General features: G+C 42.5%; 2 protein-coding genes, 1 long non-coding RNA gene and 1 other non-coding gene across 13 annotated transcripts; 1 reads left to right on the top strand and 3 right to left on the bottom strand.

Moving 5' to 3' along the window:
• Positions 1-555: 555 nt before the first annotated feature.
• On the bottom strand, positions 556-628 carry TRNAT-UGU (transfer RNA threonine (anticodon UGU)). The gene has a single exon. It is a non-coding gene; the product is annotated as a tRNA-Thr (tRNA).
• A 49,572-nt stretch (positions 629-50,200) lies between these two features.
• LOC112058885 (uncharacterized) lies at positions 50,201-60,924 on the bottom strand. The gene is made up of 3 exons (XR_002888061.3): positions 60,762-60,924; positions 51,096-51,138; positions 50,201-50,340 (listed from the first exon to the last, which is right to left on the bottom strand). It is a non-coding gene; the product is annotated as an uncharacterized LOC112058885 (long non-coding RNA).
• Positions 60,925-61,066: 142 nt separating this feature from the next.
• PITRM1 (pitrilysin metallopeptidase 1) lies at positions 61,067-107,481 on the top strand. 3 transcript variants are annotated; one of them, XM_065582838.1, is made up of 28 exons: positions 61,068-61,249; positions 62,929-63,031; positions 63,601-63,626; positions 64,403-64,509; positions 65,315-65,466; positions 66,359-66,473; positions 66,546-66,642; positions 67,141-67,301; positions 68,488-68,614; positions 69,226-69,314; positions 69,902-70,030; positions 72,993-73,106; positions 73,560-73,656; positions 80,368-80,502; positions 84,201-84,339; positions 86,077-86,193; positions 88,199-88,331; positions 88,813-88,933; positions 90,349-90,425; positions 90,812-90,977; positions 91,094-91,194; positions 92,291-92,411; positions 93,602-93,673; positions 94,388-94,500; positions 101,174-101,299; positions 102,897-103,042; positions 104,975-105,077; positions 106,944-107,481. In XM_065582838.1, exons 5-28 carry the CDS (start codon positions 65,424-65,426, stop codon positions 107,035-107,037), a joined length of 2,736 nt encoding a protein of 911 aa, XP_065438910.1. In that variant the 5' UTR covers positions 61,068-61,249; positions 62,929-63,031; positions 63,601-63,626; positions 64,403-64,509; positions 65,315-65,423; the 3' UTR covers positions 107,038-107,481. The 3 variants fall into 3 exon arrangements, with proteins under 3 accessions (XP_005291080.2, XP_065438910.1, XP_065438911.1); XM_005291023.4 differs by lacking the exon at positions 63,601-63,626 and having other exon boundaries at positions 61,067-61,249; XM_065582839.1 differs by lacking the exon at positions 63,601-63,626 and having other exon boundaries at positions 61,117-61,249; positions 62,929-63,041; positions 64,386-64,509.
• A 1,896-nt stretch (positions 107,482-109,377) lies between these two features.
• On the bottom strand, positions 109,378-190,753 carry PFKP (phosphofructokinase, platelet). Of its 8 annotated transcripts, XM_008162934.4 has the most exons (24): positions 190,220-190,642; positions 176,834-176,907; positions 163,052-163,129; positions 159,182-159,371; positions 154,692-154,857; positions 152,950-152,994; positions 152,730-152,838; positions 151,254-151,349; positions 149,362-149,454; positions 146,864-146,989; positions 146,172-146,236; positions 142,634-142,703; positions 139,616-139,633; positions 136,015-136,161; positions 134,137-134,207; positions 132,378-132,465; positions 130,863-131,015; positions 123,346-123,498; positions 118,148-118,312; positions 116,967-117,028; positions 114,059-114,170; positions 111,716-111,815; positions 110,923-111,028; positions 109,378-109,923 (listed from the first exon to the last, which is right to left on the bottom strand). In XM_008162934.4, exons 1-24 carry the CDS (start codon positions 190,311-190,313, stop codon positions 109,770-109,772), a joined length of 2,535 nt encoding a protein of 844 aa, XP_008161156.2. In that variant the 5' UTR covers positions 190,314-190,642; the 3' UTR covers positions 109,378-109,769. The 8 variants fall into 8 exon arrangements, with proteins under 8 accessions (XP_008161156.2, XP_008161161.2, XP_008161162.2 ...); XM_008162939.4 differs by lacking the exon at positions 123,346-123,498; XM_008162940.4 differs by lacking the exon at positions 130,863-131,015.
• Positions 190,754-288,358: the final 97,605 nt, after the last annotated feature.

Below are 288,358 nucleotides of genomic sequence, written 5' to 3'. Positions count from 1 at the left end.
TTAAAACAAAACACACTGTTTTCTGTGATTATAAAATTTCAAACATAATTTCCTGCTTGTTGGACCCAAGTCCTAAATGATGGACTGCACCAAAGGTAGCTGTTCCCTCAAACACAGGAACAGCTGAGAGAAGTCCATGGAGGCTGCTTGGGAAACTGGTGTTTCTTTCCCATAGTGGTCAGTGCTGCCTATGATTGGATGACTCATCAGTTTCCTGCAACATTCCTTGAAACTGGCCTGTCAGTGGGGATATCTCACATAGGTGAGTGAGCTACAGGAAAGAGCAATGAAGTCTCTCAATATCATGTAATACATTGGGTTCCCTGTTGGCCTCAAGGTTCTCCAGACCCCAAGAAGAATCATAGAATATCAGGGTTGGAAGGGACCTCACGAGGTCATCTAGTCCAGCCTCCTGCTCAAAGCAGGACCAATCCCCAGACAAATTTTTGCCCCAGACCCTTATATGGCCCCCTCAAGGATTGAACTCACAACCCTGGGTTTAGCAGGCCAATGTTCAAACCACTGAGCTATCCCTCCCTTCCAAAACTGTTTCCCAGGCTCCAGTGAGAGTTGAACTCACCACCCCTGGTTTACAAGACCAATGCTCTAACCCCTGAGCTATGGAGCCCCTATATGAAACAGTACAGTAGCCAAGCTAACATGGTTTCACCATTTCCTTGCAGTGATGCCCTTAGCAGTGGCTGTGTACTTACAGCAGTTTATCCAGAACACATTGTTTTACTTTCTCAAGGGAACATGCCAGAAAAAGCAACATATTTCCGAGTTTTCATGAGCCAGCCCTGCCCCCAGTGCTAAATGCTCCCCCGCTTGCTATGCATTATTGGTGTAAGGGGACTGCAGCTGGCTAAGCCAGAGGGGGCAGGGAGGAGTACTACCACTTAGCAACCTTTTCCCTCTGAGTGGCCCTTATTACTTAATTTGCATGTAATATCCACTATTTTGCTTCCCTCTGCACTGGACAGTGGAGAGGAACACATGACCACAGTCACATCTTGGTTTGTCTATTATTACTTCCCATCTTTGTCAACAGCAATTGTTGTAACATGTACTAACAAACCATAATCATTTACAATATTAGCACCATGTTTGCATCCTTACCACAAAATGGCAACCATCCATGGTATTATTTTATTACATATTATTATGTATGGTGCCAATGTTTTTTCTTAAACAAAAGAAATAGGCACATTCTCTTGAATAAAAATAAGGTTCTTTAGTACAGGAAAATAAGTTCACTGATCTGTAGCCAGCAACCTTTGTGTGACAGAGGAAAGTTTTCTAAAATTACCAAGAGGCCAATTCCTGCCAGCTCTATGCAAACAAGTAGTTCTTCTAGCATTAGGCTTTGAGATCTTGAAGTCAGTAGGACTAATCACTTGGGTATAGCAAGCAGGATTTGGTCCAAAGATAGCAACATAACTGGTTGGATATTTTTCCTTTTAACAAGCTACAATGTATGCTGTAGTTAAAAATAAAGTACAAAAAGAGATGGTCTTGCAGCCATGGTGCTAAATTGCATCCAAGAGATGCAGGTTCAAATCTTGCAACTTCCATAGACTTCCTCACTGGTGGTTTCTAAGTCACCTAATCTATTTCTCTCCAGCCCTGATTCAGCAAGTGCTTACATGGTTTGCTGGATCAGGCTTTTTTGTGTTCTAGTTTCTGTGTAAAGTGAAGATAATAATGTTTCCTGACCTCACAAGGTGATGAGAAGTTTAAATCACTGAATGTTTGTGGGGTGCTGAAATACTATGTGATAAGAGCCACGGCAGTCTAGACAGATAGACTCCTCACAGTGATGAACACTTTACAGGGTTGTCCTAATATTTCAGTGCATGCACCCACCCACACAATCTTTTTTTTTCTCTCACACATATACTGTCTAACTCATTCTTTAAATTCACTGTGAGATTCGGTCATCATGTGTTACACCAATTGGAGAATGCATCAACTGACATTACAGCAGGTTAAGACCATTAATAAAATCTACTGAATAAGCAACCTTCCAATGAACATGTGCCCTGTGGTAATGATGAAACTGTCAGTAACAACTAAGCAGCAATAACAAACCTACATAAGGAAACTAATAATCATCTAACCTATGGTAACTGGCGGGTAACGATCTAACTCGATACTATAATGTATACCTTTGCTTAATGAGTATAGTGAAGCAGAGAAAGGGAAAATATGTGCATATCTCAAAGTGCTCATTCAGTAAAAAGCAAGTGAGGCACAGTTGTTAATGACTGATTATTAGCTGTTAAAAAAAGCCTTTTGTCAAATGATGCGGGGATGCATACATATATTAGTTTGTGGTCACAGTCCTTATCACTGTAGTATTAGAAAGCTGGATCCTACCAAAGCTTTACTTTCTTGAGCAGCCCAATTGAAGTCAGTGGGCCTACTTGTCTGAGTATAGGTTACATGATTCAGGTTGCATACTGTTATACAATGGTAGCAAGCAGTATAATAATAATGTATTCTTTATGGGTGTGAGAAATGGGTGACATAACAAAGCCATCTTAAGCATCTGGAGTGGTACCAACTGCGCTGCCTTAGGAAGATTCTCCAGATGGGAAAATCACCAACACCAGCGTTCTCTCTGCAGCTAACACCACCAGTGTTGAGGTGAAGATTATGAAACATCAGTGTCACTGGGCTGGCCATTGTATGCGGATGGCTAATACTCATCTTCTGAAGCAAGTTCTCTTTTTTCAACTTAGTCATGGTAAGAGGACTCACGGAGGACAGAGAAAATGCTACAGGGACACCCTGAAAGTATATCATATGAAGGGAGGCATTGACCTCATGAATTGGGAAGAGTTGGCTGGCAACAGATTGCGATGGTGTCGCATCATACATCAAGCCTCAGCCCGTTTTGAAGAGAATCACCTTGCTCAAGAGGCTGAGAAACGGCAGAGGAGAAAGGAGAGTGTACAGCATCCCATCCAGCAGTTGTGTTCTCTCCAAGCAACCACCTGTCACATATGTAGAAAAACCTGTAGAGCACAGATTGTACTGCTCAGCCATCTTAAGTCTTATCAATGATTTTTCCCCCCTGGCAGACATCATTCACGTATGGAGGGATAGCCACCGCCAAATAATGTAAGAGGAGATTTTTATCTGATGGAAAGAAAGTGTTTCCATAAAATAAGGGCAAGAGGGTCCTCACAGTAAAAGCAGAAAGGCTTATCCTACATACAGAAGCTGTGCTGATTTAACACTAATGAAGCAGTACAACTCCCCCGGCCAGTATTGTTGTGCAAGCATACTATACCTACCAGCAAAGCAGCCCTAGTGTGGATGCAACTTATACTGAAAAAACTGCACTTAAGCTTCTTCCAGGCGCCACTGAATAAGCTATGCCAGCAAAAGTGCAGTTTTGCTGGGATAACTGCATCTACGCTAGGGGATTTTTCCTGGCATGCTATGTTATTCGCAAATCACACCTCTTCATACCTCCAACCACCATAGCTATACCAGCAAAAGTTTATCGTGTAGACCTGCCCGGTGTGGATACAGGTATCCTTGTATAAAAGCACTTTATATCAGTATAGCTATTACTATACAGGAAGGGAGATAAACTATACCAGTATAAGGCTCCTTTATGCGAGTATAACTGTGTCCACACTAGGAGCTGAACCAATATAACAATGTTAATAAAAAAATCATATCAGTAACTCAAACAGCTGTATTGCTATAAAAACTATGTAGACTAGCCCATGGCATGGTTAGCAAGAGGTAGGGGGCAACAAGCTAGAGAGGAGAACTATGTGAAATAATGGCACATTCAGAGGTAGTGGGGCAATATTCTGCACCATGCAACCCCTTGATGTCACATTGGGCAGAATGTTTTTTTGCAGTCACTGAAGAAATGGCCTACCTTGGTATAAACTCTCAGGTGCCCTGAATAGTGTTTACATAGGCAGGGATGCCTGGTGTGGAGCAACACCAAAGAAACTCTTGTGGGCTATTACCTCGCAGCAGGGTGAAAGGAAGGGTGCTGGCAGGAAATCATGCTTTCAGGTCCCGATCTTCCACGATTAAGTAAATGGAAGCTTTGACACTGACTTTAATGAGCATAAGATGAAGAGCAGTGATGTTAGAAGGTATCTTCCATAAGCCAGAAGTATTCTATTACACCTCTACCCCTATATAACGCTGTCCTCGGGAGCCAAAAAATCTTACCACATTATAGGTGAAACCACGTTATATCAAACTTGCTTTGATCTGCCGGAGTGCGCAGCCCCCTCCCTGCCCCCTCCACCTGGAGCGCTGCTTTACCACGTTATATCCGAATTTGTGTTATATCAGGTCGCGTTATATCATAGATTCATAGATTCATAGACTTTAAGGTCAGAAGGGACCATTATGATCATCTGGTCTGACCCCCTGCACGCTGCAGGCCATAAAACCGTCCCCGCCCCTTCCCTGGACTCTGCTGCTGAAGTCCCCAATCCTGTTATTAGTGACCTCAATCGGCAAAGACCCTCCTGCTAGAGATCCCTGCCCCATGCTGCGGAGGAAGGCGAAAAACCTCCAGAGGCTCAGCCAATCTGCCCTGGAGGAAAATTCCTTCCCGACCCCAAATATGGCGATCAGTAAGACCCCGAGCATATAGGCAAGAGTCTCCATCCTGACCCCTTTTAGCCATTATGCTATTTACCTACCATTGCTTGGTTTTCCTTGACAACTATGTTTTACCATTAAACCATTCCCTCCATAAACTTATCTAACTTAATCTTAAAGCCAGACAAGTCCCTCGCCCCCACCGTTTCCCTCGGAAGGCCGTTCCAATATTTCACCCCTCTAACGGTCAGAAACCTTCGTCTAATTTCAAGCCTGAACTTCCCCACGGCCAGTTTATATCCATTCGTTCTCGTATCCACGTTAATACTAAGCTGGAATAATTCATCTCCCTCCCTTGTATTAATCCCTCTAATATATTTAAAGATAGCAATCATATCCCCCCTCAGCCTTCGCTTTGTCAGACTAAACAACCCAAGCTCCTCTAGTCTCCTTTCATACGACAGGTTTTCCATTCCTCTGATCATCCTAGTGGCCCTTCTCTGCACCCGTTCCAGTTTGAGTTCATCTTTTTTAAACATGGGAGACCAGAACTGCACACAGTACTCCAAATGAGGTCTCACCAGCGCCTTGTACAACGGAAGCAGGACCTCCTTATCCCTACTAGATATACCTCGCCTAATGCATCCCAAGACAGCATTGGCTTTTTTCACCGCCACGTCACACTGTCGACTCATAGTCATCCTGCGGTCTACAAGGACCCCTAGGTCCTTCTCCTCTTCCGTTACTTCTAACCAATGCGTCCCCATCTTGTAACTAAAATTGTTATTGGTCATCCCCAAATGCATCACCTTACACTTTTCACTATTAAATTTCATCCTATTTCTGACACTCCAATTCACAAGCTCATTCAAGTCTCCCTGCAGGATATCCCTATCCTCTTCCGAATTTACAACGCCTCCCACCTTCGTATCATCCGCAAACTTTACCAGCCTACTCCTGCAATCGGTTCCGAGGTCAGTTATAAATAGATTAAATAAAATGGGTCCCAAAACCGAACCTTGGGGAACTCCACTGGTAACCTCCCTCCAACCTGACAATTCACCCTTCAATACGACCCGCTGCATTCTCCCCATTAACCAATTCCTTATCCATCTCTGGATTTTCAAATCGATCCCCATGTTTTTCAGTTTAACCAATAGTTCCTCATGGGGTACAGTATCAAACGCTTTACTGAAATCCAGGTATATTAGGTCCACCGCATTTCCCTTATCTAATAAATCCGTTACTTTCTCAAAGAAGGAGATCAGATTCGTTTGGCACGATCTGCCCTTCGTAAAACCATGTTGTAAATTATCGCAATTGCCACTACCCTCCAGGTCCTCAACTAGTTTCTCCTTCAAAATTTTCTCTAACACCTTGCACACTACAGATGTTAAACTAACAGGCCTGTAATTACCCGGATCACTTTTTTTCCCTTTTTTGAAAATAGGAACCACATTAGCTATTCTCCAGTCTAACGGGACCACCCCCGAGTTTACAGATTCATTAAATATCATCGCTAACGGGCCTGCTATTTCCCGCGCCAATTCCTTCAATATTCTCGGATGAAGATCGTCCGGTCCTCCCGACTTAGCCCCATTAAGGCGTTCAAGTTTTGTTTCTACCTCGGATACGGTAATCCCCCATCCCGAACGCCCCTCTGTAATGGTGCTAGTATCCCTAATCCCTTCATTGGCCTCATTAAACACCGACGCAAAATATTCATTGAGATATTGCGCCATGCCTAGATTGTCTTTAATCTCCTCTCCGGCAATAGTCTTCAGCGGTCCCACTTCTTCTTTCTTTGCTTTCTTCCTGTTTATGTGGCTGTAAAACCTCTTACTATTGCTTTTAATTCCCCTCGCTAGGTCCAATTCTACACGGCCTTTGGCCTTTCTCACTCTATCTCTACATTCTCTGACTTCACTTTGGTACATTTCCTTACTGATCCCTCCCCTCTTCCACTCTTTGTACGCTTTCTGTTTTTTCCTAATCGCCCCTTTGAGTCGGTCGCTCATCCAGCTCGGTCTAAATCTCTTGCTTGGTAATCTTTTTCCCTTTTTGGGAATACAGGCCTCCGACAGCTCATGCATTTTTAACTTAAAGTAATCCCAGGCTTCTTCTGCCTTTAAATCCATTAATACGTTTGCCCAATCCACTTCCCTTACCAGTCCCCTTAATTTGTTAAAATTGGCCTTTTTAAAATTATAAACCCTAGTCTTTGACTTAATTCTGTTACTCCTTCCCTGTATTTTAAACCGAATTAGCTCATGATCACTGGAGCCCAAATTATCGGGGTAGAGGTGTACTTGTTATTATATATGCATGTTTATAGTGCCCATCCTTATTGTATCTGGGTCCAACATAATGAAAAAGCAGTGATAAAATGAAAATTGCCTTTATGTTGATGAAAATCTATAAACATTTTTTGTTTCTATTGATTTTCTCTGTTTCCTCGTGAGCAAGGACAGCTTTGGTTTATAAAAAGAGCTCTCTGTTTGTGGAAGACATTGACTTTATGCAACCAGCCAGACTGGGAAAAGGAGGAGAGTGATTCTCTCAAAGACAGCATAGATTACACTTTAATATGTCTTGAGAGCTCTTCTTTCTCTTTCTCTCCATCTCTTCTTTTTATCTTTTAGGATCCAGTCCACCAAAGGGTCCTGCTACAACTACTAGAGACCAGAGATTGGAGAGCAGGGGAACCCAGTTGGAATGGTTTAACTGTAAAGGAAGACTGGAGATAAGACTGTGGGTCAAATCTTGTGCTAGTGTAAATCACCCTAGCTCCATTGAAGGCAATGCCTTCTATTGTTTTAATTGGAGCAACCCTAACTTATACCAGTTAAGAATATTGCCTTATATTTCCAGGAATTAACAAACTGTGGATCAAACTAAATTCTGCTTTGTCGTTCTTATGTTGTAGCTCTATTCTGTTTTCTTAGGGGGAAGGTAATGGTGTTACTTACAGTATGTTCACTGATATATGGTTATCATTAATTATCTTTTTGTACATTATGCATATCCTATTAATAGATGCACTTCCAAGCTGTAAGGATCAAGATAAATTGATTGACCAGCTGTTACTCTGGGGACGCAGTATTTCTGCAAAGTAGCCAAAGCTGTGAGTTTTCACTTTGTTTTAACCAGTATTTATCATCACTTTGTGTGAAAAGGGAAAAGATACCTTATCAAATGTGGTTAATTCTTCTACTGTGCACAAAAAATAAAAAGCTTTGCTTTCTCTGTTTAATCTGTTATTTGTGGATCTCTCTCTCTCTCTCTCTCTCTCTCTCTCTCTCTCTCTCTCACACACACACACACACACACACACACACACACACACACACACACACACACACACACACACGTATGTACCTTTGGTTTACTTTCAAATATTTTATAAAAAATACTTTGGCTGAAACAGTAACAGCCGGGCTGCCATCTGCTGGTTGATGCTCTGCAGAATAATTATATTAGCCAAGTAAATTGCATTAACCTGAGAGAAGTGTGCTCTGTATTACACTGTATCAGACACTTCAGTAGTTAGTATTGCAAATCAAAGGACATATGGGAAAAACAAAAAAATCAAAATGACCAAAACCTGATCTGGACATCATCTATTCACAATGTGATTTGTTGTAAGGCTTATTCTAGTCTTAATGATTCTGATCATATAAACTTGGGTTTATATGCTGAAAAGCACCATGAATCTGATGCTGTGTGCTCCTAGCAGGAGTGTTTTGCAAACCTAATTTTCTGCCTTTTATTCAGAGTCTGGGGGAAGAGGGAATAGAGTGGGGGGAGAGGAGAGAGGTTGAATTTATGAAATTCTTTCTTTGGGAATCAGCAGATAGTGCTTCTGGAGATGGAAATGTTTCCTCTTGGACTGACTCCATCTCCGTTTTTGGTCTGCAAACCCTTGAGGTTAATGGCTGAGGTTGGAGAACTTGGAGCACATGCTAGTGCTTTGAATATGAAAAGGGGAATTTGTACAATATGAGCACATTAGTCATTTGCAGTTCACTAATTATCTGTTTTATTTTAATGCTAATGCTTCATTTAAGTAGAGTAATTGACATCCTAATATAAGAGAAGAAATTCATGGCATATATAGCATTTGTAGCCATAATAAATCTGATTTCATTCCGCACACATAGGAAATAGTCTACTTAGGTCTCTAAAGTAAATTAGAAGCTTGCTGAGACCTTGCTGCTCTAAGTAACACCAAGGACAGGCTAACATGACATACTATTGTTGCCATAGTAACAGGGATGTGCACCAGCAGAATCATGACTATATAGCATCAATTTAGTGCTCTACTAAACACAAAATAATACCTCTCCTAATTATGCTATGGCTTTGATTCTTAAGAATGTGGTGCCACTGTTAGCTAGAGTCAACCATATGAAATTTCTGAAGAAATGGGTGGGGGCACATTTAGCTCTCTGTACACCTACCAACATGAACAAATGACTCCACAAGTCTCCCATAATTGTCCTAAATATGCCACTTAGAGAAGCTAATTGAATGTGTGCCATTTGGCAGTCCCCTTCTATAAAACCTATCTGGGGCTTTGTGATATGAGCCACTTCCCAGAGCATGGAGGTTCAAACTTGACTCAGAACCACATCTGGTGCTTTTGGGAATCATACTCAATATCAGCAATTACATTGCACACACACAACTTCCAAAATATTTTACCCATACTCTGAATCATAATCTTTGGAGGGAAAAAAATCTATTGTGATTAAATGATTAAATGTATTGATGGTAAACCATTGACTCTGATGAATCCACAGTATTGTACAAAATGGTTATAACCAGCTTAATGAGAAATGATTCTGGAGGCAAAAAGGCTCTTTTCATCTAGCTGGGCTTTTGAGCTCACATGATGTACAGTTTCCGACGCTCTTTTAGCTCAATAATGTACATACTCCAAGTGATCTCAAACAGGATACTCCTTCTAATCCTCTCAGTCCGGAGCCCTGACATTTGTTACTAGACCTGGTTCAGCAAGGTATTTATGTATGCATGTAACTTTTAAGTACAGGTGCAGTCCCACTGAAATCAAAGGGACTACTTGTGTATTTAAAATGAGCGTGCATAAGTATCTTGCTGATTTGGAGTCTGACCACTTTATTTTGCTCTGCATTGTCCCTCAAACACATCATGCTGTTCCCTCTAAATGGGTTGGCACTTTCAGCTTATTCATTTTGAATCTGTGTTCCCTTTTGGATTTGCAACAAATGTGAACATGATTAGATAATTACGTTTTTTCCAGTGAGTGGAATGTTAGTCCCAGAACCACAAACTTGTTTGTGGAAAATCTCTGAAACCCTGAAATGGTCAATTATCCTTTCCCAGGCCACATATCTGGTTGACCCATTTTTTTAGGACAAGAGCTGAAGGCAGTTCCCCATGGAACCATCTTCTACTCAGCGATGTATTTTTATTTTCACTTGTCTTTGGTTTTCTTTCTCCTCTGCTTTGTCCATTGGGGGTATGTACAGAATTGATCATATTACCACTTTAACAAATCAAAAGGAGTCATGTTTTCTTTAAATATTCTTTTCCAATCTAAATTCAGTTCCTAGCCTTAGTTAACTGCATACAAAACCAGGCACATTTCCTATATGAGTAAAAGTTCTATTTTTAGTGCATTTTAGAATCATGAGGGGCGGGGGGAAGGGTTTCTCCTGAAAAGACAATGTGTATGCAGGTTTCCTGGTTATTCTTCTAAAGGACATTTTTCTTCTAACAATGATTTTACTTCTAACAAGGTTCAATGCAAACCATGATTTTACAGGATATAGCATCATTTCTGAGGAGCACACTGACACCTGGTGGAATACAATTGTATAAAGATTTACTCTATGAAATGCTATGAATTGTACAGTCTGCCCATTGCTTGTACTAGTAGAATACTTTGATCATTTTTGTATACCCAGCAAAACACAGAATAAATGCATCTCAACTTTCTAGACTATCTGTTCCTGTGATTATCTTTAAAACCCTGATAGCATCATCTGTGTATACTGTTTAGTAGGGGGGCATATTCTCTAGATGGTCATGTGAACTCCCAGCACTAATAATGAGCGTTTCGTGCATGCACAGATAAGAGAATATCACTAGATCTTGAAACAAAGATCCACTGCTGGTGGACACTGTATAAAGTTTAACTTGATAAAATACTGAATATTTCTACTTTTCAGACATTTTTCAATTGTATATAAGACAGCAGCAATGTAATATCTTTTGCTTTCATCCTATATTTCATTTGATTCCATTAGCTTTTACATTAGTTAAATATAGTGTGTACCTGTTTTATAATCTGATATTAAAAGGGATTATACTCCTACCAATAGTTTTCTCTAGACTTAATTTTAGCCTCTGCTTCTTACAGATAGTAGCCTTCTGACAGATCTAGGATTACAAGATGGATTTGCCTGAAATAACCTCTGCTTTAAGAAATCCTTAGCAAGAATTATGGACCAATCCTTCAGAATTAGCATAACTCCATTGAAGTCAATGGAAATAGTCTGTTATACACTAGTTGAAGATCTGACTCCATGTATCTTGGGTCTTATTCTCAGTTACTTATGGCAGGTACCGGGTGGGGTGGGGGCTTTAAGCCATATTTTTGCTCCCCATATTCTGGGGCCATACGAAAACTGGAAAAGAGATTCACCAGATGAACTCAATAACATACATTTGAGGAAATCACCCAACCACTTGCAAATATTCTGCAAATAGAAAAAGAAGTTAAATTAGTTAAATAATTTGTTCACAACAAATGATTTCCTCCGAACTAATCAAGACTATGTTGCTAAGTATGTAATAGCTGTCTGCAGTTAAAATTTGATAGTGGCAATTTGTAGAATGCTGTACTTCATCTAAGAAAATGAATTGGGCATTCACCACCTCATAGTGACTCACTGCAACAAATCCAGTTAGACGTCAGCACCTGAAGGGGGCAAACTGTAGCCAGTTGAGTCATGCGCTCATATTATACATCATTCTATGTGAAAACTAAATGTGAGAATAGCTCTTAGTCATGACATAGTTTAGATCATTGTATTTTACTTCATTCTGTCTTTAGCCTTTCCACACAGGACACCTTTTAATGTTCATTAAAAACGGAACATCATTAATTATGATGATTTGTATGTATGTATCTCTGCTCTGTGGTGGAACATGATGGAGCTCCTTGGCAATAAGCATTTCCTCTAACAGCTGCTATCCATAAGATATTCTTTTAAGGTCTGATCCAACTCCCACTGAAGTCAATGGGAGTCTTTCTTTTGACTTCAATGGGAGTTGGATCAGAACCTTAACTTATGTGATAAGGAAGCAGGTGGGATGTAAGCCTGTAGGTACTCCATCTAAATCTATAGGTGATGTAGATGGAAAGGATGATTAATAGCATGGAGTTGGAGTGAGAATAACAATTGATTAATCTCACACAACATTGCAACTGAATTCTTATAGTGAATCATTGTAATAGGAAATGTGGTTTTGTGCAATTTCACTGAGATTTCACAGAAGAGTAGCGTCCTACACGTTTCTGGGCCTAGAAAATAATACTTTGAACTCAGAGATTGTGTTTCATCCAGTGGTTTTAAAACATGTTAGATATAATAATTAAGACAGTCTTATGAGGTAACTGAGTAGTATTACAGATGTGCAAGACTCAGACAGCACAAGATCACACAATAAATCAGTGGAAGCATCAGAACTAAAACCCTGGAGTTTTTCTTTACTCCCACTCCCCTGTCTGACAGCTAGACCAAATCCAGAATAGTTGGGTTTCTCCATTTCCTTACCTGACAATACCATAAATATTTTACGAACTTGTTATTGAGGGTTTTGGACCACAAGAAAGCCAGATTCTCTGCTGGTGTAAATTGGTGCAGCTTCATTGACTTCCATGCACCATGTCACGAATAAGACCTACTTCACATTTAGCTTTCATGGAGAATGATATAAACTATGAGAACTTAATTTGGGCTTCAATGGGCCATCTTTAGGTCCTGCTGTCTAATTCAATTAACCTTGTCTCTGACTTCAGTGGAGTTATGCCAGTTTAAACCAGCTGAGGAGCTGGCCCAGAAATCTCATAAAACCCTTGAAAATACAGAAAAAAACCACCCTAAAATATGAAGTAACACAAATGACTGATTTATTATAAATCATTAAGCAAATATTTTTGCATTTTCTATATCCAACAAGCATGGGATTTCATGGTGGATGGATATTGAAACACAGTTGACTATAACAAGGAAGTGATGTAAGAATGTACAAGATTGCTCTCTTTATCAAGTTTACATTTACAAACAAACAAAAATTGAGACTCATACTAATGACAGAGAAGGCAGGAATGACACACTACTTCAAGCAATCATGGATTTCAATTAATAAATAATGTTTATAAAGTACTTTACGTGTTCAAAGCATTGTGAAAACATTAGTCAAACAATCCTCACAAGATCTTTGCAGGGTAGAATTTTTACTTATCATTATTGTCCCCATTTTACAGATGGGAAAACTGAGACATACAATTGACATGTCTTACCAAAGTGCACACAGTAGGTGAGTGATAGGGCTAGGCTGTCAACTTAGTATTTCCCGACTCCCAACTTTTTGCTCAATCTTCCAGACTTTAGAATCTTGGTTTAGGAGGGATTTATCTAATGATACATTGTCATCATTACAAGTCATCATTTGGGGGAAAAGAGGTAGTATGACTGGGCTTTACAAGTATCAGTTTTCAAATATCTCTTTGAAGATTTGTCATATTTGGGCAGACATGAGCTATGTCTGCCTTCTGGTACTGGTTTTCTCAGACGTCAAGCTTTTCAGATATGTATTATTCCATCAGTCAATGTCTGAAACTACCACAGCTTCAACAAAACTGACTTCTTAATAGCTGATTAAGCACTGAAACACCTTTCCTTTTGGTAGGAAAACATCACCTTAGATAGAAATATGACAGAATCAGTATTCATATGTATGTATGTAACCCCTGCCTGTTCCATGTGGCACTCTCTCCCCCTCTAGTGGTGGCTAGGCCAGCTAGAGATTGATGAGCCTGCTACAGCCTTGCCTGAGAGAAAGGTGCTTTTTAGCTCAGGCACTAGAGGCTTATGCTTTAAACTCTATAGGTCCCAGGTTTGATTCCTGCTGTTGACGAGTAGGGTGGTTAGCATTATATATACATATACATGTAATTCCATAACCCTTCCCTTTAGTAGCAATGTTTAAAACAGGTTGGATTTGATTTTAAACACACAAACGTGTGAGTGTGCATGCACGTGTGTATTTAAAATCAAATCAAACCCGTTTTTTACATTGCTACTAAAGGGAAGGAGTATTGCCTCTAATGTGTTATTGAGCCTTTAGATCAATGGCAAAGGCTCTCTTTAGTCCTTCTCTGGATACACTGTTTGGCCCTATTCTTAAGGTCTTTTGATTTGGTCTGAATGTCATCCAAATTTTAGCTCATCCCCTGATTATATTTAAATATTCATTAGGGCAATTCCAGTATTTATTATAGCACAGAGTTATCATTTTAGCACATCTGTCATCATTTACAACACCAATGTTGCATGTTAATGACCAAAATCAACCTCACTACTGCAGAGTGGCTAGGCAAAAGCATAGTTACTGCTGTAATGATGTAGCGTTTGAACTTGAACATTTCATTGATGACTTTCTGAGCTGAATGGCATGAATAGGAAGGATGGTTCCTATTGTATTAAAAATGTTAACTTCCTATAGATTCATATACTATTAAAGTCACCACCATCCATGTAATTTCTGGATCTGGAAAAACGGTGAATCCATCCACTGAGAGGCCCTGTGAGCAGCAATGCCACAATTGTGGCTATGTTTACACTGTGAAAAAATGTTTCACGATAGAAAATGTGCTAACTAACACCTTTTAACTAACATGCTGTTAAACCTGACTTACCACCTAGTGTAGAAAGGGACAATTTGTGTTTTAAAACATGTTAGCTGGTTTTGATTGACCGTAGGGCTCCATCTAGGGTTAACCATGACCAGCTATGACTGTCCATGTCCACTACTAAAGTGATTTTTCCTCCTGCTGATAATAGCCCACTTTAATTGAATTGTCTCATTAGAATTGTTAAGGCAACCCCCATCTTTTCATGTACTATGTAGATATATATATATATCTTCCTACTGTATTTTCCACTCCATATATTTGATGAAGTGGGTTTTAGCCCATGAAAGCTTATGCCCAAATAAATTTGTTAGTCTCTAAAGTGCCACAGGGACTCCTCGTTCTTTTTGCTCATACAGACCAACATGGCTACCACTCCGAAACATGTCCACACAATAAGGGTGAAATCATGGTTAATGTCATGTTAGTTTAAACCTGTGAACACAGTTTCTAATATGGTACATTTTTCCAGGGTTGACCAGGCCTTTCATTTAGCATTGAATTCCAGTTTTAATACTTGATCATTCAGGTTGCTGATGCTGTGGGAAAAGAAATCATGCCACAGGATGTTTCAAGCAAGGAGTCAGCACCAATGCAAACATTTTATCCAGCTACGAAGGCTGAAGTTATTTTATTTTTACAAACATTGTCAATCCCTTTTACGTGCTAAGAAGTTCAGTCCCATTGGAAGCTTCACACTCACTTTAAGGCTTCAAGGACTTTCTACATAGTCAATGGTTTGGCTTGATTGTAGGAGTCATGCTGTTGGGTTTTAGTTTTTTTCAGGACACGTGCTGAACTGGGGCTACTTTAATGTCTCTGAGCTAGATCTTCAGCTGGTATACATTGGCATGACTCCACTGAAATCATTGGAGCTATGCCAATTAGCACTGACCCCAGGTTAATTGATGGAATGAATAGAAGATATGTGGCCAAATTCCCTGCACCAATTTGAAAATCAACCAGGGATTTTGCACATATCCATTGGTCCTTTATACAACCAGCAAATATATCCTGAACAGGGATGACCATAAACTCTCCGAGTTTAGGATGCTTGGGGATTATGAAGGCATTTGTAAAAATCACAGATTTAAACTATTGAACTTGCTTGCACATAGATCTCAATGAAAGTTCAAAATCAAGCAAAATTGAAAAAAAAAATCACAAACATGGTGAATGGATTGAGGGCCTTAAAAAAATCCAGTCCATGTGCAATGCTGGACCTACAGTCATTTGCATAAAGAGTTGCCAAACAAAAGAGCAGTAAACAATATGTATGCAAAATGTTTGACTCTGAGCCATGACTATAAATAACACATATGAAGTGGGATGTAGAACATTTAAATTAATGGAAGTTATGTGGCAAACCCCCACCACACTGCTTTGAAAACCTTATCCCCTGATTGTAAATTATCATAATTTAAAAAACTAATGAGCTAACTTTCTTCAAACTTAGTTTGCTTTTTAACTCCCAAATGGGCTAGATTTTGACATGGATATAGTCTTGAAAAAAGGGGTGGTTCTTGAGCTGCATCATCCCAACACCCCAGAAATAAGCCTATTGACGTATCGTGACGTACCGTCACAATTCTTCCCTTGCTTGCAGGAAATTATGACACCTCCTGCAATCTCTCATCTGAGCTGGCACGCAAGTAGGGCTGGAGTCAAGGCTCAGCCCATCACTATCCACACCTTACCCAGCTGCTGGATGCAGGAGAAAGCAGGTGCACTCAAGATTCACGTAGCCGGTGCAGTGATCCACAAGGATTCCGTACTCCCTCCTACACCATTGCACAGGCACAGACATGTAATCCAACTCCCATTATAGCCCTGTGAACCCTACAAAACAAAACAAATTTGGTGTTTCCAACACCATTTGTTTCTGAAATATCCAAAGACAAAATCTCTAATCACAATACTTGGAGAAAAGTGTATTTTTTCCATAGGAACATGGGAATTGCCATATGGCTTTAGACCTGCAGTCCATCTAGTCCAGTCCCCTGTCTGCAGATGCTTCAGAGGAAGGTATAAGAAGTCTCCCAATCACTGCTAGTTAGACATTTTTTTAAGCCCTGAACCATGAGATTTAATATCTCTTCCAAAATTTATCCATATAAACGCCCAGTTCTTTTATTAATCTCACTAAATTTTTGGTCTCAACAGCTTCCTGCGGCAATGAGTTTCACAGTCCAATTACCCATCATGTTAAAAAGTATTTCCTTTTATCAGTTTTGAATTTATAACCTTTTAATTTCATTGAATGTCCCCTTGTTCTTGTGTTATGATACCGGGAGAAGCACTCAATCTACTTTATCTATACCATTCATTATTTTATATATATATTATCATGTCTCCTTTTATTCATCTTCTTTCTAAGGTAAACAATCTCAATCTTTTCAATCTCTCTTCATATGAAAGTTTTTCTCCATTCTCTAATCATTTTATGAAAATGAAGATGAAACTTAGAAGTTGGTCCAATAAAAAAATATTACCTCACCCACCTTGTCTCTCTCATGAAAAATGAAGTAATTTTAAAAATGGTTGAATCAGATAAAATTTCTGGAGCTTATACAAATATTACCTCTGCACTGAGACCAAGCATGAAATATTTTATTAGAAAAGTAGTTTGTTTGAGAAAGCTATGAGTAACTGGAATAACTAAATAAAATGGAAATTGCAACTCAAACTTAAATATAATAGTTGCAACCACTTTAACATATAAAGTACACCTACACACACATACACAAATGTGGTAGATTAGACTTCTTCAGGTGTATACTGTGTTCTATGTCCATAGGTCAATGAAACAGCAAGCTACCTGAATGAAACATCAAATTACATCAATTACTGGAAGTATTTTAGCTACACAGATTTGATAATTCATGCTGGTATCTCAGCTATCCTGGAATCTAAAATTACTTTGTCACACTATTTTAATGGAATGTATATTAATGTGATAGAAAACTACATTAATCATGGAATCGTAGAAACATAGGGCTGAAAGAGACCATGAAAGTTCATCTAGTCCAGCCCCCTGCGCAGAGGCAGGACCAATCATTCCAGACATGTGTTTGTCTAACATGTTCTTAAAAACCTCTGATTACAGGGATTCCACAATCTCCCTTGGAAGCCTATTCCAGGGATTAACTATCCTTATAGTTAGAAAGTTTTCCTAATATCTAACCTAATCTCCCTTGCTGCAGATTAAGCCCATTCCTTCTTGTCATACCTGCAATGTACGTGGAGAACAATTGATCACTGTCCTCTTTATAACAGTCCATAATATATTTGAAGACTGTTATTGGGTCCCCCCTCAGTCTTCTTTGCTCAAGACTAAACAGTTTTTTTAACCTTCCTCATAGGTCAGATTTTACAAACCTTTAGCCATTTTTGTTTCTTTCCTCTGGACTCTTTCTAATCTGTCCACATAGTTCTTAAAGTATGGTGCCCAGAACTGGACACAGTACTCCAGCAGAAGCCTTACCATTGCCAAGTACAGTGGGATAATTAGCTCCAGGGTCTTACATACAGCATTCTTGTTAATACGTCCCAAAATGACATTAGCTTTTTTTACAACTGTATCATATTGTTGACTCTCATTCAGTTTGCCAGCCGCTGTATCTCCCAAATCCTGTTCCGCAGTACCACTCTCTAGCCAGTTAGTCCCCATTTTGTAATTGTGGCATTTGATTTTTTTCCTTCCTTGTACTTTGTACTTGCCTTTATTGAATTTCATCTTGTTGATTTCAGACAAATTCTCCAATTTTTCAAAGTCATTTTGAATTCTAATCCTGTCCTCCAAAGTGCTTGCAACCCTTGCAAGTTTGTCATCTGCAAATGTTATATGCTTACTCTCCATTCCATTCTTCAAATCATCATTGAAAATACTGAATACCAGACCTAGGACCAAAACCTGTAGGACCCCACTAAATACATTCCCCTAGTTTGAGTGAACCCTTGATAACTACTCTTTGAATCAAGTATTAGAGGGGTAGCCATGTTAGTCTAGATCTGTAAAAAGCAACAGAGAGTCCTGTGGCACCTTTAAGACTAACAGATGTATTGGAGCATAAGCTTTCATCAGCAAGAGTCTGACGAAGTGGGTATTCACCCACGAAAGCTTATGCTCCAATACATCTGTTAGTCTTAAAGGTGCCACAGGACTCTCTGTTACTCTTTGAATATGATCTTGCAGCCAGTTTTGGACCTGCCCTATAGTAGTTTATTCTGGATCACATTTCCCTAGTTTGCGTACGAGATTGTTATGTGGGACTGTCAAAAGCCTTACTAAAATGAAAATATACCACTGTCTACATACAACTTCCCCCCTATCCATTAGGTAAAATAAGGAAATAAAGTTGGTTTGGCATGATTTGTTCTTGACAAATCCATGTTGGCTATTACTTATATCCCTATAATCCACTACAAATTGATTGTTTAATAATTTGTTCCAGTATCTTTCCAGGTATTGAAGTTAGGCTGACTGGTCTAATATTCCATGGGTCCTCTCTGTTCCCCTTTTTAAATATAGGTGTTCTGTTTGCCCTTCTCCAGTCCTCTGGGACCTCACCTGTCCTCTGGGAGTTCTCAAAGATAATCATGAACATTTCCAAGATTGCATCAGCTAGTTCCTTAAGTATCCTAGAATGAATTTTATCAGGCCCTGCCAAATTAAATACATCTAACTTATCTAAATATTGTTTAACCTGTTCTTTACTTATTTTGGGTTGCATTCCTTCCCCCTTGATATTAATATTAATTGTGTTGTGTCTTGCCTCGGTTTACCTTTTTCAGTGAAGACTGAAACAAAATAGATATTAAACATCTCAGCCTTTTTGATGTCATCTGCTATTTGTTCTCCTGCCCTGGTAAACAGAGGATCTATATTTTTCTTTCTCTTCCTCTTGCTCCTAATGTATTTATAAACTCCTTTTATTGTCTTTTATGTCCCTTGCTAGGTGTAACTTGTTTTGGGCCTTAGCCTTTCTGATTTAGTCCCTACTTGTGCTGTTCTTTTGAAATCAGCCTCAGCAATTTGCCTGTTTCCACTTTTTGTAGGACTCCTCTTTGATTTTCAGTTAATTAAACAGCTTCTGATGGAGCTATATTGGCCTATATTTCCTTTGCATCTGGATTGTTTGCTGTTGTACCTTTAATATTGTCCCTTTGAGAAACTGCCAATTTTCCGGAACTCCTTTTTCCCTTAGATTTTCTTCCTATGGGACCTTATTTACCAGTCTGATTTTTTGGAGAATTGTCCTTATTGATCTGCTCTCACTCCTTCCTTTCCTTAGAATCATGAAGTCTGTCATTTCAGCTAAATTGCGTTTAACCTTCAGATTTGCTACCAATTCCTCCCTGTTAACCAGAAGCAATACCACAATGGCTGCCCCCTGGTTACTTCCTCTACCTTCTGAAACAAAAAATTGCCACCAATACATTCCAAGAACTTATTCGGTGTATGTGTTTTAATTATGTAATATTTTGTAATATTAAAAGACTGTCAGTAGGGTGCCATAAACCAGTCCAGTTCCCAATGAAATCCAGGGAAAACCTTATAACAAACCTTGGGCCAAGCCTTGCACATACTTGTACATGTGAGTAACTTTGCAGGATTTGGTCTCTTGTCTTCTCAATTCTTTCATCAATTCTTGCTTCAGCTTGCACATTGAAGTGGTTTTCCCCTGAAGCCAGAGGCTAACGAAAAAAGCATTTCTGAGATGACAAACAGATAAATATTCTGGTTCTCCACAAGTGATGCCATTTTATCTTATTTTATTTTATTTTATTTTACTTCAAAGCTGTCCTTTTATATTATAAATGACAATACATGCAATGTAATTGAATAGTAAACCTGTAATTCAATCTTGACTCTCAGCCTCCATACAAAAGTGTGGGTTATAATATGGCTCACACTGAAAGCAAAATCCTTGACCGAATTACAGCCTCAATCTAATCACAAGCAGATCCCAGTCTCTATATACTTTATCAATGTAAACAGTAAGCGATAGCCAGATTCTAATAGGTAGTTGTATTTGCTGCTGCTTTTTAATAACATGTCCTTTATATTTTACACTGGGAACAGATGGAAGCAGAGCCAGAAGGCATAATAGCCATACTGCTATGTGAGTTAATCTCAACTTCAATTACCATTCGGCAGTGTCAGAAAATCTACTGAATTCTACCAAAATCTTGTTTGCTGAAGCGGAAATTTACTCAGGGACTAAAGTCTTTAAGAAGGATGTAAAACAAGTACAGAACATGGGCTAGAGGGTGGCATTTAGCCACCTCTCTGAAGAGGGTTTGGGAGGCACTGCCCCACAGAGATCTCAGACTGCACCATCTCTTTCCAGAGTGTCCTAATACACAGAATGAGAGCACAGGCTGCATTTAAAATGGTGCTACCTGTTCCCTCTCTGCCACAGACTGGTTCCACTAGCTAATGCAGACAAGGTAAGCCCCTGGCCCCAGGCTCCTCCCAGCCCTTTTGGAGACAATTTGAGTCCCCAGGATGTACATGGGGAAATTATCCCTCCATTCTGTTGAGCTCAGAGACTGCAATTGTCCCTTGCCCGAGGAGGAGGAGGGAAGTTTTTTTTATCCCCCATTCCACACATTGTAGTAAGGCCAGGAACAATTTGGCCACATAGTATCTATCAAACACGCTCATACAGATACATTGGCAATATCATGGCACAATATATTTGGTCAGGAAAACACAAATGTGATTTATTTAGGGCTAATGCCAGTTTCTTAGATCTAGTGGCAAAGGAAAATGCAGAACTGGCACCTCTCTGCCCCCAAATTAGAGCGGATCATCTCCACAACACGCCATTCTCTCACTAATGCCTGGTGTCATGCATTGCACTGAATTCTTGTCCATCACTACACAAGAAAATCTATGAAGTGAGCTGCTTCCTCTTATTGCTTGTAAGTTAACTATGGGGAAACATTTGAATCACAGTGTGATGTGTTTGATTTTCAAAAGTATCTTGAAACATTAGTCAGTTTTGACTGATGTGGATTCATGGTGGTTTAAGTCTAGCCAGCAATGGAATGCCACTCTTCCATTACTGTTATGGGCTAAATATTGGCTCCTGTATGAAAATCGAAGTACAAGAATTCTGTTCAGGGGAAGAGAATCTTCCCCCATTGCTGCAATAGGACCTGATGCTCCCATATAGCCAGGCTGAGGCCAACACTTCTGGTCATGAGACCTGTTGCAGGTGTGGCCCACTGCATCCTCCCATGCAGATTTGGGGCCAATGTACTCAAACTGTGTGCAGACCCACTGGCCGGGCCCCTGCCAATTTGGGAAGCAGGATGCCAGTTTGGCCATACTGTACAAATGACACAAGAACTGCTGTACTCCCAAAGGAGGGAGTTTGTCCACAATAATTTCAGGTGATTTTGCATTTTTCTTAGGAGGACAGATTGCAAGGGGCATTACAACCTGGTCCCCAGTACACAAGGGAATAAACTCAAGTTCCATTTTCCTCTTCCCTTCCACAGATGCTCAGCCAAAGGGCTATATGAATCTCTTCTGGAAGCACAGGGTCTGATCCACAGCCCACTGAAGTCCGTGGATCAGGCCTTCAGTCCCCATCTATCCTGCCTCACATTCATGTTCAGGAATTTGCTCAGTTGTCATCAGCTAATCAAGATGTGTAGCCAAATATTTATCATGCATCATTCCACTCGGGCTGGCTGCCTGGTTTAATAATATGCCTGTCCTGTCTAAAGAAAATGCTTAAGCTTGAGACATTACTCAAATGCAGGTTTCCTCTAAACCTCTCACACTCTGAGCTAAAAATATTGGTAATGGTGTTACAATAAAAACTGACAAGATGTCACCCTGACTGCACTAAAGGGAGAGAAAAGTTATGATTTTATGGATCTAAGAACTAAGAAAAATAACAATGCAAGCCCACATTTAACAGGTTGCAACACAGACTGACTTGGTAATTAAAAGAAGACACTGAATTCAACAGGTGATGTCACCATGAACGTCAGTGTCTGGTTTTAAATGCCTCAGAAGGATGTTTTTAACAGTGAATATTTTTTTAAGTGCAAGCTTCACAGCCCTGGAGACTGAAGTAAAAGTACAGTATTGGCAGCAGCAGTGCATGCTTTCTAGAATGACCCACCTATGTTCCTCACTTCTGATCACCAGAGCCAGGGCCTCCATGCCTATTCCATTCTTGGTCTCACTGTCTGCTGATGTTGCCAGAGGGTCACTTTCAAACATAGAGACAAAAAGGCATCACAAATGCATAAACATGTCAAAACTAGATTGTTTAAAACCCTGTTTTATTACATTGGAGCTTGCAGCACTGATCTGGAATGAATGATGAGTCTGGGCTTCAGTTTCAGGGTGACCAACCTTTCATTAATTTACATCACTTTTTGCCCTCGGCTATTCACGGTTATTTTTTCAACTTTTCTCTGGCACAGCTCTGCTTGGTTTCTTTCCAGCTGACCATCTCACAATAGGTTTAGCTCATTGTTTTCAAGAGAGATTTTATTAGCATTGTCTAGTGGAGGAGAGCAAAAATGTAGCTCTTAGCCAGAGGATGCAATTTCTCTATGTACAAAAAAAAGTTGTAGTGAGCCAGTAAAACTAGAAGGAAGAAAAATAAAGAATCAACAATAACAAGAAAAATAAAGTTGCCAGAAAATGTTTTAAAATAATAGGAACCAAAACCAGTGGGGAATTGTTACTGGAAAATGGACAATTCAAAGTAATTAATGAGATATAGAGCTTTTCACCTCTAGGTTACTGATTTGAATTTAGTGCAGGGTAGTAATAATTGAAAGACAGTCCATAACCTTGTCTTTCTTCCCCCTACCTCACCGATTGTTTTTCATTTTCAGTTGTTGTTTCTTGTCTTTATTTAGATGGTAAGCTCTTTGGGACATGGGTCTTACTCTATGTCCTATATGAAGTACTAGCACATTTTTAAGCACTGAATAAATAATGAAATGAAGTCATGTGATGGTAAATCAATGAGGTGAGGTTATATGGTCTCAGTCCAATTCCCAGAAAATGTGTCCATAACACAAAATTAACCACTACAATTGGTATCCTGGTTGTCAGTCTTAGACCTTGTCGACTGGGAGGATTATCGGCCATTGCTGGACAGTCACCAGTGCAAACTTCTAGTGTGGATAAGGTCAGCCAAGATTTGAAGCAACGCAGCTTACTCCAGTTTCAAGCAGAGCAAGCTGCAGTAGTACAAATCATGCCTTATAGCAGTTTGCCCTGTCTGTGCTACATTGGTTCAGCTACATCAGCGGCTGATCTGTAATGGCTGAAATCAGGGCAAGTCTATAAAACCTTGGTAGAAAGACCTAGGAATTAATTATTATTGTTATTATTTGTATTACCATAGCACCTCTGAACCCTAATCATGGACCCCGACCCCATTGTGCTCACCACTGTACAAAAGCAGAATGAAAAAGACTGTCCCTGTCCCAATCGACCTGGTGATGGAATGTTGTTCTTTCTACTAGTGTATTCTGTCTGGGAGCATGTCAAGTCTGATTCCCCACTCTGGCACTTTGAGATGAGAATTGCCACTCCAGGCTTGTATTAAACTCCCAAGGTTACAGTTTCTCTCTGACCTTGGATGGGTAGATGCTGCCACCACCCAAATGCAAAAAAAAACCCTTTGAAGCCAGAAAGGCTCACTTGGGAATTCCTTCCTGTAGGATACCCTTAAGCCCTTTCACCCCCCACTTTGGGGAACAACTCAGAAAAAAAAAAGGAAATCAGCTGTTGCCACCAGCTAATTAAACAACATATGCACAAACCTCTTAAGACACCAAAAACCCAATCCTTTTCTTAAAAGGTAAATTTTATTAAAAATAAAAGGAAAGAAAATACATCTGGAACTTAGGCTTTTGCTAGATTTAAAAAACCCACTTACAAAATTTAAACATCAAGAATAATCGTCTTGAGGTCCAGCTTAATGGTTACAAGAAGAACAAAAAGCATTTGTGTCTTTCTAGACATTCCCTAATTTACTTACATATTTGGGGTTTCAGATAAGCAATCTTTAGGTATGATCTGATGGTTTTCCATACCTGGCTTTCAGCTTCTCACAGCATAACTGCTCCCTGTTCCTCTCTTTCCCGAGAACCACAACACACAGACAAAGGGAAGTTTTTTCCCAATTTAAAAAAGTTCTAGCCCTCCCATTGGCTCTTTTGGTCAGGTGCTCACTCCTTTCCCTTTACCTGTGGGCTTGTTAACCCTTTACAGGTAAAGCAAGTAGAGAACAGCTCCTAACAGGTGTTTTATAGCTAACTGGCTAGCTGGGTGTCTATAAAAGGGAGCCACCACCACCCTTCATTTATCATTGTCTCCAATGATTTTTTTCAAAGGAAAATGGAAAATTTTGATTTTGCTGACATTTTTCAATTTTCCTGATAGAAAATCGTGATGAAATATTTCAATTTGGGTCAGTTCCACTCAATCTGAAACATTTTATGTTGTTGGCCTGAAATAATTCTTTTCAAGATTCTCTGGTGCTTCATGAGAGTTGTAGTGCAGGTGTCTCATACCCTCACTCTTCCCTGGACTACATCTCCCATGATGCACCATAGTTTTGCCTCTGATTGTGTCACATGCTGTCTCATGGGAGTCACATTTCTGTGGGTGCATCATGGGAGATGAAGTCCTGAAGAAACCCAATCATACAGGAATAATGGTGGCAAACTACTGCTCCCATGAGGCACCCACACCACAGGCAGATGTAGTTTTGTGCCAAACTAACCCAGAGCAAAACGTTTTGATTTTGTTCAACAAACAGAAGTGAAATGTTTTGATTCAGGAATGTCAACACTTCTAAATCAACATTTTTTGAAACTTCTCATTCCATGATAAATTTCAGTATTTCAACTTTTTGTCCCAACTGAGGACAAAACAAACCTTGAAATATTGGAGCATGCCACAGGGTGGAAATTCCAATTTTCAATCAGCTCTAATTACAAAACTCACAATAAAATCTCCAAGAGCTGGCAACAGTGTTATTGCAAAGGCATAATACAGAGTTATGCAGATTGTTTGTTGTTGTTGTTGTTGTTGTTTTACTCATTACCATAGCATAAAACTTCTGACACACAAATTCAAATAGATCCACAATTCAGGAAAGTACTTAAGGACACTGTTAAGTTCATGCCTCTTCAAGATGGCACTGAAGCACATACTTAACTTGTGTATAGATGTGGCCAGACGTATGCCTTCACCTCCTCCCTGCTCCCTTTGGGGAATTATGTGGCCCTGGAGGAACTGGGACGTAGCAGTCCCTCCATGCTCTGAGCTTCTTGCATCGTCGTGTCCTGCTTAACTGTAAATATTTCAATGGGACTTCAATGGGACTTAACATGAGCTTTAAGTTAAGTATGTGCTTAGATGCTGTCTTGAACAGGGATGTTTTTCCCATATCAGAGTGTTTATGAATAAATGGAAAATAATCCATTTTTTCTTACAGGTTAAAAGTAAAACACATCAAATGTGTGTGGACAATTTGAGACCAGTGAGTAATAAAACTATATTGTGAGGAATACTGTGACATCCCCCTGGTGTTAGCTGGACTGGTGATCTGTTAGGTCACTCCAATCCTTGACTCTGGGAGTCAGCCTTACCCTGCTCCGCTGTGAGAACCCCCACTCCCGGGGTTTTCACGCACAGCCTCTAGCATGTAAGCTGCTCCCAGCTACATGAGTGGGCACTTTTGGTCAGCCTCTGCTTGGATTGTGCAACTGAATAACACTAGCCAATATCTCTGGGCCCAGACACAACCCTAGGAACCTCCATCTTGCAGTGTCCAGTTATGCCCGCTGGACACTGCAAGCTTATATGAGTTCGTCAATTCAACAAAGAAATTGATATATACCAGGATTGTTATCCCAAGAGGAGTCTCTGACATGCTTCAAACCAAACACACTGCTTCAGGTAGAATAAAAAAAAACAAATTTATTAACTACAAACGATAGATTTTAAGGGATTATAAGTCAAAGCACAACAAGTCAGATTTGGTCAAATGAAATAAAAGCAAAATGCATTCTAAGCTGATCTTAACACTTTCAGTGCCCTTACAAACTTAGATGCTTCTCACCACAGGCTGGCTGGTTGCCCTTCAGCCAGGCTGTCCCCTTTGATCAGCGCTTCAGTTGCTTGGTGATGGTGTCTGTAGATGGAGGTGGAAGAGAGCAGAATGACAAACATTTCTCCCTTTTATCATGTTATTTCTTCCCTCTTGGCCTTGCCCCATGCAGCCCCTTCAGAGTCAGGTGCTCATTACCTCATCATAGTCCCAAACTGACCAAGAGAAGGGGAGTGACTCACTCAAGAGTCCAACAGATCCTTTGTTGTTGCTTAGGCCAGTGTCCTTTGTTCTTGTAAGGCTGGGCTGGGTTTGTCCTATACATGCCCTGATAAGGTGTGAACTGCCCCTCTGCTCCTGGAGAGTTTTGCCTGAGCTTCTTTTAATCCATGAGGACACATTTTCAGCCTCATAACTATATACGTGAAATTACAGCCTATAACATTACTATAACAACAATGCTCAGTGCATCATGAGCCTTCCAAAGACACTCGACATGACAAACTTTGCATTGGATACCACACAATCATATTATCAGGATGAGCATAGGTGGGCAGGGTGTTCCCCCGAGGTACAAAGCATCACAAATACCTATTAGGAAAAAAAATCTATGAATTGTTATATAAAAATAACAGATTACTCTACATTAGATTTTTCTAAATGATCTCATTTAAATATAAATGTTAACTCAGTTATGCTTCCCTTTGTGGTACTACTATTTAAACTAATTGCTGGCTGTTAGAACTCAAAATCATGTACGTACAGAGCTGCTGAATAATTAATTTCTACCATCTCACTAAAGATTACAGGGGTTTTCCCTCTTTTTGGTATCTTTTAGGTCTTTTTGGTATCCACCAGAACCACTTTTTAGTGAAGAGAAGGGGAAGAACAGATAACCTCATGAGAAATCTTGGAAATAGATTTTGGCATTTTTCAAAAGACTAGATGGAAACCTTCTGAGAGAAACATTGGTAAACTGGTAAAGTTAAACTTGAAAAAGTCAATATGAGATCATTTTTCTCTTCTCATTACAAGATGACCTCAAAGAGGGCTTTACTTCCTTGCCTTCAATTTTCCACATGAGCTTTTTCCACTCTCACACAGAAGAGCTGATTTTTCAAGGCACATTTTCAATATGCACAACATCCTACATAAGGAACAGGATCAATCCCAGGTAGTACTTACACTAAAATTCTATTACCTGAAAAGCTCAGGTTGTAGTTTTTGGCCATGTCTTTACCTTGGTTTCCTTTAACTCGTAATAGGGGAATGTTGACATGGTTACAGTCCCATTGAAAACTATTGGACTTGTGGGCCATGCATAGTCCTAGAGAGAAAAAGCTGTTGTCATTATGCCTTAGGGCCTGCCTCCTGGCATTCACAGGCATGCAGAAGTTGTTTTCTTGCCATTACATCCCTTTATAGGGTTCAGCTTATGCTCTCCTAATTGCTAGTGTCTGAGGTATAAAGGTGGACAGAGCTATGGTTTCTCTTCTTTGCTGCCCTCTTTGCAGTATTATATGGCCCTGAATCTAATGGCTGTGGCATATAATAACTTAAACTCAAGAGATCTTGGTTCAGCCACAGATTCCTGTATAACTTTCCTTGTGGCTCAATTCCTCAGGTGCAAAATGAGGACACCACTTCCCTCACAGCTCTGTTGTGAGTGTAAAATTAATTAATGGTTGAGGTGATTAGATATTATGGTCATATTAACAGAGAGCTAGTGCTTAAAAACTAGACAGGCAGAGTTTGAACCACAGTCCAGGAGACTGATGAGCTCTCAAAGGGTGAGACCAACATACTTCCAAGAAGCAAAATATTTAGCTGAAAACTGGGCACCTCTAAGACCAGATGAATGAACCAGAGCTGAGGGTATCAGCTGAGTGGAGTTTAGAACCATTATTTAAAGGCTACACTATGTAAAAACACAGCCTTCCCCAAGGGATGTCCAGCTAGGGAACTGAAATATTTTACTTTGTGCAGTTCTCATCTCTCTGCTAAGACTATAGAATAAATTAATTAATTCCTCCTACTTCCACATTTTTTTAAAAATAAGCTTTCTAAGTGTGCACTCTGCTCTGCCTCTTCTTCCAGGCCTGCCCCCCACTTGCCCCTCTCACCCCATCCCCCCATCACTCACTGCTCTTCCCCCTCACCCTTCCTCATAGCTCGATCCTCTCCACCTCCTTCCCTCCATCCCACACCAATCCTCCGGAACTGCAGCCTGCCCGCCTGCTCACAAGATACAGGTAGGAAGCAGCCCCGGCTGAGCAGGGGCTCGCGCAGATTGATGACCCAGCGCCTCCTCCGCCCCCGCACTCGCCCCCAGTAACTGGACTTTTAGTGTCCAGTCAGTACATCTGACAGGACACTGCCAGGACAGTACCAGTCAAAAACTGGGCACCTGTCAACCCTACTCATGGTGCTACGCAACGTACAAGCATATAACAAAGAGATGTCCCTGCCCTGAAGAGTTTGCAATTAAGACATAGCAGTAATATAATGGTTGCCATTGTTAATAAATCCATAGTTGCCAAGGTATCAACAGAATTTGCCAGGTTACTGGCAGCAATTGTAATAAGAGTCAGACTTCAATGGTCTGCTAAAGAAGAGACACAGTGAGTCTGTCATTTGCACTAGGGCCCCTTTATATGACCCTACCAGTGTATATGGGCCTTAAAGTGGGCATATCTTATATTTGCACTCATCTTAAGGCAGTGTAAAGGTAACTGAGTGTAAATTAAAATCAAGTCATGTGTGTCCTGATCCACAGACTACTGAAGTCAGTAGAAAAATTTCCATTGACTTCAAGGGCTATGGATCAGGCTCATGAGAGACCTTAGTTTTGTTCTCGCTTGTTGTTCTCTTGATATGAAATAAAATAATTCTGACTGAAAATATATGGTTGCACTTTGTATATGGAAAAATGTAACACTCGGTACCTTGTAGGATTGGCTCCTTCAAGCCAGATTTGTCAAAGGAGACAGTATTTGTTGTCTTGTAAAATTAGGAATAGAGTAGAAAATCCACTATGCAGCATGAAGCAGAAACTGCAGAAAACTGTCCTTCTTTTTGGAGACTTTCTTAGGCTAGGTCTACACTACCCGCCTGAATCGGCGGGTAGAAATCGACCTCTCGGGGATCGATTTATCGCGTCCCGTCGGGACGCGACAATCGATCCCCGAATCGACGCTCTTACTCCACCAGCGGAGGTGGGAGTAAGCGCCGTCGACAGGAAGCCGCAGAGGTCGATTTTGCCACCGTCCTCACAGCGGGGTAAGTCGGCTGCGATACGTCGAATTCAGCTACGCTATTCACGTAGCTGAATTTGCGTATCTTAAATCGACTCCCCCCTGTAGTGTAGGTGTAGCCTTAGATTAGTCTCCATAAACACTAGCCAGAATAGCTTTTATTTTCCTCCATGGATTGCTTTATGCATCCATGGAACATTAGTTAAATTGAACCTATATAAATTCTCATTTTGGATTACTGAATGCAATTTTCTTTAATCAGTATAATAAGAGGAAAATTACATACCTTGGTGAGGCCAACTTGTATCATCTCCCTGAACACACTGGTCTTTCCTACTGATTACAGTCAATCATCTTAAAAAGCACTATCAAACAAGCTACTGGAGTGTAGTTGTCTTAGTTTTGACTTTATTCCTTTATTTAATAAATGACATATTTTCAGCCATGATTTCTGAGAGCCGGACCACATGAAAAGATTTTTGTGACTGTTCCAAAAGTTTGTGGTCTACTTCTTCATGTATAGCCATCATGGAAATAGTTATTCCCTGATTATATATTTTTATCAGGGCGGGGGGGTCATCTTGTGAGCAAAGATGAAAGAAAAACCTAATTATTGCAGGATTAAACGTATTTATGTGAAATACGTGACTTTGAACATTGGCAATACAGATATAACAATTCTCATCTACAACACAGAGGTTGGGAAGATGCAAAGGGATTTACAACATACTTATATATACATTGTCTCCCAGTAAATAAAAGGAATAATATAGAAAGTGCTAATTAACTTTTGCAGTGTGAGCAAACATTGTTTAACCATTTTCAAATTTTAAGGAGAGAAAACATTTTCTAAATTGTAAAAAATAATTTCATGAGCCCCATAGTTTGACAAACGTTCTGATAAAAAATAAATTCACCGAATATTCTTCATTTTCACTGACATTTTTGGGGGGAGAGGGGGAGGGAATAAAACATATTTCTCAACCAGCTGTAGGGTGACCAGACAGCAAATGTGAAAAATCGGGACGGGGGTGGGGGGTAATAGGAACCTATATAAGAAAAAGACCCAAAAATTGGGGCTGTCCCCATAAAATCGGGACATCTGGTCACCCTAACCAGCTGTAATGGAAAACTCTCTTGCTGTGGGCCTGATCCATGTTCCCAACTCCCATTGAGTTCAACTGAATGCTGGAGATACTCAGAACCTTGCACAACCTTCGATGGCAAGGGACCCAACTTTGAGTGCGTTCTGGCTTTAAACATTCCTGGGGTAAGCTCCCCTAGGCCAAGTTTACACCAGTGCAAGGCATCTATATTAGGGTTTTGTATCCATGTATCCACCTTTGCCTAAATACTCCAGTGTAAATAAGCCCTAATTATTCACTAACAGCCAGATCGTACTTACCTCACAAGTAGCCTTATTAATCACAATGAAATGAGACTACAAATGGCGTAGTAAGATACTATCCTTGATGAGTAGGTAGGTATCATAATCTACCACATTTTAGGAATCACAATTAATTTTCTTCCTCTTAGCATGTGAACATCTAGACTATAGAATTTGTTCTAGTACCTAGTATCAGGGGGTAGCCGTGTTAGTCTGTATCTACAAAAACAACAAGGAGTCTGGTGGCACCTTAAAGACTAACAGATTTATTTGGGCATAAGCTTTCGTGAGTAAAAACCTCACTTCTTCTCTATGCATCCGAAGAAGTGAGGTTTTTACTCACGAAAGCTTATGCCCAAATAAATCTGTTAGTCTTTAAGGTGCCACCAGACTCCTTGTTGTTTTTCTAGTACCTGGATCAATGCAAATATATTATCACTGAGGCTTTGACATAGCAGATTGCATCCTCTGTAGTAACTCAGACCTGAGGCTGGCACACAATGGGACTGATTCGTAGCAACATTACTCCAATCTCATGCTAACATAGTGATGAATGAAATCCAATATGTATTTCTGGTGTGCAAGCAAAATAATGTGCAGATACATGCATTTTGCCTCAAAATTCTAGTTTTCACGCCTGTCTGATTCTCTGACACATTTTTCATAGTATAAATGCAAGATTTTATTATTTGAAATGAAACATTTGCTTTTATAGTAACCTTTGCCAACATCTCCCTCCTGATCCCAAGTAAAGGTTGCTTCTTAAGGGAGGAATAAGTATCCCAATCCCTTATAAGCTACCATTTCTCCTGCAATGGCTAAGGTGGGGAGGGTCAAGGGAAATCTAGGGGAAAAGGCGTGAGAGCTCTTTTTGTAGATTCCTGTAAGTTCGGTGCTAGCAAGAATGGGAACCAGAGCTGCAGTTTATCTAGAACGTTTTGAATGTGAATCAATTCTACAAACCCCTGAATCTTTGATTCTGCATTTGGATTACCTGCAATTGCCTGCAAGTGTTTGGATGCACACAAGTACCATTTCCTTACAATCCTTTCAAGATCAAAGTGTCACTGGATGTCAGATTCTATCTCAAACCTCCTGAAAAAATATTTATAAGCCTAATGCAGTACGTGCTTACATTCAAAGTCGCATATTCACAATATTAGACAGAAAGTAGGTCATTGTCACGTAGCAAATGAATGAGCATAACAGTAAAAGAAATCTATAATGCTCTCTTGAGGGTTCAACACGGGGATGGGGAAAGAAAGAGAGAGACTGGATTCATTCCACTGAAACACTGTAGTTGGTCATTGTTCTTTATGTGGATCAATATGAATTGAGTCTGGGCTATTCTAAAACATACTGTTACTTTCCAGGAGGCAATGAGATATTTTGGTAGTGCTGTTCAAACCATAATAGTTGCAGTTGTCAGGATATCCATTATAGATCACATCTCCATAAGAATGCGCAGCACTCAGATATATCATTGCAATCATGTTCGTATTTTTAGGAGGAGGTGAGATAAAACTCTTGAGCCTATTTGTGGTGGATTTTTTTTTTAATGCTAACTAAATACTGAGAGCAATTTGGTCATAATTATCCCTAGCCCCATTGTTTATTTTTAACATGCATTTACAGTCCAATCTTGCAGAGTGCTGGGTGCCCCCATTCCCTTTGAGTGTACTAGAATCTGAGAGCTCTCAGCATATGGCAGAATCAGCCCTTTAAATATTAAAATGACATATTATGACTAGTAGTAAAGCAGTTACTGCAAGTCCCTTTCCCCCCGCCTTTAGAATGGTGGGACTTTACTTATTACCACCATCATTCTTACCTAACACAAAACGCATATATTCACTGAGTGAATATACTATAGTGTTGTTGACGCCTTTAGGGCCTGATTTTGTAAGGTGCTGAGCAACTCTTGGAGGTACTGAGTACCTGCAACTCCCAAGGGTTGATCCTGAGCTGGTGTAAATTGTCATAGCTCCAGTGATGGGAATGGATTGAATTCAATGGCGCTATTATGACAAATTACATCAGCTAAGAATATCTCCCCCCACCCTGCCCCATATTGGCATCAATAGGAAATTGAGGCAACGCAGCACCGTGCAGGATTGAGTCCTTAAAAATCAAAGATAAAAATCCGGTCTCAACTTATAAGAAATACGTGCTCAGAATTAATATTCAAAAACTGTTGAGAGCTGCATAATGAATACTGCATAATGTCCTCCTTCCTTCTGACACAATCACTGCATACACTTTATGACATTGACACAATTTGTCTCAACCCTGCACAGAATTCTTCATGCTGATAGCTGACTACTTTTCAGTCTATTTATCTTTGCTGCATCCAACTATGTCAAGGTGCAACATGCATGCATCTTGCACCAAATTGTGCATCTATATGCATTCTCATAACAGCCTCAGTGAATGGCATCAGAGAGTGAACAGAGGTGCCTAGAAGCAAAGCAGAAAAGACTTTAATAAAATTATGGGTGCATTAAAAAGAAACTTTATAAATGTGAGCGGCATAAGATTTTTGTGTCTTTTTTTCTTCACTAGAATGTGAGACGAAAGACTGAAAGGTTTAAGAAATAAAAGGGGAAAAAATCTATTTGTTTTCTACTTTAGAAATATCAGAAAGGTCAAATCTATCTGTTTTTCCCTGAATTTGCTAGAAGATTTTCACACTTAACTAAAGGGCAGGGGGGACTGAATCTTTGATAAATAAATCATTTCTACTAAGTGTTCAGTAGGCTCTGGAGTTAAATAGATGTCAACAAAAACAGGCAAAAAGCAATTGAAAATGGCTAAAAATCAATTCTCTTTTCATTTACTTAGATTTCAGTCACTTTTCTCTTGCAATGGCATAATGTCATTATTTGTCCAGTCACTGTAGTCTTCCAAGGTGGACTAGATCTAAATTTCAGATGTTAAAAAAAAGGAACAAGTCCATCTTTTTTCTCTTTTCCTTTTCAAGGCCATTTCTGAAGTGCATTTCTGTTGATGCCTATTAAGAATCCATGAGAGATTAAACATAATTAATGTTAAAGTAATATTGAGACTGTGACATGCAATTCCAAATTAGGGAATTCCTATTCATTTGGTGTATCTCAACATATCATAGAAGTTTAAGAAACACGCATAGTATATTTGCATTGATCCGGGTACTAGATCAAATTCTATAGTCTGGATGTTCACATGCTAAGAGGAAGAAAATTAATTCTGATGCCTAAAATGTGGTAGATTATGATATTTACCTACTCATCAAGGATAGTATCTTACTACTCCATTTGTAGTCTCAGGGTATGTCTACACTACGAGAGTAGTTCGATTTTACTTAAAGCGAATTTGTGGAACCGATATTACAAAGTCGAACGTGTGTATCCACACTAAGGACAGTAATTCGACTTTGTGAGTCCACACTAACAGTGCAAGCGTCGACACTGTTAAGTGCTTAATACTTTAGATCCTGCAAACATGCACTTTAAAGCATGTAAGAGGTCCCACTGACTATGATGGAACTACTCACATACTTAAAGTTAAGAATGTGCATAAGCTTTTACAGGATGGGAAACATTAGGCATAATAGGTGACTCAAGATAGACAGAGAACTTTAATATGGATTTAAAAAAATATTATCTATGTAGGTTTTGTCTATAGAAGCCTTAACTTTGTTTTTGTACCTAATATATTATTACACACAAAAAAACCACATTAAAGGACATTTAGGTTGAAAAGTCAAAAGTTAAGAGGTAGCCTTTCAGATGTGCACACACCGCTCCCACTGTCAGCTAATCAGCATGCCTGAAAATCAGGCCACTTGTTTAGCTAACTAAATATAGATTTGGGGCTGGGATTTTCAAGTACACCTAAAGGAGATAGGCACCCTAGTAATATTTCCATACACATCTAAGTGACTTAATCCCATTGGCCCTCCCTCTTAATTTTTTGGAACCCTTTGAAAATTCATGACCGTGAAATCCTGGCCCCACAGAAATCAATGGCAAAACCTCCATTTAATTTTGATAACACCAGGATTTTACACTAGATGTCTAACTTTAGGCATTTGGGTCTGAAAATTGTCTAAGTAAGGGGGTTTCTCTTGCTCTCACTAATGATTTCAATAGGAACAAAATCATACCATTGGAGATAAGCATTTGACTTCAGTCCATTTAAGGCAAACCACTGCAGGCTAAGACTTTGACAATAAGAGTTGACTATGGAGACCACTGTAAAAATTGCAGGGCAATTCTATGCAATGAGTTTCACTGAAGTTTTATTATCCCTTTCCTGGACAGCAGCCAGTCTTGTTGATCTCTGCTGCCACCCTGTGTCATTCAGCTATCTGAAGGCCTGGTAATTTCAACTCTTTACAAATGGCATATTTTCTGTGAATGTTCAGGATGAGTTAATTCACTCCCCCATTAACAAGGGTCAATGGTATGGGAAAGTGCACGTGTAATAGCGGTTGTTTTCTACCTGACATCCATTCCAATGAACTGAACATACATATGACTGCACTGAGGGAATCTGGTTTCAGATACTAATATGTGTCTCAGTGTAAAAAATGTTAATGTTTTTCATCACATGAAATGCAAATGAATATTTACTTCCCACATCTACCAGGCACAATCACAAGATATTTTGTCAAATAGATATTTTCTGGAAGATTGCAATCTGATTTTATTGTAAATTCACAAATGGCAATGATGGATAAATACAGCAGTGCTGTTTATTCCTATTTACAATTAAAGATGTGTAATCATTTTAATGGAATTTTACTTAGACTGCAAACTCTTTGGAGACAAGGACTATCTTTTCATTATGTGTGTGTGCAGCACCTGGCACAATGGGGCTCTGATCCTTGATTATGACCTCTGGGCACTACTGCAATACAAATAACTAAATAACAATTTCTTCTCATAAATGATATTGTCTAATTCTGTACCTTATGCTGTCCCTCTCTATTTTTTTATTCCATGCACATCTAATTATGCAGATATAGGTATGCTTTATTGGATAAGGGAAAAAAGGTGTTGGACATTTCCCCACAGGACAAAGCTGGATTTCTGCCTTTTTTGCAATGCCTGGAAAGCCCTTATGGCAAAAGTTCTTTCCATTTCACTATTCCACTTCTCCTAGAATGAATTTGTAAACAGTAGAGTCCATTCATTGAAATAAATTGGCATCCCTACCACAGTGATGCCTTTCCACGTGGGAATGGGTTTTGTGGGTGTAATCAAGGTTTTCCTCCATGTGAAGCTGACACCAAAGCTTTCAGATTCTTCCTGGTTTGTGGCTCTCCCCATATCTGTACTGACCAGAGCATGTGGCTTTTTAATGGGTAACGCCGGCCCACACAGGGGCATCAGCAGCAGGGATCAAGCCCTCTTGAGCTTAATACATGAGCCTCTGCTGCCTGAACTAAAAGACACCTGTGTGTTAGCCAAGGCTGTAGCAGGCTCATCATTCTCTTTTGGGCCTAGACACCACTAGAGGGTGACAGAGTGTCACTCTGAGCAAGCAGGGGTTACATACTCCCCCTGGGCATGGCAAACAGCCAACAGAGGCCAGGCAAACAGAAGGAGTTCACCTGGGGGGGTCGGTTCCCACAGAGGTTTTTTTTTTTTTTTTGCCTTCCAGGCTTCTGTGAGCAATAAATATAACATCTGAAGAGGCTCTTAGAAGGAAGACATTATGGATAGTGAGCAATCAGCTGTTGTGACCTGCACAGGATGTGTCATGTTTGTCTTTCTCCCAGAGGATAGAAGCGACTTCGTTTGTACAAAGTGCAAGCTAGTCTCCATATTGGAAGAGAAGGTTAAAGAACTAGAGACCCAAGTATCAACCCTGCGTTGCATCAGGGAAAATGAAGATTTTCTGGATAGAAGTCAGCGTTTGGTACAACAGGCACAGCATGCTGAAGGAAGAGGGTTTGTCATGAGAGAGGGTGATAACAGCAGTTTTAAATGAGATGGGGAAGATACAGTATATGTGGAAGTAATATAGCTATATAGCAAGGAAAGCTGTTTCTGTGATAATTCTTTATGCCACAATATGGAACACATGCCCTCTACAGGGTTAGTGGAATAACAAACCAGCGTTGCATTTATAAATTAAAACTGATGGTTCATTGTATCTTGCAAATGTGGGTGAATTGTTCACTGTGTTGAAATACCATCAGCTGACCTCATTTTTCCTGACTTACACCCTCTGTGAAGCCGCTGAAGTTAATGGAGCATAAGTGAAAGTAGCACTGGAACTATGTAGAAATCAGAGCAGTATATGGCTAAATAGTTTTAACTCTCCCAAAGCTGCCAGAATCAAAATTATGTCTCAAGAGCTGAAAATATGATTTATAATTAAATATATTAGCAATGTGACAAGCGCAGAATGTATGGACTTTAACGAAAGAGGCATGTGCTCTATTGCAATGTACTTCCTGGAATCAATGCATGGAGATTTGAGAGTGATACATGACTGGGAGCTTTATTGATCAAGTCTGTACTAGGCATATATCCTTTCCCCATTGTCCAGCTGAGTATCTCAGATGGCAGTTTGGAACTCCACAGAGGGAAGGAGAGAGAAGAAATGCTCTTCACACAGACCTAGAGCAGAGCTTCTCTGCTGCAACACTTCAACGTAAAGGTCCCCTCCACAGGTAAAAAAGAACAGTGGCTTTGCAGTATGGAGGAGCCACACCTCCCATTCACAACTACCCAGGAATCCGCTAGGGAGCTGGGCTCTGGGACATGCAGAATTGATACACCCTGTGCCACCTCTATCAATCCAGACTCTACCATTTGTGCAGCCTCTTGAAATTTTGCCCCACTAGTATTGGTTTCTCTACAAGAGGGCACTCCACACCTGTGGAGGAGAGGGTAGAATTGGCCCTGTATGAGAATTCACACGAAAGCAACTTATCTCCCATAGTCCTGTCCCAGCATGCACTGGGCTCAGTAAAACCTAGGGATTGCTTGTCTAGGAGCAGACTCTTCTTTGATAGTTCCAAAGTTTCAGTCAGGAATCTAGAGAAGTATCCCCAGGACATTACAATGGGAACAATAAAAGAAAAAGCTTCTGGCTATCAGAAACAATGGAAAGAAAATATTTTTAATAGTGTGTTACTGCAAATGGGAGTTTGGTAATTCCCTCCCCACTTTTTATGTTTAAACTATGCCTAAATTTGGCTGAGGCTCCCTAAGGCCCAAATTTTTAAGATCAATTGAATTTTAATCTCTTACTAAACTCATTATCCAATTCTCCTATTAATCTTCTCTAAACCAGCTCTCCCATGCGAGATTATTCACAGCTTTTTTGTGCAAAATTGGTAGTTTTGATAAAACTCAAAACAAATTTAAATTATGCATTCATTTGAATTCCCAGCTGGAGTTAACCTCTTCAATTTTGAATGATGCTTTAGGTACAGTTGGAAAATCCACATTCATCAAAGGAACAAGTGTATCATTGGAGGTTTTTAAGAACTTAGACAAACATCTGTAGGGATGGTCTAGATATATTTGGTCCTGCCTCAGTGCAAGGGATGGACGGTGTGGGTCCACCACATTGCACAGATACACATGGGAATCCACAAGTGAAATCTGAATAGGTTCTTAACATTAATATAGTGAATATTGCACAGATTTCTAGTATTTGTAAGTTATTTTGTCATTTAGAATATACAATATTACTCAGTTTGTTGTAAAGCTTTTCTAATTCATTTAGAATTTTGCTTGAATTACCGCCACATATGCTTGAATAACCATAACTTATAGCTTATAGCAATAATAGAAGGAGGACTGAAAGAAGGCAATGGTTTTAGCCAATAACTGCACTTTGGGACCTTTTGCCAAGGCTAGTGATTGTTTAGTCTAAATGCAGTTGCACCCTCCAGCTAATGCTATGTTTAACAGCTGAATAAGCCAAAGTTATTATCATGTTCATTTTTATGCTCAGCTATTGCTGCAGGGACATTCTTCTGTCACTTGCATGTTATCTAGCTCTGATTTTTGTGTAATGTATCCATGTTATGGGATGAGATGGAAAATGGTATTCTGCTGTTAGAAGGCTTTCCCTTCACCCTCTCACTTCCCTGGTCCTCGTCATGCAGACAGCAAGCAGCAAAAGACCAGAAGTCTGAAGTGCAGACAATGCGATGTTTATTGGGGTTAGTTCCAAACAAGCATATCCAGGGCCGTCCTTAGCTATTCGGGGGCCCTATGCAGCCCCCCCACACTCAACAGTGGCACGGCTGGGGCCGGGTCGCTGCACTTCCCGCTGCCTGTGAGTGCAGGCCTGGCCCTGCTGCAGTCCTCAGGGGAGTGTGGGCAGGGCTGGGGCGGAGCAGGGGCGGGAGGAGGCAGGGCTGAGGCGGGGAAGGGACGGGGACCACAGAGCAGGGTGGGGGATTTGGGGAAAGGGTAGAGTGGGGGCAGGGCTGGGGCGGAGCAGGGGTGGGAGAGGTGGGGCTGGGGCAAAGCAGGGGCAAGGGCCATGGGGAAGAGGCGGGTCAAGGGCTGGAGCAGCACGCAGCTGCGTAAAATTTCCTGGTGCCCTACGCAGCTGCGTACTTTGTGTATGGGTAGGGATGGCCCTGAGCATATCCATAGCTCTACAAACCAGCAGAGTCTGTTTCCCAGTGTTCCATTCCCAGCTCTGACACCACAGAGCATTTACCCCATCTCCCCCCTTCCCAGCTCTGACGCCGCAGAGCCTTGCCTGTGTCCCTATTCCCCATTCTCATTTCCCATTCCCCATTTTCCATTTACCCTATTCCCACCTCCTCCTCCTTAGCAGGCCCAAATACTCCTGCAATGCATGCTCACAGTCCCACCCCTTACAACTTAGGGTCATGTTCCATTTTGGGTCTGGGGTCTTCCTCCCACCCCTTTTGTACCCCATGGGAGGGGTAAGGAGTGAAGTTGTGCTGCTTGGTCTTTTAGTGTTTTATACCTCCCCCAAAGCCCCTTTGCTCTTCCCAACTGGTTGCTTGACTTTGCCTTGAGATAGGGGTTGAGGCGATCTTAAAGTGTGCTCTCAGTAACACTTTAACTGCTCTTATCTGTTTCCATTCTACTAACAAATCCAGCTGACTAGGCAGAAGCAACATCACATTGTCTTTTTCCCTTGTTTACACACTGTGAAGCAAGCACATAAGAGTATCAAAAAGTCAAACCCAAAATACTATCCCAGGCTAACAAACAGACCTATATACTAACATCTGCCACACAAGAATTAGTATGCATCTTTGGGACCTTGCTAGCTACACAAGGAGAATAAAATGCACTGAAAGGGGAATGGGTGAACAATATGTATATATTCTTGACCCTAAGCCATGGATCCAACTTGAGCCTTCAAGCTTCCAACATCCATAGAGACAAGCTTCCTATGAAAGAGTCGTTCAATTTCTCTTTCATCTTCATTCCTCATAGAGCAGGGGTGGCCAAACTGTGGCTCACAAGCCACATGCAGCTTTTTTACTGTTAAAGTGTGGCTCGTGGAGCACCCCACACCATTCCACATTCTCCACCTACCAGACTGGGCTGGGGGGAGCTCAGGACCTCTGCCTTACATTGGGGTGGTGAGGTAGGGGCTTCTGCCAGCAGATCGTGGGGTCTCGGGGCTTCTGCCCTGTGGGGCAGACCTGCTGGAGCTCAGGGCTTCAGCAGGAGTGAGGTGGAAGCCCCAAGCCTTGGCAGACGTCTCCTGCGGGGTGGAAGCCCCATGTCCCGGCAAGTGCCTCCTGCGGGGTGGAAGCCCCAAGCCCTGGCAGACACGCCCCAGCTCTTAAATTTCTGAAGATAGGTGTATGTGGCTTGGAGAGTCAGTAAGTTTGACCACTCCTGTCATAGAGCCACAACCACTGAATGTACATACAATGGGACTCGTGATTTTAGAAGCTTTTCTGGTTTTATGTTTGTATATTTATGCAGCTTCGTCCTTGATACAATGTGATGCTAAATGCCACCTACTTCCATTTAAATCAAAGGGAGATAAAGACACTCCGAATCTTGCACAACTGGGCCCATACTTTTTTACATTATGCTAAACCAGTCAATTTCATAAGGATATTTTAGGTTTTTGGACTCCTTAAAATTTGAAAGACATGTCCCTTGAACAGCCAAAAAAAGTAAATGTCAGACAGATACAGATTTCCCATAAACTTAGATATGAACTTAACTGCAAAAAGACAGGGGGTTTTGTTTTTTCTACGTATTGCCAGAAACTGAAGATATAAAGTCTGTCAGAAGAATTCTCTTTACATTTTTTCTCTACAGTTTTGGTGACAATTATCAAGGAACCTTTATTCCTACTATTTAATGTAGGTCTTGTCTCTTTAGAAATGGTAATGATAGGCAGTGTGAGTGTATGGGGAGATCTTGGCAGACAAGTAAAGTGCCCGAACCACTGCTGCTTATTGCTAAAAATAGCCTTGCCAGCAGGTCATAAGTGGGCCTATGCAGCAGCCTTAGCATGACCGTGTCAGGAGGGGAGGAGGTTTGGGTGACCACAAAAGGGCAGCTTGACCCCACATCCTCCTTGATGAGATCTCTGCTGAAATTGCTGAGGTATGCATTTTAAAAAAACAGGAAGCTTATCTATATGTGCCCTCAGGGATATGTTTGTCAGGGCCTCAAGACATGCGAACTCTGAAAAAGCCACATCTGGCTAATTGATGATCAGAGGGAAACCTCTTGCTTAACCTTTGAAATTGCTTGCTTAACAAGTTTTCTTTGACTGATGTGTTATTGTAATACTAATGAATAAATAAGGAAAGAAAAATGTGGCGTAGTTGGACTCTTCAGGGACTCTCCTTCAGGACACATGGTGCGCTCCCCATTGGCAGACCAAAGATTGGCCATTGACTGCTGCTGTGCCGTTCGAGAGCCACACCCAGCTCTGGTAATGATTGAGGGTTGGGGTGTTTTACTAACCGGTTGGAGACATGTGTACGTGCTTCAGACTAAGTATAGGTTCTTGTGTTGTCCTGTTTGTGCCAGCCATCTATCGGTCGGACGGCCGTGTCTCCATTGATTTATTTCCTGACACTACCTCGCACAGAGTAAAGTTACCAAGAATTTTGGGCTGAAGAACCCTGGGTCACACGAGGAATCCAAAGGCTTTGACTTTGGTAGCAGTTTTCACTACTGGGTGAGCTTGCAAAACCACAAAACCTTCTTTTACACAAAATTTTCAGTAAAAAGGCAAAGCTTGCCGAACCACACAGCTGAGCACATTTTTCCCAAGAAGCAATCTTTGCTCAAAATCAGATGCAATTCACTCTAAAAATCCATTTATGCAAGGATTTCAGGTTTCCAAGTTCATAATGGAGGCTTCAGAAAAGAACATCTCTGAATTTCAAGTAGCTTTGTGTTTTGTTAAAAATATTAAGAATTTCTTTACAGATGGAGGCTCACATGGCCAAACTCTACAGTGACTTCAGTGGGAGTTGCAGCCACATATATCAGGGCAGGATCTGGCCCAGAGTGGCTAAGAGATTCCACTAAGAAAAATAATCTTGTTTAGTTGTTAGACCAGGAGCCACTAAGTCCAGAATCCTGGGTTCTATTTCTAGCTCTGTCATTGACTCACTGTGTGACATTGGCCAAGTCACTGTGCTTCAGTTTTCCTATCTGTAAAATGGAAGTAATAATATCAATCTTACTCTATGAGAGTTTTGTGAGGCTTAATGGTTTTAAAACCTTTTGGAATTACAGAAATTTGGATAAAATCCTGGCTCCGTGGAAATGGAGTTTTGCCATTGACTTCACTAGGACCATGATTTCACTCTAGAAGTCGGTAGCAAACCTACAAACAGATTCTTGGAATCATGAGGTCCAATCCTGTTTTAAGAACTACAAGAACTATCAGAAATAATAACTCGATTCTTTTTCGTGTGCAGGCAACCGTCCGACAGGAAATTTCTATGGTAGTTTGCCTTAAATTATTAAGCAGAGAGGTGGCAGGTCTTCATTGGGAACAAAGATGAAAAAGAATATTTTGCTTTAATATAAGATGGAAAAGACATGTTGCTGAACATAATGAACTATATTCTATGTGGAGTATATCATAATGTGCTCTTCATTTGCGTTACATGTTGAAGATGAAACAAATATGTCCAGACATTCTGGAGACATTCTTTCAAAGCTTCAATCCCTCTCATTTCATTCACTTTGGATAATATTTTACATCTGACATAGCCTATGATCATTATGAAGATCAGGTCACATTACCTATTTGAAGACTCAAATGGATTATTCAAGGGCTTAAGACCTACACCTCTTGAAAATTGGGCTAAACATTTGTAGGCTAAAATTTTGGCTCAGTTCTGAAATCCTTTCTCAGATAAATGTGCCATTAACAAATAGCTAAAAGTCACTGATACAGCTGTGGAATGTCCTTGCAAAAGTGCATAAGACGTCATTGTCTTTAACAAGGTCTGATCTTTGCATGAAATATTGCATATTTGATCCTTTCATTTCTATCAGTGCACAGTGATATTAAAAGTGCTTGTGCCCCTTCCCTTCAAGCCAGTGATCATTCAGGCTAATGATTGGTAAGATCTGGAAGTAGCAAGGCTATGAGGCAAATCTGCACTGAAATTCACTTCATGCAATCACATTTACTTTGATGGGACTACGCAAGATGTAAAATAGTGCAAAAGTTTTTGGCCTATAGTATTTAATGATTAACTGAGAACAGGTTATCCAGCAATGAAAATTCATGCACTGCCTTCAGCATCTTTATTGAAAGTCTGGTTTATAGTCTGGTTGGTGTGGGGCTGGCAGGCTCCCTACCTGGCTCTGTGTAGCTCTCCAGAAGCAGCGACATGTCCCTGCTGCTCCTAGGCGGAGGAATGGCCACAGAGAAGAAGGAATGGAGGGGTTCAGAGTGCAGAGCTTGGGGTTGGGGTGCGGGAGGGGGTGCGGGACACGGGCTCTGGGAGGGAGTTTGGGTGTGGGAGGGGGCTCAGGGCAGGGGCATGGGAAGGGATGCGGGGTGCCGGCTCAGGGCAGCGCTCACCTCGGGAAGCTCCCTGCGAGCAGCAACATGTCCCTGCTGCTCCTAGGCAGAGGAACAGCCACAAGGGGTTCAGAGTGTGGGAGGGGGTGCGGGGCTGGGGTGCGGGAGAGGGTGTGGGACATGGGCTCTGGGTGGGAGTTTGGGTTTGGGAGGGGGTTTGGGGCAGGGAGTTGGGGCACGGAAAAGGGTGCGGGGTGCCAGATCTGGGTGGTGCTCATCTCAGGTGGCACCCCACAAGTGGTGACATGTCCCTGCTGCTCCTAGGCAGAGGCGTGGCTAGGCAACTCTGTGTGCTGCCCCTGCCACGAGCGCTGGCTCCGCAGCTCCCATTGGCCTAACCGCGCCTCTGCCTAGGAGCAGCAGGGGCATGTCATCGCTTGCAGGGAGCCGCCTGAGGTGAGTGCTGCCCAGATCTGGCACCCTGCATCCCCTCCCATGCCCCAACACCTAGCCCTGAGTCCCCTCCCACACCCAAACTCCCTCCCTCTTAATTAACCAGAATTTTTTACTTGTTTCCCCAACATGCCGGATACCAAAGCTTTTACTGTATGTTGTTTCTCTTTTGTAATAAAAAATCCCACATTCACCCATATGTTCCATCCTCTTCCCTTAGATTGGTACTGTAGCCCTACAGGATCCAGCCCTCTGTTCTGGAGAGGCAGTGAGCTCATTTACATGAACTCTTCAACTCTATATATGCTCCACAACCCCTGGATGCAGACATTATCTTTCCCACCTCCACGCTGTGCAGCATTCTGTCCATTTCTCAGAGCAGACCTGCCCAATGTGCAGCTGTGTAGATGACATGTACACTCCTGAAGGCTGAGTAGACATTCTTTTTAAGAGCTCTGGAATATAAGGATTGAGGTACTTTGTCAGAGTAGTGTGAGAACTGTTTGCACAGCATTTATCTACATGATGCTTGTCTCATCCCAGCACAATTAGTCCCATTAAACTGACTTAGAAAGGTTGGAAAGAAAACAAAATGAAATGCAAAAAAGGCAAAAATATATTTAATAAGATGGGGATCACTGAGCAATATCAAGAACACAGCACATGATAACATTCTCCACTTGTTAATTCCTTTTCCAGTCCTGAAGATTCTACGGTTTTTGAAATGGTGGTATAAACCAGGGTCTGAATTAGCTTCCCCGGCTATCTATTAATGAACTACGGAAAAGACCTCAAGGGCAGATGGTATTTGCATAGCCATAACTACTTTGCCAACGTGATCAGCAGACCTACTTTTCCAGTGATCAATTTTGTCTGTTTTGGGTTGAAATGAACTTTAATCTTTAACTCAGGGTAATAAAATGTTATTCTTATTGCATGACTAAAGGACAGTAGAACTGTACTTGAAGTGACTTAATGGAGGGTGTCACCCTAACTTAACCTCACCCACTAAGCAGGGGGCGCTAGTGATGCCAAATCCAAGCTGAAGTCAGAGGGAGTAGGGACAGGTATTCTGACCCGGTGTGGGCTCTGTTTAAAGACTTCTAGATACCAGTTCACCCTCCTCCTCCTGATCAGACTCAGTTTAACGTCTATGGTTCGCCTGAGTAATTTCTAGAGCTGCCATTGCTGATGAGTAAAGTTACGATTTAGTCTGGAAGTTGTAGAAGTCACAGAATCCATGACTTCCAGAGACCTCTGTAACTTCAACTTGTGGTGGCCAGGAGATGCGGGATACCCCCGCTGCCAGAACCCCCCAGCTCCTAGCCACCGTGGGCTGCAGGGAACCCTGCAGCTCCCAGCTGCCATGGGCAGTGGAGGCACCTTACAGCTCCTAGCCACCATGGGCAGTGGGGGCACCCTGCAGCTCTTGGCTACTGCGGGCAGCGGGGGCACCCCCATTCTCCCAGCCACCATGGGCCCCCAGAGCTGTAGGCGGCAGGGATATCCCTCAGCTTCCAGCTGCTGCAGGCAGCGGGAGCCCTGCAGTTCCCAGCCGTGGGCAGCAGGGGACTCTGGAGCTCTGACACCCAACCCATGGTTGGAGCCCCTGGAGCTCCCAGCCTCCGTGCAGTTGCCCCACTGCAGGCAGTGTGGGGACCCGCAGATCCCCATATTGTCATAGATATTTTTAGTAAAAGTGATGGACAAGTCACGGCTTCCATGATTTTTTCTTTATTGCCTGTGACATGTCCGTGACTTTTACTAAAAATATCCCTGACAAAATCTTACTGATGAGCAGATCTAGAGCTGAACCTTATACCTGATGTGGGGACAGTGTTGCAGTGACAGACAACACAGAGGATGCAGCAGCAGTGAGGTTCCCCACTACCCAGTGAACTCACTAAGAGCTGAAATCACTAATAACTGGGCTAAGTGGTGGAACCTCAGAACACGGCATCGTAGCAAGAGGCAGAGGCATTCTTCAACACACACCCCCTTCAGGGGTAGGACGTGAACCCATGGGAATGCACACCTAAATTATGGGACTTCATTGACTTTGGGCAACCAACAGTGAGTGGAGTACAGCAGAGGGAAAGGAGAGTGGTGTGTTAAAGGAACATTCGTTTGTTGGACTTTCACACCAGAAGGTGGGAAACTGAAGCAAAGGACACTCCCCAAGATACTGTGGGGTGGGTGTTTACTTATGGTTTGCATCCTTTTGAATCACTGTTGAGGTGTTTTCCCAAATTAATGCAGGGATCCCTTTCTCTTTTAATAAAATTTTTCTTTTGTTATACCCAGACTCGGTGCTTGCCAGTGAGGAAGTATTGCCTCTTAGATGTGCTCAGGGGTGGTATATAGTTTTTCTAGATTTCTGGGTGGGGGCTTGAGCTGGTTCTGTTCTATATTGTTAAGTGGAACCCTAGATATAGAACCTGGTCCTTGTTGCGGCTGACATCAGCTGGCAAAAAGATTAGAGTGGTAACAAAATAGTTTATTAGTATTGAGGCTAAAGCAGTTTTCTCCTCTATTGGAAAGAACTGGATAATAGTAATACTATCTTCTCAAAGAAAATAAATACTAATGCAGAGCTAAGGTGGAGGATATAACCAAAATAAAACAGGATGAATGAAGAGGTATGTCAGAAATATTTCTGAGTGACTTAAGCGAACAACAAAGGAAGGTAATTCCTCCAGGCAAAATGCCAACTAGTGTTACAAGAAATCAAATGCATACCCTGTCTCCCACTAGTTCATTTCATGAGCAGGATAACTGTAGCCTGTGCAATAAAATGCTGTCAGTTTTCTAAATCATTTCTGCTCTGTATTGTCTGGGAGATTTGCAGTCCTTCAACTTTTGCTGTTAATACTACTTTGTGCAATATTTGAATACATTTTTAAACTGCAACCTGGATGCAGCACAGAGTAAGTTCTATATGGAGTTCTGCTGAAATACTGAGCAACTTTCCTCTCCTGCAAATGTGATACTGTAGATAAAGTTTTGAGTATTAAACCACCACTGTAAAGAATCCAGAGTACTCAGAGGAATATATATATAAAACAAAACCATCTCTCACACAAAAGCCTATATTGAAAGAATGTTCAAGTTCCAAGGTCAAGCACTTGTAAGTTAGGGAATGATAGAATTAATGGATATTTTTCTGAAATGCATTGTGACACTCAGGCCTAGTCTACACTGGGTGTTACACTAATAAAATAATACCAACAGGATCTTATAAGAGGGATCAGGCAAAATGCCAGGTTTATTGTAAATACAGAGAAAGAGCGAGAAATCAGGATATGCAATTAAATATTATTTCACTACTATTCCTTATTCATTCACACACTCATTCATACAAGTTCTGCAGAGTTGTTCTTGTTACCAGTCTAGAGGTTGCTCGTGGCAGAGTACTGGCCAGGTAGCCTGCACACGAGGGTGGAGCTGAGTCCTTGTCAGATGCGCATCCGATGCTCCTGGAGGGTGGTTGCAGAACCAGACTCAAAGTTTTCAGTCTTTAGAGTCTGTTTTTATAGGATTTTATTCCTATGCCAGTCTGTGGGAATTGCTTCATCATGCTGTTACTGCATTTGAAGTGTTAATAACTCACTGTTCTCATGTTTGAAATGATAAGTCCATCATACAAATGGCACAGCAGTGACGGCTCCATGACGGCTGTCAGGTGTTTATCTTGTTCTTTGATTCTTTCATTCTTGGGATCGTTGGTTGGATTTCGGTTTGCCCTCCGGGGGTCATCCGGTTATCTCCACTCTGAGCATTCTTCGGCTAATCGAGACTGAAGTTGTAATTCTTAGGCTGGCACTTCCCTGACTATTCATCCTTTATCTAAATCAAGCATCCATCCACATACATCCTCTATTTTAACATACATTTATCACTTATTACTTCACTATCTCTTAACTTCTAAACAACTCTCAGAATGTTGCAAATCTACTTAAACTTTAACATACATAGCAAACAAGTTAAAAGTTACCAAGAGTGGGAAGCGGTGTTCTGTTTTGAAGAACAATTACAGTTGTTTTTGCAAAGCCTTATCACTCTTTGAGAACAGACTTTCTGTCTTAGGATGTGTTAACACAATTAGCAGTTTGGCCTTGCATGTTTCTCAGAGAGAGAGAGAGAGAGAGAGAGGGAAATGAGAAAGCAAGAGGCCTATTCTATTACCAATATCTTGGAGTTTAAGCTGTGGGGAATTCAATCTTACCCCTTCTCTCTCTTGGCCTTAGACTTGTTATACACATACACTTTATGGTTCTAATACAGAAATTCCCTGATATGGTCCAACATGGGGGGCGGGGAGTATCGATCTAAGTTATGCAACTTCAACTACGTAAATAACGTAGCTGAAGTTGACGTACTTGGATCTACTTACCGCTGTGTCTTCACTGTGGTGAGTCGACAGCAGATGCTCCCCCGTCGACTCTGCCTGCGCCTCTTGCTCCAGTGGAGTACTGGAGTTGACGGAAGAGCGCTCGGCGGTCGATTTATCACGTCTAGACTAAACACGATACATCGACCCCCGCTGGTAATGTAGACATGCCCTCAGATGTGCAAACCCAGAAAGTAAGGGGTGATGTCACTACTGTTACCTCACTATTTGGACTTAAGGTATCTCAATACTGGCCTGCCTATCCAACTGGGGCGAAAAGTGATGATCCTCCCTAAGCAATTGCCAGGGTATTGCCAGGGGGTTTGTCTCTGATCTGGAGAGAACTCCCCGGAGCAGGCTAGTCCAGCTAACCCTTGAAAGGACACAGATACAGCCTTCTGATCAAAAATAGGCACACAATCAGTAATACTTCCAAAACAAAGTCTTATTTATTTAAAGAAAAATAGGTGATTACAATATATTTAGTAAAGAAAGAACGGAAATGAAAAAGGTTGCAATATATACTATTCGGTAAAATAAGCAAGGAAAGGAAAAAAATTACCATGTGTCATGGCTAATAAGGCACACTTGGATTACTTTTAAAGATTATACATTCAATTGACTCAGAAGACTAAACAGACTAGGAGACAAATACAATGTTGTGAGTTGGTACACACTGAACTTTTCATACCTATGCATAAGGCCTCAAATATAATAGCTTTGGACTTATTACAATGTAACATACAAGTACCCGATGCATAAAACAGTGCTACAACATAGCATTAAAGAAACACTGAACAATTAACATTTACCATTCTGTGAGCAGCGGCCGGCCGCTCAGAGGATGGGGTGGGGCAGATCACATTCAGAAGCAGACATCCAGCTTTATTGACAGACACACACAAGCAGTCTCTTTAAAATAAATAAAAAATCAGATTTACACTCCTTTGCCAATTCCTCTGATCGCCAGCTTTCCTTCTGCTCTGTCAATCTCTGCTCTGATCTTTCCCTTCAATCTCAGCTCTCAACTCCGTGCTACTGTCTGGTTGCCTTCTCTTGATCTTCTGCTCTCCTCTCGATCTTCTCCACTCTCTCTCCCTCTCTCATCCACCACACACTCTAACTTGCCAGCTGACTTCTTATATTCAGTTTCTGGTCTCCTCTGATTGGTTGACCTTTACAGCACTGAAACTTGCATCACGCAGGGGTGTGTTTTTTCAGCGCTGTAAGTAGCAGTGTAGACAAGGTCTAAAACTATTGTCCCCTACAAACTAAAGCATTCTAATGCTATCACTACCTTTGTAATGTTAATTGGGAGAGGTGAATTGTTCATGGTGTTTCTCACTCCCCTCCCCACTCTCGAGTGTCAGTATCTCTATCCAGGGTGCTGCAATCTATACAGGATAGAAACAAGTGAAAACCTCTGGTAACGCTACCTACCCTGTAACCTTGGGCACCTCACAAAGCTTTGCTGCTGTAGCTCCCAACCTGGGCCACTCCCAACCAGTCTACCAGCATGCAGGTCACACCCTGAGTATCTGTGTGCTAAACAGCCCTGGTTCAGCAGCTCTGACCCCAGCAGCCTGTCTACAGCCACACAGCAGCTTCCAACAGCCTTGATTACTACTTGCAAGGTGAACAAACATGCTCCCACTCGTGAATTTCCACAAAACCATGTGCTCTATAAGTCTAGCCCTCTCCTGAACAATTCAGATAAATAATATGGTTTGTTTGTTCCTCTAAAGACACAAAGACACAACACAGCTTATTAAGTTTACTGGGCTAAATATACCCTTTTCTTTAAACACAGCACTAAGTTGGTTTGTAGTAAAATAAAATAAATGTATTAACAACAGAATATACGTTATGTGAATAAAGTTAGAAAGGGTTACAAGCAAATACAAGTAAAAACACACATCTAAAAATCTAAAACTCAATCTAACAAGATACTGGCTTTGTTCAAGATGGTTTCTCTCACCAGTCATTCTTCTTCCCAGCCATGGTTGACTTTCAGTCAGGACCTTTAAAGAAAGCACAAGCGGCTGGTTTCCCTTGTCTTCCTAACTGAAAGATCTTTGCTTACACAGGCTTCTGACCTATATTCAATTCCAGATATTTCAAGTCTCTCTATCCCCTTGGGTAAAGGACCCATTGTTCTCAGCTTGCAAGAGCTCTGGCCTCTTGTGTCTGTCTAGTGATGAATGCCAAAGATAGCTTCTGTCCTTGTTTATATCTTCCAAAGTTCAATGAATGACAGGATAACCTCATGCTGTCCTTCCCCTCCTGTGGGCTTCCCACCCCCCTGTATTATTTCTATGAAAATGGGGCTTCCATTGGTTCTAATTCCACAATGCTTAATTTACATAGGAGACTGGTAGATAGCTGTATGGGCAGACTGTACAGCCTAATATCAATGAGAATCCATAATTCCTTACATAATGTTAATACATACATTTTACAGTGATGTTAATCACCAATGTCTCATTAGCTTTCAGAAAAAGCCTTACGCTATACATCTGTATAATACGGTAGTATTGTATGCAATGGATTGATTCAATGCTTATCACTTGAGGTTCTTTATAGACCAGCAAACTTTTTAAATGGATTCTTCTGAGGGTTAACCTTCAAAGTTTATTCAAGCTGTGAGGAAGACAACATGGAGTCTGGTTGTGAAGGAAGCCCTATGCTTTTTCTTCTGAAATGCAAATTGTTCTGTTTCCTGCCATCTCCTCACCCTGATGTCTTGATGGTCCTGTTTCTGCTGATATGTAAATATGGACCTTCATTGTCTTTGCCCAAATACTGGGCTTGTCAGGGTTCCCTCCCCACTCTGAACTCTGGGGTAGAGATGAATGCCAAAAATAGTTTCTGTCCTTATTTATATCTTCCAAAGTTCAATGAACTCTGAACTCTGGGGTACAGATGTGGGGACCCACATGAAAGACCCCCTATTCTTATTTCTACCACTTTAGGTTAAAAACTTCCCCAAGGCACAAATTCTTCCTTGTCCTTGGAAAGTATGCTGCTGCCACCACCAAGTGAGTTAGACAAAGATTCAGGAAAAGGACCACTTGGAGTTCCTGTTTCCCCAAAATATCCCCCCCCCAAACCTCATCACCCCCTTTCCTGGGGAGGCTTGAGAGTAACCAAGGTGAGCACAGACCAGACCCTTGGGTTTTTAGGACACTAAAAACCCCAATCAGACTCTTAAAAACAGAACTTTATTATAAAGAAAAAGTCAAAGAAGCACCTCTGCAAAATCAGGATGGAAGGTAATTTACAGGGTAATCAGATTCAAAACACAGAGGCTTTCCCCTCTAGGCAAAATTTTAAAGTTACAAAAACAGGGATAAACCTCCCTCTTAGCACAGGGAAAATTCACAAAGCTAAAACAAAAGATAATCTAACGCATTTCCTTCTTATTACTTACAATTTGTAATCTTAGATGCTTAGTTCAGGTATGGCTTTAGGAGATGTATTTTCCCAGCCCTGATTCCTCGCTGACTGGACTGAACAAAGGAACACAAAACAAAAACCTTCCCCCACAGATTTGAAAGTATCTTCTCCCCTTATTGGTCCTTTTGGTCAGGTGCCAACCAGGTTATCTGAGCTTCTTAACCCTTTACAGATAAAGGAGGGATTTTATGCTACCCTTAGCTGTATGTTTATGACAGGGCTGGTCAGATAATCAAATAAATATTCCTTTTTCTCAGATAGATCTGTTTAGCAACTATCCAACATACCTGGTTTACATATACTTGAGTCATAATTTCAGAATATATTAATAACTCTTAATACATGTAACATACATACATCATGCAACAATATAAATGATCAGTGAGTTATTAGTTTTCAAATGGTACCTCACAAAGCATATTTTGTACAAAGATTATTACAATAGCATGTAGGGTATGAATACAGGGCGCTTAGTGTCACCAGTATGCTTTAGGAATTATTTTAGTGTTATACAGGAGGTCAAACTACATTACCACAATAGTCCCTTCTGGCCCTGGAATCTATGAATCTATAATTTCTCTTAAATAAAGGCTCAATAAAACACCGAGGACCAAATTCCACTCTTACTCTTCATCAATGAAAAAGTCTACTGAAGTCAGTGCAGTTAATCTGAATTCACATTAAAATAACTGAGAGTAGACTTTGGCCAAGACAACTCAAAATTCTTTATATGATGTTGTGCAGAACTAAGACTATGCTCATTTTAGACCAATTATACATTTTTTTTAATTTGGTGGAGAGATTCCTCTGAATTCTCCTTTTTGTCTTAAATTCATCACTCCATTTCAAAGAAATTTTAAACAATACGTATCCACAAACAAACTATATTTTCACTCTTATGTTACTTTTGCAGGAGGAAACTAGCACAATTAGGAAATGAAGCAAAATAGCCACATGAATTTCAGTTCCATTTCAGAAAGAGAAAAAATATTAATGTATGAGATATAGTCAAGGGTAAGATCAATAGAGAAAAACGATTTAAAGCTATCTAAAAGGGTGTTATAAGGAAAAAAAATGGTAATCAATCCCTACATTTAGGAATAAAAAACTGCTGCACTTTGAAACTCTGCCCCAGCAGACTGTCTGAGTTTGCAAATACATGCTGCTTGCCAAATGCACTGGTATGAATACAGACAGTCAATGGGCCTTCATACCAATAAAAGCACCCCAAATGAAAAATAAAAGATGGCAATAGAAAACTCTTCCATAATTACAGTCACAAATTACAACAGACAAATAAAGGAACAATGACAAAGAAATATGTAATAAGATAAGGTAGTTCATAGTCAAATTAAGGAAATGCTTCATACTAAACCTTAGAAAATAAGTAACATAACTAAATAGGAAAGAAGGTCAACATAATGTTCTTAAAGTAAAAATTGCTCCCTGGTGTCAAACGCTAACATTGTGGTGTTAGTGTGAGAAAATAAGTAGCAAATATTTCAAAATGTAATTTTAATAACACTATGAAGAGTAAACTCATTTCTTTGGAGTTCCAGAAACTACCCCTTTTTATACATGTATTGTTTCAAGAACATAATGTATTATATTTTTAAAATTATGAGGCAACCTAATTAATTCCTGGTGTAATTATGGTATTATATTACTTATTGTTATTACTACTACTATTACTGTGGTAGTACCCAGAAGCTAGGTCCTGTACAAACACAGTAAAAACAGCCCTTGCCCCCATGAACTTACAATCTAAATTGAACCAAGATTCAACAAATCAAATAAGAAACAAAAGAAGTGAAATGGGGGAAAGGAAGGAGAGGGGAGGAAAGGCAGGTAGGTGAGTTAATGCTAGAGTGACCAGATAGCAAGTGTGAAAATTGGGACGGGGGTGGGAGATAATACCCTATATAAAATAAAGCCCCGAATATCAGGAATGTCCCCCTATAAAATCGGGCCACCTGGCCACCTAGTTAGTGCACATCTTCCAAAACCTTCTTTAACTACATCAGAGTTACACCAGAAATGAATTTGGCTCCTGATGTTAAATTTAAAAGTAAAACAAACTATAACAGAAAACTCAAGTGAAAAACACGTAAACTGAGAGGGAAAGTGGGAGAGGCAGAAAGAAGCTAAGGATAAGATGCAATTGTAGCTGGTGAACAGAGATAAGGGAGTAATATCTACAGTGTGTTTTGGTGGAGCTGCACCCTGTAGTAGAGGAAGAGAGAGGAGACAGATGAGGGAGCTGAATCATGAAACGAAGATGAAAGGAATAAAGGGGGTTCACAATGTAGTGGGAGAGGAGAGTTGTGCCATACAGTGATGAAAAGGGAAGTAAAGATCAGAGGATGATGTGCTGTGTAGAGGGAGGAACTAAAGTGGCTGAACTGTTGGTAGACAGTATGTCTTTTTTTAAAACCTGTCTATGTTGTCGTGCTTGGAGTCGGAAAGATGTAGAATATGTTGATGAAATTTCTAGACCACATAAGATTTCAAAACTTTCAGAAAATGCCATAGCCGAAATGTTGGTGTCTAAAGTGTTGGTACCTAGCAGGGCCGCCCAGAGGGGGGGGGACAAGTGGGGCAATTTGCTTTAGGCCCTGGGCCCCACAGGGGCCCCCACGAGAATATAGTATTCTATAGTATTGCAACTTTTTTTATGGAAGGGGCCCCCGAAATTGCTTTGCCCCAGGCCCCCTGAATCCTCTGGGCAGCCCTGGTACCTAGATAAAAATGGTCAGATTTTCAAAGGACCTGAGCACTTGCTGCTCCTGTTGAGTTAAAATGAATTCACAAGTTTCTCAGCACTTCTGAAAATCCGGCCACTTATATCTAGGTGTCTAAATATGAATTTAGGAACCTACATTTAGAAACAGGGGTTTGAAAATTTTGGAGACATACTTAATTTCCCAGATTCTTGGTCTCTTTTGGTATATGTATTAAAGCCCGTACAATGAAGATAAAATAATAATAAAATAAAAATAAATTAATCGAGATATCCTATCTCCTAGAACTGGAAGGGACCTTGAAAGGTCATTGAGTCCAGCCCCGTCTTCACTAGCAAGACCAAGTACTGATTTTGCCCCAGATCCCTAAGTGGCCCCCTCAAGGACTGAACTCACAACCCTGGGATTAGCAGGCCAATGCTCAAACCACTGAGCTCTCTGTCCCCATATTAGTACCTAAAAGTGTATTATTTCAATTTATAAACTAAAGCAAATATCAAGCCATCTGCCAGTAAAGACCAGAACAAGAATATAAGATTGACGTGCAATAGATCCTTCAGTGGGCACACAGAGTTAAACTGATCACTAGTGAATCTCCACTGAGGTCAACCAAATGACTTCAGAGATGCACTTGCCCAGTCTACATACACTTCTATCAGGTCTCTATTTAAAATATGTTACTTCTGTATCTATAGGGCTGTGCTTTGGTACAAGCATCTGCACACATGAATCCAATTGATGGCCTTGATTAGTTTTCCCTGTTGTTTGTGTCTGTCTTTCATGCAACAGGAAATAGAAAAAAACATTTAAAAACTAAGGAGATGTGATTGTAAAACCGTAAGTTAGGAGGCTGTGGGAGCCATAGATTCAAGGACTGGAAGGGACCTCGAGAGGTCATCGAGTCCAGTCCCCTGTCCACATGGCAGGACCAAATACTGTCTAGACCAGTGGTTCCCAAACTGGGGTTCGTGAACCCCTGGGGGTTCACGAAATGTTACAGGGGGTTCTCAGGAAAACATTCCCTAATGGCGGACAGAACTGTCCCTAGGGACCCCGGACAGCACGGGGCCAGCAGCCTGGCGCCCCTGGACTTCCAAGAACTAAGCAGATCAAAGCAAGCATATCTATCACACTGAGGAGATTTAAACTTCAAGACTCCTTATAAGAAATGGAAAGGGAGGTGGATATTTTTTGCTGTTTTTAAAATTAAATAGGCAAGTAGTATTGTTTTTAAAATTATAATGAAGAACAAGTTTAAGCTTTGTTGTAACGCGTGTTGTTTGCCTGGACTGCTCAAGACCTGAATGCATATGTAGGAGGAACTCTTTGAGTTGGCTTCTTAAATACCTTCATGCTGTTTCAAATCTGATACTCCTTGATGAAACACAGGAGCCTTGTCTTATAACAGGCTTATTCAAAGTGATAGAAGCTACGGAAGTGAGATCTTGGAAGAGTGTTGCCATTTTCATAATGTAATAAAAATAATGTAATTATAAATAATAATTAATAATAGTGAGTAATAAGCATGTCATAAAAACAAATTTTATATTTCCAAGATCACTGCTTTTATAATTTATACTCAGGTAAAGGAGAAAATCCCTGGAAATATTCATTTTTAGGAGGGGGTTCGCGAGACTTGACATTTTAGTGAAAGGGGTTCACAGGTTGTTAAAGTTTGGGAACCACTGGTCTAGACCATCCCTGATAGACATTTATCTAACCTACTCTTAAATATCTCCAGAGATGGAGATTCCACAACCTCCCTAGGCAATTTATTCCAGTGTTTAACCACCCTGACAGTTAGGAACATTTTCCCTAATGTCCAACCTAGGCCTCCCTTGCTGCAGTTTAAGCCCATTGCTTCTTGTTCTATCCTTAGAGGCTAAGGTGAACAAGTTTTCTCCCTCCTCCTTATGACACCCTTTTAGATACCTGAAAACTGCTATCATGTCCCCACTCAGTCTTCTCTTTTCCAAACTAAACAAACCCAATTCTTTCAGCCTTCCTTCATAGGTCATGTTCTCAAGACCTTTAATCATTCTTGTTGCTCTTCTCTGGACCCTTTCCAATTTCTCCACATCTTTCTTGAAATGCGGTGCCCAGAACTGGACACAATACTCCAGCTGAGGCCTAACCAGAGCAGAGTAGAGCGGAAGAATGACTTCTCGTGTCTTGCTCACAACACACCTGTTAATACATCCCAGAATCATGTTTGCTTTTTTTGCAACAGCATCACACTGTTGACTCATATTTAGCTTGTGGTCCACTATAACCCCTAGATCCCTTTCTGCCGTACTCCTTCCTAGACAGTCTCTTCCCATTCTGTATGTGTGAAACTGATTTTTTTTTCCTAAGTGGAGCACTTTGCATTTGTCTTTGTTAAACTTCATCCTGTTTAACTCAGACCATTTCTCCAATTTGTCCAGATCATTTTGAATTATGACCCTGTCCTCCAAAGCAGTTGCAATCCCTCCCAGTTTGGTATCATCCGCAAACTTAATAAGCATACTTTCTATGCCAATATCTAAGTCTTTGATGAAGATATTGAACAGAGCCGGTCCCAAAACAGACCCCTGCGGAACCCCCCTCGTTATGCCTTTCCAGCAGGATTGGGAACCATTAATAACAACTCTCTGAGTACGGTTATCCAGCCAGTTATGCACCCACCTTATAGTAGCCCCATCTAAATTGTATTTGCCTAGTTTATCGATAAGAATATCATGCGAGACCGTATCAAATGCCTTACTAAAGTCTAGGTATACCACATCCACAGCTTCTCCCTTATCCACAAGACTTGTTATCGTATCGAAGAAAGCTATCAGATTGGTTTGACATGATTTGTTCTTTACAAATCCATGCTGGCTGTTCCCTATCACCTTACCACCTTCCAAGTGTTTGCAGATGATTTCCTTAATTACTTGCTCCATTATCTTCCCTGGCACAGAAGTTAAACTAACTGGTCTGTAGTTTCCTGGGTTGTTTTTATTTCCCTTTTTATAGATGGGCACTATATTTGCCCTTTTCCAGTCTTCTGGAATCTCTCCCGTCTCCCTTGATTTTCCAAAGATAATAGCTAGAGGCTCAGATACCTCCTCTATTAGCTCCTTGAGTATTCTAGGATGCATTTCATCAGGCCCTGGTGACTTGCAACATCTAACTTTTCTAAGTGATTTTTAACTTGTTCTTTTTTTATTTTATCTGCTAAACCTACCCCCTTCCCATTAGCATTCACTATGTTAGGCATTCCTTCAGACTTCTCGGTGAAGACCGAAACAAAGAAGTCATTAAGCATCTCTGCCATTTCCAAGTTTCCTGTTACTGTTTCTCCCTCTTCACTAAGCAGTGGGCCAACCCTGTCTTTGGTCTTCCTCTTGCTTCTAATGTATTGATAAAAAGTCTTCTTGTTTCCCTTTATTCCCGTAGCTAGTTTGAGCTCACTTTGTGCCTTTGCCTTTCTAATCTTGCCCCTGCATTCCTGTGTTGTTTGCCTATATTCATCCTTTGTAATCTGTCCTAGTTTCCATTTTTTATATGACTCCTTTCTATTTTTTAGATCATGCAAGATCTCGTGGTTAAGCCAAGGTGGTCTTTTGCCACATTTTCTATCTTTCCTAACCAGCGGAATAGCTTGCTTTTGGGCCCTTAATAGTGTCCCTTTGAAAAACTGCCAACTCTCCTCAGTTGTTTTTCCCCTCAGTCTTGATTCCCATGGGACCTTACCTATCAGCTCTCTGAGCTTACCAAAATCTGCCTTCCTGAAATCCATTGTCTCTATTTTGCTGTTCTCCCTTCTACCCTTCCTTAGAATTGCAAACTCTATGATTTCATGATCACTTTCACCCAAGCTGCCTTCTACTTTCAAATTCTCAATGAGTTCCTCCCTATTTGTTAATATCAAGTCTAGAACAGCTTCCCCCCTAGTAGCTTTTTCAACCTTCTGAAATAAAAAGTTGTCTGCAATGCAGTCCAAGAATTTGTTGGATAGTCTGTGCCCTGCTGTGTTATTTTCCCAACATATATCCGGATAGTTGAAGTCCCCCATCACCACCAAATCTTGGGCTTTGGACGATTTTGTTATTTGTTTAAAAAAATCCTCATCCACCTCTTCTACCTGGTTAGGTGGCCTGTAGTAGCATGACATCACCCTTGTTTTTTACCCCTTTTAGCCTAACCCAGAGACTCTCAACACTTCCATTTCCTATGTCCATCTCTACCTCAGTCCAAGTGTGTACATTTTTAATATATAAAGCAACACCTCCTCCCTTTTTCCCCTGTCTATCCTTCCTGAGCAAGCTGTATCCATCCACACCAACATTCCAATCATGTGTATTATCCCACCAAGTTTCAGTGATGCCAACAATGTCATAGTTGTATTTATTTATTAGCACTTCCAGTTCTTCCTGCTTATTTCCCATACTTCTCGCATTTGTATATAGGCATCTAAGATACTGGTTTGATCTTTCCTCCCAGTTTTGTCCTGACCCTCCTTTCTCTCTGCCAATATAGCCCACACTCCCTCTCGTTTCCGACCCATCTCCCAGGTCTCCATGTTCCCCACTTACCTGCGGGCTTTGCTCACCTGTCCCCGTTGAACCTAGTTTAAAGCCCTCCTCACTAGGTTAGCCAGTCTGTGTCCAAATAGGGTCTTTCCCCTTTCCCCATCAGTAACAGGTGCGGTATGTGAAACTAATTTTAACTTATTTAAAAAAAAAAACTGAGTAGGTTTTCAGGATTGCTTTTAAGGCTGCACAACCATTTTTGTTGTGGACCACTATTCTGAGTTGCTTGTACATTTCTGAACTTTTCCACCTTGGAAATAGAAATTTGTCAACTTGCATTTAGAGATCAAAACTAACTGGCCTACTCTCCCATGGTACCAATACTTTCAAGTTAGGTATTACGTTTTTCAACTTTCTAGAAAAAACGTGTGAAGTCATGCTGCAGAAGGGGAGCAGGAAGGACACCATTTTTAAGAGCACACCTGCACTGACTGCCATGACCTCATGTGCACAGTGCATGTGATGCTGTGCTTGAGTGGCGCACTCTTAAAATAGGGTGACCAGATGTCCCGATTTTATAGGGACAGTCCCAATTTTGGGGTCTTTTTATTATATAGGCTCCTATTACCCCTCACCCTGTCCCAATTTTTCACACTTGCTGTCTGGTCACCCTACTCTTAAAATGTGCGTTCAGATATTGGACAAAGCCATGTCCAGATTTGCCAGTATCAGCTGCGGGACAAGCCTCCCCGAAAGGGTGGCCGGTTCAAACTGGATGAGTGGCCTCCCTAATATTCATGTTTCTTTAACCCAACGCTGACTGTTGCAATGATTAGTGTTAGGCTTTTGATATTTACAGAGCAAGGATTTGCGAACCTACCAATACTTCCTAAAACAGACAGCCCCCAAGCCCTTTCCAAGTTGTGTCTTTTCCACAAGGTGACTTACTCTGAGCACAGCAGAGCTTGGCTGCCGTCCAGCCCCAGGAGAGCGGGGCTGACCCCGCAGAGGAGCCAAGCGAGGCGCCTCCCGATCTCGAGCCTGACACAAGCGTGAGCCCGGCAGGCCGAGGCCGAGCCCGCGCCCCGGGGCGGCTGTCGCTGCAGTGCGGGCTGCGATGAGCCGCGGCGCGCTGGGCTCTGACACGCGGGGATGGGCTCGGGCCCAATGTGCTCGCCCGCCCGCCGGCTGGCCAGGACGGGGGCGTCTCTCTCCGCCGGCGGGAGGCGGAGCCATGGGCGGCCCGGCGCAGCCGCGCCAATGAGGGCCCGGCGCAGGGCAGTCTCGGACCCGCCCCGCCCCCGCCGGAGGCCGCAGGCAGCGACAGGCTCTGACGCGGCCCGGCCTGGCGCTTCAGTCGGGATCCTGCGCCGGGGGACGGGCTGAGCCATGTGGGGCCGATACCTGGCGGCGCGGCGGCTGCTGAGCCTCAGCCGGTGAGGAGGGGCCGAGCGGGGGGCGCTGTACGGCGGGGGGCGGCGGTCCTGGGCCCGATCACCCCATCCACCGGCTCATCGCCCGCCCCCAGCATCTTCCTCCCAGAAACCCCCCAGCCCCCCCACCATTCGTCTCCCTAGACATCCCCCCTTTCCCCAAACCCCCCATCCCCTGTGTTCTCCCCCACACCCCACAGCATTCGTCTCCCTACACATCCTCCCAGTCCCCCACCCCGTGTCCTCCCCCACATCATTCATTTCCCTAGACCTCCCCCTTCCCCCACCCCCTGTATTCTCCCCACAGCATTCGTCTCCCCAGACCTCCCCCCCACCCTGAGACCCCACACCCCCTGTATCCTCCCCCACACAGCATTCGTCTCCCTAAGCATTCCCCCACACCCCATGTATCCTCCCCACAGCATTTGTCTCCCTGTAACCCTTCTGTATATTGCCCTTCCCCCCCAGTTTGTGTGCTTACAGTACCAAACTTCCTGTTATCCCCTATAAATTCTACATTCCCCTTGTCCATATACACCCTAACATATCATCCTGACCTTCTCTAATATGACCCCCTCACAGTCCCTACTTCTGATAACACTCCATCGTGCCTGCCGTTTACACACATGGTCCTTATACCTACCAACATGCACAATTTCACCCCCTCTGTTAATCTGCTACAGAAACATCTCCCCTAGTCAGGTCATAATCCATCTGACACTGCCTCATAGAAACCTCTCCTTCACACTCCATAGATCTTAATCACTCTGTGGTCCCTCCTTCTAACTGTCCTTCCCAGCTACATTTCTAATATTGCCCTGACACACAACCTACCCCATCCTATTATCCAGAACTTGTTCAATTTCCTGATATTACCCCAGCAAAACTGTTACTTCACTTGAAGTCTTCTACCTCCTATAACTCTGATCAATGTGACATAACCCAATGATGCTGATTGCTCTCCCCAATGCTCACGTTGCTCCCTTAAAATATTGCATAATTCTGGGCCATATCTACACTGGAAAAACATCCACGAAAATTCCTACCAGTTCAGCAAGAAAAACAGACATAACTAACACAGAGGTAAAAATAGGTCTGGCCTCTGGAGTAGTAATTGCACTAGGGCTTTGCTGAACTGGTGGGAATGTTGTTGGTTTTGTTTTGTAATTTTCCCAATACAGACAAGACCCTAAAGTTGACACCCACCCTAACCAATGTTTGCCTCTTGTTTTAGGCCCCGATCCTGAAATGAGCTCAATATAGGCAGATGCCCATTGAAGTCAGTGAAATTTTGTGTGCACGGGGGAAGGAGGGGTTGTTCATATGAAGCTCCAATCTTGCAATAACTTTATCTTGTAAACTCTTCTAGGTAGGAACTTAGCATTTGTCTATAGCAGTGGTTCTTAACCTGTGGCTCATAGGCTGCTTGCGATGCAGTCAGCACCCAGTTGTGGCCCAGGTGACATCGTCGGGGCCATGCAGGTAGCATTGCATGCAGCCCACATAACACACATGCGGCCCAGAGTGGAAAATAGGTTGAGAATCACTGGTCTATAGGATGCAATATTCATAATAATACACCCTTTTCTCCACCCCCAAAATTAAGCACAGAAAGGGGATGGGGTAAAGAGAAACCTGCTTGTGCAGTTGCATCTTTTTTCAAAAAGAAAATTTTATTTCAGGACTTTGAATCAAAAGTCATGGAGGTGGAAGAGTGGGTCTGCAAATGAAAAAGCACTACAATACAAGATAGGAGAACGAATCCATGGGTTCACTGTAAACCAGGTACAATATTGTCTTTTTCTCCATCTCGCACTGTGAGCACTTTATAACTGGACAAAAGAACTTAGTGTAAGATGAACAGGAGTACTCGTGGCACCTTAGAGAATAACAAGTTTATTAGAGCATAAGCTTTCGTGGACTACAGCCCACTTCTTCGTATGCATCCGAAGAAGTGGGCTGTAGTCCACGAAAGCTTATGTTCTAATAAATTTGTTAGTCTCTAAGGTGCCACAAGTACTCCTGTTCTTTTTACAAAATATGAACTCTTCTTAGGTCGGGGAGGCCTATTTATTGTAGTGGAACTAGCAATATTTATATAGCTCTTTTCATCGGATATCCTTTTAAAGGAAGTCAGTATCATCCCCATATTACAGAGGGGAAAACTTTAGCACACAGAGTTGGAAGTAAGTTGGCCAAAATCAGTAATCTGTGCTAAAACGAGTAATAGGGCACTGCACTAAGTAGCTGGTTTCTATCTTCTCAATCTCATGCTCCTTATAATTTATACAAGTGGCCAAATTGTTCAAAGATTGTTTCCTATACCAGACAAGTATTGTTGGTTTCTATTGCAGATACAACTATAATTTCTGCCCTTCAGGTAATTGTGTTATTTAATTTATTTTTCTTGTATTTATTCACCTCTAATTCAACATGCTATGAAAACTATCTGCTAAAAATAGACTCGCACCACTTATGTTTTATTCACCAGCTAAGTTTTATTTACAACCTAAGGCTCTGATCCTGAAATTGATGCAATTTAGTGGCTTCTTGAGTTCCATTGAAATTAATCAGACTCCATTTGGGTGTGAGGGCCAGCTGCAGGAAGGGGGCATAAGTGCTTGATCTGGCTCTCTGAAACATGGAGGTACATAAGTACCAAATGGTCTTGGAAAATCATTTATAGCACGTGGAAGTATCTGTCAGTGACAGTGTACATAACAGTGCACTTTTGAGCAAATGGGAACACAATAAAATCCTAGGCATTTTTACATAGACCAAAAATATTTAAAAATTACTCCTTAATACTTTGTTTCTTAAAAATAATGGTGACTTTTTTGGTACTATATCAAAGGGTTGCAACATAAAACAACAAAGACAAGGAAGGTAAAGCATACTCGCATGTAAAACATAGTGGGATGACAGTTAATCCTTTGAATGTGCCTGACTTTAATATAATATTGAATTATATGGTGGTGTAATCTTCCCTATGAAATTCTTTGGTTTTGCTTTCCATTGTAACCTTAATTTCTTCTAATTTAGTTCTAATTGGCTTTGATATGCAGCAGAGGCTAGTGGGTTCTTTTCATAGTGTTCACAAATTATTTTACATAGAATTTATCTAAATACTAACATGGAGGTTTTCTTCCAATTTAGGTAACAGCTGTTCCTGAGCTATTCCTAACTGCAGTGAAGCTTAGTCATGAGAACACAGGAGCCAAATATTTACATGTGGCACGTGAGGACTCCAATAATTTATTCAGGTTTTCATTTTAATATTAATATTTATAAAGCACCTTCCATATGAAGATCAACCTGAGACCTGCAAACACTAATACAGCTTCATAATACTTGAACATTACTAATACTTTCCATTTAAGGAGCTCATAGTTGCAAGACTTAAAAAAAAATCCTATTTTACCAAAACTGTTGTAAAACTTAATTTCTCTTCTGTCTTTCAATTAGTGAAATGAGTTTATTTTTTCAGTAAGGAAAAATTCATACTATCAAATCCATTTCAGAATGCGTTATCAATTTCTCTTACGTTGATTGCTTATCTTTATAAACTAAATTGGTGTAAGACCCTCTTAAATGGATTTAAGACTTTCTACACAAGGGGGTTGTTTTTAACTTAAAGTGGTACAACTTTCATATGTAGTCAAGGCTTAATTCACACAACTTACCGGTAAGGTTAGTAACAAATATTGCTATAGTCACTGTCAAAAGGGGATGTACATTTACAATATTGGTGTTAGCTACTGTAGCTGTTTTATCGACAACCTTAGTTACTTAGTTTGTCTGCTGAACCGCATATCATGCACTGGAAAAACACCATATCTCAACCAAAAGGTATACGTTCTCCTGGCAAGCCCCCAAAAGTCCTCTAATTGTGAGCTTGGTAGTTTCCCCCCTTGAAAGAAATGATATTCCTGCCTCCCAGCTGCACCAGTATTGGAAGATTAGTTTAGTTACTAAACCATGCTGCCTTTCACATGAGGCTAAACTACAAAACAAATAATAGATGTGCTGTCTTTTGGTCACAAACCATTGTGTTGCATTCTTTTATAGTGTACAATTTCGTACGACCCCGTTGGACAGTACTGGTGTTCCACATATCCTTGAACACACTGTGCTTTGTGGTTCTCAGAAGTATCCTTGCAGAGATCCTTTCTTTAAAATGTTAAACAGATCACTGTCCACTTTCATGAATGCATTTACAGGTGAGTTCAAGATAACTAAAAGCATATAATTCAGCAGTTCTCAATCTGTGGGTTGGGAACCCAAAGTGGGTCGCGACTCTGTTTTAATGGGTTTGCCAGGGCTAGTTTAGACTTGCTGGGCCTGAAGCCCGAGTCCCACCACCTGGGGCTGAAGCCAAAGCCCAAGGGCTTTGCCTTTGCACCCACCTCACCCCCTCTGCCCAGGGCAGTGGGGCTAAGGGTTTGGCTTTCTTCCCCCTTTCCTGTCCCACTTGGGGCGGCGGGGCTTAGGCAGGCTCAGGCTTCACTCCCTCCTCCTGTTGTTGTGTAGTAATTTTTGTTGTCAGAAGGGGGTCACGGTGCAATGAAGTTTGAGAACCCCTGGCATATATAATATTGTTAATTATCTTTTACTTTATGATTATGACTTACTTCCTAAATTCCATGTTTATTTTTATTTGTTTTGCTATAATTATTTATAAGTATTGTTGAGCCTCTCTAATTACATTGACTGGGAGATCCATTGCAAAATATTGAATTTTATAAACTAGCAAGCAAACAAGCAAGACGGTGCTGATTCACAAATGTATTTTGTTCATTTGACAAGTATAGGTTAGTTTTCATATACTATTTGACACTTCATAGTAATATAAGTAAATGTTCTGTTAGCATCACTTTTACAAAACAGCCATCTTAGCGATGAGTTTCTTACTACAGTATCAGATGTTTGCTGAGGAGTGGAGAGAAAACATCACATTCTATAGACATTATTGGGTGCGTAAATTAGCGAGGTTCTACTCTGTTCCAGTTAATTACTTGGACAATAGAACTTAAAATGAAAATAGGAAGTGAAATGCACTGCAAACTTCCTAAAATACTTTGGTCATTAATATTTGACTTTGTTTGTATACAGCCAGTGATTACACACTCTACCCATTTTCAACACAAAATCCAAAGGATTTTCAGAATCTCCTGTCCGTGTATTTGGATGCTGCTTTTTTCCCATGTTTGCGACAACTAGATTTCTGGTAAGACTTGTACAGTTGGGTGTATAAACATTAAAAATCAAAGACTTGCTTATAATTTTAAAACTTTTACAGGCAAGAAGGTTGGAGGTTAGAACACGAGAATCCGACTGATCCTCAGACACCACTAGTCTTCAAAGGAATTGTTTTTAATGAAATGAAAGGGGCATTTGTAAGTTCTGGCTTTTATTATCAATGCTATTGATAAAGGTGCATTGTGAATATTTGAAGTAGTTTAAATTGCAGATTAACAATTTCATAGTTTCATTGAGTTTGAATAGCTCCACTATCCCCAGTATTAACCTCGTACACTCAATAGTAATATTGAAGATAGATAGAATAGGATCTATTTTGAAGAATAGTCTGTTGAAAACCTTATTATTTATATAAATGTAGTATTTAAATAGTGGATCTTGCTGTTCTCCTATCTTTTGAGCAAAGGTTGGAATTATAATGTTGCAGCAATCGGCCATTAGTCATCTGATTAAACAGTGATGACAACTTTAATAAAAATTGTTGTATTAAAGTCAGTGGAACTGGTGGACTACATGCTTGTGTAAGAATTACTTTTATGAGTAAGGCCTATAAGATCAGGTCTTACTGATAAATATTTTTAATCTTAAAATTTCTTCTGATGGCTTGCTAAAATGTATTTTTTTTCCCCTTTAAGACAGACAATGAGAGGTTATTCTCACAACATCTACAGAATAAACTCCTTCCTGATCACACTTATGCTGTAATATCTGGTGGAGACCCATTAAGTATTCCTGACCTTACATGGGAACAGCTTAAACAGTTCCATGCCACTCATTATCATCCAAGCAATGCTAGGTACTTTAAATTGTTGTTACTAACTTCTTAGGTGATATACTGGGTTAGCCATGTATGTGTTTACTTGTGTCTCTCACAATAATGCAGGTATTTACTTTATATTAATGTTTACTATGTAAGGCATGGGGCAAAATTTTATAGCCCCAAGAATGGATAAATGGGTATGTATTTTGTAAAATTTTTGTCACTCATTCAAATCAAGCCCATATTGGAAGTCACAGAAAGATGTTATAATCTGATGGCTCTTCAGTGGCTGGTGTGACATGAGGTAATGATATCAGATTCCTACTGGTAGGTGTTGACAATGCTCAGCCATTAACTCTGTTGGTATATTTGACAAGGCCTGCATAGAAGCTAATAATTGACTTGACATGGAGACTTAAAGGTGATTCCTTCAGATAGAATTGAGGGGTATTAGTGGGGAAACTTGTATTGCTTCTGCCTTTTCTGAACCAATTCTGTGCATAAATAGAAATTCAGTTTAGAGGGCTGTCAATCCAGCAGATTTCATGAGAAATTAATTCAGCTATTGCGATGCTGACCTCCCAGCTCACATCCCGCTGTTTTGTTTTTCTTCTCAACCTGCTATTTCTAACATGTCTGAATATTGATCTTGATAATCCAATATGCTCTTCATAGGCAGCTCCTAGAGCTTGTGTAGAGCCCCTGTAAATCAATGATGCTTCTTGCAAGGGTCTGCCTCGGTGGAGCCAATTGAAGGATCAGGTCAAAATTTGTAACCTCATTGAGGCAAGGATTGTGAGATCTTATCTATTTAGCTGCTCGCAATATAACCTTGTTTCTCTTCTAGAAAAATAGTGTTTTGGGAATTTGGCTGTTGGGATTAGGTTGTTTGGACACACAACTATTTCCCCTCAAGAGTACTATATGATTGTCCTACAAACTAGCTGCTAGCTTCTAGTGCTCTTGACTTGAATGCATGAAACTGACTGGAAAATGGCATGGGCTCTTCAGCTCTGAATAACTTTCTGATTAGTGTGTGTTAGTTTTATTTCTGCAGCAGAATTTTTGGTGGCATTTTTGACAGGTTTTTGGGCCATGAAGACGCATTCATTTCTGCGTATAACTAACTCACTAGAAGATGCATGAAATTCAGACTTCATTGCTACTGTATTATGCATGCAGACTAAAAAATGAAATCCTAATCTTACATTTTAAAATGCAGGTTCTTCACTTACGGTAACTTTCCATTGGAGCAGCATTTGAAACAAATTCATGAAGAAGCGCTGACTAAGTTTCATAGAATTGAACCAAATACTGCCATCCCAGTACAGCAACTCTGGGATAAGCCTGTAAGTAAAGATAAATATACAAACAGCCTTTGTATTGCAGTACTTTAAATATTGATTCTGGTCTGCAATGCTATTCAACTTACTGTTGTTTGTTTTTATAAAACACTCAGACATTTTGTTTGGTTATAAAAGTGTTAACTGTCTTTGGGCCTTATGATAAATTTAAATGATTGACTTCTAGGTTCTGTATACTGTTATGTTTAGGGTCTCAATGATCCCTCAGTGTTTGAAGACTGCCACATTATATTCACTTATTAGAGAATTATCCATCTAGCAATTGACACAGAGTGTTGGGAGTTAGGAGAACTCCTGCTTTAATTTGCACCCAGAGTTAAATGGGATGGAAGTTAGGGCAGGATTTGTTTGTCCCTTTCTTTCTCAATTTCCCACTTGTAATGGAGATACTACCTACCTCTCGTGGATGATAACAAGCAAGGATGATGTATTCATGAATTTACAAGTTAACTCATTAACATGTGTAAAGTGCATTAAAATTTGTGGAAGGAAGACGCTATTGAAAGACAAATTATCCTTTATTATTAACTTCTGTTGGAGTTTAATGTTTTAAATAATTTTACTGCCTCTAGTTACTTATTTATTATACTTGACAGAGAGAGCATCATGTGAAATGTGGCTCAGATTCATTTGCTGCAGACCCTACAAAGCAGACAACTATCAGTGTCAGCTTCCTGTTGACAGAGTAAGTGTATTGAAAATGAAATTACAACAGAAGAATCATGCTTATTCCTTTAAATGAGGATCTTACTAAGAGTTTATTTCACCATGAGCATAATCAGCAGAATTGTTTACTGTAAGGATTCTCAAATTTGTTTCATAGTATGGGTCACCTCACATCCCATCATGACTGGGTGGCCCTGCGTGGAAATAAAGAACCAATACCATGTATTCTGTGGACCAGTGTTTCAATGGTTCACTGTATTCTAATTGGTTACATCTATGCAAACTTATTAAATGTAATGGGGTTGCCCAGGTGTACCTCAGCGCCTATTTAAACCAGTATAACCTTTATGACTGGCAATGATGTAGCAAGTGGAAAGAACCCAGTTTGACTCTAGGAGCCCAAGCTGCGCATACACAACTGTCAGTGACTTAAAAAAACAAAACAAAAACCTCTTCCTTCCCCCCCCCCCACTTCCCAACCCTCCCCCTCTAGTTTGATACCAACAATAACTTAAATATAATACATAGTACCCCACAATGCCATTTTAAAGAGCACCATGCTGTAACACTGATTTTTTTTTTTTAAAACTTACTTTTTTCCCTTAGCATTACAGATACTTTTGAAACTTTCACGCTTAACCTGTTGTCTTCCCTGTTGGTTGGTGGACCTAATTCTCCCTTCTACAAAGCCTTACTTGAGGCCAATCTTGGTACAGACTTTTCTCCTGATGTTGGGTAAGTGTCACAATTTACTTTGCTTCACCTTTTAATGACTGTAACTTCTGTAACATTAATACTGCTCTTGTTATAAAATTACTTCCTTTTTTGAAAAATACATCGAAGGTGGGGAGAAAGCTAACTCTTATTATAATTTTCATGCTATTTTTATACAAGAATCTTCTGGTGTATTTTACTCTTTTCCATAGTGGATCAGTGAAGTATCTTCAAGTGTAAATTATGACCTTGCAAGATACATAAATAGTTTTATTCCTGACTTACATTGATGTAATGGAGATCGGAATAAGGCCCATAATTCACAATCCATGTTGCTATTTTGCTGTTACCGATTACTTGCATACAATGTTTAAACAGTTGTTTTCAAATGTATGTTTGATTCTATACACTGGAGCAAGTGGATTGAAACCCTGTGGCAGTCTCTCGCATGTCAAAGTATATATTTTCAATATCCAAAACTATTTTATCTTGACATCTTAAGTGCTTTAGGATTACTTTGGAACAGTTAGTAAATTAATCTTTGGTAGGCTTTTATTTACTTATGGTGCTTTTCTTTTCTTTTTCTGATTGATTTAGTAATGAAATATCAAGTTTTCATAGTACAATATCTAAGTTACCTTGCATTTCCAAAAGTCTCTTGTAGATCTAGGACATTCTATAGATGATGTTTTGCAATATATTGAACAGAAAAATGGGACTCTATATATGAGTAAAGATACCCATGTGTATAACTGCTGGTAGGATCATTTCCTAAGTACTTAATGTTTTAAATAATTACACTTCATTCCAATTAAAATGACAGTATTGAGTATCTACTAGGTTAATGTGCAACCTCTTGGTAAGAAACTCATTGGTAACTTTCAATTTAGCTTGTATGTATTTATCAGTGCAACGTTAAGAAGCAGCATAGTCTACTCCTGAGAGCATTCTGTGCCAAAACATTAAACATTCTGTGCACAATATTTTAAAATTCTGCAAATTTTATTCCTCAAATAAATGAGGAGGCTCCACATGGCATTGGGGAGAGAGGCCACTGGCTGTACAGAGACGGCAGGCCACTGTGCAGTTCCCTCTGGGACATGGACTCAGCGGTGAGGCTGCACCCAACCCTGACATAGCGCAAGGACCGAGCCTGCCCCAGAAACAACCCAGGGCCTTGCCCATCTGTGCCAGGTGCACCAGGTGTGGGCAGGCAGGCTCAGCAAGGCAGGATCCAAATGTGGAGGGGCTTAGTGTGGGGGATCCAGGTATGGGTTGAGAGGATTCTGTGTGGGACAATCTGGATGCACGCGGCTCAGTGGGGGATTTGGGTGTGGGGGGGATCTGGATTCACAGCGGTTTGTTGGGGGGGGTCTGATGAAGGTGGTAGGGGCTCAGCAGGAGGGGGTCTGGGTGTGTGGGGGAAGGACGTGCTTGGCAGGGGGTTCTGGGTGTGTGGGAGCTCACTGGGGGGGGAGGGGTGTCCAGATGCTGGGGGAGTGGGGCTCAGTGGGGTCGGGATCAGGTGCAGTTGGGTGGGGCTCAGTGGGGTGGGGATCCAGGTACGGATGGCTTGTCAGCTTGGTGCAGGGGGGGTTCTGAGTGTGGGGAGTGAGTCAGAGCGGAAGGGTCTGGATATGAGGAGGTCTGGGGGCAAATGAGGGAAGCAGCTCCCTGTACAGGGATCCCTCCCCCTGCAGCTGAGGAGTGATGGGCACAGGAAGTGGGACGGGATGGGGAAGATGGATTTTTGCAGAGGTTTCTGCAGCTGAGTGAGAAATCTGGGGGTGGGTCTGACCTGCCCCTGTATGCCGTGCAGGGGAAGAGGAAGTCCTGTCCTCCCCAGCCCAGCCGGGACTAGCAGTTGAGCCCGGTGCAGGGTAGGAGTCACCAGCTGGGTCTTTCCCGTCCAGCTTCCTGCCCCACAGTGTTTGCCTCTCTGCTGGCTGCCCTGGGCCCCCGAAACATACTACTGGGAAGGGTTGCATGACCGCTCTTGTGGCTTCCCTTTGCTTCCCTATCAGAAAGTCATTTTTCTGCAGAGAAGCAAAAATCTGCGGGGGACATAAATTCTGAGCATGTGCAGTGGTGCACAATCCCCCCCCCCCCCCCCCCCCCCCCCGGAGTAATAGTCTAGAGAAATGAGCATAAGTCGGAGAATTGGACACTTCTGAATTCTGGATCACTTTATGGTCTTTGACAAGTCATTCATGGGGGGTGGGAAATTGTAAATGGCCTCTAATTTGCGTGGCTCAGTTTTGCCATGCTGAATTTTAAGTGCAGTTGAGTTGATTTTCATCAGTGCCGGTCCCCTACAGCTCCTATTACATTGGCTTCTATTGGAATTGTAGGATGTTCAGGACTTCTGAAAATGGGACCTTAGGTTTCTAGAGTTGAGCCCTAAAGTTAGTCACTTGTGAAAACTTGGACTACAGTTTCTTTATCTCAGTTTCCCTAAATCTATTGAGTCACTGTGACATAAATATGGAACCCCCAAAGTATCATCTCTGTACTCAATTTTCAAAGACTGCTATATGAAGACTAAATTGTAGACACCTTCTACTCACTGTCATAAGTAAAATGTACATGTTGGTTTAAAAAGTGTTTTCCTCTTGGTATCTGCCATGTAAATAAAATTATATAAATACAGAAAAATCTTCTGTATTTGAAAACACTAATACAGATTAATTCCAAGATTTTTCTGTCTTGCCTAATTTACTTTTGGTTCTCTAGCTGTATTTCATTCTTTAGTTTGAACCATGGCTGAAACTTTTGAAAACAGTGTAACATTCCTACTGAAATTGAAAAATAAATAGCTGAAGATTTTGGCTCCTTGCCTTTTTGTTAGGTTTTTTCTTTTCCACCTTAGTCTATATCTTGTAAATTCTTTTTCTTTTTGCATTCATTAACTAGTTATTACTTTTCTGTGGTTCTGTGTAAAAGTTTCAGTACCTACCGCTGGAATAAATGTTTTTTATTCTAGGTTTAATGGCTGCACGAGAGAGGCTTACTTCAGTGTAGGCCTGCAGGGAATTGCTGAGAAAGACATTGAAACAGTCAAACAAATTACTGCTAGAACAATAGATGAAGTTATTGAGTGAGTAATGTTAAAATTCTTGAAGTATTCTTTTAGCAAAAACTATTTCTAGAAGTATATTTTTAAAATATCAATTATTTTTTAAATGTATGAAAACTACACTAAAGTAGCAATTTTCAAGGGTTCAGTACTTTTAAGAACCAATCTTTTTTCTTGCCTCTCCCCCCTGCTTCCTTAAATACTTGTCCTATAGTGTACCCCCACCATAATATTTAGGAGTTAATAGTGCTGTTTCATTAAATGACACACCATGATATTACTTCATATCAGTTTTATTCTATATGGTACATATTAAGTACCAATGCTTCATCAATACTGTAATTCATTTTCATGTCTTTATTTATGATTAGTAGCATATTAATGGGTGCATGCATACTTCTGTGTGTGTGTGTGTGTAGTATGTATGTATACAACTCCCCTGCATCTATATAAAAAAAAATTCTTTTCCCAAAGAAAAGGATTTGAGGAAGAGAGGATTGAAGCTCTACTTCACAAAATTGAAATCCAGATGAAGCATCAGTCTACAAGTTTTGGACTTGCCCTGACATCAGTAAGTGCTCCTTTTTTCTGAATAGGAAAAATGTCAGTTTTCAACAGTGTCTTAGAATTCTGGGTCAGATTTTGCAAGGCCTTTCTCATACAGACCTTCTACTGAAATATCTTTTTTTTGTCTCCCTTCCTTCCCCTCAATATTAACAAAGGTCTGTCATCATTAGACTTTGTAGAGTAACTCTTCACTTAGAGTTACTCTAATGACACTAGCAAATCCCCAGACCCATACTTCTCCCCAGAAATGTGCATCCTGGTTAACGTTGTTTTGTTGCTGATCAATGAGGGAACAGGCTTGTTTAAAGTTGTGCAATGCTCCCTTATAACGTCGCCTGTTTTGCCCACTGCTTGCAGGAAGAGCAGCCCATTGGAGCTAGCAGGTGGGGGCTTGGAACCAGGGTGGACCAACAGCCCCCCTACCAACTCCCTGCTCCCCTAAGTTCCCTGTGCGGCAGCCGTCTAGCAGGCTATCAATTGCTGGCAGTTCAGCTGTTCCTCCCGTCACTGCCATGTGCTGCTCCTGCCCTCTACCTTGGAGCTGCTCCCAGGAGCCTCCTGCTTGCTATGCGGGTGGGGGGGGGGGGAAGAGGGGATATCAGGGTGTCCCTCTCCCCCCGTTCCTACACCCCACTTACCCCATCTCCCTGGCCGGGGAACAACACGACAGGGCTCAGGATGGAGGGAGCTTCCTGGGAGCAGCTGCTGTCTCAACTTGCTGATCTACTTAACGAGGCAGTGTACTTAGAGTGGGGTCAGCCTACTTAAAGGGGCAATGCTCATCTCTCTCTCTCTCTCTCTCTCTCACACACAGGGGGTGTGTCTCTGTCTGCCATAGTCTCCCCTCCCTCCATTCGTGCTGCCTTGTAGAGTGTGAGGCTACATTAAAAACAATGGGTTAACCCTTGAGGGCTCAGCCAAAAGCTAGTTCATCATTTAGCAGTAAGGCATTCCCTGGGAAATATCCCACCGTCTTCCACCTTCTGACTTCACCACCTCAACCAAGCTTCACAATCATCATTGCTGTGTACAGTATTAAATTGTTTAAGTCGCATTTTTCAGGAACAGAACTACAACGTTAACGAGGAGTTACTGTATTAGTTGGTTAATTTAGGGCTCAATCCCCTAATGTTTACACGATTAGGTCCACTGGAATTGCTTGCTTGGGTAGCGATTTCTCCTGGGTTTGTAAACTCAGGGCATGGACTTATACATTTGTAAGGCCTCTTGCACCCCATAGCGCTATATAAATAATGACTGATTACTTGGTCCCCTGTACTTAGTTTTGCTGCTGTAATTAAAATTCATAGTTTAAACATGAAAATATGCCCTGGCTTGAATGTTTACCTAAAATTTTCTCATAGAAGCAATTGTAGAGATGAGCCCCCTAGAAAATGTGGGTGGCTCTGAAGAACCCTGAGAAGCCTTCTAAGCTTTGTAAAGTGGGGGGCTCTGTGAGGATCTGCAGGAGAGATGGAAAATTTCACATTCTGCCTTTCCCAATGATCAACTCCTCTGCTGTCTCCTATTCTGCTACACCCTGTTTCCACTTGTCCACTATCCCTCACTTTGCTGTCACCCTTCTTGTCTTCACCACTGTGCCCTCCCCCACTTTGCTAGGACTCTCTATATCCTGTTCTCCGCTATGTAATCCAAGTTCCATGCTTTCTCCAGCCTGCAAATCCCACCTAAGATCCAAAGGAAGTGAGCATTTTAGGAGGTCTTCTAGAGTGGGATAGTGGGGTTACCAGGAGAGTTGGGGAGGGGACAGCAGCAAGAGAATGCATTTAATAGAATAATCAAATCAAACTTAATTTAAAATGTTTCCCTGTTCTTTTCAAGTTAGGATCCGGCAAAAAGAGCTTTATAAATTTCTCACTATGGTGATCAACCTAAACGTTTGATTTTTTTAAAATGACTTCAGCTTGTCTGATTAAATTCTGCTTCAAAAAACCCTCTTTTTAATTGATAAGACTTGCAAGCAATTAATTTGAAGTTTGAGGATTATCTCTGCAAGAAAATACTCTAGAAACGTACTTTATTTAAAAGAAAAATAATCTGCTTAAGTCTCCAGCAGTAACATCCCATATTAATCTCTCCATATTTCCATTAATAATAAAAATGGAAATAACTTCAAGTTTTCTAGGGATGATTGTTTAAAAACACTAGATCTTAGCGGAAGTTCAGTACAGTAACTGAATTCTCTCTTTTCTTTTGTTAATTTCTTGTTACAACAGTGACAAAAAAGCAAAAGTTAGATTTGTTGAACTTGGAAACCTTAATTTTAGAGTGAAATCATACAGGATTTTTTTTTTTTTTTTAACAGCGTTTGTAGAGACGCATTGAAACTGTCAAATGAATTATTGCTAGAACGATCAAAGTTAATGAGTGAGTAATGTTAAATTCTTCCAAATCTTGAAGTATTCTTTGGAACAATAACAGTTTGTATTAAAAGTTTGTAGAAAAATTTATCGCTGCCAAGACCTAACCTACCCGTTTTTCAATTGATATTTCCTTTGCTTGAAGTTTTTGGTGAGGAACTCGCATTGGTCTTATAATGGAAGCCAGTTGCAACCTTAACTATGGAGTGATTATCATCACCCAGCAATAATTACTTTGAGTATATGGGAATGTTCTTTGAAACAGAAAGTTCCTATGGTATTCTTAAATATTTTTTAGAGTTTTGACAGATAAGAACATAAGACTGGCCATACTGGGTCAGACCAAGGGTCCATCCAGCCCAGCATCCTGTCTGCCGACAGTGGCCAATGCCAGGTGCCCCAGAGGGAGTGAACCTAACAGGCAATGATCAATTGATCTCTCTCCTGCTATCCGTCTCCATCCTCTGACAAACAGAGGCTAGGGACACAATTCCTTACCCAGCCTGGCTAATAGCTATTAATGGACTTAACCTCCATGAATGTACCTAGTTCTCTTTTAAACCCTGTTACAGTCCTAACCTTCACAACTCCACAGTTTGACTGTGCGCTGTGTGAAGAAGAACTTCCTTTTATTTGTTTTAAACCTGCTGCCATTAATTTCATTTGGTGGCCCCTAGTTCTTATATTATGGAAACAAGTAAATAACTTTTCCTTATCCACTTTCTCCACATCACTCATGATTTTATATACCTCTATCATATCCCCCCTTAGTCTCCTATTTTCCAAACTGAGAAGTCCTAGCCTCTTTAATCTCTCCTCATATGGGACCCATTCCAAACCCCTTCTCTGAAGCTTTTCTAATGCCAGTATATCTTTTTTGAGACGAGGATACCACATCTGTACGCAGTATTCAAGATGTGGGTATACCATGGATTTATATAAGGGCAATAAGATATTCTCCGTCTTAGTCTCTATCCCTTTTTTAATGACTCCTAACATCCTGTTTGCTTTTTTGACTGCCGCTGCACACTGCATGGAGGTCTTCAGAGAACTATCCACTATGACTCCAAGATCTCTTTCCTGATTAGTTATAGCTAAATTAGCCCCCTTTCATATTGTATGTATAGTTGGGGTTATTTTTTCCAATGTGCATTACTTTACATTTATCCACATTAAATTTCATTTGACATTTTGTTGCCCAATCACTTAGTTTTGTGAGATCTTTTTTAAGTTCTTCACAGTATGCTTTGGTCTTAACTATTGTGACAAAGTTCCTCCTCTATCTTGGTGGGTCCTGTGCTTATTGGCAGATTTTCTTGCTGCAGAGATTCACCATGTGGGTTGGGGAACAACCCAGAGACCTTCCCCTCTGGAAGAACCCACAGTCCAGGTCAATTGGGAGGTTTGGGGGGAAGCCGGGCCCGCCCTCTACTCCGGGTTCCAGCCCAGGGCCCTGTGGAATGCAGCTGTCTATAGTGCCTCCTGTAACAGCTGCATGACAGCTACAATTCCCTGGGCTACTTCCCCATGGCCTCCTCCAAACACCTTCCTTATTCTCACCACAGAACCTTCCTCCTGGTGTCTGATAACGCTTGTGCTCCTCAGTTCTCCAGCAGCACACCCTCACCCTCTCACTCTCAGCTCCTTGCACCTCTTGCTCCCAGCTCCTCACACTCACACCACAAACTGAAGTGAGCTCCTTTTTAAAACCCAGGTGTCCTGATTAGCCAGCCTTAATTGATTCTAGCAGCTTCTTCTTAATTGACTCCAGGTGTCCTAATTAGCCTGCCTGCCTTAACTGGTTCTAGCAGGTTTCTGATTACTCTAGTGCAGCCCCTGCTCTGGTCACTCAGGGAACAGAAAACTACTCATCCAGTGACCAGTATATTTGCCCTCTACCAGACTCCTGTACCCCACTGGTCTGGGTCTGTCACACTATCTTGAGTAGTTTAGTATCATCTGCAAACTGCCACTTCACTGTTTACCCCTTTCTCCAAATCATTTATGAATAAGTTGAGTAGGATTGGTCCTAGGACTGACCCTTGGGGAACACCACTAGTTACCCCTCTCCATTCTGAAAATTTACCATTTATTCCTACCCTTTGTTCCCTGTCTTTTAACCAGTTCTCAATCCATGAAAGGATCTTCCCTCTTATCCCATGACAACTTAATTTACGTAAGAGCCTTTGGTGAGTAACCTTGTCAAAGGCTTTCTGGAAATCTAAATACACTATGTCCACTTGGTTCCCCTTGTCCACATGTTTGTTGACCCCTTCAAAGAACTCTTAATAGATTAGTAAGACATGATTTCCATTTACAGAAACCATGTTGACTTTTGCTCAACAATTTATGTTCTTTTGTGTATCTGAGAATTTTATTCTTTACTATTGTTTCAACTAATTTGCCTGGTACTGACGTTAGACTTACCATTCTGTAATTGCCAGGATCATCTCTAGAGCCCTTTTTAAATATTGTCGTTACATTAGCTATCTTCCAGTCATTGGGTACGGAAGCTGATTTAAAGGACAGGTTACAAACCATAGTTAATAGTTTTGCAATTTCACATTTGAGTTCTTTCAGAACTCTTGGGTGAATGCCATCTGGTCCCGGTGACGTATTACTGTTAAGTTTATCAATTAATTCCAAAACCTCCTCTAATAACACTTCAATCTGTGATAATTCCTCAGATTTGTCACCTACAAAGGACAGCTCAGGTTTGGGAATCTCCCTAACAACCTCATCCATGAAGACTGAAGCAAAGAATTCATTTAGTTTCTCAGCGATCACTTTATCGTCTTTAAGTGCTCCTTTTGTATCTCGATTGTCCAGGGGCCCCACTGGTTGTTTAGCAGGCTCCCTGCTTCTGATGTATTTAAAAAACATTTTGTTATTACTTTTTGAGTTTTTGGCTAGCTTTTCTTCAAACTCCTTTTTGGCTTTTCGTATTAGATTTTTACACTTAATTTGGCAGTGTTTATGCTCCTTTCCATTTACCTCACAAGGATTTGACTTCCACTATTTATAAGATGCCTTTTTATCTCTCACTGTTTCTTTTACATGGTTGTTAAGTCATGGTGGCTGTTTTTTAGTTCTTTTACTGTGTTTTTTAATTTGGGGTATACATTTAAGTTGAACCTCTATTGTGGTGTCTTTGAAAAGTGTCCATGCAGGTTGCTGGGATTTCACTCTAGTCACTGTACCTTTTAATTTCTGTTTAACTAGCTTCCTCATTTTTGCATAGTTCCCCTTTCTGAAATTAAATGCTACAGTGTTGGGCTGTTGAGGTGTTTTTCCCACCACAGGAATGTTAAATGTTGTTATATTATGGTCACTATTTCCAAGCAGTCCTGTTATAGTTACCTCTTGGACCAGATCCTGCGCTCCACTCAGGACTAAATCGAGAATTGCTTCTCCCCTTGTTGGTGCCTGTACCGGCTGCTCCAAGAAGCAGTCATTTATACGCTTAGGACACCTACTAGTATTATCCTTTTTTAAGAAAATGAAAATGGAGAACTGTAGAAAACATAATTTTGATAAATGAAGTTCAAGAACAATTTTTCTTCATTTATTTAACATTTGCTTTGTAGTGTACTTTATTTCAAGTCCCCTCCTCCCCCATGTGTTTCTTCTACTGAACAGAAACTATCAATCTCTTCAGTTCTGGTTCTTGTAGAGTGTGTTGGTCAACTTTCAGTAGTAGTTTCACAAATTTTAAAATTAATAACTCCTCCCACATAAGTCCTAACAACGAAAACAAAACCTCCAAAACAAAAAGGCTTAGCAGATTTCTTCTTATAAAATCATATCTACTTTAACAGTGGTCCCATTTAAACGCAAAACTGAGTTATGTAAAAAACAGTCGTTTTTTTAGGCTGAAAAATTCCTACAAATGTGTAGTTGACTGTAGAATCTGATCTCTCTTGGCAGTTCTGGTTCAATTTTACTTTTTCCATGTCCTTCCTCCCAGTTGGACTGAATATTTGTTTATTCTAAAAAGTAAGGGGATGGGTGAGATCTGGGCTAAGGGGGAAGAATGTGACAAAAGACTCCTCAAGGTGAAAACTTGGAAAATTGGGAGCTGCCAAGGTAACTTTTTTTTGAGGCGGGGGAGGGAGGGAAATAACCCCGATGTCCCTTTTAACAAACAATAGTGTCGCTTTTATTTTGATGTACATATCAAATGGCAGTATTACTGAAGTGCTGCATGTTGCTTGTCTGCTATAAATATATAAACAAGACTGGTAATGTGTGTGTTCTGGAATAAGCAAGCCAATCCATGAAATGCCTGTGTGTGCAGTTAAATGTCATGTTTATCTAATTTCTTGTCAATCAAGTACATAGCTTCCTGCTGGAATCATGAAGGAGACCCTGTGGAACTTTTGAAGATTGCAGACAAAGTGACTCAGTTCAGACAGCACCTCAAGGAAAACCCAACATTTCTTCAAGAAAAAGTTAAACAGTATTTTAAGGTAAGGAGACTAAAGAAAAATATTAATACTAATATTTATACTTAATTAATTATAATTAATACTAATACTCTTTTAATACTAATTTCTGTACCAGACTGATTGAGCCTGTGACAGTAGTACTAGCTTCAGGCCTCTTGATTTTGTCATAACTATAGAACCCATTATTGTAGGTAGCTTAAATGTCAGCATTTACAGATGGAGTCCATTCATCATATATACTGTAAAACTTTGGCAAAAATAGGCGGTAGCTTCATTTTGAAATGTCCAACTAAAGTGTGTACATGAACTCTGGGCAAAATGCAAATATGAAATTACGCTGGGTACAATTCAGCCTGCTGAACAGCTGTGTCCTGGGGTGCCTTTTACACTACTTCACTGTGAGAGCAGTCACTCCTGGCCTTGCTCACACACAGCCTCTAGCATGTAAATTATTCCCAGCTGAGTTATATGAGTGCTCCTAGCCAGCCACTCCTTAATTGTATTGCAGAATGACACTAGCAAATCCCCAGACCCATACTTCTCCCCAGAAATGTGCATCTTGTACTGCCCAGCTCTTTCCTTCTGTATAGTGGAAGCTCATAAAAAAAATCTGTCATTTCATTAATAGAAAATGATATGCACAAATCTTGTTATCCCAAATGAAGTTTCTCAAACACTTCAGTCCAAACACACAGTGGTTTAGATAAAAGAAACAAGTTTATTAACTACAAAAAGATAGATTTTAAGTGATTACAAGTAATGAGGCATAAAAGTCAGAATTGGTTACAAAGAAATAAAAAGTAAAAAACAGGCTCTCACCATATGGAATTGATTTGCAAACTAGATACAATCAATTTAGGATTGAATAAGGACTGGGAATGGCTGAGCCATTACAAACACTGAATCTATCTCCCCTTGTAAGTATTCTCACATTTCTTATCAAACTGTCTGTACTGGGCTAGCTTGAATATCACTTCAAAAGTTTTTTTTTCTCTTACTTAATTGGCCTCTCAAAGTTGGTAAGACAACTCCCACCTGTTCATGCTCTCTGTATGTGTGTGTATATATATATATCTCCTCAATATATGTTCCATTCTATATGCATCCGAAGAAGTGGGATGTAGCCCACGAAAGCTTATGCTCTAATAAATTTGTTAGTCTCTAAGGTGCCACAAGTACTCCTGTTCTTCTTTTTGCGGATACAGACTAACACAGCTGCTACTCTGAAACCTCTCACCATATGTTTACAGCAGTCTGGCTGGATTTTCTCCCATTTCAATGATGCTTCTATTGTCTTTCAAATGTTTATGATGCCATGAGTAGAGATGAGGCTTGAGGTGATAGTCCATTTGATTGTGTTGACATCTAGCTGAGATGTCAGTTTGCCTTTTGTCTCTGAGGAAATGGTTTGGGCTGCTTCCCTAGATTTGGAATATGTCTTAGTAACATCTTACAGTAGAATCATATAACTTTATATATAATGATGCCACACATATTAAGAACATAAGAATGGCCATACTGACCAGACCAAAGGTCCATCCAGCCCAGTATCTTGTCTGCCGACAGTGGCCAATGCCACGTGCCCCAGAGGGAGTGAACCTGACAGGTAATGATCAAGTGATCTCTCTCCTGCCATCCATCTCCACCCTCTGACAAACAGAGGCTAGGGACACCATTCCTTACCCATCCTGGCTAATAGCCATTAATGGATTTAACCTGCATGAATGTATCTAATTCTAGCCGTAGCCTTCACAACCTCCTCAGGCAAGGAGTTCCACAGGTTGACTGTGCGCTGTGTGAAGAAGAACTTCCTTTTATTTGTTTTAAACCTGCTGCCCATTAATTTCATTTGGTGGCCCCTAGTTCTTATATTATGGAAACAAGTAAATAACTTTTCCTTATTCACTTTCTCCACTCCACTCATGATTTTATATACCTCTATCATATCCCCCCTTAATCTCCTCTTTTCCAAGCGGAAACGTCCTAGCCTCTTTAATCTTTCCTCATATGGGACCCGTTCCAAACCCCTAATCATTTTAGTTGCCCTTCTCTGAACCTTTTCTAATGCCAGTATATGTTTTTTTTGAGATGAGGAGACCACATCTGTACGCAGTATTCAAGATGTGGGCGTACCATGGATTTATATAAGGGCAATAAGATATTCTCTGTCTTATTCTCTATCCCTTTTTTAATGATTCCTAACATCTTGTTTGCTTTTTTGACTGCCACTGCACACTGCATGGACGTCTTCAGAGAACTATCAATGATGACTCCAAGATTTCTTTCCTGATTAGTTATAGCTAAATTAGCCCCCATCATATTGTATGTATAGTTTGGGTTATTTTTTCCAATGTGCATTACTTTACATTTATCCACATTAAATTTCATTTGCCATTTTGTTGCCCAATCATTTAGTCCTGGTCTACACTGGGGGTGGGGTGGTGATGGTGGGGAGATCGATCTAAGTTATGCAACTTCAGCTGAAGTCAACGTACTTGGATCGACTTACCGTAGTGTCTTCACCGCGGTGAGTCGACCACTGCCACTCCCCTGTCGACTCTGCCTGTGCCTCTCGTGCTGGAGTACAGGAGTCGACATGAGAGGACTCGGGGGTCGATTTATCGCGTCTAGAGTAGAGGCGATAAATTGATCCCCGCTGCATCGATAACTGTCTGCCGATCCGGTGGGTAGTGTAGACATACCCTTAGTTTTGTGAGATCTTTTTGAAGTTCTTCACAGACTGAGGGGAGTAGCTTGCAGCGCTGCGAGCGAGCATGCAGTGCTGCAGGTGCTGATTACACTGGCGCTTTACAGCGCTGCGCTCGGGCAGGGTGTGGGGGGGGGCGTTTTCACACCTCTGAGCGCAGCAAGTTTCAGTGCTGTATAGCGCCAGTGTAGCCAAGTATTGATAGTGGGTCTCAGAAGCAAGTGTATCTTGACCTTTTTAAACTAATATTTTAAACTGACAGTTTTCCCATGTTCACTGTCCTTTTAATAGCCTCCCCAGTATTATATAAAATGGAAACAATTTGAGTTGTATGATTTAAAATTCACAGTAAATATATCAGCTCTCTGCTTCAGAGTAGAAAACAAAGTATTTAATAGCAATTATGAAATTTGCACAATGCAGGTGGGCTCCCAAGCAGGAGAACTGGCGTTATTCATTGCACCTCTGAGACTGGATTTCAGGTGGCTGTGTAGGATATGTCTACCCTCTTTGTGGTTTGGAGCTCCATTTCATGTGGACTCTAAGCTCTTGCTCTTAGGTTGACAGCGGGATGTGCCTGGGGAAAGGGCCTAATTAGGCTGCTCTACCTATCCTAGCACATTAGTTAGCTGTATTTTCTAGGACATTCATGTCTCTGGCCTTGTCTATGAGAAAGTTACACTGGTGTATTTTATATTGATTTAATTAGACCAGTGACCAATATGTCATTGAGGGATGATGGCTGCTCAAATGTCACAGAAGGCTGCTTGTGCTCATTCTTGTGGCTATGTGCATCCTTTTCTACCCCTTATTTAGTAATTCATCAAAGGGCAGGATTTTGCCTGAAAGAAATAATGAGACCTTAAGTGGCTTCAGATGATATGCAAGCAAAATAATATGCATGCGGCATATATCTGCTTGGTGATGGCAATAATCTAGGGATCTGAAGATGAAAGGGAGGAAGAAACAGTCCTTAAACTTAATATTTTGTTATGGGAATGTATTTGTACAGGATAATCCACATAGATTGACTCTGTCGATGAGTCCAGATGAAAGCTACTATGAAAAACAAGCAAAATTGGAAGCAGAAAAACTGAAACAAAAGGTTAATGCTCTTTCTGAAGAAGAGAAGAAACAAACGTATGAAAAAGGTTAGCATCTTGTAACGCTTTTTTAGTTCTGATAACGGTTTAAAAAAATGACAACCAGCTATTTTATTTGTCACTTGTAGAATATTTACAGTTCTTTGATATATACCAGAAGTCCATCGGTATTTGTTTTGAAAGTGGAAGGCTTTACTGTTGGGTTTTTTTGTTATTTTTAGTAAACTGTGTGTGCTCGAATGTGCATGCAAAAGACAAATGTATGGTTAAAGACATCACCAAAGACATATTCCACTATTTAGAGTACTTTCATAGAATCATAGAATATCAGAGTTGGAAGGGACCTCAAGAGGTCATCTAGTCCAACCCCCTGCTCAAAGCAGGACCAATTCCCAGCTAAATCATCCCAGCCAGGGCTTTGTCAAGCCGGGCCTTAAAAACCTCCAAGGAAGGAGACTCCACCACCTCCCTAGGTAACGCATTCCAGTCCTTTCCACTTAAAAAAGGAAGAAATTGATCAGAGCCTTGGAGGAGAGGGGGAAGGCAATGTTCTTTTTAATATAACCTGCTAATACTAGAAACATATAGTGAACTTGCTCTCAAAACAGCAGACATATCATCAGTTCCATCACTGTTGTGAGGGAAGTTTGTATGAGCCAGTGAGAAGACCTATATAACACTTCTGAAGAGCTTGAGCTTTCTTATTGTTTCCAGCCTCTTTTGCTTACAAAGATAACTTTCAGAATGTGAACTGATGCAATGATGTCTTTTTCAGGCTGCAGATTGTAGTCTCTCTAACATTGTAATTTACTCCAGCAGCTCCTAAGTGAAATTAACAGGACTTGGAATCTCTGTGCAACTGTGAAACATACAAACATCATGTTAGTTACACTCTTGGCACTTGGGAAAGCTATAAACATCAGAAGTAGGGCAGGCTATAAAGTACAGTATTCACCAAGGAAAAGGGAAACAAAATCTAGAAGAGTAGAGAAGCTGAGATACTGCTTCAGAGTAGTCTGGAGGTTCTGGGCTTGGGAAAAGGAGAGCAGCTTAAAATTTAAATTCTGGAGATATACCTATCTCATAGAACTGGAAGGGACCCCGAAGGGTCATCAAGTCCAGCCCCCTGCCTTCACTAGCAGGACCAAGTACTGATTTTTGCCCCAGATTCCTAAGTGGCCCCCTCAAGGACTGACGTCACAACCCTGGGTTTAGCAAGCAGGCCAATGCTCAAACCACTGAGCTATCCCTTCCCCCAAAAGCTTTCTAGCAACTAGGTGAGGTTGCCTACATTATAAGGTGAACTTGAGGGGTTTTTAAACAACCACTAGCTAGAGGTGGATATAAAAGATAGAGGTTGAGGTTTTTCAAACAAACTGATTTAGCCACACAGCATGTAGCAATGTCCGGAGAAAGAATTCCAGGTGGATACTGAGCTTTTCACCTGAAAGCTGTGTTGCTATTAGGCGGAAGTCTTTGACATCTGGCTGGTAGGTGTCTGGTAAATTTTTCGAGCTCTGGATCACGAGCTATCATAAAAAAGGGTGGAGATAGAAACACTTTATTCTGTTCGGATGGTGATGGATTTTGTGTGATGCCCTCTGATGTGCATTTCAGTAAAATACAGTGACACTAATAGTTTGCAGGAGCTGTTGGGAATGGGAAATATCACTCTTATCTGCCACAGAAATGTTTTTTTTTCCCCTTAGCTACATAATTTCACTGGGTTTTGATAGCTTTTATTGGAAACCTTTAAGCATTAATCTTAATATTCCGCTTTATTAGGTTTGGAATTAATTGCTCTTCAAAGCAAACCTCAAGATACCTCCTGTCTCCCGGCTCTAAAAGTATCTGACATTGAGCCTACAATCCCATTCACTGAGTTGGAGATGGCATTTGCAGGTTAGTGTATTTAAATCTTTTATAAAATGAAGGAACAGTTTAATTTGCATTTTACCTTGAGAAGTAGAATGAACGGGAAATCAAAAGGCTTCATATATTTGGCAATATATTGGTTCAGACTTAGGCTTATCCCTAAATCCAGGTTGCTCTAAGATGGTTGCAACACTTGAAATACAATAAATAGTGTAACTCTACCTATCTGGTCCAGGAGCTGTTCTGTAAATTGACGGAGAATGAGTAATAGTAGATTACTTGTATTAATTATAAGAAGATTAATTGTAGAATTGTAGAAAAATCCTGAAAGTGATATTGGATTGCACAAAATTTTCAATGGGAGCCGTTCTGCAAAACAGCAGCCTTTGACGGCAGCAGTCGAAATGGACTAGAAGTACATGTGTCTCAGATTCCCAAATTGCCTTTTTGTGTCATCTGTTAGCATAGGCTATAGAACAGAATCTGCTGCTTTTGCAACTAAAAGTGGTAAGAAACATTATCCATCAGACTGAAATCACTAAATTGAATAGAGGAAAACCAAACAGGTGTATACTGAATAGCTGTTGTTTTGTTGCCAATTGCTAGCAAGTGAATATAATCTCCCAGTTATTACAGGAACCTGTACAGAATGAAAAATTACGTTGGCCATCCACTAAATATCACCACTGGGCAGAATTCCAAAAAGTACCTGTTTCTCTGGTGAGAAATGGAATGATATTTCTTTCAAAATTTAAATGTCATCATTGAGACCAATGCATAATTTAGTCAACCTACATTGTTGTGGTAACACATTATAATAATTAGAAAACACTTTTATAACAATAATTTTATAATTAATTGTAATGAACTAAAACACCTCTGCCTCTAAGAATATGTTGAAGAATCAAATTCTGGTCCCAGAGGAGCATGTGAGAGCTGCTGACTATTAAAGGCAATTGGGTAGTTTGATACAAAAATTGAGTTACTTCAGGCAATCAGAGTTCAGAAATGTTTGGGTTTGTCTCAGTCATGTTGTTCCCTGAGTTTTGATAAATATTGATTTATGCAATCATGCTATACGTTCCTTAGTAAGCATACTTCTTTGTGTACATAGCTCTCTATTGTCACCTTTATGCCACCTCAGTTTCTCTCTCATTTCAGCACAAGCAACCCCTCCCCCCAATTTACTTAAAATGGGGGAGGAGGAAAATAAAGCAAATAAAATGGGGCTGAAAATTGCTTTTTCTGGGTTTTTTTAAATGATTGTTTCCTTCTTTTTCTCCTTCCCCCCTCTTCTCCTGTACTTCTCCAAACAATACCCTCCTTTTTTTCCCACAGGTCAGCAAGACTCTTGTCTCCACATCAATAACTACAATATATTTGAGTTTTCCACTGGTTTTGTTTACAATGAAAACATCACAGCTATTCTTTGGAGATGATGGGGTCAAGGGGAAAAAGGGACAAAGGGTTCCTTAGTGCAGTTTTCAAAAACAGTTTGCCTTTCAGTTGTTTGACTGCTTTCTCTTATTCTTGTATGCAGTGGTGTTGTAGCTGTGTCAGTCCCAGGATATTAGAGAGACAAGGTGGGTGAAGTAATATCTTTTATTGGACCAACTTCTGTTTGGTGGGAGAGACAAGCTTTCGAGTTACACAGACCTGAAGAAGAACTCCATGTAACAAAAGGTTTTCTTTCTCTCTCTTTCTCACCAACAGTAGTTTATTGGTCCAATAAAAATATATTACCACACCTACTTTGTCCTTCTCTGACTCTAAAATTTAAATATTTAATGATCTTTCTCAATCTGGTAATTTGGAAGGTGATTCCTACTGAGTATAACTATATACTGGCCTGGAAAACTCATGATTCAATCCAGGACTCATAACAATACCTTCAATTAAAACAGAAAGTGGCTTCCTATTACCTTTGCAGTGTCAAAAATAACTCTAGTATAAAGTCCTTTTGGCAAATGTCATAGTTACGATGTGCTCAAAGTGAGGGATGCAGACAGCAATGTTCTTCTTTTGTTTATAGCTGATGAAATCCCTGTCCAGTACTGTGCTCAGCCGACCAATGGGATGGTATATTTCAGAGCTGTTTCCAGCTTGAACACACTTCCAGAGGAACTCAAACCATATGTGCCACTCTTCTGCAGTGTCATTACTAAGTAAGATAATTTAGTGTATTTGAAGCTCTAAGGATGATATGATGTGTTACAATACATGGAAATAATATTGATAGAAAGCAATCGTTCTAGGAATTGTTCACTATCTCTACCTCTGTTTTCTGTAATTCCAGTGATGCTTCAATAGTACAAATAATGTTGATTATGGAGGAGGGTCTGAGACAGTTAGCCAGTAAGCTTGTAAACCACTTTATTTATCAAATACAAAATAGTGTATTAAAAATGTATTTTAATTCTTTTCTTTGTTTAATAGCATATATTGGGTATTTGCTGACATTTAAAAAAAAAAACAACTAGTGTCTTTATTAATTAAAAAAACCCGTGTATTTGATAATGCCTCAGATTACTTAACCTTACCCTTCTAAGTTACATTGTGTATTTGTATTGGACAACTTGGATTGTTTCTGGTTTTACTATATGATTGAACTCGGTGAAAATAAAACACTACTTTTTTTTTTTACAGAATGGGCTGTGGAGCCCTTGGTTACAGAGAGCAAGCCCAGCAAATGGAGCTAAAAACAGGTGGCATGTCTGTCAGCCCACACATCATTCCAGATGATTCACATCTGGATGCGTACGAACAGGTAAATCATAACAAAATATATGCTGTTGTATTACACTGACTGCACTGTAGTTAAGGGTGGAGCAAAATTTCTCCATAAAGCAGGCGCTTAATGTTGAACACTTCAGTGATTTCAAATCACATTGGGCTGAAAATTGGTGTAGAAGTGAGCTTTTGTTGACTTATGGAAAATATAAATTTCACCATCACAGTAACTTACCTTTATCCCAAAGGTAATGTTTTATCTTCAGATGGTTTTTATAACCTTTCTTACCACAGTATCCAAGTAGCGTAAAAAAAGCTAAGGAACAAAAGATGTTTTCCTGGTTCAATTCTTCCGTGACAAAGGGGTATGGCATAATAAGTGTAGGACTTTTTAATATATATATAAACTTGGAAGGATTAGATTTTTGTCAGAAAGCATTGATTTCACTGTACACACACAGACCAAAATACATTTCCATTGATGATAATAGAAATTTACAGATAGGCAAAGTAAGAAAAAAGTTGCTTGAAAATTTATTAGAGTTTGATATAAGGCTATTTACTTTATATTTTGACATGTGATGTTGACAATTTGTGTTATAATGGTTAAAGTTTTAACAATTTGACTCTCAACATTTACTGTCATTAAAAAAATTGTCTGACCTCCCCAATAGTCTGATCTCCCCCATATCTCCCATTGTGACAATTTAAATTGATATAATTTTGAAAGTGCTTTAAAGATAGACATTGATATTGACAGGTATTATAAAATAATAAAAAAATAGAATGCTGCCAAACCTACATATGTAGTGCACTAGGAATGTATAGTTAACAAATATTCAACATTGAGTATTCATAGTCAAGCTCATAAGGGGTCAGACTTGTTAGGACTTCCCCACTTAACCCAATTAAGACTCTTAATTTTTCTTAATGTTGACCTGTTGTGGTCCTTTTTCTCCTGCTGTAACTGCTGTGCAGTAGTTACTGCCCACAGTGTATGGAGAGAGGGGAACCAGTATATCTGAAGGGTTCTTTAGGGGATTAGATTAGGGACTCATTTGTAGGAGCTCTCATCCCCTGAACAGCTTTTTTTGATCCAGAGTCCCACTGCCTTCCTTCTACACCACATTTAACTACCATCTGGATGTGATGGGCTGACATAGAGGCACAGAAGCTGACTCTTACTGGCACATGGGGCAGGATTTACCCTATAGTAGGGAAGGTACCGTTCATGTAGAGCTGTGTAACTACACCTCTTGTCTGCTCTGCAGTTTTAGCAGTGGGTCTCTCTTGAATAAAGTGTGAATCTGGTGGTTGTTCTGTGATGTAGGCCATTAGGCTGACACTGTAGAACCACTTTCATAAAATGCTACCACATGTTTCTCCAGCCTTTATTTCAGTTGTCTTCTATTGGTTTATCCTGTGTGTGAAGTATCTTCCTTTTTCCTTTAGGGTGTGCTCTTTTCTTCTCTGTGCCTGGATAGAAATCTGCCAGACATGATGCACTTATGGAGTGAAATCTTTAACAAGTAGTGTATTAGTTTTTTGTGGGTTTTTGGGCCCTCTTCTACTTTCCCCTCTCCCTCAAAATTTTTTTTTAAAAAGTTCCTACTTTATTTTTCTGGGGCAATTCTGATTTTGCATAACTTAATTTCAACATGCTCTAAATCAAAATAGTCTGCTCTCTATACAAACCATATTATGCGTTAATCAGCTGAATGGGTAAAGGCTAGTTTTAGAACTTATCACAATGAACCATTTTATACTTTAAAGTAGACTAGAACATTTCTGCATGAGATCAGGAGAATTCTTGTGTTTTTCTCCATTGTTCCTTTGTCTGGGTTTTTCTTTTTTTCTTTTAATGAATTTGTACTATTGTAGCAAGTGACTTTTGTTTTCTCCCTTTCCCGTACAGCCCACACTTTGAAGAAGAGGAGCATTTTAGAGTACTGGTTAAGATGACTGCGCAAGAGCTGTCAAATGGAATTCCTGATTCTGGGCATTTATATGCATCTGTTCGAGCTAGCAAAACCCTAACACCTGCTGGAGAGTTACAAGAAATGTTTAATGGCATGGATCAGGTAAAGGGGAGGTGGTTCATTTAACTGATGTCAAACTCTTATATAATGCTGTGCTTATTTATTCTAATGTATACACTACCTACACATTCGCTGATTATTTCTTCCCTCCTTTTCAGGTGAAACTGATTAAGCGAATTGCAGAAATGTCTGATATTAAACCAGTACTACGCAAACTACCACGCATTAAGAAATATTTATTAAACAGTGATAACATGAGGTGAGAACCTGCTAATGTTCCTTTTCTGTTAATAGTCAACGAAAAATCTTAATGTCCTTACACTCATGTAATTCAGATTGGAGAAGTTCCTGCTTCTAAACACAGTTGCCAACTTTCATGCGGTTAATAAGCACCCCGACTTTCACAGTAAGCCAAAAATCAAGCTAAACCCATTTCAAAACAAGGCTAGAATAAACCAATCCCTAAGAACCCCAACACTGTATGTGACTAGTCCCCTGGCCTACAGTCTGGGACTGTGGTGGGCCCACTGTGCACCCCTGACGCTAGCCCCTGCTTGCTGGGACCTGGTCAAAAAAAAGCAGCAACAAGCTGCTATGAGCCAAACAAGCTACAAGCCAAAAACTAGCCAACAAGTAACTCACAAGCCAATTAAACCAAAACCAAGCCCAAGTTCTGTGTTTTGGGCTTTTTTTAAGTGGGTTTGGCCTATCTGCTTCTAAGGAGAAATAGTGAGGTCTTGGAATCCACTTTGTATTTAAATATTGAGAAAGGTGAATGAAATGCTAAAATCAAAATGCTTGCACTCAGGCACTGTAATTTCAAAAGTTACTACTGAAGTACTAAACTTGTTCTGAATTTGTTAATTTGCAGGATATTGTACCTTGATTTGGGGGCAGGGAAATGACCTAAGTATAGTTGGTTTTTTATTAAATGCAAGAATCTGTGGTAAGATCTAGTTGTAAAGAAAGAATTGGTAATAGTGGTGTGGAGAGATTGCCTTTTAAAGCTTAAACATAGTTTATCTGTCTCTCCAGGAATGCCAGGCTGTTAACAGAGTGCTAAGTCTGATGCTGTTGAACAAGTTTTGATTCACTGTCTTGGGAAAAGCAATTAGAATCCAATGGGAGTTTCTCATGGCAGTGCACTGGTGGTATATTGCAGTCAGAATTGTCAATTGCTTTCCTTATTTACAGCTGTAATTTGTCTTTATCATCAGGGTCACTGGCACAGAGATTTTCTGAGATTTGGATGCTTAAAAAAACGTGTACAAGGACAGGAAATAGTTGAAATTTAAAAGGTTGTAAAACTGCAAGAAACAGGTTACTATGTATAAGGGTTTTGTTTTTTTAAACAGATGTTCAGTGAATGCTACACCTCAACAGATGTCACAAGCATCTAAAGAAGTAGAAAACTTTTTAAAGGGCATCACTAGAAGCAAAAAAGAGAGAAAACCTGTCCGCCCCCATGTGATTGAGGTATGCAAAAAGATCTGATTTGTGAGTAAAATTTGTCATTAGCCACTATTTTTGAGTTAATATACCGAATAAGATTAATAGTAGACAGACTAATGCTGTGTAGCATGCGAATGGAAGGCAAAAGGTTTGGTGAACTTATATGCATCCTGTCCATACAAAGAGGCTTGTGACTTCTCAAAGAGAAATCAGTTCCTTCGGTATGCAATGTGACCTTCAAACTGTTTGCCTAGCTAATGTGCACTTTTTACTGTTTAGTTATTCAACTCCGTGATGATGAAAATAGTTTATAATGCCAGCTAGTGTAAATATTTTCTGGGTAGAATATCAATCTGCTGGACCACAAACTATTTATCTGTTTAAGGGGTGGATGGAGATTTTAGGGAAAATCTAAAACAGTAGCTTCTCACACAGCTAATGAAAAATGTGCTTCCTTCTGCCCCTGAACATCACAGCTTTCTTTTTTGGGCACCTCTCTAGGAGAATGTATAAACCTCTGTGTGGCTTCAGTGGTTGATTAGGTGGGGATTGAACTTCTGATTTCAACTACTGGGACTTGTACTCCACACCCCGATTGCTGTTTCAGGTGTTGGGGAGGAGGGATTTTTTCCCCTCCCATCACGTGGGTCCTGTCACTTCTCTTTAGCTGAGCTCCATTTAAGATGTATTCCAGAGAGAGAGATCTTGTGCCATGCAGCTCCTCCAAACAGTCATTCATCTGTAGAATAACTCCTTCCTGGGCTAGGACATCTAGCGAAGTGTTATACGTGCTCAGTGGTGTTCACGCTCAGGTGGAGCAAATTCTGATCTATGATCATGGACCATATAAGACAACTGAAATCAGTTTTTTAAGGACTGCGTCCAAGAGAGGAGTAACTTGTGTAAATCTCTTGGGCCGCTGCACGATAGAAGGGATTGAGAAGCCCACAGTCATTGTGTAAAGCCTGGCAATACAGCCCTTAAGAATTTCAGGTTATCATATGGCACAGCTTTTTGCCAGGTTATCCATGAGATTAAGTCCATTTTAGTGTTTCCTCATAAATGCAAGGAGAAACAAGTAATCAGAATACCTTGATGTTTGTAGGGGAAGGAGGGCAAAAGGTGATGCATGACCCTAGGGGAAAAAACGGGAGTTTTTGTAATATTCCTTATTCTGACTTTTGAAACTCTAATACAAAGTCCTATATTTGTAGAAGTCTCCAGAGCTCATGCCTGTTGGAAGGGAAAGGCTTAATTGTTCACAAATCACAAGGAAACTAATTACTGTAAGTACAGTTTATTTGACTTTAGTTAATCATATTACTGATCTAATTGGCCCTTTTTATGGTTATTGCAGTGAACTGTACTCTCCAGTTATTCATGCTTAACTGAAATATGTTATGCCTTCTCATCCTGCACTGTCATTGGATGCTGTTCTCGGAACTTCCAAGGCCTGTGGCCATGAAATCTGACCCTCGCCTCATCCTGACATGCTGCCTAAGCCTAGACTTCTTAATAGTTCCTCTTTTGACTCTACTTGGCCCCTGATGGCTTCCTTTTACACAGACATCCCACCCCACCCCCAATTACTAAGAGTAATTTATTTTATTTTTGTATCTCAAGTTAGGTGGGATGAATGGTTAGTTCTGAAGGCATTGCAGAGAGGAGAGGGAACTCCTAGTCCAGTAAGGTACAGGGATTGCATAACTGAGAATGTGTAGTGTGATGATGCAGTATTTGTACAACATCCCTGTGCTGTAGTAGACCAAGACAATTTCAGTATGTCTGATAATAGTATTACAAGGGGGCATGTGCACAGTTTCATCATTTTTTAACAAAATAACCAGTGCTAGGTTGAATGCGTGGGTGCTGGTGTTTGAGTGTGAGGCTCTTATTAAGAAGTATGCAATGGTGCTAATATTCTCAAATGAATGGACTGTTGTAGCTACTTAAAATCTCTAACTGCCATGTTAATCAACCCAGATGCAATTTTCTCTCAGGAGCCTACCTTCAAACCATGTCAGATGAAGACCCATTTTCTACTTCCCTTCCCAGTGAATTATGTTGGAGAATGCATTCGAACTGTTCCCTACACAGCTCCTGACTATGCAAGGTGGGAAATAGAAAGGATCAGCAGTGTAAAAATAAAACTGACCTAGTTTTAGACTGAAAACCATTAACCAGGATGTATGCAGAAATTCTTCTTTAGGTGCTGGTCTCTGTGTAGGTGTGCATGCGTGCTAAGCTCCAGAGGCCAGAAATTCTAACAAGCCATGTCCGTTGGCCCACACATGCACAGTAGTTCACCTTGTGCACCAGACCCAGGACATAAGAGGTAGTGTGGGTCAACACCTCTCCAGTTCCTTCTTACTGCCGCATGGCCTGAGTTGGAATCCCTGTGTCCACATGTTTCTCCAGCTTTTATCCTTGTACTCTGTTAAAAAAAAAAAAAAAAAAAAAAAAAATTCTAAAGACGGTATAGTTCATATTAGCATAGTTAGTTATTAGCATAGGTAAGGTATTCCCCCCCCCCCATACTGTGGACCCCTGTGGTCTGGGACTGTGCTTTCAAGTCCTAGGGTTCAAGAACCATCTCCCCTGCCCTTCCTCCTTTTCCATGAAGGACAATCACCAACCCTGTCTCTATTGTTTGGGTGAGACACATATATTGCTGCAAAGTGCAGCATCTGTCACACTTTTCTGCTGCGAACTTGCAAAGCTTGTGAACTTTGATTAAGAAAGCACCTTATGGAGAAGGCTATGAGGCCTCCCTCTGATCCAGGACAGGGATACCCTCTCCCCCCCGATCCAGTACATTTGTCCCATCAGATGAGCAGCACCCCTCTGACCACCAGTTTAGGAGTGGAATCTACAGCTGCTTAGCCCAAAAACTCTTCTTCCTGGGTTTCCCATGAGACTAAGGAACACTCTCTGATACTCGTAAGGCAAGATGGGCTTCCGGATCTGCCCAAGAAGGAAAGGAACCTTCCCTGAGCCCATCCAAGCTGGGTTAGCATTTGCATGCAAATCTAGTGGGTCCAGGACCACCAAAGACCCCCAGGTTGGAGGGTAACGTATGCAAAAAGGAGCCATTGGTAGCTCCAGTTCCAAAACACAAGGACTGACACCCACTGGCTCAATCCAGAAGTGCTGGGCCTGATTCTTCCTCAGTACTGTCCCATCCTCCTAAGGACCACCTGGCTACCACTTCCTGGGATGAGTCAGAACCATCAGCCTCAAGCACTGAGTCTTATGGACGATTTTATACTACACTGGAGGATATATTCCTCCCTTACGCTCAGTCTTTTCTCTTCTCTGGCCTGGTGCTTGTGAGGGACATTGCCACAGTAGAGGACAAAGCTGTGTTTTGTTGTCACTGGAGCCATCCCTTCTCCAACCCTCCGGTATTGTTGGTCCCACCAGTGAAGTGAGAGCAATTGTCGGACTTGGATAGGACGCTCTTGCTGTTCCGTCATCTCCTTGTAGAGAGCTGAGCCACGATAGACTGTCAAGGAGATTTGAGCGTCATCCTCCCAGATCTGACTTCCCTAGGGATCCCTGGTGCACAATGCCGTGGGCTGCACCCCACATGCAAGTCGATCCTGCCTTTTTGGCCTTATTGGGGGCTCTGGCATCACTGTGGAAGATGCCCTGGATCTGTCCACAACTCCTACAACAACTCTTCTACGTGGCACCACTGGAGTTATGAGAAGGAGGACATAGACCTGGATCTGCTGGTATTGACAGGAAACTCATTTTTGTCTTCAGATGAAGCCGTCACTCGATTCTCACTATCTTCACCAAATGACTATAGGCAATACCAGGAGCTATTTCATACAATTGCCAGTGACCTCCAGACACCACTGGAGGAGGTCCAGGATTCCACATCTAGTCAAAGCAAGGTGGCGCTCTGGATTAACAAGGCAATCATGGAGCCAGCCAGAGTAGTCTGGCACACTCCAGACTCATACACCCCCACATCTAAGAGGGCTGAGAGATGCTATTATGTCCCTGCCAGAGGGGCTAAATTTTTCTTCTCCCACCCAGTGCACAACTCCAATGCAGCCATGGAGAGAGCAAGGTCACAGCATCCCAAGATCACCCTGGCTGACAAGGGCTCAAAAAGATCGGACCTTATGGGGAAAACGGTCTTCTCTTCTATGAGCTTACAATTCTGTATCGCTAACTATCAGGCCTCATTAGTGAAATACGATTTTAAGGACAATCTTCCCTCTGTTGGCAGAGCCCAGTTTCAGTCTCTCTTAGAGGAGGGCAAATTAGTGGCTAAGGCTTCCTTTCAAGCTGCGGTAGATGCAGCTGACACTGCATCCAGCGACTTATCCCCTGGCATAGTCATGAGGCATGAGTCTTAGCTTCACTACTCACAGCTTCCCAGGGGGGGTCCAGAACACCAAACAGAGCCTGCTTTTCGATGAGCTGAGATTGTTCATTGAGAAAATGGACAAGTCCCTGCACTTGCTGAAAGACTCGAGGATGACTCTACACTCCCTGGGGATTTACACCACAGCCCCATGGAGAATGCAACAAAGGGAGGGATACAGACCCAGGCCGCCCCCTCCGCAGTCAACACTCAGCCTCCCTGTAAATGACAGGATTCAGAGACCTTGATTTTCAGCCACCTCTACTACCACGACCCCTGCCCATTCTCAGCCACTTGCCAAGGGCTACTTTTGATGCACAGTTGAGATCCATCTACCACTATTGATGCCAGACACTTCTACCCCCATGATCTTTGAGGGCCACCTCACGCTTTTCACCCATAATTAGGATTCCATCATGACAGACAGTTGTGTTCTAGAAATTATACATCAAGGATACTCCATAGAGTTTCTCCCTTCCTCCCTCCATGCAACCCTCCTTCCCAGTCCCCCTTCAAGGATCACACTTACAAGGTGATTCTTTGCCAGGCATCCCTCCTCCTACAAGGGACAATAAAACAGTACCACCTCAGTGTCAAGGAAAGTGGGTTCTATTCCCCTTACTTCTAAGTCCCCAGAAAAGACAAAGGTTGGAGACCCATTCTGGACCCTCAACAGCTGAACAGTTTTATTCAAAAGTCAAAGTTCAGGACAGGAGAGAATGTAGTTCATGGCTCTTGACATGAAGAATCCTTATTTCCATGTAGATATTCAACTGTCCCACAAAAAGTTCCTTCATTTCTAGTGGCTCAAGAGCATTTCCAGTTCAGAGTCCTCCCCTTTGGACTGATGACAGTGCCCAAAGTATTCATAGAAGTCTTCTCTATGGTGGCAGTCCAATTGAGACAGGGTTACATATGGGTTTTCCCTTATCTCAGTGCCTGGGTCCTGGTAGGTCGATCTGGTCCAGAGTTCTGTTTGGTAACTTTGTTCCTGCTGCAGCAGTTAGGAGCAGTAGGAGTCTGTGTAAACAAAGAAAAGTCCATTTTAATACATGCACAGACGATAAACTTTATCAGAGCGACACTGGACTCCACTACAGCAAGAGCTTTCCTCCCCATGGAAATATTTCAGCTAATGAGTCATTTGATAGCACAGATTACACACAGACCAAGAATTAGGCCATGGCTACACTTGCAGCTGTAGAATGCTTTGAGTTAAACCAGCCTTCGTAAAGCGCAGTAGGGAAAGCGCTGCAGTCTGTCCACACTGAGAGTTGAAAGCGCACTGGCACGGCCACATTTGCAGCATTTGCAGCTGCATTCAGAGCAGTGCATTGTGGGCAGCTATCCTAGCATGCAAATGACTGCAATGTGCTTTTCAAATGAGGGGGTTGGGGTGGAGTGTGACAGGGAGCGTGGAGAGAGAGAGAGTGGTTTTTTGGGGTGCTGAGAGTGTGTCAGCACACTGTCTTGTCAGTTCAGATCCCCCTAGCCTCCCCACCCCCTCTCACGCAAAGCAAACAGTAGCTGCTTGTTTTTTTTCTCAGACCAGATAAGCAGCGGCTGTCAGAAAGGGCAACCCCTCCCTTCACTCACTCACTCTTAAGCAAACATTAGCTGTCAGCACTTTCAAAGGGAGCCCCCTGCTTCTCTTTCACTCACACACAAGCAAACAGAAGCTGTTTGTTTGACCAGATAAGCAGCCGTTCTCTGAAACCAAGCTTTGAAACGGCACTTCCACGTCCTGAGTTAACAACAAAGACAAGAGCGACCACTTCAGTTAAGGGAATTATGGGGCGTTTCTGGAGGTCAGTTAGTGCATAGTATCCCTACTTCTCGTTTACACTGGAGCTGCAGCGTCTCAGCCAATTAATCCTGTCGGGGAGGTGGAGTACCAAGACCGCTCTAGCCGGGAGTCAGAGCGCTCTCCGTGCCTTGCCAGTGTGGACAGGGAGTAAGGTAGAGCGCTCTGGGAGGCTTTATTGCAGTATAAAGTGCAAGTATAGCCAAGGCCTTACAGTCAGGATGTGTCTTTTTCTCCTAGGCCACATGGCCTCATGCACTTATGTGACTCATTCCCCAGGTTTCATAATGCTGCTTACAAGCCTGGCTCTGTTCAGTGTACTCCTCAGAAAAGGATCACATTAACACCACGGTAACTATTCCCACCAGAGTCCTCGTATCTCTTACCTGGTGGTTGAACCCAGATCAAGTGAGAGCAGAGATGACGTATGGGACAGTACGTAGGTCACGTGCTCCCCAGATTTCTCCCAAGGTTTGTCAGTCCCACTTGGTCACATGATGTGGCCAGGCCCGGTCCCTGTGTGGCATCTGCTAGAGCCGGCAAGCTGTGAGCCACGCCCCATCGGGAGAGGTAGGAGCAACAGCTGGGAGCTGCAGGGTGAGGCCTGCTACTTTCCGGGTAGGGAGACAGGTTAAGGTGGGAGACTTGCCTGGGAGGGGGCATGACTCCCCCTGTTCTGGGGGTGGCCGTACATTTAAATTGTAACCCCAGCACTATCAGCAGGTATGAGTCGTCTCTGAGTGAGAGTGGGCTTCCCCTTTGTCACTCCCACCTCCACAGTCCCCATTGTAACAGACTCATCCCTTATGGGTTGGGTGTTCACCTGAACAATCTTCCTTTCTGCAATAGATGGGCATTCTGTCTTTATTCATCCTACAACAGTGAGGCTTATGAACGGCCTAATTAGAACCTTTCTGCTAATCATCAAACCTACACCTCAGTGGGCCCTCAGTCTTGTACTGTCAGCACTCACTGGGCTGCCATTCGAACCTTTGGCAACATGTTCCACCTGTCATATTATTAGTGCCTATTACCTCAGATGGTGGGCAAGTTCGGAGCCCTCATGGCAGACCAACTGTATACTGTTTTTTCACAAGGAAAAGGTCTTTCTTTGATTGAATCCTTAATTTCTCCCCAAGGTTATTTTGGAATTTCATGGCAACCAAGCTATCCACTTACCTGTTTTCTTCCCAAAACACCAGACCTCCGTTAAGGAAGCTTCAGTCCTTTGACATCAGACACACCTTAGCATTCTACCTGCAGAGGATCAAATCTATCAGGAAATCTCCTAGGCTCTTTCTTACAAAGAGTTCACGAGGACAAACTATATCTTCTAAGAGGATCTCTAAATGGGTTTGTGTGTGCATCATTGTGTGCTACCAGTTGGCACATATCCCTCCACCTGACAGGGTAAGGGCACTTTCCACTAGCGCACAAGCTGCCTCTTCAGCATCACTGCACAGAGCACCATCTCTGGACATATGCAGGGCGGCTAGCTAGAGTTAAACATTGCACGCAAGTTCAAGCCTCTGCTGCGGACACAGGCACATCCTGAGTGGGAACTGCAGTAGTTCAAGGATCTTTCTTGCCAGCATCCTTGCACCCCACTCCAGTCTGAATACTGCTTGTCAGTCATCCACATGTAGAATACCACAGGGACCAGCACTCGAAGATGAAAGTACTTATCTGCAACTGGAAGTTCTTTGAGGTATGTGGTCCCAGTCTATATTCCAGTAGCCACCCCCTCTGTCCCTTTGGATCTTTTTGGATTTGTAAGAAGAGGAACTGGAGAGCCATTGGCCTGCACCGCCTTTTATGTCTTCGGTCTGGAGCATGAGATGAGCTCCTATGCATGTGCGGGCCAGTGGACGCTGCTTGTTAGAATTTCCAGAGTTGGGCGCATGGCTTGCATGCGCACCAACTTGTGGAATACACATAGGGATCACCTATCTCAAAGAATTTGCAGTTACAGGTCAGTAACCTTTATATATTTTTGAAGCACACTCATGAGAAATCCTCTAGAGGGCAGTCTTTGCACAGCTGTTGATCTAATTGTGTTTAAATAATTGCCTAAAAATAACAAGTTCTGTAAGGGAGGGTGGAGTCATTGGGTCAAAATCTACCCTGGTTCTGCTCATGACTCCTGCTGAAGTCTTTTTCCAAGGGCAGAATTTGCCACGTTGTTAGAATTTGGGTACCAAAAGCAACTTAATTATAACTTCCAAATTGAAGGAGGACCCTACACACTCTGATCCTGTTCCTTTGTGTATATGATGACATGGTATGTGACAAAAGAAGAGGCTTAGAGAACTTTACATTTCATGGAGGGGGATGAAATTTAAAGAATTTAGGAAAGTTAGGGAGCATCATGGTAGTGCTATTCTAATATGCAGAAATCAAGAGACTGTATTGAAGATGGCACCATTTAAAATTCTTCAATTTTGTGCTTACATCATCATTGTTACTGTAGGGTGCAATTAGGAATACTTCATTTGTATAACTTAGATCTTTGAAAAACTCTGGTCAAGAGGAGAGGTGGTAGATTTGATATCAAATGCCAGAGGGCAGATTTAACACCTATGCTTTAATCTTTTGTTTCAGCCTTCGGATCCTTGCACGGTTGATGACAGCTAAATTCTTGCATAGGGAGATCAGAGAGAAAGGAGGTGCTTACGGAGGAGGTGCTACACTCAGTCATAGTGGCATATTCACTTTCTATTCTTACAGGTAACACTGTGTGTCCCCTGTAGAGTCCGTCTATAAAATGTAGCCATTGTCTCTGCATATGCAGCCATCATTTCAGACCCCATTTAACTTTACCTGCCAGGACTGTAAGTGAATTGTATAGGACAAGAAAATGAGGCTGAGATAGAGATGAGGAAAGAGGTGGCTTACCACTGACATCACTGAGATCTGTCACTTGGCTTCTGGCTTTCTCCCCTTCTCCCTGCTCCTCCCAGGATTCAGTAAAACCCCTCTCTCATCCTAGGCTTCACTTATCCAAGCTTGGTGGTAGCTGTTACACTGAATAAGAAGGCAACAGGGTATGTGGTGACTAGTGTGCCAATTTTACCACCAGCCTCAACTGTATGCCAGCTTCAGCTTGTTTCTTCCTGGCCTGGCAATGGGGATGGGTCCTGGCAGAAGAGAGGGAACTTAGGCATTTTAAGAACAATAGCTGGGGGAGGTAGTGAGGTTCCTGGCATATAGATCTAAACTGGCTTCTCCCAAAAGCCCTGGCCTCTCCCCTACCTATCAGAACCAGAGAGGACTCCATGTGGGGTGATTGGGCTGTACACCTCCAAGGAAGACTTGATTACAGCAGAAAGAGGTGCTGGTGACATAAAGAAAAAGTGTAATCTATTTAATTAGCCCTGAACAATTGTTCCTGTCTGGTCTTGAGAGACACATTATTACTGAAGCTTCTGCTGTTCATCTTAGACCTGAAACAGAGATCCTAACCACGTGGTAACTAACGCCATGACTCTTCACCAGAGATGGGGTATATGCCCACTGTCCTAGCCTAATTAAATAATTATAATGGGTTGCATGCAGCCAAGCACAGCTCCCACAGAAGGCTTTGGGCTAAATTGAGTGGTGGTGTAAGCATTTGTGTCAGCCACACAGCAGGTGTGAGTTACGACCTAGAGTAATTTTCACCAATTTGGACCTCAGTAAGTTTGCAAAATGGGTGTAACAGGCTGAGGGACAGAAAGTGGTTATAGCAGGAAAAGCAATTGTACAGGCAGGTGTAACCTCTGCCCACCCCACCTTATGCTATACCATCTCCAGAACTCATGGACCAAATTCATCCTTGGAGTAAGCAAGCATAACTGATATTGATACTAACGAGAGTAGCACCTGCTTATGCCAGGCACTAAATTTGGTCCCCAAATAATATATCACTGTAGATTTTATATGTTTTGCACACCTGCTGAATGCCAAATCTGTGCAAGTTGCACTGATTAAGCACTTGCATTTAATTGTATCTTTTTCATGATACAGCTTAGAAACTGTTTACATCACTACAGAATTTGGCTCACTGTCTACCTACAGTCTGCTATAACTTCTGTTGAATAAAATACTCCTTATCTCGAACTACTGTCTAGTGTTTCTATGTGCTGTATGAACGCAGCTGCCTTCATCTGGTATGATATGTGTGCATGTGCGTATGTGTGTGGTCTCGATGTAGTTTATAGAATTTGGTGAGTGATTAGCAATCTTTGAATGAAAGGCAGTGGGTTTTAAAACAAACGTCATATTAAAAGTTGTACAGACTCAGGTTGTCGTCTGTAATACAAAAGTAATTCCTCTCATTTGGTAGGGATCCAAATTCCACATCCACCTTTTCAACTTTTGAAAAAGCAGCGGAATGGGCTCAGTCGGGGGAATTTGCACAGCAAGACATTGAGGAAGCCAAGCTTGCAGTGTTTGCAGCTGTAGATGCTCCTATAGCTCCTTCAGACAAAGGTACGTTCTATGTTCTGAGTTCCCCGGCATGGGAATCCAGTGTTCTAGCTAGGCTTAGAAGGAAGTGAATGAGTCCTACTCTGCTCATCTAATCCCTTTCATAAGCTCATGTTTGGCATCAGTGGATTTAACGGAAGGATTCGTATCTATAAAACAGCGAGATGCTACTGCTCACCTTGAAGATCACGTGTGATGTCTTTCCACTGAACTGTTCTTATTGCTGCTTGTGATCGTAATATTGTCATGGGAGAATAGGAGGAACTTAAAGAAATAACTAACCCTTTAACCTGTCTTTCTCAGCCTCAACAAATTGCACCTGTTCTAGCACATAGAAAAATCATAAAGGTCTATTGGTTAAATGGAATACTTGGAAAAGTGTATGGATCATATACCTGTTTTAGCCAAATGCATACACCGATCCTGAATTTGCTTAACCCCTCTGCTTCCTATTTTTAGAGATGGGGAAAGCATAAAGTTGTTTGGTGCTTTGGAGATATTTAATGAAAAGTACTAAGTGTAAATAGTAAAATTAGCTGCATGTTTGGATGCCATGATGAATGGTTCCTCCCTTTTTTTTTTTTTTTTTTAAGAACTTTTTTTAAACACAGTTCAAAATAGTTTGTAGTTTGAGAGAACAACTCCTCCCCTGCTGCTAAATCCAAACCAAAACTTAAAGTTAAGGCACCTACTCCACCCCTTAAGTATAAATAAAGGAACATGCATTGATTTTTGAATCTTAATGTTTGTCAAGTGTTAACACAAGCAAGGCCATTTAGGTTATTACATAAAAACAACTTCAAACATTTTTTACTTTTCCACCATTCATGGGCTTTTGTTGCCTGTTACCTTGAACAATGAACACAGGCTAGGCACTGTCAATTTTCAGGTGCTCATATGTGAACAAAATGCTTTAATGTCATATGCTGGTGGCTTGTCAAAGGGTAATGATTCTCATCCTTTGGTGCTTGATCTGCACTCCTATGCAGTGCACAGGCTAGTCTGGAGCTGCTCACACTCCAACTGGTATCAGGCAAAGTTCGTGAAGTACTGAAAATAGCAATGTTCATAAGGACTGAGGAAATGAATGAGACTGTCTCCTAGCTCCTCCAGTGAGATGGAATTTAGAGGAGAGGAAAGAGAATACCCTTAAAATCCCTCCCAGTAGCTAGAAGGGGAGAGAAGAGACAGTTGAATGGAGCTGTAGAGCCATAAATGTATGGTGATTGCTTAATGTTCCCCTTTTTGGGTCATAAGTTGCAGTGTCAAGAAGTCCATCTGTGATTATTTTTAACCTCTTTGATCACTGAAGTGATTCTTGTTACCGGATTTCTTGTGAGTATATAGAAGCATTTGTTTGCAGAATTATGTGGACCGTATATAGAAAAAAAGATGGGTCAGATCTTTGTCTTAGCAGCATTGACTAAAGCTGGCTGCAAAATTCTGACAGAACGGCTTTCCATTGGATAACACAGTTGCTAAAATCAAAACCTTCATGAAATCATTCTGAGTTCACCAAAAGTCTATTTGGAGAAAAAAGGGAAAAAGTTCTGACAATGTCAAAATGTCCCATTTTGACACTTTGGGAATAAATTTAGATTTTTTTTCTCCTTCCAAATGGCTTTTTGGTTATTTTTTTTGCATTTTGTATTATATAAGTTCAAATCAAAACTTTTTGATTTTGTCAAAACATTTTTTTTTAAATTCTCCACAAAATGGAACGTCCATTCTCTGCTCATCTCTAGCCTTGACAGTGGTTAACAATTAGAAGTTCGTACTGTACTTTTTATGACGAGCGTAGAATTGTTTAGCTATTAACTAGCTGCAGACTGTATTCATTCCTCTCCCAACCTATCCTGCTTTGGGGTACTCTGTGCATTTATCCTTCGATACCTAAGACTCCGTACACTTACCAAGTCACATTTTCCCTTTTAGGGATGAATCATTTTTTGAATGGTATCTCCGATGAGATGAAGCAGAGACACAGGGAGCAGCTTTTTGCTGTCAGCAGAGATCACCTTATTGATGTGGCAAACAAGTGAGTCTGTGCTCATTTTTGAAATGCAAGTGAACCCGGATCCCTTGTAAGAATTTCAGATTAAAATCGGTCTGATGTAAAATAGCTGGTAAAGGTTTGAATTATTACATTTCTCATGACCTCTGACCACTGTGATGTAATTGTTTTTCTGTACCTGCATTCATATCATCACTGTGCCTGTGAAAGGAGTATTGCCGTTTTCCATTTAGCTTTTTAGTCAACATTTTAATTTGTTTGTGAACTCTGTTGAAGTTCTTAATTTGCTGAGATTGCTGTTCTGCTTCTGACTGGATCAGAAACGGTTTGTTTATTTTTTCAGCTCAAACAAGATGGTTCCAGATTTAGTCCTTTTTGTTTTGAATTTGCTTTTCTAGACTCAGTTCTACCATTTTTTGCCTGCTTATAGGTGTCTAAATCAGTGGTTCAAAACCTTTCCAGACTGCTTCACCCCTTTCAGGAGTCTGATTTGTCTTTCATACCCCCAAGTTATGCCTCACTTAACTACTACTTGCTTACAAAAATCAGACATAAAAATACAAGAGTGTCACAGCACACTATTACTGAAAAATTGCTTGCTTTCTAATTTTTACTATATAAATTATAAAATAAATAGTTTGGAATATAAATACTGTACTTAGAGTTCAGTGTATAGCATATAGAGCAGTCTAGACAAGTTGTCTGTATGAAATTTTAGTTTGTACTGACTTTGCTAGTGCTTTTTATGTAGCCTGTTGTAAAACTAGGCAAATATCTAGATGAGGAGTCGATGTATTCCCTGGAAGGGCGCTGCGTACATGTACCTCTGGTTGCAAATCACTGGTATAAAATTGTATACTAAACCATACTGAATTATATATTGCATCAGGTCAATGGGCCACCTGGACTGGGATCTTGTCTCCAATAGGTATCCAATGTTTTCACCTTTCTCTGAATACCTGCTGGGGGGAGTGTGTATCACAGGAAAGTTTCTTCCTACTATTGTGTAATTAGTGTCTTTGCAACTTTTACCCCATGCAGTTTAACTGCCACTCTCATTCTTATTCATAGAAACATACAGTCCCTTTAAAAGATTAAATGTTTTGTTTACAATTGAGGGATGTTGAATCTCAAGGGACTGCTGTGCCCAGTGCCTCTTAAGCAGGGAGGCGTAAATCATCTTCACCAGTTTGACTAGTGTTCATGCTGTTAATGGGCTAGAATGTTATTTCCTTTTAAGAAAGTGACATCCTGCCCTTGTGTGCTCTTTGGAGTAGCCCTTTGCTCTGCTATCAAGTGTGCACCTCTTTTTTTTTTTTTTTTTTGTATTGTTCTCACCAGTCCCGTCATATTAAGTTAGTTGCCCCAAGTGAGGTTGGGGAGAAACACACAGCTGAAAGGGCATAGGGTCTTGAAGAACCAGTTACAGTAAGTAAGCGATTATTCTTTGTCTTGGCTAAAGTGTGTTAGAGTTCAATCTGGGAGAAATGGAGAGATACTCACATGGGCAAAAGAGGTGGTAGAGTATGTCAAGTAAAACTGGCATTGCCCATCTGTTCCCCTGTTTTCTGTTGCTTAGGTTCAGCACCGAGCTGAAAAATATGAGGACCTGCGCTAACTATGGGGGAAAGGAGAAACAAACACCTTACCGATTTTTTTTTTTTCCAGATACTTCAAAACAAAAGTTGACTAGCTCAAACCGATCAGTTTTAAAACTAGGCATAATGGTACAGGGTAACCCTAATGCAAATATTTGACATTGGTTGTGCGAAGGTACTGTAAAGGTGAAAGGTTTCATTGGAATGTGTCAGGCTGCTTTCAGAATGAGTATAATGTGACTTACACTTCAACAGTTATGTGGTGGCTTTTCATAATATGTCTCTCTTGCAGATACCTTGCAAGTGGGAAGAGCACCCGAGGACTGGCTGTACTAGGCCCAGAGAATCCGCACATTGCCAAAGATCCATCCTGGGTCAAACGATAACATTTGTTACTGAAAATGACTTAAGAGAAATAAAACAATCCAATTCATAAGTGACTAAGGCACATTAGAATTTTTAATTTTCCTGCAAAGGTCCAAGTGAAAGGTCATTACAACTTCTTTACTCTGCATGCAACAAGCCACTCAGCTCTTTCCTCAAAGAAATTAACTCTGCCAAAGAAGGTTTATCTCTACAACTGCATTGTATTTAAGAATGAAAACTATTAGTTCATCTATGGCTAAAGCAACTCTTCAGTTCCTCCATAAGCATTAACTGCTGTGGCACAAAAATATGGATTTTAATAACTTCTAAATATACAAATTATTTTTTAAAAGCCATGCTAAGACTTGAATTTTAAAATGTGTTTAGCTTAAATCATGTTTTCTTACAATATCTGTATTTTTAAACCTCCACTGTTGGGCATAAACAGATTTGTTACACCTACACTGGTACTTCATAAGTCTTTCCTAGTGTGTTGAGTTTTCCATAAGTTGCGCATAACTGTTCTTGTTACATTGTGTTGTGTCTACACTACAACTTACGTTTTTAATGATAGAGTGGCAGTGTTGGATCAAAACATGTCCTCTATACAACGCATGGCTAATAATTGATAGCTACAGGAAGGGGAAAAGGTGGTTTTATTCATAACAGGGCTATTTTGATGGAGCTCCTACCTGTGTGACCCTGAGCCAGTTGTTCGTCCTCCGAGTAGTGAATGGAATTCTCAGGGTGCTGTTTTTGTCCTTTGTTTACCTTTTGGCTAAGGTTCCACAGCTAAAATGTTGAGACAGCCACAATTGTGTTGTGGAGAAAAAACTGCTGTGTCAACGTAACTTAACCGTCGTGATTATAACCTGGTTTCACATGTTTCAGCTGATCACAGAAAACAGTCCTTGGTCCTGGGTGTGATTGAGGGTTTTCCTATTGTCTGAGAGAAGCTGAGGTTAGTTAGCATGACTTCTGTGGGTATGTCTACACTGCAGCTTGGAGTGAGCCTCTCAGCATGGGTCGACAGACTTGTTTCACTGGAGCTAGCATGCTAAACATAAGAGTGTGGACAGTGCAGCTCAGGCTAGCCAGCCAGTTTTGGACTCAGGTGGCTAGCCTGAGCCTCTGCCAGAGCAGCTACAGCCACACTATTTTTAGTGTGATCGATCTCGTGAAGTTAATGTGAGTCTGTCTCTCCACACTGGGAGACATGCTTCCTGCTGCAGTGTAGTCTTACCCTAAGGCAGAGGTGAAAGTAAGCTGGTACGCCCCGATACAGCTTACCGAGGCAGCCTGGCTTCCCCAGGCGGCAATTTAAAGGGCCTGGGGCTCACAGAGCTCCCTTTAAATTGCTGCCAGAGCCCTGCTGTTGGAGCCTTGGGGTAGCGGCAGCAGGGCTCCGGGGGTTATTTAAAGGGCCGGGGCTCCCGCTGCCTTTACTGCCCTGGGCCCTTTAAATAACCACTGGAGACCCGCCGCCGGTACCCCAAGGCTCCGGGGGCTATTTAAAGGGCCCGGGGTGGTAGCAGCAGCCGAGCCCTGGGCCCTTTAAACTGCTGCCGGAGCCACCGGCTGCCGCTGCTACCCCAGCGGGGGAGGGGGAGGGCACTTATGGTACAGGGTGGGCTCTGACCCCCCCCATCCCTGCCCCTTCCGCCCAAGGCCCCGCCCCTTTCGGGGGCCAGAGCCGGCTCCAACCCAGCCCCGTACTGGTAAGTCCCTATTTCTACTTTCACCCCTGCCTTAGGTACATCTACACAGCAGCTTGAAAGGTGTAATTCCCAGCTCAGTTAAACTTGCATGCACGAGGTTGGCTCTAGCACCTAATAAAGGCTGTGTGGTCATCGTGGTTCAGGCTAGCTGCTTGAGTACATCCTCAGAGTCAGGCAGAATCCAACTTGGGTGGGTAGCTTGAGCCACCAGCCATTTCACGATGGCCACACTGCTATTTTTAGCACACTAGCTGGGGCCAAGCTAGCATGAGCTGGGAATCGCATCTCCCAGCTGCCATGTAGACATAACCTCCTGTGTGTGTCCTTTAGGTTAACAGCCATCTTCACAGGGTTAACAGCTTTAGTATTGCATTTAATAGTAATTTTTGGTGTGTTACTTCCTCTCTGGGGGGAGGTGTGTAGGGTAGTTCAAATTAATGCAGCTTCATTGTGCAGATGCAGTACAGAAAAATCTGCAGATGCCCTGCTCTTAATCCCTCCCCCTGTTCTACAAGTGGAGAAAGAGCAGTTATTTGCCTCCTTTTTAGAATGCAAATAAAAATTGCTCCTACTTTCAACAGTGGTGTTCTCCTGTCGTCAGTTGTAATTTGTTAGTTTTTAGACAACTTAAAGTCACACAGGTGGTTTGCAACAATTCTTTTATTCCACTTTGGATACATAAATTCACTCTGTAACTTGACACAAAACTAGCCTTCTACATATATTCTGAGTATAGACTCTATCTCTGAGATAAAGTGCGCTAGATGAATGACTTATCACACTGAGTGCATAGAATTGTGTTAAACTTAAGGATCAGGCCAGTTACTGGTATTTTGTAAGTTAGATGCTAGGGTTTGCTTTAAACCTAGGATAATACTGGGCAAGGAACTTGTGTGATGTTTGCATGTCTGAATTCACATAAAGTGCTGGTACAATAATTTAAATGTTACAAACAAAGCTGTAATGAATATTCTAAAGCATTGTTACGCACAACGTAGGTCTATTACAACTTTATCTAAAATAATGGTCTCTTCTTAGATAGCTCCAGTATCTGCTTCTTTTGGGCTGTGCCTAGCTACATGCTCTAGTTGACCTGAATCTGAAACATCATAGCTAGTCTTGTATTTGGCCAGAATTTTCATCAGAGGTCGAAGTTTCAGCCACCACTGTTCCTTAGGAATTCTGTGCCTGTGCAGAAGATGGGGAGGGGGGGAAAAAAAGTCAAAGCTATTCTGTGTAAACGATTCCATTGACGTTATCCCTAAGAACCAAATTCACTATTAAAGTTGGCTTCATTCAAATTATAAGCAGTTTTATAAGGGCAGTTCTTATCAGCATATATTAATGACCAACTCTGCTGCATTCAATGATTCTTAGGTTCATTTTTGTGAGAGTAATGCTGCCATCTATGCTCATTGACAGGAACGTAGAAAATTAAGTTACTAGTTGGATGCATTTGCTTTTTAGTTTAACAATTTTTTGGAGAGAGGTTGTGGCAGACAGTAAATGATTATCTTGACCTCCAAGTACATCTCCAGCTAGCCTTAAAACATGCATGAATTCAATCTCCTCCCCATCTTGCTATTTTGCCACCTAACCCTCCCATCTCAGCAAACTCTAAGCAATTTATTATTTCTATTGCAGCAAGACATAAGGACCTCATTACACTAGGCCCTGCGCAAAGATAATCCCTATTCCAGAGAACTCAGGCTAACAATTAAACAAAATCCAACAGGTTCATAAAAAGCCAGATGGGAGAGGGTTGGGGAGAACAAGATGCTAAGAGAGGTGGCTGAGTATGCATAAATTAGTTGTAACACTGGTCTCACTAGGCACAAGGGGTTGCCACTCTAAACAATACCAGACAGTGATTTGCAGGCATTGCAGCAAAGACAGGTTGTGAGGAGGGATTTAAGAAGATACAGCATTAGCTTTGAATTCTCACAGGGAGCTCTTCTCAAGCAAAAGGGGCAGCCTGGAGAAAACATGCAGTTGCTTGTGGGAAAAGTAGATGAGGGGATGGTCCAAGGCCACCATCATAGGCCTAGCAACAGCAGGAGGCAATGTTGAAAGGTAGGTTGGGGCTATCTGGTGAAGTTAGTGCCTGACGTGGAGCAGGGCAGGAGGGATGAAAAAGGAGGACTGGAAGTTGTACTCATCTGGTCCCACAGAGCTGCCTTCACTTACACAAAATCTGCTTGATCCTTAAGCTCAACCACAGGTTGGAAAAGAAGATTGCGTCTGCGCATACCTAGCAAACAAACTGAGTCTTCGGTGTTGGCAAACACTTTTCCTATAAACAATAACAACGCAATGTTATTTTCTTTGGGGGAGAATTACCCCTTTTCTTGTAATAAACAAATGGATGTAGGAGTGAAGTTCTGGTAAGATTCTTAATTTTGTTGTTACTGAAGTTTTAAAGTAAACTATAGCATCTGCATTAGTTGTTTAACAGTGTTAGGGGAAACCTCCACTGTGTTGTGGTTTATTAGTTATAATGATTAAGCAGTAAAGATGCAATGTACTTAACTTCCAATTTAAAATTAGATTTATTATAGTCACTATTGCTTCATGAAGCTGATGAAATAAATCCTAAAGAAGTCATATTACCTTCATCTGTGTCCCATGCAGCCACCAAGAAACAAAACGAAAAAAGGAAGAATACATGTAACTATAAAACTATCCATTTCTATATGCATTAAAAAAAAACTAGTTAGGCTAGCAAATCATAGAAAAACAATCCTTGTTTAAGGTATCAAACTCTCTTCAGGAGCCATTTTCTTGTCACTGCCACCTAGAAACACATTAACAATATTCTATAACAAAGCCTGGGGAAGTTGGTAAGACAGGAAGAACTACATTCTTCCATTACTGTATTTAAAGACTCCTCAAACGTGTTGAAAGGCTAGAGAGGTTGGCTTTTCTGGAGTTAACACAAAAGGAAGAGAGAGATGGTAAATAGCCATAAATATTTCTGCACCTCTTCGGTATGTTTCTCTCAGTTTCTTTGAGATCCACTGTATAGCTTTTGCAGAGATTTTTGTCCCAAAGTTCCTGTCAAATGGGGAAGGTGCTCCACCCTGTCAAAGTTTAAATGTAATTAGAGATTAGTTGCAATTTTGCACCAACCAGGAGCATTATTCTTGTTTTTCCATTGCACCAATCATCTCTGTTCTAGGGCTGCTGTGCCTCTTTCAGCCTCCTCTTTCCTTCCCTCCTTTCCCCCCATTTTTTTTAAACACACCCCAGTGCTTTACCTTAGCCCCAGTATTCCCAATGTGGAAGTCTTGAGGGGACTTTGCCTGGACAGTTTGAGATACTAGCTCCAATTCCACAATCCGTGCATAAAGACATGCTTAATTCCCATTAAAGTCAATGGGACTTAGTTAACCCCCCGCTTCTCCCCTTCAGCAGAGTGCTTATTTGCACGTACTTTCTACCTCATTGCTGTGAGGTGCTTCTATAGAGCACTGCCTGAAGGATGTTTGCTACTGGAGTAACATGGCACAATACAACTTCCAGCAGTAGAGAGAGAGCTGGAAAAGCAATATGCACACAAGGAGAGAAGCAAATAAAGGACAGAATAAAGAACTGGCGAGGGAGCGAGCAAACAGGCCAGGCCAGTGCTTCAGGGGCGCTGGCACTGTTGCATCACAGGGCGGAGGCTGTAATCAAGAGACCTCTAGCCGCTACTACGTGGGTGCATCTATAACACTGTTGACAAGCAGACACTAGGGGCTTTAGATCGTCTTTGGCAGGGATCAGCAACCTTTGACGCGGCCCGTCAGGGAAATCTGCTAGCGGGCCGGGCCGGTTGGTTTACCCTCAGCGGCTGCAGGTTCGGCTGATCGCGGCTCCCACTGGCTGCAGTTTGCTGTTCCAGGCCAGTGGGGGCTGCGAGAAGCGTCGGCCAGCACATCCTTCGGTCTGTGCCACTTTCCGCAACCCCCATGGGCCTGGAACAGCGAACCGCGGCCAGTGGAAGTTGCGATCGGCCAAACCTGCAGACGCTGCAGGTAAACAAACCGGCCTGGCCCGCCAACGGATTTCCCTGACGGGCCGCGTGCCAAAGGTTGCCAATCCCTGGTCTATGGGAACGTAGAACTTGACAAAATACAAAAGGTACAGTTATTCGCTTTTATTCCAGCTGTCAAAACAGGGCTCTTAACTGGATCTAACTATATGCTCCTCAGGTGAAAGCAGATTCTACTGTTTTCTATGTATAACCTGTTTTGGGTGCATTTACTGAAATTCTTAGCATTTAGTTCTAAATACACTACAAACAAGCGGGAACAGTGTTAGTATATCAAATATATAATGTACTTAGATACAAGGCAGGGAAGCTGTTGTATAATTTTGGCACAGGGTTAAGACTTCAAACAAAATATGAAGCTTTAAAGCTGGAATTAAAACGTTATGGTTCATATGAACCAGTAGATATTCAGTCACTACTAGAAAGGGACCCAGGGTCTCATATTAAACACTCTTTCCCCTAGACCTGCCCTGCTTCCCATTGTAAATTTCCTAGTTGCTTATCCTTGTGCCCTTATGCACTCTCATACTGCTATTGGCTGACTAGTGCCCCATCTGGGTGTGTGGGATGCACTAGCTAGGAGTTCTGTACAGGGCAAAGCCAATCATAGTGAAGATTAACAGGATGACTATTTCCCCTCTCCTCCAAAAGGAAAAAGTGAACAATGAGCACAAATGTTCTATAGGAACCTAATTTCTCTTCCAGGGATGAGATGCTCCTGCACTGGCAGCTGCAGGGAGGTCTTGTAAGAGGCAGTGAGTGAGCTACTAAAAAATAACAGCACCCTTTTTTAAAAATAGGGATGGGGGGGAACAAAAAAGGTGACACGGTAAAAGAGGGAATCTGCTGCAATTTCCTTCTGCAAAACTAAATTACCCCTCTTCTACTCCCCTTCCAACACCCCAAAATGGGTGAGGAGTTGATAGTAACAATGGAGGAAACCCTTAGTAACATTCATTTTGTCTAAAGCAGTGGTGGGCAACATGCAACTCCCATTGGCCAGGAACGGTGAACCACGGCCACTGGGAGCTGCAGGCAACCATGCAAATGGAAACAAACCGTCTCGCGGTCTGCCAGCAGATTACCCAGATTACCCACGTGCAGGCCGCGGGCCGCAGGTTGCCCACCACCGGTCTAAAGGGTATAGATGCAAGAAGGACCACCACCGGTCTAAAGGGTATAGATGCAAGAAGAACCACTTGTGCATAATCCTGGAATGGTGACGGCAGTTCACACACACTAAATTAATCCTGCTGCTGTATACAGAGGAAAGTTCGTAACTTTATTTACCTGCTGCATGTGGCCCAATACATTCTTTCTGCAATCGAACACGCCTTTTCCTTCCTCAGAATATAGCTGGTAGATAAAGTCAGTTGTGTAATTCTCATTGCTGTTCTCATTCCTATAACAAGACAAAAACAATCCCACAACAACACTGTCAGGCCAGTTAAAATCCACATTATTAACTACCAGACTTCTTTACAGAGGCACAGTCACTGATGGAGGCGACATGTCGCACCCCTGACAACTCTGTTATCCTCTTGCCCTCAAACGAGTGGCAAGTCATGTGTATTTTCACCTTCCTCCCTCTCCAACTCTCCCACAGGTTTGTTTTACATACGGTTGTGTCTCTGCCACAAACCAATACTTTGAATGTCTGAGCTTCCTGTATTACTACAGGGATCTGAGCAGCTGCTAACTGTAACCTGTTCTCCAACACACAGCTGATGCCCTAGGCTATGCAAACTTGAGGTTCCCTCCCCGTCACTTGTTCTTTTTAATGTCTGAGCATATCTGAACTAGGAGAAGTGGGTAGGTGAATGCATTGGGCGATTTCCTTTTATAACTGATTATTGCCACGGAGGCTGAAAAGCGATGCCCCTGAAAGAGGTGGAGGTCACAGACTGACAAAGGCTGGGCACACTAGGAAGAAAGGTGTGATTTTTAAACATGTTTGTTACAGCCCTTGTGTAGACAAGGCAATTTTGAATGTTAACCCTTGTTAGTCTTATCTACACTAGGATTTTGACACGTGATATTAGTGAACGTGTTTTAAAACACCCTGTTTTTCCTAGACAAGATAAGGCCAAGAAGAAAAGGTTTTTGCCAAACCGGTAGGCTAAAGAGGGCATTTGCTCCAGTATCAGACCTTAAACAATAATAGTTACAGACGAAATTATGGAGACTCTGGATTTCAGACTAGTAGATTTTATAAATTCTCACTTGTTCCCATCATATGCCATGCTGATCAGCAACTGCCTGAGAAACTCTAGAACCCTTTTGTTGCAAAATGTCCAGTACCTGATAACTACATGTGTCATGAGAGTTATTTACAGGCTTTCCTTGCAACTTCAGAACTATGATAGGTTGTGTTCACTTATGGAAGAGTTCCAAAGGGTTAACCTGCAGGACAGTAACTGAACCTTCTTGAACTTCTACTTACAGAGCGTCAAGTATCAGAGGGGTAGCCGTGTTAGTCTGAATCTGTAAAAAGCAACAGAGGGTCCTGTGGCACCTTTAAGACTAACAGAAGTATTGGGAGCATAAGCTTTCGTGGGTAAGAACCTCTCTTCTTCAAATGCAAGTAATGGAAATCTCCAGAGGCAGGTATAAATCAGTCGATGCCAACTCTGCCCACATATCTACACCAGCAACACCATCACAGGACCTAACCAGATCATCTACAACATCACCGGCTCATTCACCTGCACGTCCACCAATGTTATATATGCCAGCAATGCCCCTCTGCTATGTACATTGGCCAAACTGGACAGTCACTATGCAAGAGGATAAATGGACACAAGTCAGATATCAGGAATGGCAATATACAAAAACCTGTAGGAGAACACTTCAACCTCCCTGGCCACACAATAACAGATGTTAAGGTAGCCATCTTACAGCAAAAAAACTTCAGGACCAGACTCCAAAGAGAAACTGCTGAGCTCCAGTTCATTTGCAAATTTGACACCATCAGATCAGGATTAAACAAAAGACTGTGAATGGCTTTCCAACTACAGAAGCAGTTTCTCCTCCCTTGGTGTTCACACCTCAACTGCTAGCAGAGCACCTCACCCTCCCTGATTGAACTAACCTCATTATCTCCACACTGATATATACCTGCCTCTGGAGATTTCCATTACTTGCATCTGAAGAAGTGAGGTTCTTACCCACAAAAGCTTATGCTCCCAATACTTCTGTTAGTCTTAAAGGTGCCACAGGACCCTCTGTTGCTTTTTACTTACAGAGCATGGCCTTGGCCTGAGATTGAGGAGGTTGAGGGTTTTGAAAAGTAGATTGATAAAATGAATGGAGACTAAGTTTTGGTGTCACATAGGAGGGTACAGAGGGAGATGATGTCTGGACCAGTAAAGATATGGTGAAACCTTTCTATAAATCAAGCCACAGCATCATAAAAAATTTAAAGTATCCAGCTTGTCTGCGGCATTAGGCAGATAAAGCTGATGATAACATCCCGTTGGCTGCTTTTGCAAAAGACAGACCAGAATTCTCCCTAAGGGGCAAACAAATAGTTCAAAAACATTGTCACAGGGCACTAAGGTTAAAGCAGGGCGAATGCTAGTCAACTTGTAATTGACACAGGAAATTTTTATTCAGTTGCGTGGCTTAGCTTGCTATGCTCTCCAATACAACATGTAGTCTAAGGAATGAGGATGGAATTCACTCATTTGCAGAGGGCCAGCATGGGACCTGTGTTCCACTTTATATGTATTCTGAGGGATAAATACCACTTCAGAGCTGCATAGGCCTTGTGCTGGCCCTGTGCACAGAGGGGAATTTCACTCTCAGTAAAATAAATGATGAGACCTTTGTGCAGCCTCCTTATAACACTTTGTGCAGCACTTGGAAGGATAAGCTAAGAACCCAAATCATTAACAGGATGTGAAGAGTTAAAATGGGAATGGGTGTGGGACTTTTGATTTTAACAGATTTTATATCTGCTTCTAAGATCTGCTTTTTCTTCCACTGACAATCCTTTCTTCTATAACTAACTAAATAGAAGAACAGGAGGACTTGTGGCACCTTAGAGACTAACAAATTTATTAGAGCATAAGCTTTCGTGGACTATAGCCCACTTCTTCGGATGCATAGAGCCTGTTCATGGGTTTTAAATAGCAGTGAGGGTTGCAAAACATTACTCATTTTGATGGTGCAGTTTAATTAAATGACCTTTGCTCACCTCAGCACTAGACCACGCTGGATGCTGGTTTTCATCTTTTCGGTCAAATGCTCCACATTAGCCTAGAAACAGAGTCACACAAAGCAAATGTGATGATCATTGCCTCCTTCACCAAGAGACTTTCTATAAAGGATTCCAAGTTCACAGCAATACTTAAGAAATCCCTTCTGTAATGTGAAAATCCAACTGACCTGCAGCTTCCAGGACAAATTCTAATGGGTGGGTTAAAAGCTACTGGTCCTGGTTTAAAATTAACCTCTTTTCTTCACACCCACCAAAAACTTTTAGCTTCTTCATGTCTCTAGACAACAGTGTTATTTCAATAGGCTCTTTAGGTCACTTGCATGTCACTGATTGGACTTTATTTACACAGCACCTATTGGACTTTATTTACATAGCAACATAGGAATTGCCAGACTGGATCAGGCCCCCGATCCATCCCATCCAGTGTCCCACCTGTAACAAAGGCCAGCACCAGATGCATCAGAAGAATGTGTAAGAACTCAGCAACAGGCAGCTGTGGGATAATCTGCCCCTCCCATTAGGGCTCATCCTGGTCTCTGATAGTTAAGAGATTGGCCCTGGAGCATGAAGGCTTATATCCCTTCCAAAAATCTGTCATCATTAATACTAACAACGCTGGATATTCTTGATACCCAATTCTTTTTTTTTTTAATCTTATTAAATTCTTGGAGTCAACAACTCCCTGTGGCAAGGAGTTCCACAGTTTTAAGTATGCATTGTGTGAAAAAGTATTTCCTTTTATCCTTTTTTTTGCCTTTTCATTTTGCTCCAGCTCCATCCAATTACTATGTACTAATAATCAGATTGTAAAAGAATAAATATGTAATTGTTCTACCTAATGGTGCTGTGGTGACTTGATGTTTCAATTTTTGGTCATCAGCAGTCAGTGCTTGATGTCATGAATGAGGAGTGTCTGGCTACAAGTTCTACTACAACAAAATATGTACACTGGCATAATATTCCAATTCTCTGGGGTGAAGGTGTCACGTATGCATTTAAAAGTAGCCACTTATTGCTTCAGGCTAAGATACCCTTTTGGAACAGCATCCAAACAACTACACCAACACAATGTACATATTAAATGCTATATACAGACAACACTTTGAAAGTCTATATAACAATGAGAGACGTTATTTCAGTAAGATTGAGCTGCATACCTGGAGTTCTCGAATATCAAACTTCTCTTCAAAGATATAAGCAGCATCCGCACCTGCAGCAAGGCCCCCCATATTGGCCAGGTAACCACAGTAGCCACCCATTGTCTCAATGATGAACACACGACGCTTGGTCCCACTGGCTGACTGTTTGATGCGATCACATGTCTAACCAAAGCACAGAACATTAGGGACTTACGCAAACATGAACAGGCTCTCAACTGTGATATTTACCATATATTATGTGATTCTTTATCACAATTATAAGATTACTGAACTATATTACTATATATATATATATGCACATACACACTCTCATGTCAATTGTTAATTCTGGAGGAAAATATTTCTTCCAGGTCACTTGGACACTATATTCAAAATCGGGTGTTTTGGTAATATCATGTTTGCTTGTGTTATCCTTCCATCTGGCTGCTTTCTGAAAATGTTAAAGGAGAAACTAATCTCGTGGCCCATTCTTATTCTTAAAACTTTGGAGTAGTTATATTGGAGTTTTATAGAGATATAAAAATGGAGTTTGCTTTCTGATCTGGGTGTATATCCACATTTAGCCAGTCTCTACTTTTATTGTGCACATGACTGAAGAAATCACCTTTGATACTGAGGAGTTTTAAGTACACTTCCTAAGAAGTTGTCTTTACAATTTGAATTTATGAGACTGAAGTCCTAGGTGTCTATTGATCCACAATTTGCTTACGCAGAGGGCTAGTCATGCAAATGTCCATGACTTGGCAGCAACAGAGCCAATTTCTCCTACTTCATATCCATAAACACATACTGATTATGGGAGACTGACCTCAAACGACATCTTACCCATTCATAGATAAGAAAAGTTGCTCACTATGAGGAAATCTGTTGGCTTACAAGAAGCATAGGGAATGATGATTTACAGCATCAGAGCTGCCTGTGAGTAGCTTAAACAAGCCTCCACAAAAATAAATTTCAAAAACTGACAGCTCTGATCAGAGGACTAAAGAGAAAACCCCAAAATAGCAGCAGATCAAGTCTAAGACTATTTGAAAAATAATTGCCCTAAACTCAAAAAACCTTTCCTTGAGGGCAAATAGAATTTTGCAAATGCGGTTTGTGGGCCCAGCTGAATTAAGAGGAAGCAGATGAGTGCAAGGATCTGGAAAATTCAAGATCATGAAGTTCTTGCCCTTTATTAACAACTTATTTAGAAGGAAACATAAAAACAGCCCTCAGACCTCTGGAGAGTTTTTGAATGAGTAACTATGGATGCAGTTCTACATTTGATGTTCTTCTATTCTGCTTGTGGATTAATTTTTCCAAATACAGCCTTAGCATCATTTATTTTTGATATATAAAGACAGGTTCTGAGCCTGATATTTGTATTAAATACCTACTTACCAGAGCACAAAACAAATAAAGTTTAAACTGGTAAATGGGAAAGCCTAAAAAATTAAAAAGTCATAAGCATTTAACATTATCATAAATTACAGCATTTAGAGCACAAATAACTATATTATATGTTTATGTATATTTACTTTAGTTCAACTACCAGAGCTATAACATATATATATCTACAAATGATCAAATAGATTGATCTATCCCATATTCTTTTAAAAAACAAGCAGCAACTCCAGAACAAAATACATCACATATTAGTTCAGATCATGCACTTCATCAGTTTGTTACAATGGCAACCCCTTTCTAGCTATCTTGGTTCCTATACTGTGCCCATACTGTGGTCTCCAGTCTTTTCCTCACTGAGTACAGTTCAGTGTAAGCTCTCAATGTACAATAAACAGCAGCATACTTGTAGCAACCCCTGCTGCTTTCACGAATGGCAGACTTATGATCACACCAGTTCTAACTCCCTGGAGACAATGCTTGGGATTTCATGGGGAGTAAGTGTATACATTATGACATCACTAAGGAAATTCTGGCTTTTAGGTGTTGGGGAAGTAAACATATAGGCCAGGCTGTCCAAAAATGACTTGGCTGCCAAACTTGAGATACTCAAAAGGGCCTGCAAATGTTTAGCATATCTGGCACCTTGCATATCTTGCAATGCCAGCTACAAGAATGCCATGAAAATGCCTGTTCTCACTTTCAGGTGACATTGTAAACAAGAAGCAGACAGCATTATCTCCTGCAAATGTAAACAAACTGGTTTGTCCGAGCGATTGGTTAAACAAGAAGTAGGACTGAGTGGACTTGTAGGCTCTGAAGTTTTACATTGTTTCGAGTGCAGTTATGTAATCAAAAACAATCTACACTTGTAAGTTGCACTTTTACGACAAAGAGATTGCACTACAGTACTTGTATGAGGTGAATTGAAAAATATTATTTCTTTTATCATTTTTACAATGCAAATATTTGTAGTAAAAATAATATACACTTTGATTTTAATTACAACACAGAATATAATATATATGAAAATGGAGAAAAACATCCAAAATATTCAATAAATTTCAATTGGTATTCTATTGTTTAACAGTGCAATTAAAACTGCAATTAATCGCGATAAATGCTTTAAAATGTGATTAATTTTTTGAGCTAATCGCATGAGTTAACTGCGATTATTCAACAACCCTATTTTTAATCCTTTCACATCAGAGTCAGTGTTTCACAGAACAATTTCTGCTGGCTGTGATGAACCACCAGCACTAAGGAGTTAACTGTGATTATTCAACAACCCTATTTTTAATCCTTTCACACCAGAGTCAGTGTTTCACAGAACAATTTCTGCTGGCTGTGATCAACCACCAGCACTAAGGAGTTAAAATTCCGGCATGAAGCTTTTGAAGAATGTGAAGTAAAGAATAACAATGTCTGTTTGCTTAAGCTGCTCTTTTAACTGCATGATCGCACATGCATCTGGGAAGCTGGGGAAAGGTTTTAATCCTCCTACTTTCCTATTACAGGACTTCTTCCAACATATAAAGGTCCAGAGTCTGCGAGCACTTACACACATTAATAACTGTTCTCGTGAGTAAAAGTAGTTACTGATAAGCATAAGCATTTTCAGGACTGAGTTCTCCTTGGTACATAGGATATTATTTAGGGAAGAAGCATTTCTGTCATATTATACTAGTTAATAATGCTTATCTGATATTTTCAGAGAGGCAGATCCTCAGCTGGCATAAATTGTCAGCTGAGGGTCTGGCAAAGTGTTTTACGAGGATATTACTGTTCCTCGTTTATTGCTGAGGGGGACATACTCAGACAGGGTAAGTGACTTGACCAAAGACAAATACAATGTCAGCATCGGAAGCAGGTTAGAACTCAAGGGCCAAATTCTGATAATCTTTTACCACAGCGTGAAGCATGCTGCCTCTCCTAAGAATTCTGGTATTCAAAGAAGATGCAAAAAGCAACACTATACTACTGTCAATCTTAACCAAAGACATTAGCTCCAAGACAATGGTGCAGACCCACAGAACTCAAGAGGATTACATGTGAACATAAGAACATAAGAATGGCCATACTGGGTCAGACCAAAGGTCCATCCAGCCCAGTATCCTGTCTACTGACAGTGGCCAATGCCAGGTGCCCCAGAGGGAGTGAACCTAACAGGTAATGATCAAGTGATCTCTCTCCTGCCGTCCATCAGACACAAACAGAGGCCAGGAACACCATTCCTTACCCATCCTGGCTAGTAGCCATTAATGGACTTAACCTCCATGAATTTATCCAGTTCTCGTTTAAACCCTGTTATAGTCCTAGCCTTCACAACCTCCTCAGGCAAGGAGTTCCACAGGTTGACTGTGCGCTGTGTGAAGAACTTCCTTTTATTTGTTTTAAACCTGCTGCCCATTAATTTCATTTGGTGGCCCCTAGTTCTTATATTATGGGAACAAGTAAATAACTCTTGCAAGCCTGGGCATAATTGTCCTCATTTAGTTTTTACTGAGAGCAATAACACGGATGAAGCATTACTGAAAGCTGTGTGGCCTACAATAAAAGGCAGTGGGATAGAAGCAACAACTGTCGGTATTTTCTACCTTGTCTGTGGCCATCTACCATTTATAACTTTTATTGTTGGTACTTCTCACATTTTCAGTCTTTGCCAGGTGAATCACTATTGAAGACTTTGGCCCCACTGATATCAGCCATGTTACCTGCTGTATGCAGAGTTAGATTCTGCTAGTTCTGCCACCACTGGTGGAGCTATTATGGTGCCAATACAACAATGGGAGACTAGGGGAAATGCCATGGTAAGCAAGGACTAAGGGACAAATCCTGGTCTAATTGAAATTCATGACAAAATCTTCAGACACCAAATGACACTAAAAATGTTCTATTTTTAAAGTGATGCTGAGGAGCCAGAATTGGAGAATAAAAGGATTCTGTACATTGTCTAAGGGCAGAGCACACGTGTTCTATCTAATAAGAACAAGGATTACAGGCAACTAAGGACCCAAAGTCATCCCTGTGAACCACTGACTTCAAGGGGAGCTGGAGCCGGCCCACAATGTGCAAAGTGCATTATTTTGGTCATACAGCCCTTTTGAAATCAAATTGTTGGCAATTTAAATGGAAACATGTACAACAGTAATCAGGAGTTGTATCTCAATGCAGTTTGACTATAAAAGGAAGTGCCATCACTGTAAGCCAAGTTTTGATGTACCCAACTTGTAAAATTTACTTTCTCGTTATGCAGTACTTTAAGTGTTGCAGTCATTAGGCCTCAATTCAGCACAGCTCTTAAGCATGTGCTTAACATTTATTATACGACTAGTCCCAGTGAAGTGCTTCATGCTTTAAGCCTGGGCTTATGTGGTTTGCTGAACTGGGATCTTATTCTGTCATTGGTCCATTCCTTGGGTCATTTGCTTTTTTTTAAGGTGCATGGGTTTTTATTCTTTCATTTAAGTATAGCAAAGTAGTTCTAAGCAAATTATTTTAAACAAAAAATGTTATATATTTTATTCTTATTGCAAATATACAAAGGTTCTAAAAATGCATTGAAATAGTTACCCTAATGCCACTATCTAAAACACCAAAACACAATCTAAATAATAGCCAACGTAACTGATTAATTTTAATTAGATTAATCTTCAATCAATCTGGAAAATGTTGATTACCTTCTGATCACAGGAGCTTAATATTTTAAACTAGAATATTTTAGAAAACTAAATGTTTCAAGGTCTTGCTAGTATCACAACAAAGACAGACATTATACAGTTTAATTTTCAAAGGATATGCAGTCTTACCTCCACAATAGCATTCAGGGCAGTGTCAGCACCAATGCTAAGGTCGGTGCCTGGCACATTGTTGCTAATAGTAGCTGGCAACACACAGATAGGAATACAAAACTCCTCAAAGCGAGCACGTGCCTCAGCTAATTGCAGACAACTTTCATAGGCCTGAAGCAGCGGTACAAGTATTATTAGCAATACACCCTTGCATATGAATAGCAAATTATTATGCATTAAGCTAGTGGCTCCTTGCGTGTGATGGGAGGGTTGGCTTTCCATTGGCACAACAAAATAAAATTGGTGATATTAAGGAGGGACAAAAAAAAACTTTCCTCTAAATACCACAACAGTGCACTGGGGTCGCATTGGCACAATGCTTTTCTGAAGAAAGCGCAGAAGGAAGTTAATGTGAGTTAGTACAGAGTGAAAATGAAATGTGGATAGTACAGAGATCTGAAGCAGCTAAGCAGAAACGTAGGCAGCATGAGTGCACTAGAAATAAGTCATCTCAAAATAAGTTAAATGAACAACCACTATTCTATATACTAAATAGTTTAAGGAAAGGTAACTAGAAAAACACCTACACTCAGAAGAAAATGCTTGTGGATACACTGCTATTATAGACTGCTTTTTTTAGCTACTGCTTTGTCCTAGAAGGTGAAGACACCTTTGTCACTGAAAGAAAAAAATCATGAAAATATGGCCTATGTTTTCCAAGTGCCTGCAAGAAGCATGTACAGCAGGAGACACCTGTTTTTATGCATGCAACTCGGATAATTGTGCATAAAAATGCAGGGATATTGCACAAGACCATATATTTTGCAGGAACATTTTAGAGGCTTTTTGAGCGATCTTTCAGGTAGTCTGTGTGCTCTCACAGGCTCCGGAGTTCCTAGTACTCTTCTCTGTAGCGAAGGACTATGGAATGTGCAGCTGTTCTGACTTAGTGAGTGTACTAGTCCAATTCTTCCTCAATATGCAGTGATCCTGAACACCCATTGTGTAGAGAGAATGTGAAAAATCCCACATATTTAATGAATCTCCAAAGGAAATCCAAAGCCTGTAGTACTTTTTCTTTTCAACAGTCTCGCTCTCCCAGCGGGGAAAGGGGTGCACTGTGGGGTGGGAGTGGGTATAAAACACCCTATTGCTACATGAGAAGAGAGCTCTGCAGGCCAATCAGCCTCCCCCCACTAAAATCCATCAGGTGTCTGTGTAGTGGTGGATTGTAAGTAGGAAATGGGAAGGGAAGAGGTGATTGGGACATTTCCAGGAGGGAAGATGGGGGATTGGAGTCGATGTGGAGGGTCCACATGGTTTGGAGGTATGACGTAGTGGCAGGAAATCAAATGAAAATCTCACCTCCAACACTCCATCCCTGGGTATTTTGGAAATTTTACTTTCACTTACAGCTAAAACTGGGATTTGACTGATCCCAGTGTCACTTCTGGACTAAAATGCTGTCCAGTTATCGTTGCACTGCCGAGAAGTGCCACAGGTAGGAATGAGGGGAATGGCATTTGTCTTTCAAGATCAGCCACTGGAAAGCCTTGGTGGGGGAACTTCACAGAACAGTCACTACCCCAGCCCAGCCAGGCTACTTTGAGTTTTTCCTTACACCAGAAAAAAGATACACTGAGTTGGGAACTGGTTTTGTTTAGTGAAGCCTCAAAGCAGGTTGGACATCTGCAAAGCACTTATGAGCACAGCTGCAGTTTTAGCCAGAGGCTTTGGGAAAGTGGTTCAGTTAGAGGGAGAACTGAAACAATTACTGGCACAACCATTTAGTTAGTCTGCAATGAAAGATACATTTTACTTGCATTAAATACTGCGTCGTTTCATATGATGCAAGTGTTTTTAGCAAACACATGCGTGAACACTGTGCAGTAACCCAGGACTGTTACTGTCTGAAGACATGCAACAACCCAGTATCACTGTTGCAAAAAACCCCAAAATAGTCACTTTATACAAAGAGTATATTTCACGCAGTCTATAAAGGGTTAAATAATTAACTGATGGTTTAATAAATGGTTAATCAATTGTTATAGATTGTATAACCATCTAGCCTAGAACACTGATTGCTCATGTCAGTAACATGCTTATAACATCTATGAATCAGTTCCAACTCTTTATAAATATACCCTTAATATAAAATGTGACCAAAGATACTGTATAAGAACATACAATAACTCACCATCATCCCTCCTCTACCCAGCCGCCGTTTGCTACTGTTTCTGGTTCCTTCCCCAACTCGGTTAGATGATTCACCTCTTACCTCTGCTGATTTCCTGACAGACTGTCTCTCATCCCTCACACATGGCTGGTGCTAGGCAGCTCCTCTCCCGTTTTTCCATTCTCCATCTGTGGCTGGCATCTTTCCTTCCCCCTCCCCTCTTACTCCGACTCCTTTTTGCTATGCCTGTGCAACAAAAGCTGTGCACGGGCTAGTGTGGATAACCACAGCCGCAAAGAGAGTGCAGCACGGACAGTTCAAGAACAGTACAGATTCTGGGAACGAACTTGGCTCACCAGCCCGCTCTGAAGCCTGCACTGTGCTATCTTCACTGCTACTGTTACCTGCACTAGCGGGACTCAAACTAGCTCAGCTAGGCTGGCCTGTGCACAGGTTTTGCTGTGCAGACATAGCGTGAACTCAAGACTTCTTCCTATCTCCTGCTCAGCTCTTTGTTTCTTTCTCTTAACCCCTCCAAAGCCCATCTTGGTTTATGTCGTTTCCAATTATTTCCCCCCACCCTCTTTCCAGGCTCTGTTGTCTGTGAAGGGGGCTGTAAATTAGTTTCACTCTGTTCAATCCAATGCAGAGCTCCCTGCCTTCTGTAAAATCATGGTGCAGAATTTTCTCTGAAATCCTCCCCTGGCTAGAAATTTGTGCTGCAAAATCCAAGTTTTCATTTAAAAATCTAGCCTTTGGTGTTGTAAAGAAAACAATTCGAAAACACTGACCAGTGTACACTTCCTGAGTGCTGTGTTCCTGTTTGCAGACAGCCTGAAACAATAGCCTTGAAAGTGCTGTCTCATTCACTTTCATAGATCGTTAACACTAAACATTTTAATTTAAATATCAGCACTATGTTAATGATCTGACTGATGATTTTTTTTTAGCAGAAACTACCAGCTAACATGCTTATCCCACAATCCTCAAATGTCTCCTATGCCCAGCTAGGTGCAAAAGTGCCAAATGCTACCTTGTCAGCAAACAAACCTCCACAAGTTTGCCCCAGATTATCTCGGCAATGCAGTTATACAATGTCACTACAAAAATCTTTGGCATATCAAAAATGAAATGTAGGAACAGCAGAAAATTAATTCCATTTAATATCAAAATGAACAACACAGGACAAATTGTACTGCGCATAAGATTCACTTTTTAAATATGTGATTGATAAAAACCCTGCATTCTAAAATGCAAGTGAAACTGTCACAAAATTTCCCGGGTGCTGTGCTAAAGAGCCTCAGAATCCAATAATCTTGCTACACAATTTAGGTCCCATTGCTAAGAAGTGCACGGGCCTTTACTGGAACCTAATCACTCTTTTCTTTAGGTTGTAAATTCTTCAGGGCAAGGAGTCCTATTTTTCGTAGTTCATCTTCTATTCCAGGGATCGGCAACCTTTGGCACGCAGCCCATCAGGGAAATCCGCTGGCAGGCCGGGACAGTTTGTTTACCTGCAGCATCCGCAGGTTCGGCCGATCGCAGCTCACACTGGCCGCGGTTCGCCATTCCAGGCCAATGGGAGCTGCGGGAAGCAGCGGCCAGCACATCCCTCAGCCCGTGCCACTTCTTGCAGCCCCCATTGGCCTGGTACGGCGAACCATGGCCAGTGGGAGCTGCGATCGGTTGAACCTGCAGATGCTGCCGATAAACAAACCATCCCGGCGTGCCCGCGGATTTCCCTGATGGGATGCGTGCCAAAGGTTGCCAATCCCTGTTCTGTTCAGTGCTCTCATGTACCCTCTCTAATTCAGAATTGCTGTATGTACATTAATTGCTACCTATTAACTCTACAATACTTTTCCTGATTCCAATGAATGGGAAATAACTAAGTATTTTAAAATATGCCAAAGCACTACTGGATGATTATCGGTTGTCTGTATGGAGAGAAATACCCTGAACTACCCATGATTTAATTTTGGAGTTTACTTTGGGATTTAGTTGTGGTTAGGAGAAATATTTTACTTTTTCCTTACAGGCTTCATGACAGTAAGTATCACCCTTGAACAGATTTTATATACAAACACATTGTGGGCAACACAAGGCATACAATGCAACAACTAACCAAAAATTATACTTGTAGTATGTACAGAGGACAGTTTATCTGATTATGGAAAAGAAGCTTGTCAGTCAGGAAGTCAGTATCCTATCATGGCATTAAGATACTGCTTACATGCCTGAGTACTTTTCAGACATTCTAACACAGACAGCTAAAGTAACCAGCCACACTAAACTTTTTCAGGATCTCAGAAACCTGCCTATTCACATACTAGAGGCCTCATTACCCACTAGCAGACCATATACTTACCTTATTGCAAACTGAGAAAATTGACAAAGATTGACATTTAAGTGAGAAAAGTAGCAATAAAACAGTTGCTTCGAATCCCTACAACTAAGTTTCAGGTCACTTTAGTGCTCATGAAAGATGCCAGACTGATAGCGTTGGAAACTATGTCATATACTTATCCACAGAACAGGGACATCAGGAGTACAAGAACCATTAACTTCACTACTAATGTGCTTTAATACTGTGCTAGAGGAATCACCTATAGGAGGAGTTTATTCTTCGTGCCCGTGCAATATCTCTGCTCACTATTCTCACTCGCATGAACTGGAAGGAGACTGCCTATTCATACTTAACAAGCCAATTGGCCATCACAGAGGGTAATGTCATTACTCAGTATGATCTGGATGACCTTAAAGCGAAAGGTTCTATGTCAGTGGTGGGCAACCTGCGGCCCGCGGGCTGCATGTGGCCCATCAGGGTAATCCGCTGGTGGGCCGCAAGACAGTGTTTACATTGACCATCTGCAGGCACGGCCACCTGCAGTTCCCAGTGGCCACCATTCGCCATTCCCGGCCACTGGGAGCTGTGGGCAGCCAGACCTGCGGACAGTCAATGTAAACACTGTCTTGCGGCCCGCCAGCGGATTACCCTGATGGGCCGCATGGGGCCCGCAGGCCGCAGGTTGCCCACTACTGATCTATGTACCATTACCAGTTCTCTGAGTGGCCCACCATAGCTTCAGTTCAGATGCTCAGAGGGCAAAAGGCTTATACAGCTTATGAACTTTTGTAAGAGAAAAAAGTCCTTTTTTTTTTTTTAAACAAAAGACTTTTTTAAAATAAAAGGTTAGTTCTCTTCACAGATGAATTGAATCTATGGCTTCCTGAACCATTACATTTTATATACATCTCAAAACAAAATCTAGGAAGAAATAAAACACAAGAATTGGACAAAATTCTAGCCTTTTATTAGTAAAATGCATCAGCTTCAAAATAGAAAAAACTATTATATTAACAACATGGGAATACGCTCTGTCTGATATTTAGTGATGTTACCTGAAATCTAAAATCTTTCCCACTGTATTGCATAATATTGCTGTGTGTCCTGCTCTGTGTGAAACAGTCTACAAGCTCTATAAAGATGAGTTAGGTAAATGCAGAAAGCCTATGAAGAGAAGAAAAGCAGGCATCATGCACTATAGCATTATTTTACTTACCTTGATTTGCTGTCAATCTTTTTGGAATGGAGAATTTTATTTACCAGAACTGGAAACAAGGCCAACTTAGATATAACATGGACCATGTGTAAGGAATAATTTAGAACTAAATTTTTATCAGTTGTTTACAGTCTTGACAAGGGCAATATTATAAGGGAAAAGAAACATCTAATAATGCACAAGGGTCTAATTTTGCTAAAAGTAAATAAAATGAAAAGTTGACCCCTTGTTCTTGTGTTATATGAAGGGGTAAATAACAGTTCCTTATTCATTTTCTCCACACCAGTCACCATTTAATAGACCTCTATCACATCCCCCTTTAGTTGTCTCATTTCTAAGCTGAACAGTCCCACTCTTTTTAATCTCTCCTCCTCTAGAAGCTGTTCCATACCCCTAATAATTTGTGTTGCCCTTCTCTGTACTTTTTCCATATTCTAATATATCTTTTTTGAGATGGGGCAACCAGAACTGCACACAGTATTCAAGGTATGGGCGTAGCATAGATTTATAGAATGGCATTATAATACTTTCTGTCTTATTATCTATCCTTTCCCTAATGGTTCCTAACATCCTGTTAGCTTTTTTGACTGCTGCTGCACACTGAGCAAATGTTTCCAGAGAACTATCCACAGTGACGCCAAGATCTTTTTCTGCTATTTACCTCTTCCCACTGTGAAAACTTACTATTTATTCCTACCCTGTGTTTTCTATCTTTCAACAAGTTACTGATCCATAGGAAGACTTTCCCTCTTATCCCATGATTGCTCACTTTGCCTAAGGGCCTTTGGTGATGGGCCTTGTCAAAAGCTTTCTGAAAGCCCAAGTACACTATATCCTGCATCACTCTTGTCCATATGATTGTTGACCCCCTCAAATAATTCCAGAAGACTGGTGGGGAATGATTTCCCGTTACAAAAGCCATGGTGATTCTTTCCTGACATATTGTGTTCATCTATGTGTCTGATAATTCTATTCTTTATTACAGTTCCTCAGATTTGTCACCTAAAAAGAACTGCTCAGGTGTGGGAATCTCCCTCACATCTTTTGCAGTGAAAATGATGCAAAGTAGAGCATTAGTAGAATACCTACTTATTGGAGAAACATCTGAGAAATAAAACCTAATCTTTGTAATATATAAGGACACCCTGTAACTGTTTATTGTAACTGGGTACTCTAATGTTTGATGTAGGGAAGGGATTTCCTCTTCTACACTGCCATAAATTGTCACTAGATTTTTACTTTGGGCTTTGTAGTGGTGCTTTTTTCTTTTTTTCTCCCCTCTCCCCTGTATATGTATGCAGGAAAGACCATTTGTGTGTATACAATGTTGTTGTAGCCATGTCGTGCCCAGGATATTAGAGAGACAAGGGTAGGTGAGGTGATATCTTGTATTGCACCAACTTCTGTTGGTGTAAGCGACAAGCTCGTCTTCAAGTCCTGGTTCAATAAAATATATTACCTCACCTGCTTTGTTTCTCTCATTTGTGCGTGTGTGTGTGTGTGGCAGCCTCATTCTATTACTTTCCAAAATCCAAAAGTTAAAAAAAATGTATAAAATGAAAATGGAGTCTTTCTATACAGTGCATGTGAAAAATGGTTGGAACTTCTGGAGGAAAGAGAAAGCTAAGTGTACCAGGATTTTTCAGTTCAGTAAGTATCTCTTGCATGCAGCCACCAAACCATGTTTCAGATTATGTTTCCAATGTTCTGGTCTATAAAATATCCACTTCTAGCCAATTCAATCAGCATTAACTTGAACGCTTTGTTAGTAAGCACGCACACTTGAACAGACTTACATCAGTTATAGTGTTCAGAGCAGTATCTGCACCAATGCTGAAATCTGAACCCGGTACATTGTTGGATACAGTTGCAGGAACCATAACCATTGGAACACAGAACTCGTCATATTTCTCACGGGCAGCTGATAATTCCAAAAGTCCCAGGTAGGCCTGTTGGGCACAGGCATGATGTGAACAATTAGAAGGGATAAAAAGAGGACAAGGGTGGAATTATAACATGGATAAGGCCACAGGGAGAGCCATTTTTACCACAGCACACATCGGGTTAATAAGGAACCACTAAAATCTAACAAAAAATACATAAAAATTAAATATATATATATATATATATATACATTTAAAATCTGAGACAAACAAGAAGTACACCTTTCACTCTCAATGAGACATATACTTTATACATACCCAATGCTCTATATCAGAGATTGGCAACCTTTGGCATGCGGCCCGTCAGGGAAATCCACTGGCGGGCCGGACCAGTTTGTTTACCTGCAGCGTCCGCAGGTTCGGCCAATCGCAGCTCACACTGGCTGCGGTTTGCCACTCCAGGCCAATGGGGGCTGCGGGAAACGGCGGACACCACATTCCTCGACCCGCACCACTTCCCGCAGACCCCATTGGCCTGGAATGGTGAACCGTGGCCAGTGTGAGCTGCCATCGGCCAAACCTGTGGACGCTGCAGGTAAACAAACCGGCCCGGCCCTCCAGCAAATTTCCCTGACGGGCTGCGTGCCAAAGGTTGCCGATCCCTGCTCTATATAATAGGAAAATGTTACTGATTCCCATACATTTTAATATCATAGTTATTTTCATTTAAATTCCCTTAATCTCATCGCTTTAGACTTGATTCAGAAAAATACTTATGCAGGCACATAAATCCATCCACATTCAGGAAGGCACTTAGGAAAGTGCTTAATTTTAAACATATGCTTACGCACTTTCCTGAAAAGGAATTCTTTCCTGAATCAGGGCCTATATGAAGTAAAAGTTATTTTGGTTAAAAGACTTAAAAACTTGTCTCCAAAAATAAAAATATATTTCTAGATTATTGACCCAGAAATTAAAATATATCAGAATGAAAGAAACATGTGAACTGGAGTGGCTTAAACAAGAAGCCAGGGTGCAGTTTTTATTATAATTTAAAGACTACTATGGGGATTTTCAAAGATGCCCTCATTTTTCAGGAACACAAGTCCCATTGGAACTTGTGTTCCTAGGTCACTTTGGCTCTTTTGAAAATCTGTTCTACCCTGCTGTCTTACCTTTGATTAAGGAAAAAAAATTATTTTGTTTTGCACTTACTATTAACTATTCTGGATTCCAAAGCTCAAAAGACATGGATCATCTCCAAAATTTCTTATCTCAAAAGCTCTTGCTCTGCTCCATATGTCAAAATTCATCATAAGCAAAATTTTAGTTATGGGCAAAAGAAAATATTTTGGTGCTTAAAAATGAGTGTAGCGTGTTTCAATTCCACTCCAGCTAAGAAGTTAACAGAACAACTAAATAATGTACCTCAAATCCACCAATAACCATAAGGGCGTTGATGTTATTAGTGCGCATCTGGTCAGCAATCTTCTCCAAATACTTTGCAGGGAGGGTACTAAAAATAGTTAAATCAAAAGGAGTACAGAGGTCAAATATCTATGGATATTGCTGACAATACCTGTTCGTTTTGGTAGGATGGGTTGTTAAATTGTCAGTACAGTGAAAAGTTCTATATTTTACATACTTAGGCTATGTCTGCAATCTGAGCTGGCAGGGCAGGGTGATTCCCCTGCTCGTGTACCCATACTCTCACTTGCTCTCATCAACCTAGTGTGAGTATAAATAGCAGTGTAGCCTTGGCAGCATGAGCAGTGGCAGTAGAGGCACAGGTTCGCCATGCCAAGTATGTACCCACTGGTTTCAGGTAGGTTTGTATTTGGCACACCTAAGCCATGCCTCTCCTGCCCTGCTCCCTCCCCGATGCTACTGCTATTTATACTCTAGCTCAATGAGAGCTAGCACAGTATGTGTATTGGAGCAGGGGAAATCACACCCCTCGCTTGTAGTATAGACATAGGCTTATCCATAGAAAGATTTTATTTTCTGGCTATCACCTATATTGAAATGATTACACAATACAATTGCAGCCAGTAACAAAGGAAGCCAGGAAAGGACTTTTTTGGAAATCCACTCCAAAAATTAGATAAACTCAGTCTATTCTATCTTTAGCAGGTCTTCTCCTTCTGTTCTTTTAAACCATGAGGAGCAAATAGTTTTTACGTAAGGTTTCCCCATGACCAACAGTCCTAAACGTTACTGAGGTGATTAATTTAAATAGGGTAACCAGATTTGCGAAATCTAACTTTAAGTTCTTTGGTAAATGGGTTGAAAGAATGTGTTAGTCACAAGATAAAGCCATGATTCTGCAGGTTGCTCCTTGCAGATAGACATAACATGGTTCTGCATGGACACAGCAATCCATGCACTACTTGTATATTGCAAGACTGTAGTGTACCATGTAACCATGCTTCTTGTAACTACCTACAATAATATCCTGTAGCATTAGCCTTAACTGTCTTAAAGGAATGATACACAACAAGGGACTATTTTAATTCTGTCTCTACTGATGGAAACACATTAGTATCACAAAATGATGAATATTTACATCCTGAACGTAAAAGAGAACAGATGTCAGACAAATTCTCAAAAATCAAAAAAAAGCTTCAATACATAAATGTACAGTAAAGACAGCACATGCAGCTCACTCAGTGGCAGATTAGCCACTGGGACAATGGGGCAGGTGCTGAGGGGCCCCCGCCAATTGGGGGGCACCCAGAAAAATGGGGGTGCTCCTTCCTGGCAGCAGGGTGCCTGGTGCACCTGCCAGGGAGCAGGCTCAGGGCGTGGGGGCTTGTCCCGCTCCCCCCACCTACCTGGTGCTTCTGCCGGGGAGTGGGGTGGGGCGCAAGGCTTGCTCCATCTATCTGCCCGACGCTGATGTCGGGGAGCAAGGGAACCCCTACGTCCCCAACCCCACTCCCCGGCAGGAGTGCCAGACAGGAGGCAGGGCAACCCCTAACCCTAACCTGTGCCCCAATTTCATTTCCCCAGCAGGAGCGGTAAGGGGGGGGGAACTGCAGGCAGAAGGGGTGGGGAGGGGCCCCCCACTTGCTCTGGCCCAGGGCCTCACAAACCCCAATCCACCTCTGAGCTCACTAAAAGGTACGTTTTGGCCACTGTTCCTTCTACTTGGGTAAAGTGATCGCAGCCAAAATTATGATATTACCGTTTTGTGCCAAGAAGCGACCCTCCTTGGCCAGTCCAACCTCCAACATCTCCCCAGCTGATTTCCTTTATCTACAAATAAAATTAAAAAGAGGAAGTTCCCTTAAGTAACATTCCAAATGCTACTTCTTTGGTCATGCAACAGATGCAGTTTAATGTAAAGCTTTTGGAACAGATGTTTAGCACTATGGGAGCTGCCACAAATGAGACCTGGCAAAAAAATCCCACAGCTCGGTTTCAAGAGGTTAATTTAATCTCCCTTGAAATTTTACCCTTCTCTCTATCCCCATCCTTAGCTCTCCTCTATTTGTTTCTTCTCCCGCTATGAATCCTGCCTCCAACTTTTTCCTCAACTCTTATCTTTTGTCCCCTCTCCATCTCATCTCCTCCCCTTACCTTTAGTAACAGTATAATGCAAGAATCCAACACCAGGTTCCTAGCTTGGTCCTTCACTCAAGAGAAGGAACAATTTTCACTCTGTTGTGACCTAACCCCCCACTCCCATCCTCTTGCTGAATTAGGAAGTGGAATATGACAAACTCTGTATCCATCTTCTTTTTGGAGACCAGGTTAGCTGATGGGTTGCCTTTGACATGGAGGAAGGGAAGTATCATGATAGACCTAGCCCCACTTTCTGAAAAAGCAACCAACTTCTGTCTGCTCTAAAGAGAAATCCTTCAGGGTTTCAAAAATATAGCATGTCACAAATCTCAGGACTTAGTTGCTGCATAGTTTTCAGAGTAGCAGCCGTGTTAGTCTGTATCCACAAAAAGAACAGGAGTACTTGTGGCACCTTAGAGACTAACAAATTTATTTCAGCATAAGCTTTCGTGGGCTACAGCCCACTTCACATGAAAGCTTATGCTCAAATAAATTTGTTAGTCTCTAAGGTGCCACAAGTACTCCTGTTCTTTTTGCTGCATAGTGTAGCATATTCCACTGAAGGGGTATATCTGACAATAAGACACAAACATGACAATAGATTCAGTGATTTGTCTGTTATCTCACTGTTATCTAGCCTATGTACTTATCTCCAGATGCTTCACACTCCAATGGCCACTACAATGTAGGCAGTCTGCCAAACACTCAACATCCTGCCAAGGTCACATTAAAGCTGTCCTCTGTGTAGGAGCCATGAACCTCTTATACAGAGAATTTCTCATCCAAAATATCCAGGAGGCAAAAGAATTCAGACCGGGTTAACCTAAGACAGGATGCTCTTAGAGGTACATTTTATACAGAGCTGCTTGTTTGCAGACACGTATTACAGCTGCAAAAGTGTCTGAGTGAAAAAATAACTGCAGCCACAAAATATAGTAGGCTGAGCCTCTGCCTACTTGGACTGTGCCTGCAGTAAGACAGAGGTACAGCTATTCAGATTTGTGCCACATTTCAACGGCTGGCATAAATTCTGCACCCTCAAACAAGAGAGCCACCCTTCTGAAATAGTACCAGCTCTGGAAAGAGACTATTTTTCTGTTCAGTATAGCACTACACACCTTGTTGGTGTATAACAATGTAACAAATAATCTCAAACTGAATATTAATGCATAGATTAACTGGTTCTGGGCTGTAAGGGAATTCCGTTGCTGGTGTTTAGACATCCTTAGTCTCTATAGCAAGTGCTTAGCAATGGGAAAGGTACACACGTGACATGATCTATGTATTTATAAGTTTTTGTTGGTAATAAAGTATACAGCTCCAATCTGAATAACTACGTGTTTCTATAGATAAGCAGTTAAATTTAAAAACTCTTGTGGAGTCAGTTCACTGAATGATATCACAGTCATTTCTGTATCTCCACTAGAAATATGACAAAAAGGTAAAAAATAAAAAAAAACAATTGACAGTACTTTAAATGAAGTCATTTTGTACTAACCTGGCCATTAGCAAAGCCTTCAAATCCATCAATGACAGCAAACATGGTGTGACCTTCAGTTATGCCAACTCTTACTGCAGATCGGACAGCAGCATTCATACCAGCTGCAGGGGCACCTACATTTAAAACTGCCACATTAAAATTAGTCTGCAAAAGAAAGAGAAAACAATTGTTAGGCAGAATGTACAACAGTGAAGTGACTGACAGATATTCTAATTTTACATAGCAACTGTACAGTAAAAAGATCTACAGCAGTTTTCAAAAGTTTAAAAAAACTGTTCTAGATTTAAGTGGGTGAAAAGATTTCAGCACATTATCTTCAAATTTTAAAAAGCCATATAGAAACAATCAGTAAAGGAACAAAAGATCTAGCTTTTCTAATTTTTTTTAAAACAGTTTTGACCAAGAGCTGCATTTGCCTTGAAGATCAAATCACTCAGGATCTTGTATTTTCGTTCTAACAGGGTCAAAAAATATGACCGAAAAAAACTCAGTTATCCACTTGGTGTCAGAATATCAGTGCAGAAATTTGCAACAAAGAACACCCAAAGTAGGCAAGGCAAAGAGTGGGAAGGGACATGTTTTGGTCCAGTGGCATAACCACTAAGCATGTGTTATCAGCTGACTCATGGAGCAGAAAAGACATCAGCTTGAAATTAAAATGCCTGCCAAATCCTTATGCGGGCAAGATACCATAACAACAGTCACTTAAAGAGACTTTCACAGTGGGATTATGGTTCAGAGATCAGATTTAGACAACACGAACTACTTTTGGGTAAGTAATGTTTGCTATTGACGCGAATTAAAAGTATTGAATTTAGGTAAAGGTTTTTAGTTCTTTCAGAGTTTAGAATGTCTCTCTATTTAATTCTACAGTGAAGTCAGGATAATGAACATGTGTACTGCAGTGATTTCGCAGCTAAGGCTACAACATCAAATAGAGGTTTATGACTTTACTAAAGATCAGAGCAGAGAACAAGCTGGGCTGTAAGGAGAAAAGCTCTTAATAAAACAAGATCTGCAATAATAAAGGGAAACAGAATATTATCAGGTAATTTGTGTTTTGTACACATGCTTTTATCAGTGTCAAAGTCCCTCTTTGCTTAATTATGAATTTACCTTGGATATGTCAAAACAATTGTTTGTAGGTGGATTTACAGGAGAGCACATTCAGTACTCCTCAGGTAACCAAATACACACAATGTTGTCATAAGATGTTCCTTTTATTTATAGGTGAGATATATAGGGTCTGATTCTGACCTCACACCAGTTTTGGAACAGCAAATATTCTTTTCTGCAAAGGAGTTACTCCTACTTCACACTGGTGTAACTGAGACCACGGATTCTTTCCTAAAGAAACAGCTCTATGCTTTGATTTCTATTGTAAGTGCTACAGGTAATGACAAGTCGAAATGAGTTTTGTCAGGGTAAAAAAAAGTCAAGTTATTGAGTAAAAAATTAGCAAAACATCTTTCAGACTCATTTTAACCACGGTTCAGAGAACTCTACTAAACTCACGCCGTCTCTACAACAAGCAACACCTGAAATGGAGAAGTGTTCTTTACAAATTAATCACTGGTTATTTTCCTTGAAAGTTGTACTTAAAAAAAAAAAATCGTTAAATGATAACTATTAGACACTGGGCCAGATCCTCAGACAGTGTAAATCAGTGCAGCTCCATTGACTTCCATGAAGCCATGCTGGTTTACACCAGTGAAGAATATGACCCATTACTTGTAAATGAAAGAAGTAAGTCTATATTCATAATACATAGAATTTGGTTTCATATTTCCACAGCTGAAATTAATACTGCCCCCAAAAAATCTTAATAAGGATAGAACTAAAACTTTGCATGGCTTACCTTCAGGAGAAGTTAAACTAGGTTATTTTACATTTAGTAAGGGTGAAGCATTCAAGTGCTAGTGAACAGCAGAAGCAAAATGCAAAATAGTCTGAGCTTGTGTGGCAGCACTCATTGAGCTTTAAGCAATTTGTTAATCACATTCAGAAGCATCGCCACATTAAAATTACATGCATTAAAATGCTCTGCACGGATTTTGGCATAGCAATGGCCTAACTGAGAAGGAAATTCTTCCATTTTCAATCCCAAAAGAGAATAAACATTTTTGGTTTTTTTTCTAAAGATTACAGGTTTTAAAAAAACAAAACAGTTGCTAACAAAAATCATGGTATTTATGCAAATATTGCATGGGCAGTGTTATTTCCCGGCCATTGTGCCATAGAGTGTGACAGTGCATGTCAGCCTGTGTTGGCCTGTAATGAAAAGTCTAATTTTCCAGTATCTGAAGGAATGCTATGCTGTTGCACACTTAGGATCATAGCCAGCAAAGCACTGAAGTACTACAGCTGACTTTCTATGACTTTAACTCTGCAAGAAATAGGCATGACTTTGCTGGATCAGGGCCTTATTAGATGCTGTATGTAGAATGCATGTGTATGCTTTTATTTATTAAGAATCTATGACAAAATATTAAGTTTGGGCTGCTAATTTATATGTAAGTTAAATTTAAAAGAACATAGTATCAACTGTCTGTCCTAAAGGATTTTATGCTGAGTAATTTAGGAAAAGTTTTGTACTGCAAATTGATATTTCATTTTCTTCTGCTGCCTTCAAGGAGACGTTTAATTTGCCTGATGACTAAGCCTTCACACATGGTATTGGCAAATCTTACATAATATTGTGGCTATTAAAAATGGAATGGCTGTTGTTCCTGAAACGTTAAATCTTTTTGCTTACATATGGCTGATGGTGAGTAACATTTGGATACTTCTGTTGCCCCATTGCCAGAATTTTGCAACCTGATACTTAAAGAGTGGAATAGCTAGCAGAGAAATTTATTATCTTCTTGGACATCAAAGAAAAGATCATTTTTTTTTGGACATCACCTCAATATTCATCTAATAATGAATGGACTGGAGACATCATCTTACCATTGCTCAACCCTAGACCATGGAACTAGATGGTGGACACTTACTTGCTCCCAGGACTAAGAACTGTCATTAAGTTATTAAACTATGATAACACTATGGTAATTCAGACATCTAAAGATCTCATGCTCTTTGCTTTTATTCTCCATTGACCTCTTCATTCTTCATTAGTATTTTATACCAATATTACAATTTTCAGCATTGGGCCCTTAACTCATGCAAGTAGTCTACTTGAGTTTGCAGGATTGGGCCCCCTGTCTTTTATAACCCTCTGTCAATACACATGGTATGGCTTGGGATAAACATGCCACGATAGGATAAGCATTAACAATTTCTACAGAGAAAATGGTTATCAGTACATTATGAAATCTTCATTTTACAGAAATCAATTTAAGTTTCATTTTAGAGTTTTTACACAAACTCTAAAATTCAGGGGGGGTTGGGTGAAAAAGGCTTGATATAAATAAATCTGTGGCAAAACTGAAGCACAGGTCCTGAAAATTCTACCATCCCGCTGTTGAGCACAAATGTACAATTAAAAAAAAAAAAGGCAAATTAAATCTCATTACCATGCAAAAGTAAAACATAGTCTCAAAACCTACAAAGGTTACTGAGCTGTCTAAGGTTAATCACTGTGCAAGTAATTACGTACACTACATGAGAGATGGTCCTGTAAAAGAGAACAGAAAGATTTTAAAGTAACAGACTACTCCTACAGACATTTTCTGCTAATTAACAACCTAACGATTGTAACGAGATAGTAACTACAATCCTACAATACAAATGGGTTAATACTCAAAACTTGATAAGTTACTCAAGAAACAAAATCTTCATCAAGAAACTTGGACACTGACAAATCTTTATTTATTTATTTTGCACTAGAATACTATGGGTGATTCCCTTACCTAGTATACGGAGCAATGCTGATTTATACCAGATGAGGATTATTATTTTACTATAGATTTTTCTAGTTATTTTTCTTTCTGTAATAGGCCACTACATTATTACATTCTTGGCTTTGCTATTCTTGCTTCTTCCATTCGACCCTGTTCTTGTCTTTTTTCCCCCCAGCAAGTTTGACTAGTTTTCTATGTGTGTTTGCTTTTAGACAACAATAATTATATAAACTCCTGTGACATAGTATATCAACAGTTCATTTACATGTTTTCTCTTTAGTGAAAAGCAGTTTTCTGGATATTTTTAAACTGCCAAGCACCTGAACAATTTAAATCCAAAACCTCTTAACACTTACAAAACAAAACCAAAAACATTTGTTTGATCAAATCCTAATGGTTACTAACAATTACAGGCCAACCTACAATACCCACTAATGCCATACAGAGCAAGACTATAGCCAAATTTAAAAAATATATATATTAGCCTAAAGCTAAACTCCTATGTTTAGGTATCTAAATAAATGGCCTGGTTTTTCAAAGCTGCTGTGCTGATCGTCCATCAGCTTCCATTACGATCAACAGATTCTACGAAGTGCTTGGCACTCCTGAAAATCAGACCACTGACTTAGGCATCTAAATATGCATTTTGGAACCTGATTTAGGCTCCTATTTTTTAAAATCTTGGCCTTTATGCCTAAAGATTCCTCTGCCCTGGTTTTTTTTCCCCTGCAATTTTATTTGTTTCTAGTTTTAAAATGGTCTCTACTTTATATTTCTTGTTTCCTTCATTGCCTGATTTCCTTTAAAGCATAAGTTCTTCCTGGTTTTATCTATCTGCATGTTGCCATACTTTCTCAGTTCCTATATATGTATATAAAATCAATATTTTCTGTATTCATGTTTAAACTCTTAGCCAGTAGCTGAACATGGCAATAAATCTAAGCCAGAAAGTTTATACTCTAGCAATTCCATTTTTCCAAAGACTATGGAAAGTTTGGAATTTTCCTTTTGTAAAATAAAGAGACCCGTGATCAAACTTAAAAATATAAAATGCATAGTTCTCTCAGAAGAAAAACCTAACAGGCTAACTAAACCCAATTCAGTGGAAGAGGAAAAGAAAGGAAGCACAACTACAAATCTAGCAGCATTAAGGGTTCGAGAGCCTAATCACTCCTTTCATGCAGAGAGAAAACTAGATGTAATGTTTCCAAACCTCTGAGACTGCAGAACATACATGACAGAAAACCTAAGTAGAGGAAGGGTTAGTAAACATTACAGAGAAGGCACAGCCATCTAATGATACAGAGCTCGAGAATCCTGGCCCACATTCTGGGGATCTCAAGGCATCTACGCAGAATACTTTCCTTGGTCTGTGGACGTGATGCCACTGTTTGGCAGTCTGCAACTGCATTTGTAACACCACACCTTGGCGGTGGGTCCTCAGCAATGGGGTTTGAACCTGGGACCTCTGGCTCTAAATGCATAGAGCCTCTACTGCCTGAGCAAAAAGTCTCACTTCTGCTACCCTAGGCTGTATAAGGCACAACCTCTTTGGACCAGCTACCACTACAGGGGAACAGAGCACCACACTGAGTGGCTTACATACACTACTATCCACTCCTGTGAGGGAATAGAAGCCAGGGACTTAAAATAACATTGCAAGTAGCAATAATAAACCTCCCCTCCACCCCCCAAGTATTTTTAGGGGAACAGCCTAGAGCTGGATAAATAACTCAATAATGTGATATGGGAATATTTTTGCAAACTAAAATGGCATGTTTTGTTTGCACTACATGTGGAGGTCATGATATTAGCTGTTCACAACATTTCTGGGTGGCCACCTGGTATACATGTTCCTTAATTTTAACCTGATTTTTTTTCCAAATGTCATATTCACATCGTTCTTCCATAAAAAATATAACTTATCCAATCAGGAAGAAGAAACAACAACAGGCGATTTAGGTGATTTATCCTACAACACAAATCACGAATAATGAAAACGGAATAGTCAAAATGAACAAACTGTGACTAGCCCACAGGCTGAAATTTGTTTACATAAACTGTTTGGTGAAAGCTTCCTAATAATGAATATACTGGTAGGAATCAAGACTGGTTTATGAACAATTCACAAACTAGAGGAGAATCAGGGTTATTTTGCCACTAATCTATGCACAACGAATGGTTAGATCAGGCCCACACGGCATACGCAGCTGCTGACCCAACTCCACCTTCTAACCTTCTAGCCACACACACTGAGGTCTCAAAAAGTGTTTTGCCCGTTGGATGCTGAGGTGAGGAATCCTCCTGCCCAGTGTCCTCTCCCCTTCCACCAAGAATTACAGGCTCTTTTAAGTCTGAGTACTTTGCTTTTGCATCCTTCCATGCCATGCCACGCCACATAGGGGAGCACAATAGGAGGCACTATCACATAGATATACAGCAATAGGCACCATAGATAAACCCATGATAGATAAGTTCCTTAGAAAGGAATTTCCTAGGAAGAATATTACTTGGCTTTAAAAGACTATTACTCTATACCAATTTTATGATGAAAATTAAAGTGTCTCCTACCAAGCCTCTATCTTTCATTAAAGTTTTGATTTTAATTATATCAAATACAGTACAAGATTATTTTTAGAGAAACAGTTGTTAAATTCCAAACTGAAAATATTGTTTTAAGATTTCTTTGTTAAAATATTCCAGACAAAAATTATTCTGTGCACTAGACAGAAAAACAGAATGGCTCATTTAATTATTCATACTGTATAATTTACCTTTGGAAGTTCCGTATCTGGTTTTCTGTGAGACAATAATTTGTAGGTGTTAAGGTTGTTTTCAAAGCTCCTAAAGAAGGAAAAATAATGTTTTCATTATGTAGTTTCTGAAAGAAAATATGTGTTTTTGTAACTAATAAGGATCTCTTGATCTATGCGGTTTTGACAAGTTGCTAAATTTGGCACTTTGCATCCCAAATAGAATGCATCCCACACACATTATAGACCTCAAAAACCAGAGTTCTGATTTTACAGAGATGATTTAGAAAGATGAAAGGGGCTGTTAGTATTGTTCTCATTACCTGCTAGTATGAGACAAGGTCCCTGCTAAAAGCACATACATGGTCATAATTCTTTTACAATCAGAAGTGATCCTTTTAGTGATGGAAGGAGGATCATTCTCCTATTGCTAATCACTTTTAGCCCTGAATATGCATGAATGGAAAGCAGCAGGATAGCCAGACTTAACTGTCATACCAGAGAAGAGAAAATTTAACACCAAACACTATTACATTTTCTACAAGACAGCTGCAACAGGAAGCTTCACTTTTACCCCTAACTGACATGAATGAGGCTGCAAGGTTGCCTCACAAAAACTGAATGGCAAGATTCAAACTTACAGCAATTAAGCTGGTTCAGGAGGTGCCATTGACTAGGCAATGATCATTTCTAGTCTGCGGAAGAGACAAGGAAACTAAGGATTTTAGTTTAGGAGATGCACATTCTTCAACAGAAGTTATTCTTCTGAGCTGGGTGAAATTTTGTTATGGGATTGAGACTGATAGGTATGAACTCACCCTTCAGTAAACATAACTGTAAACATAAGCCCCAATTAAGACAAAAGGAGTGTCTGAACCTGCCCAAGAGCTTTTTCTGAGTATTGCTTTCAGAGAGATACAGCCTAACAGAGCAGCTGAAAGCACTGTCCCCGGCCCTGGAAGAAATCTAAGGAGAAGTTTTGGGATCAGGGATGCAGGCTGACTAACATGCTCTTGGTGCTGTGAGCAAAAGAAGCTGTTTCCGGCTATTTGATTCCTTCTGCATTCAAAGACACAGGATCTTGTATGTTCTTTGTAAATAACCAAAACTACATCAAAGTACACCTCTACCCCAATATAACACGACCCGATATAACACGAATTCAAATACAACGTGGTAAAGCAGTGCTCCGGGGGGGCGGGGCTGCGCACTCCGGTGGATCAAAGCAAGTTCGATATAACGCGGTAAGATTTTTTGGCTCCCGAGGACAGTGTTATATCGAGGTAGAGGTGTAATACCTTTCTACCATCAATTTCTGTTCCCAACTGGAACATCCACAGGCCCCAAACTGAATAGCTGCTCAGATCAAAAGGGCAACATTATTAAACTAAAGAGTAAATAATACCAAAGACAGCAACTCAAGTTACAGTTGCTGACCTTAAAAACTTTACAACGTTATCTTTGCAACTACCAGCAGTTAATATGACTTAGTATAGGGAACGCCTAGGGAGTATACTGTGGTAATACTATTTCTTTACAAAAGCTATTGAAAAGTATTAAAGGTGATAATGACTATATCTTACTCTCTAAAGTGCTTATCTTCATTATATATACATTTACCCTTTAACCAAAATCACAGTGACTTTATAAATTCAGACACTTAACAGGAATAACATATTTTGTTTGTTTGTTTGGAACGTTAAATTACAGATGCAAAACATTTTAAAAACTGAAAAGATGAAAAGTCTAGAACTCTGAAAATAATGTGAAGTATTTAAAATAACAGTAAGAGTGTCACTAAAATCCCTCTAAAATTTAACAGGCAAAGTATTATTACAGATAGGGAAGGATGTGTTTTGTCATTAAACAACTTGAAGCAATAATTGATTTGTTCCTCTCATACTAACTTTCACAAATCCTTAATAGAGTTGCACTGTTTTTGCAGTGATCTAATGCAGTGCTTATAAAACAACCAACTACCTTTACTAGGCCCGCCCACCCTAATACACTATGTACTTGGTTCCAAATTTTATGCATAAGCAAACACATTCAGTCACTAGCATTATCAGTCACCTCAGACAATCCTGTTGACTCATTCCTGCCTGAATTGTAGACTTACATCAGGATCAAAGTCTATGTTGAAGTCTTAAAGCAAGCTGCGGTTAATTATTGTTCACTATCTTTGAAAATTATAGGAATATGAAATTTTATTACTGTTGTCGGAGAAAAACAGAGTTCTCACTCTTTGTTTGGGTACAGCAAGTCAGATGCTTTATTTTTTCTCACGCTGTCCTTTCTAGGAAACCTCTGAAAGCTCCTCTACCACTGTTACTGGCAATATAATTAACTACATTATTTAAAATAAAATAGCCAGTGTTAATGTAACCCACATGCCTGGTACTGCAGCATTTGACTTTGTTTCTCTTAGGAGGGAAAGAGAAGCAGTGGAGAAGAGACCTAGATCATGGCTGGATATTCTGTCTCTGCATACATGCTGAGAGCAGGACAGGGCAATTCAGCTAGAAGGGCATAGAAACTGTAGAACAGGGTGTGGGAGTTAAACTAACATGCTCAGTAGCTGGTTCTAAGGGTCTGTGGGAAGTTCTCATTGTGGGCAACCCACCGGGCAGGTCATACTCTAGTCATGCTCTGAGAACTGAGTCAGTCAGAGACCAAGGGAGGGAAAGGTTATAAGTATAGGAGTTAAAGACAGCCCTGTGGACTCAGTGGCTGATTGACACAGGACTAAGCGATGCATCTGCCATGTGGACTGAGTCCCAATCCCTGTGCCACTTTGGAAACAAGATACTGTTTCACCAACGACTGAGAGGACTGGTCAGCTGCTAACCTGAGGGCTGCACTCCTGCTAGCTGTGGAGATCCAAGGACTGTTTGTTTGCTGACGGGGTTCAGAAGTGTTTTAAAGGACTGAGATGCTGCTATTTCTCATGCTCTGAAGAGTCCAGGTGACACACACAACATACCATAGTCATACCATAAAGACTGAAAAATCATCTCTGAGAGACGATCAGAGCAGAATGTGTTTTGATGTGTTTGCTAATGAACAGAAAATGTTATGTTGAAACCTTATATTTGAATGTTTGTAACAGAAACAAAAGGGGGAATGTCTATATAAGGAACACCAGCAGATTTACTTTCTTAGAGATTTTGCTTAAAAGTTATTCATAGTATTCCAAACACTATTTATAACATTTTATCCTATTTGAAGTGTGTTTTGTGAGCATTAAATGTTTACTTAAGTAAGAAAGTGTGGTGCACTTTTTTAAATTGATTGGGGATTATTACCATCTATTTAGCAGAGTCTTACATACAATAGTCCTGAGGTTTAACTCTGTGTAATGCTTTCAGAAAAATCCTGTAAAGACTGAACTCTTGCCTATGCTTCAGCAAAGCATTAAGCTGAGGTGCAGGAGGAAGGGGAGTGGATAGTTATGCAGAATAATGCATGAGCATCCCCACACCCCGGAACATTAACGGGAAGGCAAAGCAGTTCAGTATCTCCTAAAGCAGATAGATGGGTGTGATTTGATGTGTTGTACCTTCCACGAAGTCTCACAGCCTCACAAAACTTTCTTTCATCCATTGCTTTCTGTACTTCTTGAGTCTTAAAAATTAATGAAAAGAATAGAATAAAAGATTAGTAAACTAAGGACTGTACTGTAAATGGATCTGTTCTGAAACAGCACTGCTATTTGGAATCCTGAAAGGACAATCTGTTGTTTGATTTGTTGTCTGTTGTGACCTGCATCACACTGGCATTTTTATATTTTTCTTACCATTTCTATAGAGGACAAGCAGGTTTGAGGGCAGGAGAGGGAAGATTGGCAGCTAAAAGAGCCACAGAAGATTTTTTTTTTACTTAAATTGGGATGAGCACTGAATAATTTTGGAGGAGGAAACCAGATTAATGCAAATGAGCTATAATGGATGGAGATTTTGTAATCAAAGACACAAGGTGCAAAATGAAAGATTCAGATGAAACTGAAAAACCATACTGGTTTCCAAATCTGAAAAAAAAGCAGCAATGTTTCTTTGTTGGACTGCATTTGTCAGTGATTATCCCTAAAACAACTACATAGTAATTACACACAGCAAAGACATAAGAATAGATCATTATTACCAAGTTAAGTGTTCCATTCATGTGTTATAACTAATAACAGACCATTGATTGTTAGAGCACTTTGCTATAGTTAATGAATAAGTGTAAACTGGCTCTTCTCCCGGAACTCACCATCTGCACACACTCCATTAAAGGCAGACGGACAGCTTGGTTCCCAGACAGGGACACAACACAAGCAGGGGTATCTGCTGTAGCCTCTAGAAGGGCCAGGACAGCTTCCACGCCCATACGGCTTGCCTGAAAATAAAATATAGAGAGAGATGGCTCTGTATTTGGGGATGCACTCAGTATTAAAAGGAGTAAATTAGTTGGCTCCCACCACAGAAACAGGGAAATTTCTCTTTACATCGTTAAAACAATCACTCCTTGATAACTGTGATCACAGTAGGGTGACCAGATTACCAGTGTAAAATATCGGGACGGGGGCGGAGCCAAAAAAGGGGGCGGAGCAAAAAAGGGGGGGGAGCAAAAAAAAAAAGTTTTAAGGGGCCTGGGGCATTAGCAGGCCCCGCATGCTGCCCTCCCTGTGGAGCCTCCCACCCCCTGGCCCACCACGGGCATATGCGGGGCAGCGCGGTGGGTCCGGGCGGGGGCAGCGCGGAGCGGGCAGGAGCTGGGTGGGCGGCAGGGGCCAAATCCCCGCTGCTGCCAGGGAGCCCCGCGCCTCTCCCTCCCGCTCGCGGCTGTGGCTCCTTCCCGACGCGACGCGCCCCCCGCTGCCCCGGGCACATGCGGCGCGCGTCCCCCGCGCCTAGTCTCCCTCCCGTCGGGAAGGAGCAGCTGGACGCGCGCCGCATGTGCGCGGGGCAAGCCGGGGGGCGCGTCTGGCCGGGAAGGAGCCGCAGCCGCGAGCGGGACGGAGAGGCGCGGGGCTCCCCAGCAGCAGCGGGGATTCGGCCCGTGCCACCCACCCAGCCCCCGCCCGCTCCGCGCTGCCCCCGCCCGGACCCACCGCGCTGCCCCGCGGGCTGCAGGGCTGGAGCAGCCTCCAGGCTGCACTCCCGGCCCCGGGTGAGGCAGCCCGGGAAGAAGCCCTCTGGCGCGGCGGGGGGGGGCTCACAGCTGAGCCTCCCTGTCTCCCTCCCTTGCCAGGCCCCCTTTGCCTGCTCGCCCGCCCGGTGCCCGGGTGCTGGAGCTGACTCACCAGCTCCAGGATCCAGGCGCCGCCGCCGCCACCCCCTCCCTCCAGGCTTGCACCGCCATGCTGCAAGCCTGGGAGGGAGGAGGAATGCTGGGGAAGAGGCGGGGCCAGGGCGGGGATTTGAGGAGGGAGCCAATGGGGGAAGGAGGGGGCGGAGCCGGAGCGGGGTGGGGGGCCGAGCGCCAGAGTGGAAGGGAAAATTTCTTCTTTGTCCAGTGTCCCGACCAAACATTGGTCGGGACGCGGGACAAAGAAGCAAATATCGGGACAGTCCCGATAAAATCGGGACGTCTGGTCACCCTAGATCACAGCTGGTTATGTTTAGGGTACTATGACCCACAAGACAAGTAAGACTGCTCTCACGGCTGGCTTGTCAAGCCCATTGCACAGTCAGGTTTTGAACAGAGCTCTTTTAAAGGAAATAGGATTACTTGTAAATATGATTATTAATACATACATTACAGTGAAGGTCATTCTTTTTTAAATCTACCCACCTACTTATATGGCCCCATATACAGCACCTATCAGTAGTAACTGAGCATGTATATGTGCATGCTCTCTGCAAATCCACAAACTATATCTTTCATTAATTTAGGTTGGTGATTTGATATGCAGCACTGCAAGGATGTGTAGCAAAGGCAGTCTAAAGCCAGGTGTACACTAGAAACTTTTGCCAGTATAGTAATGCTTCTGTGTAGTGTGATTATTTTTATACCAGCAGTACTCCTAGTGTAGTTGTAGTTATATTGGCAAAAAAAACTCTTTAACCAGCAATGCTTATTTCATTTGGGGAACTGGTATAAACTATACTAGCAAGAGTACTTTTTTTTACCATATAAACCCTGTCTATGCTTGGAGAGTTTGATCGTATGACTATTCTGCTATAGCTATACCAGCAAACACTCCCTAGTGGAGACAAGGTCTTAGACTTTGTCACCCCAATTCTAGGTGATTAATATGCATGTGTATAGGGTTTTGTTGTACATAATCCATATTTTTGTGTAACTCCCAATTCTTTTGTCCATTTAGAGTGATGCCTAAAATAGCAGAATAGAAGATGGCCCCTAACCAGAAAAAAATTACGCACGTAAGTATTGATTTCTGTGGACCGATTTGGATTTGATGTGATTCTCCAATTGTGGCTTAAATCTCCCTCCTATAGAGAGGCAGCAATGGAATCAGCAAGGAGTTAGGAGCCACTAGTTACTGAGTGCTAAACCTGGCTCTGCCACAGTCTCTGTATGTTGCCTGGGGCAAACCGCATTACTATTCTGTTGCTTGAGTTGGGGACAATAATTATATTTGGCCACTTCACAAAAGTATTGAGGGTATTAACTGATTTTTATAAATGATTCAAAATTCTAGAAGGAAAATGTATGCATAAGTGGAAGCACATTGCTACTACTGTTGCAACGTCACTCTTCCAGGTTTGCAGACAGATATACGTTATCATCATAGGTTCACTCACCAAAATTCTATCAAAAGCTGAAGGAGTACCACCTCTTTGAACATGACCCAGGATAGTCACACGAGTGTCAAATCCCAGCTGCTGAACCACAAGCTGCAAAGAATTTCAAAGCGTAAATGAGAAATATAAAATACCAGCGTCACTACGGCAGTTATATAGTGTGCACATATTGGGAATATTGTAATATTATGCTGTATATAATATAAATGTTCACACGTCAACAAAGGTGACACAACTAAGGAATTTACTTAAGTCTCTTTGCATCTAGGTTAGGAAAACTAATCTCCAGACTCCTACTGTGAAGGAAGGAAGGTTCAGTTTAATAATGGTAAAGAAGTTGTTTTGGCTACAATGCTTTAATTAGAGAGAGGCATACTGATGTCATTTATTTAGTAATAAATGAGCACTTAGAAAAACAGTCCTTAACCTTATAAAAAAGGTTTAAAGATCACAATTAGAAGTCTGGAAAAAATAATCTACTGTAATAGGGTTTCTTTATAACCATATTATAAATATACAATACTAAATATCTTGGAGTAATTGTGCAATTAAAGCCCCAGTGAAGGCATTTAGCCTTATACAGATTTTCTAATTCACTGCCTTTGGCTGATGTCCGTGAACAAAAGGAGGTGTAACAATTTGTTCCAGAAACTTTGGGCTCCACCAAATTAAAAATGTTGGTTTTTATCCCTCTCAGTAACAGTAAAATTTGTCCAGTTTAATAGCCTGATGTTTTTATTAGGAAAATCATAGAGAATGAAATAATTTTATACTGAAAAAAGTGCACAAAGAGACACAAAAGAAAATCGTATGCAGTTATTTACTTCTTCCAGCTACATTTTCTTTTCAGTCCATTTATTCATAAGTAAAGTACAAGTCCAGGATAATTAAAATATGATCATTCATCAAAATCTCCTCTGTTACAGAATAAGGTTAGGATGTAAGCAAACAGAAGTAAGTACTGCATACTTTCCCCTCTCCTACAAGGCCAGCAAGGAGATGTCTAAACACCTCACTCACTCTCCCCAAGAGTTACATTCCTGTTATTTACAGCTTCCTAGACATTTTAACAGACCGAAGTCTGTGTAACAAGCAAGTAGTGTTTTCCTCTGTAAATAACAAGATGAGTAACAACTATTTTGCACACTTTTACTTAAAAACGCTAATCGGTGCAACTAATTTGTAGTTTTTTAAATGGAGTACAATTCTATATTGATAAGTCAAGGACGACTTCATTATTTTAGTGCTCCTGAAAAGTGCCAGACTGACAGCTATGGAGAACAAAGTGCTGTAATCACAGAACAGGTGAAGCACGAGCAGTGTCCGCTCAAGTTTCCCCGGCACCATTCTGTCAATGAATGTGTTTCAAAACTTGTTTCCAAAAAGGACCATTTCCAAGCATGAGAGGGTAATTCCACTCTCAGTGCCCATGTAATCGTTGGCCTTGGGGATATTTCCCCAAATGTTTCCTTTACTGGTAAATTGTGACGATAAGGGCATCATTAGTCCACCAGGAACTTGACAGACCATCACTTAATTTCCCCAAGGACCATCAGATACCATCATATAATAATTAATGATCTGAGACAAATTTAAGCAGATCTCCTCGAGATCAAGTCTCTAAAAATATCACTTCATTGACTGCCCTCTAATTTAACAAAAAAATAGGTCCCAATCCAAAATTCATTGAAACTAATTGAAAGATTCCGATTTACCTCAATGGGCTCTGGATTAAGTCCATAAAGCAGAAGCATAAAAATGCAACTGACAAGTACTGTAAAAGGCTGTTTTACCAGAATGCCTGTGGAAATTCTAGTTTTAGCAGTGGAAAGGGAACTACACTAAATTATAGCCACAGCAGAAACTGCATTACAAAGAGGTTCGATACTTACATCCTTAACCTTTTCTGAAGTTATAGATTTGTTGTGAGAATCAATGGCACCTTCTGCCACAATTATGATATTCAGCCTTTTCTTTCGTGCACGGTTCTATGAGAAGGAAAACATTGGATATTGAAAAAAGGCCTGAAACAAGATATGCCATTAAAAAAAGAGTTTTGAAAGCAAACTACTGTACTGTATATTAAACTCCAGTGACTAGAATCTTTTCCTTTGGATAATTTACCAAAGATATTTGTAGCTCAACTAATCCAATCGAAAAGGAGAGAAAGACACCTGTATACAGTAGAACCTTAGAGTTACGAACACCTCAGGAATGGAGGTTGTTCGTAACTCTGAACAAAACATTATGGTTGTGCTTTCAAAAGTTTACAACTGAACATTGACTTAATACAGCTTTGAAACTTTCTTATGCAGAAGAAAAATGCTGCTTTTAACCATTTAAATGAAACAAGCACAGAAGCAGTTTCTTTACCTTGTCAAACTGTTAAACTTGCCCTTTATTTTTTAGTAGTTTACATTTTACACAGTACTGTACTGTATTTGCTTTTTGGTTTTTTGTTCTGCTGCTGCCTGATTGTGTACTTCAGTTCCAAATGAGGTGTGTGGTTGACTGGTCAGTTCGTAACTCTGAGGTTCTACTTTATTTGCCCGGTTATTAACTTAGTGTTGTCAAAATGTGCTGTGCTGGACAGGACATAAATCTCAACACTGCTCCATATCCTGGAGATCTTTCACTCCCGGAGACTCACACAAAAAGAAAACATACACTGGGACACCAAGAGGAATGCATCAGTTTAGATTCTTATTACTACTAATATACTTAATCCGGTATTTTTCATTCTTACTTTCACAAGCCTTGTAGAAGAAGTGGTCTTATTTTCCTTTCAAGATTTCAGAGTTAATCTGCCTCATATGCTTCTGATATCAGCAAAGAAACCAGTTAATTGCTGGAAATGTCTTCGCTTTAAAAATGTTCTGCTGGCTAAGCGGGTGATTTCAAAGAGATGGGAATACTATCCTAGTTTTGTAAGTTTTGTAGTGTATGCTTTCCGTATGCTAATGCATTACTACATGTTTGAAAGCACTCACATAATTCCACTTTTATACTAGATTATATTAATGCTCTTTGAAATAATACGCATGTAGAAAAGTTTCCAGAGGAAAATTAAATGTTCTGCATAAGACACCAAGGAGAAAGATGACAAACCAGAAAACAGATCCACTATGGCTATGTTTGCGGGACCTATGGCAGCCCTAGACGGAATCTAACTGTGCTTCAAACAGCTGGAGAATGCAGGAATAGAGGCATTTAGGACCAAATAGTTCTACCACTGAAATCAATAGCAAAAATTTGATTGAATCCTACTGGACAGGATTTGGACCATATCATTTATGCTGCTAGGCACCTCTTTTCAGATGTGAGCGTCACATGACATACAGAATGTTCATGATGCAGTTACAGATTACCTCAGAAAGCTTAACACACATCTGATCCTCCCATCCTTCTTCTGGGGGGTATTCCGGAATAAATACCCAATCCGCACCACAAGCTAATGCACTAACAAGAGCTAGATACCTAGTAAGCACACATTAAAAAAACACAAATAAGAAGACAATTAAACTTCAAAACTTAGGTTTTTTTATAATTAAATTTTACTAGACACAAACTTGTGAGAACAGTACATACCCACAGTGTCTTCCCATAACTTCTAGGACAAAGGTCCTCTGATGGCTATAAAATGACAAGAGAGATCAACAACATTATTGCAACTGAAAGACCCAATCCAAATCCCACTGAAGTCAACGGGAGCTGGGATCAGTCCCTTACACCAAGAATAACACAGTAAACCCAGAAGTAAAAGTATAATCACTTGTCTGATGGGGGGAGGAGGGAACTAGTCCTAGAGTGCTCAATATTGTACCCTCTTTAAAAATGTTCACATCCGGATGTTACCCAGATGCAGGCTGTGCTCAGTAAGGAATATACAGAATGACTGGTGACTACAAGGAGCGACAGGAGGGGGCAAAGGTTTCAGAGCAATGCAATACATATTTCTTTAATTATTTTTCATCCACTGTACATGCAAACCAGTTTTTTATTGTAGTGCTGCTCTAAAATATATTGATTTATTTTTGTAAGAGACCAAAACTTTGCATAAAAAATAAGTTAATACATACATACATACATAAATAAAGGGTGAAAGAATATTTAATCCATCAATCACAGTAGTGTCACTTCAAGGATTGTAACCATTTGGCTTTTAATAATTCCATTGATTACCAGGCTAACTGTAAAACCAGCATGGTCATTGCTTTATTTGTCAAGAGTGAAACCGAATCAAGTATCTATGTTTTTTCAAATGTATTTCTGTAGCACGGAATACCAATGCATAAATATGAGATACTTAAAAAGAAAGCCAAGCTTTAGTGCACCTGCTTCTCTGGCTAAAGTTTGAATACTTTTGCCTTCTGTATACTCTTGCCTACTTTTCATACCATTGCACATGTCTGACGAAGTGAGAAATATCAGTCAAAGTGACAACATAGCTGAGCTGTAACTATATATCTTTTCTCACCAGTTCAGAAAAGTCTCTTCCAGAGTTCCAGTTTTCTTAGGGTAAAATTCAATCTTGTGCAGAGAACCACCACCAGCCCTCTGTGCTGAAGTGGGATTTAATTAGTGCACAGGGCCTTGTGCTGCCCTGTACAGGAGTGAATTTCACTCTTAAAAGTTTTGTGATGCTGAATATAGTAAGGTGATGGACAAATTGAAATTGGATTAACAGATCAATTTTTTGCCTCTGGAGATCTGAGTTTACTCGTGCTCAGGTTTGCACTCTCATTGTTTTCCCTTATGGACGTTTGTTCATATCTCACAGGCACCCCAGATTTTGGAACAGAGTGCAGCCTGACTGTATCCTGTGATCATGAAAGGCCCAGGACTGAAATAAGGTATTGCTGCATTTTAGGATGGAGGTTACCACTGCACAATCATTGCCCAGATTACATTGTATTCTCCCCGAAGTTATAAGCCTCTTTCTTTCATCATCATCATCCATATTTTAATTAGAAAGTCACAAATGAAAACAGAAAGTATATTTGCACAATTCAATCCAGTTAGCAAAATAAAAGGATTAAATTTACAAACACAAAACACACATAAAAATGCTCCCTGTCCATGTTTGATCCATCTCTCAAACCATCCTTCCCCCAATTCCCTCCCACAATACACAAACCAATTCAAGAGGTAAGGGGTTAACTTTTGCTCGCAACATAATTCTGGGTCTATGCAGTCTAAGAACCTTACATCACATTAATTCATACATATGAAGTATTCTATGACAACTAAATCATAAACATGCCTGATTTTACCACTGGGAAAAATATAATATTTTAAAATCTCGTGTACTCCCCCATGCATCCTGTTACCTTTGAGCAGTGGTCATGATGGCATCCACAACTTCAATGATTCTGTGCAAGGCTGAGTCAGTACCAATGGTCATATCTGTGCCACAGAAGTCATTATCTATGGATCCAACCATCCCCACAATGTTGAGGTAAACATATTTCTTCACAGCTTCTTCTTCAATCTTGCCTGCAGAGAAATAGCCGTAAAACCATCTATTAACAATAGCCAGCCACACGAGATGAAGCACAATCAGATTGTAGCTGCAATGTATCAATTTAGTCCTTTTTTTTTTTTTTGTAAGAGTTAAAATTTCTAAAATAAAAAACACATTTCCATAGGGAAAGGATTAGCCAAAGCTAAAAACCGAATAAAACTTCTTGGAGCAAGAGGACAGCTTTTCTTTAAGATCAAGGGTCTTTTGGAACAAACCAAAAGCACTTTATCCCACCGAGTGATTTGCTAGGCCATTTGTTCAGGGAGTTTAGAACTAGTCTTGAGGTTGTCACTCCCTAAACCCAAAAAACATCATTCAGATTACACGCTCAATGTATGGGACGGGGTGAAGAAGTAGAGGGGGGGAAACTGAATTGTGGATGTGACCGAGCATGTTCCAGTGGACAGGAAATTCTAAAAGAAGAGAAAATATATGGTCGCCAGCATGAAATGCTGGGTGAAACCCTTTCTGTGTGACTGAAAGACTCCAGTACATTGTTTCATGACTGATGAATGAGTGGGAATGGAGAAGCCGCATTCTAAATCTAAGCATGTCTCTCTCAAACTACAGTGAAAAAATACTGGGTCAGTCATTTAGATTTCTACATGCAGGAAAGCTACAGAATTTTGCCAAAGACAAACTTCTAATTTGTGCTAGCAAAGAATGTGCTATGAAAGGGTGGTTGTTGTTTTTTTTTAGAGTCTAATATTTTAGGGCCAAAATACAGCTATCCAAAGAGGGCACAAATGTGACATTGCTAATATATTACACAATGCATATTTCATTCCGTTCCTGGGAATCTTTTTGAGAAGTTGCTCAGCGATTATGTGATGTGACAGCTCAATACACTTGGGGCTGAGTCTGAAAATAAGTATATAGCTTTACTCACATGAGTATTCCCGGTGACTTCAGTTGGAAGACTTACATCAGTATATTATTCATGTGTTTAAGACTAAATTCCAATCTCAGATTACTTATTTTTAGAAAAACAGAAGGATAAAGTAGAGGAAGTGAATTAAAGCAATGGGAACTGGAGCCAACACAAGCATAAACTGCAATTTATAGCATCAAGGAGACAACCTCACTGCAACCACGTCCACTGCACCATTTTGGTGCAACTGAGCAACATACAATAGTTGGGACATTTTCTATTAGTATAGAGAGGAAGGTGGTAGCAATGTCTATATAAAGGTTGCCTAACACTATCCATTCAAAAGGTTTCTTATAAATCTTTTCTTTGAAAAGGTCTCATACCTCTACTGTTTGTAGCAAGTCTGGATATTCGGTAGGGGTTTCCCCTTGGGATACAGCATGCCTTTTTTGTCCCATGAAATTCCATTCAGATTTGGCCAAGGTATTAAATGTTAAAAATCACCATTACCCTCTCTCAGGATATGTCTTCACTGCAGAGATAACTCTGGCTCGTATTGTTTGTTGCACCTACCCCCGACCCTATCCACACATGCAAACCTCTCACCCAAACTAATGCAGAGAAGATATAACCGCAGGAAATTTTGGCAGCCTGCCAATAAACTCACTGACCATTCCCCAGCCCAAGCTCATGCTAGCACCAAACCAGCAGCACATCACAAATTGCACCAAGGAGCTGACAGAGCTGTGAAGCAGAGGTGGGGAGGAAAGAGCTGAGCTGAACCAGGCTTCTCTGCTTATAAATCATTTGCCCTGCCCTCAATTGGGGAATCACATGGGGCAGGAGCTCTTCCAACTCCCAGGCTGGGGGCAAGGGGGAGAGAGAGAGAGACCGAGAGAGGCCTACCACCCACAGATCCACCACATGGTACCAGAAGCCAATCATCCCTCTGGGGTAACATATGGGACAGGAGCAACCCTGACTTCTGGGGTGGGGGGGAGAGAGAACTCCAGGCCAGACTGGGCTTCCCCCAACTATCCCATAAATCCAAATCCCTACCCCCTCCTCAGAGAAAACAGCCTTCTCTGGGTGCCAGCCAATGTTGTTAATCTGGTACTTCAATAAGTAGCAGTGCTGGAGGTTCAGGGTTCAGACCCTGCTGTTGATTCATGGTGGAGAGGTGGTTAAAGCTGCACATAATAAAACTTGGCTTTATCTTTTTTTCATTTAATTAAAACTCTAGAACATTACACACATAAAGACAATATTAAAGAAAGTTATTTAGGCTGCAAAGTCTAGCACTTAAAACATAGAAAATGCCAGATTTATGGTTTCCTGTGTGTAACAGGATTACTGTGTTATTGAGCACCCCTTGTGGCCAGCGATGTCTCTGCAGCTCCCCACCTCTTTTTTTCCTCTTTGCTGGGCCCTTTAAGAACTCACAGAGGCTTTCTCTGGTTAACAGTATCCCTGACTGGGGCTAGTTTAATACAAGGACCAGTTACCAGCAATTCAGAGCCCCAAACTAAAATCCATTCCAACAACAAAAAGAAAACATCCATTCATTCACTCTGCTATTTTCTCTCATTCTCAGAACTTTTCTTCCATACCAATCTGACCCCTCCCAGCTCTCCTTTGCTGGGGCTCTGACATCCAGTCCCAAATGCAGTTAGAGTTTCTTGCCCCTCAGGAACCTCCTTCTCACTGGGCTTTACCCTCCAAGCTCCCTACTGTCATGGTCCAGAAGTAGCCCTTTTTCTCCCTGCAATGTCCATGAGCATAGCTGCAACTCCCTGGGCTTCCCGACATATTGCAGCCACCTTCTGCTCTTTATAGTGAATTACCTGATTCCCCTAGGTGTTACTCCTGGGGGAATACTGCACCACTGCACATGCACAGAATTTATGTCCCTCGCAGATTCCTTTGCTTCCCTGCAGAAAAATGACTTTCTGACAGGGAAGCAAAGGGAAGCCACAAGAACGGTCATATGACCCTCCCCAGCAGTATATTTCGGGCACCCAGGGAAGGCGGCAGAGACGTAAATCACTGTGGGGCAGGGGGCAGGACTGGGGAAGACCCGGCTGGTGGCTCCTACCCTGCACCAGGCTCAGATGCACGGCATCTGGGGCTGTGTCAGATCCACCCCCAGATTTCTCCCCCGGCTGTAGGAAGCTCTGCAAACTGCCACCTTTGTGCTTCCTGCATCCATCGCTCCTCACCTGCAGTGGGAGGAATCACTGTACAGGGAGCTGCCCCTCCATACACCCAACCCCTGTGCATCCAGACCCCCTCATGCCCAGACCCTCCTGCTGAGCCTCACTCCCCCCCGCACCCAGAACCTCTCCTGATAAGCCCCACTCTCCCTGCACCTGGACCACCCCAATGAGCCACCCGCAACCCAGATCCCCACCCCAATGAGCCCCATTCCCCCAGCATCTGGCTCCCTGAGCTTCCCACACCCAGACCCCCCTGCAAAGCTCTATCACCTCCACACCCAGACCCCACCCACTGAGCTCCAACCTTCACCTGGACCCCTCCTGCAGAGTCCCATTACTATTGCAATCAGAACCCCCCAACAAGCCCCTGTGCATTCAGATCCCCCCGCATCCGGATCCCCCACTGAGCCGCCCGCACCCAGATTACTCCACACTGAACCCTCTCAACCCAGACATGGATCCCCCCATACTAAGCCCCTCCACACTTGGATCTTGCCTTGCTGAGCCTGCCTGCCCAGACCTGATGCACCTGGCACAGAGGGGCAGGGCCCTGGGGTGTTTCTGGGGCAGGCCCGGTCCTTGCGCTGTGTCATGGGTTGGGTGCAACCATACCACTGACTCCGTGTCCCAGAAGGGAGCTGCACAGTGATCTCCCACCTCTGTGCAGCCAGTGGCCTGTGCTCCCCAATGCCATGCTGGAGCTTCCACATTTATTTGAAAAATAAAATTTGCAAGAATTTTGTAGAATTTTAAAATACTGTGCACAGAATTTTTATTTTTTTGGTGCAGAGTTTTTAATTTTTTGCCACAGAATGCACTCAGGAGTAAGGTGTGGCTCAATCTGAAATCAGGGATGGGTTGGACCCACGTTCTCCAGCCCATGGGGCAAGTCACACTGTGACACTATGCAACTTTAATTTGGCCCCTTTTGTGTATGCATTATGATAGTCTTTAATTACTTGATCCTGTGCTATTTTTTTTCCACAGGAACTCTGGCTTCTTCAGAGCACGGGATGGATGAACAAGGGGACTGAAAAGTTATGTGTACACAATCATAAATCTAGCATTTCCTAATTTTCATGTGGTTGACTTTGCAACCTAAATAATATTCTTTGAATGTAACTTTTCTGTGTGTAATAACAACATATTTTCTTTCATCAGTTGAAGGAGGACTAAGAGCTCTACATGTTCACAGAGATGCAAACTTACCACTTTGTGCCAGTTCCTCTAGAAGTCCACTCCATTCTTCACGAAAGAGATTAGCACCTGTTAAACTACCATCACCACCAATCACACAAAGGTTAGTGATTCCACGCTGAATCAAGTTGAAAGCTGCCTTCAAACGGCCTTCCCGGGTACGAAATTCTTTGCAGCGTGCGCTACCAATAACTGTCCCTCCCTGGAAAAAGGAAATAAATAATGTATCTTTGTCATATTTTATGTAAATTGTTGTTAATTTTTATGTTGATTTGTTAATTAAGGAAAATATTAACAAAAAAAAGTATGGGAGTACACTAGAAAATAATAGAGTTACCCAAATCTCTAGGAAAATTACATTCTAAAAACTATGGTACATGCATATCAGGCAATGAGGCAGGAAACAAGCGTGGTAGATAAGAAAACCTTTTATATACTTGAAGACTGTTATCCTGTCTCCCTTCAGTCTTCTCTTCTCCAGACTAAACAAACCCATTTTTTTTCAATCTTTCCTTGCAGGTCATGTTTTCTAGACCCTTAATCATTTTTGTTGCTCTCATCTGGACTTTCTCCAATTCGTCCACATCTTTCCTGAAATGTGGTGCCCAGAACTGGACACAATACTCCGTCTTATCAGTGCTGAGAGCAGTGAAAGAATTACTTCTCGTGTCTTGCTTACAAGACTCCTGCTAATACATTCCAGAATGATGTTTGCTTTGTTTTACAACAGTGTTACATTGTTGACTCATATTTAGTTTGTGATCCATTATGACCCCCAGATCCTTTTCTGCAGTATTCCCTACTAGGCAGTCCTTTCCCATTTTGTATTTGTGCAATTGATTGTTCCTTCCTAAGAGGAGAATTTTGCATGTGTCCTTATTGAATAACATCCTATGTATTTCAGACCATTTCTCCAGTTTGTCAAGATTTGTCCTTTGCAATGCTTGCAGTCTCTCCCAGCATAGTATCAGCCACAAACTTTATAAGTGTATTATCCAAATCATTTTGAATAGAACTGGACCCAGGACAGATCCCTGAGGGACCCACTTGATATGCCCTTCCAGTCTGATTGTGAAGCATTAATAACTACTCTCTGAGTATGCTTTTCCAACCTACTGTGTGCCCACCTTACAGGAAGTTCATCTAGGCTATATTTCTCTACCATGTTTATGAGAAGGTATGTGCGTCTGTATCAAAAGCCTTACTAAAGTCGAGTTACATCATATCTATTGCTTCCCCTCAATCCACAAGGCTTGTTACCCTGTCAAATAAGGCTATTTGTTCTTGACAAATCTGTGTTGTCTGTTACTTATCACTTTATTTTATTCTGGGTTCTTACAAACTGATTGTTTGATAATTTGCTCCATTATCTTTCTGGGTACCGAAGTTAAGATGACTGATCTATAATTCCCTGGGTTGTCCTTATTCCCTTTTAATAAATAGGTGCTATACGTGCCCTTTCCTAGTCCTCTGGAATCTCTCTCATCCGCCACACTACCTCAAAGTTAATCGCTAATGGCTCAGAGATCTCTTCAGCTAGTTCCTTAAGTATTCTAGGGCATATTTCATCAAGCTCTGCGAACTTGAAGACATTCTTAACTTGTTCTTTCCCCCATTTTAGCCTCAGATCTCCCCGATTTATACTGGTATTCACTATGTTAATCATCCGATCACTGCTAACCTTTTTGGTGAAAACTGAAGCAAAAAAAGGCATTTAACACTCAGCCATTTGCTGCATTTTCTGTTATTTTTTTTCCCTCCTCATTGAATAATGGGCCTACTTTGTCCTTGCTCTTCCTTTTGCTTCTACTGTATATATAAAATGTTTTCTTGCTACCTTTATGTCCCTGGCTAGTTTAATCTCATGTTTTTGCCTTAGCCTTTCTAATTTTGTCCCTACTTGCTTGTGTTGGTTTTATTTATAGTCATTCTTTGTAATTTGACCTAGTTTCTACTTTTTATATGACTCTTTTTGGAGGATCAGGTCATTAAAGATCTACTGTTAAGCCAGGGTGGGCTCTTACCATACTTCCTCTTTCCTATATATTGGGATAATTTGCTCTTGTACCCTTAATAATGTCTCTTTAAAAAACTGCCAACTCTCCAGAATTCTTTTTTCCCTTAGACTTCATTCCCATGGGATTTTACCTACCAATTCTCTGAGTCTGCCTTCTTGAAATTCCATTATCTTTATTGTGCCATTTTCCCTCTTACTATTCTTTAGAATCATGAACTCTATCATTTAATGGACACTTTTATCCAAGCTGCCTTCCACCTTCAAATTCTAAACCAGTTCCTCCGTGTTCGTCAGAATCAAATCTAGAATAGACTCTCCCCTAGTCACTTTCTCCACCTTCTGTAATAAAATGTGTCTTCGATGCATTCCAAGAACTTATTGGATAACCTGCGCCCTGCTGTATTATTTTCCCAACAGATGTCTGGGTAGTTGAACATCAAGTCCTGTCTTTTGGATGATTTTGTTAGCTGTTTAAAATCTGTCAGCAAGCTTTACAGAAAATATATAATCATCAGTATATCTTTTTTGTCTTTTATACAAGCTTATTGTCCTTGATTATAGTTTTGCTGTATTTCTAATGTAGTCTAGAAAGTAATATTAACATAATGCAGATTTTCTTTTTTCCTAGCAGAAGATTTAGAGATTATTACCTCAGTGTTTCATAATCATTTCCTACGTAGGAAGAAAAATCTTCCTTAACAATCTTAACAAGAAACATCTTAACAAGAAATCTGAGCCAGGCCCAACCCAAATTTGAGCTTGGAATTTGTACAGTTTGTATTACCATCTGAAACAGTCTGCCTCACTACCGAGCACTTCCTGTTCCAAACCATTTCCTGGCACTGCCCATACGTGTTGAAAGTTATAACGAGCTGATAATGGGAAGATGAAAGTGAGGAAGAAGAGAGCTGGGAAACCTGTCTCCATGAATGAGAGTGCAGCACAAACACACACTTGAAGTGGTTCTAAAAGTAACCAGTTATGATGGAAACAATGAGTAAATGACTCACATTAGAAACATCAGAAATGATAATAGGCAAGAGGCTGTGTTAAGTGAAAGAAGCATGTGACCCATTTGCTGCTAACAGTGGGTGCCTCTATTCAGAAACAGAATTATGAACCAAGTACAAAAAAAAAATTACCCATTCCCTCAAAATACTTATTTTTGCAAAATAAAATTAGAATAGTATAAAAAAGAACAGAAAGGCCGGCAAACAACATCCTTCTTTCTTTTATGTGTTATTGAAAATGAGAACTATTTTATCAAGAAGAAATACTGCAGAGAGGTAACTACAGCACAATTTGTTTTGCTCAATGATCTGGTTAAAGGAGCCCACCAGGTATGTGCACTAGCCTCCACATATAATGGTTTCATTTTTTAGCAATTGTTTTGCATATAAATTTAAAAAATGTAAATGTTTACTTTTATTGGTGAACAGCTTCCATGGCATCACATAAAACATAGCATTTCCCTAATACATTACTAATATGACATTGTTTTAAACTTCTGGGGCACAATTCTGCCACTCCTGATTAATGTGTATACCTAAACATGCATTTAGGAGCCTAACTTTGGGCCCCCAATTTTGAAAATCTAAAACCTACATTTTCAAAAAGGGTTACTGTTTCTAGGTGCCCGGCATGATATACCACATAGAGGTCTGATTTTTGGAAGGTGCTGTGCATCAATTATCTGAAAATCAGGCCCTTTCAACAGGTGTTTGAACTTGGATGCCCAAAAATGGAGCCAGTCAACATCACTGACTACTTTTGAAATTCTTGGCCTTGATCTTCAAGTTTAAAAATTCTGGTTAATGATTTCAAATGAGGGCTTTGTTTTGTTTTCTGTTGTTTACAGTACTTACCACTTGCAAGATGCTTGAAACACTTTCCCATGATACTTCAACAATGTTGTCACCTCCATCAACCATACCTTGGTAACCCTGAGACAAGAGAAACATATTTTAGAAACCTGATATGTCATTCTGCATAGTATTACTACTGGGGTGATGGTCATGTTGTACATTTATATCTATATCTATCTATATATACATATATTTTAGACAGTAGTACTCTTCCAAGCTCCACCCACAACTTTAGCCCCATTTACATGAACCACAAAAATTATACACTATTCACAGTAAATTGTGTTGATGTTCACAATATGATCATATGTGCCACTTGGCTCTAATGGGCCTCTTAAGCTCCCCCTTGAGGTACTTGAATGCACCTATGGGCCCTGTTGGATCATGAGGCTTGGCTTCTTCTTGATTTGAAGGTAAATGATGGTATCTCCCAAAAACCACTACTTGTGGCATTGACATGAGTCATCGCTCTCAATAAACTGTGCAGATCTGTGATCCTCCCTCTCATTTTTTTACATAAAGGATGAAAAAGTTAATAATACTGATAATTAAATGTTCATCACCAGATTGCGGAGTTAACTCTCCACTAAGATGAATGGTGTGGTTCATTCCTCTCAGAGCTAGTTTCCAGCCCCTCTGCAGACTCATCTCTGCATCAGTTACATATTTTTTGAAGATTTCTTCACAACCGTGACAGCTAGAGACTTACTTATAAAAATTAAAGCTGAGATTCTGAAGAACAGGAAAGTGGCTTCAGAGAAGTGCCAGTATGGGATATGAGTGAAAGCCATTTGCTTCGAAGCCCCAGCTTCAAAATGCAATATTACATCATCAAAGTACAACACGGATAGCTAGTATAAGGGAATGGCAATATATCTGCTGTGCATTAAAGGTTACACGTTCTATTATTTTTGAAGAACCATGAAGTACTGGGGACAGACTAAGGTGAAAGCAAGAGTGTTTATAGTCTCCACAAAGGAAAGAAAAGTGATTCTGACATTTATTGTTTAGAAAGCATAATTTAAATACATTTTAAAGTAATGGGAAAAATCTCTAAACATCTCAGAGCAAAACAGAATCAAAAGGCAACACGCAAAACTGGATTACAAAGAACAAATGGGGTCAGACTCACTTTATTGCTCTTTTTTACACAATTAATGGTGAAGGAAATGTAGTGGAGGCAATGTACCTGGATTCTGATAAAGCATTTAAAACATTGCCTCAAAACCTAAATTCAAATTGGCTTGGAAAATCATTGGGTATGGTTAAATGGCAATGTATCAGGATGAGAAGAGGAAAGATGTCTAATGGGAAGCTGTAGGGCTCAGTAATAATTTGGTTTCACTAATTCACTATATAGCTATTAACCACAGGATACTGACATTTGCAGATTCTAATTTATTGGGAAGTGTTGCAAAAGATGGTGAGAGGAATGAAATAAAATGAGATTTAATCTGGAAAAATACAAACTAGTAGATCTGATAGGAAAGAAATTTACAGCTGTTATTCAGCCTGTGGACATTAAATTAAAAGCAGATGCAGTCCAATATGGTAACAAAATTGGGTAAAGTGGCTTGTGGCTGCATGTGCAGAGTAATCATGCTATGGAGCGAAGAGTTAATGGTCCTTCTTTATAGGACCCTGGCAAGACTGCATCTGTCAGGCTGGGGAATCTGAATACTAAAAAGTTGGGGCTGTAAATTGGCAGAAGTACAGAGAACAACAGAAATGATGAATTATGATCTGGAGGGATTTAGTAATGAGGAAAGATCAAAAGACCATAAATATTTTTTGTTTCACTATGTGATTACTCAGGGAAACCTGATAAGCCTACCGATGTTTAAAGGGCGTAAAAGGTTAAGGATGGAGAAAAAAGTACTTAGGGTGATCCAAAGGAGTAATAAGATAAAATCAGTAAGAAGAAATTATATACTGAGTAAAATATTATGAGTATCATCCTGAGTGACCATGAATTCTCTGAAGTCTCAAAAGGTTTATGGCATAGTCTCAAAAGGGAAGTGGTAGAAGCTTCTTCCCAAAGTAGACTGGAGAAATAAATACATTTTAGGTGCAATCATGCAGTGGGCAATGGAATAGACAGGCTTCAGGAAAGGTCTTTCAGATGCTAATTTCTGTGATTTTTCTATGTTTTACATGCTCTTAGGATTTATCTAAACAAGGTCTCTACAAAGTGAAGTATTTGGTAACACATTTCCCTCCAAGGTAAACAGAATACTGGAAAAATGCACGTGTGTGCACACGTGCGCACACACACATGCATCTACACACACACAAAACCAGGTTTTCTTCAGCATGAATTAATTTAGACTTTTAATTTTGATGCTTTCCATCCAAATCTGAGCAAAGTGCATCAAATCTCCTCATAGCAAGAAATGCTCAATTGCAGTCCAACAGGAGACAAGAAGGTTTCAACAAGTTATCCACCAACCAGAAGAGGTCCCTTAATCAGGAATTTGGTGAAAGCAAAGAACCCAAAATATTCTTGATGTCACAATCAATACGGGACAAAAGGGTCTTTCCCCACTGGTGCTCAAGCTATCTTCCTTCACGCATAAATTCATATTCTATAAGGCTAGAAGAGACCATTATGCTCATCTAGTGTGAACTCCTCTATAAGACAGGCCATAGAACAGTGGTTCTCAAACTTTTGTACTGGTGACCTCTTTCCCATAGCAAGCCTATGAGTGCGACCCCCTTATAAATTAAAAACACTTTTAAATATATTTAACACCATTATAAATGCAGGAGGCAAAGCGGGGTTTGAGGTGGAGCTGAAAGCTCACGACTCCCCATGTAATAACCTTGCGACCCTCTGAGGGGTCCCGAACCCCAGTTTGAGAACCCCTGCCATAGAACCTCCCTGAACTAATTTCTGTTTGAACTAGAGCAGAGGTTTCAAAACTGTGGGTCGCAAGGACCTAACAGGGCTGCACTGAAGGACCAGGGTGAGGAGGGGGATCTACCCAGCAGGGGAAGCAGGTGGGGCTCTAGGAAGTTGACTATATGTTAATAAATTGAACAGTGGGTACCTGTACTGAGTACTGTAATACATTACTCCATGAGCAATGGGTTTGCTTGCAAACCAACATACTACTCAACATGAGTAAGGGCTATTCCATATTAACTCCAAGAGTGGACACTCTTATTCTGAAATAAAATTACCTTATTCCACATTAGCTAATCCACTCTGGAAGTGCATTACACTAATTCAGAATAAGGCAGTTTATTCCAGAATTCAGGTGTCTACACTGGGAGTTAATCAGGAATAATTAATCTGCTTTAAATTCACATCCTATTTTATTCCGGATTAATGTTCATGTCTAGTCAATTCTTAAGGGTGATATAAGTGGGCCCTAAAATTGTTAGGGGGAGTATTCTCAGCTCCTTGAACCCTGAAATCTCATATTCCTCTACTGCAAATTTAGAGTATACTTTCCAGGACTAAAATCAACAATTTAGGAGTTTTCAAATGCCCTTGTTTTTGGGGGATCAAAATTGTGCTCTTATTCATATTCTATAATAATTGCTAATTTTCCTTATACTCTGGGGTCCATTTTCCTTTGGGTTATTATCAAGCAGCACAAAGAACTTCCAAGAATTGTATAGGGCTCATTAAATTAATATCTGTTTACACATATGGTAAAACATCCCTATAAATAAACATGATGCTATAAAGGAGCTCAATCCTATTCCACAGCCAGTTTGTTCTTACTCAGTTCAAAGCTGTACCCATTATAGCTACATTTTGCCTGAACGTGGGGCTACTTTTTGCCACAACTGCAGAGCTCTTGACACTGCACAAGAAACGAGTAAAAAGGATGAAACAATTTTATGTGGGGTCAGAGGAAGCATTAATGGGATGGACTGCCTTTGGCTCATCAACTGTAACAAAAAGAACGAGGAGTACTTGTGGCACCTTAGAGACTAACACATTTATTTGAGCATAAGTTTTTGTGGGCTAAAACCCACTTCGTCAGATGCATGCAGTGGAAAATGCAGTAGGAAGATATATATACACAGAGGACGTGAAAAAATGGGTGTTACCATACTAACTATAACGAGAGTAATCAGTTAAGGTGGGCTATAATCAGCAGTAGAAAAAAACTTTTGTAGTGATAGAAATTAATGGAGATATCCCATCTCCTAGAACTGGAAGGGACCTTGAAAGGTCATTGATTCCAGCCCCCTGCCTTCACTAGCAGGACCAAGTACTGATTTTGCCCCAGATCCCTAAGTGGCCCCCTCAAGGATTGAACTCACAACCCTGGGTTTAGCAGGCCAATGCTCAAACCACTGAGCTATCCCTCCCCCCCGTGATAATCAGGATGGCCCATTTCCAACAGTTGACAAGAAGGTGTGATTAACAGTAGGGGAAAAATAGCATAGGGAAATAGGTTTTACTTTGTGTAATGACCCATCCACTCCCAGTCTTTATTCAAGCCTAATTTAATGGTGTCCAGTTTGCAAATTAATTCCAATTCTGCAGTTTCTCGTTGGAGTCTGTTTTTAAAGTTTTTTTATTGGAGTATTGTGACTTTGAGGTCTATAATCGAGTGACCAGGGAGGTTGAAGTGTTCTCCGACTGGTTTTTGAATGTTATAATTCTTGACGTCTGATTTGTGTCCATTTATTCTTTTGCGTAGAGACTGTCTAGTAACAAGTCAGGCTGAAAATTTCAAGGCCCTTAATTTCACCAATTGGATCTAAATAGGAATATTTTTAACTCTCAGGTTTTTGGTGGTGTTTTTGTTTTGTTTTGTTTTTTAACCTCCCAGAGCAGCTTCACTCCACCAGAGAGGTAGATCACATCATGGAACAGGCCACCCAAATAACCTGAGAGAACTTGCTTCAATACCAGGATGGATTTGATTTAAATCACTAGTCAGGAAAACTCGATTTAATCATGGATTTCTACATAAAAGTGCATTCTTCTTGGTTGTTATAACCTTAATACATATTCTTCACAACTCAGAGATAAATGTAGGTTTCATTTTTAGAAGGTACACACTATACATTTTTAAAGTGATTTATTTTGAAAACTTTTCAGATTAGTTTTACAGCTATATCAGAAAATGAATGATTGTTTGGTTATTTCATTTACCAAAGGTAACTGAAGCAGATATTTATGAAGTAATTGGGAGGTGAACTATCTCCAATTCAACAGGTTAATCATTAATATTTGGAGGATTTTTTTGCCATGCTGTATTAGGAGGAGAACATCGCCAGACAGAGATTTAAATTGTTTTATTTAACTAAAACAACGTTATGTAGATTTTTTTCTTCAACAGCAAACATATAATATTTTAACAAAAGAAGCATATGAATTTTTGAATGTAAACAGTCAAGTTTTTCTTTGTCGCACTGTTTGCATTTTACACGCATGTCTGTCTTACCCACAGGCAGGGCCGGCTCTAACTTTTTTGCTGCCCCAGGCAAAAAAGAAGAGCACCGCTCCGCCGTACCCCCTTGCGCAAGCGCCGCCGAAATCCCCGCCCCCCCCAGCACCACGCAACCCGCAAGCCCCGCCCCCTCCAAGCGCCGCGCCGCCCGAAGCCCCCCGTCCGAGCGCCACACCGCGCCAGCCCCTGCCCCCCCAAGACCCCGCCCCCCGAGCACCACGCTGCCCGAAGCCCCTGCCCCCCTCCGAGCACCACGCCGCCCGAAGCCCTGCCCCCTCCGCCTGAAGCCCCGCCCCCTCCGTGCACCATGCCGCCCAAAGCCCCGCCCCCTCCAAGCACCATGCCGCCTGAAGCCCCTCCCCCCCTCCGAGCGCCGCGCCTCCAAATCCAAAAAATAAAAATAAAAAATAAAAAATCGAGCGCTGCCCTGCCCCAAGGTGCCGCCCCAAGCACATGCTTGGTCGGCTGGTGCCTGGAGCCGGCCCTGCCCACAGGTAGAGGAACTTCATTAAAATATTCCCAAACTGGTTCTCTTTTACAGCCTACTGCCATTACAGGTTTTCCCTTCTAGTGAGAATGGTATGGTAGATCTCAAATCAATGAAGGCTACACTCAGAAAGACCTCAAGACTTCTGGAATATGCTGCTCAAACAGTTTCACTTTTGTTTCTACTGCCTGTCCCTCCCTTCTCACATTTATCTCCAGACGTCTTCTCCTTGTCTGGATCTATTCCTCCCCCACCAATCTTCTATTCAGTGAACTTTTTGAAAATTTGCACTTTTAGAGAGAGGTAAGGGATTGATGCTATGTACACAAATTTACAGAGGGACAATAGGATTGAGGTCTGTTATTTCTCACCTCTATATATTATTTATTCATTTAAAAACATTTTTGCTGTTAATAAGCATGTTATCTCTGGAGACACAAATCCACAGTTTGAGAACTGCAAAACTAAGCATCTCTGATGCTATCTTCTAGACTGAGCACTGAGTCCCATTGGGTAGATAGAAAGATTAACCTAAATGATCTATACAGAACCCCCTGGAATCCCATAAAATTGGGTCCCTAATCCATGAACTATTGGAACTCATTTACAAAACTTTTCTTAAACATTACATGACTATAGTCTCATACTATAAAATTAGAATTTATAATCCCTATTCCATGATGAGATATCTTCGAGCTATAATGTATCTTAATTAAAACTATCTTTAGATAGGTTTTTTCCTCAAAAAGCATTTTATCAAAAAAATCTGATTTAAATTTTAAAAAATCTGATGTTTTTGATTTTTTTTAAATCATTGATTTTTATCCACCCTATTCAATACAAAAACAAACAAACAAAAAACCACTAATCATACTACTCAAACTGGAATCCACACAGGGTATCATCAAGCAACTTGATGTGGAGCATACCCTGGAAGAAATCTTTCCCCAAACCCCTCTCCTAGTCTTCCAAAGACCCCCCAACATCTCCAAGCTTATCATCAGAAGCAAGCTCCCCAGTGGCCAGAACACACCAATTCAAAGCGGTACCACACACGGCCAGAAAAACAGATGGAAAACTTGCTGACATATCTTTGCTATAATGATCAATACCCCTACACGTGTCTATCATGACATGTGGTGTACTTCATCCAGTGCATCAAATGTCCCAACAACAGCTATATGGGTGAAACTAGATAATCAATATGCTCTCCAATGAACTTACCCAGAAAAATGATAAAAGACAAAAACACCCTATCAACCATAGACAAACATTTTTCACAATACAAGCTGACCTACCAATCCTGATCCTCAAAGGAAACCTGCACAACACCTTCAAACTACAAGCCAGATAACTCAAATTCATAGCTCTGCTAGACACTAATGATCACAGTCTCAACAGAGACATTGGTTTTATGGCTCATTACAACAGTTTGTAATCTACTAGCCCTTCTTTGTTCTATGACTGTAGCAGTGTTAATTGACAGCTTCATTTTAAGTGGTTTCTTGCAACACTTATTAACCCTGTATGTTTAACAATCTGTCCCACCTTGTATTTAGTTGTGACACTCCGGTTACCTTTTCCAGACCAGAAGAAGAGTTTTGTGAAGCTTGGAAACTTGTCTCTTCCACCCAAAGAAGTTGGTCCAATAAAAAAATATTACCTACCTCCCCCCTTTGTCTTTCTCTGGGATCAATATGGTTACAACAACACTGTAAACAGCATACTTCTAAGGCATTTGTATGCACCCATGAAAGAAAAATGACTGCATGATTAATCAACACACAATCAAAGAAGAATAAAAATCAACACCCTGGTGACCGCCTACAGCAGAGGTGGGCAAACTACGGCCCGCGGGACCATCCTGTCCGGCCCTTGAGCTCCCGGCAAGGGAGGCTAGCCCCCGGCCCCTCCCCTGCAGTTCCCCCTCCCCCGCAGACACACGGATGCCCGGGCAGCACTCAGGTTGGCGGAGCGGTGCGCTCCTGCCGAGCGGAGCGGCAGCGTATCTAGCTCCGGCCAGGCAGCGTGGCTGCCAGACATGCTGCTTTGAGCAGCATGTTAAGAGGGCCAGGGCTAGGGGGCTGGATAAGGGGCAGGGGGTCCTGAGGAGTCAGTCAGAGGATAGGGAGCAGTGGGTGGTTGGATGGGGTGGAGGTTCGGGGGGGGAGGGGAGGACAGTCAGGGGCAAGGGAACGGGGATGGTGGATAAGGATGGGAGTCCCGGGGGGTCTGTCAGGGGGCAGGGGTGTGGATAGGGATCAGGAGACGGGGATTGGAGGGGTTGGATAGGCGTGGGGTCCCAGGGGGCCTATCGGGGGGGTGGGGGTGGATAGGGGTCGGGGCAGCCAGACGACAGGGAACGGGGGGGTTGGATAGGGGTTGGAATCCCGGGGGGGGTGGTTAGGGGCAGGGGTCCTGGGAGGGGGTGGTCAGGGGACAAGGAGAAGGGGGGGTTGGATGGGTCGGGGATTCTGACGGGGACGGGAAGTGGGAGGGGGCAGATAGGAGGTGGGGGCCAGGCTGTCTGGGGAGGCACAGCCTTCCCTACCCATCCCTCAATACAGTTTTGCAACCCCAATGTGGCCCTCAGGCCAAAAAGTTTGCCCACCCCTACAGTGTAATGTTGAAAGGGTTGAACTACAAGCTATTTCTCTCTCACAGGCATGTCCCCTACTCACAACGAATCATATGCTCCTGTATTCCAGACCTACACAAGTGTAAACAAGATAGAATGTTACTCTCTGTTGGAATCACTTCTCTGCTACAGTAACTACATTGTACATCAATATTCACCTTACACAACTTCTACAGATTCATGTCTTCAAACTGTCGTAACTAATCTGTGATTATCCCCAATTTGCCTTATCCTGGAAGGCATTAAGAAAGCTAAAAATTGCAGAATATCAGCAGTTACACATTTGAGTGTATTAAATGGTCCACAAAAGTATGACAGAATGCATCCCTGTATTCACACCCTACACACCATTGTAATAAATTTTGTATAAAATATGCCTGGTAAGGTATCATTGGAAAACTAATAACTCACTGGTCAATAATACCATAATGAAATGTGTGTAGCAACATTATATGTAAAGTTATGAATTCCCCCTAAATAATGTTAGTATCATGTTCAAACCCACGTGATTAGGCAGGACAGGTCAAGCAGGTCTTAAACAAAGGAATGAGCAGTTACCTCAGTTTACATATAAGTTGTAAACAGTGTCCTCAGACAGCAAGAGGGGAAGACAGGAGACAAGAAAAATCTGCATTTCAGCAAACAGAGGAAGATCTTTCACCACTCTCCTTTACTGTTTGAATGAATTTTAATTAGGAAAATGCATTTCAAAGGGTGACTGAACTATAAAAGTAAAGGGCAAAACCCCTCCAAGTTATCTTTTCCTATCCATCTCTCATTCTTTCATGGAAGAAGGCAAAAGAAACCCACTCATTTGACTTTGGGGTGAGATCCTGACCTGAAGTTTGGTCAGCCCTGTTGCTGGAAGCATATGGTAAGAACTTCACCTGGAACCAAGTCTTGTTTGTTAAGTTTAGGAAGCATTTTATCTTTATTTCTGTTGTAACCATTTCTAACTTTAATGCCTTATACTTGTACTCGCTTAAAACGTATCTCCTTGAAGTTAAATAAGCTTGTTTTATTCATTAAACAAAACTAATCCAGTGTTGGGTTTAAACCGAATTGTGTGGGTAACTCCATTTAGGGTAGCAAACTGTTGTTTATTGATCCCTTTAGATGGGCTGGGGCCAGGGTTGCTGGACCAGGGCTGTGGCTATACACAGACACACAAAGAGTGTAACCTGCATACTGTTTGTGAGAAATCCAGGTTGGGAGCTACAGCAGCAAAGCACTGTGAGGCACCCCAAGCTGCAGGGCAAGGGTGACATAACCCCTCACTGGTCTGGATTGCACCCCGGAATGTCATATAAAGAAGTATTTCTACATTTCTGGTAAATTTAAGAACAGATTAGCCTTAGACAGGCATGGAAAGTGAATGAATGTGAGCAGTCCTGAGGTAGGAACCCCGGGAGCAGCCAAGACTGAGAAGGCTTGAACTGATCTTATTAATTTTGGGGTACATAAAGTCAGGAAGAGGATGGATTTTTTACTTCCCAGTGTGAGGATGATCCTCCAGAGGCACAGACATGATATGGGGGGTCTTATGTGCCAGGCCCGTACTGTTATACTCCCTGCAGCAGGGAAAAGAGTGTGCAGCTCAACATCCATACATCACACTGATCCTCAGATGCATTTTGGACCCCTTATGACCACTGTAGCCTGGCTTGAATAAGAGAATCCTTCACACTGCTCTACGACAGGGTAAAGAGAACAGCCATATAGTCCATGTATACAGACGCTCCGGGGCAGGACAATAACACAGGAGCTTTAAGCCATCTTTGCATACTGCTTCTTGACTTGCACTCTGTGTATTTTGGCTGCACCCAGGGATCTGTCCCTAAGGCTTCAACCCCACATCTGTCCACTCTCGGCTCCCCCTATCATCATGAGGCAGGACCCAGTCCAGTACTTCACTGCCAATCGTCCATTAAGTCATACAATAGGGGTAGCAAACCATGCAGATTGCAGACATATTAATTTCGAACCATGGGAGCGGCAGGGGATGAAGGGTAGAATTAATATTTTCCTACTACAAAAAGAGAATTGGTATGCAAATAAGCAGAGCACTGTGCTCCAGAAATCTTTTGTGCTGTGCTGCCACAACAACCAGCTTCTGAATATTTGGTGTGCTCACTAGCTTGCCAATTTCTAGAATTTCCTTTCAACTCACAGCCAATTTGTATCCCTTCTGACAAGGGGTTAGATTTGGGGGGGGGGAGGAGGCAGGGTAAGAAGTTCTTTGGCTGTCTTTCTTGCAAGCTAAAATTGTGGAAAGCTTTTACCATATTTAGCCTCAGAATAACCTTCATCATATTTCATAACATAGTTGAATTAATTTCTGCATTTTAAAACAAAATTTTAAAGTGTTCAATATAACAAAATTTGCTTGATGGTTGTTTTTCAAATAGCTGTTACTATTTTTCTTTCGAGCCCAAACTCATGTCCATTTTAAACCTGCCACAGACTATTGGATTAACCATATGTACACATTATTCTGAAACACATATAAATGTATATGTTGCTTATGTTACTATACAAACTTCAGTGAATGCCTTGTTATGCCAAGTAACTTTTACAGCTTAACGTGTCCAGCATTAGGAATAGCTTAAGTTAAAAAATAAAAGGAAAAACAAACAAAAAGCCTCCTTTACAAATGTGTTTTATAGCTCTAGTGGCTGCACTCTGAGTATAAACAGATATGGACAAAAATGAATAAATAATCAAGTTTAAAAATATAAATGGTGTGTTAGGTAAATACAAACTAGCAAACGCTGTATTTTCTAGCACTTCTATAATTAAATTTGGTTTATATGACATATTAAAATCACCTTTAATTAGCAAAATTGCATCCCACATTTTAGCCTAGATAAAATGTTTATTTTGGCTTATAAACTTCTAAAACGTAAGAACAGCCATTCTAGGTCAGACCAATGATCCATCTAGCCCAGTATCCGGTCTTCTGACAGTGGCCAGTGCTAGGTGCTCTGGAGAGAATGACCATAACAGGCAATCGAGTGATCCATTACCTGTCATCCACTCCCAGCTTCTGGTACTCAGAGACTTGGAACAGCCAGTGCATAGGATTGCATACCTGACCATCTTGGCTAACAGCCATCGATGGACCTAATCTCCATGAATTTATCTAGTTTGTTTTTGAACTCTGTTATAGTTTGGGCCTTCACAGCATCCCTTACCAATGAGTTCCATGGGTTGTGTGTTGTGAGTAAGTACTTTCTTTTGTTTGTTTTAAATCTGCTATCTATTCATTTCATTGGGTGACCCCTGATTCTTGTATTATGTGAAGGAGTAAATAACAGATGCTTATTTACTTTCTCCATACCAGTCACCACTTTATAGACCTCTATCATATCCCCTCTTAGTCATCTCTTTTCCCAGCTGAAAAGTCCCAGTCTTTTTTAATCTCTCATCATATGGAAGCTGTTCCATACCCTTATTCATTTTGTTGTCCTTCTCTGTACCTTTTCCAATTCTAATATAACTGTTTTTGAGATGAAGTGACCAGAACTGCACGCAGTATTCAAGGGATGGGCAAACCATGGATTTATATAGAAGTATTATGATATTGTCTGTCTTTTTAATCTATCCCAGTGGTTCTCAACCTGTGATTCATGGACCTCCCTAGGGGGTTCATGGACTATGTCTAAGAGGTCCGTGGAAGACTTAGACTGAAAACTGACTGAACAGAATTCAACTATATATACAGACACTAGATTTCCAAAGGGGTCCACACCTCCAATTGAAAATTTTTAGGGGTCCACAAATGAAAAAAGGTTGAAAACCACTGATCTATCTCTTTCCTAACAGTTTCTAACATTCTGTTTGCTTTTTCAGCTCTTGCAGCACATTCAGTGGATGTTTTCAGAGAACTATCCACAATGACTCCTAGATCTCTTTCTTGAGTGGTAACAGCTAATTTAAACCCCATCATTTTGTATATATAGTTAGGATTATGTTTTCCAATGTGCATTACTTTGCATTTATCAACACTGAATTTCATCTGCTATTTTGTTGCCCAGTCACCCAGTACTGTGAGTCTGTAACTCTTCGTAGTCTGCTTTGGACTTAACTATCTTAAATAATTTTGTACATCTGCAAATTTTGCTACCTCACTGTTTACCCTGTTTTCCAGATCATTTATGAATAAGTTAAACAACACTGATCCCAGTATAGATCTCTGGGCCACACAACTGTTTATCTCCCTCCATTCTGAAAACTGACTATTTTTTCCTACCCTTTGTTTTCTGTCTTTTAACCAGTTACTGATCCATGAAAGGACCTTCCATGTTATCCCATGATTGCTTTACTTTTAAAAACTAAAGGCTTCTAAAGGAGAACTGATATAATTCCAACATACAATACAAATAGGCCACTTGTTTGTTTAAAATGTTTACTGTATTCCAATATTCACATACTTTAAAGGTAAAATATATCTCTTTATTAAATTGAAGTACAATATGGACATTTTCCCTGTAACATTTACATAGTTTTCTCCTTTTGATGTACATGTATATGTCTTTCAAATTTCCATATCCCATGCACTTTGAATATAACTTCACATACATATACATCAATCACAGACACAATAGTTCTGATGTTTGGAAAGAAGTGGAGAGGACTTCATCTTGTAGCCAGCCTGTCAACTACTCCCCTTAGTTTGTAGAATGGGAAAAATTGTCCAGTGGCTATAGAATCAGCAGCAGACTACTCTTGTCATGTAATCTTTCTGTGCCTCAGTTCCCCATCTGTAAACTGGGAATAATACTACTTTCCTGCCTCACAGGGGTGTTGTCAGAATAAATACCTCAAAAGTTATAAGGTGCTCATACTATAGTAAGGGAGGGGAGGGGAGGGCTAGATGAATACCATACAGAAGGTATTCACGTATAGATAGACAGGTCATTGCTGCGTAATGCAAGGCCTGATCCCATCAACTACCACAACTAAGTCTTCTCAATATTCCCAACCCCTTGCTGTTGTATGGAGAAAAGGTCTGGAACCAGAAATCAAACTTCTGTTTTAATTAGAATATCATCTCTTGGTCATTACCAGGTAAATTACCTTTCATGGGTAAAAAAGGCTTTTGGTGTGATCAAAAGGAACATCATGTGTAATATTTTGAGTCTTACACCATTAAAGTCCATGTGAAATTTCCACAAGAACAAGGTCCAAACGCATTCAAAAATCAAATACAGAATGAATACAACAGGAAAACTAACCTCATAGATAAAATACACTTTAGCTTCTACGTAGATTCCCATACGCACTACCGCACGTACTGCAGCATTCATACCTGGGAAGAGAAAGTGAATTCATTTATTACAAAATTATGCAAGGTCATCTCAATTTTCTAATATTAACTTGAAATACCTTTGTCAAAAACAAAATCCAACAACAACAACAACAACGAAGGAATTAATTGGAAGCTATAATTTGTTTCTAAACAGAAAAAAAAAGCTTTTACTATAACAGAAATGTACATACTGACAATGCAGCCAGCTCTAGAAGTTGAAGGGGGCAGAGTTATTTGTTTTAGCACCATCATTATATGGACATTAAACAGGGGAACTTGATGAAATTGTCAAAATATTATCAGAATAAACAGTAATTAGAAAGTGATGACTGCTAACTGACAGAAGGCTGGTGATTTGGCACCTTGCAAGAGGGGAAAGTAAGCTGTGCCAGCAATTTTTCCTGGTCCAGCTTACTTTCTTCCAAACCAGCTCAGCTGCACAGATGGTGTGCTGTGGAAGAGCAGAGCCACATGAGAGAGATGAGGGGGGGAGGGAAGAGAGGGGTAGCAAGCCAGTGCCAGCTGCTCTCCCCTTGAGTACACATCTGTGATGTGGATAGCATAGGTAAGGGAGTGCCTTATGGTATCTTATTACCCTGTGCGGGCATGTCCTGCAGCTCACAATGGAGCCCTTAGTACTCTTTTCATAGAAGCTTGACAAATTGAAAAACACTTGGCTGAATGATGTCATACTTGTTTGTATCAGTATTAATACTTCAATTTATTAAGCAGCAAATATGTTCCACAGAACCATTTTATAGCAAACGCAACGGGTGTCAATCCAAAGAGTCAAAAATTATGTGGTGTCTATTGTAATGGCTCTCTCCATCTACCATGGGGAATATTACTAATGATAAAAGACATGGAGAATTACCAACAGACTCCAGGCACAAGAAACAAATACAGAGCTACAAGAGAGGGGCAAGGAAGCTAAGAGACTTCTCTAACAGCTGTTCAGCACTCTCGTTGGACTTCTAGATAGGCCACAGCATAAAATATAGTATAGTATCTACAGTCCCCCAGATCAAAAGGATTCATTAGTTACTGGAAATAGCGAAGAAATAGATCAGCTCTGCTGATGACATAGGTGCAAAATAATCCCTGATTTGAAACACATAAGGTGATTAAACCACACAAGAGAGTTGAACTGAATCTCCATACCCACAAACAAAGTCATGCATATGGCCTGTCCTCAGGGAGCCTAGATACTATCACTTCCAGGGAAGTATTTAAAGTCCCACTGAACTAACCTCTTTGTGAATGCTGAAATTGATTAGTGTGAAGGTCTCAGTGACCCTGAGGTTACCTCAAGTGCCTATTACTTAGGAACACAAGACAAATAAAGTCATTGTTATTAAACGGAAGTCTTTCATTGTGCAAGAACTGAACATTAAGGCTATGTCTACACCAGAGACCTGTACCAATGCAGATCTCTAGTGTAGCCACTCTATGTTGATGGGAGAGTGCTCCCCTGTTGATATTAAACCACCCCCCGCGAACGGCACTATGTCGGTGAGAGAAGCTATACTACTATTTTTAGCATGCCAGTTTGATGGAAGCCAGTGCAAGTATGACTACATGGGCTGGGAATCGCACCCCCAGCTCCAAGTGTAGACATACCCAGTGAGGAAAACAAGTCTGTCAGCTAGGGAGAGCAAAGTAGTAGCAAATATCCATTCAAAGAGGCAATTCTCCTTCCAGAAACCACACACACTTTGAGTCAGGTTTTTTTAAGGCAATGCAGCTACATCAATTTCCACTGGCTGAAGATCTGGCCTTTCAAGTATCGACTAAGGCCAGGGAGGGTGCAGTAATCGCTGTAGAGTGTGGCACAGGGCACTCTTCACCTCCAAAATCTGTCCGTGTTCTCTATGGCATTTGTGGTCTCTGCCAACCCAAGAGTAAGAAGAGATGCAAGTGTTGCTTAGCATACTAATATTTTTATGCAGAATACTGTTTCTCTAAACCAAGTCTCTATAGATACTGATGGTTAATTGCATCCCTATAGTGATGAGCAGGGTAAAGGCCATGCTTTTTTTTAGAACTATCGGCTGCTTTTGGTACCATTGATTTGTCTATAGGGTCTTACGGACATGTTCAGAATGGCCATTCATTGAGTTTTCTCCTTCCCCACTTTCATCCTTCCGGAAAGCTCTCACCTGCTGCATCCCTCAGGATTCCACCTTATCAACTTTCCTGTTCAACATGTATGAGGTGACTGCAAGATGTTTTGCGGATATAATAAATACTGACCAACACAAAGTTCTGTGTCTGTCTTCCACTGACTAGTCTCATTAGCCCAAATGTGCGATTGACTGGAAGGAAAATGGACAAGCTGAGATTCAGAATGGATGTGACTTGCACCAGCTAAAACAGAAGAGATTCTTGTGGGCAAGAAGAAGCATTTAATGGACTGGGCAAAGGCATTAGCTGCATCATCTGCTGATGATGCATGTCTGCATTTTGTCAATGTTTTCTAAATTAAGATCCTAATGGAGCCGTCACTGATCCTGGTTTTTCAGGTTACAGCTGCAACACATATTTATTTTAATCATCTGTGGCTTGTGAGGAGTCTGATCACTCCCTTCTAATGCAGAATTCTTCCCTGCCAGTAACACCTTTGCACCTCCAGACCACACTATGGTAATAACCCATACTTAGGCCTAACCTCTAAGACCACCTTGAAGCTTCAGCTAGAGCAAAATATAACTGTCTTCTGCTCAACCAGAGCAGACCTGTGAACACAACACTCATGTTCAGGTCTTTGTACTGTTTCTCTGTCCCACTCCTGGGATCAATTCAAGGTGCTGGTGATAATCTTTAAAACCCTGAAATGTCAAGGACACATTAACTGCATCACATCATTTAAGGCCAGGGAGGGAAGCACTTTCTTATCAGCTATCTAGGGCTGAACCTGCCAGTGACTTCGATTGTCAACTCTCTGGAGGAGGGACCATCTTTTTGTTCTGTCTTTGTACAACACCTAGCTCAATAGTGGCATGATCCATGACTAGGGCCTCTAGTCATTATGGGAATACAAATAATAATGGTAAGGTGACTTCTCATCTTCTTTCCAGCGGAGGGCAACAAAAATGATTAGGGGGCTGGACCACATGACTTATGAGGAGAGGCTGAGGGAACTGGGATTGTTTAGTCTGCAGAAGAGAAGAATGAGGGGGGGATTTGATAGCTGCTTTTGACTACCTGAAAGGGGGTTCCAAAGAGGATGGATCTAGACTGTTCTCAGTGGTACCAGATGACAGAACAAGGAGTAATGGTCTCAAGTTGCAGTGGGGGAGGTTTAGGTTGGATATTAGGAAAAACTTTTTCACTAGGAGGGTGGTGAAGCACTGGAATGGGTTATCTAGGGAGGTGGTGGAATCTCCTTCCTTAGAGGTTTTTAAGGTCAGGCTTGACAAAGCCCTGGCTGGGATGATTTAGTTGGGAATTGGTCCTGCTTTGAGCAGGGGGTTGGACTAGATGACCTCCTGAAGTCCCTTCCAACCCTGATATTCTATGATTCTATGATTCCCTCATTGTTGGTGATCGAACAGAATCCAAGTGTGTTCAGTGTTAGGATATGTTATTAGAAACTTGTTTAACCTTTGTCTGAATTTTTTTCCCCCAACTTTCTGACTTGGTGCCAGTGTATATGTTAACATTTCAGGAGATGGCAGCAGTGATTCATTATTAGTACCCATTGCTGGCTGCTCGATGCAAGTAAGCACCTAATAGCTTTGGTGAACGGCAACTTATAAATCAATAAAAAATAAATTAAGCATAAAATACTGATTTCTCTGACCCTTTAGATTTGGGAGCTATAGCCGTCTCATACCCAATGATTTACTAAGAGGCTCCTAAATCCCATTGAATCAGGTATCCTCATATTACATAGGATTTTTTTCCCTTGGACTATTAACCTTTATAACTGTTTCTTCATTAAAAGTGTGAGGGAAAGGAAAATGTTTTTGAACACAATATTTTGCTCATCTTTTTAATAAGTAGAGGGTCTCTACTGATGCAGTACATTTTAGTTACTGTATGGTTTCTTACATGTGTGTTTTAGCCCTATTTGCTATGTAAGACACTTACTTTTTTTTCAGTTCAAACATATTTTTTCTTGTCTGTTTATATGATTTTACATGTATTCATTTTGAGTGGTTTCACTAATGTTGAGGAACTCAACTCCACCAAAAAAATCAAAGTTACAATAGAAGTACCATTTCAGAAGACAGGTAACAAATTCACTAAAAAAGTTACATGACTAAAAGGCTCAGAAAATATCATTTGCTTTAGTACTAAACTTTTCCTAATGTTAAATTATTAATTTCCTGCTCAGTTTAAGCAGCATTATTCTGCTGGTTCCATACTTATTAATTTTAAACCAACTTCTCTTTTCTGTTTCCATTTTAAGAACCTACTGGTGCTTTCAGTTTATTGAAAATTTTACTTTTGAAACAGGATGCCTATGCAAAGCTAAAAATGTACATGAAAATCCAGGGTTGTTTCCACACATTTACATTTTCCATGTCTATTTGATAAAGATGGGAAGGTTTCTAGTCCAGGAATATCAGCTTTGGTTAATATAAACAATAAGGCATTCACACAACCTGGTTTTCCAGTCACCAGTGAGAATTTCAGAACTTTTACCAAGCACTTAGATTGATCATTATTTGTAAAGTAATAGTTCCAGTTCAGTGCCTCAGAAAATTTACAGTGCAATTGTCCCACAGAGTACTCTATGCATACAGTTTTCCTGAATAGATGTGCATCTATCTAATCACTTAAATTACTTCTACACAACATTTTAGGAAGATGACCCCAAACTCATGTGTGTTTTCCTATTGATACAATTACTGTACGTAAGTCTCAAAGTATGAAAGCCATGTCAGAGGAAGTGGCTCAAAAGGCTGATATGTGAGTAACACTTAGGCTAGAGATTCCCAACATGGCGGTTGTAACCAGGTTTCAAGAGGCTACAATTACTCACTCCCTTCTGTCTAAAGCTACACCTACACTATGAGGTAGGGCTGTGATTCTCCTATTCTTGTACTCATACTCACGCTAGCTCACATTGAATAGAGTGTAGCCATAGTAGCATGGGTAGCAGCAGTGGAGGCATGGTTGAGCCATGCCAAGTACATACCCATAAGCTTCAGGCAAGTTGTATGTGGCACAGCTAAACCATGCCTCTGCTACTGCTACTCATGCTACAGCAGTTACGCTGCTATTTATACTCCCAATAGCTCGATGACAGGTCACGTGAGTCACATCTTTAGCTCATACTGTATATGTAGCCTAAATAGGAGGTGGACGGATCCCAAAACTTGTGTCTATTGCAACATGGGTTGTCAGTCTGGAAAAGAAGAGAACCCTAGCCTCAGGACATTCTGTATACCCTCATGGAAAGTTTGTAACTTGGCTATTTAATATACACGTGTTACCACAGCTTGACACTGTGTGACTATTTTGCACTCCATCGCTCACAATTTTTAAATCAAGACTGAATGTTTTTTCTAACAGATCTGCTCTAGGAATTATTTTGGACAAGTTCTGCGGCCCGTGTTATACAGGACCGACTAGATGATCACAATGGTCCCTTCAGGCCTTGGAACCTGTTTGCCTCTATGCACAGACAGCAATATTTTCAGACTTGGGTGCTTAAAGGCACACACCTAGCCAATTTTCAGAAGTGCTGAGTACTCAGAACCAATCTGTTGCAGTTCAGTACTGAATAATCTAGTAATGTCACAACAAACCTAAATTTGGCTTTAAATACCTACAATTGGGTACTTACATCTGAATATTTTGACCAGAGTGCATTCAAATATATAAAGGTATCTACAGAGGAGAGCCTGAGGTCTCTTCTAAAGCACAATTTGACTAATAAAACACTGGTAAACAATGTTTTATTTCATTATCTTTGGCATCTTACAACCAGCATTTCCATTAGAGTGGCTATGAAATGTAATTATATTACTACTGGAAAATGGATGTACTCAGTAGTCATGAGACTAGGTCCTCATTACTCAGTACAGCATTGATACACAGAGGATTTGAACAGTGGTTTAGAGACTAAACTGTGGCAAAAATAGCCATTTAAAATATGGCAACATAATCTAAAATCCTTCTGAATTACCATTTTCTTTTTCATCAGACCTTTGATAGGTGCTAAGATTTATTTGGCACTTTTGGGCCCAACTGAAGATTGAATAACCTGGCTGGAGGGCATTGGATGATGGCTGAAACAAATGCATCAAGGAGAAGCTAGTATCCTATATCTGCATGTTGTCTGTTCAATTATGTTTGCAAGACAAGAACAATTCTCACACCAAGGTTACACAGAATATTACAAAAACAACAAGGAGTACTTGTGGCACATCAGAGACGGTCACTATAAAAACTAATTTCCCCATGCTAATTTCCCCCTACTGTTACTCATGCCTTCTTGTCAACTGTTTGAAATAAGCCACCCTGATTACCACTACAAAAGTGATTTTTCATCCTGTTGATAATAGCCCACTTTAACTGAATTGTCTCGTTAGCACTTGGTAAGGCAACTCCCATCTTTTCATGTACTGTTATATATATCTTCCTACTGTATTTTCCACTCCATGCATCTGATGAAGTGAGTTTTAGCCCACGAAAGCTTATGCCCAAATAAATGTGTTAGTCTCTAAGGTGCCACAAGTACTCCTCATTGTTTTTGCTGATATAGACTAACACGGCTACCACTGTAGAATATGACAGAAGTTCTTAACTTGCCAAAAGCTGAAAATACAGAATTAAGAGATATTCATCCTTTCTGTCTACACACTGTTCCATTGTGCCCACATACCACATGAGCTATTACAGCACAGCAGGTTAAAACATCATCTCATACTTAACTCTGGCAGACCCTTTATCACTGAACAATTTAAAAGAAAGAGAAACTTAAAATATGCAAAAAAATCTGTACTGTGTCCCCGACCCAAGAAAGAACTTCAGCACTTGCTTAAATTTAAATAAGTGCCATTGACTTCAGTGGGTCTTAAGTGGCTTAAGTGCTGCCCTGAATCATAATGCTTACCTGAATCCAGTCCTTAGTTTTTAATACAACGTAATACACTACAGCTGAGGACATGTCTATACTACCACTTATGTCAGCAAAACGTATGTCGCTTAGGGGTGTGAATGTTCCTCCACCAGCATAAGTGGTAGTGTGTACAGTGCTATGTCAGTGGGAGAGCTTCTTCTGCCTATATAGTTACTGCCGCTCATTGGGGGTGGTTTAATTATGCCAACAGTAGAGCAGCTGCATGAGAGATCTTACAGTGGCACAGCTGTGCCGCTGTAAGCTCTCTTGTGTAGACATACCATAAGAAAGGGAGAAATTAATACACACACTGAGGAGGAAGAATAGACATTAAGCTAAGCAGACAGAAAAACCTAAATAACGGACAAGGAACAGACTGCAATTCATGAAAAATGAAAAGAATACATCAAAATGAAGAAATAAGGGAAAAAAAGGTTGGTCGAGAGAGATGATAATCAGAAAACAAAGAGAAAAACTTATGAGAAAGCCAAAAAACAGTGTAAAGAATAACCACCATGACACTAGCTTTATTTGTGTTTATTTTTGCTTTACACTTTATTTTCAATTATACAACAAATTACATTAATAATCACATAGTATAGTAATATAACTTTATAACATTTCTGAATACCTGCCAAACTGCAGAAGGGAAATATTTAGAAAGCTCATTTCCTAAACACAACAGCACTGCTATAACACAGAATTATTACCAAATTATTTATGCATCCATAGATTTCCAAGGACCTTTGCAATCTTCAAGTCCGACCTTCTACATAACACAGGCCATAGAACTTCCTCAAAATAATTCCTAGAGCAGATCTTTTAGAAAAACATCCAATCCTGATTTAAAAAATCATCAGTGATGAAGAATCCTCAATGACCCTTGATAAGTTGTTCCAGTGGTTAATTACTCTCACTGTTAAAAATATACACATTATTTCCAATCTGAATTTGTCCAGCTTCAACTTCCAGCCATTGAAGGTTGTTAATACTTTTCTCTGCTAGACTGAAGAGCCAATTCTTAAATATTTGTTCCCTATTCAGGTACTTATAGATTGAAATAAAGTCACCCCATAACTGTCTCTTTCTTAAACTAAATAGACTGAGCTCGAGTCTTTCACTATAAAGCAGTTTTTTTAATCCTTTAATCATTCTCATGGCTTTTCCCTGAACCCTCTCCAACAAGATACTTCTATTGTATAAATGCATATGCTAGCATGTCTTCTATACTGCATATGTTTAGAGAACTAATTATATATATATACACATAATTAGTTCTCTAAACATATGCAGTTCTCTAAACATATATATACTTATACATACACACAGAATAGCATCCTGGGCATTTTAGGCTTGTTTCCATTCAAAATGCCTTCTCTGCCTCTTCCCCCTCCCCCCACCCCTCCCAAAATTAGTACCAATCACTTAGGAATTAATTTGTGACACAAGTCACTTTTTTAATTTTAGAAGTAACGTCTTCAAAACACTAGATACGGTGAATACTGAACAAGTCTATACAAATTGCCATTAACTATAGAATGTTCATTTCCCATCTGTAAAATGTATGTTGAAACATGACATGTCAACTTTTTAGCAAATAAATTATTCTTCAAATTTTATTTACAAAATGTAAAACAAATCCATGGATTTGTCTTCAAATAATGTATATACATAACACACATAGCAACCATTATGCAAAATACATATAAATTCTACAATTTTGGGGACAGAAAGGGTTTTTTTTTTCTTTGTGGGGGGGACATGTAATGGACTGGGACAATATAAGACTCTAAACCAGTAGGTGATGAAACTGCTGCACAGGCCTGCCTACTACAGAGCCAAGATCTGCGCTCTGGGTTGTGTAACCCAGAAGGCTATGACTATTTCATTAGTGCCCAAAAGTGTTTTGCCATGCAAATAAAAAAACATGACATAGCTCTTAACTTGAAGAGCTCAAAACCAAAGAGTAGGAGTAACAAGCAAATGAAGGGATGGGGTGAGGAAGAGCTGAGGCAAGTAAATAAGTTTATACGACTGTCATTTAGATTTTTGCTCGTTATGAGGATTCCATAAATTTATGTTCTAAAATGCATAGAACAACTCACTTCCTGTGCGTGACAGAGAATAAGGGGAGGATGACATTCTATTGAAAGAAGATCCACACCTCAGGAGCCAATGGCTGGTGTATAAATTCACCCACCAGTGTCAGCATTAACACGTCCAGGCCCAACACAGCAGGACCAACAGCCCAATGCACCTGCACATGCAATTCACAATCTCAGGCCCCTCGCTCAGATTATCTTCCACAGCATTCAAGCCTTGAAGTTACCTGAACATTCTGTTTTGTGGTTAAGAACACCCGTCCAGATTCTCAGCCATTCCCTGGCCACTTTACATTGGCCCACCAATCTGTCAGCCCTAGACGGTACAGAATTCCCTCTATATAAGGGATCCTGGGCTACTGTAATTGCTGCTCCTCTACCACCCTCATCATGGTTCCAACATCGGCAATTTGCCTAGGGGACACTCTTCATCCCTCAGTCATCTGTGACTGCCAGAATGGCCTTGGAGGTCATTGACAGCTGACATACAGTAGCCCTGAGGCTGTTCTACATTGTGCTAAGGACCAACCCATGACAGGGCAAACCCTAGGATCTGAGGGCATAACAGCTGCTTAAAGACCCCCTTCTCATGTCCCTTCCTCCAAAACTGCACCAACTGCACTTGGATGCAGTCCAGACTCTGGCACATCATGCTGATAGATCCTTGAGAATCAGCTGTCAATGTTCAATCACAATATACATCAAGAGACAGAATACCAGATACTGGATTTGTTTCTCCATTTAACAGCTGGGTAGCCAAAATTGTAGTGCTGACACAGCAAGTATAGACTACACTTTACAAGCACAAATTATTTGTAACACTTTCACTAAATCCCCAATACACTGCTTAAATCCACCACACAAAATGGTGGAAAGTACGTGTACACTGTAAATACAGTGATTAACTCCTGATTGTTTCAAGGGAGCTGCTATAGTATGTGCTGTGAATGTGTATTAATATAGATTTAAACCTCTTGGATCCATAATACTATATACACATTAAAAAAACCTTAAGGAGATTAACAATTGTAAATTTGAAGATGCCACATTTTGAACAGTAATATCCACTTTAAGTAGAAAAGACATGTAATTTTGCATTTTAAAAAAGGCCACTTTTAAATGATTAAAAAGTAAAAAAAACACCCCAAGTAGTAAACCCTTGGGCTGAGATTTTATATGTCAAGCATCTGCCTGGAACAGTGTAGGCATGTGCCTGCTGCTTTCAGTGAAAATACAGGTTAACAGTGGGGAAAAGCTTAGAAGCCATCATATAGTGCAGCACTAACAAGTAGAAACAGATTTCTGTTGTAAATATTCAAGAAGTTAAAGCAAAAGGGGGATGGAAAATCAGTTAAAGAATAGAAAACCCTCCCAATTTAAAATAGGATTACTTTGTACAACATAGTTCTTCCAAAACTGCTAATCTGCTTGTTTCTATATAAACTCTCTCACCTACAGACCTCAATATTCTCTCTAAATTACTCTAGCTCCATGCAGCACAAATGACCTTGAAAGGTCATGACTCAGAGTCCTCCCTATTCTGTTCCCCTGCCAGGATGTGATGCAGAATGGAGGTCATACTTCAGTCTTCTTACTGTTCCCAAATCCCAACCCAGTTATGTAAATGACTCCTTGATGCCACTCAGACAGAGACACTCGAGCCCTAAGGTTGGGTTTAGTCTCTCTTCTCATGAAAGAAATGAAACGATGTTGCCTACAAAACATCCTGGACGACATCCAGTGTACTCTGCTCATAGTCTTTGCAAAACAGTCACGGCGCTTGGGCAGCGCTCCCCAAACGCTCCCCCCCCTTCTTTTTTTTTTTTTTGCTACACTTTGCAGATAATCAAATCTAGGGCCGATCGATTTACTTTGGGACGATGTTTAAATGTTGCACTATAGCGCTCGGGGGCGACAGCGATGTAATACTTTTTTTAAACAAAAGGAGGTAGAGCCGCTGCTCCAGCGTTATGTAATCCGCAGCCATCCGGAAGCGAGTGGCAGGGCTCAGCCTGGACTTGCTGCTATGCTGCTCCGGGCAATGCACTGTCACTGCTTCAAAGGAAAATGGCGATGTAAGGGCTCAGGTGCCCGGATCCCGGGCTCTCCTGGAATGATTTCAGCACAACTGGTATCACCGTCATGGGGCGGGCGACTGCAAGAGGAGCCAAGCCAGCCGCTGATTGTCAAGGGAAGCCGCTTGCTTGCCTCGTTCTCTGCGGTGGCAGATCCCTTCTGCCCCCATATTGGGGAGGAGGTTACCTAATCCCAGGTAAAGCCCCAGGGCACCCCGTTACTCCAGGGGGAGGGAGGATGGATGCTTTTCAGCAGAGACATGACGCACAGAAGAATCCGCAACGCCTGGCAGCGGCTCACGTACACACTGGAGGCGGGGACTGAGCGAGGAGAGACTGGTCCATGCAAACTAGCATTCTCGTGCGCACTAGGGAAAGGAGGTGGGCAGAGACTGGATGGGGAGACAGGACAGGTCCCCCGCACCCCAAACACACAGCCTCACTCCCCTTCCCCTTGATAGGTTTCTCCTTAGACATTCATTGAGGGAAGTGGGGGGGAAACTAGTCCCCGCCCCTCCAAACCCTTATGCACCCAGAGGGGGGTCTCTCTTCTCACAAGTCCCTCCACCCACAAGCGCATTTACAGGAGCCATACTTCTCTCTTCACCCCCACGCACGTGAAAGACTGGCGAGGAGGCCCGGTCCCCAGCCCCAATGCACAGGACAACACAGATTGTCCCCTGCCTCGCGCCCCACGCTGCTGATACACTCCCGAGCTGCAGCGAAACTGGCAGCTACTGGATTAAACTTCTTCCCAACGCACCCCCGGAGCTGCGGGAAAACTAATGTCACCGCCGAGGAGGCGGCTCCGGGGAATGATGGCAGCGTTGCACATTAACAAGATAATTCTCCTTCTGGCTAAGGGCATCGAGAGCCTTTGTTGTTTAATACTGCCCCGTTTACCCATCTAGAATCTGCGCCTTGAGCAACCCAAGATAGAATTGTTAATAACAGACGCAACTTAATTCGGGGACAAGGGGGAGGGGGCCTGAGAAGGGATCTCTCGTGACCAGGTTAGTACATTTCAATCAATGCTCCTGTTCCCTGGTCGCCCTTTGATTCAATTTCTGTAAGTCCTTGGTCTCTAAGCCCCAACATTAACCCCCTGCTACTCTTGCTTTGGAAGGATTCCGTGTAGGTTTAGCGATCGAAGGGGGCTAAGGAGGTCTGCAATTTATTAATCTTGCGCCGGTGTGAGCTACCTAAACCGTTGTCACGAATGCGAAACTACTCCTCGTGAGTCGTGCCAAAGAACAAAGTGAAAGGCGGATGGGGTGAGGGCTGGCACTGCCCCAGCGGCAGACAGCTCCCCTGCTCCCATGTGCAGTGCAGCAAGTCTCCTACCACCACTTTCCCCACCCCACCCCCCTCACATTTGGGACACTAACTAGCCCTTTCTCCATCCTCCCCGCTCCCTGCCATCCCCTGAAAGGGGAAGACGTCTGGAGATAAAGTTACTGGAGCTTTCGGTTCCCTGCCCTCCAGAAGGCAGGCTCAGAATAAGTCACACGTTGGAAAATGTGATGAGGAAGGGAGGGAGGATGAATGGAGGCTGCTTGTTGCCGACCTGCCTATCTAGGCACGTTTGCAGCCCAGACACGGGGGTGAGGCAAAAGGAAGATTTTTTTTTACGTTGATCTCAAATCAGTCCAAGATCAGTGGAACTGCAGGGAAACAGGCACTCTTCGCCGGCCCTCCCTGCCAGCAAACCAGCCCCCTTTAGCCCATGTCCAGTGCCCGCATCTGCCCCCTACCTCAATGCCCGCCGTGCCCCGACCCAACGTGTTCCTGCTCCTGCCCTAGTGTGCATGCTGCCTGCCCAGCCACTAGATACCCACTGCCCTCCAGTGTCCATGCACCTCCCGCCCATGCCCACATGAGCATCCTGCCCGTCTCCAAACTACCCCTGCCCGCTGCACCCCTCATCCGTATTGCCCCTACCTTCCCCCCCAAATGTACCCGAATGACATGCACTCCTCCCCACATATCCATGCTGCCCAATACATCCAACAGCCATGCCATAGTCCCCTCCCTCCCCCGCTGCCCCACAGCTGCATCACCTTGCGCATCCCCGCCGCTGGTCAGCACCCCGATGGCTTTTCCTGCGCCCGAGAGATTCTCGAAGAACTTCTTATCCGCCGGCTGGTCCGCCATGGTGCTGGAAGGGGAGGTAGCGAGCTGCCGGCCGGCTGCGCGGCTCCCCTGCCGGGCTGGGGGATGGAGGGAGCGAGCGAAGTCCCTGGGCGGCGCCGGAGGGAGTCCCTGGGGACGGAACCCGGAACAGAAACGCTACGGCATAAAATACGTGGGGAAAAAGCACGAGAAGCGCAGCCTTCACATCCCACCCTAGCCGCTGCTGCTGCTGCTACTGCTCCGGCTACAGCGTCCTCCGCTCCGGCCTTCCCGTGCCTCTCCCCACCCCGTGCAGCTCTGCCCAGAGCAACCCAGCCGGCCGGCCCCTCTCTCCGCCGCGCTGGTGCGGCTCCGCCCTCTGAAGGGCAGGGCGAGAAGCCAATGAGAGCAAGTGCGCCGCCCAAGGCTCTCGGCAGCCTGCAGCGGGCGGGGGAGCGGGCTGGGATGCCGCAGCCTGGGTAAGGGGCGAGGACGGCGGCAGGTGGGGATGGCGCAGGGGCGGGAGGCAGTGATGGAAGAGGCCCGAAGGTGGGAGAGGCTGCAATGGGTGGGAAAGAGAGGGAAGAGTGCAAAGGCGGCCCCCTCCTTTCCCCTGTCAATGTGCTAGAGCAAGAGGGAGGGGGCAGAGGAAGCGGCTGGTTTCCTGGCAGAGTCGCAGGAGGAGGGAACTGCACGGTGAGGTTCCTCCCCCCAGCTCCCCCTGCTGGAGGCCAGTCCTGAGTGGCACTCAGGTCTCTGCCTGCAGGTGCTGGGAGGAAAGTAGACTGGGCCTGTCTGGGGACCCTGGGGTAGCTGTTCCTTGTCGTTGCCCTGCATGGTCTGGCAGTAAAAGGATGGGCAGTACAGGGGTGCAGGAACAATTTGTATAGTGGGGGTTCTGAGAGCCGTTGAACCAAACTGTAAACCCTGGATATGATGGAAACCACTTCAAGCCAGCGGGTGTGGCAGCACCCCTAGTTCCAGCACCCAGGGGCAGTACCCCTGAAAGCAGGCTAGCACATAATACCATCGTCTCTCTTCGACCTAGCTCTGTCCTGCTCTGGTTACACTAGGCACCCAGGCCATTCCCTGCAACCCTAAAAGCTGCTGGTCTCTATAAGCAAGCAATCATTGCCTGTCGTTCCATTAGAGAGTGAAGGGAAATCTCCCTCTTTAGAGGTTCCAGTTTTGTCTTTTGTTTTGTTTGGTTGTTTTTTTTGTTCAAACTCTCTCTGAAAATGTTTTGCGGTAATTATTAAGGCACTGTCATTGTCTAGAAGATATTATTCCACTGCCAAAAAGTATTGTAAAGATCTATTGGAGTATAATTTATTGGTATTATAGTAGCCCCTAGAGGCCCCAACTGAGATCAGGGTCCCATTGTGCTAGGTGCTGCACACACACAGCAAGAGGCAGTTCTTGCCCTGAAGAGTGTACTATTTAAACAGACAAAGGGTGAGTCAAAGGAAGTTTTGTCACAGTTATGGAGACGGGGAACTGAAAAATATCTATTTAGAGCACCCTCTCTTTCCCCATTTTTGTTGTTAGGTCAGGAGAATGAGAGTTAAAAAAACCTCTTTTGGTAATATCCACATTGAATATTTGGGCTATGATTTTGTCATTTGTTTTAATTCTCTTGTGAATAGATACTTTCTGGATGCATATGTATTGAATAATTGATCCATAATTCTTTAAAAAAATAATTATCACAATACCCCTATGGAGCAGAGTAGTATACTTATCCTGATCACAGAGACAGATTAAGGCCCAGACCCTGCTTTTATGCACATGAATTGTCCCGTATTCAACTGGACAGTTTATGTGTGTGAAGCTCAGCCTCTGTGAGAATGTTTGTAGGATGAGGGCCTGAGTGACTCAACAAAATTATACAGCAAGTCAGAAACTGAATTCAAATGCTAACTCTCAATCCTATGCTTTAATCACTATCAGAATTATTGTTTTTATTCAACATTTATACACATCCTAAATTTGGTGCTTTATAAACACAGGCCCTGATCCTACAGACTTTTACATATATGAGTAGCTATACTCAAGTAGGTTGTCCCAATGAGTTCAGTGAAACTATTCACATGAGTAGAATTACTCACGTACACTGGTGTTTGTAAGTATTCTAATCCAACAAATACTGATGCACATTAACTAGGAAACTCGTGCAAAATGAATCACGTGTGAAAGTGAATACACTTCACTGCACCAACGAGCTAACAGGCCCAGTTCCACAAACCCTTACCTATGTAAGTAGTTACACAATAATTAATTCTGTTTAAAAATATTTGGATTGAGGGCCTTGGAGTTAAGTAATTCAAAGGCTTACAATCCAAATATGTTGTGTATATTGTCTTAATGGGCCTGATCCAACACCCAGTATCCTCAGCTGGTATAAACAGTCATAGTTCCATTGAAGTCAGCAGCATTATGACAATTTATACCAGCTGGGGAGCTTCCCCTATGAATCTTTCCACTGACTCCAGTGCCTTTGGATTAGGCTCCTAATGTTTGTTTTGTGTGTGTTTCTTGTTTTATTTAGGGCATTTTTAGGCAAGTCCTGCAAACTATGAGGCTGAAAATTAGATTTCTGTCTACCTTCATCATAAATCCTGTATACACTTGGTAATCAGAGGTTGTTGTTTCCCAGAAAGCAGTGGTTTTTCAGATTGTCCTGTAAGGTACATAATAAAATTTATCTCCTAACAGGTGGTAGGATTTTTTTGTCTTCTCTTAAATTCAGAAACAGCTGCTTCATTATTTGTTATTGTTATTCTTTGTCTTTAACTTTTCATTAGTGAAGCATTTTACTTTGTTATTAGCATCAGGACATTAAAACAAAGTTGACGGTAGTGATAATAAGTAAATTAAGGATGTGGCACGGTTTGTGCCCGAGGCTGCCTTGACACGCTTTTAGACTTTCAAGAAACTCAGTCACCAGTAATCTCTCTTTATTCCTGACATAATATTGAAGATGGCTTCAGATGGCTATCTTGTTTAACTTTAAGGGATATTATCTCAGTGGATCTGGATACACATGCATAATACATAGTAATATTCATACGTTCACACTGAGAAAAGAGACCCTTTTGTGATCTGTAAGCTCATAACTGTAAAGGGATTATGTGAAGCAAAAAAGGAACGCTTTTACATGGCTCTTAAACCAACTAATTCACTAGGTCTTACAATTGTTCCTCATCAAAGTACTTGCAGTACTTAAAGATTCTAAACTGATCCTTACTGTAATAGAAAATGTTTTGTATCCTGGCCAATCCTCAGTTTACTGTACAACTCACACTTAAACACGCTGCCCTCCAACTACAGGAACAGTAGTTCATTATTATGTGTATCGTGCCATAGATATCCACAGTACTTTACAATATGAAGTTCTCTACCAAAACAAAGTTTCCGCTATGGAAAGAAAAAGCCACTGAAGTACAGTGCAATAAAAATCAAACCAGAACAAGCAGAGACTGGTGTATGAGATGGACTGAATCACAGAAGAGAGGAGTTTAAAAAAATGAGGAGAGGGTAGTTACGAGGCTGTTCAGGTGTATGGATCAGCGTGAAAGAGGGCATGAGCAAAGGCAAGAAAAGGAGCAATCTGGATATAATTGCAAGGCAGCTGGTGAAACAAGACTACCATTGGAGATCTCCTTATCTATCTCCATTAACAAAGAAACAAAAAAAAACCCCACTATTGGTGATTCACTCCTCTGTGTCAGCAACTCTTGTCAGGCCTGACATACTCACTACACCTAAAACACTGTTGTAAGGATATATACCCAAAAGATGGCATGTAATATACAAATGGAAAACTAGTAACTCACTGACTATTAATATGCGTGTGTGATGTATGTACAGGGTGTGTACCAAGAGTTATAAATGTGCTAGAATTATGTTATTAAAATGTGTTTGGCAGGTGCTGCATCAGCACAGTCTGCCTTGGACAGAGGAATGTGTATTTTCTTGTCTGACCAGCCTTATCAGCAGGCAGAGACAATGAAGGTACATTTACATAAAAGGTAAATAACGACATCAAACTAGGAAGTGGGGGAGATAGCCTCTTAGCTAAAAAGACAGAGGGCCTGAACCTCAAATGATAAGCAATTGAATCAGCTGATTGTATGCAATATACTGTATTATAAAAGTGTATTGAGTAAGGTCTTTTAGGAAAGTCTGAGACACCATGGTGACTAATATCATTGAGAAATGTATGCATTAACACCATGATGAATTGTGGATACTCACAGATACTATGCTTTAATGTCGGAGATTAAGCAAAGGGAGAAACACGTTTTCTCCCAGATAGGAGGGAAGGCAGCTATCTACCAGTCTCCAATGTAAATTAACCAGTGTGGAATCAAAACAATGGAAACTCTATTTACATACAAATCAGCATGAGGATGGAGACTGCACCCCCAAGAAGACTTCCAGGATCTTGAAGCAGGGTTGATGAACTTGGGAAATACAGCATGGCATCTACACCCCAGCAGGAGAGAGAAGCTCTGTGTCTGGGCTTACCTTTCAAAGAACATATTTTAAAGGTTTATTGGACTATAAAAAGAAAGGGGAGAGAACCCCATAGTTGTCCATCACTTGGGAGAGTCAAGGGGCTGTAGCTCTTGAAATTACAGAATGTTGGGTCCTTCAACCAAGGGACTGAAGTCTCTGAGAATAGTTTAGGCAAGAAACTTGCTTAGGCAAACAATGTAATTTGCTGAAATTAAGTTTTAATTTTAGAAGCATATTTTCACTTTTGTTTACTTGTAACCCTTTCTATCCTTATTCCTTATACTTGGTATCACTTAAACCTATGACTTTTTGTTTAATAAACTTGTTCTACTTTTTCTATAAACCAGTCAGTGCTGTGACTGAAATAAATCTGTTTGTCAAACCCCAGTTAAACTAATGAGCTGCAGCGAGTTATCTTAAGTTCCTATACACAAATGCAAGAAGCCTGGGAAACAAACAGGGAGAACTGGAAGTCCTGGCACAGTCAAGGAATTATGATGTGATTGGAATAACAGAGACTTGGTGGGATAACTCTCATGACTGGAGTACTGTCATGGATGGATATAAACTGTTCAGGAAGGACAGACATGGCAGAAAAGGTGGAGGAGTTGCATTGTATGTAAGAGAGCAGTATGACTGCTCAGAGCTCCAGTATGAAACTGCAGAAAAACCTGAGAGTCTGTGGATTAAGTTTAAAAGTGTGAGCAACAAGGGTGATGTCATGGTGGGAGTCTGCTATAGACCACCAGACCAGGGGGATGAGGTGGACGAGGCTTTCTTCAGGCAACTAACAGAAGTTACTAGATCACAGGCCCTGGTTCTCATGGGGGACTTCAATCACCCCGATATCTGCTGTGAGAGCAATACAGCAGTTCACAGACAATCCAGGAAGTTTTTGGAAAGTGTAGGGAACAATTTGTTGGTGCAAGTGCTGAAGGAACCAACTTGACCTGCTGCTCACAAACAGAGAAGAATTAGTAGGGGAAGCAAAAGTGGATGGGAACCTAGGAGGCCGTGACCATGAGATGGTCGAGTTCAGGATCCTGACACAAGAAGAAAGGAGAGCAGCAGAATACGGACCCTGGACTTCAGAAAAGCAGACTTTGACTCCCTCTGGGAACTGATGGGCAGGATCCCCTGGGAGAATGGTGGGGGTGGGGGGGAAAGAAGTCCAGGAGAGCTGGCCGTATTTTAAAGAATCCTTATTGAGGTTGCAGGAACAAACCATCCAGATGTGTAGAAAGAATAGTAAATATGGCAGGTGATCACCTTGGCTTAACAGTGAAATCCTTGCTGATCTTAAACACAAAAAAGAAGCTTACAAGAAGTGGAAGCTTGGACAAATGACCAGGGAGGAGTATAAAAATATTGCTCAGGCACGCAGGAGTGAAATCAGGAAGGCCAAATCACAGTTGGAGTTGCAGCTAGCAAGAGATGTTAAGAGTAACAAGAAGGGTTTCTACAGATATGTTAGCAACAAGAAGGTCAGGGAAAGTGTGGGCCCCTTACTGAATGGGGGAGGCAAACTAGTGAAAGAGGATGTGGAAAAAGCTAATGTACTCAATGCTTTTTTATTGCCTCTGTCTTCACGAACAAGGTCAGCTCCCAGACTACTGCACTGGGCAGCACAGTATGGGGAGGAGGTGACCAGCCCTCTGTGGAGAAAGAAGTGGTTCAGGACTATTTAGAAAAGCTGGACGAGCACAAGTCCATGGGACCAGATGCACTGCATCCGAGGGTGCTAAAGGAGTTGGCTAATGTGATTGCAGAGTCATTGGCCATTATCTTTGAAAACTCATGGCGATCAGGGGAGGTCCCAGATGACGGGAAAAAGGCTAATGTAGTGCCCATCTTTAAAAAAGCGAAGGAGGAGGATCCGGGGAACTACAGGCCAGTCAGCCTCACCTCAGTCCCTGGAAAAATCATGGAGCAGGTCCTCAAGGAATCAATTTTGAAGCACTTTGAGGAGAGAAAAGTGATCAGGAACAGACAGCATGGATTCACCAAGGGCAAGTCATGCAAGACTAACTTAATTGCCTTCTATGATGAGATAACTGGCTCTGTGGATGAGGGGAAAGCAGTGGACGTGTTATTGGTTGACTTTAGCAAAGCTTTTGATACGGTCTCCCATAGTATTCTTGCCAGCAAGTTAAAGAAGTATGGGCTGGATGAATGGACTATACGGTGGATAGAAAGCTGGCTAGCTCATCGGGCTCAATGATCAATGGCTTCATGTCTAGTTGGCAGCCGGTATCAAGCGGAGTGTCCCAAGGGTCAGTCCTGGGGCTGGTTTTGTTCAATATCTTCATTAATGATGTGGAGGATGGCATGGATTGCACTCTCAGCAAGTTTGCAGATGACATTAAACTGGGAGGAGTGGTAGATTCGTTGGAGGGTAGGGATAGGATACAGAGGGATCTAGACAAATTAGAGGATTGGGCCAAAAGAAATCCGATGAGGATCAACAAGGAAAAGTGCAGAGTCCTGCACTTAGGATGGAAGAATCCCATGCACTGCTACAGACTAGGGACCGAGTGACTAGGCAGCAGTTCTGCAGAAAAGGACCTGGGGGTTACTGTTGACGGGAAGCTGGATATGAGTCAACAGTGTGCCCTTGTTGCCAAGACGGCTAATGGCATTTTGGGCTATATAAGTAGGAGCATTGCTAGCAGATTGAGGGATGTGATCATTCCCCTCTATTTGGCATTGGTGAGGCCTCATCTGGAGTACTGTGTCCAGTTTTGGGCCCCACACTACAAGAAGGATGTGGAAAAATTGGAAAGAGTCCAGCGGAGGGCAACAAAAATGATTAGGGGGCTGGAGCACATGATTTATGAGGAGAGGCTGAGGGAACTGGGATTATTTAGTCTGCAGAAGAGAAGAATGAGGGGGGATTTGATAGCTGCTTTCAACTACCTGAAAGGGGGTTCCAAAGAGGATGGATCTAGACTGTTCTCAGTGGTACCAGATGACAGAACAAGGAGTAATGGTCTCAAGTTGCAGTGGGGGAGGTTTAGGTTGGATATTAGGGAAAAAAAATTTCACTTCGAGTGTGGTGAAGCACTGGAATGGGTTACCTAGGGAGGTGGTGGAATCTCCTTCCTTAGAGGTTTTTAAGGCCCGGCTTGAAAAAGCCCTGGCTGGGATGATTTAGTTGGGGATTGGTCCTGGTTTGAGCCAGGGGATTGGACTAGATGACCTCCTGAGGTCCCTTCCAACTCTGATATTCTATGATTTAAAGGAGCAATAAACTTAACTTCTGTGAGTGTTCCAGGAAAGGGTTGGATACTACAGAGACAGACAGTTTGGGGGATGTTTGGAACTGGGGGTGTTGGGGTCACTCCACAAAAAGTAACTGGGTGGTGGAAGTCAGGGTGTGACCTGCATGCTTGTAAGGCTGGCTGTTGGTGTCAGGACTATGAGCCACAGAAGCATAGCATTTAAGGCACACAGAGTTGCAGGGCAGGTGGTGACACAGGTCCTCACTGGTCTGGGTTGCACCCCAAAACGTGACACACTACCAACTGTGCTCATGCCTCATCTATCCTAAAGCATGTTGCATTACTCTCACTCCATACTTTCCCTCTTTGTTTCACCCACCTATTAAATCTTGTCCTAAGCTAACATGGTCACCTCTTTGGAGCAGGGACTATTTTACTGTAGGTCACCTAACACAATGGCACCTCTATTTTCTCGGGCCTCCTAGGCACAACCTTAATACAAATATGTAATATGGATAGAAGCTTGTGCAGGGTCTAGGAGTGTTGCTGGGTGTATAAGATAAGGATGAGGGATTTGCTGTAGGAGATGAGATGCAGGCAAAGCCAGAAGAATGGCATGCTGTGAAGATAAGTAGAGGCTTGATTTTTATGTGGAAAAAGATGGGAAGTTGTTACTGAGACTGAAGTAAGGCAGACCTGTGATCAGAATAGTGAAGAGCTTTTTACTAATTACCCGAACAATATTTCCTAATGTATTTGTTCTCGTTATTAAGAGGAGACCAGCAATGAATACAGCCTTGAACAGAAATTTTCCTGCCACCCCCAACAGAGGCATACATTACCAAACAGGCAAAAGAAGAGAGAGTTTTATTTTAAATAATCAAACTATTAGTCTACATTCTTCCCCCATATTCATATCAGACATAGAGAAGTCATTTTTCCCTATTAAGATTTAATTCATTTCCAATGGCAATGACATTCCTGTCTTTAACAAATAGAAGCAGAACTGGCATCATCACTCAGTGTATCCAGTATGTTATCCGGCCAGTATATCCTCATTTTAAAGATGGGTGACAACAGTACTTAATAGCATAACAAGGTTAAAATACTTGCCCGGTCAGCAGCATGGTGGTCAGAGTGGATAAATGCCTGCTATAAAGAAATGAGAAAGTACATTATTTTCAGCTAGAGAAGATGATGTAAAAAGGTCACCCTGACGGCTCATTCCCCTCAAAAGGAAAATCAGATACTGAACATCCTTCTTGAATCCTGATTGTAGCAATAATGAATTTATTCCCATGAAGTTACTATTTGTTTCTTCATACTCATTATTCATATATACCCAATTCTTCTCTACGGACTCAACCCAATTCCCATTAAGGTCAATGGAAAGACTTTAATGTGAGTTGAATCAGGTTTTATATGACACCAAAACCACAAATAATTTGTTTAATGAACTTAATCTTTAAGTTTACTTGACTTCTATTATTTTACATAAAAAGAAGAAAACACTGGATGGGGCAATATTTGTTCTATGCATTATTCCTCCCTCCCCCTCACCTAAAGCTTTTTTTTTTTTCTTCAAAAAGTTTGAACTTAAGCCAAAATAAGGAATTGGTAAATGAATTCCCAGCCACCGTAGGCTTAGCAGGAAAACTGTGTAATTTTAGAAGCAGGAAGATTGTTTCAGCCTTACCCGGTTCACACCCTGACACAGTACTTATCTAGCATAAAGAAATCTATAAATAGTTAAATGCAAAAAACTATTAATGCTGCTTGTATGATTGAGAGGTATGTCAACTTACTATTGCAGAGGAGTATCTGTCTTATTTTAAAAGACTTACCAGTGTTTTCTTAACTGTGGTGATCTGGCTCATCATATGGTGCTGTCTCCTTTCCGCTGTTTTGAGGGGCTAAATTGCATTGAGACATTTACAAATACAAGACATGTTTTCCTAACATTGTTTTTCATGTGAACAACTGCTATATTATTACAGGGATGTTATATGAGCATGAATGGGGGGATAGGTGGTCCATGCAAACTTAAATGAGAAGATCAGGGATCACTGAGACTCTCTCTGCATTTAGAGAATTGTTCACATTATGAAAGCGTTTGAGAATCCATGGCTTATACTTCTTTTAATTTGGACATACTCATATGCACACTTTCATGTGTGTATATTTGGATACCTGTATTCAATACTGTCAAATCGGTAAGAAAAAACATGCAGCATGCACACAATATGTTAATTTCATTTGTTTATTTGTTAGCTTTTGTTAAACTTAACAAATCACATTTCTAAGCACAGGGCACACATCACATTAAGGAAAACATACCTGAGTCATTTGACTGTTTTGGGGACAACCACTCACAAAACAAACAAAATACAGGAGGGAATAAACTTTTTTTTAAATAGAAAAGTACAGTCTTGTTGAGCTTATATCACTCAGTAGTGGCTAAATGTCCCCCTCCCCAAACAAATTCATAACTAGGCAAGAGAAATCCCAGACCAAGGAGTATTTTTTTTTTCAGAAAGAGATAAGCCGCTGAATACACGGGGCTTAGAATTAAAGAGCTATCCCAGTCGTACATTTATCATCAATTGCACCAAGTTACATAGAGGCTTTAGAATAGATAAGGCTGCCCAAGCTAGTTTACAAGAGGAAATGTCGCATTTATCGTATAGTTAATGAATGACACTAATTAGTTTGAGTACGCTAGGGGTGGAGTACACAAGGAGCCTTTATTTCCTCTGAACTTCCATAGTGAGCCATTAGCTGGTGTTAACAGGTCAACTCCCACTGCTGGAATCAGTAGCAGCCCCAAGACATGTGTGTCTGGGTGGGACATGGGCAGGGCTTTACATCCACAGACTGCCCTAAAGGGAGTGCCGGGCAGGCTACACCTATTACACAAGTTCTGCAAAGTGTACTTCCTCATATACATGATGCCTTTCAGTGTCCTGCTGGAGTGCTGCATTTCCTCCCACTTCCCAGCACAACTCAGTCTCTCAAGAGACATAAGTGAGTCTTAGATCTCCAAGAGAACTTTGATCCCTCATGTGACCTGCTAATATGTGGCCATATTAGGAGGCTTTTACCTTGGGACACCATAGAGTTTGGGTGACCAATGCCTGTGAGAGCAGTATAAACTGCAAGTATATCTGATTCATGCTCATGGAACAGATAATGGATGTATCTTGTGCTCATTGAAATAAACATGTTGTGAACCGTGGAGTAATTTTGCCTACAAAACTAGGGAGAGAAGACAAATCTCCTCCCCTGCAATATCATGCAATATCTCCATGGCATTCCCAGCAATATACGTTCCTTCTCCACAAGCCCCACATATTCCCCCATCTTCATCCCTCTTCTCTCTGCTTCTTTTAGATCCAGCTCCCATTCTCCATCCCCCCGTTTCTTCAACCCTCTTGTCTCCCTCTTCTTTTAGATCCCCATCATCTCTGCCTCCCCCTCTCCAAATTGCCTAAGTCTCAGCATCTCCCTCTACATCATTTCCCCATAGTACCTAATTCCCCCTCCTCTGGATTCTGTATCTGTATCCTGGTCCCCATCCCTAAGGTCTCCTTTTGTATTTACTCCAGCTCTCAAAGATGCCTCTCAACACAATATTTCTTCCTGTCTGTGATCTTCCTTCCCCAAAGGTCCCTCTTTACCTGTGTCTCTGCCTGAATTTATGAGTCCCCTCTCATCTCCTCCGGTAACTTTCCCATCCCTAGTATCCTCAAAACCCAAGCTGACCACTGTGCCTGCCTCCCCAAGATTCCCCTCTCTTCTACCAGATTCCTTCCCTCTAGCCCTCAATGTCCCTCAAGGGTCCTTCCTCCTGTTCTTCTCCCCTACCTAACCCTTTTCTCTCAGCGTCTCCTCCGCTGTTTTACTCAAGTCTCCCTTTACTGTCCATTCACAACAAAAAATGCCTCCCCTAAGGTTCTTATTCCCCGTACCTTTCTCTGAAGGGAGTGGGGTTGGGTGGGAGGCAGGTAGCTGGAACTTCTACCCAGGTGGCTCAGTTCTCCCATCCAAAGTGGTGGTGAGGGGAGTCAAACAGTAGCATCCTGCCTGACTAACATGGGGGTAGAGTAGCCCCTATTGCATGGGCAGCACGTATAAGCAGAGGGGAGGCTAAGCCTCCCTAAAAAAGGCTGGCCATGCAGGGGGAAAATTACATAGCTGTGGTGTGAGTCACCCTTCCGTAGGTGTGTCAGTCAGCCGCCGCCTTTGGTAGAGAGGAGCGAGTGGCAGGCGTGGGGACCTCAGGGGAGGTGGCAGAGAGGAGCAAGTTGTGGGTGGGGAGATCTCAGGGGACGGGTTGGAGAGGAGCAAGCAGCAGCCAGAGGTGGGCCTTGGGGAGGGTGCGGAGAGGATCCGGGGGGGGTACCCTCACAAACTGAAGGACAGCATCAGAGAGATCCAAAGACTGGCCAATGGCATTTTCAAGTGATAAAATAGCAAGTAACGTCAGTCTCTCGTCAGCCATGGTTGATCAAAAATATGTTTTAATGAGCCTGAGGTTTGAAAAGCTGCACTTACCACTCACGACTGTGACCGGCAGCATGAGCAGAATCCTCAAAGCTATCCACACATTTGGAATATCCTTCAGCTCTGCATCATAAATGAATTGGAGAACTTGGCATGAGAAGTGCATCCCGTGTTGCAAAATGTGACTTATGTTGTCCAATTTATCTGTTAGTCTTAAAGGTGCCACAGGACTCTCTGTTGCAATTTATCATTGACGTCCAAACATTCTCCATGTGTCAGCATCCAGTGAAGGTCCGTACAATTGTTCAAGAGTGTTTTCCTGTCCAACGGCAGCTTACTAAGGTCATACAACCTCCCCTCCAGGACTTTTTGTGGTGCTTCATTTGTCCAAACCTTTCTTTGGTGGACACTCAAGCAGTATCAACAAGTGAGCAAAAAAGCTCCCTCTTGAAATTTTCTTCCAAGCTTCCTATCACCTCATCTCTGCCCTCATAACCATAAGGTCAATCAATTCATTTTGAATTGTTTTGCTGCAGTAATTGTCCCTGTTCATCATTTGCAAGAAACCAGGTTGGATACCGACATGGATGACATAGTCTATTTCACTCTTGTTGAGGGAAGCAGTACAAAATGTATTTTGACACATGATTGTTAAAAAAACAAACAAAGAAACAAAGAAAACTCCACAGTGGGTCTATGTGCAAGTAAAGAAATTCAAACCTAAGCTTAATCAATTTTTTAAAAAGTGATTTCTGATGGTGAAGTTTGTACTCATATACAGTTGATCATGTTTTGCATCTGTCGTATCCAAGGTCTTTCCATAAAAATAGTCCAGACTCCCAAATTAAGCTAACTCTGAGAAGTATAAATAAAATAAGATGGCCAAATGCCAAAAGGCCTACATTAAGAAAATATTTTGGTAGACACAATTGAAAAGTGAAGTAAAAGTAACTTCCTGACAGTGGAATCATGTCAAAAAAGAATTATCAACTGTCTATAAATAATAGTTGTACTTATGTGTGTGAGGGCAATGGCAGATTTTTCAAGATATTTGGCAAATACATCTTCATGGGATACAGTATGTGAGAGTAGATTCATTCAGGATTGGTTTCCTCACACTTTTGTTTTTAATATTTACTTTTAATTAGGGCTGTCAAGCGATTAAAAAATTAATTGTGATTAATCATGTGATTTAAAAATTAATTGTGATTAATCGTGCAATTAATCATGCTGTTTAATAATAGAATACCATTTATTTAAATATTTTTGCATGTTTTCTACATTTTCAAATATATTGATTTCAATTACACAGAATACAAAGTGTACAGTGCTTATTTTATATTTATTTTTATTACAAATATTTGCTCTGTAAAAAACAAAAGAAATAGTATTTTTCAAGTACTGTAGTGCAATCTCTTTGTCACAAAAGTTGAACTTACAAATGTAGAATTATGTACAAAAAATAACTGCACTCAAAAATAAAACAATGCAAAACTTTAGAGCCTACAAGTCCACCCAGTCCTACTTCTTGTTCAGCCTATCGCTCAGACAAACAAGTTTGTTTACATTTATGGGAGATAATGCTGCCCGCTTCTTGTTTACAATGTCACCTGAAAGTGAGAACAGGTGTTCACATGGCACTTTTGTAGCAGGCATTGCAGAGTATTTATGTGCCAGATACGCTAAACATTCGTGTACCCGTTCATGCTTCAACCACCATTCAGAGGACATGCATCCACGCTGATGACGGTTTCTGCTCAACAACGATCCAAGGTAGGATGGACCAGCGCATGTTCATTTTCATCATCTGAGTCAGGTGCCACCAGCAGAAGGTTGATTTTTTTTTCTTTTTTGGGGGGAGAGCAGGGCGGGGGTGGTTCAGGTTCTGTGGCTTCCGCATCTGAGTTTTGCTCTTTTAAGGCTTCTGAAAGCATGCTCCACATTTCGTCCCTCAGATTTTGGAAGGCATTTCAGATTCTTAAACCTTGGGTCAAGTGCTGTAGCTATCTTTAGAAATCTCACATTGGTATCTTCTTTGCGTTTTGTCAAATCTGCAGTGACAGTGTTCTTGAAATGAACAACATGTGCTGGGTCATCATCTGAGACTGCTATAACACGTAATATATGGCAAAATGCGGGTAACACAGAGCAGGAGACATACAATTCTCCCCCAAGGAGTTCAGTCACAAATTTAATTAATGCATGATTTTGTTAACGAGCATCATCAGCATGAAAGCATGTCCTCTGGAATGGTGTTTGAAGCATGAAGGGGCATATGAATGTTTAGCATATCTGGCACGTAAATACCTTGCAATGCCTGCTACAAAAGTGCCATGTGAATGCCTGTTCTCACTTTCAGATGACAATGTAAACAAGAGGTGGGCAGCATTATCTCCCGTAAATGTAAACAAATTTGTTTGTCTGAGTGATTGGCTGAACAAGAAGTAGGACTGAGTGGAATTGTAGGCTCTAAAGTTTTGCATTGTTTTGTTTGTGAGTGCAGTTATGTAAAAAAAAAAATTCTACATTTGTAAGTTGCACTTTCACGATAAAGAGATCGCACTACAGTACTTGTATGAGGTAAATTGAAAAATACCATTTCCTTTGTTTATCACTTTTAAAGTGCAAATACTTGGAATAAAAAATAATAATATAAAGTGAGCACTGTACACTTTGTATTCTGTCTTGTAATTTAAATCAATATATTTGAAAATGTAGAAAAACATCCAAAAATATTTTATACATTTCAATTGGTATTCTATTGTTTAGCAGTGCAATTAAATCTGTGATTAAGCGTGATTTTTTAAATTGAAATGAATTTTTTTGAGTTAATCACGTGAGTTAACTGCGATTAATCGACAGCCCTAATTTTAATTGATGTTTTCTCATCTTATAGACATAGGTGCAAAAATTACAGTGCAAATATGTTTACTTATTCTAAAGTCCGTGTTTATACTGACAAGTGGAATCCTATTATAAGGGTAGCTTTGAGGAATCCCGTTTTGATCATTCTATCCAAATGACCAATCTGTGTGGAATATCAAACAGTGAACATGCCTAATGAGACATTTGCAATAAACATTTTACATTGTTGTAGCAGCTAGAGGCCTGGACCATGTGAGGGCCTCATTGTGCTAGGAAATCAACAATTCCTCCTTTGAAGATCAGCATGAGTTCTTTAATTTAATGCCAAGATCTATTGCAGCCTCATATCACACAAAAATGCAATATTCTTTCCTGTCTTTGGAAAAGGAAAGCAAATACTAGACACTTCTGTGATGAAGTGGGAATTTTCTGTAATATTTTTGACCCTTAGGTGTTCCTCAGTTTCCCCTATGTTTTGCATGGTTACTCAGTGGGGCGGCGGGGAGGACATTTGCTTTCAGGGCAGGCTAAGAGACATTGATATGAATGTTGCCTCACTGTCTGAGCTGGGATTGGTTATTGAAAAAAGGACTGTGTAGAGGTGGTAGAGGGGATTGGCCATGCCCTGTCCTAGAGTGGAGCAGTGGAGGTGAGTCCTCCAAGAGGCCTAGGGAGGCTACAAGAGAAACAGTCAATGGGAGAGAGGCTGCAAGGAGCAGCCAATCAGGGCCCAGTGGGCTCACATAAAAGGAGCTGCAGGGCCAGTCAGTCAGTGGGTGGCTGGGAGCTCAGAGTGAGGATTGTGTCCCTGGCAGGATGAGAGAGCTGGTGTACCTTGGACAGGGTAGCTGCTGGCAGGGACTGGGGGAGCAAGGGGTGCTCATGGATGGTTGCTGGGACTGAGATGAGGATGAAGAAGGTGCTGGGGTCATGAAGAAGTGACCCAGGGAATTGTAGCAGCATTGCCAGAAGTTAAAGAGGCGCAGCAGGAGGCTGCTATCTACAGGGTCCCTGGGTTGGGGCCTGGCATAGCAGGCGGGCCCAGGTTCCCCCTCATTCGGCACCGGGGAAGTGGCCTAATTATTGGACAGTGATGACCACCCTCCAGAAGGGGGAAATGCAAATGGTGACCCGGACAGAGGGCCGAGTCATGAAGAGGATGCTACAGTTCTTGGAGTGATATGGGTCTGCAAGTGGACACAACGGCAAAAGAGGCACCATCAGAAGAGGGTGCACCCACTGGCAGAGCTAAACCCCAAGACGGCCAGCAGGAGTGTCACAGACTGGCTGAGGCTGACCCCATATCAATGGAGGATCAGTGAAGACAATGACAAAGCCAGTCACCGGGACATTGACACCTAGCAACCAATGACCCAGAGGGAGATGCATTTCCCCAACTCTCTGCAGGGAAACTGAGCAACATTTTCCAGCTCGAGAACAATGGACTGGGGTGGTGTGAGGTGCGGGGAATAAGAATTGACTGCTGGGAAGGAGTTAGGGCTGTGACCTGGAATCTGACGAAGGAGACAGTTTGAAAAATGGTATTCACTACAACTTAGCTGGGCTCTGGCTAATCAGAATGGACTTGGGCTGTGCTTTAACCTTCCGTTCTCTATGTTAATGTAAGGACTTACTATCCTGTGTTCCAGTTGACTAATAAACACTACTGTTTTCACAGTGCTGATTGAGTGTCACTGCAAATGCTTGGGGAGGTGCATTAATCCCGGAAGCGTGTACAAGTCTCTACCAGGGGTCTGTCTCAGTTAGACTTGCTGAATAGAGCTCATAATGTGAAGCAGGACTGCTGGAGCCCGAGAGGTTTAGTCTAAGGAAGCGGTGAGGCTGTGTGGCCTACCCTGAACAGGAAGAGTGAGACCTCTTGGGGGTCTGGCACACTAAAGGGGTTTCTCCTACAGACTGTGCCAAAGCTGGGGGTGTAGCACTGAGCCTGTGGATCCGTGACAATTTGCTCTTCATGATTTTTAAAACTTAATTCTAACCAGTTAACACAACAGGTGCACTAACAATAGCGGATTGTAAGCATTAAAAAAAAATCCCTCTCTTAAGTAGGATAAAGAATATTATACATATTTTCAAAAAATAACTGACATTAACACAATAGATACATTATTGACTCTATTCTGACTTGCTTTGGGTGTTACAGACAGTTAAGTAAGAGAGCAGTAGGAAGAAAGGGTAAAAAAGCAGAAAGAGGAAGACTGAGTAGGAAAGAAAATAAACAGAGGTATGGATGTCTGAATAGAGACATCCTTGCTAGGTAAAATGTATTGGCTGTAATATGATAACTTGTACATGTTCCCAAAAGAAAACAGAATTCATCCTGGTTGTAGTTTGCATTCCATCATGATTGCAGAAATTAAAGGGCTACATTCAAAGTTTCTGTTAAACATTTAAGATGTAGCAATGTCCTATAATTGCTTCTCCAGCACACAGTATAAGTTGAAGGTTTTCTCAAATCTTTTATTAATAGTCTTTGAAAAAAATACAAGTGATTAAAACTTCTGAGCAACTTTCCTTTTGTATTATCATTTTTTTCCCCATTGATTGTTTTGGTAACTAAAAGCATTCAGACATTACTTTTTTGGAACAAGAACAAAACCCTGATGTAGCTGAGTGCTAGCACACAAAGCAGCTTTATAGAATGATGTCCCAGAAAGTAAGTTACAAGTCTAAATAAAGATTGCAATGATTATTTATCATATCTTAATTATTTACCCAGGGCTTGATTTTCAGAGCTACTCAGCACCCTTGGCTCTCATTAACTTCAATGAGTACTGTGGATACTCAGCAACTTTGGAAATTGGCTCCATTTTTTTTTTAGTTCTTTGCCATGGAGAGGAAGATTTGCCCCACTGGCCATAACCCGAAACCATCCAGTGGAATGTCCTGTTCCTCTATGCCAACCATTTTTTCCTGGAAGCCTTGCTCCAAGGTCCCCCATAAGGAGGATGCCCTCCACCGTGGAGGGGGTTATAGCCCTAAGGTTGTATGATCTTTCCTTGGAAATCTCCTCTAGGTAGGGGTGGGGTGTGTGTGTGTGTGGGGGGGGGCAACCAAAGCAGATCCCTGGATCCCTGGAGAATACTGCAGGGCTCCAGGGGAAGGAAAGGATGCTGCTGGGGAGGCAATTGGCCTACTTCTTTTCATGCAGACAGGGAGACCCACATGCAGTGATCTTTGGCATGTGATCAAACCAATAGCAATCTGAATTCAACTTGGAGGAAAGTGCTCAGCTTGCAGGAGGCATCAGGAAATCAGTCTGTGTGCACACGCCTAGAATAGTAGCTGCAGTTGCAATGGCTCTGTAAATAGTTCTCTTAATAAAGAACCAGTTTAGTTTTACAAGCAAAGAGCCCTTTTATGTTATTACTCGGTGTGCAGTACATGAAACAGAGCCCATGTATATAAAATGTAATTGGAAATTAACTTTAGAATCAGTGTATAGAAATACCTGCCATTCTTACACTCTCTCATCACTATGGCTGCATTATCCTCCTTACCTCCACATGCAGAGAGGTTTCAACCCTCCCCCCAACCAGAACTCAGGAGAAGTACTAGCCTACTCTCTGCACAGTGGGTTCCATTTTGGGGCGATCCAAAGAGAAGGTACCCTGTGGTGGAAGAATCTTGCAGTGCTGCTCCTATGACACTGCTGGGGAGTCAGGGAAAACCATGCATGGGGTGACAGCTGGTGCAGTCATAGAGTCTCTGTACAGAGACCATGGATCTTGTAGGTAGGGTTGCCAACTTTCTGATTGCAGAAGACCCCTGCCCGGCCCCTTCTATGAGGCTTTACCCCCCCCCGCTCACTACATCCCCGCTCCCTACATCACTCTCCTCTACCGTCGCTCACTCGCTCATTTTCACCAGGCTGGGGCAGGATTTTGCAGTGCGGGAGGGGGTGAGGGCTCTGACTTTGGGTGCGGGCTGGGGCCGTGGATGAGGGGTTTGGGGTGCAGGAGAGGGCTCCAACCTGAGGCTGAGGGGTTCAGAGTGTGGGAGGGGGTGCGGGCTCTGGGAGGGAGTTTGGGTGCAGAAGGGGGCTCAGGGCTGTGGCAGAGGGTTGTGGTATGGGGGGAGTCAGAGCTCTGTCTGGGGTGTGGGCTCTGGGGTGGGGCTGAGGGGCTTGGGGTGTGGGAGGGAGCTCAGGGCTGGGGGAGGGGGTTTGGGGTGTGGAATCATAGAATATCAGGGTTGGAAGGGGTTAGAGGTCATCTAGTCCAACCCCCTGCTCAAAGCAGGACCAATTCCCAACTAAATCATCCCAGCCAGGGCTTTGTCAAGCCGGGCCTTAAAAACCTCCAAGGAAGGAGACTCCACCACCTCCCTAGGTAACCCATTCCAGTGCTTCACCACCCTCCTAGTGAAATAGTGTTTCCTAATATCCAACCTGGACCTCCCCCACTGCAACTTGAGACCATTGCTCCTTGTTCTGTCATCTGCCACCACTGAGAACAGCCGAGCTCCATCCTCTTTGGAACCCCCCTTCAGGTAGTTGAAGGCTGCTATCAAATCCCCCCTCATTCTTCTCTTCTGGAGACTAAACAATACCAGTTCCCTCAGCCTCTCCTCATAAGTCATGTGCTCCAGACCCCTAATCATTTTTGTTGCCCTCCGCTGGACTCTTTCCAATTTTTCCACATCCTTCTTGTAGTGTGGGGCCCAAAACTGGACACAGTATTCTAGATGAGGCCTCACCAATGTCGAATAAAGGGGAACGATCACGTTCCTCGATCTGCTGGCAATGCTCCTACTTATACAGCTCAAAATGCTGTTAGCCTCCTTGGCAACAAGAGCACACTGTTGACTCATATCCAGCTTCTCGTCCACTGTGACCCCTAGGTCCTTTTCTGCAGAACTGCTACCTAGCCATTTGGTCCCTAGTCTGTAGCAGTGCATGGGATTCTTCCATCCTAAGTGCAGGACTCTGCACTTGTCCTTGTTGAACCACATCAGGTTTTTTTTGGCCCAATCCTCTAATTTGTCTAGGTCCCTCTGTATCCGATCCCTACCCTCTAGTGTATCTACCATGCCTCCTAGTTTAGTGTCATCTGCAAACTTGCTGAGAGTGCAGTCCACACCATCCTCCAGATAATTAATAAAGATATTAAACAAAACTGGCCCCAGGACCAACCCTTGGGGCACTCCGCTTGAAACCGGCTGCCAACTAGACATGGAGCCATTGATCACTACCCGTTGAGCCCGACGATCTAGCCAGCTTTCTATCCACCTTACCGTCCATTCATCCAGCCCATACTTCTTTAACTTGGCGGCAAGAATACTGTGGGAGACCGTATCAAAAGCTTTGCTAAAGTCAAGGAACAACACATCCACTGCTTTCCCCTCATCCACAGAGCCAGTTATCTCATCATAGAAGGCAATTAGGTTAGTCAGGCACGACTTCCCCTTGGTGAATCCATGCTGACTGTTCCTGATCACTTTCCTCTCCTCTAAGTGTTTCATAATTGATTCCTTGAGGACCTGCTCCATGATTTTTCCAGGGACTGAGGTGAGGCTGACTGGCCTGTAGTTCCCCGGATCCTCCTCCTTCCCTTTTTTAAAGATGGGCACTACATTAGCCTTTTTCCAGTCATCCGGGACCTCCCCCGATCGCCATGTTTTCAAAAATAATGGCTAATGGCTCTGCAATCTCATCCGCCAACTCGTTTAGCACCCTCGTATGCAGCGCATCCGGCCCCATGGACTTGTGCACGTCCAGTTTTTCTAAATAGTCCTGAACCACTTCTTTCTCCACAGAGGGCTGGTCACCTTCTCCCCATATTGTGCAGCCCAGTGCAGCAGTCTGGGAGCTGACCTTGTTCGTGAAGACAGGCAAAAAAAGCATTGAGTACATTAGCTTTTTCCACATCCTCGGTCACTAGGTTGCCTCCCTCATTCAGTAAGGGGCCCACACTTCCCTTGACTTTCTTCTTGTTGCTAACATACCTGAAGAAACCCTTCTTGTTACTCTTAACATCTCTTGCTAGCTGCAACTCCAACTGTGATTTGGCCTTCCTGATTTCACTCCTGCATGCCTGAGCAATATTTTTATACTCCTCCCTGGTCATTTGTCCAATCTTCCACTTCTTGTATGCTTCTGTTTTGCGTTTAAGATCAGCAAGGATTTCACTGTTTAGCCAAGCTGGTCGCCTGCCATATTTACTATTCTTTCTACACATCGGGATGGTTTGTTCCTGCAACCGCAATAAGGATTCTTTAAAATACAGCCAGCTCTCCTGGACCCCTTTGCCCTTCATGTTATTCTCCCAGGGGATCCTGCCCATCTGTTCCCTGAGGGAGTCAAAGTCTGCTTTTCTGAAGTCCAGGGTCCGTATTCTGCTGCTCTCCTTTCTTCCTTGTGTCAGGATCCTGAACTCGACCATCTCATGGTCACTGCCTCCCAGGTTCCCATCCACTTTTGCTTCCCCTACTAATTCTTCCCTGTTTGTGAGCTGCAGGTCAAGAAAAGCTCTGCCCCTAGTTGGTTCCTCCAGCACTTGCACCAGGAAATTGTCCCCTACACTTTCCAAAAACTTCCTGGATTGTCTGTGCACAGCTGTATTGCTCTCCCAGCAGATATCAGGGTGATTAAAGTCTCCCATGAGAACCAGGGCCTGCGATCTAGCAACTTCTGCTAGTTGCCAGAAGAAAGCCTCGTCCACCTCATCCCCCTGGTCTGGTGGTCTATAGCAGACTCCAACCATGACATCACCCTTGTTGCTCACACTTCTCAACTTTATCCAGAGACTCTCAGGTTTTTCTGCAGTTTCATACCGGAGCTCTGAGCAGTCATACTCCTCTCTTACATACAATGCAACTCCCCCACCTTTTCTGCCCTGCCTGTCCTTCCTGAACAGTTTATATCCATCCATGGATATGGGGATGCGGGGTGCAGGCTCCAGGCTCTAGGAGGGAGTTTTGGTGCGGGAGGGGGCTCAGGGCTGGGGCAGGGGGTTGGGGTGCGGGAGGGCATTCGGGGTGCGGACTTCAGGCGGCGCTTACCTCAGTCAGCTCCCAGAGGTGTCTGGTATGTCCCTGCAGCCACTAGGGGAAGGGGCAGCCAGGGGGCTCCGCACGCTGCCCTCGCCCACAGGTGCTGCCCCCGCAGCTCCCATTGGCTGTGGTTCCTGGCCAATGGGAGCTGCGCAGCTGGCGCTTGGGGCAGGGGCAGCACACGGCACCTCCTTGGCCACCCCTGCGTCTAGGAGCTGGACATGCCGGCCGCTTCCAGGAGCTGCGTGCAGCCAGGGCAGGCAAGGAGCCTGCCTTAGCCCATCTGCGCCGCTGACCGGACTTTTAATGGACCAGTCAGCACCAAGTCCCTTTTTGATTGGGCAGTCCATTCGAAAACCAGACACTTGGCAACCCTAATTGTAGGATCTGCAGTGTCTGAAGGCATCCCCTTCACAGAAGGATTCAGGGCAAACTTTATAAGAAGGAACCTTGAAGAGTTTCTCTCTCTGGGCTGCCTTCTGTGGGTTTTATCATAGGATGGTGCAGTCTGTCGTGTGAATGGAGGACATTATCTTTCAGTCAGAGCTCCCAGGGTATTAATAATTCAAAGCACAAGCTCCAGGTTGATGCAGACTGAGCTGCACTGATGCAGCTACACCACTGTAGTGCTGCCAGTGCAGAGGCTGTAAGCTGGCAGAAGAGAGTTCTGCCGTTAGCTTAATTACTCCAGCCTCTGCAAACAGCGGTAGCTATGTCAGCAGGAGAAGCTCTCCCACCAACAGAGTGTTGTCCACACTGGCGCTAGGTCGTTATAACTTATGTCGCTCGGGGGGGCGGGGTGGCTTACTCACATCCCTGAGTAAGGAATTATACCGACCTAAACTAAGTACTCAGTCCTCGTTTGAATGCTGAAGAAAGCAAACACTTTTGTTGCTGATGTAGGATAAGGTGTATTTAAAAAAAAACAAAAAAAACAAAAGATCAAATTCTTAAAGCCATAAAAGTTAGAGATGAAATCTGTTAGGCCATCCAGTCTATCCCTTGACAGTACAGGATCACTTTCTAAAGTGTATTTTCTAATACTTTTCTGTTAAATTTAACGCTTAAACATATATACATATTAATGCATGCTTATTTTAACAATTTATTTTGTAAAATATTGTCTTTATCTTAACTTTGTATTACCTGCTCTCTCATACAATGAAATATGAAGTGTGTTTCTGCAGTCTTTGCTCAGACAAAAGCAGCACTGAGGTCTGCAGAATCATATCCATCTATTGTTGCTTTGCTTACTAAGTTTGAAGTACCATCTGTTGGAGCTTTTCAGTGACTTTCCTCACTGAGTCCTAAACAGAATTAACATTAATAACAGTAGAAACAAGAATCCATGTTGAATTAGTTTGAAGAGGGATACAATCTCTAGCCAGATGTCTAATAAAAACATAGTGAGTCAGAGAAAGCATGTATGCTCTTGTAATTTGTAATTTGCAGCATTCCATGGATGAAAAGTTCACTGCAAACCAAGCTGCATTTAACAATTCCCTCTTCTCTCTGTTGTTCAGAACATAGTTTCATAGCTGAAAGTCTAGGGGGGAAGGAAGTTTTATATATTCATTCATATTTCATAATAACAGAATAAAAGTGTAATTCTAGTTTGGAAAGTGTGCATCCAAAAATGGCAACTTCTACCGGAACAGATCTGCTTGCTGTAGCTATTCAAAGTAGTATCTGCTTATTTTAGTGGCAAAAATATGTTTTCACTGACTAATTTACCATCAACAGCATTATAAGTTAAATTTCAACTACATGGCTAAATTCTTCTGTCATTTACACTCAAGTAGCCCACTGAGGAAACCAGTTCTTCTGCAGTCACAGAGGAAAGGGCGGGTTTTACCCCAGTATGAGTATTCCAGTTATGTATCACAAACAAGGTTCTATATATAAACTGAAATGATGCAGAATTTTAAATGCTCACAATAATAGCTCTCTACCTGTTTTCTGTCATATGGACAAGAACTTGCTACTGTGAGACTGGAAACTTACCCTGGCAGCCCCACAGTGTGTTAATGTACTGAGCGGTAATGAAGTTACAGTGATGGATTTTCCTCGACTATCACATTTGCTGGTATGTATACTTTTTCATATATGTTATTACCTGCACTATAAGTGGTGCAGATATAACTTAGAGAGTTTTTTCACTTCAAAGTCCCAGAAACAAAGACAAGGTTTTCATTAATTCATTCTATTAATGATTTGAGTTCTTAAGCTGTTCTTCTTCCAATCATATCCCCTCTCAGCCTTTGTTTTGCTAGGCTAAACGAGTGAACCTTGTTTAGTAGGTTCTTGTTAGATAGGTTCTCCATTCTCCTGATTTAACAAAACTAGCACAAGTAGTCCTCCCACTGTTGTCCCACATTTCACTGGTCACCACAATCATCTTTCTTTGGTCAACTTCCCCACATAGTCTCATTCTGCAATCCACAGTTGCAACCACTGTCTTGTATCTTGCAGACAGTGCTGCTTTCAAATTATGTATTAGTGGGTGTTAAAAAGGAGTACAACTTATACTTGGCTCACTGTCTGACACACACACAAATGTATCTATGTTTGTAAATGCCCTTTGCAGTAAAAGTATATTAGCCATGCAAAAAAACAAAAACAAAACCTACTCAACATAATTCATTTGGAATACATTAGGGAACATTTACTACATGTTGTATTAAAAATATAACAATGTATAACCCACTTCCCTCCTTTGTCCTATGACTGCAGAGGTGTGAGCTGCTCACTTCACCTTTAATACTCTTTTACAACCTGTTAACTCCTTATGCTGAAAGATCTGTTCCACCTTCAGGGCCAGCTCTAGGATTTTTGCCGCCCAAAGCAAAAACAATTTTGGCCGCCCCCCCCCCCCGTTCTTTAATTACCCCACCCCCGGCCCCGCCTCAACTCCGCCCCTTCCCCAAATCCCCAGCCCTGCCTCCTCCCCCCAGGCTCTCAAGCCTAGGAGGGAGGGAGGGGGAGAAGCAGCGCCCGCGCTGCGGCCACTCGGAGTCTCCCCCTCCCTCCCAGGTTTGACAGCCTGGGAGGGAGGGGGAGACTCCGAGTGGCCGCGGCGCGGGAGCCACTTCTCCCCCTCCCTCCCAGGCTCTCAAGTCTGGGAGGAAGGGGGAGCAGCGGCGCGCAAAACGGCTGTTTCACGCCCCGCGGCCGCTCGGGATCTCCCCCTCCCTCCCAGGTTTGAGAACCTGGGAGGGAGGGGGAGACTCCGAGTGGCCGCGGCGCGGGCGCCGCTTCTCCCCCTCCCTCCCAGGCTCTCAAGCCTGGGACGGAGGGGGAGCAGCGGCGCGCGAAACGGCCGCTTGGGATCTCCCCCCCCTCCCAGGTTTGAGAGCCTGGGAGGGAGGGGGAGACCCCAAGCCGCCGCGGCGCGCGAAACAGCTGATTTGCGCGCCGCTGTTCCCCGTCCCTCCCAGGCTTGAGAGCCTGGGAGGGAGGGCGAGTAGCGGCGCGCGAATCACCTGTTTCGCGCGCCCTGGCAGTAGCAGCGGAGGTGAGCTAGGGCGGCCGGGGCACATTTTTAGGGGCGGCATTCTGGCGCCGGCCATGCTGCCCCTAAAAATGTGCCGCCCCAAGCACCAGCTTGTTTTGCTGGTGCCTAGAGCCGGCCCTGTCCACCTTGTATTTAGCTGTGACACACAGAGTATCTTTCCTGGACCTGAGGAAGAGCTCTGTTTCAGCTTGAAAGCTTGTCTCTTTCACCAACAGAATCTGGTCCAATAAAACAGGGGTTCTCAACCTTTTTCTTTCTGAGGCCTCCCCCAAACATGCTGTAAAAACTCCACAGCCCACCTGTGCCACAATAACTGGTTTTCTGCATATAAAAACCAGCAGCAGCGTGAAGCAGGGCAATTGTTTTGGGCTCCATGCCACAGGGCCTCCTGCAAAGCTACATTGCTCAGGCTTCGGATTTACCCCCGGGTGATAGGGCTCTGGGCTTTAGCCCCATGTGGTGGGGCTTCAGCTTTCTGCCTTGGGCCTCAGCGAGTATAATGCTGGCCCTGCTTGGTGGACCCCCTGAAATGTGTTAACAGCCTCCATGGGGGCTCCAGACCCCTGGTTGAGAACCACTGCAATAAGAGATATTACTGCACACACCTTGTCTCTAATAGAAATATGTTTTCCTTTTTACAAAATCCTAGTCTGTTTTCAGGGGCCAGTGCTCCCTCTGCAGGCAGAAAAAAATCTTTACAGAACTGTTGCTATCATGGAGTTCTTTAAAAAAAAAAAAAAGGCATTTTATCCAGAAGTGGTCAGTAACTGTAATATGGATTTTTTTTTATTATAACTGACGAGTAGGTGTTTTAAAAAAAAAACAATTTGAAGTTTGCTGTTGCAGCCAAAATTCAGTAAAAATAAAGTGTAACTTAGAAACATTATTTAAATGATTCAGCTATCTGTTCAATCTTAACAGTCTTGGGAAATAAGTTGTTTACATGCATGTTTAAAGATTATTCCAAATAACCCATGTGTGATTTGCTTCATTAGCAACATGTGATGCAGCTGGCCAGCAGAGTTTGAGGAAAGAGATCTTTAATAAGCATGATGAGAAGCCAGTGTTACATGCTGAGGTCTATGTGATGGCAGCCTGGCCCCAGCTTGTATTCCCAAGCCTTTGCTATCTCAAACTAGCTCCCTCCTGAAACCTATCCTTCTCCAGTTCCTCATCAACTAAAGGACTTAATGCGTTTTAAATATTAGGCTACCAAAATATAAATACACACTTAGTCTATAAGAAGCATGTATGCAACTATGGAAATGGGAAAAGAAAGTATGTTAAACATGCTGTATTGCCAGAGTTCCCCTTATTTTATGTGGAAGCTTTTGGTTTGTGATGTCTCTTAAAGTTTACTGTAATAATTTATTGTTCTACAATGTATTTGTGTGCTATTAAATGAATTATTATGCAAGAATATTTTAAATTTGAGCAGACTGAGTAGGAGTCAGCTGCAAATGAACTTAATAGACTTAATAGGTGGGTTTCTATAAATAGAAGAGAAGACAACAAAAAATACAGATCGGATTTGGATGGCTTGAGACAAAATTATCTGAGGAATCTTTGAATGTGGGGGATCTCTTTCAGAAATCAAGAACTCCAAAAATATGAGACAGGTGCCATATAATTCTTATTATACTGCCCAAGTGGTGCCGCCTGTATCCTCATTATTAATCCCAATGTCAGTGCATTGGAGATCAGAATACTGATTCAACAGGAAGAAACACATTAAACCCCATTAATGCCTGTCTTTAAAATTTTGAAAGGAATCTTGAGAATAAGAAGTGGTGGTTAAAACAAGCTCCTATGCACTTCGCCAATAATGTAAATGGAGCAGTTAGAATTGAGCCATTTTAATTTAAATCTACTAGAAATCTGGAGCAAGTTCTCATTTTCATCAATGGAGCTGAAAAATTTAGCCATAGCATTCGCATTCATTGAACAGTCTCAACTGGAAAATCCATAGGGTTACTCAAAATGGAGCCTAGACCCCAAAAGAAAGTCTACTGGCAAGTGGTTAAAATACTGGGAGATATGTGCAAAGCCATGTATTTTTACTCTCGTTTAGTGATTATGAAATGCTTTTATTTTAACAGCTTCATCCAAGAAGCATTTAAAAGAGAGGAAGGAAGACAATACCTCTCATAAATACAGGTGCTATCAAGACAAGCTGAATGTACAAAATAGCATGATATAGAAAAGCAGATGAATCCCAATACTCAGATCATAGACTCATAGACTTTAAGGTCAGAAGGGACCATTATGATCATCTGGTCTGACCTCCCGCATCATGCAGGCCACAAAGCCGTCCCTACCCTTTCCCTTGACTCTGCTGTTGAAGTCCCCAAATCATGTGGTTTAGAGACTTCAATTAGCAGAGAATCCTCCAGCTAGCGATCCCTGCCCCATGCTGTGGAGGAAGGCGAAAAACCTCCAGGGCCTCTGCCAATCTACCCTGGAGGAAAATTCCTTCCCGACCCCAAATATGGCGATCAGTAAAACCCTGAGCACGTAGGCAAGATTCTCCAGCCTGTCCCTCATTAGCCATTATACTATTTACCGGCCATGGCACGCTGTTCCTTTGACTAAAATCACGTTATCCCATTAGACCAGTCCCTCCATAAACTTATCTAGCTTAATCTTAAAACCAGACAGGTCCTTCGCCCCCACCGTTTCCCTCGGAAGGCTGTTCCAATATTTCACCCCCCTGACGGTCAGAAACCTTCGTCTAATTTCAAGCCTAAACTTCCCCACGGCCAGTTTATATCCATTCGTTCTCGTGTCCACATTAGTACTAAGCTGGAATAATTCCTCTCCCTCCCTGGTATTTATTCCTCTAATATATTTAAAGAGAGCAATCATATCCCCCCTCAGCCTTCGTTTGGTCAGGCTAAACAACCCGAGCTCCCCGAGTCTCCTTTCATACGACAGGTTTTCCATTCCTCTGATCATCCTAGTGGCCCTTCTCTGTACCCGTTCCAGTTTGAGTTCATCTTTTTTAAACATGGGAGACCAGAACTGCACACAGTACTCCAAATGAGGTCTCACCAGTGCCTTGTACAACAGAAGCAGCACCTCCTTATCCCTACTAGATATACCTCGCCTAATGCATCCCAAGACCGCATTGGCTTTTTTCACCGCCACGTCACATTGTCAACTCATAGTCATCCTGCGGTCTACAAGGACCCCGAGGTCTCTCTCCTCCTCTGTTACTTCCAACCGATGCGTCCCCAACTTGTAACTAAAATTGTTGTTAGTCATCCCTAAATGCATCACCTTACACTTTTCACTATTAAATTTCATCCTATTTCTGTTACTCCAATTCACAAGGTCATTCAAGTCTCCCTGCAGAATATCCCGATCCTCCTCCGAATTGGCAATACCTCCCAGCTTCGTGTCATCCGCAAACTTTATCAGCCCACTCCTACAATTGGTTCCGAGGTCAGTAATAAATAGATTAAATAAAATGGGTCCCAAAACCGAACCTTGAGGAACTCCACTGGTGACCTCCCTCCAACCTGACAGTTCACCCTTCAATACGACCCGCTGCAGTCTCCCCATTAACCAGTTCCTTATCCACCTCTGGATTTTCATATCGATCCCCATCTTTTCCAGTTTAACCAATAATTCCTCGTGCGGTACAGTATCAAATGCCTTACTGAAATCAAGGTATATTAGGTCCACCGCATTTCCCTTATCTAATAAGTCCATTACTTTCTCAAAGAAGGAGATCAGATTGGTTTGGCACGATCTGCCTTTGGTAAAACCATGTTGTAATTTGTCACAATTGCCATTGACCTCAAGGTCCTCAACTACTTTCTCCTTCAGAATTTTCTCCAGGACCTTGCACACTACAGATGTTAAACTGACAGGCCTGTAGTTACCCGGGTCACTTTTTTTCCCTTTCTTGAAAATAGGAACCACTTTAGCTATTCTCCAGTCCAACGGAACAACCCCCGAGTTTACAGATTCATTAAAAATTATCGCTAAGGGGCCTGCTATTTCTCGCGCCAATTCCTTCAATATTCTCGGATGAAGATCATCCGGTCCGCCCGACTTAGTCCCATTAAGGTGTTCAAGTTTGGTTTCTACCTCGGATACGGTAATCCCCCCTCCTGTATCCCCCTCTGTCACGCCGCTAATATTCCCAATCCCTTCATTGGCCTCATTGAACACCGATGCAAAATATTCGTTTAGATATTGTGCCATGCCTAGATTATCCTTAATCTCCTCTCCAGCTGTAGTCTTCAGCGGTCCCACTTCTTCTTTCTTTGCTTTCTTCCTATTTATATGGCTGTAAAACCTCTTACTATTGCTTTTCATTCCCTTCGCAAGGTCCAACTCTACACGGCTTTTGGCCTTTCTCACTCCATCTCTACATGCTCTGACCTTACTAAGGTAAGTTTCCTTACTGATCCCTCCCCTCTTCCACTCTTTGTACGCTTTCTGTTTTTTCCTAATCGCCCCTTTGAGACGGTCGCTCATCCAGCTCGGTCTAAATCTCTTGCTCACTAACCTTTTTCCCTTTTTCGGAATACAGGCCTCCGACAGCTCATGCAGCTTTAACTTAAAATAATCCCACGCTTCATCTGCCTTTAGATCCATTAATACGTTTGCCCAATCCACTTCCTTTACCAGTCCTCTTAATTTGTTAAAATTAGCCTTTTTAAAATTATAAACCCTAGTCTTTGATTTGATTCTGTTACTCCTGCCATTTAGTTTAAACCGAATTAGCTCATGATCACTGGAGCCCAAGTTGTCCCCTACAACCACTTCCTCAACGAGGTCCTAACTACTCACCAAAACCATTGATCATTGAGAACAGAAACTCTCTCAAGAATACATCATTGCCATTCTGGAATAGAAGCCTGTACCCAGAAAGACAGAGATGCCATATACTGGCCAAACATGATCAAGGACAACTGAGACCTGTGAGCAATTGTGATGCAAGTGGGGAAAAGCAGGCCAAGCAGCTTAAAAAGGACAATGGAAATACACAGGATTCCGAACAGAGCAAAGTGATAATGGACTCTTTGATCACAAACTACCTTATTACTTAGGTTACTAGCTAGACTCCTGGGAACTAGCTGAACTGTCAAACACTATTATCCTTATAGACAAAGTAATGAAGCATTTCAGCAGGTGTGGCATCCCACCCTGTATAGTTTCAGACAATAGACCCCAGCTGACTTGCAGCAAATGTAAGGTCCCAGGGGTCTAGAACCCAGGCCTAGTAGAGCTACCAGGCAGCTGGCCTCTCCAGGCTGCCCCCCAGCAGCAGCTGTAACTGGCTTGTACATCACTCCCCATGACACACTCTAGATATAGACCCCTAGAAGTTCTGTCTCAAGAGTTTGACAGACAGCAGCCCTTAGCTCCTGATTAGCTCCCCGCCCTATATAAACTCAAGGGGCATTCTAGGAAATATTCAGGTAAGCGTGTGGATCTTCTGTAGCTGCCATGGCTATTACAGCTCCTTATTCTTGAATTCCTGGCTTGGCCTTGGCTTGATTTGGACTTCACCTCCTGACTTGGACTCTGACCCTTGGTATCGACTCTAGCCTGGACCTGCTATGAACTCCTCTGCTACTCCTAGCCTCAGGTTTGCTCCTGTTCTGGCCCTAGGCCCTGGCTTGTTGGGCTCCTGACAATAAGTTTGTGCAGTTTATCCAGAAATGGGATCACATCATTGTCCTATCATATCATTGCCATACCACAGCTAGTCACTGACAAAGCTGACTAGGCAGTTAAAGTTGCTACGACTCTGTTAAAGAAAGTGGCAAAAAGCAAAGAGAATATATGGCAAGACATTCTTGAATGGAGAAACACTCCCACAGAAGGCATTGATAGCAGTCCAGTACAATATTTGATGTCAAGATGAACATTTTGTGACCCAAGAACTCCTCAATGCCAACTGGCAAGGGCATTGCAAGAGTATCCTGATTATGGTATGTACATTCTGATTCACCAAAGAATGTCATGTGAGGTCTCAAATGAAACCCAGGGTCACATAGGTCACTGTTATTGTTGAGAAATACTATGTGAGGAGTTATGTATGTAGACTGAAAATATGTTTGTAGCTTCTGTATCATAGTACGGGCAGAAACAAGTTTCCTGTCAGACAAAATATGTTTATTCACACATCTCTCTATCAGCATGTAAGCTAAGACAATGGATGCACAATTATGTACAAAGTCAGAGACATATGAAGTCAACAGGTATGAGCACACAGGAAAAACAAGTAACAGGTGGTTGTACTGTGTCTGAGTACAGACAGTGAACTTTGGGGAAATAAGCAGAAGACAAAAAAGGCATCCCCTTATCCTGCACCAAGGAAGTAAATGGGAAGTGTGTTTACATTCATGAAAAATGGGATCACAACCAGCTGTGGTTGAAGACATTGTAAAGCTTTGGGTGAGATAACCTCCTAATGAAGTTTAACCTAATAGTTAAGTTTAATTACTACAAAGTGTGTTATGATTTTGTTTTACATGTAACCTTTTGTTTTCATTACCCTTACTCACCATCTCTTAAATCTTCAGTAATATACTTATCCTTGTTTTCACTATAAATACATCTCAGTGCTGTTATATTAAGCAAGATGATGATCCTGAGTTGAATCATACCAACTGGTATGTGCACTGTCCCTTGGGGACAGCAGATCTGGTATTTATGTGAGTGTTCAGCGGATAGGGGGCTGGACACTAACAGGGGAACGCTTCAAAGGGGTTTGGAGACTGGGGTGCACCTACTGTTAGCCTGCAAGGCAAAGTAAGGGCTGGCAAAGCCCAGAGAAGAGTGTGTGTGTGGCAAACAGGCTGGTGGTGTCAGGGAGCGGACATCCAGTTAAGCACAAACAAGTATCCCTCATGCGGGAGGCAGGGGCTAACAAGTTGATTCACAGTCCTGGGTACCCCAAGAACCATCACCTACACATCTTGGTGCTTACATCCCCAGCATTACTACAACCAGGAGTAATGGAATGAGTAACAGACAAAAAGGAAGAGAAATACACAAAGGCCAAAGCCTACTACAATCAATAAGCTAAAGACCACCCAGAAGTACAAACAGGAGATCCTGTCAGCATCAAATTATTTTCTTAGGACAAATCATACTCTTGAAAGCAAGGTACATGTGTCAAACAGATAAACTTTTTTTCAGATAATGTAGCAGTGGAGGGGCACATAGTTCACTGAAACCACAAATACATTCACACAGTACAAACACAAGACAAAATCGCAGATGGGGAAGACAGTGAAATATGCACTCCACTGAGACTTGCTCAGCAGGACACAGAAGGTGCACAGGAGCACTGACTGATAGATATTGGAACAGACTATCAAAATATTACACCACCAAGTTCATGGCAGTCTTCTATCATCACAAGAGAGACTCACGCTCCAACATCAAACCATCCTCAAGACATATACAAGACTTTATACAATTCTAGGGTATGAAAGAACAACCCTTCCAAACACAAAGGAAAATAGACCAGTGGTTCTCAACCTGTGGTTCATAGACCCCTGGGGGTCTGCAAACTATGTCTAAGAGGTCCATGAAAGACATAGGCAAAACAGGCTGAACAGAATTCAACTATATAAACAGACAAAAGATTTTCAAAGGGGTCCGCACCTCCATATGAAATTTTTTAGGGGTCTGCAAATGAACAAAGGTTGAGAACCAGTGCCTTAGACACCAAAGAAGTTGAGTTAGTTAATTAAAACAAAAAGTTGTTGCTAATATAGAGTTTATCATATGTAGAGTATAATAGAGTAAGTATATAGTATTCATGTTTAATTTTGCTATTTCAAATGTGACATATGGGAGGTTACGATAAATAGTTCTGTCTACAGGGAAGACATGATATGATTGTGTATGGGCACTTAGAGAACTTTTGTTTCAGGAAGTGCTTGATGAGAGCAGAGAGTACATGAAGGGAGGAATAAAGCCTGAATGTAACACTGTCTTGATTCTCTCTCTTTATGCTTGCATATAGCTCAGGGATGAAAACCGAGACTACTGTTGTCAGTAACTACCGGTGTGGTGCTCTGCTCTTGTTCGATGATAACAGTCGGCTGCGTGCATGTTCCCTCTACGTGCTGCCCCAGCTCTGCGCAGATAGCTGACACAGCAAACCCCGAGAGAACCCCCAAAGACCACAGACGAAGGAACCCGAGCCAGGTTTATTGTCAAACGAAGCACCGTAATAGTTTCCTATAGGCTCTACAGGACATACTATGAATATGTGCCCCCTGGCAATGGACACAGCTCAGTCAGTGGCTGGACTTTCCACTGCCCCCTAGGCTGGCCAAAGATGCGCACTCCAGGACCTACTTTTATATAGTCACAGGACAGATTACTCATCCCTACTGACCTATTGAGGTATAGCCTCTTGGCTCATTAGGGTGCTGTCTCCCCCTTTGATCATGTTGTTTCAGACAAACTTTGATCATGTTGTTTCAGACAAACAGATCTATCCATCATGCTGTCCTTTTGACCCTGTCTTTAAGATCCACCTGCCTATTCCTTGTTAGGTCTATGGAGTGTCCTTGTATCGGACTGTCCAGTGCCATCTTGACACAAGTTCCTCTTATTAGCACTTATATGTGAATGCACCTGCTTCTAACAATCCTCTTCTTGCTAACTTCTGTGAGCAGGGCCTGCTTCTGGCTCACAGCCCAGCTTTTGCTTAGCAATGCCTAGAAGTACTTTGGTTCAGGCCTCAGACTATGCCTCTGACACAAGAGTTTATGTTTCAGTGCCTCTTCTTACTACAACTATCACTGTTCTCCAGGTTTGAACTGGAGCAACAAGGTCATGTAATATATAAGGGTGAGTGAACCTGTTAAGAGAAAATATAACCAACACCACTGTTAGGCTTGGTAGGCCCTCCCCCTACCTGTTCAACCTACCATAGGGCTCTGCAACCATTAACCTGGCCTCACAACACCCCTGCAACTTAGGCAGGTATTTCTATCCCCAGTTTACAAGTAGGCTAAGTGATTTTCTGAGGTCACTTAAAAAGGCAGGGTCTGTCAGGACTAGCACTCAGGAGTTCCTGGCACCCAATCCTGTGTGCAGACCATACTTCTTAGACATAGGAATATAGAACTGGAAGGGAGCTCCTGGATCATCAAGTCCAGGCACCTGCTATTACCAGTATGGTGCCAAAACTATCATCATTAGATCTCTAGTGTTCTACAGAGAACTGGCTGTCACTGGCTCCTCCTCCTTGTTGTCAGCTGCAATAGCCCCTTAAAAGAAGTTGACAATACATTAATATTTTCCTGAAGCCATTTAACCAATTACTGTAGCTTGCCACAATAGTAAATAGGGGGAGAGGCGGCCTGTGAAAACATGACTGGGAGGGGAGTGTGACAAAGTTCATCCTCTATCTTGGTGGGTCCTGCGCTTATTAGCAGATTTTCTTGCCTCAGAGATTCACCATGTGGGTTGGGGAACAGCCCAGAGACCTTCCCCTCTGGAAGAACCCACAGTCCAGGTCAATTGGGAGGTTTGGGGGGAACCCAGGCCCACCCTCTACTCCGGGTTCCAGCCCTGTGGACTGCAGCTGTCTATAGTGCCTCCTGTAACAGCTGCATGACAGCTACAACTCCCTGGGCTACTTCCCCATGGCCTCCTCCAAACATCTTCCTTATTCTCACTATAGGACCTTCCTCCTGGTGTCCAATAACACTTGTGCTCCTCAGTCCTCCATCATCATCATCACACTCTCAGCTTCTTGCACCTCTTGCTCCCAGCTCCTCACACTCACACCACAAACTGAAATGAGCTCCTTTTAAAACCCAGGTGCCCTGATTAGCCTGCCTTAATTGATTCTAGCAGCTTCTTCTTAATTGGCTCCACGTGTCCTAATTAGCCTACCTGCCTTAACTGGTTCTAGCAGGTTCCTGATTACTCTAGTGCAGCCCCTGCTCTGGTCACTCAGGGAACAGAAACCCTGTCTGACCTGGGAGTAATAGATCACTTTCCTGTAGCCCTCTGCCCTGGAGGGAGGGAGCTGCTCCTTCTCCTCCTCTTTCTCTGCTACCTGCTTGCTGGCTGGCTGCTAGACCCACCCACACCCTTGGTTGCTGCTGCTCCAGTTACAGCCCCTTGGGAGGGGCCTGCTGGCCCACTCCCCAGAGGAGGGGAGGGAGAGACCCCAACCATTGCTCCTGCTGCTGGGGATGCCACCACCACCTCCACCTGAGAAGGGTCCTTCCTGCTGCGTTTGCTGCTGGGGAGCTGCTGGAGCCCTGAGGAGAGGAAGAGGACCATCTGCCAGTGGGGGAGTGCGTAGGAATTCTACAGACCACCGTGGAAGGGGCCCTCCCGGACTGAGTAACTTTTGAACTGTGCTCTTGTGGTGGGGATCTAGACTGTGTTTGTGGAGACACAGGGGGTGTGGCGTGGAGCCTGCCCCCTGGTCCATCTGTGTCCCCCCCGATCCCCACCACCTCCATCATCGTTGCCCCCTCCACCACCTCCACTGGCTACTTACTATCTACCTCGAGCTCCTGCCTCTGGGATTTCAGCTGCTCCCCTAGGCTTGCCACGCCCTGTTGCCACCATTGGGCCTGAAGCAGCAGCCAACCTAAACCGACTTTGCTTTTTGTTACAAGCGCACGTGGGTGCACGTGCCCCCCCCCTTTTGGACTGACCCCCTCCCCCCTACAGCAAGCCCCCAGCTTTGCCCCTGCTGCCTACCCATTTGCCCCTTGCTGCCTTTTGCCCCTCCCCCTTGCCCCAGCCCCTCGCTAACTCCAGTTTGTTTGTCTGCCCCGCCCTTTCCCTCTGCAGCCTTTGTTTGTTTGACCCGCCCCAGCCTCCGAAGCTAGCCCCGTGGTTACTCTGCCCCACTCCCTGCCTGGTTGTTCCCGTCCCCCTGCGGTCCCCTTCCCCTGATTAGCCACTCCCCTCATGCCCCCATGTCCCCTCCTATGCGCTTGTATCCCTCCCCGTTTTAGTTTGATTCTATCTCACTGCACCCCCCCAATGCTGTTATATACTCCCTTCCTTGGTGCAACAAGAGGAGCCGGAGACCTTCCCTGAATCGGTGACTCACCCTTGATAGCCCCCCCATCTACCCCTGCCGTTTTTTTGGTGCCCTCCTCCTCTGCCTACAGCCTAGCTGGGAGGAGTGGTCGACCTGCTTCCCTCTTCCCTACCCCCCCTCCAGTGTTTGCTCTCCCCCGCATCCTCATTATGGCAGGGGACGAGGAGAGTGAGACCCCTCGGGCAGACCCTGCTGCCCCTCCTCCACCCGCCCCACCATCATCCCCCCTAGCCTCCACCTCAACCGCCGCTGCCGAGCCACTTGCTACCACCCCTGCTGCAGTGCCGACAGCGGTGGGTAACGAGGTGACCTCTGCTGCTGCCACGTCCCTCGCCCCCTCTGACTCTGGGGGAGTCCCCCCAGCCGGCAGGAAGGGCCAGGGCACGAAGAAGGGTAAAGGCCCCGCTAAAAAAGCCAGACCCTCCATGGCAGGGGGTGCCCCCACTGCCGCAGCCCACAACAGGCCGCGGCGTCCCTCCCTGCTGTTCCCTCCACCAGCTCTATGGGTGTCCCACCCCCAGCTCCCAGGGCATATGCCCAGGTGGCGGCGGCCTCCCCACCTGCCGCTACATCATCTCCCCCATCCACCACCTCTGCTACCATCTATAGTGGCCGGGGCCCCTTCCCCACCTTGACCAGGAAGCACGGTGTCCGTTGCCTCCTGGTACCCGCCTTGCCCCACGTGGAAACCTACGTGCGGGCGTTGGCGAGGGTGGTGGGGCCCACGGCCATTGTGGCGGCCTCCAAGATGTACGGCAAGGTCGTCTTCTTCCTAGCATCGGAGGCCGCCGCCCAGGAGGCAGTGGAGAAGGGCCTGGCGGTGGGGGGGGTGTACGTCCCCCTGGAACCGCTAGAAGACCTGGGCGCCCGATTAGTCCTGACTTCTGTCCCTCCCTTCCTTCCAAATGCCGCCCTGTTACCTGCCCTCTCTACCCTGGGGAGGCCGATCTCTGTGGTCAGCCCTCTCCCACTGGGCTGCAAAGACCCCGCCCTCTGTCATGTCCTCTCGTTCCGCCAGCAGGTACAGTTACAACTACCGCCGGCGGCACGTGACGGTGAGGCGCTCGAGGGGTCCTTCTTGGTCCCCTACCAGGGGGCCCACTACCGGGTGCATTATTCAACGGGGGAGTCCCGGTGCTACCTCTGCCGGGCGATAGGACACGTCCAGAGGGACTGCCCTTTGGCCCGGTACGGAGGGACCTCAGGGAACCCCGAGCCCCGGCAGGGCGCCGGCCCCGTCATCGCCGGCGCCCCTAGCTGCCCGGCGCCCGAAGCCGCCGCTCCTCCTTTCCGGCCCACCAACACTCCCGCTCGGGCCCAAGGGGTATCTCCCCCAGTGTGCCTAGACGAGCGAGTGGGCCCCGCCTCTGCCGCCTACGATCTGGCGGGGCCTGTGGAGGAGGGTGAGGTAGGGATATCGCCGGGCATAGAAGAGGGCATGCCCCAGGGAGAATCCTCCCTCCTACATGCTGCCCCACCATTGCCTCCCCGAGTCCCTAAGCCTTTGCCCTTGCTCCCTGACCTGACCCCTGTTAGCCAGCCCCCGGATGATGCCATCATGGAGGGCTGGTCCTTAGTGCAGGGGAAGCGGGGCAAGCGGAAGGCTCGAGCTCCGCTCCTTCCATCTGATGCGGTAGCCCCCCGGAAGACCAGGAAGGGGGGCACCGATGCTGAGCCTTCCGCTTTGCCCCCGGGTGGGTTTTGTCCACCATTACCAGCTAGGGAAGACGTGGCAGCATCGGAGGATAACACTACCCCTCCTCCGGAGTACCTTCCTATGGAAGCCCCTGATGGAGCCCCTCTCGCCCCCTTACAATCTGAAGCCCCTGCACGCACCAAGGCGAGCGTCGCTTCGGGTGCAGGCGGGGAGAGCCCTAGGGTGATGGACGGCGATCTCCCCTCAATTTATGAGGAGATCGAGGCCCTGGGTCTGACCCCGGTTACCCAGGGGGAGGACGACCCTCTGCCAGCGGGCCTCGATCTGAGCAACCTCGCCTTGGCCCCCCTTTCCCCATCTTCCGTCCCCTTACCCACTGCTTCCGCTCCCGCCTCCGAGGAGCCCCTGGACTCTTCCACCATCCCGGCTGCAGATGGCACCCCGCTAGCGGCCACCGAACCTCTTGAGGCGACGGCCAGTGCCACGCAACCGGGACCCGAGTCGCCAGGGGACTCCCTCATGGCTGAGGGACAGCCGACCTCCTTTCCGGGTGGGGGCCCCATAGTTGATTCTCCACCTACGGATGCCGTGGCCTTACCATCTGCCTTGGAGCATGAGTCCGGCATCGCCGAGGGCCCAACTCCCTCCCTGCAAATCCCTGAGCCTGGCTGCTGGGACCCCCGATCCCAATATTGCCCCTTCCCCTGTCCCTATTCCTGATTCCAGCCCTACCCCTGACACAGACCCCGTCCCTGTCCCCTCCACTTCCCGTGATGCTTTTGCCGCCCCTGGGGCTGTCTCCTTCTATATCCCAGAGGATGACCCCCGAGGAGCGGCCTTTGTTTTTCCCTGTCCCGACCCACCAGGGGCTGCTATTTTCCCTCCCCCGCCCCCCATTGAGCCAGGATCTGAGGCGGGCCATGTGGCGTCGGCCCATCGGACGCCACGTCGAGGGTCTGCCCCCTGCTTGCCCGTCTCGGTGGGCCACGGGGCTGTGACAGGGGCCCCACTGGGGGAAAGCTATAGATCAGTGACCCCACCCCCCCATATGCTGAGAGAGGAGCTACGGGAGTTCCTTGAGGACGTCCATGGCTCCCGCAACAAGGTACAGCTTGCACTCCAGCGATGGGGGGATTTCCATCAGATCCTCCGGGCCGCGAGGGCCCTCATGGGGGAGGGTAAGAGGACCGGGAGGCAGGCCGCCGCGGCCTACCAATGGGTCTGCCTCTTCCGTGACTTCTTAATCGCTTATGGGGTAGGTCACGGATTGTTGCGCGGCCCGATGGAGGCCGTGGGTGTCTCTGCTAGCGAGGATCCCCCCCAGCCCTCCTCATGGCACCGATCATCTTCGCAACATTAAACACCCGGGGCTGTAGGATGGGTCTCCGCAGGAGCCAGGTGCTCTCCTTCCTTCGGGAGGGGGGGTACTCTGTGATTTTCCTGCAGGAGACCCATACGGATCCGGCCGCTGAAGCTAGCTGGCGGCTGGAGTGGGGGGACAGGGTCTATTTTAGCCACCTCACAGTTCGTACGGCTGGAGTGGCGACCCTGTTCTCCCCCGACCTACGGCCCGAGGTGCTGGGGGTCACCGAGGCTGTGCCAGGCCGCCTGCTGCACCTCCGGGTCCGCATGGAGGGGCTTGTGGTTAATCTCGTCAACGTTTACGCCCCGACATTGGGCCCGGAGAGGTTGTGTTTTTATCAGCAGGCGTCCGTCTTCCTCGGCACCTTGGATCCTCGCGAGTGCCTGGTTCTGGGCGGGGACTTTAACGCCACCCTTGAGGAACGGGACCGCTCGGGGACCGAGCAGCACCAGGCCGCCGCGGACGTCCTCCGGGAGATCGTCGAACATCACTCCCTGGTGGACGTCTGGCGTGACCACCACCCGGATGACGTTTCGACATTCACTTTTGTCCGGGTGGAGGTCCATCGGTCGTACCACTCCCGGTTGGACCGCATCTATATGTCACGCTTCCATCTTTCCCGGGCCCACTCCTCCAGCGTCCGGCCGGCCCCTTTTTCAGATCACCATCTAGCCACCGTGACAGCCTCTTTCTGCGCGGGGAGGCCGGGGCCGGCCTATTGGCACTTTAATAATAGCTTGTTGAAGGATGTGGGCTTCGTGGCATCCTTCCGGGAGTTCTGGCTAGCCTGGTGAGGGCAGCGGCATGCCTTTCCCTCAGCGCGACGGTGGTGGGACCTGGGGAAGGTGAGCGCCTGGCTCTTCTGCCGTGACTACACCCGGGGCGCCAGCCGACGGAGGGATGCGGTGATAGGGCAGTTGGAACGGGAGGTCTTAGAGCTGGAGAGGCGTCTGGCCGCCAGCCCCGGTGATCCATCCCTCTGCGGAGCGTGCCGGGAGAAGCGGGAAGAGCTGCGGATCCTCGAGGACCATCGGGCCCGAGGTGCCTTTGTTCGATCCCGCATCCACCTCCTTCGGGAGATGGATCGCGGTTCCCGCTTCTTCTACGCCCTGGAGAAAAAGAGGGGGGCTAAGAAGCACGTCACCTGCCTTCTAGCAGAGGACGGCACCCCCCTCACGGATCCGGCGGAAATGTGCGGGAGGGCCAGGGCCTTCTACGCAGGCCTTTTCTCCCTGGATCCGACCGATCCTAACGCTTGCAGAATGCTCTGGGATGAACTCCCGACGGTCAGCGCGGGCGACCGAGACCGGCTGGAGCTGCCTCTCACTCTGGCTGAGTTCTCGGAAGCCCTCCGCCGCATGCCCACCAATAAATCTCCGGGCATGGACGGGCTGACCGTGGAGTTCTACCGCGTGTTTTGGGACATCTTCGGCCCGGACCTTGTCACCGTCTGGGCCGAATCCTTGCAGGGCGGGGTCCTCCCTCTTTCGTGCAGGCGAGCCGTGCTCACCTTATTGCCGAAGAAGGGGGACCTCCGCAATTTACGGAATTGGCGTCCCATCTCGCTCCTCAGCACGGACTATAAAATCGTAGCGAAGGCCATCTCGCTGCGGCTAGGGTCCGTGGTGGCGGACGTGATCCACCCAGACCAGACCTACACCGTCCCGGGCCGCACCATCTTCGACAACTTGTATCTGGTCCGGGACCTCTTGGAACTCAGGTGTAGGGATGGTCTGTCGTTCGCCTTCCTGTCCCTGGATCAGGAGAAGACGTTCGACAGGGTGGACCACGGGTATCTCCTGGGCACTCTGCGAGCGTTTGGCTTCGGGCCCCAGTTTGTGGGTTTTCTCCAGGTGCTGTACGCCTCCGCAGAGTGTTTGGTCAGGCTCAACTGGACTCTGACCGAACCGGTCAGCTTCGGGCGAGGAGTACGTCAAGGGTGCCCCCTCTCGGGCCAGCTGTATGCTCTGGCGATCGAGCCCTTCCTCTGTCTCCTCCGTAGGAGGTTGGCAGGGTTGGTGCTGCGGGAGCCCGAGCTGCGGCTGGTCCTGTTGGCGTACGCCGACGACGTGCTTCTCGTGGTCCAGGACCCGGGCGACTTGGTGTTGGTGGAGGCTTGCCAGACCATCTATTCGGCAGCCTCCTCTGCCCGGGTCAACTGGGTCAAGAGCTCTGGCCTGGTGGTAGGGGACGAGTGGCAGGCAAGCTCCCTCCCATCCGCGCTTCAGGCCGTCCGGTGGAGCGCGGGTCCGCTGCTCTATCGCGGCGTTTACCTTTCTGCCACGCATCCGTCTCCGCCGGAGAACTGGCTAGGTTTAGAGGGCAGGGTGTCAGAGCGGCTCCGGAAATGGACAGGGTGGCTCCGGTGTCTCTCCCTTCGAGGGAGAGCACTGGTGCTCAATCAATTGGTCCTGTCCATGCTCTGGTACCGGCTCAACACCCTGGTCCCGGCCCCGGGTTTCCTGGCCAACCTCTGGACGTTGATTCTGGAGTTCTTTTGGCCAGGACTGCACTGGGTCTCTGCAGGGGTTCTCCATCTACCCCTGGAGGAGAGAGGGCAGGGCCTGAAGTGTTTGCGCACTCAGATCCACGTCTTCTGCCTCCAGGCCCTGCAGAGGCTCCTTTATGGTGCAGGTTGTCCAGTGTGGAGCGTATTGGCGCACACCTTCCTGCGCCGCTTCCGAGGGCTCCGATATGACCGGCAGCTCTTTTGTCTCCATCCGAGAGGTCTTCCGCGAGACCTCTCTGGGCTGCCGGTCTTCTACCAGGACCTCCTCCGGACCTGGAAACTGTTCTCAGTGACCAGGTCCGTGGCGGCCACCGTGGGGGCAGATCTCCTTGCGGAGCCCCTGCTACACAACCCCCAGCTCCGTGTGCAGGTGGCGAAGTCCCCCATGGTGCACCAGAGGTTGGTCCTGGCAGAAGTCACCAAAGTCGGAGACCTCCTGGACTACGACCGGGGAGACTGGCTGGATCCCCTGACGCTCGCTCAGTGCATGGGGCTCTCCAGACCTCGTACTCCCCGGCGCCCGCTGCTCGGGACTATCTCGACTGGGTCCTGCGAGAGGGCACGCCCCGCCCACCCTCCACTCCGAGCCCTCCAGACCTTTTCATCGGGCCCCTGCCCCATAGACCCAATCGCACCCCCCCCCCGCGTCCCTTCGCCATGAGCCGGCTGCACGATCTGTAGCCGGTTCTGTTCCGGACCGCGCCAAGGAAACATCTATACACACTCGTGCTCCACGTTCTTCATGTCCTCACCCTCGCGTCCTGCCCCGATATGAAGTGGCGGGACCTCCTGCCACCTCTGGAGGGTGAGGAGCCCCGGTGGGCCAGTCTTTATTCTACTCTGATCCCGAAGCCCACTGGGGACATAAGTTGGCGGCTCCTTCACGGAGCCGTGAGCACAGGCGTGTACTTGGCGTGGTTTACCCCTATCCCAGACACTTGCCCCTTTTGCGGCGTGAGGGAAACCGTGGCGCATGTTTACCTAGAGTGCGCCAGGCTGCAGCCCCTATTCCGGCTCCTCAAGGATATTTTGGTTGCACTTTTCCCCTCACCTTTTTATTTATGCACTCCCTATTCGTCGCCCCACAAAGTCACGGGACCTCCTGGTCAACCTCCTCCTGGCCCTAGCAAAACTGGCCATCTATAAAACTAGGGAGAGGAGGTTGGCCGATGGAGTCTCCTGTGACTGTGGGGCCTATTTCCAGTCCTCCGTTCGTTCACGTATCCGGGCAGAGTTCCTCTGGGCGGCGTCCATTGGCTCCCTTGACGCCTTCGAGGAGCAGTGGGCGCTGTCCGGGGTTCTCTGCTCGGTGTCCCCGTCAGGTTCCCTTCTTTTGACCCTTTGACCTCACTGCTGTCCCTGTTCTTTTATTAGTTGTCCCCCGTAATTTTTTGGTCTCCAGGCCCTGTGGACCCCCCCTTAGGCTGGGGGGGGATCCTTTAGCAGTGGACATCCTGGATCCCAATAGGACCAGACTCCTGTACCCCACTGGTCTGGGTCTGTCACAGGAGATATGAGACAATATCTCCATTAAGACATGGCCCACACAATAGAAATGTTTGAGAGTCCCAAAAGTGGAACATAAGTGGATTTTTTTTTTTGCATGTGCTGTTGACCTCAATCTCCTTTCCCTTTACACAGAAACCTTCTATTTTTATATGTCTCATATGCCTCCAGGTACTCTTCCTCCTCGGAAATAACTAGTTCAAGGACACCATAAGATCTCTTTGCATATAAAGTGGACCTTCAGTACTCTGTGAAACTGGGTGACAAAACCCTCTGATGTGATGTGTTTTATTATTCAGCTCAGAGAGAAGGATGGAAGAATGGGGCCACACTCTGTGCAGAATGAACAAGAACTTAAAATCATGTTGCACACATTCAAATGAAATGTCAGCATGGAACAAAAAACAAACAAACAAAAAAACCGGAGCTGAGTGTTATGACTATAAAGTACCCATGATCATAGCTTTAAACTACAGAGACCATAGCTCTCCTTTCACTATTTCTCCTTCAGAGCCTCTTATTATTAGGGCCCCAGAGTCTAGTAGGAATGGGGGACCCGTTAGCAGGACTTCTCCCACAAGGAAATACTATGTAATGTAAGTGAGGCTTTGTAGGGAGCCAGGGTGGCTTCCCTCCGAACCTGAGGGTAAAGTGCCTTTCCCTCAGCCTGAGTGGGCGGGGCCAGCCCAAGCTCGCTCCACCCCCCGGAAGGGGAGGGGTGGAACAGGAAGTATAAAGGGCGGGGCCCTTAGCTCAGTTAGGGCAGCACCAGGGAGGGAGGCAGACACAGACCGCGGGCTGCTCCCTTCAGAGCCTGCTGCCACACCAGGGGAGGCCCTGGACCTGTGGAAACCTCACCTGGAGGACGGACTGGGGCTGCCACGACTGCCTGCTGCCGAGTACCCAGAGGAACTGGAGGAGCCGGAGGGGGGGGCGGGAGCTGCCAGCAGCAGAGTACCCAGAGGAGCTGGAGGAGCCTGAGCCTGAGGGGGAGCTGGTGCTGCCAGCAGCGGACTACCCCGGCGCATTCATGGGACCAGAGGGATTCGGGCGAGCAATCGGGTAGGAAGTAGCCCAGGGACAGAGCTGCACAGTGGTGAGTCTATGTAGCGGGACGACCCCGCTGACCCAGTGGTGGGACCCTCGTTCTGCCACTGTCAGGGCCCTGGGCTGGAGCGCAGTGGTGTAGGGTGGGCCTGCGTTCCCCTACCCGGCAGAGCCACGCCGGGACCTTAGCCGGCGCTCCCCTGCCTGAGGGGCGCGCTACTGACCTTAGCCGGCGCTCCCCTGCCTGAGGGGCGCGCTACTGACCTTAGCCGGCGCTCCCCTGCCTGAGGGGCGCGCTACTGACCTTAGCCGGCGCTCCCCTGCCTGAGGGGCGCGCTACTGACCTTAGCCGGCGCTCCCCTGCCTGAGGGGCGTGCTACTGACCTTTGCCGGCGCTCCCCTGCCTGAGGGGCGCGCTACAGACTCTGGCTGGCGGCCGCCCCGCCGCTAATTCCCCGCTGACGGAGGCGTGACCCAGGCCGGCCAGTGACCTCGTAGCTCCCCACCGCCCCCTAGCGGGTAGGTGGGCCGACGCCGATCACAGGCTTGTAGCGTATGGCTCAGTATTTGTAACTTGAAAAATATCAGTCACTTAAAATATAGCATTTACTGGATCTGGAGATAGCCATGCTGTCCTCTACTCTCATTGGGCAAGGCCACTGAGCAGGAACAAGGTTTTGTACAAAATGTTTTAGGTGAAACCACTTTGTATGTATTATGTAATGCCCCCAAGTGAATCCTAAATAATTAATCTAAAAGCAATCCTATTGTCATGTCAGTTCCTGTTAGCTATTACAGTGGAATATGCCAGACTTTCTCCTCCACTCAATGCCACTAGTATATGTATTTATTTAAAAATGACATGTTTTATACCATATATATAATACAAATACTGCTTTATAATACACACTGTCTGACGTTCTGTATAATTTCATTTCATACTCAAAACCATTTCAAGACACAGTTTGTAGGGAAGATACTATTCTAAATGATACATGAAGTTGTGTTTTATTTTAATAATAAATTTTGTTATTGCACAGCCTATTTCTTAATATAGCTTCTCGCACCCTATAATACGACTCCCCTCTCCTCCTATTAGTTCCTTTCCTCCCCCGCCCTCCTTCATAAGACCTGAAGATGTTCAATGTCCTGCTAAAAAAGAAGAGACCTGGACATTCTAATAACACTTTCCACTTGCAGATTCAAATATACCTACTAATGTGTAGCATCTCACAAAACTAAGTGATTGGGCAACAAGATGGCAAATGAAATTTAATGTGGATAAATGTAAAGTAATGCACATTGGAAAAAATAACCCCAACTATACATACAATATGATGGTGGCTAATTTAGCTACAACTAATCAGGAAAAAGATCTTGGAGTCATTGTGAATAGTTCTCTGAAGACGTCCAGAGGCAGTCAAAAAAGCAAACAGGATGTTAAGAATCATTAAAAAGGGGATAGAGAATAAGACAGAGAATATATTATTGCCCTTTTATAAATCGATGGTACGCCTGCATCTTGAATACTGCGTACAGATGTGGTCTCCTCATCTCAAAAAAGATATACTGGCACTAGAAAAGGTTCAGAGAAGGGCAACTAAAATGATTAGGGGTTTGGAACGGGTCCCATATGAGGAGAGATTAAAGAGGCTAGGACTTTTCAGCTTGGAAAAGGGGAGACTAAGGCGGGATATGATAGAGGTATATAAAATCATGAATAATGTGGAGAAAGTAGATAAGGAAAAGTTATTTACTTATTCCCATAATACAAGAACTAGGGGCCACCAAATGAAATTAATGGGCAGCAGGTTTAAAACAAATAAAAGGAAGTTCTTCATCACACAGCGCACAGTCAACTTGTGGAACTCCTTGCCTGAGGAGGTTGTGAAGGCTAGGATTATAACAGGGTTTAAAAGAGAACTAGATAAATTCATGGAGGTTAAGTCCATTAATGGCTATTAGCCAGGATGGGTAAGGTATGGTGTTCCTAGCCTCTGCTTGTCAGAGGGTGGAGATGGATGGCAGGAGAGAGATCACTTGATCATTACCTGTTAGGTTCACTCCCTCTGGGGCACCTGGCATTGGCCACTGTCAGTAGACAGGATACTGGGCTAGATGGAGCTTTGGTCTGACCCAGTACGGCTGTTCTTATGTTTATGTGTTGTGTGCTTGTATTTTGTTGGGATTATTTTTCAAATAGACCATATACGTTGGTCAGTGGGATTGACCCTCATACTCTCCGCTCACTGCGGAAGCAGCTGATGTTGTGGTTAAAGCACAGGATGGGGAGCCTGGATACCACCATTCTATTTCCAGTTTTGACACATCTTTCCCTTATGACTTTGGACAAATCACCCTTTCTGTATGCATCAGTTCCCCCATGTGTAGAGTGGGGATATTAACCCTTCACCTCAATTGTGCAGCTGCACTCGTTAACTTATCTTTATATTGTTTTGGGATTCTCAGATGGAAGGTGCTATGGAAGTACACTGTACAGTAATTGTAGAACTGTAAAGTTCAATGTAAGCTGACAGCAAGGTTGGGGGGGGGATTAGCTGGGGGACAGGACATTTGTAGAAGATTAATGGTTCTGAACAGTTACTGTTGTTTTCTGTTCCTTTCAAGATCACAAGCTTTCATTACAGTAAGTCCTCTTCCCCCACTTGCAAACAGGAGACACACAGAAGGGGTGGGTGGGTTTAGGGCCAGTTAGTATAGGAAGGAGGAGGGAAACCAGTGCTGCTCCAAGGAATGTGACAGCAATCTTCTGTCACAGTATAAAGAACGAGGAGTACTTGTGGAACCTTAGAGACTAACAAATTTATTTGAGCATAAGGTTTTGTGGGCTCCTTGTTCTTTTTGCTGATACAGACTAACATGGCTACCACTCTGAAACCTGTCACAGTATAAAGATTTTCAAGCATTTCCTGTCACTGGTGTCCAGGATTTCCCCTCTCAGAGCCATGCCGCACAAGTCAGGAAAAAGGGGGTGGGTGAGTGAGGAGCTGCAAAAACACAATGTAACATCTCTTTGCGGGGTGGGGGGGGGGAACGGAGGGGAATGCGCGTGGCTTGTGATCTTGATCAGAAAGTTCATGGAACAAAGCACAGTTGCTGTTTGACTCTTTCTTTCCTCATTCCTTTTTCTGCTCTTTGCTGGACGAAGGGGCTGGATTTCCTGATGCTGGTGGTGTGGGCTTGGGGGACAGGTGGTCATTTGCAGTGGTTCACTTTTCCCCTCCATGAAGGCACCATTTGCTATTTTAGAATATGTTCTATTGCCATTCGACCTGCCTTCTAGTCTCATAAATGTATGTCCACAAATTTCTGGCACAGCAGAAAATCCAGCTGGTTCTTTAGGTCCCACAGGCACTTCAGAAACCCCATGCTCTGAAACCCAGCTATCATTTCCAGAACTTTGGTGAAGGCAACTACCCATGGGTAGATGAGAGTATTGATAGCTTCGCAAACCTGCACCACCAAAAACCCAATAGACTTCTCCACCCTGAAGTAGTTTGCAATTGATTGACGATAGCTATCCAGCATTGCCAACTTCCAGAGGGCAATAGCCACCCACTTCTGCACCGGTATGGGTCTATGGAACCAAGTGTTCTATCCTGTAGGGTTGAGGCCAGCTCTTCACAGAGCTCCAGGAATATCTACTTCCTCATTCTGAAGTTCTGCAGCCACTAGTCATCATCTCAAGATTTCAGGATGATGTGATCCCCCCACACCATGCTGGTTCTCCTGGTCCAGAAGCAGCAGTACACTCATGGACATTCAGTCAGAACTCTGGTAGTCTCCTGCATCTCTGTGTTATGGAGTGACAGTGCATCAGTCACCACCCCAGACATCTGTTTCTCACTTGCTCCATGTCTTTCACCATGTTGGGCAGGAAAAAGGGATGACCAGGAACTGCCATCAACAAATGTGCAAAGGCAGCAGACAGTACCAACAACACACTGCAAGGTGGTTCCCGGAGTGTCTGCTGTGACACACAGAATCCTGGGATACTACCCCTGAAATCCTATTGCCAAAAGCGCATACCAAAAAGCAGCAGAATGGACGTGTGTATACAGCTTGAACCCATGTCCAGCACAGGATATGTGGGCACTCAGTGCAGGCCTGGGATACATATGTGGGCATAAACATGGGTAAGTATTGATGCCCGTGTAGATGTAGCCTAGGAAATGACTTTAAACACCCTGGACCCTGAGGCTGAATTGCGGTGGTTTGGATCCAGAGCCAAACTCCCATTTCTGAGCCAGATTGTCAGCGGGTGTAAATCAGCATCATTGTCTGTCTCTCTATCTTAAAGGATTGCTCATGAACATTTTGTTTTAGGAAAATTGTTACTCAGATGATGTTATGGAATATCATTCATTTACAGCATCCCCAGGGCTATTTATTCATTTCATAGACCCTATCAATTTTACTTGCTTTCAAATTCTGCTTAAAGATATAGGGCTGATCCTGCCAGATGCTGAGTGCCCTCAGCCACCAATGAAGTCAATGTTTGGGGGAAGATGGGGGAGATTGAGGGTACTCAGCCCTTCATAGAATCAGGTCTATAGATAATAAATAGAAGAGTGGTGTACAGACTGTAAATATTGAATGTGGATGATCAAACCCCAAAGAAATCTAAAGATGATCTGTGCAGGTTGTAGGAAATGTTTCCAGAAATCTGGTTGGAAGGTGTTATGGAAACAGGGCTTTTCTACACTAGGGTTTTTAGCCACTGCTGTAACTATACTGATGTAGATGCATCAGTGCAAACCCCCTAGTATAGACACTGTGCACGGGAGAAAACCCCTGACTTGTAAGGTGAAGATTACCACAGTGTAAAGCAACAATTTTCTATGAAGTCAACGGGACAGCTCACATGCTTAATGTTTAGCATGAGCTTAAGGGTTTGCTGAACCAGGGCCACAGTAAATTATTTTCTAAAGACTGTTTCTGTTTCTTTTACACAAGAAATAAATATGTAGGAACACTGTTACTTGCCTCTTTATATTTTTTATTAAGAATGAAGTTATTACAACTAGTTTTAGAAACAAAGATCACGACATGAATAAATTAAGTAGTAAAAACATTTTAAAAAATCTATGCAAAGGCTATGCTATTAATTTATGTAAAAATAAAATTCTTTACTTTAGCTCAATATGGCACTAATTATTTAAAGTAGTTGAGGTAAAATGTGAGTTCACTAATGTGCTCCTTTTCTCCTGAATGCATAATTTTCAATTCGTTGAAGAATCTCTCTGGATTGGGCGTGGACCTCTTGCCAAGCGCAGTGACTGTTTGACTGTTTAAGAAAGGGATATCGAAGAAATGTTTATTAGATATTGTACTTTGCACTGAAAGAATGAGATTCAAGATTATGACAAGTCAGGACTGAAAGTAGTACAGACCATATCATCAGCTGCTGTAAATTGCCAGACCTCCATGAGGCTACTTCGGTTTACATCAGCTGAAGACCTGGCTTGTATGTTTTTAATTTAATTTTTGGGCATGTTAAATTCAAAAATAGCTGAAGAGATTTTGCTGAAACTGTCCTCAAACTGACAGCAAGCTTGGAAAATTTCCATCAAAATGGAATTTGTTTAAGAAAGGTATAAGACCTGGGCTACACTGGAAAATCAGGTGAGTTTAACTACATCAGACAGGGGTGTCAAAAATCCATGCCCCGGAGTGGCGTTGTTAAGCTGACCTAAGTCCCAGTGTAGACGGTGCTAGGTTAATGGAAGAATTCTTCCATCAACCTAGCTACAGCCTCTTGGGGGGGAGGCAGATTACCCACACCAATGGGAGAACCCCTCCAATCCACATAGGTAGTTGTGCACTGAAGCACTACAATGGTGCAGCTGCAGCAGTGCTGCTGAAGTATTTTAAGCGTAGACAAGCCCTGAGTAACTGCAGTAGCTGCATTTCAACCTTAAGTATAGTGATCATTAGTGCTCTCATTAAAACATAGTAGGTATTGGCAGATTCCTGTTGGGTGCTCCTGAGCAGAGAGTGACTAATCCCATAAACAACTGTCACCTCTAAAGCAAAAAAGTTATACCATTTTCAGAAGTTGGAATAAAATGGTGCATTGTGCTTAAAATGCCCTTGGACACAAACATGCTTTTTTTGGCTTTTACATAGGATTTGGTAATATAGCACAATCCACAGATTCTTAAAGATAATTAAAAAAAAAATTATTACAGCCGGGACTACTTGAGTAAGTAAGAAGCACTCCCTGACTTAAATATTTGCTAATATGAGCATGAAGAAAAGACAGTACTCAATGAACTTACTTTGATCAAATAGTTACTCATCCTTTTGAAGCAGTCTTTTACTATGGATTCGTGGATAACATTAAAAAGACTGGACTGTAGCTGTTGAATTAAAAATAAAAGGAAAAGCAAATGATCATTATGAGCTTGAACACTTGGAAATAAAAATACATTTGGCTTGGAATATATGCTATTAAAATGATCCCTTCCTCTAGCTCTAGGATAGTCTACTATAGAGCATAACTAGCTACTAATAGCAACATCTTTCTCATATGCAGGTCTGGACATTGCAGTACTGCACTGAGGGAGTTAGTTTTGGAAAATGTGTACACTATGAAATCACAATTTCTATATTAAATAATCAAAACTATACTGATAGCTTTTATAAGACATACAAAGAGTCTCTAATTAACTATGGAGATTTGGAAATTAAGTACACTAGAATTCGAATCCAAGCAAGGTGACATGGTTTTACAATGCTTGGTTTTTTATTTAATTTTTAGACCATTTGGTACAGTAGGTATATTATTCTAATGGCGGTACATTGTTACCGTAGTAAAACCATAGAAATACTTAGTATGCTTGGATGAGCACTGGATATTATTGTTCACTTAGAGGCAAATCTTGTCCCGGCCTTTGCCGGTACAGAAAACCTGATAACCATCAGAAGCCCCATGGTTCTGCTGCATAGGCCTTAGAACAGGGTATGAGGTTCCATTGAATTCCCAATCTCTTGACGGTAAAGAGCTGTGCTCTGTGGTTTCCCTCTACCGCAGCATGAAGAGGGAATAGCTGGGACAGATGTGTGCATTGGGCTGCCTGCAACTTCAAAGGTCCTTCAGCCCACCCCACCCCTACGGTGGAGGGTGCAGTTGCCAGAGAGGCTACCGTTGATCTGAGCTTTCAATCCCATTTAAACAAAACAATTAAGCATGTGCTTAAGTGCTTTGCTGATTAGGGATGGATTTAAGCACTTGCTTAAATTCTATATTGCTGAGTACAGGGTTTGGGATTTGGCAGTTACTGTGGTTAGTAATTTTTAGGCTTAAGAAGAATGTGTAATGAATCAAAATAAAAAGAAAGACTTCACTGTTCAGAGAGCGAGGCAGAGCAGTAAAGAATTGATTGTGTACTCAGTAGTATCTTAGTAAACAAACAAAAATTAAAAACTGTTTGGGCTGAATTTTAAGGCACTGCATCTAAATCAAGCCTTAACATTTTTTGTTAAAACTTGGAAATACATGTGCAAAAATGGGTATTTGAATATGTTAATATGTTTGTACCATTACCCATTCTACATATTCATATGTTATGGGTGCATCATATGTGCCATTGTTTAAAAATTTAGCTCTATATCTTTAAAGCTTTCCAGTGTATTTTCATTATTACACATTATGAGTTTCATTTTCCTTTAAATGTCCATGGCTTTAGCTTGAAGAACACATTGGGGCATGAATTTCCATACTTACACAAGTCTTGAGCTGCTCATGAGTTGTATACATTTCCTTTAGAAAAATGTTTGTACCAGGAAAAGCAACTTTGGCTGTTTTAAAAAGCTCAAGAATTTCACGGACTATTTGGACAATGGCTGCTTTATCATGCTTAACCTATAAGGAGCAGAAAAAAAGAAATCCTAGGTATTTTTTTCAAACGTTGGATTTTAGATTTCTGAATTAGCAGGGCACTTTGAAGCTGCCAGATTCAACATAAAAGTTTTGTCTCATATTCATGACTGCCCTCTGTTTTTCTAACCACTAAAATTAAATACAGAAGTTATGCATTAGGATGTGCATTTGTGAGCACACATCAGGTATTACATGTATAATTTGCCATTACACGTTTTTACTTGCATAATCTAGGCCCCAATTTTTATTAAAAAAAAATTAACCCCAAATATCACAAAACTCTTAAAAAATAGCCTCCCAACATCAGAAAAAAAAGACAGTCACAGCTGTGAGAAAACATAGCCTTTGTTGAGTATCTGAAGAAGTGAGGTTCTTACCCACGAAAGCTTATGCTCCCTATACTTCTGTTAGTCTCAAAGGTGCCACAGGACCCTCTGTTGCTTTTTATAGCCTTTGTTGTGACTGGGTTTTTTTGTTTTGTTTTGGTTTTTTTTTTTTGAGGCAGGGAGGCTCTTTCCAAAGTCATTGCCTTATTCACCAACTTTTCAGAAATTCTAAACTTCCATTTTTTAAAAAAAGCACTTAAATTTTCCATTCTGAAAGTGCAGGCATAACACCTTACTTAAACTGATAAGGGTCTCCAGTCAAACTATCTCCGGTCAAACAATGGCCGAAGCAAAATTGTCTGTAGTCAAACAATGACAAAAGCAAAAGCCAGATGTCAACTCTTTCCTTTCTCTCCACCTTTCTACCTCCACAGCCCCTCTTTCCCTGTGAGGTAGGAATTGCACAGACCAGTTGGATTCTAATATTAAGGACAAGCAACTTCATTCTCTTTCTCTCTCTTTTTTTAAAAAAAAGCATATTACATGCAAAAAATTGTCCTAAGGCAATTTTAGGGCTGCACAGTCAGATCACACTGAATGTGATGTAAAGCAGGAGTAAAATTTTTAGGCCTTGTGCAGGTCCTATGCACAGGGGTGAATTTTGCTCCAAATCCTGCTCCCTTTAAATCAATTGAAGTTTTGCCATTGACTTCAGTGGAAGCAGGCCCAAAATTTTAAAAGTTCCAGTAACAGGTTAATTATTCAATATTTAATTAATTTTTCTGATTAAATGTGTAGCTTAATATATTATCGCTTCTGATGTAAAATGCTTATTGCAAAATGTACAGAATGTGCAAAGCAGCTGAGTTACAATGTAACAATGATAACAACTTGGCAAATATTTTTTTAACTTACTGCTTTTAACATCTGTTCTGGGACACACAAATCTTTGTTATCCATGTCCTTGCACTCCAGAGGAAAGCTTCTCATGTTCTTCAAGGAAAATGAAGTGTAAATACATTATGTACATTTAAAAAAGGGTTTATCACAATAACAACCCATTAGAAAATCAGTTATTAGTGATGCCATTGACCATGTGAGTGCATCAGAGCATACTAACAACTATGCTAATATAGAACTTGAACATGCCCTCTGATTGCATGTGTAGAGGACCCATTCTGCACAAACTTTCCCATGCCTATGCAGAATGGAGGAGAGAGCTGCTTCTACAGCAACATTTTCCCAGCCCCCTCTGCTTGTCTCCCTGAATGCTCCATCAGGCTTGTAAATCCCCGTGGGTGTGAGGATGGGCAGTGGGCAGGCCATAATGGGTCAGACTAATCGCCCATCTAGCCCAGTATCCTGTCTCCTGACAGTGTCCCTAGTCTCTGACTGCTTGAACCTGGGACTGAACAACAGGGGATGGATCACTGGATAGTTGCCCTGTTGTGTTCATTCCCTCTGAAGTACCTGGCATTGGCCACTGAGCACCATGGTTGGTCCCCAAGGCATAGAATCATAGAAGATTAGGGTTGGAAGAGACCTCAGGAGGTCATCTAGTCCAACCCCCATGCAATTTCTATGTGGAGAGCTTGAAGCTGGACTACTGCTCATATGGGTTGTGGGGTGGGGGAGACACACAAACTCAAGTTGTCCAGCAGAAGAATTCTGGAAGTGAACCTTCTGCTGTTTTCCCACTTTTTAGCCCCTCCTCCCAAGGCGTTTTCCCGAGAGAGGGTCAATATGGTCCATTTTTTTTTGGTGTCACTAAAACTACTGACTACCCAACCATGATACACTTTTGAGAGGTTCTTTATTCCATAAACTTGTGAAACAAAATGTAAAGACACATCTGGATGGTAAAATAGAAGCCACATACCAGTTTCTCAATCTCCTTCAAAACCTCATTCCATCGGATGCTTTCCATGCAGCGTTGACTGCTACTTCTATGATCACCAAGGGACTTGGCAATCAGGCAGCCAGTTATCAGGAAAAGGAGGCTCCTGAAGTAGTACATGTTCTGAGGGGGTGGGGGAAAGCAAAGATTCAATCCTCAGACTCTGCGCAACTTTTATAGGACGTTACTGAGCAAAACTAATTCAGATGGTTTTAAAATTCTGTAAAATGTGTACAGTTATTGTTCAACGCACCTGCTCTTACACACTCTATTACTCTCTGTAAAGACAGTGGGGCATGTCCTCAGGTATAAATAAGCACAGCTTCAATGAAGTCAGTGTGTCTGCACTCACTTAAACAAGCTGAAGATCTGGCCTAGTATATTATACCAGACAGAATCTGTGCTACCCGAGGTAAAATGAAAACAGGATGGCGAGGTGTTGATTGTTGATGTTATATTGATATATGTTTTTAATGTTATGTCACTAATAACAGGATTGGGGACTTCAGCGGCAGAGTCCAGGGAAGGGTAGGGACGGTTTTATGGCCTGCAGCATGCAGGGGGTCAGACCAGATGATCATAATGGTCCCTTCTGACCTTAAAGTCTATGAGTCTATGAGGCTATAATATGTTGATAGTCATTCTGGTGCATTTGCAAGATTTCATTACAAACATTTACAGCAATGAACAAGTGCAAACTTGTAATAAGAGCCAATGTTATATTGAATTACATTACCCTAAATATAAACTGGAAAAATATGTATAAAGACGCACTATCAGTTAAAAATAAAAGAAGTTAAAAGTAATGTTCATACCTCTCTCCCTGCCTTTCTGTGTAAGACCCATACAAATAATATAGGAAACTGATTATACAGAGGAAACAGTGAAACAACAGTTGAACAAAGTAAGCAAACTGAAAATGGAGAATATTATTCCCTAATCTGTTTTATAGTAATTCTACTCCTAATTGCTACTTGTAACATCAGTGTGTTTAAAAAAGTCAGAAAGTATTGAATTTTAAGTTGATGGTGACCCTTTCAATAAGATTATATTTTATATGAATTATTTTTCATATTAATCAATAGGCATCACTATAGTAAAGGAAAAACTATACATAAATTCTTCTCCTTAACAAAAAACCCTCCAGTGTTATAATCAAAGCATCCTACCTTGGGGATAAGATTCAGCTCCTGATAGGACACTTCTGGACAGCTCTTGCAGTACCATTCTGCCAGCTATCCCGAGTCCCTTTTAACTGTTCTTTGCTCACCTTAGGAAACCACTGACCTGCCCTCTTTCATCTGCTGATGCAAAGTGAAACAGTTCCTTCTTTCAATATCCCATCCTTTCAGGTACACTTATTTCCAGGTACAAGAAAAATTTTATATGTGGGTGGTATAGAGGCTAGAGTTGTAAATTTTAATTTAAATACAGATATAAAGAAGTATACTACTAAAGTCAATAGGACTGAAATATATTAGTGTGCATTTCTACTGGGTTTTACATCAGGAATTGAATAAGTAAACTATTAATGATTTTTAAATATCCATATACAAAGGACATAGCTTAAAATGTATGTTTTTTACCAGTTTGAACAGACACTGTATTCTCTATATTTGTAATGGGGAACACTATTTGCTCTGGTAATAGCTTCCTTACCAATAATTTTTTTTTAATCTGTGACCATTGTACACACACACACATATATATCTCTATAATTATCAATTAGATGAATGCACATACACACATGCAATACACACACACAAATATATATATATATATATACACACACACACACACCCTCTTATAGGTACCGGTATATATGTATGTGTTTTATAAACATATATAAATATTCACATGTGAGTACATATAGAGAGAGATTTAGAAAAAAAAAATTACCTCAGGTTTTTGGTTGTCTTTTGGGATTTTCAAAGGAGTTTAAGGGAGTTATATGTCCAACTCCCAACAAATTTGAAAGAAATCACAGCCTTATTGAATAATAACTACAGTTCCACAACACCTTCTGTCTGAGGCTCTCAAATTCTATATGAATATTAATGATTTATGCATCAAAACAACCCCACAAGGTAGCTATGTTGCTCTTGCTTATTACTTCCTACTTCTTCAAGTCATTTTTATTCTCATTCTAGAATGTCTCCCTTTCTCTTTTTGTGATATACCTCCCCAATATACTAAGCATTGTATTATTACCAGTTAGAAAGCACCTTGAGCTGAAATTTTAAAGCTATATAAGGGCATAAAGATGTAGTTAGGTGTCTACTGAGCTTTTCAAAAGTGCCTAAGCATCTAACTCCTGACTTCTGAAAATCCCACCTTGTGCATATCTTCATCTTTGGGTACCTAAAGTTGCTTTAAAATCTAGCCTTGCAAGCCTTACCCATATGGCCTAGGTATTGGACCTTAGCTGAATGCTAGTGTTCTACATACATGCCAATTAACAAATTGATGGTAAATCAATACAGGCAGTTGTTTACCATTTTGAGAAATGCACTGGTCATCTGGCCTTACGGACTATTTCTGACATTTTTGTTACTATTGGAAAGCTGGTAGCCAGATTTTATAAAGTGAGGTTGCCTTAGCATACCTAGCAAGTAAGCCTGGGAAATATGTGCTCTTCATTCATATCTTCTTAGCAGGAGATGAAGGTAATATCTATAGATCTGGGCCCTGATTCAGGAGAAAGCCCGTTAACCCAAAATGCTTATAAACCCAAGCATCTTTGGGGAGGAAAAAACCCCAGCATGTTGATGTTTACCATAGGGACTGAGGAGTACTTGGTAGTTTTGTCAGGGCAGGGAGCGGAGTGCTATGAGCATTTCATTTGCTGGGAGATGGAAGGACTTAGGTTTTATTGGATTTGGGCCCCATTTATGCAAAATCAACACCAGTGTGATTTGCTGTCTACCAATCACTTGCCCCAGATCTGAGTCTAGTTATAAGGGTTTGTTTATGTTCACAAGTTTTAAATTTTTTTCTAAACTTTGTAAGGCTATTTGTAGATTTTAGGTTCTTGACTAGTAGTTTAAATTTCCAAGATGAAATCCTGGCCCACTGAAGTCAATGGCAAAAGTCAATGGCATTTAGTACAGATAGTCTTTTACCAGTTACTAAACAGTCAACTCAAACTAATTAGAAAATAATAATTACAACCCCTCTAAAAAAAGTAGAACAAATTATAAAACTCTACCTTCATTTGTGAGATAAGCAAAAATAATTTGTTACATGTGTAATTAGCTGATGTCTGTACAATGCTTTTAAATGTACTGTATAGTGCCATTCATGTACTGTTACACACACAGTATGTACTATGCTAATTACAAGATCCAGGCCCTAACGCTTAAACTATAGGTAAGTAAATACTGTATTTTTAAAATAGTCTAAATTTCACATATAGTATTTAGCCACATGATTTTTTACACAATAACTGTGAGAATTTTAAATATATCAAGTATAAATATCAAAACACAATTTCAACACAGCTCCCATCAGAAGGAACTGTAGGGATCAGATATTATAATCATTGTCTTCTGTAACTGATCAGAAAGCACGTTTTTGAGGGTTGCACAAAGAGTATCTATGCGCTTTCTCATAACATCCTCCGCTTTCTTGCTTAACCCATTTTGATTAATTGATTATTATTTATTTTTATTTGTATTACCGTAGTGCCTAGGAGCCCCACTCCTGGACCAGGACCCCATTATGCTATGCACTGTACAAACACAGAACAAAAAAGACACATAGAGTTTACAATCTAAGTTCAAGGCAAAATGGATGCAGACAGACGGATGGGGGAGTACAAGGAAACAATGAGACAATATAGGTCTGCATGATAATCTGTGGTCTCAGCACACCATCAGCCTAGCCCTTGTCAATTTTTTTGTAGGCCTCATGGCAAAGAAGAGTTTTAAAAAGGGTTTTGAAGGAGGATAATGAGTTAGTTTTGCAGAAGTTTATGGAGAATTTCTCCCAAGTATAAGGGGCAGCATGGGATAAAGCATCGAGAGACAGGGACTGCAGAATAAGATGCTACTGACATCTGCAGAGTACATTGTGACCAGACCATAATTAGTATGTTGGGCCTTTTATCACACCCACAATTAAACTCAGGCCACTTCAAGAGATCCATTGTATGGATTCCATAACAGGAGTTGGCTTTCATTCATGAACTTCCAGCACTATCTGGTTTTAGAATTAGAATGATAAGATCTTCAAGGCCCTCTTTAGTGTGTCTGGAGCTACATTTTGTCATTAGTGATTTAGTAGTTTTTAAATTACTTTATTTTACAGAGCCTGATCCAAAGCCCACAGGTGTCAATTGACTTCTGTGCTAGTTGGATCAGACCTTATTCAAGTAAGATCTGGATTTTAATTAACTGCTATGGTAACTTAGAACTCAAAGAGAATAATTCCAAAATAATCAAAATTCAAAGTCAAATGAACAACTGAATATACACACCATCACGTCCAATACTTCTTACTGAGATAAAATCTATAGAAGTCTTTCCTATGAACTTTTCATTGTTGGGTTATTGTATTAATGCACTTTTTTACAAACTTGAACTGGATTACATCAGTGGAGGAAACTTTCTTGTTAGTCCTAAATTTGAGTGAAATGGGTCAGTGGATTTGAAAAGTTACCTTTTCAATTCTTCCACCTTAACCTTTGACATCAGCTTCTACTATTCAAAAATCTGTGCAGTTTGGCTTTAAGCATTGGAATCCAGATGAATAGTTGGGTCAGGACATCTTCACTCCTGCAGCTTGACTGCATTTGTGTTTAATAAAAAAAAGAGAGAGAAAGAAAATAATAATAAGTAGCCTTGGCAGTAGTATAACGGATTCAGAAACTGCTCCTTACACAGAACACTGAAGAATATCAAGATAGACTCCACTTAAAAAATATACACAATATTAAAATAAATAAAAGTATTTCACATTATTTTGATCCAAAGATAAGGGGCTGCATTCAATGCTGTTGTTTGACCCCTTTGTGCAGCTCTGTCATGATACCAGGGACAGAAAGTGGCTGGATCTCTCCAACTGAGATACTTGGATACATTCTTTACGATCCCTTTTTTATTTGTTTAAGCTGGGTGTGAACTAGTTTGTTTTTTTTTTTTTTTGGAAAGCATACAATTTACTGTATAAGGAGCATTTCCACAAGGTGGGAGTAGTACTTGACCCACCCAACCCAAACCACACCTGAAAGAAACTAATCTCCTCGCTACCCAGGATATATCATCATACAGGTGATTTTGGAATTCATAGGTGTAAACCTCACTGCTGAGAACAGCTCATGGCTGATGGGTGGAGTCCTGTTCACGTAAATGACTTAGCCATTGCAGCTGCCAAAAAGTACTTTCACTTCTCCAAAAAGATTTATTGTCACAAAACTATTACCTGCTGCTATTGCTATGAATCCTAAATATTTATGTGATACTCCTACTTTAGATGTACCGAGGATTCTCACAAGGTCACATATTAGGTCCTAGAAATATTTAAGGGAATCTTGGAAAAAATAATATCAACAAACACAAGTCTTTTTGTGTGGTCTTGGATAGATCACTTAATATTTCCGTGCCTCAGTTCCCCATCTTTAAAAGGGGAGTTAATAATGTTTCCCTTCTCCGCTCTTTGTCTGACTTGTCTATTTAGATAGGAATATCTAAATATCTTTGGGGAAAAGGACTATCTATTTAATGGGTCTGTACAGTGCCTAACACAATGGGGTTGTGATCTCCTTTCGGGCCTCTAGGCACTACAATATTGCAAATAAAGAATAATAAGATTAGAGATGTTCTGGGACTGGTTGGGTTTAAATTAGTGGTATTCTCCCATGAGGCTCAGCAGTAAAACTTCAGGGCTGGACTGGAGAGTGTGTGTTTCCCAGAACTGTACACCCATTTAAAGTCTTCAGAGCACCAGTGTACCCGATGACACTTTAAGAAGGAATTACCCACAGCTGCTAAATTTTGTGCAGCAGTATGTGTGATATTTCTTGATGTGAAACAAGCTGCTCCTTGCAATGTGTGTGGGGAAGGTTTCTACCCTTCTTCTGCCCTTCAGAATGAGCCAGTGGTGACTGAAGGGGAAGCCAGTGGGATCCAGGGCATTGGAAAGAGTTGGGGCAGCCTGAAGGAGCCTGACAAAGGGGTTTTTTTATGGAAGGAAGGAGAGTGAGGCCTAAGGGTATGTTATGGAGAGAGGCAGGAGAACCTGGGGGAAGATCTTAGGGCACTCTAAGAGGTTATTGGGGGCCAGTGGATGCCTGAAGACTTGGAAAGTTAGTGAGATGTAGCTATGGAATGAGGGAACCTGGGGTGGCCTGCACTTCTCTGCCCCATCCCTCTCTCTCCCTTAGAGTCCGAGTCCCTCAGCTCTCCCACCAGTGACTTGCTACTGCTACTTTCTCCTCCTTACTGCCAACAGGGCCATCTGACTCTGAACCAGCACGGGGCATGAGAGCTGAGGGAAAAAGTCAGTTTCCCTGCCCCCATTCCTTCAGGGCTGTGAAATGCATGACAGGGCTGCTGAATGTGTGAATAGTGCAGCCAATATGAATACCAGGCATAAAGGGCTACAGCTGAGGGGCATTTTTCTTCTGTAATCTTCTGATGACAGCTTCCCCCGCTCGTCCTGCAATAAAACCTGCCACAAAGAAAGGTGGCAAGGAAAACGGTGGGAAGTCACAGGGAGCTTGTTGTAACATCCCTTATGTATGGCAAGTGGGTTCTTCACCAAATGATTTAGAAACTTCAAGATAGTTTGAGTCAAGAGTTGGGAGATGGTTCAGAATGGAGCAGTCCCTATCCTAGCAGGGCCAATTGAATCATCCCTAGAGAGACAGTCTCAGCATGATTAAAAAATATATATACAGGAAAACTTGCTGTCTTGATACCTGCTGTCTCCACTGGTTAGCTTATCAATATGTCATAGCTCCTGGTGACATTTATTAGGGAATGGGAAGAATATTTATGTTTTAGTCTGGGACAGCTGTAAGCAAATGATGCTGCTAGGGAGAGAAATTCAGACAGTTTGTTTAGCTATAGCTATTAAATTGGCTAAATTTGATTCAAAACCGTGTTATAATCCTTCATTTAACATTTTTACTTCAGTCAGGAAGTTAAACATATAAGGAGACAGTAGGTGAATGGAGAAGATGCTAATGATGACTAATGATCTGTCATTAAGATGAATTTTTAGCTCCATATGTCTTATTTTGCCTGCAGACATAGTTGTAATGGAGGTTATCTTGATCAAATATGGTACATTTCACTGTAGATGAACAAGCAGACTCGATTAATTTTGGGTTGTGGGAATAGAGAGAGCATTAGGGAATGCATCAAAGTCTTGAATATGGTGCCTCACCAATTGGCATCATCAGCATAACTAGTTCCTTGCCAGTACTCATGCAGTGGTAATATGGTCTGCAGCCTTACCTCATGAGATCTCATCAGTAAGGCTAAGATTTTGTCATGGGCATTTTTAGTAAAAGTCACAGACAGGTCATGGCAATAAACAATAAATCATGGAAGCCCAAATCCTGGAGTGTGGGGCTGGAGCCGACAGTCCGAACCTGGCTGCCTAAGGCTGACAGCTCGAGGACTGCCATTTGGAGCTGAAGTCAAGGGGGTCATGTAAAATCACAGAATCCGTGACCTCTGTGACGAACTCATAGCCTTACTCATAAGGTATTCAGGGTCATGGCAGGACGGTCGAATACTTGGATGGAAGATTTTCAAGGATCATTTAGATGATCCAGGAAGCGATACTAGTGATTCATTAGGAGAATGTTGTTAGTAGTTCATCACAACTTGAGTGAATACAAAATAGGGCTGATATTTACAAGTGTTATATTGTAGCTGTTACTGTTGCAAATTATTTCTCATTGCATACAACTGGGCTTTAGTTCTCCTATCTTCCTTCAGGAACACTGGAGATAGGTAGAAAGTTAGTAGAAGATTCAATCTTATGTATACTGAACAGATTTTTAATTTTTAAGGAATAGATAGGATACCAAATTACATGAATTGGCAGCAAATAGCACTGTGTATTTGTACATAGACCAAGAGCAGATTTCATGTGACCATTCACTGTATAAAGTGTAGGTGCTTTTCTTTGCATTAAACATTTGATTAATAATATTTGTGAGTAATTTAAAAAAAAACAGACTAGAGGTTGATTAAAATGCTCAAAGTGCTGTCTGGCATTTTCAGAAGAGGCTGTAACCAGTCATCTACAAAATTCATATTTGCATGTGCAATCAAGCATTTGTACATGGAAATAGGCATTTAAGTACAAAGGGCCTACCCCTAGTCCACCAGGGGTCAGTGGGAGTTTTGCCATTGATTTCAACAGGAGCCTTGTCATAATGCCATTTGCATGCACAAATTGAGGCTGCTGTGGGCACAACTAATTTGAAAATTAGGCCTAAAATTCCATTTTAGGGTCTAATCCACTCATAGATTCATAGATTCCAAGGCCTAAAGGGATCATTATATATGGAAATATACCTATCTCATAGAACTGGAAGGGACCTTGAAAGGTCATCGAGTCCAGCCCCCTGCCTTTATTGTGATCATCTAGTCTGACCTCCTGTACAACACAGACAGAACGTCCCCAAAATAATTCCTACAGCATAAATTTTCACCAACTCTTGGTGAAATCAATGGAAATCGCTCTCTTGATTTAAGTGAAAATGGGACTGGGCCTGGCCAAAATATTCAAACCTGGTAACCTAAAGTTAGGCTCATAAATACAGGTGTAGGCACTTGAATCAAAGTTGTCTGTTTTTCAAAGGTGTTGAGCACATGTAGCTCCCATTGACTGAAATAATATTTGTGAATGCTCAATTCTTCTGAAAATCAGGGCCTCTACATGCCTGAATCTGGATTTGAAGCAGTTATGAAGATGTTTAACCCTTATTTCTTTTGGTATCATTTCCTTAAATTGTCTTTTTGTACTCACTACTTTCTGTTCTTGAAACTGGAGCCTCTTTCCCAGGATACCTCTACCCACCTACATAGCTGCACACCTCTCTCAGTAGGGCAAACAAACATCCAACTTCACATATTTAGTTTCAAAAACTTTCTGGATTACATCATCTTTTTAACAATCTAGTGCTCTAAGGGTATTTTTTTAATCAGAACAGACAAATATAATATGAAAAAGAGAGCACAATCACCATATTATTTGTTATTCTGAAAAGTTTAATTACTTTTCTTTAATACTGTTTTAATTAAAGGATCTTATGCCTTTAAACCTTTGGAACTCACATCACCCATAGATACTATAGTACACTACAAAAATTGATAACTTTAGTCATTTTTGGAAATTATTTTAATAGTCCCACACATAAATCTTTAAAGCTGCTAATTTTTTTCTACTTACAAAAACAACTGTGAAAGAATTAATAAATTACAAACCTAAAAACATTCAAAAATGTGTCAAGTTATAAGAATTGTCATATTCTTGGTTAGACCTCAATCCTGCAAAGGCTATGCACAGGCTTAACTTTAGAAACAGGAGCAGTCCTACTGAGGTCATTCAGGCTGGGTCTACACTACCCGCCTGAATCGGCGGGTAGAAATCGACCTCTCGGGGATCGATTTATCGCGTCCCGTTGGGACGCGACAATCGATCCCCGAATCGACGCTCTTACTCCACCAGCGGAGGTGGGAGTAAGCGCCGTCGATGGGAAGCCGCAGAGGTCGATTTTGCAGCCATCCTCACAGCGGGGTAAGTCGGTTGCGATACGTCGAATTCAGCTACGCTATTCACGTAGCTGAATTTGCGTACCTTAAATCGACTCCCCCCTGTAGTGTAGATGTAGCCTCAGAGTACTCACTTGCTTAAAGATAAGCAGAAATCTTTGCAGCAAAGGGATCTTGATGTGTAAATTTAATGATAACAAAATCTCAAAAAGGACACTTGAAATTGGCCAAGAGTGGAACCCTGTGCAATACATTTTCACCTACAGATTCAAGTGGAAATTTCACACTCTATTCAGAAAATATAAACCAAATTATTTATGCTGGCCTAAAGTTTCAAAAGTGACTAGTGATTTTAGGTGCCCAAGCAGAGACACCTGTAGGAGAGGCCAGATTTTTTGAAAATGCTGAGCATCCAGCCTCCAAAAATTAGGCCTTTTTAAGGTGTTTCAATTTACACAACCAAAAGATTGAGACATCCAAAATCACTAGTCACTTTTGAATATTTTGGCCACTATACTAAATTTATTCACAATTTTTCTTAACACTTATCTTCAACACTTATGAATGTAAACCCTATTAGCGTTCATTTGTTTTCAAGTATCAGAGGGGTAGCCGTGTTAGTCTGGATCTTTAAAAAGCGACAAAGAGTCCTGTGGCACCTTATAGACTAACAGACATATTGGAGCATAAGCTTTCATGGGTGAATACCCACTTCGTCAGATGCATGTAGTGGAAATTTCCAGAGGCAGGTATAAAATGCAGGCAAGAATCAGTCTAGAGATGATGAGGTTAGTTCAATCAGGGAGGATGAGGCCTCTTCTAGCAGTTGAGGTGTGAACACCAAGGGAGGAGAAACTGCTTTTGTAGTTGGCTAGCCATTCACAGTCTTTGTTTAATCCTGAGCTGATGGTGTCAAATTTGCAAATGAACTGACGTTCAGCAGTTTCTCTTTGGAGTCTGGTCCTGAAGTTTTTTTGCTGCAGGATGGTTACCTTTAAATCTGCTATTGTGTGTCCAGGGAGGTTGAAGTGTTCTCCTACAGGTTTTTGTATATTGCCATTCCTAATATCTGACTTGTGTCCATTTATCCTTTTATGTAGGGACTGTCCAGTTTGGCCGATGTATATAGCAGAGGGGCATTGCTGGCACATGATGGCGTATATTACATTGGCGGATGTGCAGGTGAATGAACCGGTGATGTTGTGGCTGATCTGGTTAGGTCCTGTGATGGTGTCGCTGGTGTAAATATGTGGGCAGAGTTGGCATCGAGGTTTGTTGTATGGTGCGGTGTGTGGTTGTTGGCGAGAATATGCTTAAGGTTGGTGGGTTGTCTGTGGGTGAGGACTGGCCTGCCTCCCAAGGCCTGTGAAAGCGAGGGATCGTTGCCCAGGATGGGTTGTAGATCACTGATGATGCATTGGAGAGGTTTAAGCTGAGGATTGTAGGTGATGGCCAGTGGAGTTCTGTTGGTTTCTTTCTTGGGCTTGTCTTGCAGCAGGAGGCTTCTGGGTACACATCTGGCTCTGTTGATTTATTTCCTTATTTCCTCGTGCGGGTATCGTAGTTTTGAGAATGCTTGGTGAAGATTCTCAAGCATTCTCAAAACGACGATACCCGCATGAGGAAATAAGGAAACAAATCAACAGAGCCAGACATGTACCCAGTCGTGGTACTCTTTCCCTGCTGTGGCGTCTTGTTATGGTCATTGAGAATCAGATTGTGTATTTAGGCAAAGCCTGGCGTAGTTCTAAATCCTTCCTGTTCCCCACTTTCTCCAGAAGGAAATAAATATCCCGTTGCCCCTTATCAGTTTTAGATTACATCTCCCACACTGGCTCAGCTTCATTGTGCAGTGCATTTGGTCTGTGTGCGTGTGGTCAAGATTCTGCCCATCCTTGTCAACTTGCTCATGGGATCACAGGGCAGAATCTTGATCCATCCGCAAGAAATGGATCATGGAGCCTGCTCTGTCCCCAGTACCCAGAGCAGCTTTCTGGAGAGCCCATGCAAGAGTTGGGGTGACAGCCTTACTCCCCATTTTGCTACTGCAAAAAATTTGGCCTTGATCTGGGCCTGAGTCATTATCTCAGTTTAGTTAATCCACTCTGTTCCTTTACGTAGAAAATTCAGCATGGTGTAACACCAGAAATTGGCAAATAGCTGGGCTATCCTTACTTGAAACAAACACGTATCTGTCTATAAATGTTCTAACCGCACAGCATCCCAGCATGAGATAATAGTCTTAGCCGCCATTCTGATACAACGATTTTAGCAAATATCAAGTCCAAAACAAAACTGAGTCTAATTCTCATCTCAGTTACACTAGTGCAGCCAAGAGCAGAGTTTGGCTCACTATATGCATTATGCTAGTAATATGTTTATACATGGATTGGTAACATACAAGTTCAAGGCAAATGACTAATACAATTTAGCATATGAGTAGCTATTAACTACTTTCAGGGAAAATCCTGTGTTGGCAGGTGGTAGACAAGATAACATAAAATAAGTCTTTTCCATATTAAAATTTAATGCTCCAAATCCTGGAGTCTATACTACAGAACTAGGTCTTCTGATTCTATAAAAAATATACTTCACTGGGAGGGTTAGCAAAGCAGATGCATCTGGAGAATGTTCTGTTTCAAGGACAGTATATTTTGGTTCCAGCTCTCTTTTGTGCCTTAGGAGAGTCATCATTTTGTATGTGGTGAAAGTACGTGATACACTGTTGGCTTCTGACTTAACAATACCCCTATACAAGCAACATTTGATTTCTAAGCACCAAGGCCGGATTCCCAAAGAAACTTAGGTATGGTGATGCTCTGAGAATGCTTAGGGATGGACCTCATAAGTGAATTAGGCAGAGGCACAGCTATCTTCCTGGTTCGTGCCCTGCTCTGGGGCTTAGGCATCTAGACACCTGGAGTAGGGCTGCAATACATGTGTTGCACAGGCAAAAACATAGGTGCGTAGAGAAATTTTACTGCAAAAAATTAAGTGCCAAGCAGATTTAGGTGCCTATGGTTTTGGTAGCAGCTGAGTAGGGGTTTTATGGATCCCATTGTGGCTTGATGTTGGATTTTAGTTGCCTAACTGACACTTTAAGTGCCTAAATTCTTTTGTGAATCTAGCCCTAAGACATCAATCATAACCACTACACAGAATCTGCCCTCTGGGTCTTGACTGGATGAAAGTGGTAAGAAAAGGTATGATCTTATTATTCAGCGTAACCAACATATCTTTCTTGATTTAAAAGGGAAGGGATTAATAGTCCCACATTCTCTGTGAGTGGTCCTCAGCTTTGGAGCAAGCTTCCCTCTCCATAGTCTTTTGATTGTCAGGGCACTCTGAAAGGAGCATCTATTTGCATGGACTGCTGTGGAGGATGGGTTTTGATGGCAGTCAGATCTGTGGGGAGTTTTCTGTTCTGCTGTCTTTTAAATTTTATTTACTTATGTACATAGTGGCAGGGATGCTGACAGCTTTGGGTAGGTTCCCCTTTTACTTTAGGACACACAAATAATTAGTAAAATGTTAACCAGAGATTGGACAGTTTTCAAGAGGCTCACTCCATAAGAACTTGGAAAGGGTCATATCTCAAGATTCTGACATCAAAGCTAAGCTCTGTATACAACCGTAAGATCAAATGCTCCATGCAATTATGAAAAATAAAAGAACAAAACCCAAATATGGATAGTGCAGCATTTCAACAGAACAGGAAGACTGAAGATATACATTAAAGTTTAGGGCTGAATTCAGCTATTGATTACTTAATAAAACTCTGGTTAATTTCAATGAAAGTTGAGTGAATGATAATAATGTATGTTGAGCGTAGAATTTGGTCCCTAGACCCTGGAAGTTGTAGAAGATTATTTTCAGTTTGGACCACTGATTTGAACAACACTTTCCAGTTTTTATACATAGTACACTCTTGCATTTGGTATTGCATAGTGAGCTTTATCTTAGGCATTCCTATTAGATCCAAAAGGAATGGAAAACAGGGGATGGCAGATGTGAGGGAAAAGGACAAGCATATTTCTGGATTCCTAGAACTTGATAGTTTATGAAAGACACATTCTTTACCCAATCTTGCAGAAAAATGCCTGGGCTAATGAGATCTGTCTAGACATGCAATAGCAAACAGCAGGTTAATTTTTTTTATTTAAGATAAAATGAAACCTAATCATAGTTAAAATGAAACCTAATCAATATTCCACAGTTACAAAGGGATTTTACAAAAGCTGATTTCGAAAACCTATGTCAAACATTTACATGAACAAGAAACTTTAGAATTGGAAACTTAAAATTCTGAATAGCATGAGAAAATAATAATGAAACAATAATTGAATAGCATGAGAAAATAATAATGAAACAATAATTGTAGTAGGTGGTAATTCATAACTTTTTTATAAAGAACCTTGAAAGCAAAAGATCTGAAACATCTGTAATTGCTAATATAATTATTATAATGCTTTGACGTTTTTCTGATATTTTATTAAAAATACAAATATTTTTTTCTCAAATAAACTTCAAAACATTCCAGAAAAAGTAATAAAACAAAATAGATTAACATATATGTAACATTACCTCAAGGAAGACTTTATTCATTTTTATTTCTACTCTGTTTTCAGAGTTCAATACTTTTTTTTTTATAAAATCAATGAACTCATTACAAGGTATTCACAGATTACAAGGCTAAAATGTGATAATATAATCTGTCACCTTGTATTACAGAGACCATAAACTTCTTTTAGTTCCTATTTGAACTAGAGCAGATCTTTTAGAAAAACATCCAGTGTTGATTTGAAAATTTCCATTGATGGAGAATCCACCATGACCCTTTATTGTTACACCATGAAGTGCATTTTCCAATCCTTTAATCATTCTTGTGGTTCTTCTGTGAACTGTCTCCAATTTATCAACATCCTTCTTGAACTGTGGACAATAAGAACTGGATACTCTATTCCAGGGGCAGTTTGACCAGTGCCAAATACAGAGGTAGTATATAACTTCCCTACTCCTACTCAATATTCCCTTTGATACATCCAAGGATCACATTAGCCCTTTTGACTACAGTATCACATTGAGAGTTCATGTATAGCTGATTATCCACCATGACCCCTTCCCCAAGTCTTTTTCAGAGTCACTGCTTTCCAGGATAGAGTCCCCCATTTTGTAAATATGGCCTTACAGTCTTTGTTCCTAGATGTATAACTAAAGCTACTAATGACAGGTTTCAGAGTAGCAGCCGTGTTAGTCTGTGTCCGCAAAAAGAAGAACAGGAGTACTTGTGGCACCTTAGAGACTAACAAATTTATTAGAGCATAAGCTTTCGTGGACTACAGCCCAAATTTATTAGAACATAAGCTTTCGTGGACTACAGCCCACTTCTTCGGAAGTGGGCTGTAGTCCACGAAAGCTTATGCTCTAATAAATTTGTTAGTCTCTAAGGTGCCACAAGTACTCCTGTTCTTCTTAAAGCTACTAACTCTGTCCTTGTCTCTTAAATGAGTAAGACCACAAATAATCTTTCTCTTGCATTTGTGATGAGAAAGTCTGAAAAATTTGGAGTTTCAGTTCAGGTTCAATAATCAACCAAAATGTTTCTTTAACTGTTATTTGAAATTCCTGAATGTACTAAAATATTGGGTGACCAGAAAATTTGTGAATCTCACAATATATGCATTAATTCCTGCTTTTCAAGTTAATTTTGAGTTTGGGATGAAAATATGGTTTCATTCTTACTAGTATTTAAATTGTTTCATCCAACCCTATTATGTAATAACCCTACTGAAAAAGCACACAGGGAAAATAAAATATTACATATTGTTTACTGGCAAAAGTACAAGAAGCAGACGATGGTGGTGATATCCCTGCTACCCTGCAGTACACTGTTTTGATTATGAGCAAGTTCAGCATGACCTAAACTGATGGAGATAAAATGGGGGGAAATTACAAAACTGGTCAAAAACATTATTTCATTCAAATTTGCAGATTCATCAAAATGGGAACATTTTGGGGGCCAATGGACAGATTTCACCAAAGTTCTGACAGAATCTTGTCTATCAGGCATGGTTCCTTTGGTTGCCCGGTTTCCTGACACCTTGTCCACCTGGCTTCTCGGCAACCACATGATCTGTGGCTCTAGAAAAGCCAGCTACACAGACTGCCCTGGGACCAATAACCACAAGGCTTCCAGTGCAGTCCACCAGGGCAATGGCTTGGAGCCAGCACTCCATTCCTTTTTTTGTGGAGAATTTTGAATTTTTTATCAGAGAGGTAGCCGTGTTAGTCTGGATCTGTAAAAAGCAACAAAGAGTCCTGTGGCACCTTAAAGACTAACAGATGTATTGGAGCATAAGCTTTCGGGGGTGAATGTGTCTGACGAAGTGGGCATTCATCCACAAAAGCTTATGCTCCAATACATCTGTTAGTCTTTAAGGTGCCACAGGACTCTGTTGCTTTTTGAGTTTTTTGTTTCTAATCAAAATGACACCAGATTTTGAAATTTCGAAATCCTCCACCTTTCTCCGCGCAGCTTTAGAAGATACTAATCACAATGTCTCACTTAAAGGCAAATAGTTTGCAAATACTTCTCCCCATTCTCCATGGCTTCAGAAAGCGCTGAACACAGTGCAACAGTTCTGCTCCTGTATGGGCAGCAGCAGGCGGGGAGCTGTGGACACCAAGCAGCACACATATGGTGCAGCATGCAGAGAGATTTCAGGAACTAGGGGCAAGACAAGAAGATCCATGCTGAGCCACTGGTGACAGCCATCTGAAGACGGGGTAGGAGTAGAAGATTCTCTTTCCAGTACATGATCCATTTCTCTGGGCTGTGCACCAGGATGATGAATTTGGCATTTGGTATCTGTGCACTGGATTGTTTTCATTCTGACTAGATATCGTCACTCCAAAACATGAGATGCAATCAACAGTCTTTGATAAAACGCTGTCCAAAAGTATAAATTAAAATATATACTTTGATAGGTATACTGTCATCTCAACACTGACATTTATTCCAGGTCTAGAGATATTAGCATTCTAGTGGAATTCCCCAGTTTAAGTATAGGGAACAATGCTGGAATCCGTAATATCTCTGAAGCCTGAAATAACTATTTAAATTGTGCTCATAGTCCATGGCACTTTATATTTATAGATGCTAATATTAATAGGAGTTATGAAAATAAATATTACCTTATACTTTTACCACACAGTAGTTGTGTAATACTGACAAACCCCAGTTGTCGGTGGGCGGAATTTAACCTGGGAACTTCAGGAGCTAAATGCATGAGCCTCTACTGCATAAACTAAAAGCCATTTGGCTGTTAGCTAAAGCTGTAGCAGACTCATTAATCTCTAAGTGATCTCAGTGCCACTGGAGGGGACAGAACACCGTACCCAGGAAGTGTGTTGTTACAGTTGCATTATTGATGTATCATACAGTATGTTTTTTCATGAGAAGACTAAGTATGACATTTACAGCAACCACCACTTTAAAAATCAACATTTGCCCCTGGGCATCATCGCATACACATCTTTTTCTAAGCACAGGGGACAACTGGTGTCTCAGATACTGCTGTGTGGTCACTTGATGGGAAATGTTGCAAAGAGCTGGTCAAAAACAGTTAAAAATTCATATTAAATGTGACTCTTTTTAAAAATAAAAAATAAAAATGTTGGTAAAAAATGTTGACAATTTCAAAAATGATCAACCTACTCTAACGTTGAGTTGTTAATTTTGGCCACAGTCTGCTATAAAATATACATAAATATCTCCTAATTTACGTACAGATAAATTATGTTCTGTTATGTAACTGGAATGTGTTAACTTCTTACTACTTTAAATTGTTTTTACAGCACTTGGACAGTTTGCCTCATTGCATGCCTTGGGAACGTGTGCAATGATGTTCATTTCTTTCACTTTCGTTTTCCTTGCTAGAGTAGCATAAAATGATTTCCCCCTTTGTCTGGAGAGTCCACTTTCACTAGAAAGTGGGTGGAAGTTACTCCTACAGATTACCCAACTCATTTTCCAATAACTTTCAAATGCTTTTATGATTCTCAACCATTTTTTTTATATTTTGTGGTTTCACTCCGTGATACAGTCAGTGGGTATGTACACTAGCGATTCCAGATCTGTCTGTATTCCTATAAATTCTGCTAGTTTTACTAACAGGAAATGGAGCTTCTGTAAAAATTTGGGTGCAGTGGCAAGCTGTAGTATTGTAAGAAGAACTTGATTTTGCTGATTACTGCTTGTAATGATAACTCAGTTCTATGGATCAAAGTTTATATTCCAAAAAACATTTCCCAGGTGTGCTGAAATGTTTGTCACTTGTTTAAACTGATTTTGAGGGGTATCAGTTGAAAGAATCAAAGTGGAAGCAACTTCTTTGATATTGTTACCCCCTTTTGACCTAAACGGTTAGCCAAATTCAGTGTTTGTGGGTTGTTAGTTAGGAGGAGAAACTGATAATAAATTCATGTTTTTTCTTTGGTGCAGTCTTGTTTATTTACAAAGAATATACAAAACACACACACACACACACACCAGCAAAACCATCCACCCAGGTAGTTAAAATTTCTGTGCAGCCTTTCATTTGCCTTGGTTTTGGGCAGAGGCATGTGCCTGTGTTTTGGATTTGGAGACTGCTGTTACTTCAATCATTTCTTTACATTCATTCTGAATGCATAGCGGTTATACCCAATGTATGACAGCAAGGTTTAACTCAATGCACAACAAAATTCTGTATTGCTTTCAATGGCAAGCAATCATTTCATGCCTTGGTTAAAGGTAGAGAATGTCATATGTGATTCTACAATGTCCTTACAAGGTGGAGATTTGGATTCCATGTCTTGGAAAGTTCACTATTTCATGGTCATGCATATGATGACCATTTGGATATAACCATCTCAAAAGCAGGTGCCACAATTGTGGCGGAGAGATAGCTCAGTGGTTTGAGCATTGGCCTGTTAAACCCAGGGTTGTGAATTCAATCCTTAAGGGGGCCACTTAAGGGTCTGGGGCAAAAGCAGTACTTGGTCCTGCTAGTGAAGGCAGGGGGCTGGACTCAATGACCTCTCAGAGTCCCATCAAGTTCTATGAGAGAGGTATATCTCCATATATTATTTAATCAAAACATTTTACAGATTTCTACTGTATACATTGACGGGCATTGACATGTATTCTAGTTGGAGCAAATTTGATTGTATTTTGCAAAACAGTCATGAAATTAACTGTATGCAGTGTTGTAGCCATGTCAATCCCAGGATATTAGATAGACACAGCGGGTGAGGTAATAACTTTTATTAAAATAAAAGATATTATCTCACCCACTTGTGTCTATGAAATTAACGGACATCATTTGGACATTTACCATCATTTATACAGATTGCAAGCTTTTTGGGGTGAGGGCTGGTCTTTTTGTTCTGTCTTTGTACAGTGCCTAGCACAGTGAGTCCACGACGAGGGCTCATATGTGCTACCGCAATACAAATAATAAATAATCATAATTTGTTATTGCGCAATTTTCTCCTGCCAAAGTGGGTACTCACCCATGAAAGCTTATGCTCCAATACATCTGTTAGTCTATAAGATGCCACAGGACTCTGTCGTCAATTTTCTCCTGTTATCTAGCAAAAATGTGAAAAAGGATTGTTTTGCTTTATGTTCTCACCCGTCTATTCTATGGGGTCAAGTGTATGGATGCAAATGTCCGACTGTCAGTAATGCCATGTCAATTATCTCCTCCTCATACCTAAGTATGCACACCCTTTCAAAAGCATTGTCAAGCCATTTCTTCATTAAAAAGAAATCTGGGTTTTATTGCTGTCTCTGCAGCAGACTTCCCATGTGACTTTGGGCAAATCATTTAACCTCTATTTGCTTCAGATTTTCATTGGAGCATAGAATTTTACCCCTGGTCCACCTAATTTGGTATCCTGTCTTTAACCATGATGAATATCAGATGTAAGAATCCCAGGTAAGCCTTCAGCCAGGTGATTAATGGCAACAGTAAGGATTGGGTTGAATATATCTAGAGTCCCTCTTGACAAATAACTAAAATGGCTCGAGCCCCAATCCAGAACCTGGGAAAACTCCCTTAACAAGCAGAACTTCCCCACTTGCAGGCACACCGAGACAGTGTACAAACAGGTAAGTCTTTATTAGGAAAAGGGGAACACAGCAACAAAATACATACATAAATAAAGGGTAAAATAACCTTCACTCTTTGCCTCCTGTTACTTTGTCAGTCATCTGTCTCACTCCCTTTCCACTTGCTGGTGAGAATGTCCTACAGGTAATAGTGCCTTGACTGCACCATCTCACCCTTCCAACAAATTCCACTTATTGTTTGGATCAGCAAGTAGCAGTAGTTCAAGTGTCTCTTCGCAGGGCTATCTCCAGTGGCAAGGGAGCTGCTTGCTGGTCCCACCTGAAGGCACCACCACCTAGCCCAGTGTAGCAGTTCAGCTTTATTAAGGTGCTGGGTAGGCAGGGCCTGCAGCTCTGCTGCTGTCATCTGTATTGTTTCTCGTTGCACAACCCTCTGTACCTGCTTGCACAGCAAAATCTTCAGTCTGCATTGTTTCTTACAGAGATGTCCTCACAGGAGGGAAGCCATTTTGAGCAGAGTGCTGGCTGCTTGAAAAGGAGATCTTTGCCACAAAGTAACACCTCTTTCCCAATCAGTGGTTGGCTTGTTCTCCAAAGTATGCAGATTTGTATCCCTTACAACTTTTAAAAATCCCAACCAATGTAACTGTGAAAGTTCTCATTATCCATAGAAATGTCTAATCTTATTTGAATCCAACTAAGCTTTTGACCTCAATGCTATCTTATGGCAAACCATTCTACATATTAATTATGTGTTGGATATCTTCAAAATCCTTTTATCAGTTTTAAAGTTAATTTTTCATTTTTTTTTAATGGAGATATCCCATCTCCTAGAACTGGAAGGGACCTTGAAAGGTCATCAAGTCCAGCCCCCTGCCTTCACTAGCAGGACCAAGTACTGATTTTGCCCCAGATCCCTAAGTGGCCCCCTCAAGGATTGAACTCACAACCCTGGGTTTAGCAGGCCAATGCTCAAACCACTGAGCTATCCCTCCCCCCATTTAATTGAATGTCCCCTTGCTCTTCTATTATATGAGGAGTAAACCTTCTGTATACTGTCCATTATATTGTGTAACCCTGTTCATGTTCCCATCTTTGTTATCTCCTTTCTAAACTAAACAATTCTAATTGTTTCAATCTCTTTATCCCTATCATCATTTTTGTGGCCTGTCTCTGGAGCACATTCTATTACTGTTATTTTATTTGTTTGAGATAAGGTGATCAGATTCGAACACAATGTTCCAAGCCAGCATGTACCTTGGGTTTGTATAATAGCATTATAATATTTTCAGTATTATGTTCTATCCCGTTCCCGGTCTATGAAATGAGGATAATAATACTTACCTGACACACAAGGATTAATGTTTGGAAATCTCTTTGAGATCCCCAAATCGATGTTAGGGGCTGTCAAAGAGTAAAGTATTGTTACAACAAATGATTTTCATTTCATAGACACAATAAGAGGATGTTACCACAACACTTGGATGGGTGAAATCCTTTGGTGCTGAAAATGCTTCACTGTGCATCCAGTAATGTGCATGACACAAAGTAGGTTTGGACCTTTAAGAGAGTCCAGGTTAGCTTGTTCCTGTGGAGGAGTTTCTGCCAAAACAGAGGGATTCTGGGACGTGTAGTATAGCAACCATAGGAACTATAGGTTACTAACAAAAACACGTTGGATATAAAAAGGCCCTCTTTCCTCAGTCAGGAGGAAATCAGGGAGATGATAGGATTGGTTGTGCGTCTTTGTGGCAAGGGGGAGACTAGATAAAGGCAAGAGCACAGCATGCCGTCCATTCTTAGCCTGCTGTGAAATGAAGCCTCTTCAGCTCTGGTCTTGAGGCTGATGGGATGGATTGTTTTGGTCAACACACCATCTTGTTTGATCAGTGCAGGCTGACAAGGGCGTGACACTGTTCAGGCAAGTCTGTCTCCCTTGGACCTACTCACAAAGGCTGAATCTTCCAAAGAAAGTGATAGTACTCAGAGGTGCTGTATCACAGTTGCTGCCTCTGACCCACAGCCTGTGATATGTAGTTTCTGATTTCTAGATTAAATCCAGGGGTTAGTTTATAACAAATCTGCAGACTGATGAAGTTGTCACTACTACACTTCCTTAATCAGCTGGGTCTGTGGCTCGATTCCTAAATGCTTTCCTTTCCAGAATATTTTTAAATTACTTGGTTCACAGATTGATCTGGGCCATTAATTAACTAATCAACTAATCCAGAATCAAAAAGCTATTTCCTAGCTACAAAACATTAAGACTGTGAATCTTAGTTTGTCTCCAGTCTAGCCAATTAAGTGCTTCAGCCAGTTGGGTAGAATGTGCAGTTATTTAATATTGTATTGAGAGGAAACTGTAATCAGCTGCACGCATAGGAGGGATTTGGATTGGCAGAACGTGTACCTGAGTGAGAACTCTGGTTTGGTGTCGTAACCTGAAAATGTTTTAAACTATTAAATCATCTTTTAATACATCAGTTAATTGGATAACATGATATGGCTTCTTTAGATTACTGTGCAAAGTCTCTAAGGGCATGCCTACATTGCACCTGGATCATGCTTCCCAGAATGGGTGGACAGACATGTGCTGGTTCTGCTCAAGCTATCAAGCTAAAAATAGAAGCCAAAAAGGTTTATAGAACTGGTTTCTATGGTAATTAAGCTCCAAATAACTAGTCTCCTCTTAGGTTATGCAGCTGGGGATATGTCTACACTACGAAATTAGGTCGAATTTATAGAAGCCGATTTTATAGAAATCGGTTTATTCAGTCGATTGTGTGTGTCCCCACATAAAATGCTCTAAGTGCATTAAGTCGGCGGACCGCGTCCACAGTACTGAGGCTAGCGTCGACTTCTGGAGCATTGAACTGTAGGTAGCTATCCCACAGTTCCCGCAGTCTTCGTCACCCATTGGAATTCTGGGTTGAGATCCCAATGCCTGATGATGCAAAAACAGTGTCGCGGGGGGCTCTGGGTACATGTCGTCAGCCCCCCCCCCCCCCCGTCAGAACAAAGGCAGACAATTGATTCTCGCCTTTTTACCTGGGTTACCTGTGCAGACAACATACCACGGCAAGCATGGAGCCCGCTCAGCTCAGCTCAGCTCACCATCACCATATGTCATCTGGGTGCCGGCAGACATGGTACTGCATTGCTACACAGCAGCAGCTAATTGCCTTTTGGCAGTAGACAGTGCAGTATGACTGGTAGCCGTCATCGGCTATCTGGGTGCTGGCAGACGTGGTACTGCATTGCTATACAACAGCAGCTCCTTGCCTTTTGGCAGTAGATGGTGTATTACGATTGGCATCCATCATTGTCGTATTCCTCAGTGAGTTCGGTCAGAGGCACCTGGACAGACATGTTTTGTCTCCTGGAGACTCAGTCCTGCTGGCAGTTTTATTGAACTGTCTTGACGATGATGGCTAGCAATCATAATACAGCATCTTCTGCCAAGCACCCAGAAGACGCCGATTGTTATCAGTCATGCTGCACCATCTGCTGCCAGCCTAAAGTGTAAAAGCTAGATGGACCAGATTTATTCTGTATTCATTTGCTTCCCCCTCCCTCCGTGAAATCAACGGCCTGCTAAACCCAGGGTTTTGCGTTCAATCTTTGGGGAGGCCATTCTGTGTGACAGTTGTTTGTGTTTCTCCCTGATGCACAGCCACCTTTGTTGATTTTAATTCCCTGTAAGCCATGTCATCACTCACCCCTCCCTCCCTCCGTCAAACAATAGTTTTGCGCCTTTTTTCAGCCCAGACGCCATAGCACTGGGATCATGGAGCCTGCTCAGATCACTGCGGCAATTATGAGCACTATGAACACCACGCACATTGTCCTGGAGTATATGCAGAGCCAGAACATGCTAAAGCAAAACCAGGCGAGGAGGTGATTGCAGCGCGGTGACGAGAGTGATGAGGAAATTGACATGAACATAGACCTCTCACAAAGTACAGGCCCCAGCAATGTGCAAATCATGGTGTTACTGGGGGAGGTTCATGGCGTGGAACGCCGATTCTGGGCCCGGGAAACAAGCACAGACTGGTGGGACCGCATCGTGTTGCAGGTGTGGGACGATTCCCAGTGACTGCGAAACTTTTGCATGCGTAAGGGCACTTTCATGGAACTTTGTGACTTGCTTTCCCCTGCCCTGAAGCGCCAGAATATCAGGATGAGAGCAGCCCTCACAGTTGAGAAGCAAATGGCGATAGCCCTGTGGAAGCTTGCAATGCCAGACAGCTACCAGTCAGTCGGGAATCAATTTGGAGTGGGCAAATCTACTGTGGGGGCTGCTGTGATCCAAGTAGCCAGCGCAATCAAAGACCTGCTGATATCAAGGGTAGTGACTCTGGGAAACGTGCAGGTCATAGTGGATGGCTTTGCTGCAATGGGATTCCCAAACTGTGGTGGGGCGATAGACGGAACCCATATCCCTATCTTGTCAACGGAGCACCAAGCCACCAAGTACATAAACCGCAAGGGGTATTTTTAATGCTGCTGCAAGCCCTGGTGGATCACAAGGGACATTTCACTAACATCAATGTGGGATGGCCGGGAAAGGTACATGATGCGCGCGTTTTCAGGAACTCTGGTCTGGTTCAAAAGCTGGAGGAAGGGACTTTCTTCCCGGACCAAAAAATAACTGTTGGGGATGTTGAAATGCCTATCGTTATCCTTGGGGACCCAGAATACCCCTTAATGTCATGGCTTATGAAGACGTACACAGGCAGCCTGGACAGTAGTCAGGACCTGTTCAACTATAGGCTGAGCAAGTGCCGAATGGTGGTAGAATGTGCATTTGGCCGTTTAAAAGCGCGCTGGCGCAGTTTACTGACTCGGTTAGACCTCAGCGAAGCCAATATTCCAATTGTTATTGCTGCTTGCTGTGCGCTCCACAATATCTGTGAGAGTAAGGGGGAGACATTTATGGCGGGGTGGGAGGTTGAGGCAAATCGCCTGGCCGCTGATTACGTGCAGCCAGACACCAGGGCGGTTAGAAGAATACAGCAGGGCGCGGTGTGCATCAGAGAAGCTTTGAAAACCAGTTTTGTGACTGGCCAGGCTACGGTGTGAAACTTCTGTTTGTTTCTCCTTGATGAACACTCCCCCACACCCCGGTTCACTCTACTTCCCTGTAAACTAACCACCCTCCCCTCCCCCCTTCGAGCACTGCTTGCAGCGGCAATAAAGTCATTGTTACTTCACATTCATGCATTCTTTATTAATTCATCACACAACAAGGGGGATAACTGCCAAGGTAGCCCGGGAGGGGTGGGGGAGAAGGGAAGGAAAAGGACACACTGCAGTTTAAAACTTTAAAACTTTAACACTTATTGAAGGCCAGCCTTCTGATGCTTGGGCAATCATCTGGGGTGGAGTGGCTGGGTGGCCGGAGGCCCCCCCACCGCGTTCTTGGGCGTCTCGGTGAGGAGGCTATGGAACATGTTGAGGAGGGCTGTTGGTTACACAGGGGCTGTAGCGGCGGTCTCTGCTTCTGCTGCCTTTCCTGCAGCTCAACCATACGCTGGAGCATATCAATTTGATGCTCCAGCAGCCGGAGCATCAACTCTTGCCTTCTGTCAGCAAGCTGATGCCACCTATCCTCTTCAGCCCGCCACTTGCTCTCTTCAGACCGCGATTCAGCCCGCCACCTCTCCTCTCGTTCCTATTGTGCTTTTTTGCACTCTGACATTGACTGTCTCCATGCATTCTGCTGTGCTCTGTCAGCGTGGGAGGACATCTGGAGCTCCGAGAACATATCATCCCGAGTCCGCCGTTTTCTCCTTCTAATCTTCACTAGCCTCTGCGAAGGAGAAACATTTGCAGCTGGTGGAGGAGAAGGGAGAGGTGGTTAAAAAGACACAGTTTAGAGAACAATGGGTACACTCTTTCACGTTAAATTTTGCTGTTCACATTACACAGCACATGTGCTTTCATTACAAGGTTGCATTTTTCCTCTTATATTGAGGGCCTGCCGGTTTGGTGTGAGAGATCACTCATGCAGTGCCAGGCAACAGAATTTGGCTTGCAGGCAGCCATGGTAAGCCACAGTCTTTTGGCTTTTTTAACCTTCATTACATGTGGGAATGGTTTCAAACAGCAGCACCCTCATTTCCCATACTAAGCACCCGTTGGGTTGGCCATTTAAAATGGATTTGCAATGTAAAAGGAGGGGCTCCAGTTTCTGGGTTAACATGCAGCACAAACCCGACTAGCCCCCCCCCCCCCCCCACACACACACCCAATTCTCTGGGATGATCACTTCACCCCTCCCCCCCCACCGTGTGGCTAACAGCTGGGAACATTTCTGTTCAGACGAGCAGGAACGGGCACCTCTGAATGTCCCCTTAATAAAATCACCCCATTTCAACCAGGTGACCGTGAATGATATCACTCTCCTGAAGATAACAAAGAGAGATAAGGAATGGATGTTGTCTGCATGCCAGCAAACACCGGGACCATACTCTGCCATGCTTTGTTATGCAATGATTCCAGACTACGTTCTACTGGCCTGGCGTGGTAAAGTGTCCTACCATGGTGGACGGGATAAGGCAGCCCTCCCCAGAAACCTTTTGCAAAGGCTTTGGGAGTACATGAAGGAGAACTTTCTGGAGATGTCCCTGGAGGATTTCCGCTCCATCCCCATACACATTAACATACTTTTCCAGTAGCTGTACTGGCCATGATTGCCAGGGCAAATTAATCATTAATCATTAAACGCGCTTGCTTTTAAACCATGTGTAATATTTACAAAGGTACACTCACCAGAGGTCTCTTGTGTGCCCTCAGGGTCTGGGAGCATGCCTGGGGTGAGTTTGGGGGCTACTGGTTCCAGGTCCAGGGTGATAAACATATCCTGGCTGTTGGGGAAACCTGTTTCTCCGCTTCCTTGCTGTGAGCTATCTTCATTGTCTTCATCATCATCTTCCTCGTACCCCGAACCCACTTCTCTGTTGTTGATTCTCCACTGATGGAGTCAAAGCACAAAGTTGGGGTAGTGGTGGCTGCACCCCCTAGCATGGCATGCAGCTCCGCGTAGAAGCGGCATGTTTGCGGCTCTGCCCCGGACCTTCCATTTGTCTCTCTGGCTTTGTGGTAGGCTTGCCGTAGCTCCTTAATTTTCATGTGGCATTGCTGTGCGTCCCTGTTATGGCCTCTGTCCTTCATGGCCTTTGAGACTTTTTCTAATATTTTGCCATTTCGTTTACAGCTACGGAGTTCAGCTAGCACTGATTCGTCTCCCTATATGGTGAGCAGATCCCGTACCTCCCGTTCTGTCCATGCTGGAGCTCTTTTGCGATCCTGGGACTCCATCATGGTTACCTGTGCTGATGAGCTCTGCGTGGTCACCTGTGCTCTCTATGCTGGGCAAACAGGAAATGAAATTCAAAAGTTCGCGGGGCTTTTCCTGTCTACCTAGTTAGTGCATCTGAGTTGAGAGTGCTGTCCAGAGCGGTCACAATGAAGCACTGTGGGATAGCTTGGAGGCCAATAACGTCGAATTCCGCCCACACTACCCTAAATCTGACCCGCAATGGCCAATTTCAGCGCTAATCCCCTCATTGGAGGTGGAGTAAAGAAACTGTTTTAAAAGGCCCTTTAAGTTGAAAAAAAGGGCTTCATCGTGTGGACATGTCCAGGCTTAATTCGATTTAATGCTGCTAAATTTGACCTAAACTCGTAGTGTATACCAGGCCTGGGAGAGCAGAGCAGATACACAGATACAGACAAGCTCTGCTTGAGCTAATGTGCTAAAAATAATAATGTAGCTGGGGGTGCCATGGGGGCAGCTTGGGCTAGCTGCCTGAGTATAAACCCATCCGGACCTCCGGGTCACATGTTCAGGTGGCTAGTTCAACCTGCCACCTCTGCTCCCCTGGCTACACTGCTATTTTTAGCACACTAGCTCAAGCAGAGCTAGCCTCTGTCTGTCTACCTGTGCTGGGAAGCACACTCCCAGCTGCAGTATAGACATATCCTAGGAAGGGACTAATTACACTGGTCTACAATCTTTGAGAAGTCGTCTGCTTCAGAGATAAAATGTGCTATTTATTATGTATTTTGATGTGCTGAATTCAGATGTAAGCAGAGTCAGGATGAGCTCTACCCTGACATCTGGTGGTGAATTATGGCGAGGGTGGAAAAGAACTCCAGGGGCTGACCTTGTTTGCATAGGCACACCCACTCGCCTGGCATGAAACCACAGCAACTCAAAGTGGTTACTTTGGCTGGTGTGGGATCCCCAGTTTCTCTGTTATTGGGGCAGGAAGAATAAAGTTTTGTTACCCTGATTCTGTGAATCAAGGCCAGTGGAACTGTTGTATGACAGAAGGACTGAGTGAGTCTTTCACCATTACCTAAGTAGCATTTGCTTGTCAAGGGGCATGGGTTACAAAACCCAGTGAATTGAGAGAGGATGGGGACAGGTATTTGTACCTGATGGTGCGGCCCCTTCCCCAAGGGGGTTGAAACACCAATTGCACTACCTCCTCTCTCCATTGTTGAATGTCAGAGCTAACTTTGATTCCCTTAGGAGTCTAGTTACAGACTGCTGAGCTGAGTTCGCTTTGGGCCAATAGTGCACCAACACTGGGGCTCCCCTACTACTAGCTGAAATCACTAAGAGCTGAAATCACAAAAGAGCTAAAGCTATTTAAGAGCTGAGATCACTGAGGCTGTGTTAACTAGTGGGGGAGCCTGAAGCTATAGCTAAGCTAACTTAGCTTAGCGGGGGGTGAGCGGAGCGGCTGGAGGAGCAGCTAGCAGAGCAGAGCCTTGTGGGAGCGGCCCAAGGGACGGCTGGAGTGGAGCGGAGCGGAGCGGCTCACAGGTCGGTGAGCGGAGCGGAGTGGCTCACAGGTCGGTGAGCGGAGCGGAGCGGAGCAGCGCGGCTCACAGGTCGGTGAGCGGAGCGGAGCAGCTGCCAGAGCAGTTCGTGGGACTGCGGGTGGAGTGGAGCAGTTCGTGGTGAAGGCTGCAGTGGAACCCCACGGAGAAGCAGCCGGTTGGCCTCGGATCACGTAAGGTGCCCCTTAACACCCTGCTCACCCCCCCCCCCTTGAACTCTGGAGCTGCACTGATCATGGACAGAGACTTTGGGGGGTTGTCGGACTTTTGGGACTTTTGTGATTCTTGGGTTGCTGGACCCAAGAGACTTTGGGATTGGTGGACTTTTGGGACTTTGGTGATTCTTGGGTCGCTGGTTTCAAGAACCAACGGGAGAGGACACGGCCCAATTTGCTGGGGTGGGTCTTCGCTCATGGTTTGGTCTAAAAACTCTAGTTGTGGTGTTTTTTCCATTTAATGCTGATGTTGTGTACCTCATGTTATTAAACATTTTCTGTTACACTCAGACTCCGTGCTTGCGAGAGGGGAAGTATTGCCTCTTAGAGGTGCCCAGGGGGTGGTATGTAATTGTCCCAGGTCACTGGGTGGGGGCTCGAGCCGGTTTTGCATTGCGTTATTGAAACGGAACCCCTAGATACAGAACCTGGCCCTTGTTGCTGCCAACTTAGATGGGCAGAAGGGTTACATTTTTGGGGGCTCGTCCGGGATCCCCTGGGTCAGTACCCCTCGCAAGCACCTGTTGAGTGTTCCCCTGCATTGGGAAACAATTGTGGTTATATTTTGAGGAAATTACTGTTTGTATAATGGCTAATATGTCGGGTTTGTTGGGCCCCGGCCCTGCAGCCTCTAGCTCAGGGGCCACAGCCTCAGCCAATGATTGGACAAAAGCACTGGGGCAAATATTGGAAAAGGTTGTGTTGTCCCATGCTAGGTCAAACTCTTGTCGTGAGTTAAGGTTATTTGCTGGGGCAGAGGAGTTCGAACCCTGGTTGGAGCATACCACTGAAATGCTGCAGGAGTGGGCCGTACCTGATGCAGAAAAGCGAAGATGTCTGATAGAGAGCCTTAGTGGTCCAGCATTAGATGTAATTCGCACCCTGAAGCTCATTGACCCTGGGGTCAGTGTGAAGGACTGCCTGGAGGCCCTTGATCATACCTTTGGGAGTGTAGAGGGCCCTGAAGACAGTTACTGTAAGTTCCTTAATTCCCGACAGCAAATTGGCGAGAAGATTTCAGCCTATATACAGAGGCTGGAGAGACTGCTTCAGAGAGCTGTCATGAGGGGTGCAGTGACTGCTGAACAGATGGATCGGACCAGACTGGCTCAAATTGTAAGAGGAACTCAGTATCAGAACCCGATTCTACTCCATCTCCGGCTAAGAGAACGACGGGTACATCCCCCAAGTTATTCCCAGCTGATAAAGGAGGTCAGAGAAGAGGAAGAAAGGCAGGCTGCCAGCGAGTTTTGGGAAGCCCAAACATTGGAGCCAGCCGGCACAACACCACTGCAAATGGCCAGTGTACTGATGGTGAGCACCACAGAGGAACTTGCCCAACAAGTGCAGGTCCTGACAGAACGGATAGCTGAACTGCAAAGCACCATTGACCAAGCTAAGACTTCCGGGAATAAGGAGCCTCTGACCGTGGCGATGGAGAAGTCAGCATTTAGAGCCACCATCCCATCTGGGCGAAGAGGGAAAGGACAATTCTTCTGCTACCGATGTGGTCAGGATGGACACAGTGCTGCCAAGTGCCATAATGAAGAAAACCCCTCCTTAGTGTATGGAAAGCTGAGGATCAGTTGGGAGAGATCTGGTAGCTGCCAGAGAGTCCAGGGACGGGGACCACCCAGGCCTGCAGGATTTGAAGATTCCCCCAGAACAGAGCGTCCAGCTGGGATCCCCGCAGGACTGATAGGGCCTCGAGCAGAGGTCATGGTGAAGATTGAAGGGGTGGAGTGTAAAGCCGTGCTTGACACTGGATCTCAAGTGACTATTATATTTCAGTCATTCTACCAACAAATGCTTAGGCACCTGCCTATACAGCCACTGACTGGCGTTGGTCTGTGTGGCCTCAGCATGGATGAATACCCCTACCAAGGGTATGTCATAGTGCACCTGGAATTCCCAGAGGAGGTTGCTGGGGTAAGAGAAGAGGTGGACACAGCTGCATTAATATGCCCTGACCCTAAAGGGACCTCTGATGTGTCTGTGCTGATAGGGACCAACTCCAGTCTCTTCAAGGTGCTCGCGGATTACTGCAGACGACGGGCTGGGGACCAGTACCTGAATACCCTGATGATCCATACGCTTTGTGCTGAAGCCTATAGGAAGATTGAGGGTGCTAAAAAGGAGACGTCTGAGCTACCGATTGGGGCGCTGAAGTACATGGGCACAACCCCCTTAGTAGTGCCTGCAAGGACGGAGCAAGAAGTGCTTGTCATGAGTACTCGGCTGAAAGGCAGTAAAGGGGCATTAGCAATGGTAGAGCAGCCGGTTGAAGGAGAGCTCCCGGAAGGAGTGCTGGTCCCCAGTGGAGTCATAACCCTACCTGCTGAAGCCCAGGAAAAGGTGACTATACTGATTGCTAATGAAACAAGTCGAGATGTTGTTGTGAAGCAAGGACAAAAGATAGCGGATCTCTTTGAGCCTGAATCAATTGTAAAACCCCAGTGTGAGACTCAAGTTCCGCCAATAGACCCTGCAAAGTTTGACTTTGGAGATTCACCGTTGTCCGAGGAGTGGAAAGATCGCCTGAGGAGGAAACTTTGTGAAAGATCCAAGGTGTTCTCATTGCATGAGTGGGATGTGGGATGTGCAAAAGGAGTAGAGCACAACATCAGACTACATGACTCTCGACCTTTCAGGGAGAGATCTAGGAGGATTGCCCTCTCCGAGATGGAAGATGTGCGACAACATCTTCAGGAGCTGGCTGCGAATGGCATCATTACAGAGTCCCGCAGCCCATATGCCTCACCCATTGTGGTGGTCCGTAAAAAGAATGGGAAAATCCGGATGTGTATTGACTACCGCACCCTAAACCGCCGTACTGTGGTTGACCAGTACACAATGCCTCGAGTCCAAGATGCCTTAGACTGTTTGCTGGGAAGCCAGTGGTTCTCTGTGTTGGATCTTCGGAGTGGATACTACCAGATCCCTCTGGGTGAAGCAGATAAGGAGAAGACAGCCTTCATCTGCCCATTAGGGTTTTATCAGTTTGAACGCATGCCCCAAGGGATCTCTGGAGCACCTGCCACATTTCAACGTCTTATGGAGAAAGTTGTGGGAGACATGAATTTACTGCAAGTGTTAGTTTATTTGGATGACCTGATAGTGTTTGGAAGAACCTTGGAGGAGCATGAAGAAAGACTTCTTAAAGTGCTTGATAGGTTAGAGGATTATGGTTTGAAGCTTTCAATTGACAAATGCCAGTTCTGCAGGACCTCAGTGAAGTATGTGGGTCACATCGTGTCCCAAGAGGGTGTGAGTACTGATCCCGATAAAATAGAAGCCCTCACTACATGGCCATGTCCAAGTAACTACAGAGAACTCAAGACCTTTCTTGGGTTTAGTGGCTACTATCGCAGATTTGTGAAAAACTATGCTACGATTGTAAAACCTCTGAATGATCTTACCAGGGGATACCAGTCCAGCAGGAACAAATCTAAGACCAAGAATAAGGGAAGGTCCCCAAAGCCTCCTGTGCAGAGACACTATGGCCCCTTCGAACCATTTGGGCCACGGTGGGATGAGAGATGTGAAAGGGCTTTTCGAGAAATCATTACTTGCCTAACTCATGCTCCAGTCCTAGTCTTTGCTGACCCAAGCAAGCCATTTATCCTGCATACTGATGCCAGTTTGGAGGGTCTGGGAGTAGTACTGTACCAGGAAGTGGAAGGAAGACGTAAACCTGTAGCCTTTGCCAGCCGAGGACTGTCTGATAGTGAAACTCGCTATCCCACCCACAAGCTGGAGTTCTTGGCCTTGAAATGGGCCATCACTGAGAAATTTCGAGACTACTTATATGGTGCTCAGTTCCAGGTGTGGACAGACAACAACCCACTGACCTATGTGTTAACAAGTGCTAAGCTGGATGCTACAGGGCAAAGATGGGTGGCCGCTTTGGCTAGCTATGACTTCAGCATTCAATACCGATCAGGGAGAAGCAATGTAGATGCAGATGCATTGTCCAGGCGTCCACAGGCACCAGGAGTTGCTGTGATACCCACAGATGGAGTGAGGGCTATTTGCAGTGTGAGTCGCCGGGAGCCAGAGTCCCATGAGAGTCTTCATGGATGTGCTGCAGAAGCTTTGGGCCTGCCCCCTGAATGCGTGCCTTCTGCTTCAGTGAACTATATTGCGTTGGACCAATCTCCTTTGCCCATGCTCAATGCGGCTGACTGGCAGGAAGCCCAGCTGCAAGATATTGGCATTCGTGATACACTACTTGCCAAAAGGGAGGGGCGAAGCCCAGCTGTGGTTGTCCCACCTAACCCGGAGGGTAAACTACTATTGAGAGAATGGACCAAACTAAAACTGATTCAGGGAGTGCTACATCGAGTGACCACAGACCCTTTACAAAAGCAACGAGCACAGCTAGTGCTGCCAAAAGAGTACAGAGCCCTGGCCATGAGGGCCCTGCATGATGACTTTGGACATTTAGGGATGGAGAGGACCCTGGAACTTCTTCGTAGTAGATTCTATTGGCCCCGGATGGCTGAAGATGTTCGTAGGAAATGTGAGACTTGCGCTCGATGTGTTCAAAGGAAAACTCTGCCCACGAGGGCTGCATATCTCAAGAACATCACCAGCACCAAACCTTTGGAACTGGTATGCATCGATTTCTTGTCTTTAGAAGTAGACAAGAGGAATATTGGGAACATTCTAGTAGTGACTGACCATTATACACGATATGCGCAGGCATATCCCACGCGTGATCAGAGGGCCACCACGGTTGCTCGAGTACTGTGGGAGAAATATTTCTCAGTTTATGGATTTCCAGCCCGGATACACTCGGATCAGGGGCGGGACTTTGAGAGTCATCTTCTGAAGGAGGTGCTGAGGATAGCGGGAATTAAGAAGTCTAGAACAACGCCTTATCACCCGCAAGGTGATCCTCAGCCAGAGAGGTTCAACCGAACCCTATTAGATATGTTGGGGACTTTGCGACCAGAGCAGAAAGCAACCTGGAGCCAACATGTTGCATATCTGGTGCACGCCTACAATGCCACAAAGAATGATGCTACAGGAGTCACCCCATATCTCTTAATGTTTGGACGAGAACCAAGATTACCCATAGACCTGTGCTTTGGTGTATCAGAGGATGGAGATAGCTATGAAACTCATCAGCAATATGTATCCCGACTGAGAGAAAAGCTGCGGGATGCTTATCACTTAGCTACATCTGCGGCTCGGAAGAACGCCGACCGCAACAAACATCGATATGATGCTAGGGTACGTCTGCAAGAACTCCAGCCGGGGGACAGAGTTCTGCTGCGAAATTTGGGTATTGCTGGCAAACACAAGATAGCCGACAGATGGAAGGCAATACCTTACTTGGTGATGGAAAAGCTAGGAGACCTGCCGGTCTACAAGATCAAACCTGAAGAGGGTCCAGGGCAGACAAAGACAGTGCATAGAAACCTTTTGCTCCCTGTGGGGGAATTGGTAGGCACCCCGTATGAGATGGGCCACAACAGGGCAACTGGGCAGAACGAAGGTGCTGGACCAAAGCCGCCCTCCAACGTGGACAGCCAGCCCCCGGCAGCTAACCTACCCCCATGCAGCACATCTGAGAGTGAGTCGGAGGAGGAAGACACAACCATGGTGTACCCTGGGATGGAGACAAGATTTCAGTCTCGATCGGCTGAACCAACAGAGAGCTCCTCTTCTTCCACCCTAAACCCCATGGCAGAAGTATTTAGGCCCATTCCTGACACCCCTGAGCCACTGGTGGGACCCCCATGTGATGACACACCCAGGTTATTGGACAGTGGAGACATACAGGTGGAGGATGTCCTGGGCACCTTGGACCCTCCACTGTTAGAACTAGAAATGCAGGGGCCTATGCCAGTAGCCGAGGGACCCTCAAAGGAAACCTCTCCATCCATCGGTCAAGAGGCTGTCCCGCCCACCACGGCAACAGAGATTCTCAATAGACGAGACAGGGTAATAAGACCAGTAAAACGGTTGACTTATGATGCACCTGGGGTAACTAGTGAGGAACCAATATGTTTAGCACACAGGCTTGTGGAAGCTAGAGTGGGCTATCTGAGGCCCTTTGGAGGGAACCAGTGAGTTGTTATAATAGGGAGTGTGATTTGTCGGGACGACAAATTTTCGGCTGGGGGGAGGATGTAAGCAGAGTCAGGATGAGCTCTACCCTGACATCTGGTGGTGAATTATGGCGAGGGTGGAAAAGAACTCCAGGGGCTGACCTTGTTTGCATAGGCACACCCACTCGCCTGGCATGAAACCACAGCAACTCAAAGTGGTTACTTTGGCTGGTGTGGGATCCCCAGTTTCTCTGTTATTGGGGCAGGAAGAATAAAGTTTTGTTACCCTGATTCTGTGAATCAAGGCCAGTGGAACTGTTGTATGACAGAAGGACTGAGTGAGTCTTTCACCATTACCTAAGTAGCATTTGCTTGTCAAGGGGCATGGGTTACAAAACCCAGTGAATTGAGAGAGGATGGGGACAGGTATTTGTACCTGATGGTGCGGCCCCTTCCCCAAGGGGGTTGAAACACCAATTGCACTACCTCCTCTCTCCATTGTTGAATGTCAGAGCTAACTTTGATTCCCTTAGGAGTCTAGTTACAGACTGCTGAGCTGAGTTCGCTTTGGGCCAATAGTGCACCAGCACTGGGGCTCCCCTACTACTAGCTGAAATCACTAAGAGCTGAAATCACAAAAGAGCTAAAGCTATTTAAGAGCTGAGATCACTGAGGCTGTGTTAACTAGTGGGGGAGCCTGAAGCTATAGCTAAGCTAACTTAGCTTAGCGGGGGGTGAGCGGAGCGGCTGGAGGAGCAGCTAGCAGAGCAGAGCCTTGTGGGAGCGGCCCAAGGGACGGCTGGAGTGGAGCGGAGCGGAGCGGCTCACAGGTCGGTGAGCGGAGCGGAGTGGCTCACAGGTCGGTGAGCGGAGCGGAGCGGAGCAGCGCGGCTCACAGGTCGGTGAGCGGAGCGGAGCAGCTGCCAGAGCAGTTCGTGGGACTGCGGGTGGAGTGGAGCAGTTCGTGGTGAAGGCTGCAGTGGAACCCCACGGAGAAGCAGCCGGTTGGCCTCGGATCACGTAAGGTGCCCCTTAACACCCTGCTCACCCCCCCCCCCTTGAACTCTGGAGCTGCACTGATCATGGACAGAGACTTTGGGGGGTTGTCGGACTTTTGGGACTTTTGTGATTCTTGGGTTGCTGGACCCAAGAGACTTTGGGATTGGTGGACTTTTGGGACTTTGGTGATTCTTGGGTCGCTGGTTTCAAGAACCAACGGGAGAGGACACGGCCCAATTTGCTGGGGTGGGTCTTCGCTCATGGTTTGGTCTAAAAACTCTAGTTGTGGTGTTTTTTCCATTTAATGCTGATGTTGTGTACCTCATGTTATTAAACATTTTCTGTTACACTCAGACTCCGTGCTTGCGAGAGGGGAAGTATTGCCTCTTAGAGGTGCCCAGGGGGTGGTATGTAATTGTCCCAGGTCACTGGGTGGGGGCTCGAGCAGGTTTTGCATTGCGTTATTGAAACGGAACCCCTAGATACAGAACCTGGCCCTTGTTGCTGCCAACTTAGATGGGCAGAAGGGTTACACAAATATGACAATTAAAACAACTGATTGGCTACTGTTTCTAAGATATTTAAGTTTTTACATTTTAGGTCTATGTATATTGTGTAGATAGTAGAGTTTTAATCATAAATTGTAAACCTAGGTTTCATGTGTTTATGGTTTTCATGTGTTTATGGTTGCTTTACATGATAATATTTCACCTGTCCTGTTTATGTAACACTTTAAAAATCAGCAAAAGGGTTATATAAATAAATTTTATTATGAAACAAAAGGCAAAAAACTATTATGTACATAGTTTAGTCCTATTCAGTGTCTACTCGGCACTTCTTGGCTTGTCTCTTGTATTCATTAAATGGAGCATCTCTTGTCACTGTCCAGCAATAGTCTGCAAGCATTGATGGGCTCCATTTGCCCTGATAGCGTTTCTCCATTGTTGCAATGTCCTGGTGAAATCGCTCGCTGGGCTCGTCGCTCACTGCTCTGCAGTTCGGTGGAAAAAAATCTAGATGAGAGTGCAAAAGTGACATGTTGCAACCAAGGCTTTTGTATGCCTTGAGGAGGTTTTCCACCAACAACCTGTAGTTGTCTGCCTTGTTGTTTCCGAGAAAATATAGTGCTACTAACTGGAAGGCTTTCCTTGCCACGCAGTGCATGGTCAAATGCATCATCTCGAAGAAGTTCACGAATCTGAGGACCAACAAAGACACCTTCCTTTATCTTAGCTTCGCTTAACCTTGGAAATTTTCCATGGAGGTACTTGAAAGCTGCTTGTGTTTTGTCAATGGCCTTGACAAAGTTTTTCATCAGATCCAGCTTGATGTGTAAGGGTGGTAACCAAATCTTCCTTGATTCAACAAGTGGTGGATGCTGAACACTTTTCCTCCAAGGCTCCAATGACTGTCGGAGTGGCCAATCTTTCTTGATGTAGTGGGAATCTCTTGCACGACTATCCCATTCGCAGAGAAAACAGCAGTACTTTGTGTATCCAGTCTGCAGACCAAGCAAGAGAGCAACAACCTTCAAATCGCCACAAAGCTGCCACTGATGTTGGTCATAGTTTATGCACCTCAAAAGTTGTTTCATGTTGTCCTAGGTTTCCTTCATATGGACTGCAGGACCAACTGGAATTGATGGCAAAACATTGCCATTATGCAGTAAAAAGAAGAACAGGAGTACTTGTGGCACCTTAGAGACTAACAAATTTATTAGAGCATAAGCTTTCGTGGACTACAGCCCACTTCTTCGGATGCATCCGAAGAAGTGGGCTGTAGTCCACGAAAGCTTATGCTCTAATAAATTTGTTAGTCTCTAAGGTGCCACAAGTACTCCTGTTCTTCTTTTTGCGGATACAGACTAACACGGCTGCTACTCTGAAACCTGTCATTATGCAGTAAAACAGCTTTAAGACTCGTCTTCGATGAATCAATGAACAGTCTCCACTCATCTGGATCGTGAATGATGTTGAGGGCTGCCATCACACCATCGATGTTGTTGCAGGCTACAAGATCACCTTCCATGAAGAAGAATGGGACAAGATCCTTTTGACAGTCACGGAACATGGAAACCCTAACATCACCTGCCAGGAGATTCCACTGCTGTAGTCTGGAGCCCAACAGCTCTGCCTAACTCTTGGGTAGTTCCAAATCCCTGACAAGGTCATTCAGTTCACCTTGTGTTATGAGGTGTGGTTCAGAGGAGGAGGATGGGAGAAAATGTGGGTCCTGTGACATTGGTGGTTCAGGACCAGAAGTTTCATCCTCTTCCTCTTCCTCTTCCTCGTCTGACTCAAGTGAGAATGATTCTGGTGCATCAGGAACCGGCAGTCCTTCTCCGGGGGGTACTGGGCGTATAGCTGATGGAATGTTTGGATAATGCACAGTCCACTTTTTCTTCTTTGACACACCTTTCCCAACTGGAGGCACCATGCAGAAGTAACAATTGCTGGTATGATCTGTTGGCTCTCTCCAAATCATTGGCACTGCAAAAGGCATAGATTTCCTTTTCCTGTTCAACCACTGGCGAAGATTTGTTGCACAAGTGTTGCAGCATATGTGTGGAGCCCACCCCTTGTCCTGATCTCCAATTTTTCAGCCAAAATATAGATGATAGGCTTTGTTAACCATAGTGGTTATACTGCGCTTTTGTGATGCAAAAGTCACTTCACCACAAACATAGCAGAAGTTATCTGCACTGTTTACACAAGTACGAGGCATCTCTGCTCACTTTGGCTAAACAGAAATGTGTCTCTTTGCAAAATCAAACACTGACAAATAAGAGAGCATGACACTGTATGATTTCTAGAGCTGATATAGGGCAATTTGTTCAGCAGAGTGATGTAAGCTTCGTTAAGATTGCATCATCCATGACTTCTAGGAATAACATGATGCAATTCATATCATGTATGACGCAATACCAGCTTCAGATTGCATCATTCATTGTTTTGCCTAAAAAGCAAGTACTGTCCAAACCCAGTCATAGATTTATTCATAGATCCAGTCAAAGATAGATTTTAGTCATTTCTGGTTTAAATTGAGATCCCTTCTCTTTATAACTCACTTATCCTCCGCCATTCCCAAGTCAAGGGCCGTATATACTGACCCAATAGCATATCTTAAAAACTAGAGCCAATCAACAATTTTAAGCATCATTTTCGTTCTCAGTGACCCAGAATTAGTAAAATTTGACTACATTTATTTCAGAAGCATTTTGGCTGCAGAGCAGTGTTATTTGGCAAATCAAGATTTGAAGACTTCAGGTTACAGAGAATCTGCCATGTACTAGTTAAACCTGCAAGTGACCCATGTCCCATATTGCAAAAGAAGACAAAAAATACCCAGGGTCTCTGCCAATATTTAACTCCCCATATGTAAGGCCCTACCAAATTCACGGCCATGAAAAACGCATCATGGACTGTGAAATCTGATCTCCCTCCGTGAAATTTGGTCTTTTGTGTGCTTTTACCCTATACTATATAGATTTTATGGGGGAGACCAGCATTTCTCAAATTGGGGGTCCTGACCCAAATGGGAGTTGCGGGGGTGGGGGGGGGTGTCACAAGGTTATTTTAGAGGACTCACTTTATTGCCACCCTTACTTCTGAGCTGCCTTCAGAGCTGGGCGTCCAGAGAGCGGTGGCTGTTGGCTGGGCGCCCAGCTCTGAAGACAGTGCATCACCAGTAGCAGCGCAGAAGTAAGGGTGTCATTACTACACCATACCATGCTACCCTCACTTCTGCGCTGCTGCCTTCAGAGCTGGGTGGCCAGACAGTAGTGGCTACTTACCGAGAGCCCAGCTCTTCAGGCAGCAGTGCAGAAGTATGGGTGTGTCATAACTATAAAGGGAAGGGTAACAGCCCTCCTGTATACAATACTATAAAATCCCTCCTGGCCAGAGACTCCAAAATCCTTTTACCTGTAAAGGGTTAAGAAGCTCAGATAACTGGCGGACACCTGACCCAAAGGACCAATAAGGGGACATGATACTTTCAAATCTTGGTGGGGGGAAGGCTTTTGTTTGTGCTCTTTGTTTTGGTGGTTGTTCTCTCTTGGGACTAAGAGGGACCAGACATCAATCCAGGCTCTCCAAATCTTTCTGAACAAGTCTCTCATATTTCAAACTTGTAAGTAAACAGCCAGGCAAGGCGTGTTAGTTTTTATCTTTGTTTTCTCAACTTGTAAATTAACCTTTTACTAGGGTGTTTACCTCTGTTTGCTGTAACTTTGAACCTAAGGCTACAGGGGGGTCCTCTGGGCTCTTTAAGTTTGATTACCCTGTAAAGTTATTTCCCATCCTGATTTTACAGAGATGATTTTTACCTTTTTCTTTAATTAAAAGCCTTCTTTTTAAGAACCTGATTGATTTTTCCTTGTTTTTAGATCCAAGGGGGTTGGATCTTGATCCACCAGGAGTTGGTGGGAGAAAGGAGGGGGGATGGTTAATTTCTCCTTGTTTTAAGATCCAAGGGGTTTGGATCTGTATTCACCAGGGAATTGGTGAAGAGTCTCTCAAGGCTACCCAGGGAAGGGAATTAGCACTTTGGGAGTGGTGGCAATGGACCAGATCTAAGCTGGTAGTTAAGCTTAGAAGTTTCATGCAGGCCCCCACATTTGTACCCTAAAGTTCAGAGTGGGGAAGCAGCCTTGACAGGGTGGCAATACCATACCATGCCGTCCTTACTTGTGCGCTGATGCTGGCAGCGGCTCTGCCTTCAGAGCTGGGCTCCCAGCCAGCAGCCGCCGCTCTCCAGCTGCCCAGCTCTGAAGGCAGCACTGCCACCAGCAGCAGCACATAAGCAAGGGTAGCAGTACCGCAACCGCCCCTACAATAACCTTGCAACCCCCCCAGCCCCCACAACTCCTTTTTGGGTAGGACCCCTACAATTACAAAACCATGAAATTTCAGATTTAAATAGCTAAAATAATGAAATTCATGATTTAAAAAATCTTATGACTGTGAAATTGACCAAAATGGACCGTGAATTTGCTACGGCCCTAACTATATGTAAAGTTAAACAAAACTTGTAACATTGTTTATAATGGTTGCTTCTTGTGACTCTCAGTAATGTTAGTTTTTCTCTTGTATATTTTATTGCTTGCAATTCATCATCAGACCACTGGGAGCCATATTCTCTTCTGTGTCAAAATACTCTCTGTATAGAATAAAGCCGGTGTTCTCAGAAAGCTAATTACAGTGCCCTATTCTCAAACTGTCCCAGCATCAACAAGGGCAATTTTTCAGAAAAATCTAGACGTTTTATTAACACTATTTCCATTTTGTGACCATCTTACGAGTTTGAATATATGTCATTCTCAACAACATTTCTGTTACAAATATTTCACCCATCTATAATAGTAATTGCTGTTTAAGATCAGTATTAGTATCTGGACAGAGTACAGGAATACAGTTCTCCAAGTGACTAATGCATTAACAATGAGGTATAGGCTGTGGTATTGTCTATTATAGTCCTCATTAGAACTAGTTGAAATATTTTTGATAGAATAGTTTTCTTTGAGAAAATGCAGTTTCACTGAAATCAAAATGTTTTGTAGGAATGTGTCAGTTTTTATTAAATTTTCAACAGGAGAAAGACCATGTTTCATTTTGATAATGTCAAAACATTTTGGTAGGGTAAAATATGTAATTTCAATTTTATCATCTTAAACCTGAAATTTATCATCTTGATTCATTTTGTTTAGACATATAAAATAATTTATTTCATAGTACTGTATTGCATGTATCTTTATAATTTACATTTCAGCATTACCTTAGTGAAATGGTCTGATGTTTCCAGATTAGATTCGTAATGAAAACTAACGTTGAAAATTTGGAATTTTCCGTACAATGGCAATTCCATGTTCCAACCAGCTCTAGTTCTTCTAGTTCATTCTTGTTCTTGTTTGTCGCAAGGCTTTAACACTGGGTTGTAATAAATTGGTTACTGTTGCTGAATAGCTTTTATAGAGTTTGCCTAACAATGGCTGGTTATTATGTTGGGAGTACTTAAGGGCATTGTGAAAGTCTGGCTGGAGAAATGATCACTAAACAAAGGAACGAGCAGATCTAAGATGAACGCTGACATATGGGAGAGGCCCAGTGTTGGCGTTTGAAGTCCGGTTTTAGAGATAATAGAACAGATTTTGTAACTGCGTCATGGCTCTTTTCACCATTTGGCTCGTGTAAAAAGGCTGGAAAACAGCTGCAAATGTGCAGCAGAGAATCCTGGTGGGAAGCCTGCTGGCACATCTACACAGCTGCTGGGCCTTGAACCTCTGCCCACCCACCCATAATGTAGGAGGCAGATTGGAGGAATGCTAAGTGCCAGGGGATGGGGAGAAGTATGTTGCAACACAGCTCTGCCTCCGCAATTCGCCACTGCCATAGGTTCCATTAATGACCCTGCACCGGTAGTGCAAGTTAAAGCTGCTCAGAAGCTCTACATTGTGTTGGGTCTGGGGCTGATCCTGAGACTCTTGGAGATACAACTAGAGAGACTCAACCCCAGAACTATCTCTAGAACTTTACAGGTGCTCAAACTGTGGCTTATGTTTTAAATCCAGTCACTACTTATCTGAGCAGCTTCACTGAAGTGAATGGGCCTTTATTATTTTATTAATGAAGTACAGCCATGCCTAGAGGACTGGATCAGGACCCTGTTCCGCTGCACCCTGTACAAATGTAGGAGACACAATCCCAGCCCTGAATAGCAGTACATTCACATAACTAACACCTGTAGAATCAGGTCACCATGAACAACCAAATGTGTCCTGTCTCTTAAAGGCAGCAGCAGCGGAGGTGAGCTAGGGTGAGCTAGGGTGGCCGGGGCACATTTTTAGGGGCGGCATTCTGGCGCCGGCCATGCCGCCCCTAAAAATGTGCCGCCCCAAGCACCAGCTTGTTTTGCTGGTGCCTAGAGCCGGCCCTGCAGTTACTGTATTAACTCTTAAGGAAGAATAATTCCTTTCTGTCGTTAACATCACGGCCACTGGGTTTGTAGCATTTTTCAAGGTAGATTACTTCCCCAGCCTACTCGTTGTCTAAAGTAGAGCCTGCAGTATAGATTGTGATTACAGTATTATGATGTTCAGATGACTTCTAAGAGCCATCTTGCCAATGAGAATTTGTACTTAGATAAAGGATTTAGGGCTCAATCCTGTCATTTGCTGCACTGGGTTGAGAATGAAGAAG

The sequence above is a fragment of the Chrysemys picta genome, chromosome 2, assembly GCF_011386835.1.
Source record: "Chrysemys picta bellii isolate R12L10 chromosome 2, ASM1138683v2, whole genome shotgun sequence".
In the NCBI taxonomy this organism is placed as follows: Eukaryota; Metazoa; Chordata; order Testudines; family Emydidae; genus Chrysemys; species Chrysemys picta.
Note: the sequence above shows the minus strand (reverse complement) of the source record. Positions and strands in the feature narration are given on the sequence as shown.

What these genes read in the sequence shown, in the direction of transcription:
- PITRM1 (XM_005291023.4), top strand. Translation starts at nt 61,203, where the DNA reads ATGTGGGGCCGATACCTGGCGGCGCGGCGGCTGCTGAGCCTCAGCCG. An exon ending in TATCATCCAAGCAATGCTAG is followed by an intron (nt 67,302 to 68,487) that starts GTACTTTAAATT and finishes TTTAAAATGCAG; the next exon opens with GTTCTTCACTTACGGTAACT. An exon ending in TCACAAGGAAACTAATTACT is followed by an intron (nt 93,674 to 94,387) that starts GTAAGTACAGTT and finishes ATTTTCTCTCAG; the next exon opens with GAGCCTACCTTCAAACCATG.
- PFKP (XM_008162934.4), bottom strand. Translation starts at nt 190,313, where the DNA reads ATGGCGGACCAGCCGGCGGATAAGAAGTTCTTCGAGAATCTCTCGGGC. An exon ending in ATCATGACCACTGCTCAAAG is followed by an intron (nt 152,995 to 154,691) that starts GTAACAGGATGC and finishes GTCATTTTATAG; the next exon opens with CCATCAGAGGACCTTTGTCC. An exon ending in AAGGCTTTGCTAATGGCCAG is followed by an intron (nt 134,208 to 136,014) that starts GTTAGTACAAAA and finishes TTTTATTTGTAG; the next exon opens with ATAAAGGAAATCAGCTGGGG.